The 262,772-nt window shown below is 36.8% G+C and overlaps 1 protein-coding gene and 1 long non-coding RNA gene across 2 annotated transcripts; one reads left to right on the plus strand and one right to left on the minus strand.

The window, feature by feature from the left end:
• Positions 1-6,119: 6,119 nt before the first annotated feature.
• Positions 6,120-156,565, minus strand: CABLES1 (Cdk5 and Abl enzyme substrate 1). Its single transcript, XM_051970341.1, has 10 exons — positions 155,582-156,565; positions 102,843-102,914; positions 83,260-83,352; positions 58,729-58,806; positions 31,274-31,370; positions 29,803-29,965; positions 28,736-28,839; positions 17,340-17,446; positions 14,250-14,457; positions 6,120-10,171 (listed from the first exon to the last, which is right to left on the minus strand). Exons 1-10 carry the CDS (start codon positions 156,469-156,471, stop codon positions 10,031-10,033), a joined length of 1,953 nt encoding a protein of 650 aa, XP_051826301.1. The 5' UTR covers positions 156,472-156,565; the 3' UTR covers positions 6,120-10,030.
• On the plus strand, positions 29,845-37,452 carry LOC127543955 (uncharacterized). Its single transcript, XR_007949346.1, has 2 exons — positions 29,845-29,933; positions 37,286-37,452. It is a non-coding gene; the product is annotated as an uncharacterized LOC127543955 (long non-coding RNA).
• Positions 156,566-262,772: the final 106,207 nt, after the last annotated feature.

The following is a 262,772-nucleotide window of genomic DNA, read 5'->3' on the forward strand; positions in this document are numbered from 1 at the left end:
TGCTTTCACTGATATAATAGTCTCATTTGCTCATTGTTTGGAGTGAGTATAAATAGCAGCTGTTTCTGTTCTGGCCAGAAACTCTGAGGATCATCCCTTCCCAGACTGATTCTTTTGTGAAGGCAAACTTCACAAACTTTATTAACAGAAACTAATAATACAAAAAACCATAAATGAATATTTTAGCTATTTATCAGCTCTAAGAGATGTCACACAGTACCCAACAGTTGTAACCACAAGCTTCTCCAGAACATTGGAAGCAAGTTAAAGCCTCTTAGGAATTTTTCTCATAAGATCTCTACTGAATATAATCCAGATCTTCATAATGTCTTTTCATATTCTTTCAAAGATAATAGTTAATTTTCCAAGTTTCACTCAGTCTTTTCTTCCAAGACAGTTAGCTCTTCAAGTGCCTCTCCACAATCTTCCTCAATTTTGCCTCAATTCTTACCTAGCCTTACTCATTATTAAATGAGTACCTTACTCATTATTAAATGAGTGTTACCTCAGACAAATTGAGACCTGGGAAAAACATTAACTTAAAAAGACCAAGGTCTTCCATTGCATCATGGGGCCATCAAGAGTCATCTTGACTTGTGTTTTGCTCCTGGACTCCAATGATTGGAGGAGTGATTAAGGCTGATGATTTTGCACAATTTACTTGCAAGTCAAGAGATCACCCTCCTTATATCATTGGTTCTCTTTGAGAACGAGAACAATAAACAACAAATAGGTGCCAGGTGCAGTAGTGAGGTGGTACGGTGTTGGGCTTGGAGTCACAAAGACCTGAATTCAAATATGGCCTCAGACACTAACTGTGTGAGCCTGAGCAGGTCATTTCACCTTGTTTTAAACCTTGTTTAACCTCCAAATATAAAGCAATGTTAGCCAGAATCACTGCAGACTGCCCAAAGTTATTCTATAGGTCCACACAGGGCCAACCAGTTGCCCAGGACTATTTCAATGCTGCTTCATTTTTCGGGATTAGAATCAAAATACAGATCCGAGTGGTAGAAATAAGTGGATTGTGTCTCCTTGTTTATATCTTTTTTGTGCAGGCTTATTCCACTATACATCAGTTTCCTCCTCTGTAAAATGAGCTGGAGAGGGAAATGGCAAACCCTACAATATGGTTGTCATGAAAGCCCAAACAGGGTCATGAAGTCAGACACGACTGAATTGACTGAACAACGTATTTGTCAGACAATGTGCTGAATACTAGAGATAAAAAAAAGGGCAAGAACAGGGTGATTGCCCTCAGGGAACTTACATTTTAGTGGGAGAAAATTTTTTAAGTGGAAATAGCATGCTTTGATACTTTTTCAGACTTCATAGTTCTTTCTCCAGATGTGGACGGCATTTTCTATCATGGGGTCTTTGGAATTGTCTTGGATCATTGCCTTTCTGAGAAGAGCCAAGTCCATCACAGATGATCATTGTATAATTCTGCTGTTGCTCTGTACAATATTTCCTGGTCTGCTCACTTCACTCAGCATCAGTTCTTGTAAATCTCTGGAATTAAGAATGTATAAGATGCTAACAAAATAGATGGAAGGTAGCCATAAAAAGGAAGGAGCTAGTAGCTGGAAGAAATGGGAAAGACTTCTTGTAGAAAGTGACAGTTGAACCAGGTCTTGGAAGGAATCCAGGAGTTGTAAGACATGGCAAAGAAGGAAGGAGAGTTTTTCTTTCATGCATCAGGGATACTCGATGCAAAGGTGTAGAGAAGGGAACTGAAGTGTTACAGGTGAGAAACAGTAAGTGGAATCAAAAGTTGGGATTTTGAAGGAGAGAGAGCATCGTCCAAGGTTGTGGAGCTCTCCAGCTACACTAATATTATACAAACAGAGCTGTTTTCCTGGCAGGGGGAACTCATCGTGGCTGGAGAACCCATCATCACTACTTGTTACACCTGTCTACCAATTCTACTTCTCCCTATATTAGCATTTAGAGTAGAATCGCGCCTGCATACATCTGATACCATCACCATCATTAGTTATGGATGATTGATATTGAATCGGCATTGGACTTGGGCCTTAAATATAATTAGAGGAATTAAAGCTGAAAGGGAAAGATCTATTTCTGGCTCCTGCTACACTGGCACTCTTGTAGAAAAAAAAAACCCAGGTAAATTCAAAAGGGATATTATTGAATCCACAAATATTTATTATTAATGATAAAATAGCTCCTATTTACATAGTATGTTAAGGCTCTTAAAACACTTTACTTAAAATATCTCATTGGACGCTTACAACAAAATCCTGAGAGATAGGTGATATTGTTACTTCCATTTTGTAAATGAGGAAACTTCTCATTTTACATGTAATCCCTTTTTTCACTGTTAATATACTTTTTTTTATTAGTGACATCTCTTTGTTAATATACTTTTAAGAGAAAGTATAAAGTCTTAAAGAGTGACAGTTAACTATTATCTTGGAAAGAGACTTTTTAAGGGGATACTTCTGAACTTTATTCAAAATTTTTTCGACATTCACTTTTATAAGATTTTGAGTTCTATATTTTTCTCCTCCCTCCCTAAAATGACAAACAATGTGATATTGATTATACAATGTATATGCAATATATGTACATGGTTATGCATGTACAATCATATTAAATATAGTTCTACATCAGTCATGTGAAAGAAGAATCGTAACATAAGAGGAAAACCATGAAAGATAATTTTTTTTAAAAATGGAAATAGTGTGTTTGGATATTTTTCAGACTTCAAAGTTCTTTCTTTGGATGTTGATGACATTTTCTATCATGAATCCTTTGGAATTGTCTTGTAGTACTGCAGTCCTAAGAAGAGCTACATCTATCATAGTTGTTCATCACATAATCTTGTTACTATGTACAATGTTCTGGGTTCTGCTCATTTCACTCAGCATCAGTTCATATAAATCTCTGGAAAGAGATTATGAGGAACTGAGAGAGGATTGAGAATTTTCCTGAGGTTTGCTGAATTAATTGTTATAATTAGTAAGAGACTTGAACAGTTGATTGTTGAAAATTGATAATTTATAAAATTATTAAATAATGATACAGGGCAGGTGTTCTTATAATACTCACTGGGAAAGCCCACAATGGCAGTGGCAAGTGGAGGTGAGCTCATACTTTAACAAAGTACAAAGTTTACTGAGATAAGTGTTGAAAGGGATTCACAGGCAGATGGTGGGGGTAGGGGGGTGGGAAGGTGGGGGGAGGTAGGGGAAGGCAAGCAGTGCAAGGAAGAGAAGGGGAAGGGAAGAGACAGAGAATCATTCCTGTATCCATGCTGGGGATCTAGATGCTGAGGGGCAGGAGTTTGACATCTCATCTTTATAGGGGAAAAGACTAACTCTTACCTGTATCACCTTGGGGTTATTTCATTAACATATCATAACATCTCAGAGTTGTTTGTAAAACTTTAAAGTTAGCATGTCCACATCATCTTAAAATTATCAGCATCATTTGCTGTTCTGCTGCTCCGCTTGTGAAGTCTAGAACTTGTCTGGTATTTACATATCACAGGACCAGAAGGTCCTGACACAGATTACTAGGACATGAATTTTGGTTAATTTATTATACAATTTGCAAATTAAGCTCTTTTAATTTATGGGATGGTTTGTCTGTGACTTCTAGCTTCCCCTTTGCAGTCTTATTCCCCATTGCTTCTTTATACTGGCTTCTTATAAATTTACTTATTACACTAATTAGAAGTGGAGTGGTCAAGGGGAGCAGAACAAGATATAATTTTAACTAAATGGTCATGGATGAGGAAGATTGTGGAGAGGCACTTGAAGAGCTAACTGTCTTGGAGGGAAAGACTGAGTGAAACTTGGAAAATTAACTATTATCTTTGAAAGAATATGAAAAGAAATTATGAAGATCTGGATTATATTCAGTAGAGATCTTATGAGAAAAATTCCTAAGAGGCTTTAACTTGCTTCCAGTGCTCTGGAGAAGCTTATGGTTACAACTGTTGGGTACTGTGTGACATCTCTTAGAGCAGATAAATGGCTCAAATATTCATTTATGGTTTTTGTATTATTAGTTTCTGTTAATAAAATATATGACTAGTGATACTGATGTTTGTCTAAGCATATGAATTTGGAGGTTAGGAGGAAAATTTATGAGAAAGATATTTCTTTAATTTTTATAAACTGGAGACCCTGAGCTAATTAATTAATGAAAGCATTTGAATTTCTTGTGAGGAGGCAATATGGTGTTAGAGATAGAGAGCAGGAAGATTGAGTCTTATTTCTGGCACATATTAGCTGAACAAAATCACTTAGAGTTCTAATCTAGAGGAGGTGCAGAAAAGAAAAAAAGAAAAGGTGCCAGCTTGCATTAAAGGGAGAAGGAATAAGCATTTAAATAGCATTTATTATGTGCCAGGCTTAAGTGCTAAGCACTTTATAAATCTCGTCTTATTTTATCTTCACAACAAACTTGCCAGGTAAAAGCATTTTTAAGAACATAATCACCTTCCTCTTGTAATTCAGTTTTCTTTCATGCACTTCCCACCTATATTTTAGACAATCTTAAAGAAGAATAGTGAATGATACTTCTTTTTTTTAAGCATTTCCACATTAGTGATGTTGTGAAACAAGAATCAGAACAGAAGGGGAAAGTATAAGAAAGAAAAAACAACAACAAAAGTGAAAATAGAATGCTGTGGTCTGCATTCAGAATCCATACGTCTTTTTGGAGGTGGATAGCATTTTCCATCATGCTTTTGGAATTGCCTTGAATCACTGTATTACTGAGAAGAGCTAAGTTTATCAAAATTGATTATCACAAATTGTTGCTGTTACTGTGTACAATGTTCTTTTGGTTCTGTTCACTCACTCAGCATCAATTCATGTAAATCTTTCCAGGGTTTTGTGAAATCAGCTTGCTCATCATTTTTTTTCTAGCACAATGGTATTCCATTACATTCATATGCCACAATTTGTTCAGCCATCCCGTGAAAGTGGGTCCTGTATTTTTCATCTATATGCTAATGGTTCTCAAATCTATCCTTTCTGCCCCAATCTCTCTGCTGACCTCCAGTCTCACATCCTTTTAGACATCTTGAACTGCATTTCTGGTAACATCTTAAATTCAACATATTCAAAATAGTACTCATTATCTTTCCTCCTAAACCCATCCTCTTTCTATCTTCTCTGTCATTGAAGAGAGGACACCATCCATTCCAGTTCATTTCTTTTCCATTCAGACTGCTGATCTCTTTGACTTCCTTTAATTTTCAACTAAAATCTCACCTCCTGCAGATTTCCTTAACTCCTTTTAATTCCAAGGCCTTCCCTTTGTTATTTCCTACTTAGCCTGTTTTATAGTTGGTTTTGTTTGCATGTTGCTCTCCTTTTCCTACCATTAGATTGTAAGTTCCTTGAAGACAGGGTCTGTAGGTTTTTTTTTTTTGGGGTGGGGGCTTTTTTTCTAACCTCAGCTAAGCAAAGTTCCTAGCTTATAGTAGGTATTTAATAAATATTTATTGAATTGAACTCATGCATCCATTCTAGTTTTCTCTCAAGCCTCTCCTGTGGGACAAGAATCATTAATGGAAGAACTGCATTCTTAGCAATCTTCCAGATTTCTAATTCTTTCCTCTTGAGTTCTGTTTTTCATTTATAGGAATACCCACTGAAATGTTTCTTTTGCCTCCAAATATCAGCATTAGCCATAAGCTAATAATAGATACTGGGACTGCATTTCTAGACAGGCAATATGGGGTGGTATTAAAAGCACTAGAAATAGGATCACAAGAGACCTAGATTTGAAATCCATCTTTGACATTTATTATAAGTGACCCTAGGTAAGTGACTTAATCTATTTGAGCCTCAGTTTCCCCATAAGTAAAAAGGAGTAAATGTGTTCTATCCACTTTTTTGTATTGTTTTGTAAACATTAAGGAGTTATAGGAATGATACTGTTCCTGATAGTTACTCCAAATCTTTTGTCCACATTTCCTTTTTTTTGACCCCAGATTCCTTATCTGTAAAATGGGAATAGTAATAGAATATGCCCTATGTACCTCACACTCTAATTAAGAAGGTAAGCCCACAAAACTGCTGTGTAAATAGAATCAAAGTGCAAATATTTTAGAGATAAAAACTCAGTAATAACAAGAGTTTAGTACTGAACAATTTTATTTATTGTTACAAGAGGGAAAGCAGCTTAATCCCCTTCCCCCCCAAAAAAAAATTAAGCCCAAACCTGGTAAGGTACAGCTTATGATACACAGCAACATTTACCAAGGAGTTGACTGTCCCTAGACTGTCTTATGGGTAATGAAACAAAAACCATGGTATATTAACTCCCTTTGACCAAGGAAAACATTCATCTCTTCCATTTGGTCCTCAATTTCCTGTTGTGTTTAGCAGAGGATGTCACAGGATGGCGAGAGGAGGAAGGATAATAAGCCTTTGGCTCCAGCATCCCTAAACTGGCCCTGCCTTGTGCTCTGGCAGGGGAGCCTCCACGTGAGGAGGCCGAGGAATTAAATTCATCCTGGGGGCTTACTGTGCTGGGGCCCTTCCCAGAAGCTTGATGACTCCATCAGGGATGAACAATCAGGGATAACAATACCAACACATAAGGCAAGTGAATTTCAAAGGTAGGGCCTTCCTTAGCAAGACCCCTGGCAACCCAAGCTCTGAAAATGGCCATTCACTCCCCGGTCTGTATGGCTTAGCTTCCTATGTGAGCAGCACAACTCGTCCCATCAGCCAACACTCAGTGTGCTCTTTGGGCCAAAGTTGCTTCTTACTTCTGAGCTGCTGGACCGCTGGATCCTGGTCACTTGGAGATGGGCTACAACCGACAAAAGCCAATCCTGCAGGAGTACACAGGCCACAGGCCACAGGCCACGGCTGGCCTGAAGGACCAGGGAAGGGCTGGGACAAATTGTACCCTCAGGCTCTTAGATATTTTTAGATGGGTGGACCCATGCTAGAATAAATACCTAGGCCAGCCTGGGAGTGGGATGAGAGCTTTGTCTTAATTATATAATCTGTGGTGGTGTGGGGTTGACTGTTCATCTGTGAATCTCCTAGAAGACACGATTCTTCCTCTCCTCTCCCAGCCTTCCCAAGGTTGCCTTCCCAAGTCACTGACCAAGCACTTGTGGCTCGGCTCCCCCAAATCCTTGGGGAAACTTCTATTCCCTTTACCTCCTTCCCCTTCTACGCCCCTGGTACTCCTCTGCAAGGTTATGTATAAAACAGGTGAGACACTTTCATTAAATTGAAGATTTCTTATTAAAAATGTCTTCCGTCCCAGCTGACCCTGGAAAAGCCCCTTTTTTCCCCCTACTTCCCTTTAAAAATCAAACAACCCCTTCCCAATCAATTGAAATGAAAACAAATAGTAAGGCAGAATGTAATAAAAGAGATTTAAAATCAATGGTTCTTTAAAGGAGACCAGATTCTTGCCCACCCTTCAAATGTCAAAAAGCAAATAGACCACAGAAATGTCAAATATAATACGTTGTTAAACAAGAACAAGTGCAAGTCTAGATTAACGAGGGGTTGTCCTGGCTCTTTCAGTAGGACTCGGGTTATTGGGAAGGTAAGTGCCTGTCCCACTGTCTGCCTTCAAAATTCAGGAGGTGGGGAAAGACTGAATGCAGAAGGACAACGGAGAGACTGTCTCTCGGAGACATTTTTGGGTATCTTATGAATGAAGCAGTTTGACCAGGAGTAAGACACCTGGGGGAAACTCCAGCTCTGCTTCTCATCACCAAAGGGCTGTTAAATCTTGAGGTGAAGGTCTTTTGGTTGACAGACACTGTCAAAACCTATTTGGGACAGAATAACTTAGAAACTCAGGGTACTCGAAATCATGAGCCTGGTGAGGCATTTTGTAGCCCCCAAACTGCAGAGTATCATATCAATACAACTCCACAAGCATCTGTTGATTAGATGGTCTTCTCTTTCTGGGTCACCTGAAGTGATGGGTCTACCTACATGAGCTCAAACTTGTATCCATTCACTATAAAAAAAAATCAATCTGCACTGCTTCCTGATGAGCACACTTGTGCAAAGAGGGAGAAAATGAGAAAACTTAGGTAAGCTTCAAGTCCGAAGAAAATGTCTCCTTTCCACAACTGCTGTGATCTTCAAGTCCTTTCTGACTCTGACTTCAGGCCCTGGCAGGTCAAAGTTTGTTGATAAAATTTCTCCTCATAATCCCCACCTCCCATCCAAGGCTGATGGAAAGCTTTGAATTTTTTCTCTAGCTTAACGGGAATCCAAATTTAAAAAGTTTTGGGCAGAAATGACAGACGAATTTGCAATGCACTGGAAAAAGTGTCGGTTAGACATATGTGTATATATACACACATACATATATTTTATATATATATAATAAATATTTTAAAATTCTTTCTGTACATAAACATAGAAATCTTTCTTCAATCTTCTGGCACCCTTAGGTTAACACACTGTCTTTGTGTGATATAAGATGGAGTAGCCATGGTACTCTGGTTCATTTGCCCAAGTTTTTCAGTCTAAGTTGCCTAAATGACTGGAATTAAACTGTGAAAATTCAGCCTGAAAATAGCTCCTGGATTACATGGTAATAAATTTTTTTAAAAAGGCAAATGCTTGTTTCCACCAACTCAATTTTAAACTTATTATATTGTTTGTCTCAGCTCTCCAAACTCCAAGATAGCATTTATATAACCTTACTCATCCGTACTCTGGATCTGGGTAAAACAGTTTCCCAGACAGCACAACCAGTGTGCTCAGGAAGCACTCTAACATAGAGCACAGAAATACAACAGGACAGAGTGCAATTCTGCCCATCTCCCAGGTGGGAAAAGTGCAAGGGTGGACTACACAGGCGGAGGGAGCAAAGGACTTTAGGAAGAGAATAGGAATTCCAGACTGCTGGCCATTTTAGCTTTACTCCATGCAATACTGAGGGTGGCGAGATGGTGCAGTGGAAAAACTCATCCTTTTGAATTCAAATCTGGCCTTAGACACTTGTGTGAGCCTGGGCAAGTCACTTAACCCTGTTTGCCTCGGTCCCATGAGCTGGAGAAGGAAATGGCAAACCACTCCAGAATTTTGCCAAGAAAACCCCAAATGGGGTCATAAAGATTGGACATGACTGAAAAACAACTGAACAAGAAAAATACAATTCTGGAGGGAGTGGTCTGCCGGTGACTTGTTGTAGTAGCTGAAATTGCCATCTCAGAAAAGGCATAAAAGGGATAAATGATCTGGAACTGAATATTAAGGATGATTTCACTGCTCATATTTCCTAAAAGTTACATTTTCAAGAAATCACAGAAAGTCAGGCCTGTAACCTGCTTACCTCTCTGTAAACTATTACACTGTTTGGAGATTAGGAATGTAGTGTTCCTACTCATACATGAATGTAAACACACATACATGTGCATTTAAACATGCACCCAGACATACGTGTTCACTACCTCCCCCCTCCCCTGCCCTAGGAAAAGTGCACTTCCAATATCAAATACAAAAATAGATTGGCACACTCTTTTTTGACACAGTGAAGGAAGATATCTTTTAAAAAGCTTTTCCCCCATTTCTGAAAGTCCCCTCTCCCCTTCCCTTCAACTGCCCCTATCCCGGGTTGGAACAGGTCAATAGAGAAATAGTAAAAGAGAGAAGGTCCTGGTCTGGGTTTGCAAGGTGGACAGGTGACCAGCAGGAAGACCGGAATGGAGACTGTGAAAGACTCTTGCACTCCAAGAAGCTGAGATGGGCAACTGAAATTTGTCCCTTGGTCCCCAAAAGCCCATTTTCCCAGGGACAGAGCTGGGTCTCCACTGCTTTCTCTCCTTCCTTTGCTCTGAGTAGTTGAGAGCTACCATGAGTTCCTTTAGGCTGAAAAAGACTGAAGAGTCCCTGAAATGTCTTTAGTACAGTTTCTACTACAGAAGAAAACGATGTTGAATGGAAAAAAAATTTGGTATATTTTGAGTTTCGTCTTTGCATTTCCAGTCGTAACCGCTGTTCCACAGACCTCAAAGGAAGCAGTCTTTCCCTCTGCCCCAGGAGGGGAGCCTGTGCTAGGAATTCTGGATCAGGCGTCTGTAGTGGGGCATGACTTCATGCTCAGGCAGATGGAGAGCAAATTCCAAGGCCACTAAGACTGGGAATTCAAAGGCAATCAGCTCTCGTCGGTTCAGCCGGAACTTCTCTTCCAGTTTCTGAAATAGAAGGGAAAAAACAACAACAACCAATAACCATTACTGCCACAGTATTCATGTCTTATGGTCTTCCATTATTTTTCAGTCATTTCAGCTGTATCTGACTTGTCATGACTCCATTTGGAGTTTTATTATTTTTTAAAATTGTATTTTATTTTTCCAAATACATGAAAGATCATTTTCAATTTTCACCTCTGAAAAACCTTGTGTTCCAAATTTTTCTCCCTCTCTCCCCCACTCCCTCCCCAAGACAGCAAACAATCTGATATTAAACATGTACAATTATCTAAACATATTTTCATATTCATCATTTTGAGCAAGAAAAATCAGATTAAAAGGGAAAAAAACCAGCAAATAGCAACAACACACAAAAAGGTGAAAACACTATGCTTTGATCCACCGTCAATCTCCATAGCTCTCTTTCTGGATGTGAACAGCACCTTTCATCACATTGCTCATTGACTAAGTGATTGATTGGTTGTGACTTACTCAAGCTGTGGAGGGTTTTTAACCCAAGAAATCATTTTTCTCTTTTTCTCTAGTAAACAATCGAGGTGATGCAGTGGACGGAATATGGATCTGAAGTCAAGAAGACTCAGATCCGGACTCAGACACACATTAGCTGCGTGATCCCAGGCAAGGCCCTTACCCCACTGGGATGGTCTCAGTCTCCCCATTGGGAAAATGATTTGGAGAAGGTAATGGTGAACCAGGATCTTTGCCAAGAAAACCCCGAATAAAGTCACAAAGAATTGGACAAGACTGAACAACAATAAGTGTGCTAAGTACTGGGGCTATTAAAAGCAGCAAATCCCTATCCTCAAGGACAATAACAAATAATGCATGAGTGGATAAGATGGGATTTTATACGTGTTCAAATCAAGCTCTATATGAACCAACAGACCAAATGAGTTGCCTCATGAGAGACATGTTGGGTGAGTAGACCTGTGTAATTCTGATTTCTTTGTCCTCTGCCTGGCTAGAACACATCAGGAAAATCGTTTCATCCTTGGGCTTCCCTTTTAGGGAGGGCACTGATCTTCTGGAAAGCTTCCAGAATAAAGATTTTTAACCTGAGGTCTATGGATAGATTTCAGGATGTCTGTAAACTTGTTTTTAAAAATGTTTTTAATAACTGTATATACTTGATATTTATATATCTCTTTAAAGTTTATGACAAACTTTACACATATTATCTCATTTTATCTTTACAAATACTCTGTTAAATACATAATATAAGTATAATAAGTTTTGTTATCATATCTATTTTATAAATGAGGAAACTTACCTGCAGCACCCAAATAATAAGTGTCTGAGGACTGATTTGAACTCAGAGTTCAAACTCAGAGTTGTCCAAACTATAATCTAACAGAATGAATTTCTCTTCTAATCCTATGTACTTTATTTTATGCATTTGATTCATAAAATAAACATTATTCCAAAAAATGGTCATTAGATTAACAAAGAGATCTGTGGCAGAAAAAGGTTAAGAATACCCAGTCTAGCGGGGGGCAACCAGAATGAGGAAGAAGAGCTTGTTATATGAAAACTAGTTGAAAAAACTGGGGATATAACCGGCAGTTTAAGAGTATTTAGGCTTTAGAAACAAGACCTCAATGTCAGCGATGAGTTCTAATAGTGCCTTTGACACATTCTGGCTGTGGGATGTATCATTTAATTTTTCAGAGTTCCCTGGTAATGAGGATGCTAAGCTGTGGAGCAGCTAGAGAGATGTATTAGCAGAAAATGTTTCCTTCCTATGCTGGTGAAATTGGGAATCTGGTTCCCCCTCCCCAGAATGTTTAGACTTGAGGGGAAAGGAACTGAGGCATGATATTGGTTCTCCAAAGGCTATTACATGGAGGTTGGATTGGATTTGTTGTATTTGGTCCCAGATGGAAATTGTGGTGAGAAAAACAAATTGAAAGTAATGCTAGATTTCATAAAAATTAGAATTAATGGGCTACTTTATGAAGGGAACAGGTTCCTTCTCTCTGGAGGTCTTTAAGCCACGGGTGATTGACCACTGGTCAGGTATGTTGTAGAGTAGATTCTTGTTTAGATTTGAGTAGGAATGGATAATCACTAAGGTCTCCTCGAATGCTGAGATTCTTGAGTTTTGTAGTACAGAATGTAATAGTTCACAGTGGGGAAAAACAATGATGATGGGAGTCACTGGGGAAAATTTCCTCAGGGGTATGTTGGTTCAGGCTCCAAAAAGCAGATTGTTAAATTTTCAGTGTGAGTATTTACACCTCAGAAATTGGCAAATGCTACAAAAACCAGGGCCTGATTTATTGTTTTGTTGATTGTCTAGACTTAAGAAAGGAATGAGAAAATGTAAAAAAAAAAAAAAAAAAAAAAAAAAAAAAAAAAAAAAGCAGATCAAATAAACAAAAAACCCACCATCTTTTTGGAAAGCTGGTTGTTAAATATTTAGCAGCACATCCCTGGGTTTTTGTAAAGATATTTAAAAATTCTGATTAGGCTGCATTCTAGTTGGCGTGCTCACATTGTGCTGTGTGGTACATTCAGAAAATTTAGCCCATAGAGCAGTTGGCTGCCTATTCAAATTACTGCTGGCTTGAAATTCATTAGGCAAATTGCTGAAGCAAGCCATTTTTACACTGATTACATTAGCTTTATTCTAGGTGGTATATTACCATATAATTACTAAGTACGCCTATTGCCACTTTGCCTTTTTCAATATTCATTCTGTGTGTCTATATCATTTAAGGAAGATCTATGGAAGTCTCTTAATGCTAAATTCATTACATGTATATGTATATATTCACTACATGTGGCTGTGGAGTACTTTTAGTTGGATGGGAGCAGGTAACCTCAGAATCTTTCCACATAATAAATAAAGAGATTATACACAAGTACTTTAGAAATAATACTTTGATCATTTCAAGCATAGTACTTAGATTTCATCAGAATAGGATCATAAATTTAAAGCTATTAGGAATCATTTAGTCCACTCCCAATGTGCTGCAAGGTACCCAGGAAGGAAGAGAAGATTGAAACCCAGACTCTTCATTCTCAGAATCAAATTCAAGCCCTCTATTCTCTATTTGCATCATATCACACTGTCCCTGAATATGAATTAGCACAGATGGTTCAGGTAATAACCACACAAGTGGATCTCATAGGAACTCTATTTCTTTTGCTTCTAAATGGCTACTTTTCTTTACAAGGGCAGCTATAACCCTAAGTCTTTCCCCAATGATAAGCAATCAGCTATGCAGGAAAATCACCAAGTTGTATTAACCACTATTTGGATCATATTCTGCTGATCCTGGCAGGCTCCTGGTTCTGGGGACCACAGTTCTACCACAATTTTACCCCACAAATTTTATGGCAAGAGTAAAGGCTGGGCTTCTTCCTGTACACCTGCCAAAGTGAATTTTGTCTAATCCTCCCTTCCTCACAATTATTCTTCCTCATTTTTATATGAAATAGTTAGAAACTCTTCAAGGATAAAGACTGTCCTCGTGGAAACATAGTAGGTGCTTAATAAATGCTTGTCATTCAATTCCAAATGGACTTGGGATGGAAAATGCCATCTACATCCAGAGAAAGAACTATGGAAACTAAATGAAGATTGAAGCTTACCATTTTCATTTTTTTGGTTTTTTTTCCTTTCTTGTGGTTTTTTTCTTTTGTTCTGATTTTTTTTTCACAAGATGACTAATATGGAAATATGTTTAAAATGACTGTATATGTATAACCTATATCAGATTACTTGTTATATTGGAGAGGGAAGAAATAAGGCAAGGAAGGAGAAAAAAATTGGAGCTCAAAATCTTATAAAAATGAATGTTGAAAACTATCTTTACATATAATTGGAAAAATTAAAATACTATTGAGTGGGGAAAAATAAATATTTGTCATTGCTGAGAGAGGAGAAAAAAGTCCTTTTCTACTTATTCCCAGGTAAGGCAATCCATCTGACAGGTTCCTCTAGTTTCTATAGATATCTAAGATGATTTCATAATACCTAAAGAATCCTTTGGATGGATGCTCACCAAACTAAAAATGGGCCCTTCACTAGCTATTGGGTCCCAAGCACACTTACATCAATTAAGTGCTTGACTTCATGTTTTTTGAGGTCACTTCCAATTTTGGCAGCTAGCAGTACACAGGCCCCTGCACAAAGCTTCCGGTTCTGTTTGTTTAGCTTCCCCTTGAGGGCCAGCTTCTCAAAGTAGACAAAGGCCATGGCCACGGTAGGCTCCTCGAAGCCACAATCCTCCAATGCAAGTTTCCTCATCTCTCGCTTCAGACTAGAGAAAAAAAGAAAAAAGGAAACATAACCTGTCAGCATCCTGGAACTTGATCACTTGGCAAAGAGCAAAGACAAGCAAAACTTGATTTCTGAAAGTTTTTCTTAGCTTCCCTCCAAAGACACTGTGTAATAGAGGCCATCTTTGGGAATTCTTTAGCCTATTAAGTGAAGAAAACATTTATAAAATATATATAACCATTCTTGTATTGGACCCCTCAAGGATTATTGTGAGCATGATTGGTCTAAAGTTGGAAGGGAGTTGAGGGGACATCATGCCCACCCTATTTTTACATGAGAGAAAATCAAAACCCTGGACGTTACTGGAAAGTCACATAAATAGGCTGACATAGGAGGGACTAGAACTTACGCCCTTTGATTCCAAAACCAGGGCTCTTTCCTCCTACCTGAGGATACATGTTATAGGCTTTATCCACCTTAAAGCACTAGCTAAATAGCAGTTATTGTTAGTAGTATTTCTGCTATGATTATGATTTTATTATTGTAGAATTAGTATGATTATTGTTAATAATGTGATTCATAGGGCCAATATTAATGCATTCTTTTTTCCATTATTGAAATTAAGAGATAGTTTGATATAGTGCATAGACAGTTGGGTTCTTCCCTTAAAAACAAACAGACTGCAATTCTACCTCTGATGTTTATTGGTTGCATCCTTAATCTCAAGTCACCCTCTAGAACTTATGTATTAGGTCTTATGTAGCTGTTAGCTATCTAGATGGAGGAAATTTCCTTTGAATGTCACTGAAAGTACTTAATACTTTGATACTCAAGGATTACAGATATGTAGCTGTTAGCTAGCCAGATGAAAAGAATTTCCTTTGAATATTACTGAAAGTACTTATTACTTTGAGTACTTCAAGGACCACCAATTTCACCAGCTATTGGGTCCCAAGTAAACTTACATCAATTAAGTGCTTGATTTCATGTTTTTTGAGGTCACTTCCAATTTTGGAAGCTAGCAGTACACAGGCCCCTGCACAAAGCTTCTGGTTGTTTGTTTAGCTTCCCCTTGAGGGCCAGCTTCTCAAAGTAGACAAAGGCTGTTTGCTTTCTAGATGGAGAAAATTTCCTTTGAATATCATTGAAAGTACTTAATACTTTGATACTTCAAGGAGCACAGATTTCATAAGTGTGACTATTTTCTTTAGCAGGACAATTTTTGTTGTTGCTGTTGTCCAATCATTTCGGCATCGACTCTTTGTGACCCTATTTGGGTAACGAACTGGAGTGGATTTGCCCAGAGTCACAGAGCCAGTAAATGTCTGAGTCTAGATTTAAATTCAGAAAGATAAATCTCCCTGACTCTAGACTTGGGGTTCTATCTATGGTGTTACCTATCTGCTGTGCATCACTGATCTGCAGAATACCAGTTCTCAACCTGCTGGTGGACAACCTGAGAGAATTTCTGTAGCCAAAAAAACATATTGTCCTGTGGCCAACCCGTTGAGAAGCCTCACTGAACTCACCTAGATTTGTCCTAAAACAAGATTAAAGTTGTTTCAGTGAGACCTGATTGACAGAACTTAGAAACCTTTAGTCATTTTTGTGCATCAAAGGAGGAAACACTAAAGAGACAAGGTGAAAATAGACATGTCTCTTTCTCATGCTTAAAATGTGGAAATGGGAGATGGCATAACTTTTAAACTTTCCCTAGATACAACAGCTCAATGCTGTCATATCATCATATAGGAAGGTGAAAACAGAAAGCAGGACAGAAACAATAAGCCAGACAATGGAGTAAACTTCAGGGTAATTAATTCAAACCTAACAATGGCAGACATTTTATAAACAAGGAATGAACTGGATCAAAGTGAAGAGGGGCAAGAAAGCCAAAAACATTTAAATCAAATTAAGCCAGAAAATAAACCTTAGTACTAAGTAGAAGTTTTGTCCAATGGTTATCTCAATTATTGGCCAGAGCTAAGAAGCTATTATTTTAAAATTGAACCTTTTGTATTTATAAAAATTCTTTGGTCCAAGATAAAAGGTATGAGTATTTGTTTTACTTTAGCCTTGTTTTTTAGATAAAAGTCAGAATTACACCTGTGCTGGACTAATTAACAGAGCAGAACACAGGCACATGATTTCAACATGATATAGGGGACATTCTAGCAAAATGTGGATCAATTATTAAGTTAGATAAATACTATAATTTGCATGCATGAAAAGCAACTTTGTAGATTGCAAAACCAAACCAAACCAAACTTAATTAAAATACTGGCGTTATTGAGATTTAGGTAGAGCTACTTCAGCTGATTTTGTTGATTGTATTGTGAACTCAAATAAATCTCGAGAAAGCTAGACTCTAAAACATGGCTAAATATAAGAAATGACCAAATTATGGCTAATTGGGTGGCTGCATATTTCTATTTTTTATTTTATTAGTTTCACCTCTGGACTATTCTGCTTGAAATCCACTGGCCATGTACCTCTAGGCAGAATATTTTATTTTCTATGTTTTAGGAATCTGTTTAAGACTAAGCATTGATCGGAATTAGTAGAATTTCTTCCTACAAGGGAAATCATAGATCCATTGCCTATTCTTTCTTGAACTATCAACAGTTTTCTAGGTGGCAACATTTACTGTCAATCTTTTACCTCCCAACTCCATTTTTCTTATTGCTCAGGTAGTATTGATGAAAGCAAAACAACTCATTTTTTTCCTTCCCTGGAAATTAATTTGCACAATGTCTCCAAGATCAGAGCTATCACAGAACCACTCATTTACTTAAAAGACATTTTTCCTAACCCTTTTTCTGCAGGGATTTAGTTACCAGCCCACAAAAGAGCTGACCAATTTTAGTGTAAGCTGGGGCTATGTCACAGAAAATGCCATATAGATGTCAGTCTGCACGGTACCTTCGTATTTTGCTGAGCGTTAATTTGATATGAGGAAACTTCTCCTTGAAGGTCTCATTCATGTCTTTCTTGAGATCTGAAGGCTTCACATAGTCAATGACTGTGGTCTGTAACGTAGCAGAGAAGAAGCTCACTCAAAATGCAGCCATTTCTGTGTTCATTTAATCAACAAGTATTAATTAAACACCTACTATGTGCCAAGCACTGGGATTGTGCATTCAGGACTACTTTTCATCCAAAAAAATATAATTATGTAAATATTTATTTGTTAATTAGGAAAACCAATTTTTAAAGGTAAATTAGTCAAAAATTGGCTTGAAATTAGTTAAGAAAATTAAATCTTAAAATTTCCTTAATTGGTAAACGATGAAAAAACACAGATAAGAAATAGGCCAGGGGCCTGAGACAAGGGAGAACAATGTCCACATGGGCTACTAGTGCACAATCTTTGCTTTTAGGAGATCAAAGCAAAATGATTTCTAAATGAGATCTGAGTCATTCTTAGGTAAATTCTGTGTTTAAAAAGTGTGTACTTCCCTTTGGGGCACAATGCAATGGGCACTTAGGGTGGTTTATTTCCTTCTGCCTTCTAAAAATGTGCTTTATTTTATCTTTGACAAATACGTTCTTGGTTAGACAGGATATGAGATTTTCTTTAGGAAACAGGCAGTAAAACAAGACCCAAATCTGACTCGCTCCCCACAAGTTGTTCTTGGTAGACTGATGGCTCAGCTTGGCTGAAAGCCATAAGGCCATCTTGTTACTGATTCATTGTGAAACCAAGTCTTCTGTTTCCTAAAATATGGAGCTCTCTTCTTGAAGTGAATGCAGAGTACTTTTCTTGGGGTCCGGGGACACGCCTGGCATTTTAGAGACATCAAGCTTGAAAATTCTGTGGCCAGGAGCAAATAATGGCATGTTATTTCCTAGGTGTGGGATACATGCTACCTTCAAATATCCTTACCAGAAAAGCTCATCTTTTCTTTAGCCTTCTGTTTTTTAGTATCAAACAAAAATAGGCAGTCATTTTTTGATTATGACTAAGTCTTTATGAATCCATTTGGGATTTTCTTGGCAAAGATACTGGTTTGCCATTTTCTTCTCCAGTTCATTTTACAGATGAGGAAATTGAGGCTGCCCTAATATTAATAAATATGTTTATGTATTTTTATATATGCATATAAATATACAAATGTAGAAAGATACATAAATATATAACTATATTGTATATGGATGGAGGGATATAAATAGATGATAGAAGATAGATGTTAGAGATAGATGACAAAGAGATGATAGATATAGATAAAATAGAAGATAGATAAGACAGGATAAGATAAGATAGATAAATGGATAGAGAGATGGATCGTAGATAGATGGACAGATGGATAAATGGATAGGTGGACAGATGGATAGATAGATGGATGGACAGAGAAAGACAGATGGAGAAATGGGTAGATAGACAGATAGACAGAAAAAACAGACAGAAAGACTATACCAATGTTTTCAATGGCAAAGGGAACTCTAAGTGAAGACTCTCTTATGACACCACAGATCACCATGAGTTGCTAGTCTTGGAAAATTCTTGGGAATATTGCAAGATTAATTGGCTTGCTCAGGGTTATGCTTGAAATTCAGGCTTTCCTGACTCCATGCCCAGTTCTATCCATTACCCTCTACATGACTTTCTTAAATAATATTAAGGGCAACAGCAGTATGGTGGTATAATTATTATTTAGTCTTAGTGGAAAGGCTGAAGTTATGAAAATAAAAGATAGGAAGAGTTAGTTAACTATAGGAAAGGGGATCAAATTTATTGAGAAAAGTCCCTTCTGGGATTATAAAGTCCAGAAGTCAGCAGAGGGTAAGCAATGGTCCTCTACTTTCTAATCAGACATTCAAAGGCCATCAAGAAAAACTTTGACATAACAAGACCTTTCCCCCATTGGATTGAGATTGGTTAGCAGACAATAAGCACCCTTCCCACCCCCCAATCTTCCTGGAAAAAATAATTCTAGAAAACAGAAATACTCAGGGGTATGGTGAAAGAATTCCTGGGAAAACTTCTATTAGCTAAGAAAATAATTCTCTCTAAACTGCTTCCCTTGTTTCCAGTCACTACCGGTCCTTCAGTGACATAAATTTAGAGGGCAGCGATTAGCCAAGAAGGCCCAACCTAGTATTTCTCTTTTTTGATGGGATGGGGAGAAGGGCCTGAGAAGAGGTACCATATTTAAAGATGGCAGCCTGAGCAGTTTCTAAAGGCTCCTGGGAAAGGGCTGGTACCCTTTCACTCAAATTTGGATCAAGCCCAGAGCCAGCGGCGTTTATGGGGACTGACCAGGAGTCTGACCTTTAGGCACAATTTTGGGACACACACATCCCATCCATTAGCTGAAGCACAAGATCACCCCCCTGCTCTGGGACAAGTTCCAGGGCTATTCCACACCATTTATAGATGAATCTCAGCAATGAGATGGATCCCGCAAATGCCCGTGAGTCAGCAGCACAGTCCAGCTGATGATGTTCAGGGTGCAATGCAGAGAGGGGGGCCCCAGGTGTTAGTTAAGTATACCTTGGAGGTACACTGCAGGGTGGTGACGGTCCTGCATCACGCTCTAAACTTCCTTCTAGCTCTGAGGAGAGCATGGCCCTGGTTATGACTTTTCTGACTGCAAAGTTGAGAAAATTAGTCATTCCCAAGGACAACAAAAAACCCAACTATCTTATTTTGGGCGTTATTACCTGGAGTAGAGAGGGAAGGAAATAAATAAGAATTCACAGGATCAGATGATTCAGAGTATCTTAGAACTCATACTCTCACTTTACATATAAAGAAATTAAGGCACAGAAGGAGATGACTTTTACTTAAGTAATGATGTAATAAAAGTGACTGCAATTTAGGTTGCTTTCCATTAAAAATATTAAATTGCAACAGGGTCCTTCCTTGTTTTGATTGTACATCTGTTTGAAAAGTCCAACTACCTGACCCTTTCCTTCCCCCAGATATTTAAATTATAAGCAAATACTTAAATTTAAATTTGGAGATTCAGGATCTTTTCTAGAATAACAAGATAGTATGAATGGTCTCTTGGACATCCTTAAAATGGCATTATTTTAAAAAAAAATTTTGGCCCATGGTGCTAGCCATAGGTAATGCTTTTTCATAGCTCCAGTTCAGATATTCTCCTGTCAGCCAAACTAGATTATAATCTACACACATTAAAACACATTTTAGGTTTCCCACCTCCAGAGCTTTGCTCACACTGTTTCTTCTGCCTGGAAGGCCCTCTCCTCCCAAATTTCTGCCTGTTAACATTCTATCCAGGTTTAAAATCCTAGCTCACATTCCACCTTCTCCACAGAAGGTATCTTTCCTAATACCTTGCACATAGTAGACATTTATTAAATATTTATTCAATTTTAGATTGTCAATACTTTAAAAAAAACTTTATTTCTCTTCTAAAAAGTATTTTTATGTCTCTTGAAATTTCCAGAGACTATCTTTTGATTTTTTTTGGCACCTGTATCACAGTGTCTACAACAGTCTGCTTAAGCATAAGTGATGCTTAATAAATGCTTACTGAACAATTAAATTGTCTGTAGCCCCAAATATAGGGACCTGTCCACCAATGATCCCCAAACAGTCTGTAGTCAGACTAGTATCAGTTTAACTTTCCATTTATCTATCGATGTTTCCTTAGCCTTCAGACACTGACCTGTCTATAAAATGCCATGTACCCCCATATTTTAATTCCTTTATGTCACAGTGGTATCCTTTATTTCTCTAGTGGGTTCTGTGTAAGCTTCAACCTCTGCTTACTAGCAAGGCTCAAGGATGACACTCAGCAGTTTATTTTCACCAGAAGCCTCAGTCTCCTCCCTAAGCACAGAATGCACTGCATTTTAGATTGTTTCAGGCTGGCAAAAATCAGCAAACTGCCCTAGCAGTAGGGCCGGCCTATTGTGGTCTCTTAAGGATGCAGGCAAGCAACCCCTTCTGTATTTAACACAAGTCAGTGATTTAGGAAGACAGCAGGTCCCGGCACACACTGATCCAGTGAATAATTGGTCCTCTCCTGGACCAGCATCCCCGGAAGGTGCAGACATGTCTCGTAAAGTTCTGTCTCAAATCTACTCATTGTGTGAGGTGGGCCGGTAACTCACCACTCAGCCTCGGTTTCCTCATCTAGAAAATGGGGAAAATCATAGTGACTCTCTCACAGTGTTGTGGGAATCAAAGGAGATAAAACCCTTAGAGTGTTCTCCAAATCCTAAAGGGCTATGAAACTTATTAAACCATAGCTCACGATGACTCTTTTAGAAGCCAGGAATAATTACTGGGAATGGTATTTTAAAAAAGGTAAAACTGATTCACACAGGAGCTCTGATCAAAACTAGCTTCTCAAAGTCTAACCTTTTAAGTCCCAACTAAAACCCCATTTTTTGCTGCAAATCTTCCCCAAACCCTCTAAATTCTTGTGCCTCCCTGTTAATTATTTCCCATTTATCCTTTATAAAGCTTACTTTGTATATATTTGTTGCATCTCCCCCATTCTGGGGCAGGAATTGTCTTTTTTGTATCCCTAGCACTTAGTGCAGTGCTTGCCACATAGTAGGTGCTTAGTAAATATTTATTGACTGGCTGATTAACCAAGAACTATATATCTAAAAGGGAAGAATCAGATTAATTTCCTCTTACTTGTTTTCTCCTACTGTTTATATATTTTAGCACTCATTTTTTTTTTTGCCCAAAGTCAGATAGTTGATTAAGTAGTTTGCTTTTTGACCTCCTGAATAATCACTTTTCAGCGGTATAGAATGCCCTTCCTATAGGCAGCCCCTAAAATGAATAGAAATCCCTGAAGAAAGAGCAATTCTCTTTTCCTGCATCAGCAACAGCCAGCTGGACCGTGTGATGAATGGGGCTGGCTTTGGCCAAAGCAAGCTTGCATTTCTGCAGAGATGGCATTTCTGCTTTTAAGGGGGAGAGGTCATGTAAAAGCACTCTCCAGCAGCTGGCCGGCTTCGAGGAAGCTGTGTGTACACAGCTGCATGAAGGGGAAGAGGGGGAAGGTCAGTGGGGAGGAGGAGATCTTCCAGAACATAAAATGAGCAGATCTACACAATTCGAACAAGGAGAACCTTCCTGTTCTCTGTGTGTGTACATATATGTGTATAAATGTATTTATATATATATTCCTCTGTGTGTGTATATATAGTATGTATACATTCCTGTGTTTGTGTATATATAATCCTCTGTATGTATATATGTATACATTCCTGTGTTTATGTATATATGTGTTCCTCCCTGTGTATATACACAAACACATGTTATTCCTCTGTGTGTACAAGTATGTATGCATATGTACACATGTATAGATATTCAGCTCTGTGTATATATGCATGTACACACATATGTATGTGTTCTCTATACATGTATACATATACATATATATATATATTCCTCTGTGTGTGTACATGTAGTATTTATATCTACCTTGTTGGATAGAAATTATGATTTCTGTCACCACAACTTGTTTATTTAGCTGGAGATTATCCCTTATTATCACACAGATGCGAAAGCACCAAGAATTTATTTTTAAAAAACCAACCAAGCAAAACCCTTCCTCCTATCCAAGGAAGCTCTCCCTGCCCAAAGTTACCTGTGCAACACAGCCTTGCAAAGCCGCTTCCTGCCTAACCCGCGCAGGTGTGCCCCACTGCTTAGCACGGAGGCAGCCCGGTGGGTGGGCCAAGCACTGACTGGGAATCAGGAAGGCCCCCATTAAGAGCTTGTCTTAGACCAGTGGTTCTCAAAGTGTGGTCTAGAGAATCCTGGGGATCTCTGAAACCCTTTTCGAGGGTCTACAAATTCAAAAATAGTTTTTATTTCCAATCTGGTAAATTTCTAATAATATAATCCAGAGATTATTTTCACCAGAAGCCTCAGTCTCCTCCCTAAGCACAGAACGCACTGCATTTTAGATTGTTTCAGGCTGGCAAAAATCCGCAAACTGCCCTAGCAGTAAGGCCGGCCTATTGTGGTCTCTTAAGGATGCAGGCAAGCAACCCCTTCTGTATTTAACACGAGTCAATGATTTAGGAAGACAGCGGGTCCCGGCACACACTGATCCAGTGAATAATTGGTCCTAATGTGTACAATAGGAGAAAGCCTCAATAATTTTTAATAGGATAAAGATACTCAAAACAAAAGTTTGAGAACCACTGGCTTAGACAGTCACTACAGAACGATGCTGTAAGGCATTAACCCACTGGGCTCGCTGTCTCCGACCGCCGATGGCCTCCGAGGAACTCTCAGACTCCAGAGCCAGAAGGCCGTCCCATTGTCCCCAGGGGTGCAGAGAGGCAGACCCCTGTGTGAGTGTCTTTGTGGGGGGTTAACCCAGACAGGAGGTGTGGAGACATGACCGAGGCTTCCAAGAGCACCTCCCCCTCCATGTCTTGTAGGTGTGACTAATAGCACTTGGTGAGTCAGGAGATCCCGGCAGTCGGTGGTCAGAGTTTCAGCTCTGACTCCATAACACCAGCATGGAGAATGCGGATACTGGAATCCAGTACTGGTTCCAGTAAGTGTCTCAGTGAAAAGGCCAATAAAAGCTTGCCCTTCTCCTCTGTCTGCTCTGTACTCTAAAACCATCACTCATGTGGGCCGTCTCTGAATTTTTGAAGCTGTTTGGTTAGGGGCAGCTTGGAGGCTCATTGGATAGAGTGCTAAGCTTAAAGCCAGGAAAACCTCAGTCTACTCCAGCTTCATTTACTGGCTGTGTGACCCTGGGCAAATCACGTCTCTGTTTGCCTCAGTTTCCCCATCTGTAAATGGAGCTGGAGAAGGAAATGGCAAACTGCTCCAGTATCTTTGCCAAAAAAACCCTTAAAAAACAAAGAGTGAGACACAACCCACTGACAACAACAACAACAAATCTTTAATTGTTTATCTTGCTACTGGTTTTGAATTCAACAGGTCTCAGCCCGAGTAACAGCTCTTACAAGTTATCTTCAATCCTTTATTCTGTAATAACCTTAGTTTTTCCTCATCAATCAAATGGGGACAAGAGGCAGCAGGACATGATAGACAGAAAGCTAGCTTAGAGTTCTAAGGCAGGAGAGCCAAAATTCAATATAAATGTGAGTTGTTATTGGGGGTGTGCTCAAGACACTCAAGACTGATATTTAAGACCTAAATGTTAAATTTTGATTGTGAATATTTATACCTCCAAAATTGGCCCCAAATCAGGGCCTGATTTATTCATCTGTTGACTGTCCAGAACGAAGAGTGTTTTAGAGAATTAGATTAAATAATGCACCTTAATTTAAAAAGTATGTTTTATGTACATCTCCCCTCTTGGAAAGCTGGTTGTTAAACATTTAGTTACACATCTCTAATTATTATCATTAAACATCATAAACATTAAACATAATCAGGACCAGACTGGTGGATATTCCAAAGATGCGTACTGATAGACTGTGGACCAAGAATCAGAAGACTTGAATTACAGTTCATCTCATGCCGCTAGTTGTGTGTGCAGTTGTTGGGGGGTCTTCTTGGCTAAGATATTGGTATAGTTTGTCATTTCCTTTTCCAGCTCATTTTACAGATGAGGAAACTGAGGCAGACAGGGTTAAGTCATATGTCCAGGGTCACATCAAAAGAGTCTGGATTTGAACTCAAATTTTCTGACTCCAGTGCTCTACCCATGGTGGCACTTAGCCACTCAATCTGAGGCAAATCACTTAATTTGTTGGAGCCTCAATTTCCTCACGTGTAAAAAGTGGGGGTTGTCGCTTCTAAAATTCAAAGAAATTCAATGAAAATTATAAATTTCAATGAAATTTAGATGAAATTCAATAAAAAGCTGAAATCATTAAGATTCAACGAAAAGCTGAAAATCACTTTACTTCACTTGCAACCGTCTGATTTCCATCTGAATAGCAGACTCGGAAAGGCGCTGAGGAAGCAGATGCTCCATGTTAGCTAGGGTAATTAAGGAGAGCAGTGGTCCTTTACTAAATCTAGTTAGTGATGAACAGATGGACAGTTCAGTTGTTCTAAGCATTTAATCAATTTCCCTAAGAGGTTGGTAAATCACTAGACAAAGTGAAAGGATGACTCATCTATTTTCTCTTGACTGTGTAGTATTCCATTTCTGTGTAATAGAAACTAAAAACATAATCTTGGATTTACTATGGATACAGATGTGCTCTTTTCCTCTCATCCCCTTTCCCCCAAGACAATTGATTTGCAATTTTCCATCACTGAAATAACTCTGCAAGAGCAGGAGAATCAGAGAAGACCCAGCTTTGCCCATTTAATCTTAGTCATGCCATTTCTAATTAGTGGGCAATGTTGTACATGGGACGAATGACTCCCTGATTTGTCACAGAAAGATCGTGTCTTGAACTGTCCGCAGCTCTAGCTCTCTTGTAGTGTTTCCATTCACTTAATTTCCTGGAATGAGTGAGGAGTGGAGAGAGACGCCTTACATTCATAACATCTGCACACAATTAAAATGCATGCTGGCTCAAATATTTATGCCACAAGCTATGGCTGGAATGTCATTTAGAAAGTCACAATGTTAGATGCAGCACAAAATGAGTTTTTAAAAAATCTGCGGAAAATACACAGAAAGATTGTAGAGATTACGAAGTCTTTTAAAATTCATTTTTAAATAGTGCATTTCTTTTTAGAAGAATGATATTGTTTTAAATGACAGAAAATGCAATTCATAAAAGTATAACAATCATTTTGGTATAGAATCAAAAAGCTTGGGGCCTTCAAGAAGTCATTCAGTCCACTCACCTGTCTCCACATGTGTAAATACCTGTCATCAGCCTTATTTTTAAAGCTCTCTGGGGAAGCAAAGTCTCTTGCCTCCTAAGGCAAGGAAATCTGGTTGCAGGTCTTTCTTTAATGAGCCATATACTTTATACAATTAATGCTTTGTGTTTCCTAGTAAAAAATATTTTTCACTTACTAATGAGGTGGATGTGCTTGTTTATCTTTACATAAAGAATTCAGTCTTGGTGTAATATTTGATACTGCAGGACGTAGAGCATCTAAGATTTTTCAGAATTGTATTCTCCTGAGTTAAGGCATATTTTCACATCTGTGTGTGTGTGTGTGTGTGTGTGTGTGTGTGTGTGTGTGTGTGTCGGGGATGAAGTAAGGGAAAAGGAAGACACTTAAGAATCTAGGATTAGGTAAGTAAATCTAATATATTATATAGGAAATCTGCAGGTTTCTTTGAGATTTCAGGTAAAACAAACAAACAAACAAACAAAAAACCATCCCTAGAAAATTAGTGATCCCTACAGACATTTTAAATTAAATTAGGCTGTTCTCTTCCTGATGTCAAAACAACACAACTGGGATTTCTGCCCAGAAATGTAAAGGACCTAGAAATCTTTGTGAATGAATGAATTTTAAGTCTGTTTGCATTATCTCACCTCTCTTGCTCACTTTCTCCTCTTAATTGCTCTCCACACCCATAAAGAGGAAGAAAAAAAAAAGTCTAAGGATTTGCAGCTGGCAGGCTCTAATGATGTATGCTGACTTGTTAATGAAACTTTAATTATAAACCAGAGCTGTGCACAAAGTACAGAATGTCCAGGACAGACTCTCTGCTCGCACTCAGTCCCCTCCCCCAGGGCACTGGAGAAATGTGGTAATTAATGCTGCACACCCTTCCTGAAAGAACTGGATCTTGGGTGTCTGGACTCGTCATTTCCAGGGTCAGCCTCCTGGGACTTTGGGGGCCCAAAGTACAGCCCCAGTGATTCTGTCAATTCAAAAATCTCCCCTTTGCTCTTTCACAGGATGTCTGGGGTAGATGCCATTTGCACGAATCCAAGTAAAACATTTTAAACAAAAGTCCAAATGTGGGGGAGCCACATTTCTTCAGAAAATTACAGGATTACTTTTTGGGGCTTCAGTTTAAAATTCATCCAAACTGTGGCAATCAGGAGAGAAGAGAGCTTTTTGACTTCCCATATAGAAGAATAAAGACAGCTGGAAATAAACATTTGATTAAAGAGGCTGCTTGGTATCTGAGAGTTGAGTTCAAGTTCTACCTGTGACACATATAAGTCAATTATCTATATATCAAAGTTTCTTAAACTGTGGGTCGTGATCTCATGTAAGGTTGTATAATTGAATATGAGAAATATCAAAATGTCAATTAACTCTGAAAAATGTTAGATGCTCTACATCCTGCAGTATCAAATATTACGTCAAGACTGAATTCTTAATGTAAAAATGAACAAGCACATCTACCTCATTAATTTGCAAATTTGCTTTCATCTTTGATAATTGATAAAATTATAAATATACCAAAGGATTATTTTAAAATAAATTTCTTTACGCTTTATTATCAGTAAATGTTTGATTTTTATACCTACTTTATATATTTATTATACCCAGGTCACATAAAAATTTCTTGCCTCAGATCACTTACTGACTAAGTTACCTATTGGTAAAGTTATCTCCACATGAGAAACTTCCTTTATTGTTGTTGTTTAGTCATGTCTGACCCTATATGGGATTTTCTTGGCAAAGACACTAGAGCAGTTTACCATTTTCCTTCAAAGTTAAGTGACTTGCTCAGGGCCGCACAGCTACTGTCAGAGACTGCGTTTGACCTCAGGTCTTCCTGACTCCAGGCCTGGCACTCTATCCCATCTAGCTGCCCAAAGATATCTCCATATGAGGAACTTCTTACACTGATGAAACTACAAGCCTATAAAAGGAAGGGCGTGTGTGGTGGAAACCTGGTACTCCCTCACTGAAATAGGATTAGATGTGGTGGATTTAAATAGTTGGGATCAATCTGGTAGCCGAGCTAACTAAGCAAATATTTTGGTCTCATCTGATTGGTTTGTGGTCATGTGGACATCCCCAGGACATCCCCATGTGGTAACAAAACTGCTCCAAGAGGGAACACTGGCTGGGGATCAACTCACCCATCCATATTCTAGCTTTTGGCCTTGGGCTCTGAGTTCTTGCAAGGAATGTTAGATTGGCTACCATGTTTGGGAGCTAACTCAGGTGTAAGTTCCTTTATTCCCCAAGGCAGAGCTGGGGTGGGTTAGTCCTGGAGGAGTACTGAGCAAACCTGCAGCCAATGCTGCTTTCTTTTTTATTTTTAAAATTTTTTTCAGTGCTGTTTTCTTAACTTGTCAGAAAGCTGTATGTTATGGAGGCACTAATCTCAATAGATTTCCCTGGGGCACAGGTGGAGGAGGGTCCAGGAAAGCAGATGCTGGTCCCACAGCTGCCCCTTCTTCCCATTTTCCACAATAAGTTTTGGTAAGGTTAATAGTGTGGAGGCTTGCAGAGTCACAGAAATGGCTTAATTTGGCACTCCAGCAGATTTACTCACCATGTATGAAGGAAAGATTAAAACTCGCTTGTGCTTGCCACAGGGCCACTGAGGATCGTCCAAAAGATTTGGGTCATAATCAATGAAATCTCCCAGGTCACTACCTAGGGGTCACACACACACAGACATGTACACAGAGGAGTCATTAATGGCCCTGAAAGTCTCTAACAGAAAGCTACCTGGAAGTTCAGAGTGAAACCTGACCTACTGTTGGTTCACTTCAGTTAGTTCCCTATTGGATCCCCAGCTTCATATTCTAATAGACCTATGCATGACAGTAAAGCTCATGCCCTCTGGGATTGGATCACCGGTTCTCCATTTAAGACATCCTATTGTCATATTTCTAAGATAGGAAATTTAAATTCCTCTTAATTCATGCAAGTTGTATGTAAATTCTCCCAGGTGTCATGACCCTGCCAAGTAAACAAAGTTCACTTTCTGCACCTGAATTTTAAAATAATAAAGCTGTTATCCAATCTGAGAATTCACAATTCCCTGTAATTCCTATAGACTATTGGTCCACAGAAGGTGGTCCTATCCACATGCTTCTTATTAATACCAAAATAATAATTTTCCATTTAAGACATCCTATTGTAATATTTCTGAGATAGGAAATTTAAATTGCTCTTAATTCATGCAAGTTGTATGTAAATTCTTCCAGGTGTCATAAACCTGCCCATGAAATATCCCACACAGAACTATGCTTCATATCTGGATGTAAGGAAATAAATTAAAAAATGTAAATATAAATAAATTTTAAAATATAAAAAAAAGTTTATTTAAAAAATTCTTCCATGGGCAGGAATGGAAGTCATATGTCTTTTCAATGAGCTCGATCCTCATAAATCAATCTCCCCACAATGGCTCATACTGACCAAGCTAAAAGTAATCAAGATTTCCTTCAGGAAGTCAATCCAGTTCCCACAGTGGGGACAGCCCAAAGGAGGAGCCGTTCACACTTGACCTTGTTTGTACTATATTCTGTTCTAGTGACCTGAGGGGAAGTCACACTGAAAAAAGGGCTGACAGTTACCAGCCGAGGGCAAGAGCCAGAGCTCCAAAGTTACCTGTGTCGATGCTCCCTTGGGTACTGCTGCTTGCCCTTCCTATGGAAAGACTACGATGGCTGGCGTTACGAAACTGGGAGGAGAAGGAAGAAGTGGAGTCTATGGTGTTTCTCCGAGCTCCGAAGGCATTGGTGGGTAATAGAAACTGGGTGTAAGAAACAGTCTAAAAAAGATGAAGACAGACCAGGCAAGCATGAGACAGTAATCCCATGGAGACGGTGGGATATTTTTTTAAAGCTAAATAAATCACGTGACGGGGTGTCTGCCACATGCTGCTTAATATATAATTCCAATACTCAAAGGAGTTGAGATTTTTTTCAGCACAGGGGACTCCCAATGTGGACTCCTTCCATTCACAGAGATCTCAGCCCATCTATGACTTATTTAAGTGCCAAGAAATTGAGTGATTTGCCCAGACTGCTAATAAGTCTCAGGGATAGAATTTGAATTTAACTCACTCCATAAATCATCAAGCATTCTATCAACCATGCCATGATGCCTTTTATATGTTATTTAATATCATCTTATCTTGTCCTTTCAAACACATAAATTCAGTTTTAGTAAATCAAGTGTGTTTCTTTTTAAAGGAAGTAGGCAGGGAAAATAATAAATATAATAATAATAAATAAATAATAAAACAATAAATAATAACTGTAATACGAATTTGGTACTAAATGAGTTGGGATCCCAAGAACTTTTTTGACTGGCTATCTGAGGAGTTCATTTCCCAGATCTCCTATTCCTTGTAAAGGTCACACCTGGAAACTCCCCTTCCAAGATAAAATGTTCATCACTGAAGAAACACCTGTATCACCCTCAGAAGATGGTTTTGGGAAGAATTTATAGCTACTGGATGGGATGCAGCCCGGGAGAATTAAATATGTTCCCAAGTCTCTCTTCCCCCTTCTAGCTCTCCATCTGGCAGGCCCAAATGGCACGCTGATTCGGCGGTGATGGAAGAATTCGGCCGCCCTTCTACACGGCGCTTGTTGCTGTGTGGAGCCAGTCAGAGGTCCTGCCGAGCCCCCCGGGGACGCGGTTTGGGATGCCAGAGAACAGGCCGAGTATCACATTTCCTGAGCTGACACTGAGAAGGCAGCTGGGATGCCGCTCGCTTGCATTACCTCCTAATGAATGTCTTCATACCACTAATCACTACATTCTCAAGTGCAGCGTGTTAAGGGGGAGGAGTGCTCTTGGGCTGTGTCGAACACTGGGTTAGAAACAGCAGGGGAAGAGAGATAATTTACTCTGGGAACTCAAACCGTACTGCTGTGGAATTATTAGTGTGCTGCAAAATTGCTGGTGGGGCCGGGAGAGCCGAGGAGGGGGACTCAGGAATCGGTCCCTCCAAGGCCCATTTGTTACTAAGCATCCCATGCCCTGTCCTGACAGGTCCGGCCCTTGCTAGCTCCATCAGCTTTAGGACAGGCCCATGGGAAGCTCCCCATTGAAAGCCGAGCTTTCTCACCTTGCCATCTGCTCCCAGCTCTACGCCTTCAAGGCCAATGATCTCCTTCAAGCTCACAGCTCCAGCAGACTGTCGTCCTCCATCCAGTTTCAGATCCCTGAGGGGGACAAGTCAAAGAAAATACTTTTGTCCACCCCAATGGAGCCGCCGCGCTGCTTGTTACACGACACCAAAAAGCAACGCAAGGCGTCCTGGAAAACAGGACCTCCTTATTTTCTCCCTCTTGCAATCCAAGGCTTTCAGGGTTCACCTTGTTCTTGTTTAGTTGTTTCAGTTATGTCTGACTCTTTGCGATCCCTTTTGGGTTTTCCTTGGCACAGATACTGGTTTGCCATTTCCTTTTCCAGCTCATTTTCTAAATGAGGCAACTGAGGCAAACAGGGTTATATGATTTGCCCAGAGTCATGGAGCTAGTAAGTGTCTGAGGCTGCATTTGAACTCATGGAGATCAAGCTTCCTGCCTCCTGAGCCAGCACTCTGTCCACTGTACCACCAAGCTGCCCACAAATGGATTCTGCACATCTACATTTTAGCCATTCCAAAATAAATGAAAACCATCTGGACCAAAAAGTCTACAAGATGAAGGAAGTCTTACTGAGAATGTCACTTCAGCAAGTCTCCTTAGATGGTTCTTGGCTTTTTTATGTATCTCTAGAGCTTAGCATGGGGACACACAGTAGGTGCTCAATAGATGCTTACTGACTGATCTCTAGTAACAAACTAATTACATAATAAAGAATAAAAAAAAATTCACCACTGGAAAAGGATCTCTTTGGGACCCAGTCAACCTACCCTTTTTAAGCACCAGACGCTGGATTATAGATAAAGGACTGGAAGGAACTTTGGAAGTCATTTTGTTCAATCTTTCTCATTTTATAGATGAACCACTTACCATTCTTTTTATTGCTGTTATCTGGGAGGAAAAAAATCCTGTCCTGAAACCTCTTACTAGACCTATATTGCCTTAATATAGACATGATGACTATTTTGTTCAGATGCTGTACAAGCCAATTTCATTTCTGTTTGTCACTCCCAGTTGTTTTCTATGGCTCCTTTCATAAAGGTTTATTTAAATGATCAGCTCAAGAGCTCCCTGGAGCCTCTACATCAAAAACCCCCCCCACTACCTCAAAAATATTTGTTATTGGAAAATAATGCAAGTTGGCACTGAGAAGTACAACAGGGAGACTTCTATGATATAAGATCATGTACCATGTTTGTAGCAAACAGAATACCAGGCTCAGATGGTCGTGGGGAGAGAGGAGATAAAGGAAGAGAAGGAAAAGAAAAAGACTGAAAAGAGAGGGAGAGAAGAAGAGAAAGGGAAAAGAAAAAATAAAAGGAGGGTGAGAAAATAGAGAAGAAAAAAGAGACAGAGGAGAAGTTAAGGAGAGGAAAAGAGATAGACTGAGAAGAGAGGGAGAGAAAAAGAGAGAAAAGAAAAGAAAGGAAAAAAGGGAGAGAAAAGAGAAGAAAGAGAAAAGAGAAAAAAGAAAAAGGGGGAGAGGAAAAGAGAGAAGAGGACAGACAGAGGAGAAGTTAAGGAGGAGAGGAAAAGAGGACTGAAAAGGGAGGGAAAGAAAAGAAAGAGAAAGGGAAAAAAAGGAAAAGAGGGAGATAAAAGAGAGAAGAAGAAAGAGAAACAGAGAAGTTAAGGAAGAGAGGAAAAGAGAAAGATTGAAAAGAGGGAGAGAAGAAAAGAGAGAGAAAAGAGAAAAAAGGAAACGAGGATGAGAAAAGAGAGAAGAAAAGAGAGAGAGAAGTTAAGGAGAGGAAAGTAGACTGAAAAGAGAGGGAGAGAAAAAGAGAGAAAAGAAAAGAAAGGAAAAGAAAGAGAGAAAAGAGAAAAAAGAAAAAAGGAAAAGAGGGAGAGAAGAAGAGAAAGGAAAGAAAAAATAAAAGGAGGGTGAGAAAATAGAGAAGAAAAAAGAGAGAAGAGGACGGATGGAAGAAAAGTTAAGGAGGAGAGGAAAAGAGGACTGAAAAATGAGGGAGAGAAAAAGAGAGAACAAAAGAAAAAAGGAAAAGAGAGAAAAGAGAAACAGAGAAGTTAAGGAAGGGAAAGGAGAAAGACTAAAAAGAGAGTAAGAAGAAGAGAGAAAAGAGAGACAGAGAGAGAAAAAGTTAAGGAGGAGAGGAAAGGAGAAAGACTGAAAAGAGAAGGAGAGAAGAGAAAAAAGAGAAGAGAGACACACAAAGAGGATAAGTTAAGGAGGAGAGGGAAGGAGAAAGACTGATGGGGAAGAAGCGAAGAGTTAGGGAAGAGAGGAAAAGGGAGAAAGAGAGAGGCGGAAAAGAGAATGAGAAAGAGAGAGGGAAAGAAAGAGGAAGGAGAGAGACAAAGAGAAAAAGAAATAGAGAGGCAAAGGGAGGAGAGAAGAGGAGGAAAGATCAGAAAAAAGTACACTGCAAAGATGACTGGCTTTGGAGTCCAAGGATTTGAGTTAAAATTCTGCCTGTCACTATTTATATAATCTTGGTTAAATTATGTAACTACTTTGGGGTTTCAGTTTCCTAATCTATAAAATGAGTGGACTAGGCTAATGAGTTGTGAGATTATAAGACAAAAGTGTCAAACATTTGACCCAATTTGATGCCCAAATTGATCAGGTTAAAAGATAATTGGGAAATACTTAACAAAATAAATACAATAAAGATCCAAGAGGACTGGAATTATAGAAGCAGAAATACGTATCTAAAGATGACCAATGAAGGAATTTATTTTGTTTGATTATGCATATTTTTTGGCTTTCTTTTTCTTTTCTAAAGAGAAGAACAGTTGGAGAGAGGAGAAGGGAGCTAGGAATGGAGTTACTGAAAGAAAAAGAAGAGAAAGAAAAGGGGGTCACTGAAGCAGGTTTTTTTTTAAAGGGAAGAAAGAATCACAGATAATCAGGATAACATTAAAAGTTGAATTTATTATGTTTCCATGATTGCACATGTAAAATCTTTATCAGATTATCTGCCATATTAGGGAGAGAGGATGGCAGGGAAATAGAAAAAATTTGAAACTTAAAATCTTGTAAAAAATGAATGTTGAAAACGATCTTTAAATGTAATTGGAAAAATAAAACACTTGAAAAAAGTTATTATATAAATAAAAAAAGAAAAAACAAGTTATACAAAATTGAGACTTAAAATTTCTTGTACAATCCTCTTATTCTGTTCTACTTTGTACATGGGAAGCACTCATTTTAATTGGTGCTTGCTAATGTCTGAATTAAAAAAAAAAACATGCATTCCTCCTTCTTTCAAAGTCTGTCTTCTTATCCTCTTTTAGTTCACTGGAATCTAACTCAGTTATTCTCTATTTCTCTCTTGCATCTTCAGGAACTGAGTGGTACAATGTAAAATTAGATGAATGGAGAATATATCTGAGAATTTGTTTCAAAATTTTTTTTTTAACTTAGAAGTTACTAATAAAAACAAAGTCATGTAGGTAAGAAAATAGAGTCAGAATGCAGGTTCCAATCATGGCTCTACCTGCTTTTTCCTGCATTTTTGGGCAAGTCAGAAAATAGCACTCTAAAAGCCCTTCCAATTGAAGTTGAATCTCGGCCTTGACATTCCACAGCTATGCACTGTGGACCTTGTCTGAATGTATCCTCAAATGAAAAAAAAAATGCATAAAGTGCCCACCTTGAAGGTAAGACCTATATAGGTGAGTGTTAGGTGACTTGGTGGATAAAGCACCAGGCCTGAACTGAGTTCAAATCTTAGGTGACTTGGTGGATAAAGCACCAGGCCTGAACTGAGTTCAAATCTTAGGTGACTTGGTGGATAAAGCACCAGGCCTGAACTGAGTTCAAATCTGGCCTCAGACACTTACTTGCTGTGTGACCCTGGGCAAGTCACTTAATCTGTTTACCTTAGTTTCCTTATCTATAAAATAAGCTGAAAAAGGAAACAGGAAAGCACTTTCAGTCTCTCTGCCAAGAAAATCCCAAATGGAATCATGAAGAGGATGATGTGACTGAAAATGAATGGATAATAACAAGAAAATTAACAATAAATTAAACTGCTCCCCAGAATCTGATCAGCTCTTATTAACTGAGAAAACTGAATTTCTAAACCTGCAAAGTTGAAGGCTGGATGTTAAAAAAAAACTTCTTTATCTCTAACTTTGGCATGTAAAAAGTGTTTAATAGATGTTTAATGGACTTGGGGCAACACATCTAAAACACAGAAATGTCCTCCGAGATCCTGGTTGGAAGAGCCAAGCAGCTTCTCTAATCTTACAAATATATAATACTGGCATTTCTCTGTATCAAATACTGCGTGAAACAAATAGTCTATTAGCTGAGGCTCAAAATCTTTTTTTTTTTTTTAATTTTTTACTATATAGAGATTTATCTCCTTAATGTCATATGCTGTTAAAAGGAACTGACTACTGCTAGATAATAAATCTAATCATTGGCAATTAGGGAATACTATAAACTTGACTGCTTTAAGGTAGTTACTATTTATAACTGTTAATATACAGATCTGGCCTCTCGGGGCATCCTTATTAAAACAAGATGACTGACAAATAGCATTAAAAAAAATTTCATTATATTATTTTGATCCAAGAAACTGTGGCTAGTGGATAGAGCCTGGGCCTTCTAACTTAAAGACTTGGATTTAAGTCTTGACACATAATGATCATGTGTGATCCTGGCCCAGCTAATGTTCAGGAAAACTCCATGGCTTCCTACAAGTCCATCCAGGAGGAAATTTTAAAGTGTTTTTTGCCTTTTAATGTCTTCATGCTTTACTCCTGAATTTTAGTGTACTATTACATCGAGGGCCAGGGAAGGTGCTTCTTGACTCTGCCTTTTGGAAAGATATTTCTTACTATTGAATTTTTGCTTCTTGGGGAAAGTAGAACAGGAAAAAAAATTCTTCTGAACCGTTGTTCTTAATAGAGTTAGTTAGCCAATAAACATTTATGAAGTGCCTACTAGGTACCAGGGCTAAGTGTTAAGCACAAAATGAAACAGAAGTCAGTTTCTTCCTCAAGGAGCTTTCAGTCTACTGAGAGAGACAAGTAAAGAAATAGATATATAAATAAGCGATATACAGGATAAATTGAAATAATTAGCAGAAGAAAGATACTAGAATTAAAAAGGGCTGGGAAAAGCTTCCTATAAAAGATGAGATTTTCTTTTTGACTTAAATGGAGTTAAAGAAGGAAGAATTCTAGGCAGAAAATTCCTGGAACCAAGAGATGTAGTGTTTTGTTCATAGAACAGGAGGCCACAGAATCGAATGAGGGGAAAGTGATGATTATGCAAAGACAGGGAGAGTGAAATGTAGTGACTTGGGGACCCATCTCACTTGTCCTTGACATCCTAAGTGTTATACCAAAGGGGGATGGATGAAGGCATCCAGCCATAGATTAACACCACAAAAGAAGTTGAGAAAATGGTAAAGAAGGAAAAACACCCATGATAGATGAAAATCAATGGAATTAATGAAGCAAATGAAGAAACTGATTCTTAACTAGTCATATCTTTGATAAAATATATCATATCAAAGCTGTTTCTACAGATATTTGTATGTTCCACACAAAATTCTGAATACTTGATTTCTAAGTACTTCAACTTTTCTCCGTATCCCCAACACAATAAAACGCCCAAACCTAATTCTTTTCCTCATCTTTGAAATCATATTTTTTGCTTCTTTATATATGATTTTGGTTGTAGAGCATAGGACATATTGAGAGAAAAAGAGAATAAGAAATGGAGGTGAGGGTAGGAGATAAGAAATGAACCTGTGATTTTAGTACAAGGAACGCCCCAATGAGAAACTCTGCCTACCTATGTGGGTCTGAGTGTGTCAGAGACAGGACTTGAACCCATGTCTTTTGATTTTAAAACAGGCTCTCTATCCATTACACCAAATAAGCAGAAGTGAAATGTGTCACTTGCCTAGATCAATGTTGCTTCATATCTGGGGCATTTTATGTCAACTCAGAGAAAGGCGTACGGGCATTTTCCAACTCATTTGTTTTCATCTGTCTTTAATTTCCAGCTAACTTGGTGGTCTCCGCTGGAACAGCCTTGTATGTAGCCTTCTGGTCACCTCACAACTCAAAATAGATTTATAATCACTAACATAACCTAAACTGGAGATCTGTTCTCATTTTCCTTTCTCCCTTCCTCACCCACAAAATAAATGAAATTGGCAATAACCAAAAATTCGCCTCAATGTTTTTTTTATATAAAATTCAGTGAAATCGTACACAAAGAAAGAATATCATGCAAGAACTCCCATGTGCCCAAAGAAGTAAAACTCACTTGATCAAAGATGAATTCTGAATTGTTTTTAAATGCCCTACTGGTGTTTCCTGCTACATATAAATTAGGTAGAGAAAAAAACAGTTTTGTTTGCTTATAAGAATCAAGTCCTTCCATATTTCATATCAAATTACCAAAGCTGGAACTTCCCATTTTTCTTTATTTAGATATTTCCATTCTCATGACACTAATTGAATCTCAAACTGCTTTAGCCTTTTAATAAGGCTTTATAAAGTATCTTTTTGACTATAACTCTGTGAAGGAACTTGGTGCAAATACCATGTTATTTAAAACCAAATACTAGTCTTTTAATTTTTCTGAGCCTCAGTTGCTCCATTTGTAAAATGGAGAATATATTTCTGCTTTGGACCTCAAAGGTTTGTTGGGAAGCTTTAATGAGATAATGTGCATGAACTAGGGTAGCAAAGAATTGAAAATTGAGAGATTCCCATCTGGTATATGATGTAATGGAATACTATTGTGCTATAAGAAATGATGAACAGGTAGATTTCAGAAAAACTGGAGAAACTTACATGAACTGATGCTGAGTGAAGTGAGCAGACCAAGAGAACACTGTACACTATAACAGCCAACACTGTGCTATGATCAACTTTGATAAACTTAGCTTTCCTTAGCAATACAATGATAAAAGACAATCCCAAAAAACTATGATGCAATCCACATCCAAAGAAAGAACTATGGAATCTAAATGCAGATTACAATATACTATTTTCACTTTTTTTTGTTTTTTTTTGTGGTTTTCCCCTTTGATTCTGATCCTTTTTAAATATATGACTAATGTGTAAATATATTTAATATAATTGTACATGTAAAACTTATCTCAATTTACTTGCTATCTTGAGGAAAAGGGAGGGGAAGAAGGGAGGGAAAAAATTGGACATCAAAATCTTATAAAAAGTAAATGTTGAAAGCAAAAAAAATTAGGGAGATATTTAATAAAATAAATAAAAAAATTTAAAAACAAAGTACTTTGCAAACTTTAAAGTACTATATAATTGTCAGCTATTGCCACCAGAATCATTAATACAAAGATAACAAAGTATGGTAGACAGAGCCAGGAAGATTAGGATTCAAGTCCCACCTTTCACATACATATACAAGTTGTATAACCTCAGGAAAAACACTTGTTCTCTCAGAACTGAAGGCACCTCTCTTAGACTATAAGTTCTTGATTTTCATTAATGGAGGGATTTCTTCACCATGAAATCCACAAGCCAGTGAAATCACAGCTCTACTCCCCATCATGATCTATCAGAAATGGAACAACTGAGAGCATCCCTCCTACAACTGTTTCAGTGCCTGTACTTTGTTTTTAAGTGTTCTCTGTTTATAACTTCCTACTTTAAAAACTTTATTGGCACAGCAAGTTATTAAAGACGCTGCTTTGGAGCTCTTGGCTTTCAATAGACTGTTAAAAGTTGTAAATGTTTCATGGTGAGAATGAGGGGAATGCTTCTTGTCCCTTTTTTCCAAATCCATTTGAAAATAAGCTTGCCAAAAAAGCATCCTCTGATGCTATTCTTGTGCCTTTGCATTAAAAACCCTGGACACATCTCCACAGGAAAATAAATTACTCTTTTTTAGAGCTGGAAGAGGCCATGAAGAATTTAACTGAACCTCTTCATTTTATGGAAGATAAAAACTGAAAGCTACAGAAAACTACAGTCCACACAACTACGGACAGAGCTGTGACAACACAGAATACTAGCTGACATAGACCAACAAAAAACTTGCAATGACTTTCACGTACAGTGTCTCGTTTGAGTCTAACAATAACATTATAGGACTGAGGATCTGAGTGTTTAATTTGTCTGTGGTCACATGGTCAAAAGCTGGCTCTGAACCAGAAGATGCCCAATCCATCATGCTATCTGCATGTTATGCTGTTTGCTAAAAGAAAGTGTCAGGTTAGACACCAAGATGTAATAACTGTCAGGGAAATGGGAATATTTCATCCATTTGCCCCCAAATTAGCAGTCATTCTCTTCCTTTTCATAAAATTCTTGTCAATCTTGATTCCTACACAAATCCTCAGTAGATTTCCTGATAGTAGACTGACTGACATAGGTCAGTTTTTGACCTATGAATTGGAAAATCAAACTCAATTTAAATTTATTCTAACATTGGAATAAATAACAATATATTGTCTCAGAAACATAATGCTTGGGCAACAATATAATTAATTTAAATTTGCTCCATTCATTGAATTTTTTAAATTGATTATTCCACACAAGGTGCTGGAGCAACAATTTAGTAAGTTTAAATTTGTTCCATTCATTAAAATATGTTTTTTTTTTTTTTACTAATTATTCCATGCAAAGTGCTGGACAGTCTACCTTCATGGTGCTTATAATCTGCTGGGCTTCCCTTTCAGAGATTTTCAAATAAAGAAATGAATTTGAAATTAAAGCAAAACAAAGAAATGCATCTGCTGCAGAGTTGGAAAGATTAGGTTTAAATGTGGCCTTTGCTATTCCTGGGGTAGGTGACTTTGGCTCCACAAGCCTTTCCTAGTGATGACCTAGAGTTCTCCACATTATGCCAGCTGAGCCCAAGTGCTGATAGCTTCTACAAGCTGGAAAGGCCCGCCTGCTTTCTAAGGACCAATCTAGCTTAAGGACAGAGGCTCCCCACTCAGGGCCAAGTCTTTACCCATAACAAGCCATGAAACATATTTTCCCCTAGTTCTATTTTATTTTAAAGAATAAAGGGAAAAATGAAACGTGTTGGAAGTAAAAGTTCATTTTAGAAATATTAATATTTTCCCTATAAGCTAACAAATATTTGATCAGATCCTAAACTGTAAAATTTCATATTTCTGTGACCCAAAAACTCATCCAGTTCTCTGGGTATGACCTGTAATATGTTTTGGAGTTTTAGAGGTAGTCCCTTTACCTACAAAGAATCAGGTGGGCCGGAGTTGGCCATTCATAAGTTGTTCTAAAAAAATCTAACTAGCATTTTTTAGCTGGTGAATTTAATTTTTTTCTTAGAATTATAACAATAGTCAGCATTTGTATTATCTTTAAAGATTTGCAAAGCACTTTATATAATATTTTCTCTTGGTTCTCACAATAACTCATGAAGAAGACAGTATTACAAACCCCATTTTAGAAGATGAAGAAATTGAGGTTGAGAGAAGTTTTGATTTTCTTAGAGTCACAAAATTAATTAATAAAGGGAGAATATGAACCATCTTTCTGATCCTAAATCCAGGGTTTTCTCCAAGAAATATGCTGGCCACAGAAGACTCCCACAGTAACTTCCGTCCAATGAGTTGGAAACTGGGTCGAAGAATTCCTAGCTAGCTGAATGACTCTAAGCAAAATAATTAACCTCTCTGGGATCTGGATTCTTCTGAAAAAATGAGTATAACACTCAAGGTGTTTTCTTGGCTCAGACACTGGAATGCTTTGCATTTCCTTCTCCAGCTCATTTTACAGATGAGGAAACTGAGGCAAACAGGGTTAAATGACTTGCCCAGGGTCTCACAACTAATAAGTCCCTAAGGCCAGATTTTAACCAAAAACAGGAGTCTTCCCAACTCCAGATCTGGTGCTCTTAGTTGCCTTACAATTTGTACTAGCTACATCACATGACTGCTATGGGGAGAAGCCTTTGAAGCACTATGTAAAAATGATCAATAAAGTGGGAAAACAGTATATTTGGAGGTAGGCTCTCAATTTGAATATAATAAATAGCATATCAAAAACAAGTTTGTTTTTTTTTTTTTTTAGCTTAAAGACTTATTAACTGCTATTCTTGGCTAGACACCATTCTAGGCCTTGGGAAATACAGAGATAAAAAAATAAAAGCATAAATGGATAATAAAATAAAATTTCATTTGTGGAAGGACAAAGTATCTGCTAACTAGGAGGCCTGGACAAGGAATTTTTTTGGAGCTCTAAGATTTTTTTTTGGTGTGTGGGGGAAACACAAATAAACCACCCAAGCATATCTGTCCCGCCTTGTAAAACAAAAACTTTATTTACTTCTCTAGGTGTGAATTAATGTAACCTTTCACTGTGATACTGGAATGCTTTGATAAATGTTTGTGTACTCTTCTCATATTACCGAAGAGATAACTGGGAGATAAACCATCTGTCCAGGGTCATGCAAGCAGTGGGTAACAGAGCCAGTCAGAGACCTCAACCTGCAGGCTGTCCGTCCTGGGTCCCTTTCTAATGTGAACTTTGTGTCGCGCACTTAGCTAAAACGGACTTTTGGAAAGCTCCAATGAAACAGATTTAAATGTAACTCCCAGGGGTGTGGTGACAAAAATCTTTGCACTTTTCTTTGGAAGGCCATTGTTCTGATCGCTCACCAAAATGGGGAATAAAAATAAAACAAGTCACTAGGCCAGAAGAACAGTCTGAATTCCCCAGTGTTGGTGAGGTCAAATTTAATTAAGGGAGGAAAGGAAGATTTTCGCTCAAAGTTAACAGGGATCGGTATCTGGGATTAATTTAGAAGTCTTAGACAATCTCTCTAGAATTGGCTTTTTTTTTTTTTTTTCAGGATCTATGAAATGTCCCTGCAAATGCTACACCATTCTCATTCTGTGTACATTGCAAACTCCATTATTCTATGCAGACACTTCCGAGAAGGTGAATTGGCGAATAGTTAATATTCAAGCTCCCCACCAGGGGAAAACACATTTTGATGGTTCCCTGCAGGCCTTACTTTGATGGGTAACTCAAGTTAAAACCCCTTGGATTTTTTTTTTTTATTTAGCAGGCTGGGGAATCCTCTGAGGTCCTTGGGGCTACAGAATAAATACAGGGGAGCGAGTCAGGCCGCAGGAATAACAAGGAGATCGTGAGCCTGCTGGTCCTTCGACAGTAATAGGGAAATGTGGAAGAAAGTGGATTGTTTGGGCGTGGGGCAGGGATGAGAATTGAATTAAATGAACCGGGCAGCTGAAATACTCCCATTTTCCAAAATGGGCTATTTCAGTTGACATTAACAATTGCAAAGTCTGCTCTTCCCTCCCTTTACTTTCTTTTATTCTATAAAGAGATCCCATGGACTGTTTCTTTGGCAAGAATCCTGGAATGGTTTGCCATTTACTTCTCCACTATGTCTCCATTTTACAGATGAGGCAAATAGAGAGGTTAAACCATTTGCCCAGCTATTAAGCATCTGAACAAGATTTCTTCTACTGCAACACCCAGCTGCTCCATGTTGTCCCCTACATGAGTTCATAAATGTAAATGGGGCATTTCTGGTGTCCCTCCCTGCCCAGCGCTAGCCACAAACCACCAGCTAACTGTTCTGCTGGAAAGCCTGATCACCGACTCGGATCAGCAACAAGCATTTACCGAGCACTTTCTCTGTGCCAGGGCGAGGACTAGGATACAGTGACAAAAACAGAGACTGCAAATCCTTACCCAAAGATTCCAGACACCTATTCTCTATCCCCCCACACACCGGGGATTAAAAATTTTTAAAAAGCCACAATAAAAATCACATTTGTTGTTTAATAACTTAAAATGGAGGACTTCCCTTTGGTCAGACGGGTGCAGATTGCCTCCAATAACCCAAAGGTCTCAATATGGGGCTCTGCTCTTTAAATGACAATGGCCCAAACACTATGACTTGTGAATAATTTAAAAGCCAATTAAATATTGACTAGATTTTCTGAACCCTTCAAAGGAAATACAGATTTACTGCACAGCAACCAAAGCTAGGAAACTGGATTAGAAAATGAAATCCGGCTTTGGGGCTAATTTTAATTAAGAGATCCTCTATTCACAGGTAACCTCCTCCTAGTTCTCACTTTGCACATCTAACGAGCCCCACTTATTGCCTCTTCAGGAAATGTCAGGGGCAATTATTCCCCTGGTGGGGGGTGGCTGACATCTTGGCCTTGGCTTGCTCCATGGGAGCACGGCCTGTTAACTGCTCCAGCCGCAGTTCCGAGTAAATGGACCAAAACCCAAGGCTGACATTTATTCTATTAGGAAGTGAGGGGAATAAAAGCCCCTTTTAGGCCGCAATCCTTCTCTCCCAGTCAGCATTTCGTCTTAAAGCCATACCTAACCCAAGGGCAACGGGGAACAATGGGGACTGTCTTAATGAAGCTCCCACCAGAATCTCTGCTCCAAAGGCCGTAAACAGCCTGAGAGCTGCGTGATTCATCCATGAGGTCACGCCGGGAATTTGCCTCTGTGTGGGAATGAGCTTGGGGTGAGAAAAGAAACACAACTTGTGAATGTGTAATTTTCCACCGCGATGAGAGATTTTTCGGGAGCGGGGGAGTAGGTGGGGTAGTCTGGGCCTGCTGCAGGCCTGGCGGGAGCCCTGGCGCTGGGGGACTCTCTCTAAGAACAGAACAAGTCACAGAGTCATCAGTGTTCAGCACAGACCCAACTTGAAGGCTGGGGACCAAATAGGACGGATGTATCACATGGAAGTTCTTAACAATTCCGAGGAACCCCTTGTTCTAGTGGTAAGCCATCTTGGGCCACCATTTTTTAAAAAAATTTGTGTGTGTGTGTATATATATATATTTTTTCTCTTTCTCTCCCTTGCTCTCTTTTTCTTAAATGTGAATTCTTTGAGGGAAGGGACTGTTTATTTTGTCTTTCCTCCAGCACCTAGTACAAAGCAAGGACTTCATAAATGTTTACTGATGTACTATTATGTTAATCGTCAGAGATGAAAAATAATAGTTAAATAAAATAATAGCTAAACCAGCCACTACCAACCTAATAAGTGACTGTGTAAATAACTCATCTGGATAGCTCTCACAGTGCCCTGCCTCCTCTGGGCCATCCCCCCCCAAACCCTCCAGTTTCTGTTCTCCCTCTTCTCCTCTATAGGGAAAATATATATATATATAATGTGTGTGTGTGTGTTTATATATATGTGTGTGTGTGTATGTGTATATATATGTGTGTGTGTGTGTGTGTGTGTGTGTGTGTGTGTGTGTGTGTGTGTGTGTGTGTTTTCCTCTATAGTCCCTCAATTTAGGAAGAGTTTCATGACCTTACTTGACATGACATGGTCTCATCCTTCTTCCAAGAGATGTGCTCCAGACAAGATAATTGAAAATGAGCATTAATGAACACTTCATTTCCTATGAAAGGCAGGAAGGGTAACCGTGTCTACAAAGGTGTGTGAGCACAACTTTGCCATGTAGACAATTTTCAATTTCCTCTGTTTTTTTTCCCCAAATTTATAAATCAGTTGTTGACATTTTTCCATGGAAATAACATTATTGTATTCTAGCCAAGATTGGATCCCCAGGCTAGCATTCAAGAGTCTTTTTATCAATTGAAAGAAGTTTGATTTTTGGGTGGCTGCACATGAGGTGTTCAAAAAAAGGCAGGAAGCAGAAAAAATCTTTTCATCAGAATAAGGATGACTGGGGCAAAATTTTGATAAAGGAGAAGTCTATCCTTGGCTTCCTCCCTTTTTCTCATTCATATTCCTCTGGATGTCATGGTATTCTTTATTGTAGTTTATCTACATTGAGAGCTTCATCATTCATGAAACCATCCAATTTAATCTAATTAATATTAAATAAAATTATTTTTAAAATTATTACTATTAAATACACTTTTCATGATTACACTAAAAACAATGTTATGACATGGATTTCTAGTTCTGCCTCCAAAACATTCTCCCTTGGTAACTCTGGGCAAATCATTTAACCTCTCATACAGCTCCTTAGGGGTTTGTTATAAGGCAGCGCACATCAGTGAAGGGGTTTCTTTGTCTGGATTAATGAAATCATAAATTCAAACTAAAAAAGGGGGAAATTGGGCAAGGCATTGGAGAGGAAAAGACAGAATGGAAACAGTTCTTGCCCTTGATGAGCTGACATTCTATTGAGGGGATACAACATGTTAACAAACACACATATACATAATTAGTTGAGGATGGGAAGGGTATCAACAAGTGGGATCAGGAAAAACTTCCTATAGGATGGGCAACTTGAACTGAGTTTTGAAAGAAGCCCAGGATCCTATAAGAGCAACAGAGAAGGGAACCTGGTGAACATTCTTGAAGACATGTTTCCAGACTGAATCAGGGAGAGGAGATTGAGTGACTGTTTGTTTACTCACTTGGTTTTTTTGTTTATTATTTAGCAACTTTTAGTGTAATCAAATTGTAGTACCAAGGTATGGAAGAGACTTACTAAAAAGTGATTAGACACGAGCATAACAAGTTTAGTTAGGAAAAGGGAAATTAAAAGGCTGGAAATCTTCTCAACATTTAAGATCACTTAAGATCCTCATAATGAGAAGAGAGCTTCTAGCTTTGAGAGAATCTAATCCTACAATTAGACCGTTAGGTGGCTCAGTGAGTAGAGTGCTGGACCTTAAGTTAGGAAGATCTATGTAAATTTCAGTTATTTCAAAAAGAAAGTGTCTTTGCTGTAAAAACCAATGGATTGAGTTCAAACTGGCCTGAGACACTTGCTAACTGTGTAATCTCCTGGGAAAGTCATTTAACTCTGCCTCAGTTTCCCTATCTGTAAAATGAGAAGGAAATGGAAAACCATTTTAGTATCTTTGTCAAGAAAACCCCATAGACAGTACGGGTGTGCTATGGTCCATGGGTCAGGAAGAGCCAGACATGACTGAATAGCAATAATAAAATAACTGTCAGACTTGTCTCCCGTCTGTGGAACTGGACTCCTTCATCTGCATCTTAAAATCCTGAGTTTCCTTCAAGGCTCAGCTCAGATGCCATCTCACCTTTGTTCCTAGCTGTCAGTGTTCTCACTTTCCTAAAGTTATTTTGTACTTACCTGTGTAAATATTGCATCTTTCAGTAGAATGTAAATTTTCTGAGGGAGGGACTGCTTTTAATATTTTATTGTTTCTGTTGCCTAGCACAGAGAAACCTTTGCAGACAATATATGCTGAATAAAAAATGTTTGTTGGATTGTTCTGTTCTGTCCACCATGGTCAGCAGCTTTTCCTTCCCACAAAAGCAGGATTTGGAATAGCTTCTTACCCTTAATTATAAAACTCAGAACCAGGAGCTGTGCTTGATAAGAACATTATGGGCTCTTCATAAGGAGAGCAAGTCAGAGGGTAATCCACTTTGAAACTAGAATCACACAGCTGGGTAACTAGCTATGAGATGGACAGAGGTTCGCTGTGCTGGAACAAGTCCAGAAAGAGCACTCACAGTGTGAGCCTGAGCAAATTCCTTCCCTTCTCAGAAGCATGTGGAAAGTGAGGGGCTTTCCTGCTCTGAAATACTCTAATTTTATAATTCTAAGTATTTCTCTTGTCCAGATTTAATTTCTTTGATTCAGCATTACCTATAAAGTTTTTTTTCACTATTTACTTTTTGTAGATTATTTGTTTTGAACCTAGAAGCAACTTCCTTGTTTCTAGAAAGGGATAGCATTTCCTCTCTAGGTACTTTTAGCTGTCTTATTTAACTCAGACCAAGGTGTCCAGCTTGTGATGATTAGAAGGGGTCTGAATGAAATGGCTATTTGATTGAGAATAAATAAGTGATATCTCCTTAGAGCTAGCATTCAATCTGAGTATCCCGATAATATACAAGTTATTTATCCTATCTTTTTAATATACTAATTCAAAGCAGAAAGGAAAAAAGATCTGGGCTGAATTAAGGGCCAGTATATAGTACATACATAGGAAAGGTGTTCATATTTAGACTACAGAACTTTTTCTCATTCCCAAAGGATTGAGATGACCTAGGAAAACTTTGCTATATACCAGTGTATATAGAAAATGGATTCCAACTGGTGGTATATTAACTTAGAAAACTACAAATCAATATTATCTATTTATATATTATATTTATTTTGTTAAACATTTCCCAAATAATTTTAATCTGGCTCTGATGAATCTGGAATTTCATGAACTGTGATTTTCTACTTTATGCTAGTTCCTAGAACATCAAACCTGGGCAATTTGCTACCTTCCCTTTATATGCCACCTTCAATTTTCACACAGATTTTGCTTTGAGTAAATCCAGGATTTATACAGAGAGAGCAGTGACTTGCATGCAGCTACAGGAATTTGAAACAAAGATCAACAATTCTACCCTATTACCCCTAGTTTTGTTAAGTGAAACTACAAGTTAATCTTCATGGCCTTGACATTAGCTACGAAGTGGAATGATGGTAGCTGAAAGGAGTTTACTTATTCCAAATCACATCAGAGGTAAACTTAGGGAGTTGCTTCTGAGGAAGCAATAAAGAATAAAAGAGAGATTTTACCTGACAGTCTATCACTGCAGTGGCTAGATATAGCTGTGGAACTGACTCACAGAAGAGCAGAAAGAGCCTTGAGGGTTTATATCATTTCACAAAAGAGCTGTGATTGCTCCTTTAGAAAAGGTATATGGCAACTGTAGGATTTCATAAACAAAGCTCCACAGGTAGTTGAGTAGAGAAAATAGCCCAGCAAATAAAATATAGCTTCATAGATCTGGAGATAAAAGAGATACCAGAGACTATTTAATCTAACTCCCTCAGTTTAAAGCTGAATTAACTGTTAACTGAGACCCAGAGAGATCAAATTGTCAAAGAGGTAGAACTTGAATCCAGGTTCTCTGATTTCAAATGCTAGCCATCCCATTTTACCATCCTGGACATGAGAAGGACAGCAGCACTGTGAGGAAGCAATAAAAGGTAGGCTCCAAGAAAGCCAAGTATTCCAGCTGGGAAGAAGACCCAGGAATGTGAGTTGTTTGGGCTCTGCAAGTTCCTTATGTGTAGTTCTCTTTACAAATAGCAAGGGAGAATTTCTCCTCTGTGTATGGGAAAGATTTTTCCTTGTTATTTATGCTGTTATTCTATTTAATTAAATGCCTTTACTTTCAGTTAATGTATTCTATGGTTTGGCAAAACACTGAATTAGATTGAGGTTTTTAGCTGTGGTTTTGAAGGGACGCTGACCCAAAGCATGCCCCAAACTTGGGTGATGTTTTCAGGAGAAATTTAAATTCCACCATCATCAACACTCTTAAAACATATAAATTTAGAAGGAAAGGGAGTGGTTGTTGGTTCCAGTGCCTGAGGAATGTTAAATGGGAAGGAGGTGGTAAAGGGAGTAGGAAAGAGAGGGCTATATACATAACAGAAAAAAAAACAACAACTATATTACATTTTCATTTTGAACCTGAGACTTGGAAAAGTTCTAACAGATTGAGTATGATATATAAGACAAGGTAAACAAAACAAGATCATAGTGCATCTGTAAAAGCCAGGTGCCAATGAATTGTAAATTAAATGATTCTGAGTCACATAAAGGAGATATTACATGCTTCTGAGCTGTGTCTCAGCTCCTGAAAAGAATAAGATGGTTCAAAGAGGACAACTAGACTTTTAGCACTTAAATTTATTTTCAAAAAGACATACAAAATTAAGATTCTAGATGGACCAAATTATATCAGTTATCACATTGCATTTCTTATCTCTAAGGCAAAGAAACTAGAGAGACATTTTATTTTAAAGTAAAAGTATGATATCTGCTTGTAATTATTGTATGTTTATATAAATGGGAAAAAGTAAAAATTCTCCATCAAATGATGCTTTTGGTTCTTACAGTATTTAAAGTTTAATTCTCTGGCACCTAAATCTTTTCTCAATATAATCAGTAATTATTTGTCATAAAAACTTAGCTCAGTGGCAGGAGCAAAGCAACAAATTACTGATCTTAATAATAGGGTTCTTAATAAATAACTTAAGAGCTCAGATGGTGTGAAACACTCTAACCTTACTCACCAGAAAAGAAATAAACTGCTGGTAAAAACCTGCAGGGATGTAAAGAGTGCTACCTTGGTGGTGGGTACATAACCCTCAGAACTCAGGGGACAAAAGGATGCTTGTTTGCAAAGCTCATTGACAGTGACAGAGTTTCAAAATGAGAGAGAAAAGAATCTAGATTTTTGTGCACACAGAAAATAGGTCAAGGGCACTACTTTTATAACATCATTCTTCACAATATTCACAATTCCTTTAAATAGCATATATTCCTTTCTATACTGGTATATAGAATATAATTTTATTCACAAAAATGGCTTATAGGCACATTATTTTAACAAGTTATAGCAGTAACTGAATCAAGAAAGAGAAGACAACTATCTTATTAACTTTGATTCTAGCTTTCTATAAGGCAAATTGGTTAACCTCTCTGGTCCCAAACTTCACATCCTAAAAAGCAGTGCTGGTGTAGATACATGATACTGGGTTTTAGCAGTCTCTTGTGAAACTTTGTTATCATTTTAGCAAAGTCTCAGTTAAGTCTCTTGTGATTTCCTTGTGAACATGATAGAGAGAAATAGATGGTGCTGCAGAAAAAAAATATTACAGTATAAAAAAAGCCCTGCATTTCCATTTGGAAGACACAAATTTGAATTCCAGCTCTGGTACCTGCTACATGTGTGATCTTGCACAAACCTCATAATGAGTGGGCCAGAGGTGCTGGTATATATCCTGGGGGAAGCATTACTACTAGCACTTCTTCTAAGGAGAAGTGTGCTTGTGATCAATTAATATTTCTGAGCCTCAGTCTTCTTAATTATAAAATTAGCAGGATGGAAGTGAGCTTGTTTTTTTTTCAACTTTTTTCATCAATGATTTGAAGTCATGAGTGATAAGTTTATTAAGTTTGTAGATGGCACAAAATATGATTAAGGATAAAGTGCAGAGGCTCTCTGTTATATTCTCCTTCTGAATTAATCAATTCATTAATTAGTCACCCCCTTTAGGCATGACCACTTATTCAACTATACTAAATCCACTTAGCTCAAATAAATACCATTTGATTCATTCTGAAAGGCTATTGATAGATATCAACAATTTGTTTTAATCAAACGGCGTCCAAAAAGGATAATTGTTTCCCGTTGCATCCAGAACCATCTCCAGTGGTGCTGATCTATATCTAGCCACTGGACCCAGATGGTTCTGGAGGGGAAAGTGAGGCAGATGACCTTGCCCAGCCCTCCCTCTCTAACATCCAAGTCACTTGCATGTCATGACATCCCCTCCCCAATGTATGTGCTCCTTGAGAACAATGGCCAAACAACAACACTGGGTTCAAATAATCAATGGATTAAGGAAGAGGCAGGCTAGACTGTAAACTATGTGAAAAAGATATGGAGGTTTTAGGGGAGACACGGTAGCCAAAACCATTAACATTATCAATCAACAAATCAATCTCAGGCTGCATTAATACATTTAATGTCAAGTGACTCCTAGGGATAAGTCAATTCATATGGGCTAAATTGGAGTAACTTTTCTGAGGAAAGAGTCAATAGACTGAGTCAATAGAAGGAGAGTTAACACTCAAGAGATTCAGGATGGAAGAAGAAACCTGTTAGGAGAGTGAAGACTCAGACCAGGAGATCAGTATTTGGTCAAGAGGAAAGATGGATGTGATGTTGGGTGCTTGGGACTGTCCCCCTCCAGGCTTTAGTCTTTCAAGGACTGCTCCAAGCATCCCTTGCCCTGGACCACTGATCAGCAGGTAACAGCCCTGAGGTAACCTTTATGACTCATCCACAGTATATGGCATGGCTTTGAGAAGGAGCCAGTTATGTCTGGCTCAGGTCACATCTTGAGCACTATACTTATTTCTCGGCACTACATGTTATGAAGGGTATTGGCAAACTGACCAGAACAGTGAGGGAACTAGAGATCATGCCTTACAAGGGAGTTCTCCCTTGAGTGTAGAAAAAATGGACAGTTATCATGGGATAACTGTCGTAAAGGATGTGATAAGGCTAAGGTCAGTGAAAGGCTAAGGTCAGTGAGATGGTGCAGTGGATAGAGTGCTAAGCCTGGAGGCAGAAAAGCTCATCTTCCTGAGTTCAAATCTGGCCTAGGTATCATTAATTACTTGTGTGACCCTGAGAAAATCACTTTACCCTAATCTCAGTCTCCACATTTGTCAAATGAACTGGAGAAGGGAATGGCAAACCACTCCAGTATCTTTGCTAAGAAAACTCCAAATAGAGATGGAAATTACTGAAAAACAACAAGAGTAATTAGATTTGTTCTTCTTAGCCTAAGGGATTAGTAATAATGGAAAGAAGTTGCTAAGGGGAAGATTCTGGCTCCATGTTAAGGTAAAACTTATTAAGAATTAAATTTATTGTCCAAAAGTGGAATGGATTTCTTCATGGGCTACTAACTTCCCCATCACTGTGGGGCTTCAATTGGAAGCTGGATAATCACTTATCTGGGATATTACATAACTCTTTTTTCAGGTATGAATTGATGACTCCTGAGATTCCTTTCAACTCCATAAGTCTGTGAAATGACTTTCCTGAGATCACACAGAGAATGAACAGTCAAAGCAGGGCTAGAATCCAGATCTCCTTATTCACAGTCTGGTGCTCTATGAATGTTGGGCATTCATTCCTTAACATAGTAATTTATTGAGTGCTGGCTGGGTGGTAAGAAAAAACATTGGATTTGGAGGTAAATGAGCTGTATTTGAATCCTGTTATGCTTCTTATCACTTAATCTACTAGAGTAAGAAATGGCAAAATACTCCAGTAACTTTGCCAGTATGGTCCACAGAAGAGTTGGACATAGCTGAATAATTGAACAATCCAATATGCTTCTTATTACTTAGGGCAAAGCTTCTTAAACTATGGGTCACGATCCTATGTAGGGTTGCATAACTGAATGTAGGGGGTTGCAAAAAAAATTTGGCAACTGTAAAAGGTATCAAATATTCCAAGATTTAATTCTTTATATAAAATTAAACAAGCACATCCATTTTATTTGCTTTCATCTGTAATAAATGATAAAATTATATGTATACCAAAGCATTACTTTAAAATACATTTCTTTATGATTTATTATAAGTAAATGTTTTATTTGCATAGCTATTTTATATACCTTTATACCCAGGGTTACATAAAAATTTCTTGGGCAAAAAGGGGTTGTAAATGGAAAAAAATTAAGAAGCCTTGACTAAGGAGACTTCTGGGAAGCCATTTAATTTTGCATATTTTTGTATCCCTATGCTTAAGCACAGTGCATGGAACATAGCAAGAATTTCATAAATGTTTTTAACTAAAGGGAGGGGGAGAGAAAGAAAGTATTTATTAAGTACTTACTGTATGCCAGGTACTGTGCTAAGCACTTTTAAACAATTATTCTCTCATTTGATTCTAGTAACAACCCTAGAAGGCAGGTGCTTTTATTCTTCCCATGTTACAGTTGAAGAAACTGAGACTTAAGCTTTCTTTCTTATTTGTTTTGTGATTTGATTTATCTAAATCCGAGAATGCAAGATTGAGATCTCCCACTATTATAGTTTTGCTGTCTATTTCTTCTTGCAACTCTTTTAACTTCTCCTTTAGGAAGTTAGATGCTATACCACTAGACTTAAACTAGATGACTTGACCAAAATGACATAGCTAACAAGTATCTGAGTCTGACTCTGAACTCATATCTTCCTGTATCCAGGCCCAGAACTCTGTCCAACGCACTAATTACCTATTTCTAGACTGACCTTTTGGATAGATGTCTTCAGCATTCTGCTATAGCTTCCAATACACCAAGAACAGAGGAGGGAGAAAGAGTTCAGGTGACTTGGATTCTGGAAGCTCTTATACATTATCATATTCTCTCATAGTACTTATTTTTTTTCTACTTTCTCTATTTGGCACTCTTCTCACACTGTACTATGGGGGGAATGGGTATGGAGGAAATTAGGGTCTGTTAGAGTTATAAAGGCAATATTCTCTGGAAAACGAATTGCCCTTTCTCCTGACATGATTGAGACTAATCTGAACTATGTTTTACTGCTGCTGGGTCTGAGATCCTTTACAAGGAGATCTGCAAACTCAAAGTAAAATGAAAGGTAGAAAGATTAAAATAGTGGAAGTGTTTGCTATCAATGTAATGAATTCACTGCATTTTTCTTTTTCCTGCTTATATGTTTTTCTTTTTGGAAGTTAAGAGTTGTACATTTTCCTTTAATGATTATTTCATCCAGTGTTTTCTAGGTTGGCTCAGTATGAATCACACACAGATAAAAATGACTTATGTGTAATTATAGCAGCAAAAGCTCTGAGAAGAAGGGTGTCCTTTAGAACACTGAACTGGGACTTTGAACAGTTATGTTTTCTAGTTTAAGGTTTTCCAGTAAATGGCTGTGTGTCTGCAGGAAACTCCTCTAAACTCTCTGGGTCTTGGTTACCTCTGGAAAAGGAAGGTTAGTTAGTCCTATATCCTAAAGACAAAAAGAATTTGAACTTTAAGGAACACAGAACTTCCCAGTGGTAAGGTGGTCTTGTCTATTACTTTAAATTTTTGTGAGAATATTTATTCCTCTATACTTAATAGAAAGACCTAACCGTGTTCAATGACACAGTCTATCTCTAACTTTAAATAGCTGTTTTCTTTTTCCAGATGGCAGGGAGGAAGTTACGGTTGTAAGAGTGATATTCTTTGGAAAATGGATTCCTCTTTCTCCTGATATGATTGAGTCTAATCTGAATTATGTTTTCCCGCTGCTGGGTCTGAGGACCTTTACAAGGAAATCTGTAATGACTAACAGTGATGATGGCACAATAGCCAATGTTAGATCTTGAGATGTTCTTATGGGGCAACTAAGTGGTACAGTGGATAAAGCATCGGGGGAGCTAAATTCGAATCTGCTTCAGACAGTTAACACTTATTGGCTGTGTAATCCTGAGCAAGCCACTTAACTCCAACTGCCTTGCCAAAAAAAAAAAAAAAAAAAAAAAAAAAAGGGTAAAGAAAAGAAAAGAAAAATTTTATTTTCCTAGTAAACTCCCCACACTAAATTTAATTTGCCCTGACCAGAGTTCTTAGTTATAGCCTTCTAGCTAATGGATGTAGGGGACAGAAATCTGGGCATGTAATCAGAAGACTGGAATTAAAATCTGACTTCATATATTTACTAGTTATATGGCTCTGGGCAAGTCACTTAATGTATCTGCCTTAGTTTCCTCATCTGTAAAATGAGAAAAATAGTATCTACTTACCTCCCAGGGTTATTATGCAATCTAATGAGATAAGAATTATAAAGAGCTTAGTACAGTACTTAGCACATAGTAAGCACAAATAAATATTCTCTATTATTATTACGATTTTCGTAAGGGTAATTTAACTTATGAAAGATACAAGTGCTATAAATGTATCTACATTTGAATTCATGTTACATTTAGATATCCATTAAGTTTACTTAACTGCTTTGGATCATCTGTTGCCCAGATGATCTATTTTTGGACGAGCTAGTCTTTCTTCTTATTCACCCAGTATTCCTACTTCAGAACTTACAGTCCCAAATGGAATGCAGCAGCCTAGAAGCTCTTCTGGCTGAGGAAGCTGTCCAACTTCTCCACAGTGAATTTCTACTTCTCTTGCACAGGTCCCCTCTACTGTGGTCAGATTCATAAATCTGCTAGCCACATAAAACATAATACTCCCTCCCCACTGACTTGGTAATTTCATTCTAAGTGTCCCACTTGTTTGGATTTCTAGGCTCTGATACTTCCCAATGGTGTGCCTTATGGAGAGATCACTTTACAGTTCTTCATCTGTAGAGTAAGAATAATAACACAGGTAGTCCCTACACTTCCTAGGGCTGTGGAGTCGGGAGTGCTTTGTAAACCTAGAAGTGCTGAGAAAAAGGAGCTATTCCAATCCCATCTAGTCTTACAGTCCTAGATTGAGACCTAGCTCTGTTATGAACCTCCCTGATCTCTCTAGTCTCTAGCACTTGGCACACAGAAAGTGCTTAATAAATGCTATGCTTATTTTTTTTTTTTTTTACAGATGGTTTTCATTCTTCCCTTGGCTGTATTTAGACTTTGTATAAAATCATAGAAACTCTTTGTCCTGGAAGTTCCCTTTACCTCCTGGACCTCACACACTGGAAATGTCCTTCTTCCCTTCATCTCTCTGGTCCATCACTGACCCATCATTTGAAGGACACCATCCAAGCCAGCTGTGTCCTTATTTCTCTGCAGACTACACTCCTGCCTTTCTCTCCTGCTACAACACTGGTTTGGATATTAAAGTTCTCTAGTGTAAAGAAAGGTAGGAGGGAAAGAAAGACAGTGAGCCATGTACTCAACTCCACCCTGGTTTTAAGAGCCACCACAATATGAATAGGGAAGAAAATTTTAACCAATACATTTCAAGGAGAGATTGCTGATGGTGCCCAAAGGAGAAGGAAAAAATGGAAGCAGAGAGCAAAAGGTATTCCAACTCTTTCTTCAGGTTCAATGTTTATGGGACTGTCTTCAGTTCTCTTAACCTATCTCCTACCACCTGAACCTACAGCTCACCACCTATATCTCATCTCCTAACCTACAGCCCACCACCTCTATCTCCTAACCTACAGCCCCCACCTGTATCTCCTAATCTACATCCTCTCTATAGGAGAAAGTGGGGCAGATGACCTTGCACAGCCCTCCTCACTTAAATCCAATTCCCTTGCATTAATGGCATCCCCTCCCTGAGGTCATGGTGCTCTTTCAGAACAAGGACAAACAACAATAAACAAGCTGCAGCATTGGTACAGTTATCTCTTCTCTCCTCCCACATTCCACTTTATAAATTCCTTTTATGTGTTTTCTTTCTGCATTAGAATGTAAGTTCCTTAAGCACAGGGTGTCTATCTGTTCTATCTGTATTGCCAGAGCTTAATATGTTATCTGGCACAGAGAAAGAGTTTAAAAATGCTTGTTGACTTGGCTTATTCATTTGATGAGGAAACAAGGATAAAGTTCCTTCCCCATGTCACACATCTAGTATATTTTGGATTTGAACTCAGGTTTCCCTAACTCCAAGTCTAGCACTCTAACTACTACATCTCTTGGTAATGCTTTTTGATTTACAAATGTTTTATGATTTATGCTTCATGTACATGGAGTTCAAGATCTCACTGGATGCCCACAACAATCCTGTGAAGTGGGAACTACAGTTATTATCATTGCCATTTTACAGAGGAAAGTTACATTCTACAGTCTAAGGCTCTATATGAATAGATCACATATCAGTATGGAAACAAGAGTCCAAAGGTCTCTCCTGATTCATGAATCAGTTAACATCAATTAAGCACCCACAATGTTCAAGGCCATATGCTAGGCTAGGTGCTAGGGATACAAAGGTGAGCAATGCATGTTCTTTGACTTCAGTTTATAATACAGAATGAAAAATAAAGGTGGTGCAAGGGGTAGAGCAGTGGGCTTTGGATCAGGAAGATCTGAATTCAAATCTGTCCTTAGTTACTTATTAGTTGTGTGTTCTTAGGCAAGTCATTTAATTTCTATTTACTTTAGTTCTTCATCTGTAAAATGGGGCATTGGAGAAAGAAATGGCCAATTACTTCAGTATCTTTGCCAAGAAAACCCAACAGACAAGTCTATGGAGTCATAAAGAGTTGGACATGATTGGACAAATGAGTAATAACATGAAAAAATAAAACACAAATGGAATTAAATGTAATGCAATGTAGAGCAGACAAATGCATTGGAGAGATTCAAAGAATGAAGGCTTGCTTCTGGTTGAAGAGATCAGAGAGAGCTTCACAAAGGAACTGATGACTAAATCATGTTTCCATCTCATTTGCCACATCTATCACTAAACTCCTAAGTCCTCTTAAGCCCTCTCTGGCACCTGTACCTTCTTCCTTTTCTCACTAAGTTCGTGACTGCTCAATAGGATCATAAAATCCCACTTAACACTTGAAAGAACCTTAGAGACCAACTAGTTCAACTTCCCTCACTTTAAGTGGACTTAAGAGACTCATCCAAGATCACCCAGCTAAGCAAATAGATGGGGTGTGATGTGAACTAAGTCTTTCTGATTCTAAGTCTAATACTGTGGTTGTTCCAGGTATGCTAAGTTCTTTACAAATATTATCTGATTTATTTTCACAACAACCCTGTAAAGTAGATAGTGTTGTTCATTTCACAATTGAGGAAACTAAAGCAAAGGGTCTAAGGTTGGGATTGAACTTGGGTATTCCTGACTCCAGGCCCAGCACTCTATCCAACTGGCTGTCTTTAATTTAACATAAAGATCATTAAGTCATTTCTCCTGCTCTCAAGCAGCTAGTTCATTGTCAAGTACATCAGGAAGCACCAAAATGCATACAGAAGAAACTAAATGCTAAGGTTAGAAGAAGTTTTCCAAGCCACTGATTCCCAACCTGGGATATGCCTGGAAGTGTAGGAAGCTTGTCTGGAAGGATGGAGAATACTGAATAAATAACCTTGCTATCCTATTGAAATAGTCCAGAAACTTCAAATTATTTTCTGATCGATGAAGTTACAAAATTTTTGTTCTACATACAAAGAAGAAAATTTTAGATCTTGATTTTATTTCTTAAAGGCATTATATACATGGTAAAAAGGAGATTATATTTTCTTTTATATGAACAAGAAGATATTTGAAAAATTACTAAAAAACCAAAGAAAAGAAGGATTCCAAAAGGTCTAAATAGTCAGGATGGGCTTCACAAAAGAGAAAGGACATACTGAGGATGAGCAGAATTTGATCTGTAGAAGGGAGGGGAGAAAGCATTCCAGGAAAGAACAAAGACATAAGCAACAATGTAGGACGGGGGATGCCATAGTATGTTCAGCAAAGAATAAGGGAGCCAAGTTCTTTGCAAACGCAAGCCCTGCTTCCCTCAGTGCTTTCAAAGTCAGAGTGGAGGCAAAGCGAAGATCCCTTGCCCTGCTAATTTGCGGTACAACTGAGTTTTCTGATGCTCGGGGAGGTGATACTTCCAAAGGCGGACAGTTAGAGCTGGATAAACTGTCCCAGGACCAGCTGTCCTGCTGCCTGACTGTATCTATTTGCCCTCTTTCATAAAAGACCTTTCCCCATATTAAATGCCACCCAGCAAGATTTATAGGTTTCCCTGAATTGCTTGTGCTTTACTGCCTTGGCGTGGTTGAAAAAATAAATATGTATTAGAGCAGCAGAAGCAATGGTGGAAAAACACGAAACGGCCTGGACAGAAAACCTTTCTGGCTGCAAAGAATGTGGAACAAGCTGGGAAGATCTCCCTCCGCCTCCCCACCCCCAAACTCTAAATATTGGCTTTCCAGTCAAGTGGGAAGACAAGCATTCCGAAATGCCAGCCCTGGCTAGAGTGTCGGCATCTGTGGGGCCCTTTCGAGACACCCCCACAGAAGGTGCATGCGCATACGTACCCAGCCTGGGCGCAGTCCCGATAAGGCAGCACTGAAAAGATGCTACAGAAGGACCTCCTGCCGCTGATAAGGACTATTCTAAAAAAAAACACAAACAAACAAGAACAAACAAACAAACACACAAACTAAATGCAAAGGCTAAAATGAAAAAAAGGAAAAGAAAAAAAAAAAGAAAAAGAATCCCACATCAAAATCATGACTTGAGCATTCATCAAGGTCACAGAAGTAGTTAGATTTTACCTCCTTTTTGGGCAGATGGGGCCCAGTTCTTCAGGACAAAAATGCAATGAAATTGCTTAAAGAAAAAGAAGTCCGCTGTCTCCCACTGACCAAATGTTAAAGGGGCTAGGTCCAGGAGGTGTTCGGATGAGCACGTCCTCAATAATTTCTGTGATAAGCGGAGCTGGCGGCTGTCGCCCTGTGCAAGGAGCTGAGCTTTCATGGGGATGGGTATTCTCTTCTCTGATGCAAACTCCCCCATCTCCACTCCCTGTGGGCAGACGGACCTGAGCCGTGTAACAGCGGCAAAATGCATCCCTTTATCACCCACCTGGGGCTGAGCTACCTGACTGCCCTAGGCTGCTCCATCCCACTCCATTCCCAGGTCCCTGCTTTTGAAGGCTCACCTATTTAATGATGTCGGCTAGGGATTGGGCTCTACTGGAATAACTGTGACCCTAACTTATCTAAAAGCCAAAATGAGACTCCAGAGTATGAATCTAGTAAAAGGATGGTTTTATTAGGGTGCAATTTTCTACTATAGGATCCTATCTCTAGAACTGAAAAAAGCCTCAGACTCTATTTGGCTCTGTTCCTTCATTTTATGGATGAGGATGCGAAGGTTCATAGAAAGTAAGCCTTGTGTCCAAGGTCATAGGGCAGTATCAAAGACAGAATATGAATTCAGATCTTCAGACTCCTGAACTTGCTCTTACCACTGATTGACACAGACTCCATATTATATGCTCAAAGAAAATTCTGCCTTAGCCTCTACTGCAACCATAAATGTAAAAAATTTATATATTTATTTAAACATTTTATATTTACATATCATATATGTTCTGTTTATTTAATTTGAGATGAATTTTTAAAACTATTTCCTCTACATAGAACAATAGCTCATATTTATAGTCTTACATCCTCACAATAACTTTATAAGGTAGTATTATTATCCCTAGTTTAAAGAAGAGAAAAATGAGACTCACTCAAGTTAAGTGACTTGGCTAAGAGTATACAGCTGCTAAGAATCTAAGGCAATATTCAAACTTAAGAGTATTTTGATGCCAAGTCAAATGCTCCATCAATTTTGTTATCCAAAGTCCTCTGCCTCCTGTTGCCATCCAAAGTGCCTCAGAGAGGGGGAGAGAGGGAGAAAGAGTGAGAGGGAGAGAGGAAAAGAGGAAAAAGGAAGAGAAAGAAGAGAAGGAGGAGGAGAAGGAGAAGGAAGAGAAAAAGAAAGAGAAGAAAAAAAAGAAAAAGAAGAAACAGAGAGAGAGGGGAAAGCTGGAAAGGAAGGAGGGGAGAAGGAGGGAGGGAGGGAGGGAAAGAGGGAAAGAGAAAGGGAGAGGAGGGAGAAAGAGGAGGAGAAGGATGAGAAGATGGAGGAGGTGGACAAAAAGAATGAGGAAGAAGAATAGGAGGGGAAGGAAGAGAAGGAGGAAAGGGAGAGAAAGAAGAGGAGGAAAGGAGAAGGAAGAGAAGAAGAAGAAACAACAAAAACCAGTAATTGCTATTAATCTGAAAAAAAAAAACAACTTTGAAGGGGGACCAGAAATTGCTGGAGGAAAAAAAATTGAGCAGATCAGTAGTCACAACTCAAAGACAAATTTTTTTTTTTTAACTATCATTATGACATCTGGGAAAATCAATAATTTCTTTGTATCTTCTCTTCTCTCCAGAGTCTCCAAATAGAAACTAGAATCATGTGGACATACAGTTAAAGAAGGTTGTACCCCAAAGGTATATCCCAGAGAGCAGTGATCAGGGATGAAAGAAGATCACACAGTATACCTTTATGGAAGCTACCTCTTCAGAGTAAGAAAACAGTTGTAGCATAATTTTAGCCTTCAGGATTCAGGCATGAGTCTCCTAAGCTTCCATGATAAAATAAGTGAAAAACCAATTCTGCAATGTAGTGAAATGGATAGAATCTTGAACTTAAATCAAAGAAAACTCAGGTTCAAATACTTCTGTTTCTTACTAGCCATGATGTTGGGCACTCAGTTAACAAGCATTAAGTATCTTCTATGTGTCAAGTGCTGGGGATACACATATGACAAAATAACTTGTTATTCCACAAACTTAAAATTCTACAAGTGTATGAGTTTCTATCTTTGCCTCTATTACTACCAGAAATGGTAGTATATAAATTGAAAATATATAAATTGAATAAATGCATTCAATTTATTTAATTTGAGATGACTTTAAAAAGCTTTTCTTTTTGTATATTTAAGCTCATTTGTAAAATGAGATCAGATGATACTTAAATTCCTTTTCAGCCCTAGATCTACCACATTATATTGACCTAGACCTTATATCACTTCCTTTGAATCCCTGATCTCAGCAAAACTAAGACAGTCTGGATTTGCCTCTGTCTTCTTCCTCCAAACCTTTTCTCCCTTTAGATCAGGGATGGGGAACCTTTTTTTCTGTCAACAGCCTTCTAACATCATTGGTGGGCCATACAAAATTATCAAATAGAATGCAAGTGGTGGGAGGTTGTTGTACTTAGCTTTCAGCACATCATCTTGTGCTGGCAGGAGCCTTGGCAGGAGCAGACCAAATAATTTTATGGATCATAGGGCCCACGGGTCCAATCTTCCCCACTCCTATTTTAGAACCCACGGCTGCCTTCCTTACCTAATTTCTCAGGCCTCTCCACTGCTCTTGTCAGGGAGATCACTCTGATAAACAGTTAATGAGTACTCTTCCCAACTGACCTGGAATTAGGATGACTCCTTTCTAAATTCAAATCCAGCCTCAGATACTTACTAGCTGTATGATTCTGGGAAAGTCATTTAAGCTATTTGCCTCAGTTTCCTCTTCTGGAGAAGGAAATGACAAATGACTCCAGTAATCTTTGCCAAGAAAATTCCAAATGGGATCAGGAAGAGTTGGATATGATGGAACAACATGCAGTTCCCAGTGGCATTTGCTTAACTCAAAGGAATGTAATTTTAAGAGACATTTCAGATATTGTGATAATGCTCTTTTTTTGGGGAGCATTTTAATACAGGGGTATCCTTCCAATGCCCCACAGAGCATAAGCCTTGAGCATCCATACTATGGTATGAAGGCAAGAATATTGGACTTGGAATTAGAGGTCCTGGGTCGCAGAGTTGCCATTCTTATAATAACTCTGAACAAATCATAAATAATCCGAGACTTAATTTCCTCATCAGAGAAACAGATTCAATTTGGATTCAATTAAACAGACATTAAGCACTTAACTGTGGAAGAACACTGCTAAGCAGGGCAAGGCAAACAAAATTTTGAGAAGACACGATCCATCCTCTCACAAAGTTTAGGATTTGGAAATACAATTTCTTCCTGCTCTAATCTATCCACCAATTAGCTCCCAGAGTGACTTTCCTACTCTCATGATTGTATCAATCTCCCCTGCCCCATCCTACTTTAATAAATTGAAGTAGCTCTCTATTACTTCCAAGACCAAATATTGCAAAAAACCTCCACAGAATAAAATAACTTCATTAATGAAATATTGTGGAGGAAAAACATAAAATGAAATATATTGGTGAAATTCACACATTGACTTAAGGTTAGATGAGGCTTTAGTAGTAACAATTTATATTTATCAAATGCCATTCTTTTTAACAAGGATTTAGTGCAGTGCCTGGAATATAGTTCAAAATACTTCATAGCAATGCCTCAAGCCATTCTCATTGTCACCTTACTCGTAAGCAGAATAGCTGGTGATTTGTGGGGTGCACCCAGCTCTAAAATATCTGCTACTGACTTGTCTTCATGCTTGATATTCCACCAATAGGTTTTACTTCCTTTGGATTGACTAAATTCTCTTAAAATGCTACCCTGGAAGGAGTAATCCATTAAAGGGGCATATCAGAAACCAGTTCACTAGTCTAAACAGTAAGTTATTGATTTCCATCTAATAACTAGTTTAGACCAGTTCAAGAAGAAGGAAAGGGAGGGGAACTTAGGGAAATGGGATATTGTTTAAGAAGCATAGATCTGGGTGGGGTTCTGTGGGGAACACGAAAGCACTCTTGTAGGTGAATCAGGGGACCTTGGGGCAGGGAGAAAGTTGCTAAAAAGAGATATATAAAGCTCCTTACTTGGGTGATCTTGAGCTAGTCATTCTACATATAAGGGGATGGATTAGATGAAGATTCCTCTAATTTCCTTCATTTCTAAGTATTATGATTCTACGGTCCTAAAAGGTGTATTTTGTTTCTTTTACAGGGCTGTCCAGGTATAATACCTCTTCTGACACAGAAGAGGTAGCAAGTAAAATCTAAAAGGCATGATGGCCTCGAAAGTGAGAAACACGATGGAAAGTGGGGAGAAACAAAGACCAAGGAAAGAGGTGACAAGAGAGTCAAGGAGAAGCCAAGAAAGATATTAAACATAGGAACTTATTTCTGTATAGGGAAGAGATGGAGTTAGAAATAGATATATACAACCCACAGATACTGGGAACATTAGGCATGTGACAGACTAATAGAAAGGGAGTAAGAAAGGGGATTAGAGGAGAAAGTGAAGGAGAAGGAAAAAAAGAAAAGGAAAGGGAGAGAAAAGAGAGATCCAAGAAGAATGGAGGGAAGACAATCCATAATCAGAGAATTAGTAGCAAGAGACTAGGAGAAATAGAAGGGCACATTTACAAGGAAAAAGTGATGGAGAGAGACAGATTAAATGAGGTGAAACTCGTGACCCAAATTTTCTTGTTATACATATGATGACAGAAATACTGAGAAGGTCAGTGATTTGCCTGAACCTAGTCGGCAAGCCAAAAAAAAAAAAAAGGTCCAAGGATCAAAATAACTCATTATATTGGTGCTCTAGGCACAATTTCACTGTGCACTTAGCCATAGTACATTATTACCCAGCAGACGGCTAGGGCTTCTCATCTGTCTGGGCTAATAGGAAACAGGTGGCAACCTTATTGGAACAGTAATACTCTAATTTGCTCCACTGAAGGGATACTGATGTTGACGGCACTAGTAGCGGAGTCAGCTCTAATAGAATCCTTCTCCACCTTTCCTGGCCCAGAAGGGGGACGTCCACCTTCTCCCCCACAGAACTCTCCCTGCTAAGTCAGACTCTGCAGACACAGCAGGAAGAAAAGGCCAGGTAACCCCTGCGGACAACAATGGCTCCAGCTTTAATAGCTGGTCGCTCTACTTTCCCCTGGCTTTAGTCCTGATCCACCCACAGGCCTTTCCTGCATGGAATGATTTATGTAATCAGTCTGACACATCCTCTGAGCCAAGGACTCCCCAGATTCCTCAGGGAGGGCCAGAACCAGATCAATACATAACAAAATAAATAAAAATACAATACAATATAGATGATGTTAATTTGTGTTTTTTTGTAGGAATCCTTTTCTATTTGAATTCTTGACACCATGGCTTAGTATACAATATTAGAAGTGCAGCAGATATAAATTCAAAATTTGCCCCAGATAACTGCTAGCATTCACTTTTCTATTACAGTGTCTAGCAAAAAGTAGATATTTAATGTTTTATTGACTGATTATCTGTGAAATAGGGATAATAATAGTAACTATCTCCCAGGTTGCTATGAGAAGCAAATGAGATTATGTAAAAATTCTATGTAAAAGTTATGAGTGTATAGCTTCTATGCAGAATAATCAAGAGACAACAGATTATATTTAAGGGAATTCAATGAAAAAGTACATTGAACAAAGCAATTGACAATATTTATGGAATGTAGCTTATTTAACTCAACAATCCACAAGCATTTATGAAATGCCAATTTAGAAGACACTGTGTTAGGTACTGGCAATATACAGGAGAAAACATGAAGAATCATCCTTTTTTGGAGGAATGTACATTTTACTGGGGAGTAGAGGGGAGGATGAAATATGTACAGGGAAAAGTCAATGAGAACTGTCTACAAAGAAAATAAAAAGTAATTTGGGGGCCAGCATTTAAAACAAGCTTTATATTGGAGGAGGCCATCTAGGCTGAACCTTGAAAAATGAGGATTCTAAAAGGTACTATGGGTATGAATTCTATGGTCTCCCTGAGCAGTTTGAGGAACAAATATCACCCACAGCTTGTGTCTCTACATATAAATTACAATTGTGGTTGCTGGAAGCAGAGCTAGAGAAAACAAGTAGTCTTTGGGAGTTTTTAACCAAAATGTACTCTGTGATTATTATAAAGTACAACTACATTCTGGTATGACTATGGTTAAAAGAGGCTGATGAGGGTTGGCCCACATTTAGCAAAAAATAAATTCACTTGCTTGGGCTTTAAAAATAGAAAAGTACAAAACCTAATGCATATGTAAAAGTTATGGTTACAAAATGGGAATGCTTCTCAGATACAGGATGAGGATCGCCACCTGTCTGTTTGGCCAGTTTTAAAGAATGTTGGAATTAAAGGGAACCTTGGAGAGAACTGAGCTCAATCCTTTTATTTTATTTAAGAGTAAAATGAGGTTCTGAGAGAAGTAACTTGCCCAGAGTGACCCAGTAAGAAAGTGCCCAAGTCAGAACTGAAACTTGTGTTTTCTATATCACTATTCCTATAAGATTAAATGAGATTATATTTGTAAAGCATTTATATATGTGCTCCATTATAAATAAATGCTTATTCCGTTTCTATGTGAAACCTAGTGCTCTTTTTATCATACCATCCAGTGAAAAAAGGTAAAGGGAGGATGGGATGAGTGAGCAGGAATAAAAAGTGGTTATCCTCTTTGCCCTATGCTCCTGCCCAGACTTTCAAAATTCTAATATTTGATGTATTTGAGTTTAAGCAGAAGGGCCCAAGATGGCTCTAGGAGCCAGTGGCAGAGACCACAAACGTTGAGACTTAAGCAGACTTTGCTGTTCAAACTCTGGGGATCTGATGACAGCAAATGTTGCCACCCCTAACATATCCCAGATTCCTCCTGAGGTCTCTCCAGGGCCTCAGGAAGGAGACCTTGGACTCTGGCCTACGTAGGCAAATCAAAAAGGAGAAGCCAGTTTTGACAGCATGGATCCTTTTCCAGCCCTACATTCGTAAACATGTGCAAAAGTAATCTGAAAATGTTATCCTGGATTACCAACTGCCAAGCCCAGAGCCTCAACTGTTGATGCAAATTTACTGGTTCCCTTCTTACAAGCATCAAGAAAAATTTCTGTGCTTACCAAGTTAGTTAAAAATAAAACAGAATTGTTTGCTTCCTCAAAATGCTTCCATACTTAGAAAAGAAAATCAAACCAGATGCTGTCTATCAAGAAATACATGAGATTACCAAATCTAATTCCCACAGCAATAGACTTCACGTATAGGCTACCTACCTATCTCACCAACAAACAACTATTTATTGTCATCCTGTTTCCATTACCCAGAGGAATTTTAAAAAATACATAATGTTCCATCTGTGACATAACATCTTGTTTGAGGGCACGATGGCCAGCAGCTTTAAACAAAGGATTATCTCAATCAAGGAAGGAATTACTATCACTGAGGAGGACCTTTAAAGAATTCAAAGATCAAGTTTCTGGACAAACCCTGCCCATTGGAAAAATTAAAAAAGAAAAAAGTTACAGGGCTGGAGGTAACATGGGCAGAAGTTTCTAAATATGGGCAGAAAATATTTTCTTAAATGCTTCCAGAAAGTACTTCTAGTCCCCTGCTAATGAAAATTTCTGGATTTCTTCATCATGAAGCTATATATCTATATTCTAAATAAAGTGTTTTTGGTATAGAGGACATTGAGGTCTAAAGTCCCTTCTGCATCATTGTCAGAGGACGAGTAGGATCTGTGTTCAAACAATAAAAGGATGAATGGGTCCTCAACTCTAAAATCTGATGATATCACAAATGCATGAACTGATGGAGTACCAGGGACCATTTTAACTAGGAGGGGTTTCAAACCCATTACTAGTTTCTTGATCTGAACCAGCACTACCTGCTATTTAGTTCATACCTAGAACCTTTGTGGTCATAGTTTCATAACCTGGGGGTGGGGGATAAGTGAATTTGTTTTTAATAGCTTTTTATTTTTCTAAATACATGCAAAGATCATTTACACCATCTACCTTTGAAAAATCTTGTGTTCCAAATTTTTCTTTTCCCTAGACAGCAAGCAATCCAATATAGTTCATACTATGAACAAAACTGAACAAAATGAACAATGAACAATGAAAAAACAATGAACAAAAGAACAAAACTTCTTGGTTTTAAAGTTTTTATATTTGTTGTTATTTAGTTGTTTTCAGTTATGTCCAACTCTTTGTGACCCCTTTTAGAGTTTTCTTAGTAGAGATCCTGGAGTGGTTTGCCATTTCCTTCTCCAGATCATTTTATAGTTGAAGAAACTGATGAAAAAGGGTTTAAATGACTAGCCCAGGATCACACAGCTAGTAAGAGTGTCTGAGACCAGATCTGAACTCAGGAAAATGAGTCTTCTTAACTCCAGATTTGGCAATCTATTCACTATACCACCTAGCTGCCTTTGCTATAGCTTGGTTTCTTTGTCATTCTATGGATTTAACTTTATGCATTTAAAAACATCATTCTGGGAAGGAGTGTATGTACTTCCCAATGATGCACAAAAGAATAAGAATTTCTACTTCAGGATTCCAAAGGACTCCTTTTACCAAAAATCATTTCCGATAGAACCCTGAGGAATCTTTCTGTAGTCCAAGGCTTGATGGTAGATATCCAGGTGGAGCATTCCACTATAGAAAAGTTTTCTGAAAAATAATAACTAACACCTCCAAGCCAATTCTTTAAAAAAAATTTTTTAAGTCAATTCTTTCAAAAGGGGAAAGAAACATGAAAATCTAACTAAACAACAGGCCAGTGTAGACTAACAATGGATAACATTCCCAAGAACACGTGGAGAAATGGTTCTCAGTGCTTTTTTTTTGGGGGGGGGGAAGGGGGTCTAGGTGTCTATAACAGTTGATTACTCAAAAATAAAGATGTTTTCTTAATGTTCTAGTACAAATCCTAGATTTCCAGGAAATGAAAAAAAAAAAAAAAAACCAGAAGAACCAGAAAAGGCTGGCAGCCAGTCAATGTTCTTTTCAATGCTGCTCAGTCCCACAGCTTCCTCATTCAGAAGACCTGCTATTGCAAGTTACATTTGCTGGTGGCCAGACAAAGAATTAAAAAAAAAAAAAAAAAAAAAAAAGCTATGGATGCTGACATCAGAATGCTTATTTGGAATATAAAATTTCCAGAACCTGCCAGAATCATTCCTCTTCTAGTACCTCTCCAACCGCTGCTAACATTTTCCACTATTACCTTCAACTTCTTTCCTGAAAAACGTGCAGTTAAAAGGGTAAGGGATGGCTCCCATTTGTGTTCTTCTGAAAAGTTGGCAATGGCACAATAAAAATTTTGTTAAGAAAAACAAAATGTTCTCTTGGTCTATATTTATATTTATCAAATGCAGTGGGTTTTTTTTTCCTCCCCAGCAATCACCCCCTAGAACTAAGATATACCTGATACAAACATAGCAGGAAAAGACAGAGAAACTTTTCAGTGCTCGTGGTCCTTCAATTCAAAAACCTCTCACTCTGGGCAGAGGAAAAAGCCACCATTGTTGCCCAACAGTGGGAAGAAGGGACCAGAATGAATATGGAGAGCTAGCAAAGTGGCCAGGAAGCAGGACTCAAAGTATATTTTGAAGCTTCCAGGGCTGGGGGTCCAATAGTGAAAGAGCACCCAGCAGCTGGTGGGATCTCTGGCTTGGCAGCTGCTGTGTCAGCCTGGTGCCTTCTCTTACTTCTCCTTATCAAGAAACACTCTTATGTGAGTAGAAGACAATAGAGAGCTCTGGTCAGTACCAAGCCACGTTCAGGTTTCAGAGGAGGTAGATCTCTCTTTCTTTTCTTCCTCTTTTCTCCCCCTTTCTGTCTTTCCTCAATTTTTCTCTCATCTCTCTCCTTCTGTCTCTCCCTTCCTCTTCCTCTCTCTTTTCTTGTTCTATTCCCCTTTCTATTTTTTATTTCTCTCTCCCCCTCCTCATTCCTCCATCTCTCCCTCTCAATTTCTTCCCTCTTCTTTCTGCCTCTTTTTTCTTTCCTGCTGAAAGATAGACATCCAAAAATGATAAAAATCAAAAATTTGATTGGGGCAGAGAGCTTCCTGTGGGGAAAACTTCTTTCTCCAATGCAAAGGGGGTAATTCCTGTATAACTTGCACCCACCTTTGGTGAATCACTCTGTTCTTATATGTTATTACTCCTAGTCCTATTGCTGACCCCCAGCCCTCATCCTTGGTACCATCTTTGACTTCTCTCTTGCATTTATCCCATGCATCCAATCTGTTCCCATGTCACATCTTTGATACTTTCATAGCATCTCACATAGATCTTTTTTCTCTTTATTTTCTAGTTACTCATCTCACACCTGGACTATAACAGACAAGTCCGCCCTCAGATACCAAAGTGGTCTTCCTAAAGCCCAGATGAGACCACTGCCTCCCCCTCTGTCCCAACTTAAAAAGCACCACTGGCTTCCCAGTCTTCCCAGGAAAATATACAGGGTGTTCCAAAAGTCCCAGTGCACTGCTAAGTTACTCAACTTCCAATGGAACTAAAGTGTTGAGGGCACCCTGTATAAAATCCACTGCATAGCATTTTATGCCTCTCACAGCCTGGCCCCTTCTACTTTTCTACTAAGTGACCCTACACATTCTACTCCATGTACTATGTAACTCCTCAATGCTGACTTTTTATTCCTCAAGCACAGACTTAGCTCCTTTTCCCTAGCTGACTTTTAGACCGGGAATATTTTCTTTCCTTCCCCTTCCTGGCATCCTTTAAGATACAGCTCAAATCCCACTTTCTACAGCCATCACCAGTAGAGGACTATTGCTCGTGACTTCCATCTGAGATGACTTACTATATATCTGTACTATATATATCTTGTACATACACAGTTACCAATTGGATGTGAGCTCCTTGGGACAAGGGACTATCTCTTGCCTTTGTCTGGATCTCCATCACTTAGTATGGTACCTGGCATATAGTAAGCACTTAATAAGTACTCATTAAGTGTCTTGCACATAGTATGTCTTAGGGGAAGGACATGAATGCTTATCCTTCTGACTCTAAGCCTAATCTATACCATACTAGCTGAAGCTGAATTCTGCTTCAGACACATAAAGCTCAATGAGCATAAACAAGTCAGCTAGATGGTACATTGAACAGAAGGGAGTAAAGGAAACTCAAGTTCAAATACAGTCTTAGAAACTCCCTTAACTGTGTAATCCTGGGCAAGTCACTTTACCTTTTTGTCTCAGTTTCCTAAATTGTCAAATTGGGATAAAAACAGTACCCATCTCTTAGGATTGTTCTGAGTACCAAATAAGATAATATTTGAAAATGCTTTGCAATTAGAAAGTAGGAAATTAAACCAATGTCTGAACCATGCTGACAATGTCTGCCTCAGTTTCCTCATTAGATTCCATCTTCCTTCCCCTTTTTTCTCTATCCTCTTATTTTTTGGGTTAATACTAAATAATAACTTTTTCTCCTTTTCCATTTTCTCAGTCACTAGTAATCATTTAATCTTTCTCAGGAGATTCATAGGATCAAGAACCAGATGAAGATTTAGAGGTAATTTACTCCTACTGCCTCAAGAATCTGAAGCACAAAGGAGTGAAGTATCTTGCCCTTGTTCAGCTTGGTTCAATTCAGCTCATACATGTGATTTAGAGCAGTAGCCAAATTGAAGCTGAAGTTTAGACTAGTTTCATTCCTTTCCCAACTGCACTTCTCAACCTGGATTTGGCTCCTAGGCTCCCCTGGCAAGGTACTTCACTCGTCTGTGCCTCAGTTTCTTGAGATGATAGAAGATTACCTCATCTGATTCTTGATTCTATAATACTCCTAAGAAGAATAAACTGATTGTGGCTGAGAAAAAGGGAAAAGAAGGGAAAGTCGATGTTTAGGATAAAACCAGAAAAAAAATGCCAAGAGAATAGAGAAAAAGGGAAGAGGAAGATGGAATCTACTGAGGGAAACTGAGGCAGATATTCTCAGCATGTTCAGACATTGGAGCCATTTCCTGCTTTTTAATTTAAGTGGACAGAAGTAGATATTTTCTCAAATAAATCTAATATACTTTTCACATAATTTTTCAGCCTATTACTGAAAAACATCCATTTAAGTTTTTCTGAATTCTATAATCTTTAGGCAGGTGACCTAAAAGAAGCCTCAGAGAAGGCTGGATCTGATGATCTATAAGTTTTCTTCTAGATCTAAGATTCTACTTTTTTATGATAATACATCATATTGGCTCCTAAAACTTTTTTTTTTTAGCTATTTTGCTTGTCCAACAAAAAAATTGGAACTCTTCTATAAGAAACAAAATTAACTGGGAGACATTGCTGTCCATGTTCCCATTGCAGATGGGACCACAGATTTAGGGTTAATAATCTGGAGAGCAATTTGAATTATGACCAAAGGACTATAAAAACTGCACATCCTTTGATCCAGCAGTGGCTCTCTACTGTCTATATCCCAAAGAGATCATAAAAAATGGAAAAGAACCCACATGTGTAAAAATATTTATCGCAGCTCTTTTTATAGTGGCAAGGAACTGAAAATTGAGTGGATGCCCATCAGTTGAAGAATGGCTGAATAAGTTTTGATATACAAAGGTAATGAAATATTATTGTTCTATAAGAAATGACAAGCAGGCTGATTTCAGAAAAGCCTGGAAGGACTTACATAAACTGATGCTGAGTGAAATGAGCAGAAAACAAGAGAACATTGTACACAGTGGCAGCAAAATTATATAATGATCAGTTGGGTTGGATTTGGCTCCCTTCAGCAATGAAGTGATTCAGGCCAATTGAAATAGACTTGGGATGGAAAATGCAATCCACATCCAGAAAGAGAATTATGCTATGGATCAAAGGATAACATTTTCATCTTTTTATTGTTGTTGTTGTTGGTGGTGGTGATTTGCTTGTTTTTTCCTCTCATTTTTTAACCTTTTGATCTGATTTTTCTTGTGCACCATGATAAATATGGAAATATGTTTTAGAAGAACTGTTCAAATTTAACATATATTGCATTATACATGTATAATGGGGTGGGCTGAGGGAGGGAGAAAAATGTGGAACTCAAAGTTTTGCAAAAGTGAATGTTGAAAGTAATTTTTCAGATTATTTTTCTCCCTGGGTTTGTTTCACATCACTTCTTTGCTTCTTAATCCTTCTTGAGCCTCCCTTTCCCCCTCCCTATTCCCCGACCCCACTAGAATAGAAAGGAAAGATACCGGAGACTCCAAGCAATCAACAGCACTCCTTAGCAACTGCTTAAAGAATCCTTGGAGATGAGATCATATCTGGGAACTTAAATGAAATTTGGGAATTATCCTTGGATTTCATTTATCTCTTCTCTTACTGCCCCTTGGTACTAAGGCTTTGCAGAGAATTGGCTATAACCCTATAAATAACCTTGAAGAAAATGCTTTCTTGATGAGCCTCTGGCTCATTTATAGGATGGAGAAAGAGTCCTTTTTCTTACCAAAATTCTGAAATGCCTCATGGCAGTAGAAAGTGTGGAAGGGAGCTGAAAACTATGGCAATCAGCAATCCTATCCCCCATTAGTAAATCATTCAGTGTCATTTTCTGACTGGGTACCACTTTCTAGCGGCTACATTTTTCTTTGAAATGTACAATTTCTTCTAACACATTTAAAAAACCAAGTTAGTTTGATAGATTGTTACAGATGAAACCGGGAGCAAGATCTTAATGTAATCAAAGTTTCTTTTTAATTAGCCAGCCAGAAGCCAGGTGTGATGGTACATCCCTGTAGTCCCTGCAATTGACAGGGAAGCAAAGGCTGATGGATTGTGTGAGCCTGGGAGTTCTCCGAGGCAGCAGGGCTATGGGGAGGAGGAGTGGGTGAGCCCCTATATTGGGGCTGCTGAAGAAGAGGCAAACCAGCCCAAGTTAGAAATGGAGCAGAACAAAGCTCCTGTGTTAATCAGTAGTGGGAGAGGAGCTGTAAGCTGGGGGAGAGATAAAAAGACCTAGCCTTGAATAAACAAACACATAATAAAAATTTTAAAAGTAAAAAAAAATGATAAATATGTTTAATAAACATTGTATTAAACTGAAAATGCTAACAAGATAATTATATAAGTATGAATGCATATATTGGATTTAACATATAGCTTACCATATTTAACATGTATTAGATTACTTGCTATCTAGGAAAGGGGGAGGAAGGGGAGGGGAAATTGGAACACAAGGTTTTGCAAGGATTGATGTTGAAAAATTATCCATGTATAGCTTTTCAAAATTAAAAAACTTTAAGAAAAATAAAAAATAAAGTGTAAATGCTCTTAAGTGTCATATATAAATATAAAAAATATATATAAAATATAAATATAAAATATATATGATAATGAAATGAAATAATGAAAGTAAAAAAATCTGATTGTATAGAAAGGAAAATGGAGTCATTTTATACCAGGGGGGCATGTGCAACAGCAGCAGCAGCAGCAGCAGCAGCTATACAACATCTAACATGAAAAATGCAGGTGAAAAGATCCCCTCCCTGTCCTTCCTTTTTTCAAGGCTTTATTTTCACACTCCGATTGCACTTCACAGGAAAGCTCTGTTCCCTTTCTCTAAAGCTCCAACCAGGGTTATCTCAAAACCTTTTAAGATGCTTCTAGCAAGCTGACCCAAGGGAATTGTAATGGGTTAGAGACAATTACGTTCACTTTTAAAATATCCTTTTCTGTCTGATTTGAATGGAGTGACAGTTCTAAAAGTCCACACCTTAGAGAGGCACCTAGAACAACTTTGGACAGGTGTGACTTCACCTTATTAAACACTAAGCAGAGCAAACATGAAGCAGATGGCTTCTCTCTCATTCCCACTTTGTGAAAATAATATTAACTGAAACAGCCATGAGAGTGTGCCTTGACTGTGGAATGAGGGCTCTCCAATTCCAGTACTTTGAAAGGCAAATGGTTCATGAATCTAGAGGTATTGGAAAGACTGAGAAGAAAAGTCTTTAGTTCATAGGACAATAAAAGTACTGAAAATAGATGATTCAATAGGACAATGGCAGTTTTCTGTACAAGATCAAGCTCAAACCTTGGCTGTTCATTAATTAATCAATAAGAATTTATTCAGCATTTAAATTGTGCAGGAATTTCTGAGGTATTGAAACAAGTCTAAAATAGTTTAAATAATGGATAATGAAAAGTTTAAATAATGATGAAGTGCAAAGAAAGCATCAAGAGAACATTTTATATGGTAACAACGATGTTTTAAAAACAATAATGAAAGATCAAATCATTTGGACTATTATAAATATACAAATTAAAAATAAAGGACACAAAGAAAGATGCAGTCTGCATTTGGAGAAAGAATTGATAAATAGAAGTATGTATAGAATAATTTTACATATGTATGTAAAATATATATATGTATATATATACATATATATGCAGACATATATGTCTATTTATGTCTGATGGTAGCCATCTCTAGGCTGGGGGAGGAGGAAAGAAAAAAAAAGGAAATCTACATGATAACTGGTGCATCTTTGGAAGGAATAGCAAGTTGTACATGACAGATTTGCAGTTTCATGCACAATTATCTTTTTTATGATACCGTGTTATATAAATGCTTATTTTGTTCCATGGATTGAAAATAAGACAAAGTTTTTAAAAAGTTAGAGTCCATGATTTTGTTGGACTTAAAGGAATAATAAGGGATAAACATAGCTAACACAATATCATAAAATATCACAGCACAGTTGCTAGAGAAGGGGCAAACACAGTGTGATGTTTAATCCAAGATGGACATTGCATAGAAGCTGGGCTTTTAAAGATAAGGAGGAATTCAATGGCCAGAGAAAAGCACCTGGAACAGTATGAGCAAGGGAAGAAGGTGGGAGAGAATGAGGAACGATGATGGAGTTGACAGGAGTCCATTTTAGTGGGAGCACAGTTTGCTGAAAGGGGCAAATCCAGGTCCGGCATCATGTTGCAAAACCTTGTTGCAAATCTGGACTTCATTGCATCCCCTCAGAAGTACTATTGCTTCTCCAGATAAGGCAAGTCAATAAGCATTTATTATTAAGAGCCTACTAAGTACAAACACTATGCTAAGCTGTATCTTGTTATGTCCTCAGTGTTTAGCAGAGTACCTGGCATGTAATACTTGTATATAGTACTTATTTTGGAAATGATTGATATTATTGGCTGTGAATATTCCTATGTGGTTGGCGTGGAACCTATTGGAAGGATATTCATGCTCCAATTCAACCTGTTTCATTTATCACATCGCACAAGTTGGAGAGACTTGGAAAACCCTGGATTTCCTGTGGAGGGGACAATTTTTACCAGGGCTTTTCCCAGCCACATATAAATCTGCTGCAATCATAAAAACCTAGGCCATGAATATGTTCATAAAATATTTTCCTAATTATGAAAGCTATCTTACTTTATATTATAGGTACATTTCTGAAAAGCTATTAAGTTTTCATAAATCACATATTTTCCTTTTTTATGAGGCATTTGGGTTAGGTGACTTGCCCAGGGTCACACAGCTAGGAAGTGTTAAGTATTTGAGGCCAGATTTGAACTCAGGTCTTCCTGACTTCAGGACTGGTGCTCTATTCACCTGCCTCATATTATATTTTCCAATGACTTACATAAAGACTAAATAAATTCATTCTAGAGATAGAATTTATTAAATGTTTATGGTATGCATATAATTTATTATCTTCATTTCTGATTGACCTTCAAATGATAATAGCTATTATTTTAACTGTTATGATTGTTTCAAGTTTTTCAATCTTTCTTTGCCCAGGACAACCTTTTTTTATCAAATGGAAGAATAGTAGTCAAGTCTTCCATAATACAAATAATGATTCCTTACCACATGTGATTAGAAAGTTAGATGATTATATATTTGATTTTCTGAAGGCAAAACACACCTATATTGGTGTTAATACTGCCAATTCACATTGATATAATACTTTTCTGACAATTTTGTGAATCAGCTAACGTATGACTATACTTGTTTTTTCTACATTAAAAAACTCTGTTAAGTAAGTGACTTTCCCAAGGTCAAACCCCCCTCCCCCCATTAAGTATCAGAACTGGGATTTGAACCCAAGTCGCCTGACTATAGATCTCATCTTCTTCATTCATATACACCCTGTGGCATTAAATGAAATTAAATCACAAAGGCATTAAAGCTGACAAACATGACAATTTAGGTCTGATGACAAGATGTGATTTCCTAAATATCCAATGGGAAGATAAGGAATACAGAGAATGACAGAATGAATAGGAAGGGTAGATCTTTTAATACAAGTCTTTCATTTTGTAAATAAGGAAAACCTAGCTCAGAGACTTAACCTAAAGTCCACTCATCCAATAAATTATGCTTGAACTAGAACCAATATCTTAGGACTTCTAGTTCATTTTTCTTTTTGTTAAAACACATGATTGTGTTTTCAAAAAACAAGCAAAAAGAAACATAACAAAAAAACCTTTTCTGGCACGGCAAATTTAAAAAGTTTCTGCAATAGTTTAATTGGAAGAAAATTCTAAATATCTTCTATATTTCTATATATAAAATTAGGTATCAGGGATGAGATTAGGAGTCCAATTCTTTCTGCTAAAGAAAAAACATAATACAACAAATTCTCTGTTCTTGAGAAGTCTCTCAACAGATACTTTAGACCTGTATGTATGTACTGTAGAGGAACTGAATCAGTGAAAGAGAAGCCAAAGAAACCTCAATTTTTTTAAAATATAAAAACGACCAATCTAAATGTTGAAATTTAGAAAAGGATGAATTCAAATGTGAAACAAAGTAAAGGCTAAAGGATTAGATGATAATGGAAAAAAGGAAATAAAACTTGTACATCTTCAATGTTCTATTTAACACATTTTGGCCTCTAGTTGTGGAAATGCAAAAGAAAATGAAAGAATCTTCTGGGTTTCAGAATATAATCTCATTTTCTCTTCCTCCTTTCCAAAGCCAGAAATTAGGTATTGTTTTTCTAGGTCAAAAATAAAGGAAAGACTAGATTATTAAAGAGTATGCATATAACCACAAATTAAAAATTTTAAAAATTCTTGCAATGTTTGCTTATTTGTATTAGCTAGAATGTTTTTTTTTAACCTAAATCCAACTGGATTAATCAAAACACAGTTGTTTAATCAAAAGAGACTTTCATAAGTATCTTTCAAATTTATTTTTGTGGATAAAAATATTTTCTTTACTTCCCATCTCTCCTGAACTTCAAATTGATTATCAAAGTGAAAAAAAATTCTAGAAAACTATGTTAATCATTAAAAATTAATGTTTTTGTATTAGTTTAGTGTTAAGTATACTTTATTTTTACCTAATTCCATGAAAAGTAGTAAATCCGTGCCTGGCATATAGAATCATAGAATTATATAATCATAAATTTGAAAGCAACTTTAAAAAATTACAAAGTCCAAACTCCTTTCCAGTGTATAAATTGCTTCTAAAACAACATAGAATAAAATATTTTTAAGTGCCTACTATGTTCACAAGGACAGTTGGTAGATAGAGCACTGGGCTTGGAATCAGGAAGATTTCTCTTCCTGAATTCAAATCTACCTTCAGAAACTCACTAACTGTGTGATTCTGTGCAAGTTCCTTTACCCTCATTTACTACAGTTTCCTCATTTGTCAAATGAGCTGGAGAAGGAAATGGCAAACCACTCCAGTATCTTTGCCAAAAAATATTCCAACTAGGACTAGCTAGGTAGTACAGTGGATTAGAGCAGTGATTAAATTTGAATTCCAACCTCAGATATTTTAACATTTATTAGGTGGGCCAAAAAAAAAAAAAAAAAAAAAGAGAGAGAAAATGAAAAAAGAAAAAAAAATCCAAATTGGATCACAAAGAGTCAGACATAACTGAAAAATGACTAAACAAAAGTAACAGATATAGATATAGCTGTAGATAGTGACTGATAGAGACAGGAGTAATTAGAGATAGAGAAATAAAGACATAGTATTGGAAAAGTCAGCACCATGTTTCAAGTCAGGTAGTCATCCAGTCTTTGCTTGGACACTTTTTAGTAAATTGATTCACTGACTGCCTTCCTTTGTACCCACTCTAATTTATCAGTATCTCTTAAAAAAAAGTACCTCGATCTAACGTCATTCTCCAGATGTTCTGACTTACACCTTACACAATGTATCGTGTAAGAGACCAAATACTTCTTGCGATTTGGACATCTTGTTTCTATTAATGCAGCCTAAGAGTGTATGTACAGCCTAAGGGTGTATGTCAGCTTTTAAATAGATTCTTTAAACCAGTGACTCATATTGAGCTTATAGTCAACTTAAATCCTAGATCTTTCTGATTAGACCTGCTATCAATAGTAGTTCTAATTTAGATAAAAGATAGAGCAATAATCTACAAAATAGAAATATATATTCTCTAAGAGCTCTGTGAGATAGGTAGTACAAATAATAGCATTTTCATTTTTGAGTAGATTAATAAGGTAGGATGACCAGAGCTTTTCCCCAGAATATCAAAGACTTGCTTGGAGAATAGGTATTTTGTATTTTGCAAATTATTGACTACCTTTCTCCACAGAGTGCTGTTCCTTAGCCTATCTTATTTCCCCCCTTCTTCTTTGGGTTGGCTCAATATGACTAGAACAACTCTTACTCAACAATTTAAAGGGACTCCTCTATTGCTTATAGGATAAAATATGAATTCAAAGTCAACCACATTCTTCTTCTCATTTACTTTTCTAGTCTAATTTTGAATGATTTCCTCTTATACAGGAATGTTGCACGGAGGATGGAGTGCTCACCTTGGAGTCAGAGATAGTCTCACCAGACATCAGTCAAGTCAACAAGCACATATTAAGCACTTACTGTATGACATGCCCTTTGCAACCCTAAGGATACAAAGAAAGGCAAAAAAAAAAATATCCAAAACTAAAACCCAAATCAAAAAATTCCCAAGAACAAAAAAACCAGTCTCCAAACTTAAGAACCTCACAGTCTAATGGGGGAGAAAGCATGTTAAAAAAAAATCACATGCAAACAAAATACATACAGAGAAAATTCAGGATAATCAACAGCTGTGTGACACTGGGGAAATCACTTACCTTTCTGAACCTCCTTTTCCTCATACTTACTAACATTTTTCCTCTATTACTAAAATAAGGACAATAATAGCAATTCTCTTCCAGCATTGTTGTATCAAATGAGTAAATGTATATACAGGATTTTCTGAATTTGAAGGACTTTGTGAAAGTAAGCTATTAAGACTATTATTATTGTTGTTACTGTCATTGCTATTATTTCATTTATCTCACGCATGATTGTTGTGAAGAGCAAATGGGATGATAAGACCTTTGTATACTTTAAAGAGCTATCAAACATGTTAGCTGATAATTATTTTACTAGGTTGGTTTTTACAAATTTTATTCTTTTTTTAATGAGGCAATTAGGGTTAAGTGACTTGCTCAGGATTATCTAGCTAACATGTCTATCAAGTGTTTGAAGCTGATTTAAATGCAGGACCTGACTCCAGGGCCAGAACTCTATCTACTGTACCCCAGATGCCCCTTGTTTTATTCTTAATAGCACTCTCTAAGCTCTAAGTGACTGTGTTCTTTCCAAAATTTATATGAAGTCTACTTAGGAATCTATTCTGCAAAGTATCAACATAAAGTACCAGTCTGTATGTTTATCCCAACTTCCTGAATATTGATTGGGACAGGACTAATCTATCTCTACTTTTTTTTCTGCCACAGCTTCTGTTCTCTATGATTTCTTGAAGGTTATTTATAATAACTTTCAGAACCAATCTGTGAGGTTTTTTTTGTTTTTCACATACCCTGAGATGATTTTCAGCCTTGTCTAGATATTGAAACTCATTAAAGCATCGAGATTCTGTCAGAACCAAGGTTTGAGCTGGCCCGGGAATGCCTGGGACTGAGTCTCAACAGAACTACTAGGATTATGGCAGAAAATTCAATTCAATTGGATCCAACAAACATTTATTAAGTATCTATTATGTGGAGAGCATTCTCAGGTATTGAGGTAGAGCTGAAAGGGACCTCAGAGGCCATCAAGTCCAACATACAGGTAGAATGCTGCAAAGGTAGGTTTTGAACCCAGTCCTCAGCTTCCATAAGCCAGTGGTTGGCAGTCTAAGATATATTTAGATCAGAGAAAGTTCCTTCCCTCATGAAACTTACATTTTCTTCATTATTTCATTATTATGTCAGTTTTTCTACATTTTTATCCTTTTTGATCAATTAATAAATCAATCAATATTTATTAAACATCCATCATAAATTCCTCAGAATTATCTTCTCTCCAGTTTATTCCACTGATTATTTATTTTATCCTAAGAACACTGCACTCTATTTAATAAGGGAGAAACTTCATAACAATTAGAACTGGTCCAAACTGGGTTGGGTGTTCTCAGCAGGTATGATTAGATTCTGTGATTATTGGAAGTCTTCAAGCAGAGGTGAGATGAGTGAATTTTAATATGATGTAATACTTACACAGCTTTCTAGATAAATTACTTACTTAGATCTCTAGATAAATTAGCAGTTCATTTTAGTTCCCCTTGGAAGGTTTGCAGAGTACCTTGCAAATGGTGTTTTATTTAATTCTAAAAACAACCTTGGGAGGTAGATGATATTATAGCCATTTTAAAGATGAGGAAACTGAGGCAGTTTTAAGGTAACGTTCCCAGAATTACACAGTGTCTGAAACCACATTCAAACTCAGTTCTTCTTGATTCCAGGCTCAATGCTCTCTCTACTTAGATGTATAATCTAGAAATTATAGGAGGTATGGGTCAGATCTTTGAAGTCCTGAATCCAAGATGTTATGATTCTGTAAGAATCTGAAAAGAAGGCATCAGGTTTTCCATCTTGTCCTTTAAGCAGTAGACAAGATTGTATGTGTTAGCAACTTGGGGAGATACACAGAACCATCCCCTTCCCTTTAGGTCAGTGCAATCACTCCCAGTGGACTAAAAAGTACAAACTTCTTACATCTCTAGAAAAATTAAGTTTCTTGTAATGAGGAGGACCCAAGTCCAAATCTGGTTTCAGCTGTGTGACCCTGGACAAGTCATTTAAATCCAATTACCTCCAAAACAAATTTAGCAGTTCATTTTATTTCCCCTTGGAAGCTGCTGAGTAAATTGCTGGTTTCATACTTGTTCATGTAGCTCCTAAGCCATTGGTGTTTGTTCCTGGCCTTTACACCTGCTTTGCTAATGTTCCATCCATCAGAATATCTGACCAGACAGCAAGATGGAGACTACACTGCATGTTCCTGCTGCCAAACAGTGTCTGGGAACACTGGCAGTCTGGATAACAGCTTCAAAAATCATCTTTTTGATGAAATTTATTTTCTAAAAAAGGTTTCAGTATTTTTGTAGCTCATATGTATGTTTTATAGTTTAACAGGTTTTACTTGACAGACATGCAAATTCAAACAAAATTTGGGCAACAGTTTTTCAAACTACATATGGAAGGCTTTGATTCAATAACTAAGATTCTCTACAGAAGGAATGAAAACAAACAAACAAAAAAATCACTAACTTTAAAGGAACAGAGGGAACAGCTAAATGGTGCAGTAGATAGCACAGAGGCCCTGAATTCAAATCCAGCCTCAGATACTTAACACTGACTAGCTGTGTGATCCTGCACATGTCACTTAATCCTAATTACCTCAGCAATAATAATAATGATAATAATAGAGAATGAATATATTGGAATGAAGCAGTGGGGTTAACTGGAAAAAGTGTTATAAGATGGGTAATCAGAAAGCCTGAATTCTAACTCTAACTCTGTTGATCTTGGATTAATCCACCTGTATAGAACTCAATTTGTCTTCACTCCATATGAGGGTAATGACTTAAGATGACCTTCTAGCTAAAAAACAATAATTTTTTTAAAAAAAAGAATCCTATGATTCCCAATCTTCCTGGAGGAAAAACAAAAATCAACTCAACAAAACCCAAAGAAATCTGAACCATAGATATCAGTTTCACACACTTTAAAAAGTTAAAACTGTTATGCTTGTCATATGAAATGTTCAGACTAGAAATAAAATGTGACTGAAAAGGTTATAAAAATAATCGAAAAGGAGGGTTATATTTTGTTAATGTAAAACCATAGCAATACCTGCAAAATCATACTATTTTTCTATGAATAGGTTCAAGTGTGAATTCTGAGAAAATGTCTTAAAAGAACTGTAATCTTTAGTGCTACAAAGCCAGAACCCAACTTTTTATTATATGCTATATTTTATAACATCGAATGACAGCATTTCTAGGGTTTAATCATTCTGTGAATCTGACTAAAAGACTTTTTGGCTATTTATATATTTTTTTTATGCTGAAGGGAAGAGTGTTAGTGGAGACCATATGGTCTATTGTAAATCAAAGAGAGATCAAACAAAATAGTTATTTGCAACAGACTGACTCACTGGAACTGCTTTCTAAACTGAAATCAAACTTGCCCCCTTTCAAGTGGGACAGTTAGAAAGACCCAGCTCTAAACTGCAGATTAGCTTAAGAGAAGCTGCTCTTAAGAACTGTGGAATCAGAAAGTCTTAGTGATACAGATGACCTTTAAAGGTCAGATCTTCCAGTCCCCTGCTTTCTCCTTGGATTAAAGGAGAGAATCAAGTCTGTTCATCACTGAAGACTCAGATTTTAAATCTTCAAAACAAGTTATCATAACTTTGTTATAACAGGAATTTTCATCCAACATTTTTCTCAACAAGCTTTGGAAGAAATGACACAGCCCAAAATTTCAGCATGCCCAGGAACTGGAAATGGGGCAGGATAAGGCATCTTGTAGCAAGGGCTGGGATTCCTCTCAAGGTCCAGGCACTAAAGCCAACATACAGATCAGATGTCTGTCTAGGGGCTATTTGCTTGGTGGGGGTTAGGAAGGTGGAAAAAATTTTTAACTACTGTTTTTTTATTCAAACAAGGATTTTTAAACAAAACAAAACAAAAATAGTTGAGTCTCAGGAAAAAATGCAGGTTGTTGATCCAAACATTTGCCAAGTTTCTAATACAGATTGGGCCCTTTGTTTAACAGGGATTGGTTTTTAGAATTTCTGGCTTTGTGGGGGCTTTTTGTTTTCTTTGGACAAGCTGGGCAGGCTCTCATTTTTTTTTTGGAAGGGGAGGGTTTCACTTTGGTAAGTCCTGGCAATTGAAATGCTGCCCTCCTCCGCCACCTCCCCAGACTAGACCAGACCACACCACCCCTATTTTGTCCAAACAGGAAAGCTGGCGTGAAGGCTTTTTGTGTGTAGTACCTGCCGTTCCTGGTATCATGCTGCCTCATGTTCTTGATAAAATGAACCTTCTTAAAGTTCTTTGGTCTGGGTGAACCTGACAGGGTCCGACATCTGAAAAATAAAGCAATTTTAAAAAAGACAGTTAGTTCCTAGATCAACAGCTGGGCAGTCGCTATACAAAGACAGGAAGGAAAGACCAGACAAATGATTTGAGTCAGAGCAGGAATAATAAAGACAATGAGTTCAGGGGCAAGAAAGTTTTTTTTTTTTTTTTTTAAATTCTAATGTCCCTAACAGGCCTGGGAGGCACATTTCATTTAGGTATACACTCAGGGAATTTTTTTAAGGTAAACATTTATTGAATGGTCAATCATAGAGAATGAAGAAAATAAAAATTAAAGACCAGCAACTAAACTTTACTTTTTAAAATGAGCTTAAAAAGAGACACAATAACAATTTCAGTGGGAGATATTGAGATATGCTTGGGTAACCTGATACCTGCTTATCTATGTTTCCTAATAATTTAGATTGCTCAAGTTAAAACCGGCAGGATATTTTTGCAGTATCTTTAAAAATTCCTAAAGTCCTTTAAAAAATTGGTGATTTCAATAGTATGGGCAGTCCATACAGAGGGTATCCTCTCCATTTCTCAGCAGATGGCCTTTGTAAATTGTAACAGTCAAAAAAAAGTTCATCTATTGTATAATTGTCTGTGATGAACTTTCTCAATTGAGCCAGAATAGTCTTGAGATGACAGTTCATCTACTGCTCAAGGCTGCTACTTATGCCTCTAGGATAAGAAATAAACTCCTCTCTTTAGCTTTTAAAGCCTCTAGCAATCTACTACTAACCCCTCCCCCCCTTCCCTTTTTATGCTCTGATATCTATCCAAAACAAGCCTTTTCTCTGTTCTTCATACAGGACACTTATCCTCTCATTTCTGTGCCTCTGAATTAGCTCTCTCTCCCCGAAGTTCATAATTTCTTCCTTCTTGTAGAATCCCTCTCTTGCTTCAAAATACAGTTTAAGGAATATCTCCTCTGTGAAGCCTTTCTTCAACTACTAGAGTCTTTCCTTCCTTGATTTTCATTACTTTGCATTTATTTGTATTTAACCCCTTTATTTTGCATAGCCTTATATATGTTCTTGCTTCTCTCAGAATATAAGCTCTCTGAGGGCAGAACTGCTTACTCTTTTTATCCCTCGAATATATCAGGACCATCATAAATGCTCACTGATTGAATTGCTCATTCAGTGTATCTGTAACAAAGGGGCAATTCAGATAAAACCCAAATGACTTAATGCTGTTTTCTCACATAATGGGTATTTGAGACAAAATTAACACAATGACTCTTCAAACTCTGCTCATTACTGGGCACACCAGACTTTGGTTCACTTTGATTATCACTATGATCAACAGGTGAAAGGCCGTCCACGTGGAAGAAAGATTAAACTTGTTTTGTTTGGCTCAGGTAAGAACAATTAGGAAGCACAGGAATGAGAACTACTTGAGCAGAGTGGCAGATTTTGGCTGGAGTAGGAGGAAAAACTAAGAATTAAATCAATACACATGTGACATGGAAGTGTGACTGACTCAGGAAATAATTAATTCCCCAGCTCAGAATCAGTGGAGATGCTTCTCATGCTGGAGAAAGAGCCAAGGTGGAATTAGCCCAGACCTCTCAAGTCCCTTCCCAACTCCTGGAGTCCCACAAGGACGTCAGTTATTTAAATCCCATCTCTTGATGTCCATTTCCTATGTGATCTTAGAGAAGATCCCTTCTTTCCCCAGGCCTTGATATCAGGAATTAAGGAAATGGCCTGGATCTATGATTTATTTTATGAATAAAAAATCAGAGACATGGCAGATATGCTTCCAAGGAATAGATCTTGTTTTTCTGAAATATATATCATTCTTTTTAATCTAGCATGTCAGGCCTGGAATGTTAGATCTCTGCCCTACGAACATCTTATATCTATGATCCTGTGGTCAAGTTCTTCCAATGGCCACCTGATATGCTTTACATGACAAAATTACCCTTAAATGCCAACAACTCCACAAAAGAGAATGAGCTGTCTGCCCTTTTCCTGAGAAATGGTACTGTGAGTTTCCAATTTTGGTTTATGTTACTGGGGTATTTTATGTTGAAGAGTACTGCATTTCTGAACACATTTTCTTCTTTCTTTCTTCCTTCCAACCCCTAAAATTTTTAACTATTTTAACTATTCATTTTTTTAACTATTTGGGACATTAAAACACTATCACTTGGACTGAGTGTGGGTTTTTGTTAGGGAAGGATGAAACTCTAGCAATATAAATATGTCTTGAAAAACAGAAGTGAATTCACTAAGATAGCTTCATGACCAAGTAGATAAAAGTTTTGGATCTCAATCTAAAAGAAAACAAAAGGCAGGATTCAAATAAATCCTATCTCATCAGGTATGATCTCAGGTGTATAAAATAAATTAAAAAAGGAGAGAGAGCTGGATTTGATGAGCCCTCAAATCCCCTTTCAGTTCTAAATCTGTGACCCCATGATATGTGACAGAAATGAACCCAAATCATAAATTTTATTAAAACTATTACTTTAAATAAACTTATTTGAAATGATCAGTCCAGTGCTCAGTGATTATATCCAGAAGATAATTTAATTTCCAAGAACAAGGATGGATATCAAGAGTTATTAGGTCTGCAAGATACAGAGTCATCCCAATCCCTTCTACCTTTCCACAGTCCGGTCTATCAGCCAAGAGATTTGATGAAATTATAAACAAACCAGAGACCTTCTAGAATCTCTGAATGAGCCCTAAAATTCTGTACAGAACACCTGTTGTTGAAGAGAGGTGTCAGAGAGCCACTGATCTAATGGCAAAGGGAAAAGAAAGCTCATCTAGAAGTCACCCCTGCTCTGTATCCCCCTCACAGCCCCCAGGACTGACCATATACACCCAGCACAGCTTCAGGGCTCTTGTGAGCCAACGCTGAAGTACAGAGTGATGGAGAGGGTGAGAGGAGACTTGTCCATCTCTGTCTCTGCACTGCCCCTATACCAGGGATGGAGTGAAAAGAGCGGAGTGCTAAAGCTATAGCCAGAAGCTCTGTAGTCTAATACGGGCATGGAACTCTAAACCAAGGCTTTAGTTTTCCTTGTCTCTAAAAGGAAAGGATGATGATGAAAGGTCAACAAGACTCTTGAGGGAGCCACTAGTACACGGGCCAATATAGCCTTAAGCAGTTATTAGTTAGGCAATACTAGACAAATCACTTAGCAGCTGTCTGCCTCAATTTCTCCAACTGCAAAACAGACTTGATACATTTGTAAAGTTGCTTATCTTAGCACAGTACCTGGCACACAGTAGGCATTTAATAAAGGCTTGTTTCCTGATTTTCTTTCTTCTTCCTTTTTCTTTTTTTTCTTTTCCTTTCTTCCTTTTTCCTCCCATTCCTTTTTTCTTTCTGCCTTTCTTTCCTTTTTTCTTTCCTCATTTATCTTCCTTTTCTTTTTTTTCTTTTCCTTTCTTCCTTTTTCCTCCCATTCCTTTTTTCTTTTTTTTCTTTTCCTTTCTTCCTTTTTCCTCCCATTCCTTTTTTCTTTTTTTCCCTTCCTTCCTTTCAACTCTAAACCTGATGACCTTAACTATCTGGGACATTAAAACAAAATATCACTTAGACTGAATGAGGTCTCCAAACATTCAAATAAAGGGAGGCTTTGAAACACTTCAGGAAACAATGTCAAACTATTCCATGAAACCTATACAAAAAAAAGTTACGGTTCCAATTCAATTCAATAAACACTTATTAAGTACCACTGAGTACAGGGAATTGAGCTAAGTAGGTACTAAGGGAAATTTATTAAAGATACAGTCTTCACCAAGTTCACTGAATGTTCCTAGATAAAAATCACAGGATTTGAAATCAGAAAAAAACCCTAAAAGATCATCTAATTCAATCACTAAATTTTGGATATGAAGAAACTGAAGGTCAAAAAAGAAATATTCATTGTTCAAGTTAGTGGTACGGCTGGAACTCAGACCCCCCCCATCAGACCTTTTTTAATGCCTCCAAATCAGACCTTTTTTAATGACATCATTCATATCTTCCTCACCAAAAACCAAATAACTACCAAAAAACTCCACAAAACAAACAACCCCCCCCAAATACTATAACGAAAAACTGCATAAATGCCAAAGAACAGGGTAAAGAAAATGGCCTATGAGGACTGACATAGAGAGGGTCATGATGATTGTAGAAGAAATCAGGGAAATTCTAGAAGTGGAAGAGGAGAACAGGAGAGAAGAAAAAGGCCTGTTAATATAAAGAATAGGCCTGGGATATATTGTGAGGCAAGGACCACAGTCTAGAATCCTAGATCTGCAGAAAGTTATAGCTTTGAAAATTACTGCGTACAGGATATGGAAGACCTTGAATGCCAGGATAAAGACTGAAGAGGCAATAGGGAACATGAACGGTTTTAGAGGTATGTTCCCCAAAAGTGTTAGATTTGGGAGTGTCTCTGAAATGACTGAATTATCATAAACTAAGTTTGCACAAAGATAATTCTAAATTTCTCTTTCTTTTTTTACCTCCAAATTACACTTATCTTTTTCTTGTTTATTTATTTATTTATTTTTGCTTAAACACTATGAAGGCTCCTGGGAGGAAAAGAACAATGAAAATGTTGCTACTTGCTGTCTATTCCTTTTATAATAATCTACATCAGATCATCAGAAGGCATCCTTGTGGGCTGTACATGACTAGAAAGCCACAAATTAATATTATCTAGGTTGTATTGTGTTTTCCTTTGCATTACATTTCATTTTCATTAACATTTCTCAAATACACTTTAATTTGCTTTAGGCCATATTTGAGAACTTTGCAGGTTCTGAGTTTGGTTCCTCTGGTGTAAATGACCTTAATGTAGAATTCCAGAAAAAGACAGGAAAAATGTCATTATATTTCCCCATCTTTATGTTCTTTCAAATATTTTCAAGCTATAAGCAAGAAAATTATGAATAAATTACTCTGAAGATATATATTACATGCTATCTTTAACTTTATATTTATATATTTATGTATACATATATTTATATTTATATAAAAGGAATAGCAAAAGTTGTACATAATAGACTTGCAGTTTTATGTAATATCTTATTTATTATAATTAAGTTATGAAAATGCTTGTTTTATTCCATATATTAAAGATTAAAAAGAAGAACATGATTCAGAGAACAATTTTCCTTAATCTGATAGTCAGCTCTTGTTGTGGCCCTTTGGTCCTGTCCACCACATCCCAGACACTGAAGCGCTCTGTATTCCAATAGAAGCAGCCATCTCAAGATCTCTCTGCCTCCATGTCTGATCTTTACACTTTGGGACCTCATCGCCTTCCTGATTCCTGTCCCTTGTGGAAGGAGTAGAGGAATCCAACCGGGAGGAAAAAGTAGAGAAGGCAATGAAGCCAAATTTTTGCTTCCTTTCTGTTCTGCCCTTTCTCAGCCCCAAAACATCATCTGTGAGTGGAGAAGTAATTGTGTGTAAGCTATTTGTGTTCCATGGCCCTGCAATTATTATCATTTATTATTGTTTTTATTTATATCATCTGATAAAGTTGATAAAAATATCAACTGATATATTTATATCAGTTTTCCCCCATATCGCTTTCTTTTCTTTTTTTCCCCAAAGAACCATTCTATTTAACAAATTATAATTTTTAAGGCAAAAGAAAAGAAAAGAAGAGGAAAAAAATCAATACAAGTAGCAATATTCTAAAAAAAATCTGAAAATATTTTCAATATGCCACACCTATGGACCTCACCTCTTCCAATAAGCATGTGTATGTACAGACATATACATATAATACATGTGTAACAGATGTATATATTAGGCAATAGATTGTGTTGGCAGAAAGTGTATATATTATATACACATTCATATTTTCTATCATATACATGAATGTGTCTCCACACACACACAAGCATATGATCTAAACTTTTTTTTTTCCCATTTTAGCTCGGCTATTTTAACTGTAAGAATATTTCTCAACAAATCAGTCGAAAGATTTTAGAGTAAAATATGAAAAGTTTTGACCTAAAGAGATCTTGCTAGTTACAAAGAGTTTGGAGGATGTTGGATATTTCATTTTCCTATCAGGATCTTAAATAGTGTTCCTAGAGTAGCTGGCAACATTATCTACAGAAGGAACCAAATACAAACTGGACCAAGATCCGCCACAATTAAAGGAAACTGAATATACGGGAGAAAAGGGTTTCTAGCAATTTGGAACTCTGCTCTATTATTTTTTACATGAACTTCTCAAGCTTGAACCCACTTTCCCCTGGATTCTGCATGCATTCTTGAAAGAGTGTATCACAGATTTTTCTTCAGACAAAGAAACTATTTACAACCAGATGACTACATTTATTTTCAAATGGCAATTTTGTTGGAAGTGGAGGATTAGAGAAAGCACACTAGGGAAGTTTCAGCCTATTGGAGAATCACTCCCACCTCTTACAGCTTCTCCTATAGTCCTAATGAGGACATATAGCCAGTCTATTTCTGGGAACCGAACTCAGTGAAGGAGGCAGATCCTTTCAAACTGTGTGTAAATATACAGTGTAAATGTACATGTAAAATTTATATACAGCATAAATCTCAGAGGGATGGCACTCGCCATCAGGGCAACTGAGAAAGACCATTTGCAGAAGGTGAGATTTGAGCTGAATCTTAAAGGAAGCTGGGGATGCTTCAGTAATGTTGGACCCTTAGTCAAGGTTTTCTTGGCAACGGTATTTGAGCACTTTGCCATTTCTTTCTCCTGTTCATTTTTACAGATGAGGAAACTAATGCAAACAGGATTAAAAGCTTGCTCAGGATCACACTACTTGTATGTGTGCAAGGTCTCATTTGAACTCAAGTCTTCCCTCCAATCTTGCACACTATTCATTGCAATTTAGCTGCTTCTTTGGGTTGGCTACAAAACCCACTCAACTTTTCTCCTTTGCTCCCTGTGCTAGTAAGGGGAAGATCCTTAGGGACTTCTCCTTTAATGCCGGTTGGTCTCTGAAAAGCAAGCCTCGCACTTGGCTTTTTCATTTGTTCTCTTCCCTTCTAGGTGAAGGGAGTGGGAGGTTTCTGACCCGGGATGGGAGAGTGAACAACAGGAATCTGGGAGTTGGAATCCAGGGGCGGGTTTCTAGGCAGTCCCATATCCAGCTCTGCTATACCAAGAGCAAGGGGCAGCCTTTGGGAACCCAGCCTAATAACAGCTGAAACAAAGCTGATTGTTCTGGCAGAGGTTGCTCTCTCCATGTGAGTCTGGCAGGACCAGCACTATGTAGGACTGGACTAATGCATGATTCTATTATACCAGAAGTACTGATGTTGATTTCTTCTTGCTGAATCTTTTAGTAAATATCTCTCTGTAAAAGCTAATAAGATATTAAGTGGAATTAGAGTGTTAGTCACTAGCTCCTAACCAGGAGGGTAGTTCAGCTAGAAGGGGTTGCAGTTATTGCAGCCATAAAGAAAAATATTCCAACTCCCATGAGGGAAAGTTGCAATTGACCTGGCCCCGAGGTACTGGAGCCAAAGCGTTCATTCTATACATAGAAATGGATCTTAGTAATAACAGAATTTCAAGATCATAAAGATAAGGCTGGAAAGGACCTCAGAGGTCATCATTTATTCCAGTAGTGTCAAACTCCAATAAAAAGGGATCATTATAGGTACATATTGCCTTAGAAAACCACAAATTAGCATTATCTATGTTGTACTAGACAGGCAGCTGAGTAATAAAGTGGAAAGAGAACAGGGTCTGGAGTCAGGAAGTTTCACCTCCTTCAGAGATTTACTAGCAGATAACTCTGAGCATGTCACTTAATTCTGTTTGCCTCAGTTTCCTTATCTGTAAAATGAGCTGGAGAACAAAGAGGCAAATCACTCTAGTATCTTTGCCAAGAAAATTGCAAATGGGATCATTGAAGGTCATTACTAAAAATGAATGAATGACAAATGTTGTACTGTACTTTTATTTATTATGGTAATCATTTCCCAATTACATTATAATCTGATTTGGGCCTCTCTCAGGTGTTTTGCGGCTCCTTGGCTGCTACATTCTGACACTTTTGATCTATTCCACTTCCTAAGGAAATTTAGACTAAATAATATGCCTAATATTGTAAAATTAATGAGCAGCAGATGTAAGACTGAAACCTGGATCCTGGGACATCAAATTCAGTGATCTATCATATGTACCATATGGCCTTTAAAATTTTTTTCAATTTATAGAAAGCCTAAGAACATTTAGAATCAGAAGTTTTCCTGGCAGGCCAAAAATAAAACTCAGCCCTTTAGATTTCCAGTCCAAGACTCTTCATACCATGCTTCATTATTTCCTAGGAGGCTGGCTATTAGCATTAAAAGTGATACAAATAATATTTGGGAAAACATTGAAAAAAACTATAGTGTTCATCAAATGCTTTGGTGATTTGAATTCTCAAACTGTAACAAGAAAATCAAGCTAACATCAATGTTTTTAGGGATAGACTAGAACTTTTGTCCTAAGGACATACTATTTCATGTTAGCTTTCATGTACAGTTATAACAAATGGGATTATAATTTATAATTATATATTACATCATGTCAATATATATTATATCCTAATATGTCCCTCCCAGAATAAACTCATCACTTTTAATCTCATCACCAAGCTTCTTAACTCAAGCTCCCTGCCTTAGCTTCCTCTTCTCTGATTGGAGGGTGGAGGTAGAATACCAAACTCTTCCTAATACCTTTCTTTACAAAGGGCAGAATTGAATTTCCAGCTAACTCTACTTTCCATCTGCAAATTTCCCTGGTTTCAACTTTACAAAACCAGCTTTTTGAAAGCAAGAACAGTTTTTTGTATCCCAGCTCTTAGCATGGTGCTTGACACATAGTAGGCACTTAATAAGTGTTTATTGAATTGAATTGTATATTATTATATAATACAACATACATTACATATTATATAATATCATATAAAAACACATTATATATATATTTAACATTATATACCAAAGCTTCTTAAACTGTGGATTGAAACATCATATGAATGTAGGGTTGCAAAAAATTTGGCAATACTAAAAGATTTCTGAATTCAGTGACCAAAAATTAATTAAAAAATCAAATGCACAATGAATCTGAGGTGTTTCTGACAGTGCTTGACTGTGTTGCATGGTTCTGAATACACAACGTGCATGCTTTGCACTATACATGCATGAATGTGCTCATATTAGAGATGGGATTGCAAAAAAAGTTCTCTGGTAAAAATGAGTCAAGGGGCAGCTAGGTGGTGCAGTGGATAGAGTACTAGTCCTGAAGTCAGAAGGACCTGAGTTCAAATCTAGCCTCAGATACTTAACACTTCCCAGCTGTGTGACCCTGGACAAGTCACTTAACTTTAATTACCTGTGGGGGGTGGGACAAACAGGAAAAATGAGTCAAGAGGGGAAAAAGTTTAAGAAGTCTTGTTATATAACATAACATGATATAATACGAATAACTTATTCACATGGTAGCATTAATATATCAATGTAATTGATATATTATAATAATGTTATATATAATATATAATAATAATTATGTTATATATAATATATAGTGTTTAAATGTAAATGGGATAAATTGAATGAAGACCTTTCATGGGAATGTGGTTTTGACCTATGCCCTAATTGTGACTTAAGACTTTGCAATAACAACTTGTGCTATAGCTAAAAGCTGCATGTTTCATTATCTTAGATAAACAAACACTTCCCTCCTGCCTGTCTTAATTAGCATCTAGGAAAATGGGTAAAGAGTTTGTTATTTATTAATATTCTTGTTTCCCTGGTTAAGACATGAGCCTGGAATCCCCTAGATAATAGGAGAGAAGGTGAGAGAAGGAAAGGAGAGCTTCTGCACTATATAATGTTGCATTTTGCAGTTTGTTCTCTGCACTACTTTAAGACACCTAGTCTGTTAGGAGTGGCCCTTTCTGGGGAGTCAGACCCAAGATGGTGGAGAGGAGATGCACTTTTATATGAGTTTATCCTTCCTTGGATCAACACTAGATCAAGCCTCCAAATTGGTTTTGGAGAGACAGAACCCACAAATATTTATAGTGTAACAAATTTCTAGCAGAAAATATTTTGGAAGAACTTCAGAAAAGGTCTGTTTCAATCAGGCAAGGGGGGAGAGGAAGAGGCGGCTGAGTGCAGGAACAGGGCAGAGGTCCAGAGCGGTATAGCATGGTGAGCCAGGGAATCTACCAGGAAGCTTTTAGTCAAAACACCTTGATTACTCTGTCCTGGTTACAAGCCAGTGGATCAGCAGATTAGGTGGGAGATAGCCAACATAAATGCAAAAGGCAAATAGTGAGACCCTGAACCTCAGAATATTGCAGGACCTGGCCACACCCACCCAGCACCACAAGTCAGCAGCATTGACCCGTTGTTGCCTATAGAAGAAGGTTGGGACAGTCTCCACGCCTTTGCCCTAAGAGCAAACCTCAATCTTTAAAAAAATGAGCAAAAAAGCAAAAAGAACTCTGATCATAGATAATTTTTATGGCGACAGAGAAAAACAAACCTCAAATCCTGAGGACATGAAAAGCAAATCATCTCCAAAAGAAGCCCCTGAGGGTGATATGAACTGGCCCCTTTTCTCACAAGTCTCTCTTGGAAGAATTAAAAAAGGGTCTTAAAAAGAGTTAGAAAAAAAATGGGAAAAGGAAATGAGAACATTGCAGAAGAGTTAAAAACACACACACACACACACAGAATGATCTGAAGAAAGCTCCTCACAAAACAGATTTGACAAAATGGAAAAAGAAAACAATTCCTTGAAAAAACAGAATTTGTGAATGGAAAAAAAAAATCCATTGAATAAAACAATTCATTTAAAAATTCAAATGGCCAAATGCAAAATGAGATTAAAAAGGCTAATTGAAAAAGATATTCAATAAAAATTAGAATTGAACAAATATAAATGAATGACTCAATGAGACATCAAGAATCAGTCAAACAAAACCCCCAAAATGAAAAAAATAGAAGAAAATGTAAAATACATCATTGGAAAAACAACTGACCTAGAAAATAAATCTAGGAGAGACAATCTAAGAATTATTGGACTTCCTGAAAACCATGATAAAAAAAAAAAAGAGCATAGACATCATCTTTCAGGAAATCATCAAGGAAAACTGCCCTGATATCCTAAAACTAGAGGGTAAAATAGCCATTGAAAGAAATTCACCAATCACCTCCTGAAAGAGATTCCAAGATAAAAACTCCAAGGAATATCATGGTTAAATTTCAGAATTATCAGATCAAGGAGAAAAAAATTGCAAAAGCATCTAGAAAGAAACAATTCAAATATTGAGGAGCCACAATCAGGATTACCCAGGACCTAGCAACTTGCACTTTAAAGGATTGAAGAACCTGGAATCTGACATTCCAAAAGACAAAGAAACTTGGATTGAAGCCAAGAAGCGTCTATCAAGCAAAATTGAGCATGATCTTCCAGGGAAGAAGATGGACATTTAATGATACAGGTGAATTTCATTTATTTCTCATAAAAAGCCCAAAGCTGAACCAAAAATTTGATTTCCATAAACAGAACTCAAGAGAAGCATTAAAAAAGGTAAAAAGGAAAGACTTCTTGAGAACTATATCTCTGTAATGGGTATACTTAGAAAATGCAGGTATAATTTGATTTTATTGTGATAATATAAAAAAGGAACTAGAGATGGAAAGGGGATTGTACTGGAAGAAGAGGAAAATGGAGGCAAAATGAGAGAAATTACATCTCACGAAGAGGCAAAAGAAGACCTTATATAATTGAGGGAAAAAAGAGAAGGGGATGAACATTGTTTGAATCTTACTGTCATCAGATTTGGCTCAAAGAGAGAATATTAAACATGTTTAACTTCACAGAAAAACTTTTCTTACACTATAGGGAAATGGGAGGGGAAAGAGAAAAGGAAAAGGAAAAGGGGAGGCTAATAGAAGGGAAAACAGAAGTAAAAGGGAAAAGGAATAAGAAAGGGAAAGGGCTGTAAAAAGGGAGGGCTATTTGAGGGAGGTGGTGGTCAGAAGCAAAATACTGGGGAGAGGAGAAAGGGAGAAAGTAAAGAGAAAAGTATAACTTGGGGAAAATAAGATAGTGGGAAATACAGAATTAGTAATTTTAGCTGTGAATGTGAATGGGATGCACTTGTCAATAAAATGGAAGTGGATAGCAGACTGGATTAAAAGCTAGAATCATACAATATGTTGTTTACAAGAAATACATTTAAAGCAGAGTGATACATATAGAGAAAAGATAAAGGGCTGCAATAGAATCTATTATGCTTCAGATAAAATAAAAAGCAGAGGTAGCAATCCTAACCTCAGATCTAGCAAAAGCAAAAATAGATCTAATTAAAAGAGATAAGGAAGGAGGAAAGTATACTTTGTTAAAGAATACTATAGATAATGAAGTAATATCAATACTAAATATACACACACACCAAATTATATAGCATCCAAATTTCTAGAAGAGAAGGTAAGAGAGCTGCAAGAAGAAATAAACAACAAAACTATACTAGTGGGAGATCTCAACCTTGCTCTCTCAGAACTAGATAAATCAAACCACAAAATAAATAAGAAAGGATTTAAGGAGGTAAATAGAATTTTAGAAAAGTTAGGTATGATAGACCTTTGGAGAAAATTTAATGGAGACAGAAAGGAATATGCTTTTTCTTGGTGGTTCATGGAACCTTCACAAATCATATATTAGGGCATAAAAACCTCAAAATCAAGTGCAGAAAGGCAGAAATAGTAAATTCACCTTTTTTCAAATCATGATGCAATAAAAATTACATGTAATAAAGGGCCTGGCTAACAAAGTGTTTGTGGCAGCCCTTTTTGTAATGGCAAGAAACTGGAAACTGAGTGGATGCCCATCAGTTGGAGAATGGCTGAATAAGTTATGGTATATGAATGCTATGGAATATTATTGTTTTGTAAGAAATGACCAACAAGATGATTTCAGAGAGGCCTAGAGAGACCTACATGAACTGATGCTGAGTGAAATGAGCAGAAACAGGAGATCATTGTACACAGCAATAACAAGACTATACGATGATCAATTCTGATGGACGTGCCCCTCTTTAACAGTGAGATGATTTAAACCAGTTCCAATTGTTCAGTGATGAAGAGAGCCATCTACACAGAGAGAGAGAACTATGGGAAATGAGTATGGACCACAACATAGCATTTTCACTCTCTGTTATTGTTTGCTTGCATTTTTGTTTTCCTTCTCAGGCTTTTTTCTTTCTAGACCTGACTTTTCTTGTTTAGCAAGATAATTGTGTAAATATGTACACATATATTGGATTTAACATATACTTTAACATATTTAACATGTATTGGACTACCTGCCATCTAGGGGCAGGGGTGGAGGAGAAGGAGGGGAAAAGTTGGAACACAAGGTTTTGCAAGGGTCAATGTTGAAAAATTACCCATGCATTATGTTTTGTAAATAAAAATTTTTTTAAAATGAGTGGGTGAAACAACAAACATAGAAACAATCACTAATTTCTTTCAAGAGAATGACAACAATGAGACAATATAACAAAATTTATAGGATGCAGACAAAACAGTTCTTGTGTGTGTGTGTGTGTGTGCGAGCGCGCTGAAGCAATTGGGGTTAAGTGACCCAGGGTCACACAGCTAGGAAGTATTAAGTGTCTGAAATCATATTTGAACTCAGGTCCTCCTGACTTCACTCTACCTGCTATTCCACCTAACTGCCCCCAAAGCAGTTTTTAGGGGAAGTTTTATATCTCTAGATGCTTACTTGCATAAACTAGAAAAAGAAAAGATCAATGAATTAGACATGTAACTAAAAAAGCTAGAAAAAGAACAAATTAAAAATCTCCAATTAAATACCAAATATGAAATTCTGAAAATAAAAGGGGAGATTAATAAAATTGATAGTAAAAATAAACTATTGAATTAATAAACAAAATTAAGAGCTGGTTTTATGAAAAAACCAACAAAATATATAAACCTTTAGTTAATTTAATTAGAAAACGGAAAGAAGAAAATCAAATTGTTAATACAAAAAATGAAAAGGGTGAACTTTCCACCAATGAATAGGAAATTAGAGTAATAATTAGGAGCTATCTAATAATTAAGTCCAATTGTATGCCAATAAATATAATAATCTAAGTAAATAGATGAATTTTAAAATTTCTAAAAATTTTATGATTTTTCAAAAAAAAAAGTTAAATCCTTACATCACTGTGATGTACACAAAGTACTAGATTTGAAGTCAAGAAAACCTAGATTAAAATTCAGAATTAGATATTTACCAGCTATATATCTTGGGCAAACTACTTAACCTATCTAGCCATAGTTTTGTCAATTTGTAAGAGGAAGATAATGGCTTCAGTGACTTCTAAGATTATTCCCCAGCTCTGTGATCTATGACCCTATGATAAAGTACCAGTGTTGTATTTATGACAGTTCAGGGTATACTATAATCATGCATCTCTTCATAATATATGAAGGAGTTCTGGGGAGGAGTTTCATCAGCTCCTTTCCATTCTTCTCTGTTTTTCTTTAATCAGTTTAGCTACACACACACACACACACACACACACACACACACACACACACCCCTACTTGTCTAGATCTAGGCTCAAGGCAAGCTTTTTAGGGTCAAAGTAGCCTCCATAAGCCTCTATCTATCTATCTATCTATATGTATACACACACACACACATACACAAACACACACATAAATATAAAAAAAGACAGGAGTTTAGGGCTGAGAGCCAGGGGAAAGTCCTAAATTGGATGATCACAGTTTCTACATGACCCATTTACTCAGAGTTAATTGTCATAGGCCAGGAAATTCTAGCAATTTGCGAGAGTAATCAAGATACCCAAGCACATAAAGTTGACATTTCCAGAACTATTCTGATGAAGTCACATGTGCAGGGCCCAGTTCTCCAGCTCTTAGCTTGCATATTTCCACAAAAGCTGTCCCTTCCCAAGAAGCTGGAAGAGGTGGCCACCCTTGGCAAACACAGGCTTAAAATGGAGATACAGGAGATGGATCAGCAAGTCCCTTGGGCTGCTCTTCCTCCACACATACTCCCCCAGCCGCCCCAGGCCCTCTGGCCACAAACAGCAGCTTCTGGGAGGGCAGAGGAGCACAGATGGCTGTCAGAGCAGCAGGAGCAGAAGACCCAGAGGTAGCAATCCGTTCAGCAGCTGCTGCTGGCACACCCAGACTACTCAGAAACCTCGAAAAGCCGAGGCTGCCTGGACCCGAGGCTTCCTGGCCAATTTCCCTGGATGTGTCGGACTCTCACTTCCAGTCTGATCAAATCAGTACCAGGACTGTGGGGGCCGCCCTTTATCAAAGAACTATTGCTACAAATGTTCCCTTCCTGCAGCAGCTCTGAGCGAAGCAGAGGGAAAAGAAATGTATCCAAGGGGATACGAGAAGGGGACACGGTAAAAGAATAGCTTTCGCTTCTGGGTGACCATTATTTCCTTGCCAATATAGAAATCTACAAGCTACAGGACCAGCTTTCAAATAAGTATCTGATTTGTTTATTTAAAAAAAATTCAAAGGCGAACACTAGGGATTTGGAGAAATGCTTCAAGGGAATTATGGTGTTAGCAACCATCACCAAGGAAACTGGAATTCTGGTTAGCCCAGGTTATGGCAGGTTAAGTGATGGATGAGCAAACTTTAAAGAGGGCTTTAAAGTGGAAGCTTCTCTCTTAAAAATAAACACTGCAAGCAATCTACAATTAAATTAGGAATGAATTAAATTAAAACTAATTTAATGACAGATCAGCTATTCCTTGTTAGCACTGATTATATGATGCACTTAATTATACAAAAGGTTTTTAATAGCTCCCTTATTTTCATTAGAGAAATGTATTAAGTAAAAAAAAATAAAATAAAAGGGGTTTGGCGAATATTCTACCACCCCCACAGTTCCCAAAGCAACTCAGGGCCTGAAGTGTTTGAGTTATTAGTGCATACCATTTCCTGAAGGAGTGTTGGGGGGAGGGGAGGACATTTTAGCAAAGGATAAGCTTTTTTTTAAATGCACAAATTCTTACGTATTTCTGCCATTTTTGTTTTTGCTTCATATTTTGAAATGGACAATTAAAAATACAGTGAACATCAAGCAGTCCTTTGAAGCCAAGGAAGACCAGTTGTGTATAATGGGAAGGTATCTGAATGTTTCATTTCTCTAAGCAACTCTCTAAGACTAAATTGCAGAGAAAGTGCCAACCTACACAGGTAAAAAGAGATTTTTTTCCTTATGGGAATTCCCTATACCAGTGTTATTGCAAGATCAATCCTTATATCTAACTAAAAATAGATGTTAAATTTTAAATATGTCATATATATTGTATCTATTTTGCCATTAAATAGCATATTATATTACAAAACATTAGGCATTATGTTACATATGATAAAATGGTGTATATTAAATAATATATGTAATAGAATTTTAAAATATATTAAGCATCTTCATAGAAAATTAACATATTTAATGTCACATTAGGCAAAATTATATTTAATAATATTCACCATACAATCATATAAAAATTACATAATTTATGATGTATGTCACATCATATTATAAAATTATATTTACTATATAATGTCATAAAATTATATATTTAATAATATTGTCATATAATGTTGCAAAATATATTGTTTATATTATTGATTAATATCAAGAATATAATCTATAATGTTTATATAATTATATTAGATATTTATATATCATGTGATATATGTATTATTTATTTGTATATGTTTATGTATTATATATTGGAAAATGGAAAATGGAGTACCAAAGTCCTTCCAATGCCTTCCTTTATAGAGGGCAGAAATTGGCTTTCTAGCTCCAATATTTATGTATTATATAATATTTATGTGCCATATATTATGTAATTACTAATAGTATGTTATATTTGATAATATAATCAATATTAAAATAGATAGCATATGTTTTATTTACCACCCCTATTTGATAAAAGTAAATGCTCCATTTTTCTTCCATCAAATATGCCCTATCAGAGACCTCATAAAGTACAGAAGACAGGTTTGAGTGCATACCAAGAAGATGCCCTAAAAGATCGCTAGATAGAAACATTACAGCCACAGAGTAATTTTCTTATTTTGCCTCTGCCCTCTCTAGTCAGCATCCCCCAAGAGCTGAAGAGTAATTATCAAGTTCCAGAGGATTTAAGGCAAAATGACCTCAAAGTCAGACCTTGTCTCTCACACCCATACTCACACCTGGAGTGCTGAACATTAAGAGAGCCAGAGCACTCAAGGATCAATAGTAAGAAGGTGTGAAATGGAGCCCATGATGCAGTTTTCTGTGGGATTGGTTAGGGGCTGGGCACAAAAAGGGCACTCAAACCTGGCACTGAAGATATCCACCAGACATGGCTACTCTACTCCTCCATCTCACTTTAACTTTGTCTACTTCTGCTATGTATTTAGTGGAAGACTTTTTAAAAACTAAAGTTTTATGAAAGAAAAATTTCTGGGACAGGGAGATGAAAACAGTTTGTCCTGGCTTATATACTGAATTTTGTTGTTGAGACCCCTGGAAAGGATTTTTTTTGTTCATTTTATAGAAAAACATTCCCATAATAAAGAAGCAAAATTAGCCTGATTTTGATATTAGCAGAATTAGGTTCAAAGGTTGAGTTGGGCTCCTTATGATCACTCCACTTCTCTGGGTCAGTTTCTGCTTTGATGACATGGGAGTAGAAAGGCAGATTTATTTATTTATTTATTTATTTTGCTGAAATAATTTGGATTAAGTATCTTGCCCAGGGTCACACAGATAGGAAGTGTTAAGTGTCTGAGGCTGGATTTGAACCCAGGTTAGGGAGACAGATTTTGATGGTCTTGATGGTCCTTTTCCATTCAGTTCCCTTGAGAGCTCTCAAATTGGGCAAAACAGGGTAAGCTCAGAATGCAGTCTCAGCCTATGTACCAATTAACTTGTTCTAGTTCTTCGAGTTTTATTCTGAATGTAGCTTTTTTTGTGAGCTTTGTAAATGTAGCAAAACAGAGAAAAAGCACCCGTTCCTGTTCTGAATGAGTAATGATAGAGGAATTACTGTAGGAAAGTCAAATATTATCATGCATTTTCAATGCCATTTAAAACCACCAAGTTCACTTTCAGATGGTCTCAAAGGACACAAGAAATCCAATTTGAGAATTTGTGAAGTGCTTGGATTTCTTAAGTGGAAGCTGGATCTTTTGGCAACCAGCTCTATTAGAATCACTGTAGGACACAAGATTTTATGAACCTGTTTGCTTGGCTAGCTTGGTTTCTCAAGGAGCCTCCAAATTCTGGCATGATGGAAACAGATGTGGCTGGCTAAGAAGTCAGGAGTAGTCTTGGTGCTGTCAGTTAACAGACCTCTCCCCTTTCCTTTGCTGTCCCCCCTTCTCCCTTTTCCTCCCTTCTAATCTTTTCTTCCCTCCACCTCTCCCCTTTTCTCTCCCTTTTTTCCCTCTTCTTTTCTGTCCCTTCCCCACTATCTCCTCTTATTTTCCATTCTTTTCTCTTCCCTTCTCTTCTTTCTCTTCCCCTTCTATCCTTCCTCTCCTCATCTCCTCTTCCCTCCCTCCATCCTTTCTTCTTTCCCCTTCTTTCCTCTCTCTTCTCTCCCCTCCCTTCCCAGAGACACTGCTTGGAAAATAGTTGTACATCAAATGTATTTCACATGGTCACATTCCACAGTACTCCTCTGGAAGTGTTGTAAGCATTTGCCTCTCCATCTGATGGCCAGCAGACTGGGAAAAGGGGGGCAGTGGATAGAATACTAGATCTGGAGTTGTGAAGACCTGAATTCAGATCTGGTTTCACCCTCAAATGAGTCCCCAAAAGTCAGTAACTTGCCTCAGTTTCCTCAACTGTAAAATGGGAATAAAAATATCTCTCCTGGGTTTATGATGAAGATAAAAAGAGAGAATATTTTTAAAGTGCTTTGCAGAATTTAAAACACTATTTAAGCTAGTTGTTGTTACTGTTGTTACTACTCCTATTATTCTTATTGTTTCTCCTCTCTATATTCCAAATTCCCTTGATCTTGAAGAAAGCTGAAATTGCTCTTAGACATAGATACTTATTTTTATTGAGGATTCTTGGAAATGGTCACCAAGTGATGTTTCAGTTGCCTTGGGACTTGCTCAAAATGAAGCCCATCAAAGCTAGCTTGCTGTACTGAGGCTGAGAACAGGATGCTAGAAAATCCTATGTTTCCATTTCCTTAAATGGTTGCTTTCAAAAAAGAGAAAACAAGAAAGAAACCACAAATTGAACAAAAAGAACAAAGTGCAGCTGTTTCATAAATAATTAGAACTTAATTTTATTTTCCACTTTTTAATAGGCCCTCAAGTTGGCAAACTAAGCTATTACATAATTTTCTAACTTGTACTGTTATTCTTCCAGCAAGTTTTTTAAAAGCAAGAAATCACATTTCACCACAAAGCTTTCATGCAAATTAGTATGTATGGAGTAAAGATAAATTACCTCCGTAATGGAGCATTCTCTTCGATATCCTCCAAGGTCTCCAAGGAAGATCTCTGGGAGATCAGACGACGTCTATACAAAGAAAAACGATTCAATATTAAAATTTCTGCTAAAAAATAATCTGATAGAAGTAATTTAACAAATATTTTGCATTAGAAATGATGCTGAGATTCTGAAACTGAACCCAGTATCTTGTTTTATCATATCTTAAGTATTTCATGGGAAGACAAAGTATCTTATTTCCGCCCATAGTATTTATTTTTATGATAGGGCAGCCAAGTAGCATATCAGGCCTGGAGTTAGAAAGATTCTACTTCCTGACACTTACTGGCTATGTGACCCTGAGTAAGTCACTTAACCCTTTTTATCTCAGTTTCCTCATCTGAAAATGAACTGGAGAAGGAAGTGGTGAACCATTCTAGTATCTTTGGTAAGAAAACCCCAAATGGAGATACAAAGAGTCAGACATGACTGAAATTGACAGAACAATATTTTTATAACTAGGCAAGTCACTGAGACCTTGTCTCAAATTTGCCAACAGAAGTAGGGACACAAAACTTTTTTTGAGAAGAATAAGACACTTTTTATAAGAACTCTTTCCTGGTTCTCCCTTAATGGTAGTATATTCCCATTATGATCATCTCCAATTTATCATGAATATATATAATATTTATGCATGTATTCACATACATATATCTTGTTTGTACATGTTGTTTTGCCTATTAGATTGTGAAAGAAGTTGAGAGTAGGGATTATTTTACTTTTCTTTGTATCTCAGGCATTTTAGCACAATACATGACACTCAATAAGCTCTTAAAAATACTTATCCTAGCTATCCATTCATTGATTCATCTATCCACCCATCCACTCCCCCTTTTAAATACAGTAACCTTGGGTTATATTTCTTTCTTCATTTCCCTTAATGTCTATAGGAATTCAATTTAAAATTTTAATAATTTTATTTTTTGGTAATGATAACTTGTTGGCCATAGCAGACACTTTTCTAACACCTGATAAGAAAACTTGATACATGGACATCACTGGATGCTCAATTTAAAAATCATATTGATTATATACTTTTTATTCACCTTTCCACATTACTTATGGTATAAAGAAAGAAGCAGAACAAAAAGGAAAAACTACAAGAAAGAAAAAACAACAAAAAAGTGAAAATAAGTCAGCTTCAATTTACATTCAGACCCCACAATTCTTTCTCTGGATATGGATAGCTTTTCCCAAAATGAATCTTTTGGAATTGTCTTAGATCACTGTATTGCTGAAAAGAGCTAAGTCTATCAAAGTTGATCATCGCATAATGTTGCTGTTACTGTGTATAAGGTTCTCTTGGTTCTGCTTTTTTCACTCAGCATTAGTTCATGTAAGTATTTCCAGGTTTTTCTGAAATCCATCTGTTTGTCATTTCTTATAGCACCATAGTATTCCATTACATCATATACCACAATTTATTCAACCATTCCCCAATTGATGGGCATCTCCCCATAATTTCCAATTCTTTGCCATCTGGCAATTTTTTTGGTAGTTAATGCATCTTCAATCTTATTATAATTTCCTTCACTAGTCTGGAGGAAGAAGAAAAAAGCTAAAACATATTCATAGAGCTAGGTGCTACTTTGTTTACACATGAGTTCTAGCTCTTTATTGAGCATAAGGAATATACTTTAGAGTTATTCCTTACAGGCTTGATAAAGGCACTGATTCAGTAAACACTTCTGTTGCTTCTTGAATCGGTCTTTGTGATTTTCTTTTTAGTTTTCTTAAAAGGATGCAAGGGCTCTGATAGGGATGAGTCACACAAATATCTCTTCCTTCAATGCCTTTCCAATGGCTGTACTCTAGGAGACACAGTAGAGAGAGTGGACTTGGTCTCAGGCATTTACTACCTGGGTGACCCTGGGCAAAGTATTAAACTTTGGTTTGCCTCAGTTTCCATAACTCTAAAATGTGGAAAATAATAGCACCTACCTTTCACGGTTGTTGTGAGGCTCAAATGAGATATCTATAAAGTACTTAGCACAATGCCTGGTGGTACATAAGTGGAATTATATAAATGCTAACAATTAATAATAGATATTATAATATATAATTAATAATAATGTTATTATTAAAGTTGCTTCAATGTCAGTGTGCTCCTGAATATATCTCCAATTCCTTTCAAAATTTAGTCTCTAATTGAAGAATAGTATTTTTATCTTTTTTTGTTTGTTTGCTTTTTCTTTCTCATCTATTTTCCCCTTTGGATCTGGTTTTTCTTGCACAACATGACAAATATGGAAATGTGTTTAAGAGGACTCTACATGTTTAACCTATGTCAGACTGCTTGCTGTCTTGGGGAGGGGAGAAGTAAGGGAGGGAAGGAAGGAAGGAAGGAAGAAAGGAAGGAAGGAAGGAAGGAAAGGAGGGAGGGAGGGAGGAAGGAAGGAAGAAGAAAAAACTTGGAACACAAAATCTTACAAAAATGAATATTAAAAACTATTTTAACATGTATTTGGAAAAAAATAAAACACTATTGAGGAAAAAAACTTAATCTCCAGAGAACAAGATATAAAGAGCTGAAAAAGGAGAAAGCAAAAGTAATTCCTTCTTTGACTTCCACTTTTCTTTTTCTCTACAAAACCTCTGGGGTGCAGCAAAAGTATCAGAACAAAGCAGGGAACTCAAGGACAAAAGGTGTCAGACAGCAGCATCGGTGCTGCTGTTCCTACTGATGTCCCAGGTACTGGATGCCCCAGTGAGAGCTGGGCTGTGCAGCTCTGCTCACTCTTGAAACTGGAGCAGATCCCAGGACTCATCAGCAGCCTTTACTAAAATAGACATTAGGGCCATGAGGATGGCAGCATGCTTCTGGGCACCCACTGCCACAGGGCAGGTATTCAGTGTTCTCTTGGATCTGCCTCCTCTTCCAAAATGTAAATGCAAGAATACCTATGGTTGACAGGAAAAGACCAAAACAAATAGCAAAGGGAAAAGCTTGCTCTGTCTGCTTGTCTCTCTGCCACTAAAGAACCACTGAATCTCAGTGTCCGAAAGAATCTCAGAGGTCATCTGGTCTAAATGACACTGGAGCAAGAATCCCCTTTAGAATATCACTAATGGGCAATTAAGCTGCCTCCTGGGGAAGGAGTGGGTATGGAGTCTGAGAAACACTGGGAGAGCTCAACTCCCTCCTTCATGGAAATTGTACACACAAGTGACCAACATATACTTATGTATACATAGATATGTATATGTACACATGTATTTTTACACATAAGTATATATAATATACATATATATTTGTCATGCACAAATATATAATAAGTACATATACTTATATAAACAGGTAAGTGTATGTATCTGTATATATACTTATATTAGACTTATATTAGGCAACTAGGTGGAGCAGGGGATAGAATGCAGCCCTGGATTCAAGAGAGATCAAATCAGACATTTATTAGCCGCATGACTTGGGTAAGTTACTTAATTTCTGTGTCTCAGTTTCCTCAACTGTAAAATGGGAACCTACTTTACACAATTGTTATGAGGATCAAATAAGATATTTTTAAAATGTTTAGCACAGTGCCTAGCACATACTGTCACTCAGTCCTATCAAATTCTTTTTGTGATCCCTATGGACTATAGTACACCAATGGTGACCATGGGGTTTTCTTGGCAAAAAATCCTGGAGTAGTTTGCCATTTCCTTCAGATTAAGGGACCTGGACATAGTGGGCTTTAATAAATGTTTATTTCTTCCATTTTTTCTATTTTTCTACCTTTTCTTTTACCTCACCATGAGCCATCATCCCAGATTGTTACCCATCTCAACTTTTTCCCTTTCCAAATCTTGACTCTACAGTTTACAAGTTTGATGTTACACTGTCTTCTACTCTTAGCTTTCTATATCTTACTTACTAGACTACTTCCATCATGTATCTCTTCCATTCCTTCTGACATGTAACTCAGCAAAGCCAGAGGAATTGCATGTGGAACCTTGCTGACATGAGTCCATTACACATTTCTGTTATCAGATCTTACCTACACTCTTGTTGTACCTTTACTCCTCCTTAACTGATTCTCTATCATATTCTACATAGCAGTTATTTCAAACTTCTCTTCTCCCCTCAAGTTTTCTCTATCACTCCATCTCAAATGCTCTAGCAGACTTTAATCTCTTACTTGGTCAAGAAAAGAGTCCACTTACTAAGATCTCTCTTCAACCCTATCTTTCTGCAGCCCCAAACACGGACACTATCCACCACTCTCTCCTCCATTACTGCAGTCTCTGATGAAAAGATGGCCTCTATCCTACTTGATCCCACTCCTTTTGTTTAGTCCTGCAGATTGCCACCCACAACCAATATCCCATTCTCAATCTTTCCATCTAATCAGCAGCTTACAAACATGCCTAGGGTTCTCTCCTTAAAAAGGCTTTCATTTGACCATTATCTCAAACTTTTAGTTAATATTTCTCCTCCCTTTTATAACCAAAATCTAGAGAAAGTTAACTACATCAATTGTCTACCCAGTTTTCCCCCACATTTTACAAGCCTTTGCAATCTGGTTTCCAATCTCATTACTAAACTTTCCAAAGTTATCAATTAGTTCTTAATTGCAAGCTTCAATAGCCTTTTAATGAGTCATTTTCCTTCTTGATGTATCTGCTGATGTTAACCAGCTCTTTTTACCCTGGATGATCTCTCTCCTCTGGGTTTTCATGACTCAGATTCCTCTTAGTTCTCCTCCTAATTGTCTGGCTACTATTCAGTTTCCTTTGATGGTTCATTATTCAAATCTCAGTCTGTAACTGTGGGTGGAATACAAGGCTCTTCCTGGACCCTCTTCTCTCTGTCAAATCTCTTCCTCTTACTGAACTCAACAGTAAGTTGACATTTGAAGCCCTTCATTTGACTCCTTCTTAACTTTCCAGCCATAGTCTACATTGCCACGCATCTTTATGCATTCTACAGACTAGCCAGAATGGACCTCATGGTGTTCCTCCAATGCAATACTCCATCTCTTATTTCTTTGCCGGTGTACCTGGAACATACTCTTTCCTCACCTGTGCATTTTGGAAGCCCTAGTTTCCTGCAGAGGTCAGTAAAAATACCACACGAGGCATTTGCTGATCCTCCAGCTCTTAGTCCCACATCCTTCCCAATTACGTCATATTTGTTTTGCACGCACACACACACACACACACACACACACACACACACACACACAGTGCTATCTCTCCCTATAGAATGTAAGCTCCTCTGAGAACAGGACCTGGTTCACTTCTGTCTTTGAATCCTCAGTGCTTAGTACAGTGCATAACACAAAATAAGTGCTGAATAAATGAATAATTGCTGTTTGACTAAGTGAAGAAGTGAGCCATAGGACAACTTCCTATCATTTTTTTCTACCTATTATTTTTTCTAGATCTCTGCTCTGATATAAATTTCTTTTGTGGTTTTACTAAATAATACCACAGAATTTAAACCTGGGATGGAACTTCAGAGCTCATATTTACTTCAACAGCTTTGTTTTATTTGGGAATATGGAGACAAAAGAAAAAAATTTCAATACTTTAAATTTAGATGTACCTATGTATTATGATAAGTCCAGAAGAATCAAAATGATAGCTGATCCAAAGGACAACAATGTGTATAAGTTGGCTAATGATGACTTATGTGACTGGAAAAAATGGAGGACCAGTAATATAGCAAACAAAAGAGAAGAAATGGCCAAGACTAGGTGGAAATGAATCTCTGTGAAATGTTTAAATCCATATCTTATTTTTATTGATATCTTTTTTATGTCATCAGTATTTTCAAACATAACTTTCCTCATCCCCTCCTCAGCATGCAAATCTTGTAACAAAGAATAAAAAGGGAAAAAAATTAATTCAGCAAAACCTATTAATTGTCAATTGGTGAGCTATACCATACTTTAAATATTCCATATTCTGCAAAGATGGGAGAAAGTTGTATTTTATTAATTTCTCTGGGACCCTTTTTTGGTCACTGTATTTATTGAGTGGGCAGCTGGAGAAAGGAGAAAGGGCCTGGAGGTGGGAATACTCATTTTCCTAAGTTCAAATCTAGCCTAAGACAGTGACTAGTGTGGTTCAGGGCAGGTCACTTAACCCTGTTTGCCTCGGTTTCCCAATTAAAATGAGCTCATGTAAAAATAAGCTGGAGAAGGAACTGGCAAATCACTCCAGGACCCCTGCCAATAAAACCCCAAATGGGGTCATGAAGAGTCACACATGACTGAAATGACTGAACAATGAATTTACTGAGTCTCCAGTTTCAGTTTTTTGTTTTTTCTACTTACATAGATGGAGTCATCGTATATATTATTTCCCTGGCATTTAAAGACCTCCATAATCTGGCTCCCATCTGCTTTTCCAGTTTCCTTCCATATTTCCCTCCTCATGTTCTCGACATTCCCATGACACTAGGATGCTAGCTCTTTCTCATATGTAGCATTCATCCTCTTCTCTCTCTTCCTCTGAACAATGGTCTATTATGTCTAAAATAAGCTCCAAGCTCCATCCTTACCTATACCTGACAGAATCTCTAACTTCCTTCCAAGCACAGAGGACACAAGGAAAGTTCGTAAGAACTCCACAGAAATTAATGCAAATGCACAAAAACTGTACAGATTGAAGATTCTTAGACAGGCTGTATCACACACAATCAGAAGGTAGCAGCATGGTACAATGGAGAAAGTTCTGGTTTGGATGTCAGAGGATTCAGGTTCTGCACACACTGAGCTGAGCCTGTTGGACTCTAAACTTCCTGGGGACTTTGTGCCTTCATCTCTGCTTCTTGCCTTGGCTCTTACCCCTGACAATTTGCTGCCTTTCTTTTTAAGTCATCATCCTTGTGCCTTCTCTGACCAAAGGATTCCACCCTGGACACCACTTTGGCAGGAATTCTCAGTGCATTGCTAGACATAGCTCTCCCTCTGCATCCTGGCCATTTTCCTCCCTCCTGCTACTGGAGGGCAGGTATTAGACACTTTTCCTTCCTACCCCATGTTGACCTCTAGTCCTGATTAAAAAAAAAAATCTCTGGAAAAGGCATTTCACTGAACTATACTAGACTTTCACACCTTCCTGATCACCACTTGCCTAAATACGTTGTCTACCCCATTAGAATGTACTGTTCCTTGAGAGCAGGAACTATGTTGTATTTGTATTTTTAACTTCACTATTCAGTGCAGTGTTTAGTAATAAGCACTTAATATATGATCGTTATTCATTCATATTCCTGCCTGTATGGCTTTGGATAAAACATTTAATTTCCCTGAATTTCAATTTCTTCATCTTTAAAATTGGCCTATGAGGTCCATTCTAACTTTAGATAAAAAAGTCTTAATATTGGACCCATGAACCTGGTTTTTAAAAATATTTTAGTAATTGTATTTCAACATAATTGTTTTTCTTAATTTTGTACATTTAAAACCTTTTTCTCAGACAGGATCTATAGATTTCACCAGCTTACAAAAGGATTACATGACTAAAAACGTGAAACTCTGCTCTTAAATTAATAATTCTAGGTATGGAAGAAGTCTTTATCTTTGTATTCCTGGATCTAGCTGCTTGTTTTTTACTTCAAAAGATAAGAGGGTAAATATAATCATTTTTTTCATGTGGGAGAGAGTGATTTTGAGTCCTTTCACAACTATGACTGATATAATGATTTTTTTTTTGCAAAGGTAAGAGTAAAATAGCACATAGCTAGAAGAATCTGTTGAGAATATTGCTTATTTTGAGTACAGGACCATTGCTAAGAAATTCTGCCATATATACTTCATGTTTAATGTAAAATAACCAAGCTAAGAAATACACTTAACCTATAATCAAAGAACACCCATTACAAAAATTTATTTTAGCATTTCAACAAGGTTCTTCCAATTCTGAGCCTCCCTAATTTGTGACCTTTTCAGGCTGACAAATTGATGTGTACTTGTCCACAAATCTATAACTAGTCTCTCTAAATTACTAATATGGATAGATAAGTGCCACTTTCTTTTACTAGTACAGTCCCTTCAAAATTTAATAATAACCTAGTTGGGTGACAAAGTTTTATAAACATCCTCTTTGTCGATGAGAAGCTTTATGGCATAGTGAATACAAATAATCATCCTTGAAGCTAGGAAAATGGGGGGTCAAGTCTCTGATATTTTCTAGCTGTGTGACCATGGCCAATTGCTTTAACTTCTCAGGGTTCTAGGGAATAGCATAAAATACGATTATCAGGAGTTTTTCAATTGTATCTGAATCTATAATCCCATTTGGGGCTTTTGGGGAGCAAACAGAGGAGTGGCTTAGCATTTCCTTCTCTAGCTCAGTTTACAGAGGAGTAAAATGATGTAAATAGGATTTAATGACTTGCTCTGGATCAGTTAATAAGTATCTGAGGCCAGATTTTAACTGAGGAAGATGTCTTCCTGACTCTATCTACTGTACTATCTAGCTGCCCCTGATAAGAACTGTAACATTCCAGGATAACATAACATAATATAATATAGTATAATGTAATATGTTATATATACATATATGTAACATGACAATATAACATAAATTGCAGAGAAAATTATCTATTTTCTGACTTATTGGTACAGTGAATTTCCTTACCCAGCAGATCTCTATATCAATGAAATCACAAGCACTTTTGCTATTCCTATTCCCCTTTTTGCTGCTATTCCCAGCAGAAAGCCAACATCTGAGCCAACCTGTCCAAAGCTAACCAGTCTCAACATTTCCTACGTTCTACTTAGTGGGAAAGGACAATCTATGGGAAGACTGTAGTTCCACAAATAACCCAGAAGTCTTTTCGGAAAATTAAGATGTTTTGGACGGCCTTCCCAAACTAAAAGGAAGAGTGGCTTTTGGAGCCTACTAACTTAAAAGGTCAGGAGAATCCCAGGATGAAGTCAGCAGGTCCCTGATGGGTAGTGAGGAGCCTCGCAGACGCCATTGCTACTGCTGGTCAGGAAGCTCAGTTTAGAAAAATAAGTTTATAAAAATAAGCAGCAGTTCCATATTTGACAATTCTCCCATACCCAAATGGCATTCATTTGTTTCTGTGTCAGAAAAATAATGTTTTATGAAACTGGAAAATAAAATGTTGATTTTACATAGGATTAAGGAGAATCATGAGAGCTGGCCATGGGGTGAGAAAGAGCTGAGTTCAAATCCTCCCTCTGATACATACTAGCTGTATGGCCATGAGCAAATCACTTAACCTCTCAATGGCCCTATTAAGTACCTAAGATTCTAAGTTACAGAAAAGTTGCCTTCAGTGGAAGGAGTTTCCACAACAGAAATTCCCCACATTATGAATTCACAGGTCAGGACCGTCACCAAGTGGGGGATAAAGGATATCATAAACTTAGATCTTTTTTTAAAGGCAGAATTCCTTGTCTAGGTAAGGAGTGTTTAATTCTTTCTTTCACAAAGTAATTAGAGAATATTTTCCTTTCTGAGTTGAAGAAAAAAGACTAGAAGATGAGAGCTCTAATTTTGGCTGGATCATCCTTGTACATACTACCTCTAAAGCTGCAGATCACAACTTCTAAATCGGTGTAACTCACACCCAGGTCTTCCATGAAGCAGGAGGTTTAACTAGCGTGTTGGGATGGGAGCCTTCCTCTAGATAGCTTGACATTCATTCCTCAATTGATAAATGGTGAAAGGATATGAAAAAGCAGAAGAAATTAAAACTACCTATAGTCACATGCTCTAAATCACTATAGATTAGAGGAATGCAAATTAATACAATTCTGAAATATCACCTCATACCTATCAGATTGGCTAATATGACAGAAAAGAAAAACGCTGGATGTTAGAGGATATGTGGGAAAAGTGGAATACTAATGCATTGTTAGTGGAATTGTGGACTGGAGAGCAGTATGGGACTATGCCCAAAGTGCTATAAAACTGCATACACTTTGATCCAGCAATATCTCTACTAGGTCTGTATCCCAAAGATAACACAAAAAAGAAAAAAGATCCATATGTATAGGAATGTTTATGGCAGCTCTTTTTGTGGTGGCAAAGAATTAGAAATCCCATCAATTGGGGAATGGCTAAATAAACTGTGGTACATGAATATAATGGGATATTATTCTTCTATGGGGAAGGATAAGCAGGCATATTTCAGAAATTCTTGGAAAGATTTAATATGAACTGATGCTGAGTGAAGTGAACAGAACCTGGAGAACTTTGTACACAGTAACAGCAACACAGTGAAATGATCAACTTTTACAGACTTAGCTCTTCTCAGCAATACAATGATCTAAGATAATTCAAAAATATTCACGATAGAAAATACTATTTATATCCAGAGAAAGAAGTATGGAGTATGAATGTAGAAAAAAGCATACTATTTTCACTATTTTGTTGTTTTTTCTTTCTTGTAGTTTTTTCTTTTGTTCTGATTTTTCTCTCATAACATGACTAATATATATATAATTAATATGATTGTACATGTATAACTTATATCAGACTGTACTCTTGAAGAGGGAAAATGGAAATAAAATATTGTTAAAATAAATCTTAAAAAGAGAAATCTGAACACATATTGTATCTAGGATATACTATAACATATTTAATATGTATAAGACTGCTTGCCATCTAGGGGAGGGGGTGAATGGAGGGAAGGGAAAAGTCAGAACAGAAGTGAGTTCAAGGGATAATGTTGTAGAAAATTATCCAGGCATATGTTCTGTCAATAAAAAATTATAAGAAAAAAATAAATGTTAAAAACTAATACATTTTAAAATAAGTAGTCTGACATTCTGTGGATACCTGCAGAATACATTGACTCAGTCATCACTACATTCCATCCAAATGTCTTTCTGATAACTTTGACATAACTTCTCTGGCACTCTGTCATAACTTATTTATAACCAGGGCATCTAGGTGGCATAGTGGACTAACACTTTGTGACCATAGGCAAGTCAAATCACCCTACTGGCCTCAGTTTCCTCATCTATAAAATGAGGAAATGGTAAACTACTCCAGTAGCTTTGCCAAGAAAACTCCAAATTGTGTCATGAAGAGTTGTACACAACTGAAACGACTGAACAACAATATATATACCTAAGATGCATCTTTTTCCTTTGTTCTTCAAAGAGTCTGGTATGATGGGATTTGCAGCTATATAATATTGCTTAAAACATATTAAAGTTCAAAAGGTGGGTTTTTCCTGCAGGGAGAAAATGGGAGGTCATTAAATGATTGGTCCAATCCAAGTGAAATCCATATTGATCTCTTTCTCTAGTCAATATTGAGCTCTGGATAAGCTGCATGGATTGTCCAAACAACTAAATAATATTCAAAAGATGACTGGAGCCAGTGCTGGAAAAAATGTTAAGTTTTTAAGATTTAAAATGATCTATTCCAATTCAATTCAACAAACATTTATTAAGGGGAAAACATGTGCAAAGCATAGGAAAAAGCCCTGGAGTGTCACCCAATCAATGGATCTTGTTAAAATAAAAAATGTGTCCCTTGCTGCTTCCTTTCATAGGAAAATGATGCTCTTGGTTCACATATACTAGGTATGTGCTTTATACTATTTTCCTTAGCAATAAGAGATATATTCTTAGCCATCTACACTATCTTGCCTGATCTCCTTTGAGATGTGTGAACTAAGTAGCAGAGTGGTATTGCTGGACTTGGAAGCCATGAATTCAAATCCCACAGTCAAACATTTTACTAAATATAACTGTTACAGTTACATTTAATAACTATGACCTGGGCAAATCAATTACCTTGTATTGTTCTCAGTTTCCACAACAGTAAAATTGGGATAAAAATAGCACCTACCTCACTTGGTTGTTCTGAGACCAAATGAGATAATATGTAAAATGTTTTACAAATTTTTAATGTACTTTAGAAATGTTAGTTACTATTAATAGATGGTCACTCTCCCATCTCTCTCCATATTAAGAAAGTCTACAAAAGATGGAAGAGTTTGTTGAAACATGTGCATCTATCATTGATGAGAATGGGGAAGCCTCTAAGGCTAAAAGAACACTATTTGTTATCTTGCAATTTACCAAATAATCTTCAGGACTTGCTACTCAAGTAACTCAAGTAATTTGCAAATTAATAAGAAGCTGCCTTATCTCAGGGACTTCTAACTCTTAACTTTCAAAAGTTAAAAAAAAAATTTGGCTTAATCAACTCAATGACGCTCTCACCAAGCTGACCTTGAACAAACATTCTGCGCCAACATGAAGGAAAAGAAGTCTTTATTGTGCCAGTTTCCCAACTGGACATACTCCCAACATTCCCCGAGTCACGTGGCTGCTACAATCTGGGCTTTCCCACAAAGGACACCCAGACTGAAAAAGTGAACATGTCTTGGAGTCAGTCAAATTCCAAATGTGCTGGCAAGCCTGGGGTATGGTACTCTATCAGAATGGGCAAATGTGCACATTTCTGAAGGAGGATTCTGCCATTCTTCATAAAGTAAGCGGATGAAAGTGAGAGCAGATCATTTTTGGTCTCACTGGTCTCCTCATCCTTGAGAGGTTTAAAGATTTTTAGTCTTGTAAACTTTTGGTCTGAAGAGGGATAGACAGCATATCTATGAATAAGTGAATCCAAATTTCAGAGGCAAATAATGAGAGACTTGCTGGAAAAGTCACAATGTCACTGAGCCTCAGTTTCCCACACTATAAAATAGGGTTATATGGACTACCTAATTTCACCAGGTCTGTGTGAGCAAAGCACTTTGTGAAGCATTCTATATAAACAAGGGCCTAGTTATTTTTTATTAGAACCTAGTTCTCTACTTGAACCACTTGATGCTCCTGACATCCAAACCTAATTACAATAATTTAGAATATAATCTCATTCAAGCAAAAACATGACAATCATGATAATAAAGGCTGATATTTCTATAGCCCTTTAAGGTTTGTAAATTATATCACATGAAAAAAGCCATCTATAACCAGAGAGAGGACAGTGGGAACTGAATGTGGACCACGACATAGTATTTTTACTCTTTTTGTTGTTGTTTGCTTGCATTTTGTTTTCTTTCTCATTTTTTCCTTTAGAACTGATTTTTCTTGTGTAGCATGATATTTGTGGAAATATGTATAGAAGAATTGTACATGTTTAATATGTATTGGATCACTTGCTGTCTAGAGGTGGGGTTGGGGAGAAGGGAGGGAAAAAAATAGAACATAAGGTTTTGTAAGGGAGAATGTTGACAATTATCCATGTATACATTTTGAAAATAAAAAGCTTCAGTTTAAAAAATCCTATCACAAGCAGTATGTTACTTGGTCATCATAATGACCCTATAAGATAAGTAGTATCACCATATAAAGCTGTCAGGAGAAGGAAAAAGGGAAAACAAAGAGGAAAATAAAACTGAATTGAATTGATAAAGAAAGAGGAAAGAGAAGATTAAGTCAGTATTTATCCCCCTCACACACACACATACACACATGTTTAGTGGATAGATTGCTAGGTTTGAGTTAAACTCCTCAGACTACTTAATAGCTGTATGATCCTGGGCATGTCATCTGGCTTCTGCCTGCCTCAGTTTCTCCAAATATAAAATGAGGATAATTATAGTACCTACTCACATGGTTGTTGTAAGGACTAAATGAGATAATATTTGTAAAGTGCTTAGTACAGTATCTGGCACATAGTACTTATTTTTACATATATTCTTATTTTTAAGTATACATTTATATTTAAAATATATATATATATACATATATATATATACATTTACAAATGTATTTATATTTAAATTACAAATTCACATTTTAAAAAAATACTTATTTTTTAAAAAGCAATCTACCAGAATTTTGGGAAAGAAAATGTAGTCCAGTCTGCCAAAGTCACCTCATCTGGTAGGAATCAACTTTAAAAGCCTCTCTTTCCCTGGTGCTCTCCATTCTAGAAAGATGGCAGCTATTATATGTCAGGAGACCAAGGGGCAGCAGCTGTGATTAGCTAACCAGAGGTATCTGGGATGGTGCCAGGTATCTCCCCTGAGCTCTCCTGGGGCAGTGCCCAATCTGTTCTTCCTTGGGCTGGCATATAGAGCCCATGCCCCAGAAAGAAAGCTGAGCTTTCTGCCAAAAAGAAAAGTAGAGCTAAGTAACAAAGGGCATTAAGAAAAACAGCAATTAAGCATGATAACAAGATGTTCAGAGTGATTGTTCTACAAAACTGGCATTACTGAAAATTGTTTCTATTTAGTAGACTGGCAATCCCATTACTTTTTCACTCCTGGACCAGAAAGTGGAAGAATTCAATCTGGTGTCCAGTTATTATCCAAAGTTAATCTTACTACAGTCACTTGGTATTAAATCACAATCAGCTAGCCAGCAGGTGACAGAGCACAACTGGGGAAAGTACAGTGCCAGCCCCAAAGGTCATCACATATAAACAAAGATGACATTTTTTAAGAGTGATTTTTGGTTTACAAAGTATTCTCCAGACATTATCTCATTGGATTCTTACAACAAGATTGTGAGAAGTAGATGTCACAAGGATCAACTCCATTTTTTAATAAAAATGAGGGCCTGAAGCACAAAAGCAATAAGTGAATCTGCCCCCAGGTCATTCAGTTAAGAAATGACAAGTTATTTTTTTATTTTAGCTATCTCTTTTCTTCTGTTGAAACTGTGGCACAGCAGCTCTCCTGTTCAAACCCCAGGGCTACTATCATTACGTTTGAGGTCTTGGGCAATCTAATTAACCTCACTGGACCTCAGTTTCTCCATTTACAAAAGGGGAAAGGATTATCCTTGATGGCTTTTCAGGTCTTTTCCAGGTCTAAATCTGGGATCTCACTGTTGCATGAAACTCAATTTAGAAACTCCCATCTCAGACACATATCAGCTGTGTGACTTTGGGCAAGTCACATAAGTTTTTTCAGAGTTAGTATTCTTATCTGCAAAGTGGGGATAATAATAATAAAGCAGCTACCTCTAAGTTTTATTATAAGGATGATATACACAGAAGTTTGCCAATCTTAAAATGCAATAGGTGTTGGGCCTGAAGTCAAGAAGAACTGAGTTCAAATCCAGCCTTAGATACTTACTGGCTGTGTGATATTGAGTAAGTCACATAATTCTCTTTGCCTTAGTTTCCTCATATGAAAAATGAAAAGGAAATGCAAACTGTTCTGGTATCTTTGCCAAGAAAATCACAAATGGGATCATGAAGAGTCAGACATGATTGAAATGACTGCATGAGATATATCTTAAGAGAGTTACTTGGGGTACCCTAAGAGATGTGAATCAAAAAATGCTGAAAATACAGATATAAATCTAATTTTTTAAAATAAAATCATATTTTAAGTGCATTTGAGGAAAACTGTTAGTCAAAGAAAATCCACCTTTCAGTGAAGAATAATTTGGTAAAAACAAGGACTATAAACATTTATTTAAATGTAAATTATTAATTTAAATATAAATATATTTTAAAATGTGTATAGGTATAAAAGTACATTTTTATATACCAGGTTTGTTTAGACACATTTGCAGGAATTCAATGTCATTTTTATGATTTCTCTGAGGCACTTTTCATAAAACTTAGAGAAACGAGGCCTTCTTTCACTTAAATCCAACTCACTTGGATGTAATGGCTTCAAATTTCCTCATGTCCTGGGACAAACCATAACTACCACCCATGGAGAGGATACTCATATAGGTGACATCATCACTGAATTATCACATTTTGAATTATAGTCAGACCAGTCCACATTCAATTGCTAGCTTGTGTTCTGTATGGCAAACCATAAAAAAGCACTTTATACACCAAAGACACTTAATAAATGTCAACTATGAATAATACCATTGAAATTAATCTGCTATATTCTAAACCCAAGGTCATAGCATAGTCCATTAGTGGAAACTAAATGAGGTTGTATTCACTTAAGTCAGGTCAAGTTATTTAGAATTTATTTAGCACCTACTCCGTAACAAGCAATGTGGGAAGAAATATGGGGATAGAAACAAAAGCAAAAACAAAGACAAAAACCAAACCAAATAGCCCTGATCTCATGAAGCTCACCATCTAATAATGGGGAAGACAGGATGTAAACAACTTTAAAAAAAAAAATCAAGGTTTTTTAAGGGGAGGAGGTACAAAAGAAGTACTTAGTAGTATTTAGAAGTAGAGATAGCTAAGTGGTAAGGTAGCTAGAACAAGTCAGGAAGATATGAATTCAAGTCTGGCTTCAGACACTTAATTAGTTGTTTGATTCTGGGCAGTTTCTGCCTCAGTTTCCTCAAATGTAAAATGAAGATCTGTGCCTCTATCTTCATGTTGTTGTGAGAATCAAATGAGATCATGATTGTAATAATATCTCTATAATGATAATGTCTAAAACATAGTGCCTGACACATAGTATGCCCTCTATAAATATTATTTATTATTGTTGTTATAGTACTTAACACATAGTATGTCCTCTATAAATGTTATTATTATTGTTGTTATAGTATTTAACACAGTACTTGACACACAGTAAACATTCTACAACCAAGATTAAGTGATTTGCCAAGGGTCATACAACTAGTAAGAGTCACAAAACACATCTGAAGCCATTTTCTGCCTGAAAATTCAGGACCCTGCCCATTGCTTCTAACTTTAATTCTTGCCTCAGATAAGACACTAGTTGAATGCCCCGAAGCAAATCATTGGATGATTCAGCCAACTTTCTAAGTGTATAAATTCCAAATGGATTGCTGAGCCACATCACCTTGCATGATCTAAAAACACAATTTGTCTGAGAAATAATTCAAAAAATCATAGATAAAGAGCTGGAAGAAACCTTAGATCTCCTCTAGTCGAAAGCTTTCTTTTCAAAAATGAGGCTCAGAGAGTTTAAGTAAGAGACACAGTTATATCCTACTGACAGAGGCCAGAATTCAAACTCGGATCCTGTCACTCCAAAACCCACTATGCTATGAAATAACAGCTTTATATAAACAACATTAAAGAAAACAATCTTGTCTTCAAAAATAAAAATGCAAATAAAACTGTTTTTCTTTTGCCTGAGAGCTCCTTAGCTAAGGGCTTCTGTCTGGCAGGGAAAGAGGTGGTGAAATTCCATTTATTTGTTTGCTCACCTAGACAAAAACTCCTTGTTAAATGCTGGGCGAAACTTCAGAGGAAGGCTGTGGACTACTGTATGACATCAGATGTATAGGCCAGACTAGACTACTAGTCTGGAGAGATTTGAATGGCATCTGATTTTAGTCCCCATTTGTTAAGCTTTGCAATGAGTTCCACCGCCCCAACCCTTTGAATCAGGTAGTACATGTATTTGTATCTTTAATTTAGAGGAAGCTGAGGGTCAGAGGGGTTAAGAGAAGTCCTGAGGCTGCTAAATGGCAGGGATGGTACTTGTGGCTGCAGCAGATGTGGGCCCAATTAACTTCACACTGAAGGAAAAAACCTCCAGTTCTATGGATACGGACTGTAAATACACCTAATTCCAGTCTGTTCATTCAATAAAACTCTCTGAGTACCTTTGAGGGGCAAGATACAGTGCCAGAAAGCTGAGGAGCTAAATTATATATGCAGAAAGCCACTTTCTAAGGAGAAACTTGAAAAATACTACAGGAGAGTGCACATTCATTCCATTATTTGCAAAGAAGATTAAATTAGATAATTAAACAAGATGGCACCATTGTATGAGGTGAGGAGTAGAAGCTAAAACCTGAAAATTTGGGGGGATCACTATTATCTCTGTGTACAAAGAAAAATATAATTGATTTAGGAGAAAAAAAGAATTATGCATGCTTTGGAGCAAAACAGGAATGAAATGTCATAACTTTAATATTCTATCTTCCCTTCCTTTAAAAGGTTCTAATCAATGAATAAGGTAAAACCAATTGTTGAGATATTTTCACTGACTGGTACAAATGGGATCTGTTTCTCTATTCTTATATTCCTGTTAAGTGACCCAAATCTGGACAGCCCCAGAGGAATCTGTTGTGATTTTTGTTGATCCTAGTTTCAGTCTAAACATCCTTTCAAAAGCTGATCTTAGGGTAAGTTTAGTTAGAACAAACAGACCTGTTACAAGGATTCAGGTACTCTGTAGTGTGATTACCTAAGAGCCTTAAATTCATCACACAGTATTGGAATAATATTGTTAAAAGCATGCAACTATGGCACTCCTCAAAAACTATAATGAAGTCCCTACTGTATCAAGTTTCTTTCTTTCTATCTAGAATTTAGGGATCTTCCATATTTTACCCATTTCACTGCTCAACCTTATTGCTCACTCCTTTTTCTGTCTATTTCTCTAGGTTTCAATCTTCCAATTTCATGAAAGTGTTGGGATAACCATCCATTTCTGGTATTCTATTATTCTTAAAATTTCCTATTTCATGTTAGTCATTTTCCCCCTCTACCTTTGTTCATATATTCTGGTATTTTTACCATATCCTACCATGTCCTTTAATTAATTCATATTTGGGAATATTTCAGTCAAAAGATTTTAAGCTTCTTGAGGGTAAACAGCTAACGCCTTTATTTTTTTTCTGTGTTCCCAATAGCAGTAGGTCTAGGAAAAGAATATGGGATAGATAGGTGCTTAGAATGAAAAAGACTCCTCTAGCTGAGTTCAAATCCAGCCTCAGACTTACTAGCTGTGTAACCTTGGACAAATCATTTAATCTTTTTTGCCTCAATTTCCTCATCTGTAAAATGAGATTGAGAAGGAAATGACAAACCACTCCTTCACCTTTGCCAAGAAAATCCCAAATGGAGTCATGAATGAATGAACAAGAAACAAAAAGAAGGCCATAAATACATGGTCTGGTGAAATGGGAAAGGGGCTACTGTGGAGCAAGAGACTTGAACAATAAATAATAAACGGGAGAAGGACCGATCCATGTTAGAAAAATAAGGGTAAAGACTGGCTCTAGTGGGACTCCTGAAGAATTGGATGTCAACTGAGAACTAATTTAATTAGGAGCAGCAGGGAGTCAGGTGAGGTTATTTAACTTCAAAATCTTTATTTAACTGTGACTTTAGAAGACTGCTTTTCTACTAATGGTAGCAGGATAAAGGTTCCCCAGAGATTCTCCCTCCATTTATTTTGACCTTTCCTTGTTTTGAAGGGCCTGTAATTGAAATACATTTTGATAACTCAGATACAGCCTGTGATTACTTGCTACAAAATTTTGGTTTGATTTAAAAAAAATAAGTAAACCACTACAATTTTCTCAGACTTTTACATTAACGTCAATGCCTGTCATACCTAGCAAATTGGTTTCCTTTTAAGACTGTGACTCAGCCTGAAACACAGCACATGTAAAAAAAAAAAAAAAAAAAAACTGATATTTTCCTACCTCTTCCAGTCTTAAGCAATAACTCCCTTTCTTATTCTCCAAGCATCTTTAAACACGAGGTAATCTTAAAAGTTTTAAATTTACTTTAAATTTTAAATTTAAATTTAAAATATTCAGTCAAATTCTCTTTCTTCTTATGGCTTTCTGGTCTGAGGTTAGGGAAGGTCTGCATCTTTGATTCTTTTTTCTACTTTACCCATCTAGTTTGGATGATTCTACTCCTGAAATCTCTCTCCAATCTGTCTCCCTTCTCTCCACTCAACTTAGTTGAGGCCTTTATGACCTTTGGCCTGTACTACTGCAATAATCTCCTAATTGGTTCCCCTGTTTCTATTTCTTTTCTCTACAACTCAACCTCCAGACAGCTGCCAAAATAATCTTCCTAAAGCACATCGACTCCCTACTCCCTGAAGGATAAAATACAAATTCCTGAGACTGGAATTTATCTTTTATATTCTTTTTTGTTTTTCTTAAAAATATACACAAGGTAGCCTTAAAAGTTTTAAATTTATTTTAAATTTAAAATTAAAAAATTAAATTATATTTTACTTTATTTTTAAACAAATAACCATCTTTCTATCTAATATCCCATCTTTCCTCTTGCTTACTGGAAGAGCAAAAAAAGAAAAAATCTGCTATAAACATATATAGTCAAGCAAAACATATTCCTACACTGTTCATCACCTCCCACTCCAAAAAAAAAAAAAAAAAAAAAAAGATTTCAATTTGCACTCTGAGTCCATCACCTGAAATATATTCCATTGCAATTCCTCTGGAATGCTGGTTAGTCATTGAGTTGGTCTGAGTTTCCAATTATTTCTAAATTGTTTGTCTTTAAAACAATGTTACTATAATACAAATTGATATCCTGATCATTTAACTTCGATTTTGTAATATTTTATACAATTATTTATTGACAAATTCAAGATAATTTTTTGAACAGTTAAATAAGCCCAAGATCATTTGAGAAGCTTTCTCATATTGACATTTCAGGCTTTTTACAATCTGGCTCAAACTTACTTTACAGATGTGTTTCAAATATGTTTCTTCTCATTCTATGTTCTAGCCAAAGTGACTTACTTGGTATTCCTGGAACTCAGTGTTCCAACCCCCAAGGCTGGCTCCCTTGGTGGGATCCCCCACCTCTGATTTTTTGCATGCATCATATTCCCCCATAGCTTGTAAGTATCTGGGATAAGATTTGAATTCAGGTCTTTCTAACTGTAAACCAAATACACTAGCTACCATGGAAACTGTTCAAGGTGTGCTGCTCTAAGAGGTGACATTTGAACTGTACCTTTAATGCAGCTTGGGATTCTAAGAGATAGATGTGAGAAGGGAGAAAATTTACAAAACACAAAGAAAATAAGCCAGAGTTGTTCTGATTTATAAGAGCAAATAAGCAAAAATAAAAATTTAAAATAACCTGCCACATGACAACTGTCTCTTTGCACCTCTTTTCAGAACCTGGGCCATGAAAGTTAGTCTAAAGAGATATCAGTATTAAAACTGAGTGGTTTGTCTAAATCTAAATGTACTATTACTATGTAAGGATATGGAGAACATTTTTCTTGAGATAATGCTCTAGCACACCATAGAAATACAAGATTTTAGAAGAGTGAGGAACATTCTAATCCAATCTCTTTATATCAGTTGAAAAAACTGTAGTCTAGAGAGATGAGGTTATATATCAGTATCACTCTCAATAATCTGCTACACTTTGATATTTCAGAAAGGAGAAATGCAAGTTTCTCACTTTCCTTCAAAGAATTTACCAGTTCCTAGATAAAGGCTTGAAAAAAGTGTTCTCAGAGACCATGTAGTTCAATCTCTTCCTTTTTCCAGATGAGGAAACTGAGGTCCGATAAGTTATTCACAGTTAATGGGTAGCAAGCATCAGAGGGGAGATTTGAACTCATGTCTTTTATAATTCTTTCCACAGTACCACAATGTTGTGGTAAGCAAGTTGACATTCATCCCTTAACAGCCATGACAAATCAGTGGGTTTGGAAAAAGATGATATTGACTTCTTAGATCCCTTAGTTTTTGACTCAACTCAAATTCTACTAATGATAGGCTCTCTGTAAGAGGTTCTGATCATTTCATGAAATCAGAGTGATAAAGATATTTCTGAGTATGCATACAAATGCATAGTTATATATATAACACATATACATATGCACACACATATATATACACACATGCATCTATGAGTCTTTCTGGCTCTTTGCTGACCCTCAAATAGCGCCATGATGAGCCCCATTCTTTGGAATTAAAAATGTCAATTATTTCTGTTACCAGTCCCTGTGAAGTCAAAGTGGTAACATTAGAACAAAGATTAAAATCAATATCAAACTAGAAAAAATAAAAAATGACAAGACACAGCATTTAAATATAAAAACTTCAACTTGACCTATTTGGAAAATCTGTTGGTGACAAAGAAAGAGAAAGGGATAAATGAACAAACTTTTATATAGATAAGTCACATTTGAAGGAAATTTAACCAATATAAATTATTAGTTACCATAAATACCATAAAAGCCCAGAAACAGCTTCAGCAAACAAACACTTGTTCTCCTTGACAGACAGAAAAGGGCAATATTGATTTAGAATGTAAACTGATTTTATGATCTAACAAAGAGGGATGGTAAAAGATTATGAGCAGTCATATCTCATAAAAATAAAAGGAAAAAAACGAATAAAAGCTAGCTGCCCAAAGAACCAACTAAGCTAAGTCATCACAAAATGATGAATTAAGGAGGAACCTGAAAGGAGCACAAGGAGATGAAAAGTAGAAAAGATTTATAAGGATGTTTATAACATTAGTTTTTTTTAAATCATCAATGATAATGGAGCTCTTTTTTAAACTTTTAATGATTGTTTTCTTTCCTTGAGATGCCTTGAAAGATTTAACAGGTAACACTGTTAATGCTCTGATCACTAATACTTAATGAAGAAGAGATTAGGAAAAAATACGCTCAACAAAAGATATTTATTTGCTACAATCATGGAGGCTATCCAGCATGTGGTGCAGGAAAAAAAAAAGCAATTCTTTATTGCTGATAAGATTCTCCAAATGTTTTTATTTGTTGATGGTATTTGGCATCAGTTTGCACTTTTTCTAACTAAAGGACATTATCACTCAAAAGATGGTATCTAATTCTTGACAACAGGAAAAACCAAATAGACAAAGAACCTTTATCAGGAGCTAGGTGACACAGTAGATAGGATGCTGGGCTGGGAATCAAGAAGTCTCATCTTCCCAAGTTCAAATCTGCACTCAGACACTTACCAGCTGTGGGACCTTGGGCAAGTCTCTTAACTCAGTTTACCTCAACTTCCTCATGGGATAGTAATAGCCCACAACCCAGGGTTGCTGTGAGGATCAAGTGAGATAATGTTTGTAAAGCAGTGTGGTGTCTGGTACATAGTAAGCACTACATAAATGCTAGTTCCAACTGATTAGTCCCACTGAAGGGATCCATGACATATGGGAACCCTTGTTTCAGAGAAGCTGTTCAAGCTCTGTCTTGCCCCTTCTATTACAGGCCTTCCAAGTTATGAAGAACTCTAAGCTGTTTTAGGACACTAGGCCTGCCCCCTCCATGTTTTTACAATAATTAAAAAAAAAACACTCTTTAAGCAAATTTAAAGTCCATTTTCTAAACAAGGAATTACTTTATCATGGGATTCTGAAGGCTATCTACAATTGGAAAAAACTTTTATCATGGATCTTGGAACCTTGTAGATGAGAGTCAGTTTTCCAATTAGGATTGACCAGCAAGTAATTCCTAATGGTTCTCTTTACCAAATTAGAGCTTCTCTACACAGTGCCTGAAAATTCCACTTGTAAACATCATTTGTTTAATCAAAAATAAGGTTTCTTTGGAACATTTTTGTTTGCATTTGGATTTTAATAGACATAATGGGTATTGAGGATACTTACTTATTCACTCCACCACCCAAAACATGTGGGGAGGGAAAGTCTTTAATTATACACAGGTCTTCAAACATTCTTATCATAATAAGTGCCTCCTTTTGGACCAGACTGCTTGCTAGTTACAGTATCCACCAGGAAGGAGATTATTCCAACCTTCAGCATTTGTGGCCAGAGCTAAATGACCTCATAGAATACTTAATTGTGTCTGGAGATTAAATTAAGTAAAGGACTGAAAGGGTATAGACTGACTTCAGTCTAGGAGCAAATGTTGGATTTCTTTAATCCCATTGCTTCCCTTTATGAAATAAACAAGTTTCCAAAAAGTACATTAGACTATCTACCCCATGCAGGCAGGGACAGTATCATATTTAAATTTTCTTTCATAAGACTTTACTTAATGCTCTTGCTAAAAAGTAGGAGCTCAATAGATGTCTGTTGATTTAAAAAAGACTAAGAAACTTAGAAATGACAACTTTTAAGTTGCCAAGAGACCTACTTATCTGCTATTTACCTGAAAGAGATAAAGTCTATTCAAAAATATTTACTAGTATATAACTCTCTCTTTCACTGTGGTTTTGGACCACAGATTGAGTGAAATCAAATAACTAACTCCTATAATTAAGGAGGCTTATTCACTACAATCAACAAGAAACATTTGTGGTGGGAAATCTAACCAACACAACTTTCCATAAGGATGGACCCCTATTGGCTTTTCATTGCTCATTCTGAATGAGTAAGGAAAGTAGCAAAGAAAGAAACTGGTAAATCAAACCCACTGATATTCCAAAAGCTTTTGAAACAATTGTCCTACAGGTAAAGCTCATGGAGCTTTCTACTGAGACTCCAAAAGGGAAATAAAACATCCCAGAAAGATTGCTTGTCTTTCTAGGTAAGAGTAAGGAAGGATTCTTCATGAAATATGAATCATTTAAAAATAAGAAAAAAATTTATGATGATCAAAAAATGGGCATGGAAATATTAGAACACATACCCAAGAGACCAGGAGGCAGAGTCCAAAATTTATAATCTTGAGATGAGTCTTGTCAAATGAATTGAGTCCCCTGAAAGTATATTAGGATATAGGAGATTTCATTTCTATTTCTAACTCCATCCATTTAATTAATTCATTTAAGGCTTCTGTGCCTGGTTCTCTCAAAAAACAGAACTAATGTGGCCTCATTCTATGCAATCAGTTTGGGAATAAAAAGTATACATCCCATTAAGGTACTCTGATTTATTTTTATTTTTTATTGAAGCTTTTTATTTTCAAAACATATGCAAGGATAATTATTCAACACTGATCCTTGCAAAACCTTGTATTCCAATTTTTCCCCTCTTCGCCCCATCCCCTCTCCTAGATGGCAAGGTACTGTGATTAAAAAAAAAGGATGGCTTCGTCCTATTTAGGTTATAATTTAAGGATTTGACAGGCAATCTGAGTACAAATGGAAGAAAATCAAGAAATAGAATAAACCATGGATAACACCTCTTTTGTGGTTAGATAACTTGTTAGCTAAATGATTCCCCCCCCCCCCAAAAAAAAGTCCTCAATTGCTTCTTTCTAACAGGCAGGAAATTATTCATTTTCCTTGAATTCATGTGAATTTTAAGGCAACAAAGCTGGATGAAAGAGTTGGTACATTCAAACCAGTTTTCCCTTCTCCATTGTAAAATACCCCCTCTCACGTTCCTCCTAGCCTTTCTTAAAGAAGGCTTCGAGAGAAGCAGCCCCAAAAGAGTGAATTATTTGGCCTGACATGGGTTGGCAGGCATCATGTGCTCAATTTGATTTGCTAACTCTCTCGGCACAAACAATTTCTGGCAACACAGAGATTCCCATTTTCCTCACACCATGACTCTCATTCTGCACAAGCCAGACCTTCGGTTAATTCTGGCACCAAAAAGGGCAATTTCATCCCCCATGCCTAGAATTGTCTATGCAGGCCCATACACTTGGAAAAAAAGGCCAGAAAAATTTAGGTGAGTTTATGTTATATCACAACATTAATGTTCTTCTTGTGAGTGAGTTCTTGATCATTCACCGAGGACTGTTAAAAACATTTGTATGATGGCTGTGTCTTTGTGAAGTCCAAAAATAAAGGACCCTAAGTATTAAAAACAAACAAACAACAAAAACTGTCAGGGTGGATGCTGCTGGCCTTTAATGACCATTAGTGATTGCTATCATAAAGGAAACTTTCCTGTACAAGGATTAACTAAACTCTACAGTGGATTTTCCCCCTTTTTTCCCTTTCTTTTCTTTTTCTTTTGCAAATAGATCCTTTGACAAGGATCTGAATCTATACTTGGGGAAAGGACAGCCAATCTACCCAAATCATTCCAACTCAAAGAATCCTTCTCTTAAAATATTCACGTTTCAAGTCAAAGACTTTTCTGGCCTCAGCCCCAAAAAGTTTCTTAAATCATCCATCCTCCTTAAAATTCCTTCTTACCTGATGGCATAATCCCATGCCAACCCACCAATTTAGATGGTACCTCTCTGAACTGACTGTTTCCTAGAGAAGAATTCCAAAATGTCTATGTATCTAGAACAGTGAAACTTTACTTAGTGTCTAAAATAATCCTCCATATAAAATAGTGTAACTCATAGAATTAGCTAAACTTTCAGAGTTTTTATTAAAGTAATGCTTCATTATATAATCCTTGGAACACTTAAAATAGAATATAAATTGGCCTGGTAGCTAACTAGAACAAGAATTCACTTTTGTAGCAATCTACACAACTTTTCAGAAATATATTGTGTGAAATTTGATTGGATTAAAAAATTCAAGTAACTACTTTTTTTCCCTTAAGTCATACGTGATAATGGTGAAAAAAAAAATGAAATAATCCTTATCCTCCAGGATATTACATGGATGACTTCCTGCTCATCCACATGGCACGAATAACCACGAGTCTCCATTCTACTGCAGAAGAAATAACCTGTTAGCAGGTAATGAAATAATAGTAATTGCAAGAGGGAAGGCTCTCGAATAACGACGGTAGGAGGGAGGGCTGAGAAAAGTCACCTATAAGAGGTGGTTTATGGGTTTTGAAGGAAGCTAGGGATTCTATAAAGCAGAGGTGAGAAAGGCGTATAATAAAGATACAGGAGGACCATCTGTGCAAAGATGCTGAGATAGGAAATGGAATACTGTCTACAGGGAACAGCTAGCAGATCTGTTTAAATGGAAGAGAGTATATGTGAAAGGGAGAGAAATTTGAAATAAGGTAGGTAGGGGACAGATTGAATTGCCAGACTGAATATTTTATCCTAGGGAAAACAAGAAAATATTGAAGACTTCTGAGTTGGGATTAGAGGGAGATGACATAGTCACATCTGTAGGATACCTGAAAAAGTATGAAAATAAGACATAATAATGAGGCAGGGAAACCATCTGACAGAATCACAAAATTTTCAAAGAGGAAGGCTTTGGTAGAATGCATTATGTAAGAGCTCCTAAATGCATTATGTAAGACTTCATCCGAGTCTTGATTTTATTTGAAAGGGGCTTTCTCATCAGAAGGAGCCCATTAAAGGATGCACAGACTAGAACAGTCAGTCTTATTTTTTAGGTGATAATCTCTCTGAATTGCTATTACAAAACCTTTTCCTACTTCAAAGGTCTTCTATAGCAGTTATGTGTAAGTGTTGACTCGAAAAAGCTACAGTAGTGGAGCAAACTCTTAATGGAAGACATCAAAGCCTTGTGTAATGGAAAAAATCACTGGGTCAAAAAGACAAGATTCTAGTTAATAACAAGGTTAGACAGTTACGGAATCACTTCAGTCTTGTCCAATTCTATGTGATCCTGTTTTGGAATTTTCTTGGCAAAAATATTGGATTGGTTTTCCATTTCTTTTTCCAGTTTATTTTTACAAATGAGGAAACTGAGGCAATCAGGGGTAAGTGACTTGCCTAGGCTAAATATCTTAGGTCAAATTTAAACTGTCTTCCTAACCCTCAGTCCAGTACTCTTATCTATTGCACCACTTAGTTGCCATCTAGTCAGACTATGCTATAGCTAACATCTTTCCCAGACCTAACATTTTAAGAACAAATGTGAAAATAATAATCCAAGAAAGCTATCATGAAAATACACAACTGTCCAAGGTATCTTTTGAAAATGACTGAAATACCAATTCAATGAAGGAAAAAGGCTTTAAATAGTCTAAAGTACAATCAAACTCAACAGAAATGGTCATTAATCCATAAATAAGGATCCCAGGGAGCCACAAACTTAGTTTTAAAATGTAATGTTACTTATATTTTTATTTATTTCATTAAATATTTCCTAATTACATTTTAATATGGTGAACTTGGGAGCATATAGACTGTGTTTGTCACTTGTGGTCTATAGAACACAGAGTATTATTTTAGGTATCTAGGGAATATAAAAACCAATCTGGACAACTGTTATGATTTATTGGTTCTCTTTTCCCTAAAATAAATACCTTATTCATTTATCCATTAACTTTTAATTGAGCTTGCTACTTATCAAGATTTATATCTTTCCCTGAATATATTATTTTATAAACTCTTACATAGATGATTTTGCCTTAATTTAGATAATTTTAAAGTAACCAAAAAGGTATCATTGTACAAAGATTTAAAACTTAAATTTTTGGAGTCATGGACCTCTGTGGTAACCGAGGGAAGTCTGTTCTCAGAATAATGTTTTTAAACGGATAAATAAAACAAACAAGATTACAAATGAAATTGGTAATATTTTAAAAGTTGTTGATTTAAAAAAAAAAAAGAAAATCAATTTCACTGATCCCAAATTTAGACCCCTGGTTCTTTATTTTAATACTTTGTAGGTGATGATGTAGGTCTGAAGTCAGGAAGACTCATTTCCTTGAGTTCAAGTATACTTCAGAAACTTACTAGCTGGGTAACCCTGGGCAAGTCAAGTAATACTGTTTGCCTCAGTTTCCTCATCAAATGAACTGGCAATTTATTCAAATGAGATCATGAAAAGTTAAGATAGTACTGAAAAACAACTAAACAAAAACAAAAATATTATAAATGTAATTGAAGTAGTGAGCTGCTAATTGGTCAAATAAAACAAATTTTGCCAGAAATTTTTTTTGAAACAGCCTGAAGAACTTTTAATGCATGCTAATGTTCTCAAGCCATACATAATCAACAATTCTTGGGAGAAGGGGAGTAAGTCTGTGTGTACTTTAATTATTTCTGTTTAAACTTAATCAGATATCTTTTATAACATCACACAGGCAGGACGTGAATCTATTTAGCAGTGTATGGGGCACCCCAGTCACAAGCTGAATAAACACAGATCCAGAAGAAAGAGACACTTGTTCCCCAGTGAAGTTTAATGCATGATTAAAAAAAAAAAAACTGTATAGGGGCCAAAGGTCTATTTAAAAAGTGTCACAAAACACTTCCCCATAGACACAAGAGCATTCAACATAGACAGGAGAACTTTTTTTCTTAAGGAAGTAAAAGAGCTTAACAGGATTATCTGATGAATTCAGACAGTTCAAGGATAGCAGTGTTTAGTACTGGGTCACTAAGGCAAATATGAATTTGGGGTTTACCCAAGGACCAATTATATCATTTTGTGTAAACAAATAATGGATGGCTCCATATAGTTCAAAAAAGTCTTAGTAAAGATTTAAGTTTTACTAGTGATCTAAGAGTAGAACATCACAAAAGCAATTAAATACATATAAACAAAAACATATACAAGCTATATAGAGAGCTCTTATAGTACTTTCTTGGTCAACTGTTCTTTTACCACTTGCATCTAAACCAATCTTTCCCTGTCTTCAAGGAGACAACATCCCTGGTCAAAAAATTTTTGTGCTTATTCAGTACTAGTAGATATAAAAAAAAGGAAGCAGCCAAGTATAGTAGACAGTGTTAGACATGGAATCAGGATGATTTGGGTTGAATTCTGCTTCTGATTTTATCAGCTATGTGACCTTGAGCTCTCTGGAATTCACTTTTCTTTTCCATAAAATGGGAAGAATAATAAAGATACTACTTCCAAAGATTATTGTTATTGTTGTTGTTGGTCCTTCGTTTTGGAACAGGACCATGACATACAAGTAAATTGGATATAAGTCAGGGAGGGCTGTGCAAAGTCACCTATCTCACTTTCCCCTCAAGAGCCAACTGAGTACAGTGGCCAGATATAGATCAGGGTGATTGGAGATGGCTCTGAATATAAAGGGTTGTTGTACAACTCAAATGAATGTAAAAGTACTTGGCAAACATTAAAGATCTAAACAAAAGCCAGTTATTATTTTCGTTGATAACATTTAAATCTATAACTAATGGAATAGGCTGTTTACTTTTATGAAAACCAGTAACTGCTATGTTATACTAATATCTGTTTACTAATATATACCAAATATTTAATAATTAATATTTACTAAAATATTTTTCATACTCTTCAGACCCAAATATACTTAAGTTGAAATTCAGAATGTACTATATTGTTCAAATGACATTATAAAAAGAATTTTCCCCAGAAATTGAATACATTTTCTCCTATAACAACACCGTTTTTGAAGGAATTCTCCATAGCTGATTTTGAGCCACAAAAATGTGTCAACATGAAAAAAAAAAGATTTTATGCTAGGGATATATCTGGCTGTTACTACTGGATCCAAATGGAGGGCTCAAGACTAAAAGACATCTTTGTTAAAGTCCATTTAACAACTTTTGCACACTAATATCATGACTACTTCAGCCACCTGCAGCTTACACCATATACAGCCTCCCACCCCACACAAATATGCCTTGTAGGTCTGTTCAGACCTGAAGCTGAAAAAGGAAATGGAAACTAAGCCACTTGCTCTTGACACGAGTATAAAAGGCTACACATATTCCCACTGAAAATGGAAGATGCCAATGCTAATAAAATAGCATCTCCACAACCCTTGCCAGGGTTATAAAAAGAAACTGGAGATTTCCTCTGTTGGGCACCCTCTTTTAACTGCTATTTATAAAAGTTTAGTTTTTCAGGTGTTTTCTCTCTCTTTCAAAGCAAAAAGAAATTTGTAAACTATAATCAGAGTCAAATAAAAAAGTTGTTTTTTCCCTCCTATCAATACAATATGCTCCTCCCACCAACTATCTAAAATACAGGAATTTGCTATCAGTTTGTGGCCACCTAAAATCAAAAAGGGCAGTTAAGTAGTACAGTGGATATTGCACTAGACTTGGAATCAGAAAGATCCGAATGCAAATTTTACCTTAGACACTTACTAGATGTGTGACCCTGGGCAAATCACTTAATTCCTATTTGCTTTAGTTCCTCTTCTGTAAAATGGGGACTCGCTGGAAAAGGAAATGGCAAACCACTTCAGTGTCTTTGCCAAAAAAACCCCATGGATTATAGTTCAAGAGTTGGATATACCTGAGCAAAATCAAAAAGCCCCCAGGTCCGTTTATTCTTGTTTACAGGTTATTATGATTCATAAATATCCTTTTCATTTTCATAAACTTGGATCTGAATAATGTTTTCCTGGTACTGGAGAAATGAAACTAAGCTTTTCTATAATAGATATCACACTACTTTATGAAGGTTTCCTGGGATGGAATTCTTTCCTTTCATGTAAATAGATCTCTAGAAAGATAGATCTATGTAAGATAATCTGATTGGGGAGGGGGAGGAAAAAAAGGAACATTCAAGTTTGTTCAAGGTGTATACTTTTATTCCTACATGAATTAGAACTTTAATATGTGCCCAAACAGATACCCAAAACAGGGTTTACCCTCATTAAATTATGCTTCAAGAAATAGTCTTGTCAATATTATCAAATTATCCGTGCATATTTTGAAAATAAAAAGCTTTATAAAAAAATAAATAGTCCTGCTTTTTGACACAACATTAACTGAAAAAGAATGATGAGCAGATGTAGGTAGAAGTGCTGCTCTTGGGAAGGCAGCTACATGGCTGAGTGGATACAAGAGAATCTGTATTCAAATCTGGTCTTATATGAGGAAAAAGGTAAAACTGAAATGTATCAAAGCATTATGAAAATTGGAGGCATTTTCATTTATTTTGGTGAATGGAATAGGTTTAACTAATTGCTTACTCTATGCCGGAGACTATGCTAAGTAAGCCTTGGAGACATAAATACAAAAAGTAATTTAGTCCCAATCCTCAAGAAACTTACATCCTAATAGAAATTCAGTGGCCAGAGAGGGATATTTTGGTCTGGAAGTCACCGAGGAGTGGCAGGACAATTAACATGACCATTCCAGGAATGGTTTTGTCAATTTGATTCCTGTTTCTAGAGTAAATGATAGGAAACAGTCAGGGACTGCCCATGACTGAGGGCACGATAGTAGCTACTATAGTTCATCACACTGCATCAGGAGTACCTAGATTTGGGGAACTCTCTTTGATAGCATCTTTGGGCCTAAATATGGTAAACTCTCATCAATTAAGGGTCCAAGGTCAAAGGGCAGGAATCTTCCCACTACAACTTGGCTCCCAGATGGAGGGAGATATTTGGCTCGGTCCAGCTCTTCTTTCTGATTCCATCTCCTTATAACGTTGTACATCAGACACAAAAGTGGAAGGCACAACTGGAATGTCCCCATCAGTATATTTTGAAAATGAGCTCGGATTCTAAAATGGCATTGTATTGGCTGCTACCATGTTTCTCCATCTGGCAAGGAGGTTAAGTGTTCTCCTGCTAAGGTAGTTCATGGACTTTCTCCAATTTCTTGTGGCAACAAATGTTTTGCCTTGACAGAGTCAATAATTTTGCTTTTACCCATTTTACTCCTCCCACCTTTCTTAAGCCAGAAGCTTAATGGCTAGAGTTGCCATTATTACACAGGGTATTACACAGGAGACTACATCTCCACAGAAATGATGGTGCATCTAATCTACTTCCTACCTATTTGCTGCCCTTTTTCATTTTCATTTTTTTGCAATAAAGAAACAGTGCAGTTGATAGAATGTTTGACCTGGAGCCAGGACCTTTCTCAGATGTCAACGATCTGTGGGTCCCTGTTCAAGTGACTTAATTTTTTTTCAAATGATGATAATAACAGCACCTACCTCAAAGAGCTGTTGTGAGGCTCAAATGAGAATAACATAAGCAGTGAAGTACATTTCAAACTCTCCAATTTCCTCCACAAATGGAACAAATTTGTGCCCCAGGGCAAACACAAACTGGTGAAAAATCAAGATTTGGGGCAGAACTAGGATTCTTCAGGTACGACCCAAAGAGATCTGAAGAAAGAATAGATGCAGGGGGGGTTCCTACTCAGAGTGGGGAGCTGAGATGAAGTCAGAGGCACCATGCCCTCAACCCAAAAATACAGATACTTACACTAATATCTCTTATTAATAGAAATGAACCAGCAAGAAGAAAAATTCCACCATAGAAACATACTATGGGAACAGGGAAGACCGAGGTTCATCTTCAGAGGAGGACACCAAAGTAAAAAAAGTTTCTACCACAGAGAGTAACTAGAAATGGCTCTCTGCCCAGAGAAAATTTATAGAACTCAAAAAATTTAAAAATCAAATGAGAGACTGAAGAAAAACTAAAACCCCAAAATAAAAACCATCCAAGAAAAACAAAAAGATTATTGGGGGTGGAAAAGTTAGCCAGTTAGAAAAGGAGATACAGTCTCAAAGATGAAAATAACTCTGAAAATTAGAATTGGGCCAGGGGAAGCTGGTGAAGCTATGAGAGACCAAGAAATAACAAAACATTATAAAGAATGAAAAAATAGAACAGAATGTGAAGCATAAGAAAAACGACAGTTCTGGAAAAGAGCTCAAGAGAAAATAGAAGACTAATTGGACTACCCTAAAGTTGTACCTCCAAAAAGGACTTTCACACAATAGTGCAAGAAATAATCCAAGAAAATTGTCTTGAAATGATAGAACACGAAAGGAAAGTAGAAACAGAAAAAATCTACCAAAACCACCTCAATGAGATCTTTTTTGGAAATTAAATATAGGAATATAAAATAGGAATATTATTGCCAAATTTGGAAATTTCCAGATCAAAAAGGAAATTTCACAAGAAACAAGAAAAAAAAATTCAAGTATGATGGAGCTACAATTAGAATTATATAGGGCTTAGCAGTCACAATAAAGACTATAGGTCCTGGAATTATATCTACTGACAATCAAAAGAATTAGGCATGCAATTGAAAATATGATATCCAGCAAAATAACCTATAATATTAAATGAGACAAATGGACATTTAATGAACTTACAGATTTTTAGGACTTTCTGTCAACCAAACCCAAACTTAATATAAAATTTAACATATAAGAGCCAATATCAAAGATCAATTTCAAGGAACTTAACATGGACAAATTGTTTTTTCACATGGAAATGTATACTATATGTTTGAGACTGACATCAGCAACAGGACAATTCAAAATAAAGATTGGGGCAGAATTAATGTAAAAATAGTAATTATATATACAAATGAGGTACAGAGGAAGAACAAAAACAGAACATTAGGGGGAAGGAGGGCTCGTAATTCTGAAAACCTAATCCCATCGGGAATGGGTTCAATAGGCAACACTACATATATACCATGAAGAGTACATAGTATTCTCCAAAATCTAAAGAAATAAGGAGGGGAGGGATGGGTGGATGGGGAAGCAAAGGGTAAGGGAAGAAGACAAGGGAGGGATCCTTGGGTTGGAGGAGGAGGTTAAATTATAGAAAGGAAAGTTATGAAGCAGAATTAAAACAAAGGGATAGGAAAAATGTATGTGTGGGGCTACATGTGTGTATGTCTGTGTATGTATATATCTACATATGTACACATAAATATATCTTTTCTTAACTATAGCCTGCTTGGGTGGATGAAAGGGGGGGAATAAGAATAAAATATTAAATAAGGTGCACAGCATAGAACAAAGTTAGTAAAGAAAAGATAGACACTCATTAATATAATTTCTTCTACTTATATATATATGTATATACTTTTTTGAACTGGTAATTTGTTATTTATTTTGAATCTTCCATGATGTTCTGCTGGGCACATGACAGTGTTCTCTTCTGTTTTGCTTCATTTTGTTTTATATCTCTTTTCTGTATTTCTTTTTTCTTATTCAGTTTCTTTAAACAAAATAAATTTGAAAAAAGAATAACATATGCAAAACACTTTGCTAAGCTTAAAGCATTATATAAATGTTAACTATTAAAATTATTATTCATTTGGCTTAGTTGGGCTTCCAATATTCTGCTGGATACTTTTCTCTTCTACTACCTTTTTTCCTTCTTCTATTTTGAGAAGGATTTCCATTAGTAACATCTTACCACCCTCTCTATTATATTTTGAAAATGAGCTCGGATTCTAAAATGGCATTGTCTTGGCTGCTACCGTGCTTCTCCATTTGGCAAGGAGATTAAGTGTTCTCCCACTAAGGTAGTTTATGGACTTTCTCCAGTTTCTTGTGGCAACAAATGTTTTGAATTGGTCAAATTTGATAGTCAGAATCAATAATTTTGCTTTTAACATTTCTACCCCACCTTTCTTAAGCCAGAAGCTTGTATTTAAAACATCAGGCTAGAGTTGCCATTATTACACAGGGTATTCTCTCATCTTTTTCCTTTCTTCTAATTTAATTTCAATTTTGACTTTCATTCTAACAAGCTGATGATCTAGCTGCACATAGAATCGAATTATGAAACAATAAAAGCTAACTTTTTTCTTATTTCTAAGGTTTAAAAAATAAGCTCCGCAAATAGTACTGAATTTAATTCCCATAACAAGTGTAGGAGGGAGATGCTATTATCTTTTCCATTTTATAAATTAAGAACTGAGGCAGAAAGATATTAAGTGACTTACCCAGGATCATACAACTACTGAGTATCTAAGGCTTGATTTATTCATTTATCCATTATATATATAATTCTATTCATTTTGCCCACTAGCTGATTGGTAACTAGTTATTTCCCTTTTTAAAATGTAGTCAATTTTGGATTTTGGATGAAGTGTAGTGAGGTCCTAGTCTATAGCATTCCAAAACTTCTCTTGAACAAAGTAGTTATGATATTCAGGAATAAAGCTGTCTTTGGCTTCATTTCATAAGCAATGAAGTAGCATATCAGAGGAAGAGCTGCATTTGGGAGTCTGGAAGAGCCAAGTTCAACTGCAACCTCAGACACCTACTAACTGTATGTCTCTGGGCAAGTCACCTGATCCATTCTGAGCCTCTATTTCCTCACCTGTAAAATAGGAATGATAATAATAATAATAGCACCTTGCACAGGCTACTGCCTGCTTTGGTTTCTATAAAATGGGGGAAAGAATACTACCCACCTCCGAGGGTTGTTGTGAAGACAGAATGAGAGATTATATTTTCAAAACATTTTGCAAACTTTTTATGCTAAATGAATATTATTAATTATTTCTTGATCAAAAGTTTTCAACTCCAATTTCATTGTCCTTTGTTAGCTTTCTGTAGCACTGAAATCACCAATTTTCAAGTCCCATACTGCCTTCAATTTTGGAATCTTGTTTAGTTCTTCAAAGACTTTCCCTATTGCTTAAACTTCTGTAATGATGTTGTTGCCTAAGTTGCCATTTATCTTCATGATGGCATGTCTGGTTATACTCATTGTGAACAAGGCAAGAAGAGCAAATTTCCCTGAGGAAGGATGCTTGTTTCCCATGGTCTTGAAATGCACAATGAACCCCCACCTCCAACACACACACACACTCTGTTCTCAGTCATAGGCTATCTATCCAGCAATGATGAGTTTTTATTAAATGCCTAGTGGGTGTTAAATACAGCTCTGTGTTCTGGAAAACATTCGAAGTTTAGGTAAAACAGTTCTTTTCACGGGGCAGTCTAGAAAGGGATATGAGACAGTACAAATGATAAGGATGCTATTACTATCACAGCAGAGGGTTGTTCAGGAACTTCTGAGACCAGAGGGTCGCCCTTCATGCCACAATAATGGAAGGCTGAATTGGTCCACAACTAAATCAACAGGAGATATTACTCACTGAAACGACTTCGTTATACAAAGAATTTTCCACATTATAACACTGGCATTTCAGTGTACTAGAAGAAAGAACTTTCCGTTATAAAGGTAGGTAAGTAAGGCAGTTTGTGCTGATAAAACCATTCCATCCAAGATTCCAAATAACAAACTTCTTAAAGTTCAAAAAGAAAAGAGAAATAAGATATCTCTGCCATTGAGAATGTGGTTATCTCTTGGGATGGAGAACCTAAAATAATGATATCTTAGATGTCCATAGGGCTTTAATATTTACAAGGTCTTTCCATACATCACCTGATGAGTACTGTAAATAGTTCTACTTTACAGAAAAGGAAACTGAGTCTTGATAAAGTTAATTGACTTTCTGACAGTCAGAAAGTTAGTAAGTGTGAAAGCCAAGACTCATATTCTGATTTCAAGATCAAGAACTCTTAGAACCACCCTATATTGTCTAGACCTAAAAGAAGTTTTAATCTCAAGTAGAACTAAAAAAAAGACAACACAAAAAAGAACTCTTGGCTATAAGCAAGTTCTATATTATACCTCATAAGTCAACTTATAAGTTAAAAATATGATCTCCTCAAACAAGAGTGTTTTTAGATGTTTTCTTAGTAATTACCATAAAATTTCCATTAAGCAATGGGTGGGGAAGGTTTGGCCATTAAATTTCCAAGACATGAGGGGAAGAGGGAAAGAGGGGAAGAAGGAAAGAGGGAAAAGGAAGATATGGAAAAAGAAAAAAGGGAAAGTGAAATTATAGAATCCTCCATTTAAATTTCTAAGCTTAGATACTGTTCACTCTTACCTGCCAAGCCCTTTCTCTCAACTGCAGCTCTCAGATTCCTATTTATCTATTAAGGTCCAGCTCAAATGCCATCTCCTACTTGAAGTCATCTCTCATATTCGTTCTACTCCCTGAAATCTAGAAGAAGAATTCTTTCCTCTGTACTCCCCCTAATCCAATACTTTATCCACATTAATATTTTTAAAATTTTCCTTAAAACGCCTATATATTTAACCTTACATTGTAGTATGTAAGTATTAATGTACTTGTTTTATCTCTCCTACTATATGAATGATTTTTAAGCTTTTCTTGCATCATAAACTTCTCTGACCTTCAGAAGAAACTTATGGACCCCTTTCTCAGAATGTTTATTGCTTCCATTCTTAGGGAAGAAGTTAAAGATAAGCAAAAATTAAATAGCCCTGAAAAGCAGATTTATTGATATATTAGATTAATTTATTAATACTATGACTTTTCTTCTATTTTTACTGCCACCTCCCTTATTTAGGCTTTACTCTCCTTTGTCTAGAAAACCACAAAAGTGTCTTGGCTAGTCTCTCCAACCTCCAATCTATCCCTCTCTACAAGGCACTCTTTGTACTATGCCAAGTTTAACTTTCTTATGGTAGAGCATCATTTTCTTTACAAACACTTTTCTGTGTGAATTACAACTGTGTACCCAACCAGCCCATACTCTTCTATTTGACACTTAAGGGCCCCTTCAATCTAGTGTTCTGGTAAATGTGAAGGAAAGGAGAAGGAAAAAGAAAAGAGAGAGAGGAGGAGAAGGAGGAGGGGAGAGAGAAGAAAAAGGAAGAAGAGAAAGACAATAAGAAAAAACACCAAGAAGATATTTTGAAGTTTAATGTACATTATTAATATTTTCTCCTCTTCCTTAAGTATAGATAATCAATAAAACAAATCAACAAAACACTTACACTGAAAACTTGAACAATCCCCATTCCCTCCAACCTTGATTTGGAAGAAGCATATCCCAGAAGAAAGTTATTTTCCCAGCCTTAATATCCTCTGCTCCCCTACAAGAATACTATACTTTGGCCAATAGCTCCTATTGCCATTCCCCAAACACACGTTATAGTTTTCAGCATCTAAATTCTGTTCATTTTGGTTCCTAGACCTCTTCATTCTACTTCATTCCTCTTCACACACAGTTCCATACACAGAACATCTATGCAATCCAACTTTTGAAATCCAGTCCAAAAGAAAGCAAAATCTCTAAAGATCACTTCCACCAGTAGCAATCTTTTTCACTCTGAAGTGCTATAGTAATCTATAGTTTTCACAGTACCTATCACCAACTTCTCTGAGGAGGAGTGAGACCGTTCAGATTACCCCTACAGTAGAGTAGTCTTAGCAGACAATGGCCTTTTGAAAAAGTTTAAAGCCTAGAAGGTATCAGTAGCATCAAAGGAGAAGAGACAAAAAGAAAAATGCAAAGACCAGAACTGGATGAGAGGGGAAAAAAAGGAATAAATGTTCTTTTGTTTGCACAGGAGAAACTGGGGATGTTTTTAAATGAAGCATCTATTAATGATAAGCCTTAATGGTGGGAATTCTGAAGCTGAAAGGATCAAATTTTCTAGGGTGGTCTTTGATCATTCTTTCTTTGCCTTTATTTATTGCCTTTCATTCTTCATTTTTATAATCTCTCTGCTTGTAACACACACACACACACACACACACACACACACACACCCTACTTCTATCACATAAAGAAACATATGTGAGATCTGGTTGTGTTTTGGTACGTTGTAATCACGGCAAATAGAACCATTTACTTCAGTGCCATTGCTGCTAGGGAACCTGGAATAATGCTTTGGATTTCCTAAGTGGTAATTAACAAAGTAAAACTTAATTAGTAGAGAAATTACTACATACCCTACCAAGAAGGCTCTGTTTTCACTCCTTGATATTTGATGGCACTTGGCAAATTTCAGTTTCAAATGAAAGAATTCACTTTGAGTGATTCATTGGATAAGAAAGGGACTTCATAGATATTTTCTTTCTTGAATGAATAATCAAAGATCTTACGTTATAAGCAGAGAGATTATAAGAGGCACAGACCAACCAACGTTCTATAACTGATACAAAAGATATTTTTAAAAAATTTACAGAGATGATATAGTATGTAAAAATATTGTCTATTGTTAGTTACTTCTTCCCAGTGGACTTCACTTACATCTCCCCAACTTCTAATGTTCAATCCTCCTTCTTCCATTTACTTCCTTTATTTATTGGTATAAACATTGTATCTTTTCTCTGACCTCCCTTGTCCAAGGAATGTAAGTTCCTTGAAGAGGACTGTTTCATGTTTCATGTCTTGCACATATAGTTAAGTCCTCTCCAATTCTGAGATTCTCTGATTCTGTAAATGCTTCTTGAATTTAATTGTCTCTGAGAAATGAGGCACTTTAAATAATGAAACCACCACAAATCTTTTTATTATACTTGTTGTCCAATTGTGTCCAACTCTTCTGACCCTAGCATACCATCAGTCCATGTAAATACCATCTTTTTTTTTTTTATAAAAATGAATGTAATCCTTTGCTCAAAAAATCTTCAATTTCATACAGAATAAAATCTAAAATCTTTACCCTGATATTCAAGGCTTCCTATGATCTCATAGCCTCCCACTTTTTCAACCTTATATCTTTTCTGACCCTAGCATACCAGCAGTCCATGTAAATACCATCTTTTTTTTTTTTTAATAAAAATGAATGTTATCCTTTGCTCAAAAAATCTTCAATTTCATATAGAATAAAATCTAAATTCTTTAGCCTGATATTCAAGGTCTCCTATGATCTCATAGCCTCCCACTTTTTCAACCTTATTTCAAATGACTCCCCTCCACAAAGTTTATGCCCTCTGTCCCCTGTATATATATCACACTCACCCATCCAAAGTTTTCTTGCCTTTTAAATGTCTGATTATCTCATTTTTCATTCACAGGATATTCATGTCTGCCTGGGTAGAATCATACTGGAGTGTAAAGTGTAATGAATGGTGAGTCAGAAGACCCAGCTTTGAGCAAAACCAGGACAAGGCAATTGTATTGCTTGGCCAAGTTTTAAAATTGTGCCTCATTGGAGGTTTGAGTGCATCCTTAAAAAGTAGCAGGCAAGAGACTCGCATCAACTGATGTTGAGTGAAGTGAGTAGAACCAAGAGAACATTGTAAACAATGTCAAAAGATTATACAATGATCAATTTTGATCAATGTGGTTTTTTCCAACAGCAAGGTGACTCAGGCCAGTTCCAATGGACTTGAGATGGAAAGAGCCATGTGCACCCAGAGAAAGGAATGTGGAGATTGACTGTGGATCACAACATAATATTTTTACTTTTTTTGTTGTTTGCATGTTTTTTTGTTTTCTTTATCATTTTTTCCTTTTTGATCTAATTTTTCTTGTGCAGCATGATAATTGTGGAAATATATTTAGAAGAACTGAACATATTGGATTGCTTGCTGTCTAGGGGAGGGGTAGTAGAAAGGAAAGGAGACAAAAAATTTGGAACACAAAGTTTGGCAAAAGTTAATGTTGAAAACTATCTATGCATATATTTTGAAAATAAAAAAGCTTTTAAAAAAAAGAAAGTAGCAGGCAAGCATATTGCCAGCACATAGATGTGCTTAATAAATATGTGATGACTGAAATAGAAAAAAAACTTTGCATCAAATATCTCTGATAATTCTGTTACATAGTTATACAGATCGTAATCTCTCAGATAGCTAGATAGATATAGATATAGGATAGAATTTATATATGAGACCAAAGTCTATTACCTAATAAATAAATAATAGCTAACATTTATGTATAACTTGCTTTAAAGTTTAGCAAAGGATTAGACATATATTATCTCAATTGATCAAAAAGACAAAAAAAGTTTTCAAATGAATTGAAAGCTATCAACACAACACTATGAAAAAAGTACCCTAAATCACTAATCAAAAAAATACACATTAAAAAGAACTTGGAGGTCTCATTTCACATCCACCAATTTTTGCAAGTAAATTATGATAATAGTCAAAATCTGAGGAGGAGTGAGAAGGCAGACCCCCCAATACATTTTTGGCGGAATAAAGATTCAATTGGTGATTAAGCAAGTGAAGACACCTCCTAGAGGTGGTTACTTCTCAGTTCACTTACATTTAATTAAGGTTATAGCTATGTTCTCATTATTGAGAACAATGAATAAGAATAATTAATCTCCTGAAGTAGTTGGTATATTCCAATTTGTACTATTTGAAGTTATAATTATATGTGAAAATAGGGTAATTGGTTCCAGCCCCATGGAAATAGGCAGAATGAATTCATATCATGGCTAACATTTCAGGAGATCCATCCTTGACATGAATCAGGACTTAGAAAAAGATGTACAAGCACAAACAAGTTGATGACCCAGAACCAATACCATATACATTTTAACAACCAAAGAGACATGCTTTTCAACAGTGACTAGCAGACAAAACAGATGAGTAGGTTGGGGGCCATATGCAAGCATTTCTTTGCTTCCTTTTGCATTTCCCTCATTTTAACTCACTATATGTTCTAGTCTTAACTGGTTCTAATTAGCTAAAGCAATTCTCCACTTCTCTGGATCCTGAGTTGACTTCATCACCTATAAAATGAGAAGATGTTGCGGGAGAGAAACAGGAGTTAGGGGATTCCTAAGGTCTTTTCTGATTCTAATATTCTATGATCTGTCACCCAAGTGTGGATGACTGAGGTTATAGGAAGAAATGGTACCTACCCCTTTGCTTTGCCCCTTTGTTTCTCCCTTCCTCCTTCTTTTTTGGGGGAAGAGGGCAGTTTCACTCATGGTGACAGGAGGCAGAGGAACCCTGAGAGGAAGAAGAGCTATCTAACATCCATAGGCTAACCTTGCCCATTTTTATCCTGCCTACCTTATTTAAGAGGCTCCAACCCAATGAGACCAGAAAATTAGGAAAATTCAACTTCAATTGTAAATCTATTTCTTGGCTGAAACATGCATATCTTTGTTCCCAAGCAAAGTGGCTTTTTGAGACTTTGCCTTCTGTAATAATTTTAAAATTCCACTTAAAACCCATATTAAAAACAAGTATTTGCTAGCATCCTTCCTTTCTCTCCATCCTTTTTCCTTTCATTTAACAAGATGTTCATTATGCTGAATAAATAATGGGGCCATTAAGTAAGTATAGGGCATTTCATGGCCATGTCCAATTCTTGAAGTCCTCAGTGTCCTGGTGGATTTTATTAATCCTTTTCTGTTGATGTAACATAAAACTCAACTTTGCTCTAAGTATACCTTAGCCTTTAAATGAGGGGTAGAGATGAGCCTTTCCATGTGCTCACAGAATTATGTCAAGTTCTAAACTGTTACCTGTTGCACATGGGGCTGTATATTGTCTTCTCAGTGTCAACCCCAAGCCGCACTAGTGATAACCTTGTTAAATATGCACTAGCATGCAATTACTCTGGAAAACTAAGAAACCCCTAAGCTTGAGGAGGCTTAAAAAAACCCAATAAAACAGAAATAGAACTCTATGTAGATTTGGGGGGTGGGGGTGGGAAGAGACAACTGGAAGGAGAGAGGCTTTAGAAAGAATTGTATGTTACAGCACCACTGTATACAAAACTGAGAAATCAGTAAACATTTATTAAGCACCTATTTTGTGCCAGCCACATTATTAAGCTGACTATTTCTGAACCCCAGTACCAAAGAGGTTTGAAAGATACAAGAGGGGCCAATGGTAAAATGAACAGGGGCATCACTATGATAAAAAGCTGAAAGGGAGAAAAAGGGGAAGGAAGATTTTTGGAAATTCCCCTTCTATATTCCAAACTCTGTTTAGATCTACACCAACTTGTAATAATAATAGCCAATATAAAACACTTTGCACATGTTAACTCATTTGGCCCTCTCAATAACCCTGTGAAATGGTACTATTATTATGGCCATTTTGCAAATGAGGAAATTCGAGGCTAAGAAACTTGCCCCAAGTCACACAATCTATCTGTGATAGATTAAACCAAAGATCTGAAGAGTCTCAAGTCTCTGCAGCTTAGGAAGGGGACCCCAGAAGGTACCTTCTAGTCCTAAAGTTCTATGATTGATGAACCAGCAGTCCCAGGTCTCACTCGGACAGCCGGAAAGCAAACAAGTTTAAATCTTTTGGTTTATGTTTAACTGTACATGGCCTGTAGAATTCCCAAGCTTGCCTAGCAAAGGATGCTGTGCTGGGAGGAATCTCTGCTGACTTTCCACCTCTCCTGCTGAAGCCTGACTGAGCAAATCACAAAATGCAAACAAAGTGTTCCTGATGCAGTGAAGAGAACTCCAGATTTGGAGGCAAAGTGAGGAGGCGGATCAGAATCCTGCCTTTCCCGCATGCTACCTCTAAATGTCCCTTCCCAGCTCTAAATTTATGATTCTATATGGATCCCAGACCCATATGGTATACCCAATCCACTAAGCACTTAATATGTGCAAAGCACAGTGCCAATGGCTGAAAATAGAAAAGCAAAATGAAAACAGCTTCATGCCTTCAAGGAGTTTATATTCTAAATAAATCACAACAAAATATGCATCAAAGAAAAAGAGTAAGCCAGGAGCAGCTAGGGAGTGCAGTGGAGAGAATGCCAGACCTGGACTCAAGAATCTAGCCCTAGACACTAACTAACTAGTGTAGTCCGGGGCAAGTCACTTATACCTGCTTGTCTCAGTTTCCTCATCTGTCAAATGATCTGGAGAAGGAAATGGCAAGCCACTGTAGTGCCTCTGCCAAGAAAACCCCAAATGGGGTCTCAGAGAGTGGCCACATCCCCAAAACAACAACAAACATGATGCCAAGGTGAGCCTCCAACACAAAATAAGGCAGAGGCTTACTTCTAATTATCGGTGTGATCTCAGACAAGGTCTGTCCCTTCTCTGGGCCTCAGGTTTCTCATTGGTAGAATTGGAGGGATTGGCTTAAGTCCAGCCTAGCAGGCTGCCCTCCTATTCTCTAAATCCTGTCAGCAGCAATATCCTTGCAAGTCTGGACCAGCCCCATCCAAGCTGCCTCCCAGGCCAAAGTGCAATGCCCACCTGCATTCTGTGCAGCCCAGCCCCATCCAAACTGCCTCCCAGGCCAAAGTGCAATGCCCACCTGCATTCTGTGCATCCTCCAGAGTGCACTGTGCTGATACTGCTAGGCCTGGACTAGCCCCATCCGAGCTGCCTCCCAGGCCAAAGTGCAATGCCCACCTGCATTCTGTGCAGCCTCCAGAGTGCACTGTGCTGATACTGCTAGGCCTGGACTAGCCCCATCCGAGCTGCCTCCCAGGCCAAAGTGCAATGCCCACCTGCATTCTGTGCAGCCTCCAGAGAGGGCCGGGCTGATACTGCTAGGCCTGGACCAGCCTCATCCAAACTGCCTCCCAGGCCAAAGTGCAATGCCCACCTGCATTCTGTGCAGCCTCCAGAGAGGGCCGGGCTGATACTGCTAGGCCTGAACCAGCCCCATCCGAGCTGCCTCCCAGGCCAAAGTGCAATGCCCACCTGCATTCTGTGCAGCCTCCAGAGTGCACTGTGCTGATACTGCTAGGCCTGGACTAGCCCCATCCGAGCTGCCTCCCAGGCCAAAGTGCAATGCCCACCTGCATTCTGTGCAGCCTCCAGAGAGGGCCGGGCTGATACTGCTAGGCCTGGACCAGCCTCATCCAAACTGCCTCCCAGGCCAAAGTGCAATGCCCACCTGCATTCTGTGCAGCCTCTAGAGTGCACTGTGCTGATACTGCTAGGCCTGGACCAGCCCCATCCGAGCTGCCTCCCAGGCCAAAGTGCAATGCCCACCTGCATTCTGTGCAGCCTCCAGAGAGGGCCGGGCTGATACTGCTAGGCCTGGACTAGCCCCATCCGAGCTGCCTCCCAGGCCAAAGTGCAATGCCCACCTGCATTCTGTGCAGCCTCTAGAGTGCACTGTGCTGATACTGCTAGACCTGAACCAGCCCCATCCGAGCTACCTCCCAGGCCAAAGTGCAATGCCCACCTGCATTCTGTGCAGCCTCCAGAGAGGGCCGGGCTGATACTGCTAGGCCTGGACCAGCCTCATCCAAACTGCCTCCCAGGCCAAAGTGCAATGCCCACCTGCATTCTGTGCAGCCTCCAGAGTGCACTGTGCTGATACTGCTAGGCCTGGACTAGCCCCATCCGAGCTGCCTCCCAGGCCAAAGTGCAATGCCCACCTGCATTCTGTGCAGCCTCCAGAGTGCACTGTGCTGATACTGCTAGGCCTGAACCAGCCCCATCCGAGCTGCCTCCCAGGCCAAAGTGCAATGCCCACCTGCATTCTGTGCAGCCTCCAGAGAGGGCCGGGCTGATACTGCTAGGCCTGGACTAGCCCCATCCGAGCTGCCTCCCAGGCCAAAGTGCAATGCCCACCTGCATTCTGTGCAGCCTCCAGAGAGGGCCGGGCTGATACTGCTAGGCCTGGACTAGCCCCATCCGAGCTGCCTCCCAGGCCAAAGTGCAATGCCCACCTGCATTCTGTGCAGCCTCCAGAGAGGGCCGGGCTGATACTGCTAGGCCTGGACCAGCCCCATCCGAGCTGCCTCCCAGGCCAAAGTGCAATGCCCACCTGCATTCTGTGCAGCCTCCAGAGTGGCTGGGCTGTCACTGCTAGGTAGATCTCTACATTCTTGAAATGAGCCTTACTCCCAACAACTGTGAAAAGGGGAGGGTGAAGTCCTTCAACTAGCCTGAGAGAGTAAATAGAGGAGTTGGCTAGCTAATCCACTAAGGAGGGCTGATTTTATCTGATTAACCCATAATTACCTTCAGTAAGGAAGCACAGAACAGGGTCCTGAGGGAGAAGAGTAGAAATAGCAACAGGCCCTGAGCTAGGGCAGTTCAGGAATAATAGGGTAAGTGTGTATGTGTTGGAGAGGAGGTGAGGTGGCTGTTGTGAGGTGACTTAGCTAAGAGGGCCAGAGGGGAAACATTTCTATATAAGGAAGGAGGAAGCTTCCAAAGTACTGCAGGAACATATTTTTGGAGTCACTTTTCCCTATCAGCAGGAGATCAATCAAGGAACACCTTGACTATTCCATATTCTACCTCCATTTTTATTTACTGCAAAGACATGATGATAGCTAACATTTATATAGTGCTTTATGGTTTGCAAATCACATTAAATGTGTAACCCAGGGCTGAAGTCTGATTTTTTTAATATAAGTAATTGTTCAATATTGTACTTGAGCTCATTTACACATAAAATGTAATAATAGCTAGCATTTGCATGGAACTTTAAAGTTTCTAATGTGCTTTACAAATGTTATTTATTCCTTGCAAACAATTCATTGAATAGGTACTATTATTATTCCCATTTTACAGATGAGGAAACCAAGTCAGGGGTAAAGTGACTCATACAGGGTCAATACACAGCTAGCATATAAAGCTGGATTCCCAAACTCAGGTTTTGCTGATTTCAGGTCCAATATTCTAATCATAGGGCTGCCTAGCTGTGTAAATACATTCTCATTTGAGTACAATAAATTGAACTGGAAGTAATAAACACTTATTGGGCACCTATTAGGTATCCTGTGGTAAGAAATGCAAGGTGTGTGTGTGTGTATGTGCGTGTGTATGATATATGTGTTTGTGTATGTATAAAGAAATGCAAGGTATAAGAAGCTTAATGACATAATCCTTAACAAATTTACATAATTGGGAAGAAAAGACCTTTACATATAACAGGAGTGCATACTAATGGCCACAGAAGGGGAACAGGCACAAAGGAGGAAGATGATGGATCAGAAGAGTCACAAAAAAACTTTTTTCTGTAACTGTTCCATCTTTTCCCTCACAAGTCTGTCCCTGTCCCTACCATGGCCACAAATCCCTGAGAGGCCAGGTAGTTTCCTTATGAAATGGGGGACTCCATCCAGTCCAACAAGCTGTGAAACCTGTGTAAAGAACAGACAATTCAGCTTGACAACCCATTTACACAGCCCTGGAAATTGGGGAGAAAGGGAGGGGATCAGAGATTCAAGTGGATTGCTCAGTGTCATTCAGCAGGGCAGATAGTGACTGAGCTGGCCCTAGCTCAGATGCCATAATTCCCAGTTAAGGGTTTAATTACTCTTCTGGTTCCTCCAGTTCAAAGTGACTTCAATAGCTCAACAACAGATTATGTTTACTTTATGTCTGAGGAGCTCAAAGTCTCTTATGGGCCTCACATCCTTCTGAGACCTGAAAAAGAGAGGTAGAATTCAGAAGCCTGGAAATCCTGGGTCTGGTTCCTTGCCTCCATGTGACCAGGATTAAATCAATTTACCTTCTTTGAGCCTCAGTTTCCTCATCTGTAAAATGGGGATAACACCTCAAGTACTAACTTCCCAAGTTTGTTTTGAGAACCCTAGTTTTAAAACCAGAAGGGACCTAGGATTTCAACAGAGTTCAGTACCCTCATTTATGGCTGATGAGCTTTTAAGCTGGAGAAATTTTGGCTTACTTAGAATCATATCACAAGTAGGAGCTCAACTCATATCCTCTGACTTCAGAGCCCGTTTCCCACTGTCCCTGAATATTAAGTGTTATTTTAATCAACTGTTTATATTTATAAAATACCCAGAGAAGTTTGACTTTTCAGTCATTGTCAAACATTAAGGAAATAGCAAAGTTAGAAATGAACCCAATACTCATATGCATTTTCTTTCACAAATTCTGCCACACCCATAGCACATAACTGAATATACTCTAAAGACATAACAAAATCCATTTTTAAGACAATCCCCAAATGAAAAATATGAAATTCTAGAGATGAAGGTATGATAGGAAGTATATGGTACAACCTCCTCATTCTGTAAATGAGTAAATTAAGAATCAAGAGAGTTTAATTTACTTGCTCAAGGTCATACACCAAAGCCAGGATGAGAATCCTAATCTTTTCATTCCTAATCAAATGTCCATTTGTATGACAGCTGGCCACTCATCAAATGGACAGACTTTCCACTGAAGAATAAATTGAGGCACAATTAGCTGGAACAGTAATTGGTGAATTCAAAGGAAATATTTCTTATTTTAAAAAATTATTGGGAAAATTCCAAAAATGTGTCTTTGCTTACCTAGTCTTTCCCAATATTGTAAGAGTCCACTAGAAATAAATGTAAACTCTGCCTGATCTGTCCCAATGATATGATAGAAGATAACTTATACTCTATAACCTGTACTGAACTGCACGACTTGAACAGAGGCAATGGGTCCCAAGCAAGCTGGTGGGATCAGCAATCATCAGCCATTGCTTTGTAGTTCAGTCATTTCTATCATGTCCTATTCTTTGTAACCACATTTAGAATTTTCTTGGCATAGATTTTGGAGTGGTTTGTCATTTCCTTCTCCAGCTCATTTTGGGGATGAGAAAACTAAAGCAAACAGCATTTATTATTCTCTCACTATCTCCTAACAAACTTCCAAATACAATAGATATGTGTGCACTTCGCAGTCATCCTAGGTCAGAAGAAGTCATCCATGCTGGTTTTCCACCTCAGCTGTTCTAGTTTCCAGCTTTTTAGATTGTGGGTCACAATTCCATATAGCGTCTTATAATTGAATTGGGGAGGGAGGGGCTCATGAAATTATGATTTATTATCAGCAAATATTTGATTTTGTATATTTATATTATAATCCCTATATACCCAGGATCCTGTAAAAATTTCTTGGGCAAGAAGGGGTCACTAAGTGAAAAAAGCTTAAGAAGCCCTGTTCTAGTCTACAAAGCTGATCCCAACATCTAAGCCTTCCTGGTGCTTAAAACCCAGTCAGTGCCAGACTAACAGATCACCAAATTTTAACTCTGGATATCAGAGAAACTTGGAAACAAGAACAAAGTAGAGACAGGTAAAGGGGAGCAACATTGGAAAAGTTTGCTAAATGTCCTCCCAATATTTCCCCTCTCCCCAGCATGAATGAATGTAAAAATTAGAAAAGAGTCTTTAAAACAAAGGTTTGGAAAGCAGAGGATAGATAGCAAAAGAACAGCGAAGGGAGAATGTAACTGCATGAGCATGGTAGACAGTTGGCCTTAACACAGAATAATGAAGAAGCATTTGCCAACAATCAAAAAATATTCATTGAGAATGTCCAGTGTCCAAGATTCAGGGCTAGTTTCCTGGCCCTGCCAAGGAAAGGTGCCTTGTCCTTTAGCATAAGATGTGTGCAATATGGCCCATGGGATGTCTGCTCCCAGCATGGCCCATTGTTAAGAGTACAGAGGCAGTGGGTGCCTTCAGAGGTGTCATACACATGGCTGGTAACTGCATGAAAATGTAACTGGGAAACATTTCACAAAATAAATAAAAATAAAACAAAATGTAGATAATGTGGATATGTGATTTTCTAAATCACTATGAGGCTGCAAGAATCCTTGTATAAGATTTAATGGTGATGTTTCTATTTGTTTGATTTAGAAAATCTAAACTGAACAGAATCATCTGAGTTAAGGGAAAAAATAAGCCTTAGCTTAGACAAAGACTGGCTGTCTTGTATCTCCCAAATCAGACAATAAATGTTCAAATAGAAAGGTAAAATCATCACGTCCCAGTATGAGTACCTTTTCCCCATCCCTTTCAGTTCTCGCTGATATACCATCTTCCTCTATAAATACTTTGATGACAGGGGCTGTCTTTCTGTTTTGGCTGTATTTGTATCCCTAGTGCTATGGCACGAACTTAGTAAATGCTTCTTCCCCTGACTGAGTAGCAAATTCTTTTAAAAATATGATTAATTATTATTTTAAAAATGTATACACAAATTTTCAAAGCAAAGGTGTGTCTTTCTTAAAATGGAATATCCTGAGGGAAAAAAGATCAGAATTTTTTAAATCAAACAGATTACCAGTCTTGGATTCTGGGCCAAGTGAATTTATCTGTCCTTACTTTAATTAATTCAAGCTGATAACAAGTGTTATCAATATGCCGTTCAGAAGAAACAAAAATCTAACCAAGTTCTGTTCTTTCTGTTCCTTTTTGGGGGCACTCTCCCCTACTCCACCCAAAAGAGACCTATGTAAATCTCCTGAGGCAGTTCAAGTTTATTTGGTTTTACAACTTGGGGTCAAGTAATTCTGTTAATCTACTTCCTGAAAAAAAAAATTCTTGAGTCACAGGATTTTATCCAATACAAATCTCTTTCCTCATTCAATTAAATTGCATTCTGCCAAAGACAGACTAGCATGGTGGACAGCAAACTGACTCACTCTCTAGCGAAGTCAATTAACTTGTTAATACTCTCCATAAGGCAGTAAGCAGAGGACAAGCTCATGTGAAATGGCCAAGGAAGTTTATCACCAATGAGTTTCCCACACCAAGATAAATCACCTTCCTTTCTCTATCCAGGTCTAGTCTCAATTCCTTTCAGTTATTAGGATGGTATTTCGGAACAACATGCTAGATATGAATTGTATACAAGTATAAAAAGACAGCTTCGTGTGAACTCAGAGATAACTAAGTCACCTTATATTCACTTGTACATCTTATCTTGAAAAATTCTCAAGAAAACCAATAAATGAATATTTCAGGAGTATAAAAATATAAGACTAGTGACTTGTTCCTAAGAAAACCTTACTCTGGGTTACAAGGATAAATATATAGAAAAATTATTATTACCTTCCAGACTAAAATTTGCAAGAGTAAAAACATGAAACAAATCATGTTTCACAGAGAAGCAGATGGAACAGAATCCTAAGAACTGGGACCCAAACTAAGCCTGCCACTCCTCCACAGTAGTAATTGTTCCATGGATGGTAGGAAAAAATTCTGAAGAAATGTGACTTCTTGCTTTCTGTGTAGCTTTTAAGCACTTGAAGTTTGTCTGCTTCTATCAGGAGAAACAAGATAGCCTCCATAGACTGAGACAATATGTTTGGGATAACGAGGTCTTTATACTGCCTACCATTACCATAGCCCCCTCCCATAGCTTGCAGTCATTATCAGGTCAAGTGGTGACGTCTGAGCTGCCAAGAAACCGCTGAGTATGCACTTCTCTCCCTTAAATGAACATGTTCAACTCAGATTGCACTGAGCCAGCTAATGGGGAGATTGATGCTCTAAGAAGAAATTTTTGTTCCGGGCTGTCACACTTAGGATTCTCCCTCGCTAATTCATGGTCCCATCGGCATGGCTGCCTGGTTTTACTCTTTATTTTTCTGGGTAAAACAGACCCTTCAGTTACATGCTGAGTTCTGTCAGACCTCAAATGCCATGTCCTATGGTAATAAAATGATTCCTCTCAACTGACTGATTTCATACATCTGAAAATGAACTATAATATAAAATAAATTCTGTACAAGCTATGATGGTTCTTTTCCCATTTTGCAGGCTGGTGTAGATGGATGGATTAATTTTCTGGTAGGCTGCTTTCCTACCTGGGTCAGAATGATACTGGAAAAGAAGTGGCTTTCAGGCCCCCTTTTGGATAGCAGGGGCAAAAAAAAAAAAAAAAAAAAAAAGTCTGCATCCATTCCATTCAAGCCAAGTTTTGGCAAAGTAACACCATGGTTTGAGATTCTATAAGTGGCAATGGTTGGGACAGAAGACTCATTACAGAAAAAAAGATTAGAAGAGCATTCACATAGGATTCAAAGCCCAACAATTCCTTGGTCATAAAAGGTGGCAGCTCCTAACATATCCCTGTCTTCTACTAATATTCTCTTCCCACCTCATCTCCTCATTTCCACCACCATATGCCAAAGAACAAGCTGCACAAGGCTCTACATGCCTCTGACATGCTTCAGTTGTTACCCAGATAATAAACAAAGGTACTGACTTGCCCAGTACTTTTATGTTTTCACTGTAAATCCTAATGGGCTTCTAGGAACACCTTTTTACCTGAACCTATACTTGCTCAACTAATACAACAACAAAATTTCTAGGTAAAGCCTTGAAGGGTTTCCCTACTACTCAAAGACCATAGGAAGTAGACTGATTAAAAGACAACTTCCTGGAAAAAGCAAAAAACAAATAAGGACAAATAAATGGGAAAACCTAAGAGTTTGAACGTGACATGTGAAAGCTTCATAAGCAGGGACCTCTTGGGAGAATTTCAAAGTATTTTTGCAACAAGTTTTAAATTTCCTCATACACATGCACAAAGCCAGGAGGGCGGGGGTGAAAGCAGGGAGGCTTTAGGAAGCCAACTTTTGTCTGTTCCACTTCCAGCCCTGCCAAGTCTGAGAAAGTGGGGAGGGTGCCTCTCACATTCTGGATGGGATTTCAGGAAGTTAGTGATCTCCCTCTTGTGATGGAAGATTTTGGTGTAAGCTTTTATTTTTATTTTTTTTTAATGAGATCATCCAACCACTCCATCCATGTTGCATGAGCGCTCATGTTCTATGTATTTGGTGCTCCTGTTTTATGCATGTTTTATGCACACACTCTCCTCCTCCCCCTAGTTTTTCCACGTGCACACAGTTTTAGCACTTCAGCCAAACAAAACAAGAAAGCACGGATCCCACAGGGAATGGGGAGTAGACCCAGGACTACAGCCCAGAGAGTCAGCCTGGGCTCTGTATTTTAGGTGCACGAGAAATAAAGATGTTAAAGCGTGCAAGGATTCCACAGGGAATGAGAAAGGGATCCCGGACTCCGATCCCGAGAGTCCGCGAGGGATAGCGAAGGATGTAAAGTGTGGGACGCCCCCCACCTCCGCGTACTCACCGGGACCTCTGCAGCTGCTCGAAGGCGCCCACTTGCCCCGTCTGCTCAAGACAGCAATAGTTCTGCGAGGTCTGTCTGGAGAAGGAGATGGGCAGGATTCCCTGAGTGAAGGAGTTGAGGCGGCTCCGGCTGCCGCTCCCACTCCCCGGCGTCCCGGAGCCCAAGAAAGTAGCCGCCGGCACCTGCACCGGGGCAAAGGCATCATCTTCCTCCAACTCCTCCTCCCCTCCCTCCCCCGGCCCGTCACGCTGCTGCTGCAGCTGAGGCTGCTGGAGCGGAGGGGGAGGTGGCTGCCGGCTAGCCGGAGACAGTTCCCCCGATGCCCGGTCTACACTCAGGGGGCTCATCAGCCCCCGGGCACCCCCGCAGTGGGGCGCTGCTGCAGTGGGATAGTAGCCCAGCTGCTGCTGCTGCAGCAGCGCACAGGCAGTCCCTCCAGCTGCCGCCGCTGCGGCCGCGGGCGCGTAGAAGCTGCCCTTGTCGGCCGCCGAGAGCAGGCTGAGCCGAGCCCGGACTCCGCCGCTGCCGCCCGCGGCGCCGCCGGTCCCGGACTTGGCCGCTCCGTTCTCCTCGCCGCTGCCCCAGTCCTCGCTCTGCAGCGGGGGCCGCCCGTCCAGAGAGATATTGGTGAGGAAGGAGAGGGCAGCCTGTCGGCGCCGCGGGTCCATGCGCTGCTTCCTGGGGGGTTCGGGTGGCAGCTGCTGCGAGGGCTGCCTCTGCTGCTGTTGCCCCGCGTCCGTCCCGCTGCCCCTGGGGCTGGCGTCGGCGGGAGCGCCTCGGCTGTTGCTGCCGCCGCTGCTGGTGCTCTTGCTGGTGCTGCTGCTGCTGCTGCTGCTACTGCTGGTGGTGGGGGTGGCGGTGGTGGCCGCTGCAGCCGCCGCCGCCGCCATTGTCTCCGTTTTCAGCGATGCCCCGATATAACGAGGAGGCGCGGAAGGGCTAAGCTAGGGAAGGAAGCCCGGGGCCGGCGGCAGCAGCGGCGGCGGCGGCGGCGGCAGCAGCAGCAGCAGCAGCGTGCGCGGCCGCAGCTACCGCGCTCCGGCCCCCCGCGTGGCATGGCATGCGAGCCTCCCTCTGCCCCGCGCTGGCCCTGGGTGCTCCGAGGGGCGGGTGGGGGCCCTCCTCCAGCGGACTTGCGGGTGCGCTTTTTCTCTCTCCCGTAACCCTCCTTCCCTTCCTCCTCCTCCTCTCCCTTCTCGCCTCGCTCCCTCTTCTCTCCTTGGCCGATGTTACTAGTATTTATAGGTGCACTCGCCCTGCGCTAACGCTACGAAGCGCTCTTTGCAATAACACTGTATCACGTGTGGGAAATGAAACCTGGGAAGAAAACAAAGCTGCAGCCAGCGACCGGCTGAGGGGGGCGGAGGGGGGGCGGAGGGGAAGGGAGGAAGAGGAGGAGGATGGGGGGAGGCTTGTCTGCGCAGGGGGCGGGAAGTTTGGACAGGCTCCTCTCTCCTCCCTCTGCCTTTCTCTCTCTCTCTCTTTCTCTCTCTCTCTCTCTCTCTCTCTCTCTCCTCTCTCTCTCTCTCTCTCTCCTCTCTCTCTCTCTCTCTCTCTCTGTCTCTCTCTCTGTCTCTCTGTTTCTGTATGTCTCTCTGCCTCTCTCTCTTTGTCTCTGTCTCTCTGCCTCTTTCTGTCTCTCTTTCACTTTGTCTCTCTCTGACTCTCTGTCTCTCTGTGTGTGTCTCTGCCTTTCTCTGCCTCTCTGTCTCTATCTCTGTCTCTTTTTCTTTGTCTCTCTCTCTTTGTGTGTGTATCTCTCTCTCTTTCCTCCTCCTCCTCCTCCTCTTCCTCTTCCTCCTCCTCCTCCTCTCAAGTGAGAAAGAACACAAGTTGCTGCACAAAATGATCCAGGTGGGTTTGTCTAAGCAAATATCTTAATTATGTGGAACACTAGAAAGTGTACACATAAGTAAAAATCGGTGTCAGTGGTGTGAGAGAATTGTTGTAGAGTTAAGAAAATTGTTAAATGATATAATTAACTGTCAAAGATTCATTTATGCTCCACTTTACTACAATCCTCCAAGGGAAAAAATAACCACAAAAAATTTTAACAGTTAAATCGTTGGACTTTGACAAATAATGGTGGAAAGAGCAATGGATTTGGAATCAGATTCAAATCCTGTCTGGGCTATTGTAGGGCTTCTTAAACTTTTTCTACTTGAGATCACTTTTATGTAGTCCTGATTATATAGGTATATGGGTATAGAAATCAAACATTTTCTGATAATAAATCATAATTTCCTGACCCCCCCACATTCAGATAAAAGACCCTATATAGGGTCAGAAACCATAGTTAAAAAGTTGGGGGCTATTATAATCTGTAATGTAATCTTATCTGTGTATCTTTTAAGAAAGTTATTCTTCAACTGTCAAATGAAGGGACTGGTCCTAAAGTTTCTTCCATATCAAAAAACTGTAAGTCTATAATTAAATGTGGCAGCTAAGACTCTCTGATCTCCTATTTAGACATTTGAATCACATTCCCCTCACCCCTCTTTTTATGTTATGATCTATTTTCTCTAATTGTTTATGAAAGGCTGGATAATAGACTCATCAGAAGCTTGGTGGAAGGAGCTATTAGATTGTTTGATTTGTTTATGTGTGTGTGTATGCATAAATCTAAAGAGGTGCATAAGACAAACCAAAGACTAAGTTCATTTACAAATTCCCACTGAAAATTTTCATATTTCTGGAGTCAAGGCCTGGGACAGAATAATACCGGGGCCTCTTTATAACTCTTCTTTAAGGATTAAATATAAGGATGTACATTTAAAAAAAACCCCTCTGATACCTTTCTAGAAACTCACTTCTCTTAAGTTAAGTGACTGTGATTATGGAAATACACAACAGAGAAAGGACTTGAAGCTGTCTCCTAAACACCAAATCTATATTCTCTTACCATTATACCATATTGTCTCTTTTATATAGTTGCTTTTTGAGATAGTTTAAGTATTATCATTCCCAATTTATAGAAGAAACTTATTTAAAGGTGTAGTAAACTGATCAGAGTCACAGTGCTAGAGTCAGAGGAAAAAGCAATAAGGTTATTTTTTTGTCACTGAAATGAGATTCATTCATTCAGTTCATCATTTTGTACTTCCTGATTGTAAGGTCCTTTGCTTGCCATAAACACCAGTGGAGGAATACAAGGGGTATAGAATTCAGTTCATGCCCTTTTGGGATTTTCTTATTGGATCTTGAATGCTCTGTCTAAAAGTAGCAAACTACACCTGCTTTATTAGTCTTCAGAGGATATCATTCAGAAGTTAGTCACTGGAAGATTGTATAGTCACATTTTGGTATGATATGAACGACTTTCTAAAAGGCTGTCAGCTGGCAAGTTTCTCAAGTTCACTGAGGTGAACTTTGGGACACCCAAGAAAGCTCACTACACTTTTCTTAGAAACAAAATGTTTTGAGATCAGGAATTAAATTTAATGAAAGGCTTAAATTGAACCCTGCAGCTAATCAGTCACTTTACATTGAAATTCCACTCCATTTCAGGTTCAAGAAAGTAAACTGAGTAATGGAGAAGGAATATACCATCACTCCTGAAACTGGCAGCCAACAAGGAGTGTGGCTTCAAGTTACATTTGCCAAAGACAAACAGTATATTCCACATGGCACATCCAGGGTCACAGTTTGTATACCAATAAAAGACTTCAAACCCCCCCCCCCAAATTTGCCAGCTTTTTCATGCTAGAAAAAAAAAAAAAAAAACAACCTACCAACAATATGGAAAATTAAGTCTTTTTTCCTTGCCTAAGCAGACTGATTTAACAGCCTGAACTCATGTACTGGTGACCATGATCTGTGCAGTTTAGTTAGGAATTCAATTACTCTGCTTAAGTAACTACCTTGAAATTTTCAAGGTGCTTATTCCAGTTAACTTACTTTACAGGACTACTGGCCATCAAATGCAAGGTCACAGAATTACTAACTAAATGAGTTTAACTCTTGTTTATTAGTCTCAATCTTGCCAGTTACCATTTTTAAAAACATGTCTCATTTGTCCACATTAGTAGATATATAAACAATCCTGAAGAATTTTTTCTAAGGGTAACACGATAGAGGGAAAAGGGTCTTTTGGTTTAAAAAAATATTTGGAGGGGAAATTTTAAATAGACTACTGTATTTGTCCAAAATTAAATTCTTCATTTGTTATCTTAATTTGACTTATTTAAAATGTGAATTTGGTTACATATTGATTTAATCAACAAATAACTAATTGAGGATATATTTATATTCCATACCACTGCCCTGGGTGATAGGGTCATTTTAAAAATGTACAAGAGGATGGATCCTGCAATCCTAAACAATTTCTGATTAGATGCCCAAATTATTGATATAGATGGTAAGTGTGAAGAGTTCAGAAAAGAGAGATTTCTAGGAGTAACTAGATCTGTGGGAAAAGGTAGTTGGGTGTGTTCGGAGGGATAATTAGAATTTGTATGTATATGAATATGTATAAATCAGGGGTTCTTAACTTTTTTTGAAGGGTCATGAACCCCTTTGGCAAAATGGTGAAGTCTATAGACTCTTTCTCAAAATAATGTTCGTGAAATACATAGGATTATAAAGAAAATTAATTATATTGAAATATAGTTATCAAAATATTTTAGAAAAGTTCACAATCTCTAAGTGAAGCATTTTTGATTCAAAGGTGTTTTTTGATAAGGCAGAATAACATAGTCATTATGGTGGATCATTAGCAGAGAAATGTAATTTCTATAAATCTTTCTTCCAGCCCTTTTTAAACAAACAAACTTGTTTTCTATGCTGTGCTATAAGTTGTATCCTTCCAAAGAAAACACTTTGTTGCTTTTGACTCACTTGACTGGCAAAATGGGGGAGATTGGCTTTCTTTTGAAAGTAATAAGTGACTTGACAGATCAAAGAATCAAAGGATCAAACTCAGAAAACCTGAGGAAACCTTTCCAGATAAGAGGCTAACACATTCAAAACAGCTTGGAAAAAAATAGAGAATAACTCTTCAGTTGGACAGGACTTTATTGACTAACTGATGGAACAGTGGATAGAATACTGGGGCTGGAATCAGGAAGACTCCGTTTTCTAAGTTCATATGTAACTGCAGATACTAGCTGTGTAACCCTGAATAAGTCCCTTAACTTTGCCTTAGTTTTCTCATCTGTAAAATGATCTGGAGAAGGAAATGGCAAACAATTCCAATATCTTTGCCAAGAAAACTCCAAATGGGGTCATAAAAAGACAAAAATAATTGGAAGAAAACAATAAATGTTAATAATGCTTACTAAGTTCCACTTACCGTGTTAATTACTGGGGGAAAAAAAAGGTTAAAGAAAATCCCTGTTCTCAAGGAACTCATAATTTAATGGGAGAGATAATTTTGCTGTTCAGTCATTTCAGTTGTGTACAACTCTTTGTAACGCCATGTGAAGTTTTCTTGGCAAAGATATTGGAATGATTTTCCATTTCCTTCTCCAACACCAGATACAGACAGGCTAAATTGGAGGTAATCACCAGAAAGAAAGCACTACCATTGTGGGGGGATTGGGAAAGACTTCTTTTAAAGATACTAAGAATATGAATTGTCAGTGTTGGTTTAGATTAGCAAATACTTTTAATTTGAGTTACATTTAACAGGTTCTTTGGTTGTTATTGGTAGACCAAAAGCATTCATATCAATTCAAAGAAACAATAAGTTGAAAGAGTTACCTAGATTAAACCTTGTCATGGAATGGTAGGGCTGGAAGGCATCTGTTTCCCTATTTTACAGATGACAAAGCCTTATGTATTGATATAAAATCACAAGGCTGATGAGTAGAAAAAAAAAAAAAAACAGAACTAAAAATGGTCCTGCTGACTTCCACTCAATCTGCTTTCTAGGTAATGGTGCCTCTTGTCACTCACCTCATCTAAGTGAATGTAATTCGTTCAGGTTTCTAAGTCCCATAGAAAAAAGGAAACAAGTGATTTTGGTGACTAAACAGTACTTTAGTTGGGTATCACAAAATGATAGAGGAACTTAGCTGTCCAATCCTAAAATATCTCAAACTGAATAAGGTGATACCAGATACAATTATCTCTTCAACATCAGGAAGGTTAGGGGGAGCTGGAAAATCTTTGTAAAAAATTGTTTGCCATATCTTCATACTGGAGAAAAAGTCTAAATTATTGTGGCATTAAAAATAAAATATTTTGATATTATATATATATATTTCATTATTTCTGACTTTCTAAACGTTTTCTGTGTCATCTGCAGCTTCCACAAAACTCTCCCAAAATTTCCATCTAATTTCTTATGTCGACCAGCAATATATTGAAATCAAAATGGGGAAGGACTAGGTGTACTGGTTTTTTTTTGGGGGAAATGTTCGCCTCTCTTGTGCTTTCACTCTGGAAGATAGATTGCCAGAGGAAGCAATACAAGTGAGCAATGAATGAATTCTGAATCAAATTTTTTTTTGGACATCTGATAAGAAAGTACAGTGAATGTTACGTTCTGGCCATTATTTGCCCATAATCTATTTCAAAATCTTCAATGAACTATTAGCACTCCTTTTTGTTGTTCCGTCATTTCAGTCATGTCCAACTCTATAGACTCCTTCTCAGAATAATGTTCATGAAATACATAGGATTATAAAGAAAATTAATTATATTAAAATATAGTTATCAAAATATTTTAGAAAACAATCATTTTAGACCCCTTTTGGAGTTTTCTTGGCAGAGATACTGGAGTGGTTCACCATTTCTTTCTTCAGCTCATTTTACAGATGAACAAACTGAGGCAAATAGGATTAAATGAAGTCAACTAGTAAACTAGTCTGGTGCCTAATGGTGGATTTAAAGTCAAAACTCTTAATTCCAAGAGCCAGTTGGCGATTTGTTCCACCTACCTATGTTTCCTCAAATCCACCTGGACTCATACCCAGCTTTTTTCCTGGAAAATGCTTTAATAACTCTCATTTAATTTCCCCATATTGGACTTTAAATAAACTGAATTTTCAAAGACAAATGAAATACTTTATTCGTCTTGGTATATTTAGCTTAAATTTTAATGTCTTTGAGAAATGTTTGTCTTTAAATGTTCAAAATTCATTTGTTCAAAAGAAAATTTTGAGAGGGAATTCTGTTAAATGTCACATGACCATAGCTTTAGCCCTAAAAGGATCTTCAATACTGGTTATCTAGTCTATTCACCATCCTTCTCCCTTTATTCATTCATTTATTTATTTTGTTTTGTTTTTACAAATGAGGAAACTGAGACCCCAAGAATTTAAATATTTTGCCCAAGGTCAAACTGGTGGGAGAATCAGAGACCAAAGTTTTCTTCTAATTCATCACTCTTTACATCATATTGTATTTTGTCCTTCCAAAGTGTTTTTTGAAATAATATTTCATATCTATTTAATCATTTAGGAACACTTTCTGATAACTGGAGGTCAGAGCAGTATGAACTGACCAAAAGCCGGGATGAGGATGTAGTGATGGTTTAGTCCTGACTAGGCCACTTATTAGCTGCCTGATCTGGAATAGTCACTTTGTATTTCCTAATCTGTGAAATGAAGAGTTTGGACTGGCTCAATCTGGAGGCTTTCCAGCTATGATGGAAGCGGATTCATCTGCACTTCTGGCCCTTGTGTGCCCTCTGGTGGTGGTGCTGCTAACATGTTGTTGAAAGGCTAGAAGAAGGATGAAGGGCTTGCAGAATGACACATCCCTGCTCTGGAACGCTTAGCCCCTTTGCCAGCATCCCTGGCCAGGGAGAATTTGTGAGGGCAACCATCACAACACATTCACATAAAAACAGATTTTTATGGAGCACATTTGTACCATTAAGAGCCAAAAGAAGCCAAAAGAAACCTTATGAAAAGTCTACTAAACCCCTCATGCATTTTAAAATCATGTTTCCTGATCTTTTGAGTCATGTCAAATAATAAAACTTTTTAAAAATGTTAAAAGCACATCTTGCAGCTGAGTCAAAGTTAAAAAAAAAACCCAACAGCCTTGTATTAAATCTGTGTGACAGATGAGAATTTGCATTTAAAATGGCTCTGTGTATTGAGCATACACACACACACACACACACACACACACACACACACACACACTTTTTCATAGTATCCCTTCCTTTTTGGTGGACTATAACTTTTGGGCCATAAGGTTCACTGGTTTTAATGACCCCTAGAGAGCGGTGGGGGAGGTTTATGGGGAGTTTTATATGGGTAATACAAGCAAAAGACTTCATAAAGGTTGAATGTTTGCCCTATGTCTATGGTTTAAACAAACTAGCCATGAGATAATTCTTTTTTTTTCCCTTTTGGCCACAAAAACTCATTGAGACATAGAGGTATAGAGATATTGGGAACTGTATGGATAGAGAGTATCCATTCCCATAAAAGCCCAGATCCTTTGCACAGTGACAGTCAAGACTTCTCATAAATCTTAGAATAAAATAAAAAAGCAAAGCATTTGGACTGATCCTAACATGACTTAATAATAATGGCTAAAATAATGATAACATTATTATTATTTAGTATGTAATTATTAGTATATAATAGTGTATACAGAGATGCATTTGTAAAACTTTACAAATATTGTAAACCTTACAATATTATCTAATTTGAATCCTTATAACAATTTTGGAAGGTAGGAGCTATTATCCTCATTTTATAGAAGAAATGGAAATAAACAGAGGTGAAGGATCATACAAATAGTAACTCTGGTTGAAATTGAATTTAGGTGTTCCTGACTCCAGACCTAGTGCTCTAGCCATTGCACCACCCATCTGTCTCCTTCTAATTGTCTTATCATACCCAGCTTTTTGCCTGGAAAATGCTTTAATAAATCTCATCTAATTTCCCCATATTGTGCTGAGTAGTAAAGGAATGGAAGCATGTTTTCTGGGTTAATCATAGGGAAAAATTTAAATGATAATTATAGCTAACATTTATATAGTGCTTTGAAATTTACAAAACACTTTACATATGTTATTTCACTTTGATCCTTGCAATAACGCCAACAGGTAAGTGATATTATTACCCTCAATTTATAGCTGAGGAAACGGGCTAGCAGAGGTTGTCACTAGATTTGGGTCATATAGCAACTTGAGTGCTCCCTCCCTTTGCAAAGCTTAGAAGAGCTCCAGAGATCTCAGCCCACTGTCCTCTGCTGGACATCGCAAATGTTCTCTCTGCCAGGTTGTGCTATCATTGGGTGGATTTCACCTCTTCATGGCCATCTGCTGAGAACATAGAGCATTAGCTACCTAACTATTACTTTTATTTTCTATCCACCTGTCTACTAAGATAAGATAACTAGAGGATCTCTTTCTATCAAGGGTTTGGGTGAAAGCTCTTAATGAATCACCATCAGATGGAACTCGCCTAGGGTCATACAGCTAGTAAGTGTCAAGTGTCTGAGGTTGTGTTTGAACTCAGATCCTCCTGACTTTAGGACTGATGCTCTAGCTGCTGTACCACCTAGCCACCCCAGAAAAGAAGAAGAAGAAAAAAGAGAAAGAGGAAGAGAAGAAAGAAAAAGGAAGAGTATTTCAGTTTAGGATTAGGTCCATTCTTTGGATTACACTGACTTTGGGACATATAAACTCAGATAATTATCTGAATTTGAATTAGAAAATTGTTTGTGGTAAAATATATAATAAATGAAAATTAAAATATCCTTTGATTCATAAAACTCATTTCATGTACTATTCTACAAAACCTTTACCGAGGTTAATCAATACTAAATAAACATTTATTAAGTGTCTACTGTGTGCCAGATGCAGTGCTAAAACTAAAAGAAAATGAAAATAGATTAGAAATATAAATAAGAAAAAAGAATGATGATCCCTGCCCTCAATGAGTTTACAATCTAAAGGGGACAGACAACCCACAAAAGGAAGGAGTGAAGAGGGAGGGGTATGCAGTGAAGGTATCTAACATAAAAGGTGGAGAAAGTCAAAGATGTTCCAGAGTCATGTAGTCTGGTGAGAAATGAGGGGGTGTCCTAAAATGGGAGCTCATCGCTCCCCCCTTGAATCAGAGGGGTAGAAGATGGTGATGAGTTGGAATATCAAGGCTGCTGGGACCTTGCAGGATTGTGGCAATAAAATGAGTCTCGATCCCAAAGTCCTGCTGAGGCAATTGGGGTTAAGTGACTTGCCCAGGATCACACAGCTAAGAAACCAAAGTCCTTTTGCATGCAAATGATGTTGGATAGTAGTGATGGTGGTAGTGGCCCATGTTCCTGCCCTTATTATTCCCATATTTCAGCAACAGAAGGATTGATCATTTTTGTATCATTCTGGTTCTTTCCTCTCTCTTTGATAATCTGTTCCTAGGTTTGACTATCATCTTCCTCATCACAGATCAGTCAGTCTGAGCTTTATTAGGTGGAGTTTTTGTTTGTTTGTTTTTTATTATAGCAAGAAAAATCCCAAACTTTTACCTGTTGGACAGTCTTGTGAATGTCTTCAAAATGGACCTGGGCTGATCATCAGACCATAAACAGTCCATTATTCCTGGGTCATTAATTCAGTCCTTGGATTAGATGACCTCCAAGGATGCTTTTACCTCTAAATCTATGACAAAGGTCCCAGGGCTTGTACTTTACTGACCTGGCCTTTGAGAACCCAGAGCCAATGCCAGGCTACGGTGGTATATCTGAATAAAATGTTAATGGTATTTAGAGAAAACAAAGCATGCAAATTACATGATACTCACAAAAATAAAAGGGCTTTTGAACTATTAGAAGTAGAAAATAGAATTATAGAATCTTTGATTTGAAAGGGACTTCAAAGATGACTTAAATTAACCACTTAATCTGAAGAAAAAGCTATAACATTCCCAGGAAGTATTCATCCATCCTCTACAGCCAGCCATTGATAAGGAGCTCACTATCTCTCCAGGTAGCTCATTTAGTATTTGGACTGTTTATGTGTTAGCAAGTTTTTGTTTATATAAGAGATACTTGACATGCGTCTGGGGTAGACCCCAACACTATAATGTTGTATAGATGGTATGGATCAATGTTTTACCTTTTAGTCTGGTTTGTTCACTCCAATCTGAGCTCACACTGGTGGGAAGGATTTGGTTGCCAGAAAAGGACAAGTCAAACAAGAGAATTCACCTCTTCACTTACACCTGGATATTCTCCTGGACTTGATGATCTCCAGAAACTTCACTATTCTACAAGATGAAATCAACTCTGAAACCTGCCTTTCTCTTCCCTGATAGAAGAATTTTATCATGACCCTGGCTTTGTTATATTCCCCTTTCCCCCCAATTTTTCAGGTTTTTTTCCAAGTGTTGTCTTCCCTTGTTAGATTGTGTACTATTAATAAAGTAAGCAGAACCAGATGAATGGTGTACACATTAACAGCAAGATTATGTGATGATCAACTTTGATAAACTTAGATTCTTGGCGATGCACAATTGCCAAGAATCCAAGACAATTCCAATGGACTTGGGATGGGATATGCCATATGCATCCAAAGAGAGAACCATAGAGAATGAATACAGATTAAAGCATACTAATTTCACCTTTTAAAAATGTGTTTGCTTTTTATTTCTTGTGGTTTTCCCCTTTTGTTCTGATTTTTCCTTTTTTAACGGGACTAATATAGAAATTTGTTTAAAATTATTGTACATCAGCAAAATAACGGTTTGGACATGTATGTTTATTTTGTATTTAATTTATACTTTAATATATTTAACATGTATTGGTCATTCTGCCATCTGGGGGGGAAGGAGGGGAAAAATCGGAACAAAAGGTTCGCATTTGTCAATGCTGTAAAATTACCCATGCATATAACTTATAAATAAAAAGCTATTAAAATTTTTTTTAAATCATAATAAAAATAAAATAAAATAAAATAATTGTACATGTATAACCTATATCAGATTACTTGCTTTCCTGGGGTGGAGGAAGGTAAGGGAGAGAGGGAGAAAAGGCAATTTGGAACTCAAAATCTTACAAAAATCAATGTTGAAAGCTATATTTCCATGTAATTGGAAAAATGAAATGCTATTTATAGAAAAAAATAAAAGAAGAGGGAATAAGAAAGAAAAAGATTATGTGCTACTTGATTTGATATTGCTATTCAGGGGCTATCTTATTTCTTTCTTTGAATCCCCAGTGCTTAGCTAACTAACACATAGTAAAATCTTAATAAATGTTTATTGACTCTCTGACTGAATCAAGTACACTAGCAGTTTTATAGGATTGAGTGGCAGACATTGTGGTAAATGCTTGGAATATAAAGAAAAGCAAAAGACAGTTTAATGTCCTGATTTCAAGGAGCTCACAGTCTAATCAGAGAGAAAGGACATTAGAAGTTATGTATGAACAAGATACAGCCAGGAAAATTGGAGATAATCTTAGAGGAAGGTACTGGGACTAAGAAGGTTCTTATAAAAAGTGTGTTTTATTTGGGATCTGAAGAAGGTCAGGGAAGTCAGGGATGGAGATGAGAACGCAAAGAATTCTAGGAAGGGGGACATCAGGTGAAAATACCCAAAGGTCAGTGCCACTGGATGGTAAAATACAGAGAAAGGAGTAAGATAAAGGAAGAATGAAAAGATAGAATAAATCGAGTTATAAAGGGCTTCAAAAGCCAAGCAGATGTAAAGGGAAGGGATCATAGTTTACTGTATGGGAGAATGGGTAGAAGTAGGGGGATTGGGATTAATGTGGTCATATTTTCACTTTAGGAGGATCAGTTTGACAGCTGAGGGATGATTAGAGACTTCAAAACATTAGATTTAGCAACATGTATTCAAGAAATCATTTGGAACTTTGTAGAGAGCCATTTGAGTTGAATGATATGGTCCAAAGCTAGATCAGGTAAGGGTCTTTGGAAATGGAGAAGACATTATGAGAATGTTTGTAGACAGCAAGGAAACAGTAGGTAAGGAGAGAGCAAAGACTGATGAAAAAGTTGGGACAGCTGTCCCTAAATAAAATGAGTATATTAGTGCATATAAAAATTACTTACTTCTCTTTTCTCCTTTTCCTTGGAGAGGGAAACCTAGTATTCTGTCTTGAGCTTGGTAGTATAGTACAAAATAATTTATTGGTCCTTCATCTAGATGGCCCAGTGGATAGCTAGAGTCAAGAAGGTTTGAGTTCAAAACCTAGCTTCAGATACTTATTTATATGACTGTGGGCACTTAACCTTGTTTTTCCTCAGTTTCCACATCTATAAAATGAGCTGGAAAAGAAAATGGCAAGCTATTCCAGTAACTTTGCCAAAAAACAAACTCAAAAGGGGTCACAAAGTGTTGGACACGACTGAGCAACAAATTTACTAGTCCAGGTGTGTGTGTGTGTGTGTGTGTGTGTGTGTGTGTGTGTGTGTGTGACAGAGAGAGACAGAGAGAAACAGAGAGAGACAGACAGAAAGAGAGAAACAGAGAGACAGAGAGAAATAGAGAGAGACAGAGAGAGAGAGAGACAGACAGACAGACAGAGAGACAGAAACAGAGAAATAGAGAAATAGAGAGACAGAGACAGAAAGAGAGAGAAACAGAGAGAGAGACAGAGAGAGACACAGAGAGAGAGAGAGACAAAGAGAGAGAGGGGGAGAGAGAGAGAGAGAGAGAGAGAGAGAGAGAGAGAGAGAGAGAGAGAGAGAGAGAGAGAGAGAGAGAGAGAAATTGAGGAATTATTATTCTCCTTGAACAGGCAGCAAAGTTAGCTACCTGACTGCCAGCAAATCTCAAGGAGGTGTTATGTCATTTTTGTTATATTTAAATTTGGAGGAAGTCTGGACTTAAAAGTGGGAGAGAAGAGGAACTAGAATGGTTTCTACCCTGAAATTTGGTCATGTTCTCTTCACCTGTTCTTTTGCAGTCAAGAGGAAAATTCAGGAGGAAGACTACATGAAATCAGAAAAGTAAGAATGTTTTCGAAGAAGTGGGGGCAGGAGGAAGGAATTAAAGCTACCAAAAGAACAGGACAATTCCCACCATCACCCACAGACACACTGTAAGCTCTAGATATATTTTGGTCCTAATATGGGACACATATAAAAGGAACTATATAACTACATAAAAAGGAACTTACATAAAAGTTCCTCCCGATTTGTATAAAACCTGAGATTGCCTATAATCAAACTGCCTTTCAAGCCTTAGTTTATAATAAAACTTTATGCAAAGTATAACCCAGACAATCTAGCAATCCTCATGTCTTTGCTTTGTCTGTCCTGCCATGAGGGAATGAATTCTTTTTTCATCTCCCTCTTTTGGATCCCTTAGTTCCTTTGGGGCTCAGCTAAAGTGCCATTTCTGCTCTCCCCTGCTCTCCCACATCTACCCCAGATGATCTGGTATCTGTTTTGTAAAGAGGGCAAGTAGGTGGTACAGTGGATAGAGGGCTAGACCTTGGGTCAGGAAGACCTGAGTTCAAATGTGGCTTTAGACACGTACTAGTTGTTAAACCTCGACCAGTCACGTAACATCTGTTTGTCTCAGTAAAATGAGAAAGAAATGGCAAACTGCTCCACTGTCTTTGTCAAGAAAACATCAAATGGATGAGTCAGAAATGACAAACAATTTGTGTCTGTTTTAGTGGACGTGTATTGTAACCTTCACCACACGAACCATTTCATAGATGGGACACAAGGCCTGAGTGAGGGCCGTCTTCAGTAGTCCTGATCTCTCTCTGGCCCCTGGACCAGGTGGGCCCAGAAGGGACAGTGAGCAGTGACCCAGCCCTCCCGCCCTCCCTCCACACCAATTCCCTGCATCCCCTCCCTGACATCAGGGTCTTTTTTGAGAAAGAAGGGCAGACAACAACAACAAAAAGTTTGGCACATAATAAATATTTACCAAATGTCTGCTGATTAACTAATTGATCCTAGATCCCATCCCCCTCCTTTATTCCTTTATTTCTGCGTGTATAAACACCCCTCTATTGTCAAAGGCCACGTACAGCCCCTAGAAGACAAAGCAGGAAATTTCAAGTGGTACAGTCTCAGAGCCCTGTTGTCTTGTAGTTTCACTTGCTAACTCTATCATGCACATGGTACAGTGGAAAAAGCAGTATCCCAGGAGCCAAAGAGCCTGGGCCCTGTCCTATCTCATATTCTTTACTGCCTGGTGTGACTGTGGGCAATCCATTTAACCTTCAAAGAGTCCAGTTTCCTCAGATGTAAAACTAGAGGGTTGAACTACATATAAATGATCTTCTTAGATTCAAGAAGACCTCGGTTTATATATATATATATACATATATATATGTGTATATATATATATATATATATACACACACATAAATATGCATAATATATTTATATATACATATGTATATGTATATACATTATGTTCATATATTTATTGTGTATATGGTTATAAATATACATATATATTACAGAGGCCTCTGTCTGAAGGGACCAGTGAAGGTCATTAGAAAAAAATTTCAAACAGATGACAGTGATAGTTGAAAAGTCCAAGTTTTCCTCATGAGGAAATAAACAGCAAAAATGCCTTACAGGGGTGGATGTCTTTGGGTTGCCTGGTTATTGCTTTCCTGTGCTCTGCCTTTGCTGAAAGTCAGGTCTAAACATTCTATTGTCCATGAATGCCGGACACGGTCAACCATTACTGGTGGGGCTGAATGCTGTGTGACTATGGCAACAGATGCTTCTATTTTTAAACTTTTCATTGCATAAAAATTAATTACATTAGATATTCTTTCTTTCTCCCCTCACCACTTCACTTTCAGAGTTTATAATAACCATTAATACCTTGTGGGTCCAATATTTCCTGGTAGTTAATAACTGACTGGTTTAAGTGCCCTTGGCTTTCCTTCAGGCCCTTAGCAATTCCAGCAAGACATTAATTAATGTTGCAGGAAATTTCTTTTTCATCAGAAATTATTGCTTAATTCAAACAAAGTAAAAGGTGACATTATAGGTCCTACTATGTGTGTATTTGGGAATATGAGGTTGGAAGTTACAGATGTCCTACAAGGAGGAGAGTTTCACATTTGGTTCATAAAGAGGATTTTCTTTGACAGCGAATTTTTGAAGAGGACAGTAACTTATACACCAAATACCCTTATGTTATAATTAGATATTAGCAACAGAGAAATGAAGTAAGAGCCACAATGCACATTTGTGGGGATTACACATCCAAGCTATGAGCTCTCCTAAAGCTTAAAGACCACTTTTGTGTCCAATAGGACTGACAAGCCTTCTTTTTAAATCCTACCACAAATTAATACTCATCCAGCAGAAGAAGGAAGGAAAAAAACCAATTTTTTTATGTTTTAAATATGACTATTTGAAGATCTGCAAATGCTGGTCATTCTATTCAGGTGACCCATTTAAACTAGAAAATTGTTTAGAGATTTCAATCAATGAAACAGAAAACAAACCTTACACTCAGAAAACAAGCTGAACAACAGTTAAATTAACTCCATACCCCAAGCTATAGGAATAGCTAGAAAGTGGTTGGTAGAGAGGATGGACTAAAAAATTGACCTCCTTCATCTTTCAGGTGGAAAGCATTTCCATTCAAGTTACAAAAAAATGGCTTATTTGAGAAAAACAACATAGCATTATTAACCATCATCAATTAATTAGTCAATCAACATTTATTGAGCACTTACTGAGATATTGTACTAAAAGCTGGAAATTAGAAAAGAGGCAAAAGATAATTCTTGCCCTCAATAAGTTCATAAGCTAATGGGGGAGACAGCATATACAAATATATACAAAGCAAGCTATAAACAGGATAAACAGGAAATATTTAAAAGAGGAAAGGCATTAGAATTAATGAAAGATTTTCTATGGATGCTGGAATTTGGGGTGGGACTTAAAGGAAGTCAGGGAAATCAGTAGCATAGCTTTTCCAGACCCTTTAAACCTCAAAGGGATGTTTCATGTTTAGAATAAAGATGTGTTAGTACAGATCTCAGAAGGAACGGAGACCAGATAATAAATAAATGAATCAGTGGGTAGAGAAGACTTTTTATATTTTATATATTTTTGATATCTTTTTTATATCACCAAGATTATTTATTGGATCTTTCTTCCATCTTCTCCCAGAGAGCCATTCTTTAAAATAAATAATTTTAAAAAACAGCAAAATTGATGAACATATGAAAAAAAATCTGATGAAGTGATTACACAATTGATCTCTCATCTCTGCAAAGAAGGGACAAGGAAGTATTTAGGGATGAATTTTAATAGAATTTTTTAAAAAATGTGATTCATAACATTTGCATCAAAACCAGTACTGGCCCAATTTAGGATTCTCATGCTATCTACCTCCTCTTCCCCACCATATCATTTCTTGCCTTAATGAAAGATTTTGTTTTTATTGTTTTAAATATATAGTAAAGCTGGAAAATCTTACAAAGGATTTGAAAGAGTATTATCAGTCTGAATCACAAATAAATTATTTATTGACTCCACAAAATGTGTTTTGGTGTCTTAAAGACTTAAAGGATAGAACTAGTCACTTTTCTTCTTTTAAATGGAAAAGCAGAAGACATTTTTCCCCCTTCTACTACTAGTTCAGACTTGAAGGGGTATATTCCACCTGACATTCCAAAGTAGTTTCTTTCAATCCAGAACAACAACTCAGGACCTTTTGAAACATTATTACATTCTTTTTAGGTTCCCTAGTCTAAAAATCAAATTTAATAAGCTGGTCGGTCAACTTTGCTATATCATTTAATCTTATTTTTCAATTTCTTGGTAGGCTATTTTCTTCCTTATCATCCATTTATTACCTCTGCCTTGAAAACAAAATGTTGGTTTCTCTACAGTTTCATTTCCTGTCAGTCACCATTGAACTTCAGGTTTTTTTGCAAATTAATATATTTTCAAGTACTCATATGTAACATTACATTCATTAGTTAACTGCCTACTACACAAAAGAAGCCCATCAGATATAATGACGGAAAAAGCTTCTGATGATTCATGTGGGCACAAATGATAATGTCAAAATGAATCTTTAAAGTATTATTAAAGATTATGGAGTCATGGGGAAGAAACAGAAAACTCTAGCGGTACAGGTGGAAAGTGAGGACTTCAAGAAGAGAAAGGCAAATTCTCCAATTGATTAATGGTCAAAGGATATGAACAGACAATTCTCAGACGAAGAAATTGAAACTATTTCTAGCCATGTGAAAATACGCTCCAAATTATTATTAATCAGAGAAATGCAAATTAAGACAACTCTGAGATACCACTACACACCTGTCAGATTGGCTAGAATGACAGGGAAAGATAATGGGGAATGTTGGAGGGGATGTGGGAAAACTGGGACACTGATACATAGTTGATGGAATTGTGAACACATCCAGCCATTCTGGAGAGCAATTTGGAACTATGCCCAAAAAGTTATCAAACTGTGCATACCCTTTGATCCAGCAGTGTCTCTACTGGGCTTATACCCCAAAGAGATACTAAAGAAGGGAAAGGGACCTGTATGTGCCAAAATGTTTGTGGCAGCCCTGTTTGTAGTGGCTAGAAGCTGGAAAATGAGTGGATGCCCCTCAATTGGAGAATGGCTGGGTAAATTGTGATATATGAATGTTATGAAATATTATTGTTCTGTAAGAAATGACCAGCAGGATGAATACAGAGAGGAAAGCCAAGACTTACATGAACTGATGCTAAGTGAAATGAGCAGAACCAGGAGATCATTATATACCTCAATAATGATACTGTATGAGGATGTATTCTGATGGAAATGGATTTCTCTGACAAAGAGACCTAACTCAGTTTCAATTGATCAAGGATGGACAGAAGCAGCTACACCCAAAGAAAGAACACTGGGAAATGAATATAAACTGCTTGCATTTTTGTTTTTCTTCCCGGGTTATTTATACCTTCTGAATCCAATTCTCCCTGTGCAACAAGAGAACTGTTCGGTTCTGCACACATATATTGTATCCAGGATATACTGTAACCTATTTAACATGTAAAGGATTGCTTGCCAGCTGGGGGAGGAAGGGGAAAAATCGGAACAGAAGTGAGTGCAAAGGATAATGTTGTAAAAAAGCACCCTGTCATGGGTTCTGTCAATAAAAAAATTATTTAAATAAAAAAAAAGAAGAGAAAGGCAAAATTTTGGAGTAATCAGCTGTTGAATAAGATGCTTTCTGTGGAGTAAGGCTAAAAATATAGGAATAGCAAATTCCTGGCAGGGGTTTGATAAGAATGCATTTTCTTGGAGTTTTATAGATCTAATTTTAAAAAAAGAAGGGAAGACTGAGAAAATTACCACTGCATATTCAATAATATAGATACAATTGAGATATTAAAAATAGGAAGAATAGCAGCAAAAACTTTTTTCTTCTCTTTTCTCCTCCTCCCCATCCCCAACCCCAGCAGAGTTCACATAATTTACAATATTACTGTTCACAGTATTCTTTAGGGGCCATAACCCTGGTTTTCTCCTCTGCTTTATGGCATTGTACTTTGCTGCTGATAAACTCTAGCTTTTGTTTGATCCAAAATTTCTTCCACTTGGAGGAGGAACTCCTTCACTGCTTCACTCTCACATTCTCCTTGGACCAGACTTTTCACTGTTCCACCCCAACTTCAGGCTGCTCCCATCTTTGGGACCAGGTTGCTCTTCCCTTTCATGTGCCATGTGATCTCCAGTGAGATGGGGCTTCTGACTTGTGCACGGTTCTGTCTGGTGAATCTGAATCTTTGTGTGTTCAAGAGACTTTTCTCTGACTGCAACAATTCCAGTTTTCTCCCATCTTCCAGCTCTGCCTTCTGGTATTTCCTTTAAAGGTCAAAGTCAAGGGCATAACTCAGGGATATGGCTAGATACAGTTCTGTAAGCTATTCTTAACTCGGTGTCTATCAGCCCAAGAATGCTTAGCAAGAGCAAGTTCACACCTCATTAAGGAGATACCATCAATGTCAGAGCAAAAACCTTGTTAGCCTTGTTATCAAGAAGGTAACCTTGACAGGCAGTCAACCTTGTCAAAAGAATTTTTATCCTCAAAGAATTGCCACCCTCAATAACAAATAGTTGTACCTTTCAATAAAGGAGTAACCATTGACAGGAATTTCTATTTCTGGACTCTACTATCTCCAATAAGGTTTTTTTAAAAAATCCTTTCCAACCTGCTTACACCTTACTTCTCTTTACACACTTTATAATCCACCAAAACTGGCTGTTTGCTATTCTTCATACACAGGAGTGATATTTGGCTCCTGTCACTCTGCATCTGTATTAGGTGTGCCCCCCACCTGGAAGGCATTCCATCTTAACCTTTCTTATAGTCCCTCTTTTCTCTAAAATCCATGCTCTAGGGGGCTTTCTACAGGGAGTCTGCCCTGATTCTCCTCACCCCAGTTATTAGTGTCCCACATTAAGCATGCTCCAAATGACTAGATTTTCCTTGATCAGTCCCCTATGAAATTCATATATCTTTCTGTTGTCTACCTTGATAACTTCCTAAAGGTAGGAAATGTTTTATTTTTGTCTTTGTAGCCTCGTGCATAGTCGGGATTCATTGAAGAGGTGAGTAAAAGGGAAGAAAATGAATTGATATAGCAACTCATTGACCCACTTGGATTTTTAAAAGTTAGATATGTAGAAGCAAGGGCAGATAACAGAAGGTGAATTCAAAAAATAGTACAATTGTATATTATGTGTATATATAATATATAAAAATAATGTGATTGAAGGTGGCAAGGGTAGCTAAGGGGAAAATGGGTTTGCTTTTATTTATCTATATTCAGGAGAAGAGGATCTGCAAAGAAGGGGATCAGATTGTGGTTTGGGATATATCAAACGATGATAGTCAATGAAGGAGAAAAAGCAGATCTGTGCAAGTCATATTTTATTTGAGTTTGCATTTCTTTTTTCTGCCTAGAGAGGCCAGAACAAAAATAGCTAATCAGGAACTGATACCTAGATGGATGGATGGATGGAGGGAGGAATAGATTGATAGGTAGATAGATAGACCCAAGATAGAACATTTGCTAAGCATTTACTATGTGCCAAATACCATATTAAATGCTAGTGATAAAAAAGAAAAAAGAAAACAAGGCAATTTCTACTCTCAGGGAGCTTATATTTTAATGGAAGACAATACATAAAACAGATAGAAAGAGATAGAAGGGATGTTCCTTCTTATGTAGGTAGACAAAATAGAAAAGGAGCCAGAAGGAACTAAGTAGCTTGTCTGAAACTTTTAATGATTTGGTGGTTAGGGTTGAACTTCAGAGTGAAGTTCTTATGGGGATGGGGGTGGAAGACAAGGAAGCTGGGAAATAAAGCAGAGAATGAGCTGGAGGGAAGATAGAGTAAGGAGAGAGCAAGAGAGCACTTAGTCTTTATGAAAGCAAGTGATTTGATCCAGATGAATTTTCCAATATTGAAAGAACTGGCAAAAATAACTGCCAAACTACAATCAGTGTTTTTGAGATATTGTAGAGAATTGAAGAACAACTTCAGGATTAAAGAGGATTAAATGTTCTAATGTTCAAAAGAGAAAAAATTAAGTCTAAAAACTAGACATCAGAGAGCTTGATATTTAGTCCTGGTAACATTCTAGGTTGTATTAATTAAAGGGTCTTTAATGAACCATTAGAAAAAGAAGCTGGGATCCCAAAGACCCAATATGGTCTCCTTAAGAACAGGTCATGGAAGATCAAAATAGTTTTTCAATGGAGTTATTAGACTGGGACATTAAAAAATTCTATAGGTGTGGGTTTATGTAGGTTTTAGTCAAGTTCTTGACAAAGTTTCTCATACCTTCCTCCATCCATAAGATGAAGAGAAGCTAAAGGACAGCCAGGAATGCAATTGAGGGAGACTCTGAGCTGGTTGAATGATTGGATCCAAACAATAATCATCAATGTTTCAAAGTCAGTTTGGTAGAAAGTCTCCAGCAGAAGACTCGATTAGTGACTTGGATAAGAGTACAGAGAGAATGGAAGGATCACTAACAGGTTGGGACAGAGTAAAGATTCATAAATCTCTCGACAGGACAAAAATAGAGTGGCATCTAATTAATGAAATTTAATAGGGATGAATTCAAATAATCATAGTCCTAAGTGCAAAACTGGGAATCCAGGTTAGGCAGCAATTAGTGTGAGAAAAATCTGGCAGATTCACTGAACTTCAAGTTCAGTATGAATCATCAGAGTGATGTGACAGCCAAGAAATCTAGCGCAATCTTAGGCTATATTAATATCAAGATGTCAAAAACAAGCAAATTTGAAGACTTCTGCAAACGGATAAAAAATAAAAGAAGCTGAAACAGGAGAATAATTTACATTACAACAACAACACTATAAAGACCATTAGATTTTGAAAGCTATCAGAACAGTTCCTGGCAGTAGCTGTTTAATAAATGTTGATTGATTGATTGATAAGAAAGATGATGGATTTAGGGCACAAAATGAGGCATATTTTTGAACACGGTCAATTGGTTAGCCATACATATTTGTTTTGGGGGGAAGACAGAATATCTGGGAATAATGAGGTGAGAACCCTTCTGTACTCTATTCTGATCAGGCCCCTTCTGGAGTAATAGAAATAACATTTTCAGTTCTGAGTCCCACATTGTGGAGGAAAGACACTGATGATTGTAAAGCATCCAAAGGAGAGCACAGGGAATTGTGAAGGGCCCAGAGGAGGAGATTTCTTAGTGTATAAGCATCAGTTAAAGGAAATAGTGACATTTGACTGGAAAATGAGTAGGAGAACATGGTAACTGTGTTCAAGTATTCAAAGGGCTGTTATGAGAAATAGAGATTAGATGTGTTCTTCTACTTGGCTCCAGAAAGCAAAAGGAATAAAAGAGAAAAGGTATACATTTGGATTTTGCCTTGATGTTGGGGGAAAGGTCCTAATTATTAGAGTTATTCCAAAACAGGAAAAGTTGCTCTGGGAGATAGTGGATTTCCTTACCAGAAGCCTTTTGATAAAGGCTACATAGGTACTTGTTCGGTTTATCATAGAGAGGCTTCTTATTTGGTTCTAGGTGACCTCTGAAGTCCTTTCTACTCTGAGATTCTGTGATTCCCAATAGCAGCTAAGATTATGTATCTTCTTAAGATCTGCAAAGTCCTAAACGTAGATTATCTATTGTCTTACAAATCCAAGAGGTAGATGGTACAGCTAATACTACTCCAATTTTACCAATGAGGAAACCAAGAATTAAAAAGGTCATAGTTCCACAGAGGCGAAATCCAAATTCAGATCTCTTCTGTCTCTAGGGAGTCTCTTTCCGATAGAACCATACTATCTCCCATACCAATCTATCCCTACCTCTCCTGATTGATGATATTGGGAAGTCAAAGGCTTATACATCCTTGAAGATGTTCCAACATTGCCTTTAAGAAGAAGATCAAGACCCTTGTGGGAGGGAATTTCACCCATAATCCTTATAGGGATCTCCTTAACATGACTCAGACAATTCCTAAAATAAAGAAGCTTTAGGTACTTAGAGAATTGAATCTAAACTATTATAGGAGACAGGTTCAATCAATTAATCAGTATAACATGTGACAAGTACTGTGCTAGGGATACAAAAAAAGAAAAATGGAGGGAGGCAAAAAGAGGTTCCATTAAGTCCCAAGGCAAAAAACCTCAAGTATGGAGCTCTGTGTAGAAGACCTTAAAGGTTGTTAAAATATCCCTTGTGATCTTGCTTTCCTGACTGAGATTTCAGCTTTTATTCCCAATCTCAACCAGATCCTTACCTTACTATTCTTTTGTTTTCTCCCATCCTAATTTGGTTCATTGATTGTATTTCAATCTGCTCTTCCTATCACTAACTTGACTTGATTCAAGAGGAATTGAACTTGGTTTTCTCTGTGACTATACTTAACCCACTCTGGCCCACCTTTCTCACATAAACCATCAGCTTACATGACTAAATATCTATCCAGTCCCATAGTAATTCTTTGCCATCCTTTATTCTAGCCTTAACATTTCAGCTATCCTTTCATATAATTATTGCCAACATTTGACCCAGAGAATATGCAAAGCATATTACCCAAAGAAGGCAAAGAGAAAAAGAAAAGTCCTGTATATGTCAACATACTCATGGTAAAACTATTATGATAGCAAAGAAGTGGACCCAAAGTGGATGCCATTAATTGGGGGATGGTTATATAAATATAATTGTGTATTACGGACCATAAGAAGCAATAACTAGAGAGAGTAGAGAGAAGTATCTGAAGACTTTTATGATGCAAAATGAAGTAAAAAGAACCAAGAAAACAATATAAACAATGACTAAAACAGGATAAATGGAAAGAACAACAAAGAATCCTGAAACTGAATGCTTCGTAATTATAACGAGTAGGTTTGAAGAACCTTGAAGAAAACTGGGGTGGGGGGGAAATACCTTCTTCATTTCTTTGCAGGATCGGGATTCCTGGAAAACTGCATATACTGTCTGACTGGACTGATGTATAGATTTATTTTGCTGAACTGCTCTCCCCATTCACTAGCCACTAGCCACCACCCACCACCCATCCCTTTCTTTTTCATTCTTTACTATAAGGAATGATTCTTTGGGTGGGGTGTGTGTGAATATATTAAAAAATGAAAATGATATAAAAACAAAATAAATAAATAATTTTAAAAAGCCCTAACTACTGCCTTTTCCCTGCTCTAGCAAATGAGTCCAGTTAGATGCTGTCAAAATTGGCCCTCCTTGGGAAATGTGGATAAGACTTCTCTGGACTTTTGCTCTCTTTCCTGAAGAGGAGTACTTCCTTCTCACACTCTTACTCTGTAAAGCATGAACAAGGAAGGCTTTCTCTCCCTTCAAACATGTTCCTTTACATATTTAAACTGCTTGTTTATGTTGAAACTATCCAGCGTTACTGATAAATATTTGCCTTTCACCACAGTTTAGTCTGTCTTTCTGGTAAAAAGTTGTTCTAGCGCTGCTATGGATTTAAGCAAACCTAGATCTATTGCTAATGTTAAATAAAGTTGAATTCTCTGCTGCTTTCACTACTGGCATCTATAATTCACAAACAAGTTGTGTTCCTTAAGTAATGGAAGAAATGCTTCATAAGGAGGACAGAGAGGAAAAGGAATTGGAAAGCTAAGAATGGTACTCAAGTTTGTGTCTGGAGGTTGCAGTGTAGGAGAATGATTCTCAGGGAAGGAAGTGAAGGGATGAAAGTCCATTTCCTGGAGTTGTGAAAAAAGTATGAGGCTCTTCTCTGAATTTTCCAAACAACTAAAGCTCCCTGGGGTTTAGAGGTAGAGAGGGATGATAAAGTAATAGCCCTCATTATTGGATATTTCTGAGCACAATTCCCACATAAATCCATTTATTTTCCAGTGAAAAAAAAGTCCCAATCAATCTCAATAAATGATGGTTCAAAATTCACTTTAATTGATAGCAAATGCAATATAGTGCTTATTTGTTATGGTTGGATCCAAATACTTGGATTCCTGTAAGTCTCAAGGCAGAAAAACTCCTCCAGACGTGGGGCTGGTTGATTCAAATGCTACCACTGCTACCATGCAGCATAGGTTCTTGACATATGAATGGTGACCTCATGCTAATTATTGTATTGAAGTATCATAAAATTAAGCAATTTCTGTGTGGAAGTTAAAAGTACCTTAATGTCTTATATTTCACAATGTTAGTCTTTTTTTGGCAAGAACAGTATAATAGTTTTTAAAACAAATGTGCAATTTTTTTTGGAAATGGAAAAGCTCAAAAAACCCTGCAATTTTCAACAATTAAATTTGAGAAAACCAAGTCAACTCATTATATTAAAATTATCATGAATTGTATATTATCAAAGTTATGAGGAATATACATATTTGTGTATGTTGTATTCTTTAATGATATTTAAGTTTTGTTCTTGTGTTATAAAATTGTAATGAGTTTTTAATTTTATTTGAGTGGTAGCATAGTAGTGAGTTACCTGGGAAGCTGGAAGATAAGAGTTTAGTGATCACTATTGTTGGTGCACATTGGCGATGACCCTATATAAGTCATTTAACTTCTCAGTATCTTATGCAACTTTCAAAAAGTTATAAGACTGCCAATTTGCAATGACTCAGTTTTCTAGGTACACGAAATCATAGGTTTAATCCTAATTTTTAAATTTACTTGAATAAAATATAAGCTTAATAATTATTTGCATAAGTGGTTTCATGAAAAGCAGATAGAGGGACAACTGGATGATGAAGTCAATGAAGCACCACCCTCAAAGTGAGAAGGAGCTGAGTTTAAATCTATCCTCTGTCATTTTTTAGCTGTGTGATCCTGGGCAAGTGACTTAACACTGATTAACTCAAAAACAAAAAGTTAGATATATGTGACAATTTTTTTGTTAGAAAGAGTGAGTGGGAATCACTACAAAAAGTTTGGAAACCACTAGTTATGAGGTGAAACTGAATCTTATATGGAGAAAACTAGTTTCCCATTCTTCAGTCTTAAAATGAAGACCAACAGGTTCTAGGGGAAAAGCATCTAGCATTCACAAAAAAGAGATCTGAGATTGTTGGTGACTCCCTCGTGAGCAGTATTAGGAAAGAAAAATGGCAAATTGATATTATCAAGTGAGAAATTTACTTTCTTCTACAGTATCTTGTACAATATCTATGATATGTTGCATGAATTCTGTGATATGATAGAAAGCTTCCTGAGACTCATAAACTCAGATGTCTAGGAACCATATCCAATAATTTATCAGAAGATAGATGACATGAAAAAACCTAGAAAGCACTTGTCTAGTGATGAGGACATTATGAGCAAGAAGTTGAAGACCTTAGGGACATATGGGTTGTTTTATCATTGCTGATTGGCAGCAACATCTGCAGAGGAGAAAAGAGATTATGGGAAATGATCAACTGTTTAAGAAGTTAGTATTGGAGAAGGGAAATTAGTTTCTAAATCAAGGCTTTTAATTCAAGAACAAGGGTTTTTAACCTGTGGTTTATGGATTTTTTTTAAATTGATAATTGCATTTCAATATAATCAGTTTCCTTTGAAATCCAAAGTATTCTATTTCATGCATTTAAAAATGGTATTCTGAGAAGGGATCCAAAGCCTTTATCAAAAAAAATTCAGGAGACTTGAATATATAATGATGATGATGACAATACTTAGCATTTATTATTAATTATAATGAAAGCTAGCATTTTAAGGTTTGAGAAATGCTTTGCATACTTTAACTCATTTGATCTTGTGCGATAGGTACTATTATGATCCCCATTTTACAAGGAGGAAAACTGAGGCAGACAGAGGTTAAGTGACTTGCTCAAGTTTAAAGAGCTAGTAAATAGTTGAGTTAGCATTTAAATTACCATCTTCCTGACACCAAATTCCATGTTTTATCCATTGTGCCACGGAGCTGCTTCTATTCTAGCTAAGATATCAGTGGTATAGTCTGATAATAACTCTGTATTTGGGGAAAATGGATTTGAGAGAGTTAAGAGAAAAGATTGGGCAACTATATGGCACAGTTGATAGAATATCTGGCTTGGAGACTTAGTTTCTGATTTCAAAATTGGTCTCAAACACTAGCTGCATGGCTCTAGACAAATCACTTAACTCTGCCTCAGTTTCCCTAAATGTAAAATGAGTTAGAGAAGGAAATGGCAAACCACTCCAGTATCCTTGCCAAGAAAATCCCAAATAAAATATGATAGAAATGACTAAACTGAAAGGAGATGATCCCATGGTTTAAAATTCAATTACAAGTAAACTCAAAAAAGATGGGATGCCTTTAGAATAGAATAGTGGCAATACAAATTATTCTGATGAAGAAAAAACAGGAAGTCTCTAAAAAGATATACGTAGCTACACAGGGAGCTCACTTAACAAATCAATTTTTTTTAAATTATGAAAGGCCATAACAGAACAGAAATAAAAGGAGACTTGAAATTAAAAGACCTAAATTCAAATGCTGACCTCTTTGAGCCTTGTTTGAATAACTGAATAATAATGTTGAAATCGAATAATTGAAAATTGAATAATAATATTCATTTTACTTATTTATATTGTAGGGTTTTTGTGAAGAAATGACTTAATAAAACTTAAAGTGATATGTGTATATGTATGTATGTGTATAAATGAGAAATTTTAAAAGAAAATCTTTGTTGAACAAAGATCAATAAGAGAAAATTTAAAGAAGTTTATTGTAACATCCAAGGCAAAAGTACATCAACTGATGATGAAATTCAAACTACCTAGTTCTTTTATAGAAAGCATTTCATGATAAAAGCAAGATAATTCTGATTGTGTCTCAGTTTGTCCTTCATTGCCCCTTCATAGGGAAATGAGATTAGAGGTAAGGGAGATGAAAAGTGAAATGAGCAAGGGAACATTTTATACAGTAATAACAATATTGTTTTAAGAAAAATTTTGAACGATTAAGTTATTTTAACTATTATAAAATTCACTACAAAGGACCTATGAATGAAGACATTAATTGCATCCAGAGTAAGAAATGATAGAGGTTTGTAAAAACTGATTTTACATATATATATATATATATATATATATATGCATACACATATACACATATTTGTATTTAGCTATTCTACTGTGGGAGTGACGGGAAAGGAAGAGAATATTTTTAAAAATTCACTTGATAATTTTATGTATTTAAAAGGAATAATAGGTTGTACATAATAGGTTTGCAGTTTCAGATGCAGTCATCTTTTAAAAAAATATTATTATTATACTATATCAAGGAAATATTTGTTTTATTCTACAAATTGAAAATTAAAATTTTTCAAAAAGAGGTAAGTGGGGAATGAGAACCTGTGTGACTTCATGATGTTTCTCAGGTAAATATAATAAAGGCATTGGTGAAGATGTTTCTCCTAACAGACTAAGTGTCCAGAAGACAAGTAGAATTAGAAACAATGAGATCATTAACAGAAATTTCAATTATTTCCTCCTGTAGTGTAACCATACATACACATGGTGCAGCTCCACAATTAAACCTAAATTGATTCTTTTTCCTTAGTGGCAAATCCCAATTTCTATTGCCTGTAAATGTGAAGATTGCCCTGGGGATCAGTTCTTTGCACCATGAGAGACACTGAAAACATAAATAATATGCAATCCCCATGAAGACACACAAGAGAAAACCCACATAGTTAACCAATGAAAAGTTCTGTACTCCACAACATATCTGTAGTTCATAGATTTTGGCAATTAGAATATAGATGTTTTGTGGAGGTTCAAATGGTAGGGCATCTACTTTTATCCTATCACAGTTTTCTTCCACAAGGAGTTGACTCTTGACAGGAAAGGCAAGTAGAAACTTCATGAACCCTGAGCAAACCATGATCAGCAAATGTGCCATACAAAGGCATCGGTGCAAACAGAAATTACAAGCTGCTTACAGAATAAGTAAAGAAGTCTACAACATGCATACAAATATGACACACAAGTAACATAACAAGCAGTAAGTGAACAAAGAAACCCAAAACAACAATAGCTTCAGAGTTGCCAAGTCCTTTTGCAACAACCCAGATTTTCTGGGGACTGGCAAGCACTTCATGAACAGCTATGTATGGATCAAGGCAGGTATGTGAAGTCATTTCCTTGATTATCTCTAGGGTCCAGGTCACTTGTGGAGATTCTGTAGATAATGCTGTTAAGTTCCGCTAATGATAAGATTTTGCATAATTTAGTAAACCATGACAAAATAGAATCAGACTGGTTTTTCAATAATTAGTTCATGTGGTAAAAACTAACTCAAATCATATGGATCTACCCCTATTAATGACAGAACAATAATTACACTAAATTAGAACCCATACTTCTAATAGAATTTTCATTTTTACCTAGCACTTAGGCCTTCTACCTTCACTCAAACCTTTTATCTGAAAATGGATGAAAGATCCATGAGATTCTGATTTGGAAAATGAAATCTGTGACCCTTAATATTACTACACAGATATTTCAAAACAGGGGGAAAAAGAGAGAGATGATTTAAAAGCAATGCAATTTTATATATTTTATACATATAAACAAATTTAATATAACTTTGAAGAACTTATTACCAAAACATACTCAAGTTTGTATTTTCCATTGGTTTTAGAAGCTAATCGTGTGTGTGTGTGTGTGTGTGTATGTGTATTTTAGTTCTTAAATTTCTAATAATCTAATCCTTGCTTCTCAAAGTTTATTATCCCATTAAATTAACTTTTATATGTCTTCTCTTTTTGAGGATACATGTTATTCTTATATTATCTTGAAGGAAGTACTTTAAGGACCCAGTGTATAAGATTGGGTATATGTATCTCCAAAGTATAAGTATTAGAAAGGGGATGGCAGGGGCAGCTAGATGACTCCCTATCAGGAGGTCTTGAGTTCAAATCTGATCTTAGACACTTAACACTTCCTAGCTGTGTGACCCTGGGCAAGTCACTTAACCCCCAATTGCTTAAAAAAGGAAGGAAGGAAGGAAGGAAGGAAGGAAAGAAGGAAGGAAGGAAGGAAGGAAGAAAGAAAGAAAGAAAGAAAGAAAGAAAGAAAGAAAGAAAGAAAGAAAGAAAGAAAGAAAGAAAGAAAGAAAGAAAGAGAATGGCAAACCTAAGAATTCATTTACCTGGTTATATATGATATGGAGTTGACTACAAATACAGATTAACAATAGCAAGAGCTTTCCAACTAGCACCTCATTATAGTAATTCAGGTATTTTTTAGTATTAATCTATTTATTAATAGATTTGATATTGCAATGACAAACTTCAACAGTTTTCCTGCCATGATTATAGAAATTTGCTATGAAAGGAAAAATAAGGGACATGGATATGACAATATTAAGACTCTTTAAAGGCATAAATTTATCTGACATAAGTCTTAGCAGGGGAAAAATTCTCTTTGCTCTGTTTGATTCCTTTTTTAAGGTGTGAGTCATTTTAACAACCAATTGTGCAGCCACGTTCCACATTATTCACACGGTATAATAACCAGATTTAACCTAATCTGGTAGTAACCAGATGTTAATGTTTCCTGTGCAGGAAAAAATAGTACAAGGAGAAACTGAGTCAAAAAAGATGTTAATTTTGCCCAGAAAAGTTCATCTCCTCAACTTTTCCTTAGGACAGATATCTACCTGTAGCAATTCTCATCCCATGCTCCCTTTGGGCAGCACATGACACTCCTCCCTGAGTGGTATATTAGCAGCTTAATAATGATCTAGACAATCATACCTGAAATCATACTTAAAACAATATTTAATTACAATCCCAAAAGATTTTACTCCAGTGAGCAAAATGTCACTAACCACAGCTTAAGGATAAATATTATTAGTTTTCTCCTGTTTCCCTAATAGTTAACAATGACAGAAAAGGGACAATAACAAATGTTGGAGAGGTTTTGGAAAATTGGAACATTCATGTACTATTGGTGAAATTGTGCATTCATCCAACCATTTTGGAGAACAATTTGGAGAACAATTATAAATTGCTAAAAAAAAAAAAAAAAAGACTAAAAAACTCCACATATAACTTTGACATAGTACTACCACTACCAGGTCTCTATCCCACAGAAATCAAACAAAAAGGAAAAGGTCCTCTATGTACAAAAATATTTATAGCAGCTCTTTTTGTAGTAGCAAAGAATTTGAAATTGAAGGCAGGCTCATCAATCGGGGAATGGCTAAACAAGTTGTGGGCATATGATTGTGATGGAATACAATTGTGCTAAGAAAAGTGCTAAGCAAGGTGCTTTTAGAAAAACCTGGGAAGACTTAGATAAATTGATGCAAAATGAAGAGAACAGAACCAAAAGATCATTGTACACAATAAGAACAATATTATGCAATGATCAACTAAGAATGATTTAGCTATTCTCAGCAGTGCAGTGATCTAAAACAATTTCAAAGGATTTATAATGAAAAATGCTATCCACTCCAGAGAAAGAACTGATTTAGTCTAAATGCAATTGAAGCATACTTCCAAAACTTCCTTTTATTTTTCTTGTTTCTTGGTGTGGATTTTTTTTTGGAGGGGGAGGTAGGGTAGGACTGTATTCTCTTTTTGCAATTTGGCTAATATGAAACTATATATTTTTTCAGGTTTATTTTATTTTTTAATAACTTTTTATTGACAGAACCCATGCCAGGGTAATTTTTTACATTATCCCTTGCACTCTCTTCTGTTCCAATTTTTCCCCTCCCTTCCTCCACCCCCTCCCCTAGATGGCAAGCAGTCCTATATATGTTAGACCCGGTGATATGTCATAACCCGGGAAGAAAAACAAAAATGCAGATAGTTCACATTTGTTTCCCAGTGTTCTTTCTTTGGATGTAGCTGCTTCTGTCCATCCTTGATCAATTGAAACTGAGTTAGGTCTTTTTGTCAAAGAAATCCACTTCCAACAGAATACATCCTCATACAGTATTGTTGTTGAAGTTTGTAATGATCTCCTGGTTCTGCTCATTTCACTCAGCATCAGTTCATGTAAGTCTCGCCAGTCCTCTCTGTATTCATCCTGCTGGTCATTTCTTACCGAACAATAATATTTCATAACATTCATATACCACAATTTACTCAACCATTCTCCAATTGATGGGCATCCATTCATTTTCCAGTTTCTAGCCACTACAAACAGGGCTGCCACAAACATTTTGGCACATACAGGTCCCTTTCCCTTCTTTAGTATCTCTTTGGGGTATAAGCCCAGTAGAAACACTGCTGGATCAAAGGGTATGCACAGTTTGATAACTTTTTGAGCATATGAAACTATATTTTGTGTGGCTTTATATGTATGATCTATATCAAATTGCCTTCTCAAGAATGTGGGAGGAGAGGGAAGAGGAAAAGGAACTGGGAACTCACAAATTTTAAAAACCTAATGTTAAAATTATTTTTTCAAGAAATTGAAAAAAGAATAAAATAAAAACATTTTTAAAAGAAAAAAAAGAAAATCTTTGCTTGAGTTTTGCCCTTAATAATAAAATAAATCCAGGACGAGAAAATTTAAAGGACTTTATTGTAACATCCAAGGCAAAAATATGTTGAACATAACCAGGAAATGAAATTTAAACCACCCAGTGCTTTTTATAGGCAACTTTTCCAAACAAAAGCAAGACAATTCTGATAGGTACATGTTTCCAAAAAGGGGTGGGCCATTGCCCCTTCATAGGAAAATGAGATAAGAGGTAAAAGAAAAAGAGGTAAAATGGACTGAGAGCCTATGTGACTGTGTTATGATTTTCAGATTAAAACGATGGGCAAGAGATGAAATACCTACCAAAGAGTGGCTGGGGCTTCTTCCTGCAGATTAATTAATGGCATTCAAAAGAGAAGCAAGACTTAAAACAAGGGGGTCACTAGCACAAATTTCAATAATTTCCCCCTTCTGGTTAGTACCATGTACTAGCACTATAATTATATTTATATCATCCTGAAACAATACTGTTTTAGAAGAAAGAGAAAATATCAAAGAGTGACTACAAAAGAGGGCCGTACCATATAAGAATTATATCAAGAATGCTAATGAATGAACATTATTAGCATTTATCAAGTCAGGAATTGTGATAGACCCTGGAGTTGCAAATACAAAAAGTGAAGTAATTTCTATTCCCAATGAGTTAAAATTTATTATAATCCAGGAAACAAGGACATATATGTGATGACCCAAAGGTCTTCTGTTTTTCTGAGCCTGCATCTAACCCCAGAGAATCCCTGGAAATTGGCTGAAGAATAAAATAGTCTCTAAAGTAAATCTGACCAAACAGGTTAGCAATTGGAAATCAATCAAGTAAGGAGCGAAAAGGAATTTCCAAACTCAGAATATAGTCTGATGAAGTATGTTCTACTCAGAAAGGCAAAGTTTTTTAAATGGCTACAGCCTGAAAACACTAATTAGCCAAAGTGGCTCTATTTCCTAAAGCATTTGGTCCTGGGGTATAAGATAGTCAAGCTCAGAGAAACATATAGAGTCCTCTTATGGATGAAAAGGTTCTAAGGGATGTTTTTTCTCCTAGTCTCATGCTGTGTTGGTACTTAGGTTTTCTTTTAAAAAAATTATAGGAAAAAATTCTATTCTTTAAGCCAAAAACAAAAAGTGGCAAAGAATCTATACATCCTTTCAGAAGGAAAAGGACACCAGTAGAAGTCATCTGCTGACAGCAGAGAGAGAGAAGCTCCATAATTTCACGCCCAGGGAAGTTATAATGAGCAGTAAATGCAAGAACATCAGGGCACCATTAAATAGTGGTCACATAGGACCAAGAGGGAACAATACTGTTTAAAAAAAAAGAGAGACTTGAATTTATTTAAGTACTTTCTTGAGCCCTATGGCTCCAGCTAACAGCTATGGGGAAAATAAGCTTGATGTACACAGACGCAACTTGAATTCCCCATTTTTCTAAATCTATAGAAGTTTATATTCCATAAATTACAACCTCTTTTATTCCTCCCTCATTCCTCCTAAACTCATTCTGATATTGGTCTTGGGTTCTATGTTTCTGCTGTTGTTTGCCTTCTTTACATATAGGATCTTATGATGAAATGTATGTTCAGTTTCCCAGAATCAAGTAGGCGATATCTCCTTCTTGTTTCTTTTTTTAAAAAACTCAATTGTATTTGATTTTCAGTTCCAATTCTACTTTCCTTTCCTTAACCTGTTATGAAGGCAAGAAAAACAAAAACCACATGTATAGACAAACAAAACACATTCTAGCATGAGTCACATCGCCTTCAAATTTTTAGGAAGAGATCTGGAGGACTTGAAGTATCTTTTCTTTATTGCCATTGATTCAAGCCCCCTTCCAACTGTGTTTGCATCTTACCTCATATTGTTAGGAAGCCATTTAGTAACTTAACATGAGTAGCTTTTGCATGGGGGGGGTTACTTCAAAGATATAGCAAGAACAACATGCAAACATTCTCCATCTCCCCTCACCTCCAAACACCTTGGGGACATACTCTCTCTAAAACCATCCCTATCTCTGGGGAATTAAGCTCACAAGCTAACTCAGTTTCTACACAGCATTACTCCCACTAAGTTCATGTTCATATGTAGCATGTTTCTCCAAAGCCTCGACTGCTACTAGGCTGCATTCCCAAAGGTCATTACCAGAGGTGTGTCATTGCTCTTATACTGACTGTGAAACTTGGCCCAGACTCTGCCTCTCGGATTCTGATCACTTAACTTCCAAACTTAAAACTCTCAAGGTTGACATGGATTCTTAAGGAGTCTCCAAATAAAACCAAAAAGAGAAAGAAGTAAAACAAGCTGATGGCTCTTTTTTGAATATTTCCACAGCTAAAGAGCCTCCTTTACAACAGGTTCTTAGACAACCAGGGCCAGTTATAGAATGCCTAAGCAGTATTCAGTCTCTCCAAGACAAGGCCTTACATATCATCATAATTCTCTCAGAAGCAGGCTTTCCATATATTCCACATACAGATATGACATCAGAGATGCTCATTACAACTAGAAACAGACATATCTAACCAGAAGGGACCTTTATTTTTTTATTAGGATAGTTTTATGCATGCTAAGTTCAAACTTCAGTGAGAGAATTCTTCTAACATCTTCATTAAGGCCTTGGGTGCTTCCCTATTGGTGACTTAAGTCACACTCGGATTGTCCCCACTTCTGACTTCTGCTTCTTTGAAATTTTACTTTCCTTTTGATGTTCAATAAATCTTAGTGAGCTGCCACTTCAAAGTCTCATTCTGTCTCTTCCTATTTGCCTTGGGATAAATTGCTTGTGGAAAACAATTATACCTAAAAACAAAGCTAACTGTATATATAATATATATAGCAATGTATACTAATAATTATGATATATTATAATGGGACTCATTGTTAGACCTGAGCCCCTGGCTGCCCAGGTCTACCCTTTCTTTTCCTTCTTTCTGGTTTTTCTTTTTTTTTTTATATTTTATTTTATTTATTAATAACTTTATATTGACAGAATCCATGCCCGGGTAATTTTTTTTACAACATTATCCTTTGCACTCGTTTCTGTTCCGATTTTTCCTCTCCCTCCCTCCACCCCGTCCCCTAGATGGCAAGCAGTCCTATATATGTTAAATATGTTGCAGTATATCCTAGATACAATATATGTGTGCAGAACCGAGCAGTTCTCTTGTTGCACAGGGAGAATTGGATTCAGAAGGTTAAAAAACAACTCGGAAAGAAAAACAAAAATGCAAATAGTTCACATTCGTTTCCCAGTGTTCTTTCTTTGGGTGTAGCTGCTTCTGTCCATCATTTATCAATTGAAATTGAGCCTTTGTCAAAGAAATCCACTTCCATCAGAATACATCCTCATACAATATCGATGTCAAAGTGTAAAGTGATCTCCTGGTTCTGCTCATTTCACTTAGCATCAGTTCATCTAAGTCTCTCCAAGCCTCTCCGTATTCATCCTGCTGGTCATTTCTTACAGAACAATAATATTCCATAACATTCATATACCACAATTTACCCAGCCATTCTCCAATTGATGGGCATCCATTCATTTTCCAGTTTCTAGCCACTACAAATAGGGCTGCCACAAACATTTTAGCACATACAGGTCCCTTTCCCTTCTTTAGTATTTCTTTGGGATATAAGCCCAGAAGTAACACTGCTGGATCAAAGGGTATGCACAATTTGGTAACTTTTTGGGCATAATTCCAGATTGCTCTCCAGAATGGTTGGATTCGTTCACAATTTCACCAACAATGCATCAGTGTCTCAGTTTTCCCGCATCCCCTCCAACATTCATCATTATTTTTTCCTGTCATCTTAGCCAATCTGACAGGTGTGTAGTGGTATCTCAGAGTTGTCTTAATTTGCATTTCTCTGATCAATAATGATTTGGAACATTCTTTCATGTGAGTGGTAATAGTTTCAATTTCATCATCTGAAAATTGTCTGTTCATATCCTTTGACCATTTATCAATTGGAGAATAGTTTGATTTCTTATAAATTAGAGTCAGTTCTCTATATATTTTGGAAATGAGGTCTTTATCAGAACCTTTAACTGTGAAGATGTTTTCCCAGTTTGTTGCTTCCCTTCTAATCTTGTTTGCATTAGTTTTGTTTGTACAAAGGCTTTTTAATCTGATATAATCAAAATTTTCTATTTTGTGATTGGTAATAGTCTCTAGTTCATCTTTGGTCACAAATTTCTTTCTCCTCCGCAAGTCTGAGAGATAAACTATCCTATGTTCCTCCAATTTATTTATAATCTCGTTCTTTATGCCTAAGTCATGGACTCATTTCGATCTTATCTTGGTATATGGTGTTAAGTGTGGGTCCTTGCCTAATTTCTGCCATACTAATTTCCAATTATCCCAGCAGTTTTTATCGAATAATGAATTCTTATCCCAAAAGTTAGGATTTTTGGGTTTGTCAAACACTAGATTGCTATAGTTGACTATTCTATCTTGTGAACCTAACCTTTTCCACTGATCAACTAATCTATTTCTTAGCCAATACCAAATGGTTTTGGTGACTGCTGCTTTATAATATAATTTTAGATCAGGTACAGCTAGGCCACCTTCATTTGATTTTTTTTTTCATTAATTCCCTTGAGAGTCTTGACTTTTTATTGTTCCATATGAATTTTGTTGTTATTTTTTCTAGATCATTAAAATATTTTCTTGGAAGTCTGATTGGTATAGCACTAAATAAATAGATTAGTTTAGGGAGTATTGTCATCTTTATTATGTTCGCTCGGCCGATCCAAGAGCACTTAATATTTTTCCAATTATTTAAGTCTGACTTTATTTGTGTGGAAACTTTTTTGTAATTTTGTTCATATAATTCCTGACTTTCCTTTGGTAGATAGATTCCCAAATATTTTATGCTATCAACAGTTATTCTGAATGGAATTTCTCTTTGTATCTCTTGCTGTTGAATTTTGTTGGTGATGTATAAAAATGCTGAGGATTTATGGGGATTTATTTTGTATCCAGTTACTTTGCTAAAATTGTGAATTATTTCTAATAGCTTTTTAGTAGAATCTCTGGGGTTCTCTAGGTATACCATCATATCATCTGCAAAGAGTGATAGTTTGGTTTCCTCATTGCCTACTCTAATTCCTTTAATATCTTTCTCGACTCTTATTGCAGAGGCTAGTGTTTCTAATATGATATTGAATAATAATGGTGATAGTGGGCAACCTTGCTTCACTCCAGATTTCCTTCTGGTTTTTCACTCTTCCTAGCTTTTGTTGTTCTCAGCATCTGGCTTCTATTCGCTAACTCCCTGCCAGCTTAACTTGCTGTAGTTTCTATAATAATAAAAACAAAACAAAGTAGATGCTTAATTTGGTTAGTTGTACTTTAAAGTGAAAGTCCTTCCCTCCCCCAAAGCTAAAAGCTACATAAGCAACCACTGTAAAACACAATTATTAATACCAAAACCTTTAAAGACTCCATGAATAAGCACTAAAGTCAGGATCATCCAGTACTCATTACTTTCTCTCACTCCCCACATGCAATCAATTGCCAAATCCTGTGGATTTTGCCTCTTCTTTTCCACTCCTATCACCTCAATTCAAAACCCTATCACTTCACACTTGAAATATTACAGGAGCCTCCCAACTGATCTTTTTGCCTTCCCTCTCTCACCTCTATAATCTATTTTTCACATTGCTGCCAAAAACCAGTTTCTTAATATACCATTCTGATTATGGTATATATATATATATATACACACCATAATACACACACACACATACACACACACACACCATCTTAATATACCATATCATGATTATGGTGTATATATATATATATTGTGTGTGTATATATATATATATATATATAATATATATATATATATATCAATCATGCTTCATTCAAAAATCTTCAATGGCTTCTGGTTGGACATGAAATAAATGTTTATTCCTTCTCTTGACATGCAAGTCCTTCCACAATTTGTCTCCAGACTGTCTTTTCAGACTTTACTACTCCCCTTCATATAATCTACATCTGTTGGGTCTGCTGAGAATGGACTGCCCCTATTCAATTACATTGGGAGGCCAAATCAAGATGTTTACTTATGTAAAGAGAATAATATCTACAATATCAGACATATAGATCCCAAGGGAGTAGGGCTACATATCTGGCTTAGATGTGGGGTGTAAGCACAGAGTCCTAGAGACAGGATGGTACAGTGGGAAGGATGCTGGTTTGGGAGTCAGTTTCATATCCTGACTTTGTAATTTACTAATTCTGTGACTTTAATCTCTCTAAGTCTCAGTCTGCTTATTTTTGATCAGAAATAAATGAAATTTACCTATTTAATTGAATGTCCATCTTTTTCTCTCAAAGATAATGTTCAGTTTTGCTGGATAGCCTACTTATTTTTAAAATGGATATTGGACTAGAAAAACTTTAAAGTCCTTTCTAGATCTAAATCCTATACTAGAGTTTACCAAAGCATAAGAATAAGTGGGTCACAAAGCCAAGACCAAAAGCCAATTCTCCAGTCTTCTGCAGCTCATGCTAGTTCTGAGACTTCTGCCTCAAAGGCCACCAATGCCCTCTTCATTACTGAATGAGATAGACAACCTTTTCCCCAATTTTTCCTTGACCTCTCTGGAATATTATTACTATCCCACTCTTCTAAACACTCTTTCCTTTAATGACTTTTGAGAGTCACATCCTCCTATAGCCAAATGGCAGAGTAAATACAACACTGGGCTTTGAGTCAAAAAGGTCCAAGTTCAAATTCAAGTTCTGACATTCCCTAGCTATGGGACACTTAACCTCTGCTTACCTTACTTGCTCAACAATAAAATGGGTATAATAATAGCACCTACATCCCAGAGTTATCGTGAGGATCAAATGAGATAATATTTGTAAGAAGACATAATGAGCTTATTTTTCACCTGGAGCAAAGCAGTTGAGGTGCTGGGGGTTAGGGATGGGGAAGGAAGGCTGACTTCTGAACTGGTTGATTTTGTGTAAATATCAGAAATAAGCTATTCTTTGAGAACTTAGTTTAAAAAGGCTAAGGTGTTCCATTGCACCCAGTGCCCTCTTCAATTGCTCTGATCAGTAGTTTGCCACTGAACCCAGAGGCTCTGGAGAGGAATATGAGGCAGGTGACCTTGCCCAGCTCTCCCTCATTCAAATCTAACTCACTCACATGTCATGGCATCCCCTCCCTGAGGTCTTGGTTCTTTTCGAAAAAGCAGGACAAACAATAACAACAACCAAATCTGTCCACCTTAATCATCACTTAATCCCCAGCACAACTCAGTTCCTCCTATTCCTCAAAGAAAGTGATATTAAAAGCTTCAGTTATGTTGATAATTCCCTGAAGAATATCTTTGGTCTTGAATTCTATCTATAGTAAAACCCACATTTCTACCAACACATCCCATCAAACTCCAGGCTCATCTTGTAGTAGCAGCAGTAGTCATAGTAATAGTACAATAAGCTCTTACTGCCTCTTCCCTGTGACCACTCCAAAAATACCCTTACTTGTCTTCTTATTTCTGTTATCTCCTCTTTCAAATGCATAATTCACATCACTGAAAAAATAATCTTCTATATGCAGTCAACTGCACATACATTTGTCTTGATTTAAATCTCTGTTCAGTTAGTACTATCCTACCTCTCCAAGCTGATGTTAATTTCCTCCTCTCAATATATGGCATTTTAAACCTGAGTGTTTTTTGTCTTCCACATATGCTCTGTATGTACTTCTTTACCACATGCCTTTTCTCATCTTGATTTTTTTATGCCCAAAGTCCTTCTTCTGACTATTGAATTCTTGTTTATCTTTTAGGTTTTTTTAATTTAAAAATTTAAAAAATAATTTTTAAAATCTTTAAAAATTTTAAAGTTGAACTCAAATATCAACTTTACCAGGAAACCTCCCCTTATTCCCTAAGAGTCCTTGCCTCTTAGACCACTATGCTTATATCTCTTTGATGTTACTGAGTATTATTTTGTCCTATAGTTATTTATGTATATGTCGTGCTACCCATACTAGATTATAAGCTTCCTGAGAGCAGGGACCTATGTCTTATCAAATTCATGGTCTCCCCTAGTACTTAGTACAGAGTTATGTAAACAACAAACTCTTAATCAAGACCTGTTGGATTTATGGTTGTCACTGAAAGAGAAGATGGGAAAGTAAAGCATTCTCATAAACCTGCTTCATAGGAGGCATTTTAGACATTGCTGGAAATTAGGTATGAATTGGAAGCAGTTCTTCAGGAGAATGGCAGAGAGCCTTTTGTTTTAATTTTGGGGGATTTCCTGGGCTTGTTTTAAGTCTAGATATCAACATTAATTTTCTTAGTCCTAGACTTTAACCAGTATAATTGTCACCCACCAAGTATTTCATCATTATGTGTCACAGACTGTGCTAGGTATGAAAGGACTTTGAAGGAAAGACTCTTTTCTCTGGCATAAAAAAGTCGGTTAGCTAGAGTATTTGACTCAAGGTTCCATGAGAATGGATGGTAGCATGGAGAGCTTGATAGCTTTTCCCCCAGAACAAATATCCATTGAATTATTAACATTTCAATTCCTATCCAGAATGATACTTGCAGAAAATGGCCTACTGAATTATTGCTGTTCAAACTTCCTAATCTTTATGTAAATTGACCAAAACATACATAGTAGATTTCTCTAAGATTTGTCCATTCTGTGACACATCAACATTGTGTGTTTTGAGTCACCAATTTGCCCATGATTTTTCTAGAAAGAAGCACAGTTTACTTATAAAGTATTTTATGTGCTGAGGAAAATCAGTAAAATGGTATGAGTGAAAGAAATGCTTGCTAGCAATACAGCAATAACATACAGAGAGACAAAATCCCTCAAAAATTCAGAGCATTCATGCCTGTGTCAACATGATTCCAGATAAGAACAAACCCAAGAATCCAAACAGAGTATTGGCAAAAACACCCAATAAAGAAAAGCATATAACTCAGCAGGTTCAGTGTACTCTGTGCATGGATAGGGGCCACATTGAGCTGTGTAGATTTACTTTTTGAAAATACATTTTTATTATGTTGTCCTTATGACAAGCTAGATTCCATTTGGGCATTTGGGCGTTAGTTTTTTTTTTTTTTTAATCTTTCCCTAAATCACGGAACTGTGAATTACATTAACTTTAATAAGGAGATCAGCCATCAGATTTGAAATTTAAAGAGTCATCCTTAGGATGAATGTAATGATTTACTTCAAGCCCTTATTGAGATAGCAGCAACAGCCATCTAGATAAATTACACTGCAGGTCTATTTATATCTCTGCTTAGTCTATAATTCCCAGAGATTTAGAGACTTGAAGTAGATACTGATGGATGGTTACTCTAGCACAATCAACATGCCATACTGTTGAAGAATGCTAATATCAATTTTTGGGTTAATATTGTTTAAAAAGAATATTTCATCATAACATTCAGTCTATAGCTTAATGAACTGCTTGATCATGCTTAGCACTGTGATTTCCCAAAAAGCTGATGATTCTGTCAAAACAGAGATGGGGAAGAAAATGAATGTTTTTGTACAATCTTTTCTCACAGATGCAAATTATATTGAATGGCAGCATGGATAAATAGAAGGATTATGGACTGAGAAACAGAGATGTAGGTGTGCAAGTAGCTACGTGTCTCAGTGAATATGGACCCAGAATCAGGAAGAACTTCTGCTTGCCTCAGTTTGTTCATCTATAAGTGGGGATAATAACAACACTTAAATTCCCAGGATTGTTATAAGGGTAAAATATGTGATTGCTAAAGAGTGCTTTACAAACCCTGGAGTGTTGCCTCCCAGGATTATTGTAGAAACAAGTGTTTTTGATATATCAAAATTTTATAGAAATGTGAGCTATCATTATTACATTTCATGTTTATATAGCGATTTAAGAATAACGCCTTCATTTTATCTGATACAACTATTCTATTCATTTCCATTTGAAAATAAGGAAATTGATCTGAGAGAGATTAGGTGATAACATGCACATTTATATACATACTCAATGAGCCCACAACCAAAAAATAGGAAATAGTAATCCAAAGAAATTAATGTTCTCCTAGGCTGAATTGGGAGTGAAAGGGTGGGGGCATGGTTTTCAATATAACTTTTTAGCAAGTATTTATTAAATGCCTACAAATTATCAGAAACATGTGATTTAAATCGGAAAAGTCATTATTTATTTGGCAGAATGAGGGAAGATTTTCTGGTGGAGTTAGCATTTGAGTTAAGTGGAGCTTTCAATTTTTTCTTTTGTCTTGATAGTTCTTTTTATTCTCTTATAAATTTATCTTATTCATTTTTTATTTTTTATCTTTCTCAATAATGTTTTATTTTTCCAAATACATGTAAAGATAGTGTTCAACATTCATTTTTGTAAGTAAGTGTCCTAAATTTTTCTCCCTCCTTCCCTTATCTGCCTCGTCTCCAAGAGAGTAAGCAATCTGATATAGGTTAAATATGTGCAATCCTTTTAAACATATTTCCATATTTATCATGTTGTGCCAGAAAAATCAGAGCAAAAGGAGAAAAAACACAAAGAAAAAAAGAAAGAAAGAAAATGAAAATACCATGATTCAATCCACATTCAGTCTCCATGATTTTTTCTCTGGGTATGATTGGCATTTTCCATCCCAAGTCTATTGAATTATCTTGAATCACCACATTGTGCACCCCTCCCTCACTTAAATCCAAAGCACTTGTATATCATAACATCACCTCACTGATTTTGTGTCCTTTCTGAGAATGAAGGACAAACAATAACAATGAGAAAAGCCAAGTCCCATCACAGTTGATGATCATATAATCTTACTGTTATTGTATACAATGTTCTCCTGGTTCTGCTTACTTCACTCAGCATCAGTTTATATTGGTCTTTCCAGGCTTTTCTGAAATCAACTTCAGTTAAGTTTTAAAAGATAAATTGGGATTTCATTTTTTGGGCATAAAAGCCAAGTTGAGTAAAAGCATAGGGGCAGAGAAGTATGTACAGGGCATGTTTGGTGATCAAAAAAAAAAATACTCGATTTAGTTAGAATGCCCCATACACTGACAGGAGTTGAAAATTGAGTGATCAATGCATATGGAAGGTTTGTGGGGGAGGGAGATACACCATATAAGCAAGCAAGTACACACATAATAATTTAAGGAAAGAGTAAATAAACATTAACAACTTGTGAGCTGAAAGAAAGTGGAAATCAGCAAAAACTTTTGTGGTATTCAGAATGAGAGATTAAAAATTTCACTATACTCTAACTTGATTAGGTAACATTTGTAGTATTATCATTTCTGAGAGGCATGTTTTAGAAATAATATTGACATGGCACAATGTAGAGAGCTGAAACTCTGAAAAGGTATGCTTGAATCAGACAGCAGAACAGGCTAATTACCTATTCGATGTGAGATAATGACTCTATATACATATTTAGATGAGATGGTGATGTGATGGCTCTCCTCACCATTGGGGCTTGCTGAATGTTTGGTGGTAAGATAATCGTAGGCAAGGATTGGAGGATTCAGGGAGAGAAGTCAGAGAGACTTGGCTGCAGGATGAGGAGGAGAGAGGCTGGAGACTCCGGACTCCAGAATTCAAGATCCATCTTTGGCAAGCCACGTGGCAGCTTGTTTGCCTCCTTCATTTCTTCCCCTAAAGACCAAGAACTTTGATTTATCTTGACTCTGACTGATCCTGAGGCCTTCCAGGGAGCTAGTCCAGGCATTACAGCACAGGGTATCCATTGAAAGGAAATCAGAATGAGGAATGTTCCACATAACAGTTAGTTAAAAGAATTGGGAATATTAAGCCTTAATAAAAGAAGAAAAAAAATATTGTTGTTCATTTATTTCAATCATGATTGACTCTTTGTGACCCCACTTGGGGTTTTCTTGGCAAAAATACTAGAGTGGTTGGCCATTTCCTTCCCCAGCTCATTTTACAGAAAAGGAAACTGAGGCGGATAGTTAAGTGTCTGAAGTCAGATTTAGACGCAAGAAGATGAGTCTTCCTGACTCTAGGCTTTGCACTCTATTCACTGTTCTACCTCACTGATAAAATGATAGTTGTCTGCAAGTACTTGAAACATATATGTGTTCTTTTCACAATATCATGGATTCTCAAATTGGCCAGACCAATTCATCAAATTGCATCATTCCCATAGAGTATTTTGTAGTTGGATTCATATACAGTTATTCCTTCTATATAGCAGTTTACCTTACCAAGCTTTCAATATATCATTGATTGTCATAAGAAATTAAATGGGAATTTGGGGAGAGTCTTGTGGAAGCTGTAGTCAACATGTGAAGGCCATTAGACAACACAGAAAAAGTTTAGAAACTCTGCCTCATTACTTAGCATAATATTGTGCACAGAAATATGAATAAAAAGGAAGCCAGAATTGTTGATCTATGAAATCACTATTTTTAGCCACTATTAGCTAAGGAATGTGGATTACACTGGCCTGTCTCTTACCCTGGGCCTGCCCAAAGCCAACATCTAAAAATTTATAGAAGTGGGGTATCTCTGGAGATATTTTGTAGGTTAACCCACTATATTGCTAATTGTCCTTGAATGAAAGGAGAGGACAGTGAGAAAGGCCTCTTCCTAGTAGAGCAGAGCAGTTGTGATTGGTTAATCTTCCCAGGAGACTTTTTTTTATGTCTGTGTTTATGTGGCTCTATATTGTATTTCCCCCGGAGTTCCATCACAGTCTATTGTTAAGAACCTTGCCTAAGTGTGAAGGGGCAGGTCGTTCTCCGGAAGCCCCCACAGCTATGAATCATAACACAGCTGAAGGAATTGCAAATCAGCCTTTACTGACGCAGTTGCTTGTGAATTGGGAATGAAATAAATCAGTGGGAAAAGGGAAGAGGAAGGAGGTCAGAGAATGCAACTGCCTCTCAGTCCCCTATTGTCATTATCATCCTCTCACATGAAGGGGTCTATTCTGCCAGACAGAATTAAATCCCCAGCAGCCACTAGTAGCTTGCTCTCCTAACAGTCTATGCTTCAGGATGCTGGAAGGTCTAAGGATAGAGAAATTGAAAGATTTAGTAAGGAAGTTGCAGCCCAAAGTCAATGATAGATCTACCCTTTGCAGAACCTTATGGCACCATTTCTGTTATCTTGGGTATATTTGTGCAGGAACCTGAGAGAGAATTTAAATATTTCTGCCCTTATTAAAATGTCATCTTCTTAACATTCCAGTATATCCAGTATATGTGGTCTTATCCTACTCCAGTTTTTGCCCATGTTGATGTTGCATTGCAATTGATGACAAAGTACCTATTTCATTACCTCCTCAATTTTCAAGCCTGTGAACTATACTGTGCCTTTCACTGAGAGCTTATTCACTTAAAAAAAGTTCATCTCTAAACTCAACATATTAAGTGCCTATTACAGTAGTGGCAGTATTTTGTAAAATTTTAAATCTAAGGATTTGTTTATTGTATAAAACCAGTACAAAAACAAAAATATGAATTCCTACAATTGCTCCTACAAGGAGCAACCATGATCTCCTTTCCAATGCAGAAGGAATACTGTGCTCCATTGGAATCAGAAAGTAGGATTTCAGTCTCAGAGTTGTCATCCATTGGGTATATGACTTCAGGCAACAAACTCCTTGCAACAGATATGCAGGCAAGCAAAACAAATTCCCACACTGTTCATGTCCAAAAATATCTGTCTCTTTCAACATCTTGACCCCGTCATATCTCTTTTAGGAGCTGAGTATCATGCTTTATCATTGTTCCCCTGGAATTGTGGCTGTGACTTAGTCAATAATTTGACTCAGTTGCTGATATAGTACTTTGTGCTTTTTAAGTTTTCTCCTCACAATATCCTTTTGAGGTGGGCTATGCAAAAGTTAGTATTTCCATTTTACAGATGAGATTGATGTTGAAAAGTTAAATGATTTGCCTTATACTAGTAAACACTGGAATTGGGATTTGTACCCTGGCATGTAGGTCCAAATGGAGTATTCTTTCCATTTCATTATACTTGATAATTTAACTCTGGAAGGTTTGATTTTCTTATTCATAAAATGGAAGTTCAATAGTTATTATTTGCACTACCTTCCTTATAGGATTGTTGTGAGAATCATATAAGCAAATATTATCAAGACAAAGGATGTTATTAAAGGTCAGACATGATTGTATATAACTTTAATTTCTGCTAGTGGGGATGTTGAGACTCATGGATTGCTTGAGTTTGGGAGTTCTGCGCTACATTAGGGCAAAAGCTAATAAGATATTTGCAATAAATGTGGCACCAATATTGTGAGTTTCCAGGAGATGAGGGTCACTCATGCCACTGAAGTTCAAAAAAAATGGAGCTTCCATGCCCATCACTATTGAGATCACATCAAGAGTAGTGATTACATTTTCAGCCAGGGTGAGATAGGGAGACATTCTAAAAAAACAAAAACAAAAACAAAAATAAATAAATAAAAATAAAGAGAAAAAGATATCAGGATGTTATTAAAGATATTTTTGATGGAAAAATATAGATTGGTCACGTGGTTAAGGCTAAAACTTGGCAATCTATGTGCTCCTTTGGCATTTTCCCAATGTCAGAAAAAATAGAGAAATAGAGGAAGGCCCCCATCAAGTTGGTTGGATCCCCTGAAATGAACTCATGGGAAGACATGGACAAGAATGGCATGGAAGAACAAGCACAATGGGTCTCAATTTGCATTGTTGAAGGAAAAACCTATGTTGATGATATCCACAGAAATGTTGGAGTTTAAGAAAGAGATTTGGAAAGGTTGTAAATTATATAGAACTTAGTCTTAACTAGACATTGTATTTCCCCCATCCCTATAATAAGTTGCTGCACATAGTAAGTACCTAATAAATATCTATTTAAATTGAACCATAAAGTGGTTCATAAATGTGAGCTATTATTCATATCAGCATTTTTCTCATAGGGGAAATAATTGGTGACCCTCAAAGAAGCAGTATACATGTCAGCTATAATGTATCATCAGCATAAACCATCACGGTGTAGTCATGGCTACACTGGTTGAGTTACTATATTGCGCTGGTTATTAAAAAAGACTATGAGTGTATTCTTGGTCCCTTGGAGAAGGTTTATCTGGCTACATCAAGAACATGGTCCAGCTGTTTCTGATAGCCTTGAACTTGCTCTGTAATGCCCTGTACAGTTTCTCTCCTCTTTCATTAGTATGGTTGCCTGGAATAGGTAGGTAGTGTACTCAATAAACTGCTTCGCTGGACCTGAAATTAAGAAGACTCATCTTCCTGAGCGCAGATCTGGCTTGACACTTATTAACTGGGTGACTCTGGGCAAGCCACTTAACCCATTTTATTTGTTTCCTCATTTGTAAAATGAGCTGCAGAAGGAAATGACCAATCCCTCCAGGATCTCCTCTACCACAAAACCCCCAAATGGATCATGAAGAGTCAAACATACCTGAAAAACAGCTGAACAAAAAGTGATTTCCTAGTTTCCTCTTTACTTTGCTTTTAAAGCAGGTAGTACAATGGACAGAACAGCTGGGCCTAGAGTCAGAAAGATTTGAATTCAGATACAGCTTTGGATAATTATTAGTTGTGAGCAAGTAACTCAACTTCTAATTGTCTCAGTTTCCTCAACTGTAAAACCAGAATAACAACATCTATTGTGTACGATAGTTGGGCAGAGAAAATTAGATATTTGTAAAGCACTCAGAGCAGTTTTTGGCACACAGCAGGCACTATATAAATACTTATTACCTTCCCTTTCCCCCTTAAATAATTGAGAAGTGGTTTTCTTTCAGGGAGTCAGTTTTTTTGGGGGAAATGTAGTCACATCATTGTAACATTTACAAATTTTGGCTGTCTTTATTCTTTCTTTAAAGTTCAATCAGTAATAATCTGAGAGTTATTATTTGAAAATGACCATTTTAATTAAAGTTATTCCCTGTAGTTGGGAAGGCCAAATTGAAACCTGTCCATTCCCTTTTTAAATATAGACCATAGCCTTTGAAAATTATATATTGCTTTGAAATATGGATATTATGTGGTTTTTAAAATCCTGTCTCATTAGAAGAAATGTGTAATTGTGCCATTTTTCTTTATTTTAGGGTTATGATTGCACTCAGTGGTCTTTAGATCTTCCCAGGGAGAAGATTACCTGAGAGTAAATGTAAGAGATTGGCAGGGTAAAAAGGACTATTTAATTGAACTAGCGTACACAAAATGGGACCTCTGTGGCTTAAAAGAGATCATCAATTCTCCAATGTACCCACAGCTCCAAACTGCTATTTACCAAAAAGAGTCAAATATTTAACTTACTAGATATCCACACCCAGAGAATCTCCAAATATGAAAGGGAGCAAGATTATGTTTAAGATTGTTTAGGAAAGAAAACAATGTATTACTCTGAGAAGAAAGTCTGGGAACTATTTGAAATATGAATAACAAAGTTGTTAATTGAATGGGAATGACCTTCCTTGTTAATTAGAATTGCAAATTTTTTTCTTAGAAATTAATTTAAAAATTTATATTGTTATTCTCTTCTCTCTCATGTAACAATAACAATAGTAAGGATGATAATAACTTGTGTTCATATAGGGGAAATGAGATATGTAACCTGTTTGAACTCTTATCATCAGCAGGAATTATGAAGTTTCATTAGACAGAAGGCCTGGAAATGTTGTTGGAATTTGTTGCTCTTAAGATAAAAAATGGAGAGGGGAAGAACAATACATTGGGGAGGGGGAAGGGAAAAGAGGAAGTTTAGGGAAAATTATCTCTCATAATCAGGGTAGAAAAATATACACAGAGTCTATACAAACAAAGAGAAGGGTTGAGATGAGTAGCTATACCTTGAACCTTATTGTCATTTGAACTGGACAAAGGAAGGAAGAACACATATGTAGGCACACACATATGTAAACACAGAGTGGAGTATAGAGATATACTTCACTAAATCAGAAGGAAAAATGAAGAAGGAGGAATTAGAGGGAAAGTAACTTAAGGGAGGGACTATTGGGTATACTAGATAGAGCACTAGGCTTGGAGTCAGGAAGACTCTTCTTAAGCTCAAATCAAGCACCAGATACTTATCTGTGTAAGCCTGTGTGAGTCACTTAACTCCATCTGCAGTTTCCTCATCTGTAAAATGAGCTGTAGAAGGAAATGACAAAACCACTCCACTTTGCCATGAAAATCCCAAAAGGTGTCACAAAAAGTTAGACAAAACTGAGATCACTGAAAACAAAAAGCTTAAAGGAAAGATTTGCAAAGTACTTTGAAAACCTTAAAACCTTATGTAAAATCTGATAGTAGTTTCAGAGCTATCAGTATTCTGAAGCAAAACAAAGCCACCTAAAAATTCTTACTTTTCCAATATTTCTTCTGTTCTATATTATGATTTTTCTGGCATTTTCTAAAGACTCAGGGGCAGGTGGAGGAATATACAAGTGATCAGAAGAGAGCTTAGTGCAATGGTCAGCATTTGTTGACTAAAAAAAAAATTGCTTCCTATTCTAGGGCAATCTATTGATTTAAGCTTTTTCATTCATCTCTACAAACCTGAAGAAAAAAAAAATGAAACATTGTAAGATTATAAATCACTTGCCAACTACATTTAAAGTACATTGTTAGACCCAGAATCAAAGACTTGCCTGATCTAGTTTTCAAGTTACCTGTCCCACATCATAATGTCATAAAGCAACAGATCAAGACTGTAGTGAAGGAGTTTATGTATTTTTTAAAAAAATGATTAAATGACTTTTGGCTTTATTAAACCAGTCATTTCTGGATATATAGCCTGCCTCCTACTCTGAGCCAAAAAAATTTAACATTGGCTTGTAGCAAAGAAAATCAGTCAATCAAAAACAACTAACTCAGGGACTGAGTCTGATAACATAGTCAATGTTTTTGCCCTATAATTTTCTACTTTTCTGTTTAGGCAAGGAAGGCATGTCTCATTATCTGTTATAATTGCTTTGAATTGTTTTTAGTATTGTTTTCATTTACATTATTGTAATCAATCAATCAGTCAATCACTTATTTACTCTGTGCCAGGCATTGTACTAAGCTTTAGAGAGTTTGTGTAATCATTGGCTATGTTCTTTTCCTGTTTCATATATTCCCCCTTCCCAAGTTTCCATTAATCTATCTCTTTCATCATTTCTTAGGCCACTATAATCTAATATATTCATATCTATTAATAATATAAGATAATATCAAATATATAATTATTTCCTGAGAAAATATTTTTTAGTTGTGTTCATGCAGTTCCATGTGTGCCTTCTAATAGTTATATACTAACTTTCTGCTGTATGCACATTCTATTCTTCTTTCTTCCCCTTCACTCTATCTTTTCTACATCTTTTTTTATGTCCCTAACCATTGATCAACACTCATTTGTCAGTAGTAGCTAGCTCAGAATCATTAAACAGAAAGATTCAAGGAATAAATAAGCCTCAAAAAGAGGGGAGTGACTGGACTAAAACTTCAGAAACTTCTCACCACTTGTTTCTCACTAAAAAAAATTGGGAACTCAAACCAAACTTTGTAGGTCGACTCACAAATAAATTGTACATTCTATTAATGTTTTGAAAGAAATGTCTCCCTTTCTCCTGGGGTATTTTAGTAATATGCAGAAAAACTAATGAATTACATGTTTTATTTTCTCCACATCATTTTTGCTGATGTTAGTTTCAATTAATTTTTATAGTTGAATTTTTAATGTTTTTGTGAATCATTGTCACTTGTTTTTAAAAAGGTGCTAATTTTATTTCTTCTTTGCTTATGCTTATTAATGCAATTTCTTTTTCAAGTCTTATTAAGAAGCAGCTTGTTTAACAAATAGGGATCTGACTTTTAAATCAGAGTAGACTAATATCAGGTTGCACCTTTGACATATACTATATGACCCTGAGCAAGTCACATAACTTCTTATGTTATGAATTAATTAAGATTAAAGATGCAGAGAAGATATCAATCTGCATGGGAAGAGGGAGTTTCCTCAAGCAAGAATTCCCTATTTTAATAAAATTATAGGTTGATTCCCTATTCCCCATTGTTTTGCTAGCATTTCTGGCATTATATCAAATAGCAATAGTAATAATGAACATTTTTGCTTTATCCATGTTCTTAACTGAAAGGATTCTCTCATTTCCCCATTTTGTATAATGCTGGCTCTCATTCTTCCCCTCTTTCCCAAGACTTTTTCTACCATGTTCTAGAAATCTCTTCATCCTGAAATCTTGCTCTTGGACTGGAATTCACACACTAGAAGTATCCTTCATTATTTAAGATTCTCCCTCTGATCTGGTTGGTTCTTCCTAGAGCCTCTAAGGAAGAAATCCAGGTCAGCCACTGTAATGTTCTTTTCTAAAATATATTGTTATCTGGGAGCAGGTTTCTTGGGGAGCTTCTGGAGGCAGCCAGTAATCACCACAAGTGCAGCCAAGGATTAAAGTCCAAATCCTTTATTGTCTCTTTCCAAGTTTTATCTTTTTTCCTCTGACCTGGTTAGCTTTCTGGAGGCCTATCTCTCTCCTTGGTTCTGAGAGCTTAAGCTGCCTTCTCTGGCTTATGAATCTCTTCAACTGAATTCTGGCTGAGGCTCAGAGTTCTAGTGGGCTTCTGTTCTTTGGCCCTGAGAGCTCCTCCTTATATATGCTCTCTTAAAGGTATGAATCTTGTGGAATTATAGTAAGTACTAAGTACCTGTAAATTAGAGAATCATTATCTCATCAATTCCACTGACTTGGCACCTTGTAAGAATCCTAACATGTCCCGCTTTCTTTTGATTTAGAACATAGATGGTCATGATCTCCCTGACTTCTCAAGAAGGTGAGAACCCCCAAAAAGAAGGTGATCACACTTCCCTGACTGCTCAAAAAAGGGGTGAAAACACCATAAAAAAAGATGATCATGCCCACCCTGACTTCTCAAGAAGGGGGATGAAGACACCAAAGGAAATGGGAAATCAAATCAGATTAGCGGGTTTCTGAAGGGGCTAACTTTAAACAGGTATACATAAATCCATGAATATGGGAAGTACACATAATTACATAAATTATATAAACATATAGATATATAACACAGACATAACATGAGTCAACATGAGGAATTATACATGTCCATAAGTCCTGGAAATAGTCCAAAAGTAATCTATTGTCCATTAGTGCATGTGCCAGGAATCCAATAATTCCTGCAAGTTTTGAAGTCCTGCAATATGCATCTTATGTTAAAAATCCAATGATTCCTGCTAGTTTTCAAGTCCTGTAACAGTCTTTATCAACAATTTTTCATCTCAAGGAATCCAATGATTCCTGCTGGTTTTCAAGTCCTGCAACATTTTTATCTTGTGTTAGAGAATCCATTGATTGTGGCAGATTTTGTTCTTAGGTCTTCTCTTTTGTTTCCAGATTTTTCTCTTTTTCTGTCTCTCTCTGATGGACAAAGTAAATATGGCTTGTTGACACCTATCTGTAGAAATACAAGCAAACCCTCTCTCCTAGGCAGTTAATCTAGCTAGTCCCTTTTATTTACCACTTTCTAAATCTCTTCTCATCATCTGGCAATTACATTGGAGCTGTTTGCACTGGGTACTGCCCTGTTGGTTTAAAAAAGCCTGTATTCTTCCCAATTATAATCCCTTTCTGCTATTTGATTACTTTTCTGCTGATTGATCACATCAGAGTCCTTCTAAAGACTCTCTGGGTGTAAACTCAGCTGCCACCATGCCCCACCTGTCTTTTGTATGATATCTTGGGGCTGGGTCCTGCCTCTCATTTCCCTGGGTCATTCTACATTCTGAGGCCCAGTGGAAGCCCTTGTGGCATTTTGGACATAGGTCTTCTCACTCTATCTCCATATCTACAATGGGCTCTCAGATGTCCTATTTTTCCACACTGAAAACATCGACCACTCTCTCTAGAAGTCTCTTGCGAAGAGGGACCCTGTCTTCCCATGTTCATCATAGTTTGGGTATAATAAGTATTTGTACCCACTGTGGCACAGTGTCTTATGATCTCCTCTAAAGGAGCATCTTTGTGCAGTCCTCATATAATTCTTCTGCAAATCTCATTATCATTTTCCTTAGCCAGTTGTCTGATCATTATTCTTGTAGCTGAATTTTCTCCAATGGTTCTTGTGACAGCTGTTTGCAAACGTCCCACAAAATTAGCAAAAGGTTCACTGGGACCTTGCTCTATTTTTGTGAAGGCTTTACCTCCAGCTTTCTCTGAGAGGGAACCCCAAGCTTTAATTGCTGAAGCAGCGATCTGTTCATAAACTGTTATGGGGTAATTAATCTGTGCTGAATTCTCTACATACTGACTTTCACCTGCTAGTTGGTCAAAGGTGACTTGTATGTTAACTCTGGTTTGCCTATTTCTTTGAGTTTGAATACTACATAATTCATGATACTCTGAAAGCCACAACAAGTTTTGTCCAAGTTCTAAACATATCCTGGATATGGATTTCCAATCACTAGGGGTTAAAATTTCATAAGCCAAACTTTCTAGTAACATCTTAACATAAGATGATGTAGCCCCATAAAGAGTGTAATCCTTTTTCAAATCTTTAATTTTTTCTAGATCAAAAGGAATGTATCTTCTCCCTTTTTGACCTGAAAAGTCAATCTCTTCAATCACAGGATATGCATTTATTTTTAAATCAGATATATCCTGTCCTTCTCTTTTAGCCTTAACCAATGACTTTTGTAATTTTGTCATAGGCTGCTTAATAGGTGGATCTGTTTGTGTCACTGCCTCTCCCCCTCTTCCTCCATCCACCCATGAAGGGTGAATTGAGGGAAGTAGGTCAAGGGATGTGGAATGAACTAATTTCTCCTGCTGTAAAGTATCACACTCAAAATTGTACTTAACTCCATTCTTATCTGATTCTTTATCCTTTTCACCTAGTTTAGTTGGCTCCTCCCCATCCTGCTCTTTCTTCTTTTTTCTTATTCTAACACTTATATAATTTCTTAAAGCCAGTTGTATTAAATTATATGTATTAAGTGTGTCTTTGGAAATTGAGTCAGGTCCATTTTCATTGTAGAATTGACATAATTGCTCTCCTACTAATTTCCACTCATTTGGATCCAGTTTTTTTCCTTAGAGAACCAAGGAGATGTGTACTATACAGTTTTTAAAAGTTCAGTGATCTGCAACCAGGTTACAATTAAACCTTGATTTTTTATCACTCTGACCAAGCTTTCGACACATTTTCCTTGAAGAGGAAAAGAAGGCTGTTTTCTAAACATCTGTCCCATTTTAGATGAAATACTATTTTAGTCCTTTAATAAAGTTCCTTTTTTGTTCTCACCCTAATTTCTGGGTCGAGGAGACTTTTACACTGAAATCAGGATCAGAGACTTTTCCACTGAAATCAGGATTGTGTCTGTCCCACGTTTAGGCGCCAAAATGTAATGTTCTTCTCTAAAATATATTGTTCTCTGGGAGCAGGTTTTTTTTTTTTGGGGGGGGGGCTTCTGGAGGCAGCCAGTAATCACCACAAGTGCAGCCAAGAATTAAAGTCCAAATCCTTTATTGTCTCTTTCCAACTATTGTCTCCTTTCCTCTGGCCTGGTTAGCTTTCTGGAGGCCTATCTCTCTTTTTGGTTCTAAGAGCTTATGCTGCCTTCTCTGGCTTGTGAATCTCCTCGACTGAATCCTGGCTGAGGCTCAGAGGTTCTAGTGGGCTTCTGTTCTTTGGCCCTGAGAGCTCCTCCTTATATATGCTCTCTTAAAGGTATGAATCTTGTGGAATTATAGTAAGTACTAAGTACATGTAAATTAGAGAATCATTATCTCATCAATTCCACTGACTTGGCACCTTGTAAGAATCCTAACAAGCCATGTCTCATTCTTCCTAAGGCTGTACTTAGGACTTTCTTTAACACACTCCTGAGCTTGTGCCTTTGTCATCCCTCTTCCTACCTGATAGCTTCCTTTTATGTATCATGCCTATTAGAATACATGCTCCTTTACAGCAAGGACTGTCTTTCATTCTGCACAGTGTCTAGCACATTATAAGTGCTTATATGCACATTATAATTTGACTAATTCTTGATTTTTTATAGATATTGTTGCCTATATTAAAGAAAGACCCTTTTATTCCAATTCTTTTTAATGTTTTTAGTAGAAATGAGTGTTTTGTCACAAGATTTTTCAGGATCTATTACTATAATAATATGATTTTTGTTGCTTTTATTATTTTATTAATAATACAATTTTATTAATGTGAGCTATTAGGTGGATAATTTTCCTTACTGTACCAACCCTGCATTCTTAGTATAAACCCAACCTGGTAAAAGTATATATAATCTTTTTTTATATATATGGTTGTAGTGTTCTTGATATTTAATTTGTTTGTTAAGCATGCAGGAGTAAATTAAGGGTGCCCACTATTATAGTTTTATTCTCTATTTCTCCTTATAGTTGTAAGATTAATCTAGATTTGGAATTCACATTCAACAGGTATAATCTTAAAGAGTGTGAGTACAAGTGTATTACTGCTCAGAACCTTGATTTAAATAAAATATAAGAAAAGAGAAAACTTATAGCATAAAAGTAATGTTCAATTAAGCATGGTGATCACCAAGATAATATAAGAAACAAACAAACAGACAACTGAGTACATACATCATTACCACTATGAGGAAGCACCACCATCTGAATTCCTTATCTGGGAGAATCCAGGTCACAGAATTTTGAGAAGCTTTGTTAGGCAAGTAGCACCAAACTTCCTAACTGAATTCTCAAAGTCCCTTTCCACTAAGGGGTTTTTATTGGTACCTCACTAAATATTCTCATTTGATATGTGACCCTTGAGACAGAACAGCCCTCCTCAGACACAGGGATGTTCTGTCACAAGAGGCCCATCAAAGAAAGTATTTGTTTATTCCTTTAGGAGGATTATGTTTACTTCAGAAACTGGCCAGGTTTCCGGAGTTAACACAGGCCTATCATGAAAAATATCCATTAATTAAGGCACCAGGAGGATGGCCAATCCTCCTAGTGCTTCCTGAAACTATCAGATAATTAGGAGCACATTTCAGAGTTCTCAGCAAATAAATTTACACCAAGGCATGCCCAAGGATTCTTCATTAGGATTCCTTACAATAATTCATTTAGTTTTTTCTTTAGATATTTAGAAAGCATGCAATTTTGTATGTATATAGAGATAGATATAGATATATTAAGTATTGAAATCAATTTCTCATCTATGCTACCTTTTAACAAAATGAATTTCCTTCTTTATTTCTTTGAATTAAATCTATTTTTGATGTTGCCTTTTTCTTTCTTTTTTTGTATGTTTAGCTGAGGCATAATAGATTTTGTTCCAATCCCTTATCTCTGTGAGTTTTTATATTTCAAGTGTGTTTCTTGCAAACAACATATTATTGGATTTTTGTTTTCTAATCTAGTATACTAACATTTTCCATTTTATGGGTGAGTTTTTTCCATTACCATCACAGTTGTGATACTTAATTGCTTATTTTCTTCTATCTTATTCTCTTATACTTTTTCTTCTCTATTATACTTCCTGCTCCTACTTTATTTCAGAGATTTCAATTTTCCTCTTAATCTTCCCTTCACTATCCTCTCTTCAAGTTTAGGGTTTGTTCTGATCTCTCCTTGAATTCATCCCTTTCCCCTCTTTCTATTTCTATATGGGGTGTGGCAAGGAAGGAAGAAAGTTTTCTATCCTTTTTGGGAGTAAGTTTAAATGAAAATGAAATTTAAGTAATGCCTGATTCTCTTCCTTTTTTTCCATGTTTTTATATAGATTGATTTGCATGATCTTATCACGAGTTCTCCCATCTTTGCTTGTACTTTCTGCTAATTATAATTTCCTCACTTTTATTTTTTCTTAAGGAGTTCCAAAACAGCAAAACTGTTTATAGTTTTGTCTCAATTCACTAATTACATGAACTTTTATGATAAAGGCCCTTTACTGAGTACAATTTTTATTATATTTTGGCTAGTAAAGAGTATGCTTAATATTTCTACTTTTTTGCAATTATTTATGAGGTTTTTATGGCCTAACATATGGTCAAGGTACTGTGTTACTGAGAATTATGCACATATTTTTTCTATTCAATACAGTAATTGTCAACAATGTATAGTTCCTAATTTTGTTAATTCTATTTAGACCATAACTTTCTTGTTTATCTTTTTGTAGATCTATTTTTGTCTGAAAGAAGTTACCTTGAGGTCTCCAATTATTATAATTTTCCTTTTTTTTCCTGGTAATTTGATTAATTTTTTAAAAAAAAAGTTCTTAGATGCCACATTATTTAATTTTCTATGATGCTTTTAATTATAGTATAGGTTTTTTATTTTCTTTAACAATTTTTATTTTTACTGTTGCCTTTACTGAGATCATGATTGCAATACCTGCTTTTGTATGTTTACCTGAAGCATAATAAATTCTGTTCCAACCTTTTATTTTTACTCTGTTTCAAGTGTGTTTTTTGTGAACAACATTTTGCTGTATTTTACTCCATAATTCATCCTGTTATCCTTTTCTGTCCTGTGGGTGAATTTATTCCATTTTCATGTATTTTCCTCCATCATATTGTCTCATAATTTTTCTACCTTTGTTCCCCCCCTCTCCCCCCCCCGCCCCCGCCTTTCTTGAGGAAGAATAAGGTGAAATGTGAGTAATGGCATAATAGAAATGACCTACTTCCATTACATTGGCACTCCTTTCTTCCCCTCATCTAGACCCAAATCATTGGTACCTATCGTTTTTATCTTCCCTTTTTCCTGCCTTTGCAAGGCAATTGGGGTTGTAAATGTTTCTTCTATTTTTCTCAGCAATCTGTGAACATTCTGAGAGAAGAAATTACTCTTCTTCTGTGGTCCACATTATTATGTCGTGGCGGGGAGTGGTGGTGGGGGAACTGCTCATAAATAAATAATAATAGCAATAATGGAAAGGATAGTTGAATAGGTTGGAGAGAAGACCTATGTCTTCTTATGCTTGAGTCCCAACTCTGCCTTTATTGCCATTGTGAGATTTTTGCAAGTCAAAAGCCTTTCTCTTCTGCCTCTACTTTAAAGAGTTATATGGATCAAATTAAAATTAGAATGCGCTCTTCAAATATCAGTTATAAGTATATGCTGCTGCTGAAATAGTCACACACAAAAAACAATCCTTCTAAAGAATTATTGCTTAGGACAATTTCATACTAAGTGCAATTACCATCTATTATTGATCTCTTTTGAAGAAGCTAGAGGGACCATCTTCAGAATTTATTCAAGCAAAAATAGGGAAATCTATCCAAATATTTCCAATAACCAAGAAAATAAGTATTCCAAAAAGACCACTGAGTTTTGAGTAGTATTCTGAAGAATGGTAAGGCCTCATTTTATTAAGACCAGGACTACTCTACCTTAATTCTATCCTTTCTAACCCTTTTTCATTTGGGAGCACCAAATTTGCTAAATAGTATCATAAAAGCCAAGGAAATATTGGGATAGCATAAAAATGTCTTAATTCAAATGAAAACTATCTATAGTCACAAGTTTAAAATGCTCTAAATCACCATTAGATTAGAGAAATATAAACTAAAACATCTCTGAGGTACTATCTGACACCGATCATCAAAAAAGGAAAATGATTGGTTGTTGAATGGGATGGGGAGAAAACCGGAACATTAATGTACTATTGGTGGAGCTACAAACTGATGCAAACATTCTGGAAAGTTGGAACTATGTCCAAAGGGCTATAAAGCTATGCATACCTTTTGATCCAGCAATGCCACTCCAAGGTCTATATCCCAAAGAGATAAAAAAGGAAAAGGAATCTATTTGTACAAAAATATTTATAACAGCTCTTTTTGTGGGGATTAAGAATTGGAAATATGAGGGATTCCCATGAACAGAGGGAATGGTTTACTAAGCTATATTATATAATTGTGATGGAATACTATTGTGCTATAAGAAATAACAAATTAGATGATTTCAGAAAAATCTGAAAAAACTTACATGAACTGATGCAAAATGAAATGAACAGAACCAGGAAAAATTGAACACAGTTAATTGAAATATTTTTTCAATGAAGAACTGTGAATGATTTAGCTATTTTCAGTAATATGATGATCCATGACAATTTCAAAGGACTAATAATGAAACATACTATCTACCTCCACTAAAACAATTGATATTGTTTGGATAAAGCATGCTATTTTTCACTTTCTTTCTTTCATTATTCTTCTTTTATTTGAGTCTTTTTATGCATAATGACTAACATGGAAATTTTTTACATGATTACTTACCATATCAGGCAGTAGGGAGGAAGGAAGGGAGGGAGAGATAGAATTTGGAACTTAAAAAAAAACTCCAAATGTTAAAATTGTTTTAAAATAATTGGGGAAAAATAGAATATATTTTAAAAAATGAAATTAGCCTGAAGGAAAAAAGAATGTCTTCATCTATCCCTGGGTCCTAGATTTACTCACTTGATTGCTTTCCAGAATACAAATTAGTTTAGTACTCTACTGAAACTTCTGAATCCCATCTCAAGAAAATAGCTTCCAGGGACTTCTTATCTCCTCATTCAAGCTGGCTCCCTAGTTCAGAGCTCTGCATATTCAAATTCTAATTAGACACCTTCTTGTTTCTTTTCTAATTAGCCCCATTTCCTAGGGTTCTTTCTCAGCACCCGCTTCCCTGTTTTCCTTTTCTGTAGCCTCAGACTACAAGAACAAGGGAACTCATAGAAAAAGTTATCCATAGTCATGTTTTCCATTTCCTCATCTTCTACTCACTTCTCAACCTTTGAAATCTAATTTCTGCCTACACTAATTGACTGAATTTGTTTTCTTCAAGGTTACCAGTTAACTTTGAGATGCAATGTGGGATAGTATATAGATACTATAAATGCTGGATTAAAAAGTCAGGTTTGACTCTTGTTTTAGATACTTCCTAGTTGTGTGACCCTAGTGAAGAAATTTAGAGTCTTTGGACATTTGTTTCCTCATCTATAAAATGAGAGTATGAGAATTTAGTGAATTCTAAGGTTCTATTTTTGAATTTTGATTTTAATAGCTAGAAGAATAGAAGAAAAAGGAGCAGTTAATAGTGAGTGAATAGAGCACCAAGCCTTGAGTCAAGGAGACCTGAGTTCAAATATGACCTTTTACTAACTCTATGACCCCGAGCAAGTCACTTATCTTTGCCTCAATTTCCTCATCTGTAAATGAAATAGAGAAAGAAATGCAAAATACTTCACTATCCTTGCCAAGAAAACCTCAAATGAGGTCATGAAAAATCAGACACAATTGAACAACAAAAATGTGCCATACACTGCACTAAGTGCTGGAAATACCAAAGAAGGATAAACACACACACACACACACACACACACACACACACACACACACACACACATACAAATCCTGAACCAACCCCTCTCTCCAAATAAACCCATTCCTATTCTTAAAAAAGAGTCTTTCTTCTACCCTCTATTCTACATGAGGATGCTGACTCCTTTTCTCCTGAGCATATATTTGCTCATAGACTGATATAGGAAAAGATTTAGAATGAGCATTCTAGAGACAATCTAGTTGTACTCTCTTCATTAACACAAGGGAAGAGTTACAAGAAAAGCAGAACTAGTTTAACTACAGTTTAACAGCAACAGCTTTCAGTAGAGATCCCAGGGCTCTGTCCTCTTGGTCCAATCATTTGCTCTCTATGGTTCTCCAAGAAACTACAGTGTGACCATTGCACCCACAACTTAATTCCACATTTGTCTCTATAATTTGATTTTGACATTTGTTTCAAGAGTCTTTTTGAAGGGGAAACATAAATTTCCATTTCTGAGGTGGGATTTATGAATTTAATATTCATCAAAGCTAAGACTGATGAGGGAGAGAAGGAGCAGAAAAGGAGGAGGAGAAGGAGAAGGAGAAAGAAGAACAAGAAGGAGAAGGAGAAGAAGAAGAAGAAGAAGAAGAAGAAGAAGAAGAAGAAGAAGAAGAAGAAGAAGAAGAAGAAGAAGAAGAAGAAGAAGAAGAAGAAGAATTCAGCAATACAAAACTTGGGTCTTATGGATCTCCAAGAAACATGCCAACAATCCATTAAATCTGCTTTTAGAACTGATTTTCTTGGAAAGCACTAAAAAGATTATTGAAGCCATTTGTCTAGGATGAATTAGAATTAGAGGTAGAGGAGTAGAATCATAGCTACAGCTAGGTTGATCAATGTGGGTTGTGTCCTACCAAGACAAACTCAAAAAGCACTAGTAGTTCTTTTACTCCTTCCAAATGGGTAGAAACAGCAGAGTAATTCATTAATAATAAGCCATCCAGTTGCCTCCAGTGCATTGGTAGTATAAGTTTAATTTCTAGTTTTTCAAACAAAATTTTGCTAAAATCCCTCTTTTCTAGCTTACGCTGCAAAAAATAATAATAGCCATTACAATAATAATAACTTATTTATTATTCATTACAAAATATTTCATTAAATAATTCATTAAAATAGGAAGCTATAAGATGATAGCATTTTTCCTCTGGTGACTGTCATTCAGGGCAACTCTTCTTGTGGCCTGGCTTTGCCCACCCTTGCAATATTTCCTTCCCAGGTGGCAGATTCCAGAAATTCAACGGTTTATGATGCTACCTATCCTCCAAGCCCCCATCTACCCCACCTAAAGCCTTGTGCTGATCCATGTGACTATTGTTTATTTGTTTAGATTGGATGTTTTAAAAAACTTAGCACAGGGCCTGGGACACATGAAATCCCTTAAAAATGTCTCTTCAGTTGTACATAATAACAGCAAGATTGTGTGATGATTGACTCTGATGGACATGTCTCTTTTCAACAATGAAGTAAGTCAGGCCAATTCCAATAGACTTGTGATAGAGAAAGTCATCTGCATCCAGAGAGACTGTGGGGACTGAATGTGGATCACAACATGGTATTTTCATCTTGTTGCTGTTTGCTTGCTTTTTGTTTTCTTTCTTATTTTCCCTTTTTGAACTGATTTTCCTTGTGCAGCATGATTAATGTAGAAATATGTGTAGAAGTATTGCACATGTTTAACTTATATTGGATTACTTGCTGTCTAGGGGAGGGGTGGGGGAAAGGGAGGGAGAAAAATTTGGAACACAAGGTTTTGTAAAAGTTAATGTTGAAAACTATCTTTGCATGTATTTTGAAAATAAAAAGCTATCACTAAAAAAAAAAAAAAAAAAAAGAAATCAACAAAAACAACCACACACAAAAGGAATGACTTTGAGTGAATAAGAACTGATAAATAGTAACATGTATAGAATAATTTTACATATACACATATGCATATACATACACATACATAACCATTTCTAGGATAGGGGGTGGGGCAGGAAGGGAAGGAAAAAAGAAATTTACACGATAATTTTGTTGTATATTTGAAAGGAATAGCAAATTGTGCATAGTATATTTGCAGTTTCATGTACAACTATCTTTCTTATTGTGCTATGTTATGGAAATGCTTCTTTTATTCCACAAATTTTTTAAATGTCTGTTCATTTGAGTATGTTGGGAGTCCAAGTTCCCTCCCAAAGATTTCTATCTCATCTGTCCTCATATGGCTTGTCATGATAATTTGAATGTTTAGATATAGTTGTGTATTGGAACAGTTATCTATAGATAAAAGAATTAAGTTATGTATGCCATGATAATGATAATAATATTTAGCATTTATATAATATTTGCTATATACCAGACACTGTGCTAAGTAAGCACTTTGAAAATCTTACCTGATTTTATCCTTATAACAAGGCTGGGACTTAGGTGCTATTATTATTGTCATTTAAATATATAGAAACTGAGGAAGAGGCTTACATTGTTATACCCTGAATAAAAGTATGATGGCCAGCCCCTTCCCCCTTACCATTAGGACTGGGAGAATTGAGTCAGGAAAAACTTTGGAGCTCCAATCACCTTTACATACCATTGTGTCATAAAATCCAGGTGCATTATCTCCATCCTTACAGGGATAATTCCCCCTCCATTTGAATATTGCCCCTTGGCTTGCTGTCTGTCTCCTATCCTCCCCCTTCTTATTTTAACCCCTATCCTGTCAGGATTAAGTTATGATATTTTCCTGGAATTATGGCTTGTCTGCCCACTCAGTGTCCTCGTCTCCCCCTCTCTCCCCCCATCTGCCTTTGTTTCCCCTATAAGATTGTATACTCAGGTTATGTATTCTGTTTGCAAACCCTAGTTAGCTAATATATGCTACCTGTCTCAGTTCCTCTGGGCCAGAATGATTTGGACAAGAGTCCCAATTGGTCAGCTAGCCTAAACTTTCTACATTACAAGATTAAAAACCAATCTCTGTCTTGCCTCAGTTTCTCTAATATTACAAAGTGACTTATCCAGTGTCATACAGTCAATAAATGTCTGAATATAGATTTGAATTTAGGTCTTCTTGACTCTAGACTCAGTATTCTATTTACTGAGCCACCCAGCTGCCTCCAATGCATTGGTGGCATAAGTTTAATTTCCAGTCTTTCAAACAAAGTTTTGCTAAAATCCCTCTTTTCTAGCTTATGCTACAAAAATAATATAGCCATTACAATAATAATGACTTAACATTTACATAATTTTAAGTTTTTTTCTTTCTTCACAGCCTGTCTATGAAATCAATAGTTTAAATGATAATTCCATTTTACAGATGAGGAAAACCAAGGCTCCGAAAAAGCCTTACCCTGAACTTTGAGCTCCAGTTGTAGGGGTTTCGTGGGTAGTAATGATATTTATTTGTTCATTGGTGTTCCTTCCTCTGCATGATGGAGTGAGAAGAGTTCTTTAAACATTGACTGGTAGTGTCAAGCTAAAGGGGTACCCATCAATGGGAGAATGGCTGAACAAATTATGTTATACGAATAATTTAACATTATTGTGGTGTGTTCTGAATTTAGTTTGATTCAAGCCAATTTCCATGTAGTTTGTGTTCAATTTTGGAACAAAATGGAACACTAGGAGATCATTCAGAAGTTAACAAAAGGAAATGTACTTAACCATAGCAGAAGAAAAATATTCAACAAGTTTTAGCATCTAGCACTTGTTGAATCCATTCAGCTGAGCTAAGCTTCTTTGCCTGAATTTTTCATTGTGATTTAGTAACCTAGCATATGAGAATTCCCGGTGATTGCTTTGTACATAGTGATCAGGAAATAATGTCAACAACCTGAGCCTTTGGTTTCATGTCAACCAAAACTGAAAGATGGTCTTAGTATCACATATTATAAGAAAAAGAAGAAATGACATTAGGGAAATGTATTAACATTTTTATAAACTAATTTAGCAAAAAGTGAGCAGACTAAAAAGAACAATTAATACCATAACATCAATGTTGTAAAAATAAACAATTTGGAAAGACTCAAAGGCTCTGGTCAATGCAATGATTAATCATTTTCCTAGAAATTATTGATAATGAAAAGTCTACCCACCTCCTGACAAAAAAGTGATGAACTAAAAATGCAGAGACAGATGGTCTTTAAGATGGCCAATATGGGAGTTTGGTTTTCCTTTTTCAGTAGGAGATGAGGAAATAAACAGAAATAGCCAGCCAGTGAACATTTGGAGTGGATTCTCTAAATTTGCACAACTTGTTTCTTTTGGGCTACTTGAATTTTATTTTGCTCATGAAGTACTGCACCTTCTTTAATGAGAGAGCATGCTATGCTTGGTAGTCCTGTGCCAATGCCTCCCATGTCATGAAATCAATTCCAAATTGACTAACTGGATTTGCACAAAATGGGGAGATGTATGCGCCAACAGAATCTGATAAGATTAAGAGCTTGGTAGTCAGGAAAAAGGAGAGGGGCTGAATAGGAAGGATGCATCAAATAGCATCAATTGCGGTGCTTTCCATGGCTTGAGTTCTGATTCTGGTGGGGTGACATTTCCAGCAACTAGTTGAGGAGAATTTAGAGAGGAAAAAAAAGTTCATCTCTTAGTCTCCCATAGACCCAAAGGGAAAATAGAACCCAGTGATTCTTATCTACTTTAATACCTACAAGGTCACAGACATTACACAGAGTATAAAAGTATACTCTACAACTATACAACAGAGACCAGTCTAAGCTAAATTGTAAAATCAGAATTTATCGTTGGTCTTCTTCCACTTGCCTTTTAAACTCTTCTTTTACTTAAAAATTTTTTAAACCCTTCTTTAAATTACAGTCAGGACCATTCCATTCCCTTCAGAAAAACTTGAGTCATTAATCTAAAACAGGTTCTCAATATGGCGTTCATGGACCAGGGGATCTGTAAATTGATTTCAAGGGATCTGTGAACTGATATGGGGAAAACGTTTAGATAACTATTTCAATAGAATTTTTTTCTTTGTAATTATATACATACATACATATATATATATGTATATATATATATATATAATTCTTTTAAAAATTTTACTCTAAGGGCCCATAATATTTTTCCAAACTGCCAAAGTAGTCCCCTTCACACAAAAAGTATTACCCTGATATAAAAATACCATTATTTTAAAAGTCATACTTCTAGCTCACTTCTCTGAGAGTGTGAAGTAATCTCTTGGAATCTCCTATTCAGTGGAATGTAAACTCCCTGAGGACAAGGACTGTCATGTTTTTTTTTTTTTTTTTTTTTTACTTTGTAATCAACACTGGCACGGTCCCTGGAATATAGTGATAAATGCTTCTTGAATGCTTCTATCACCATACCTACATCACCCAACAGTAGGCTGGAAGACAGGGAGATAGAAATGGCAGGGAGCCCGGGGTTTTCAAAATTATAACTCACAGAGGTACCTTCTACTCTCCATCAATATTTCTGTGAATGTGTTGTTTGGTGGTTTTATTCTTCATAATCCCATAGACTATACTAAATTTCCTGAGGTCAGGTCCAACTCTCTATCCACCGTACTACCTAGTTGCCTCCAGATTGGAATGGTTAGAGAGAAGCAAAGAGAATCATGATCTATCATGGACTTTTTGAGTTGGAAACTTCAAGCTCATCCAGTTCAATACTTTCATTTTATGGATGTAGAAACTGAGGTCTAGTGATTAACTCACAGCCAAAAAAACATTAATAGTTCATTCCAACCTCCCTGTGTTCTTTAGATTAAATCTCTCAGGATCTAGCTTTGTTTTAGGCTATTTGAATGCTACTGCAGATGTACATGCTTGTGTTTATATTTTCACCCTCTTCAGACACAAAAGGCTGAAGTAGAAGCTTTGGTGAGGAGATTTTACAGTTAAAATTCTATTTAGAGCCTCTATGAAAGAATGTGCTGCTAAATGTTTCCTTGGGTGCTTTTTACTGCCTTTTTGATGTGATATGTTTATGTTGGATGTTTATCTTCCAGAGATCAATATGGAAAAAGTTACAAGGAAAAAAACTTAGCTAAGCACAAATGGAATCGATTTATGAGAGAAATCCAGCACTAACAGGTACATTAAATTATTTCACTGCAATGGCAAACTGAGATCCAAATAAGTTAATGGCTTAGAATGGATATTTAAAGTTCTAAGTATTAATAAAGTCATACTCTCCCACATTATAGGTAACCAAGAACGGGGTGATCATAAACTATAATTCAAGTTATTCCAGTTACTGAGGGTTTGTGACTTGGAAAATGGACAGCTGGACTATAAAAATAATAACTTGGCAATATTGCAAGAAAGTAATGGACTCCAGTACATCTGATGGAACACTATTTATGGAAAATAAGTTTCAAATATGTTTAAAAGTATCAGTGAAAATATAGGCTATCCCTAAAGTCTTAGAGCAGTTTTAAGCTATTAAAGTTCAAAAATGCATTAATAGTAACGGCCTGTATTTAGCTAGTTACCCTGTCCCTATAAAACATTAAACTATGAATTTCAAGTTTGTTAAAATTATATGTAAATACTATATATATAATTGATCTTCAATATTTGTGAATCTATATTTGTAAATTTGTCTACTCACTAAAATTTACTTGTAACATCAAAATTAATATATGGGGTGTTTTTTGTGACAATTTCAGGATATGCATAGAATGATGAAAAATTTGACTCAGATGTATGTTACCAAAGAAAGTAGATCATGGTGACTGAGTGACTGTCTATCTTCTTGGTTTAGCTTCCACACTATAAACAAGTCTTTTTCCATGGTCTATTTACTACTATTTTTGGGGGAGAATTTTTGTGCTTTTTGTTGGTGATTTTGCTATTTAAAATAGCCCCAAGCATAGTGCTAACGTGCTCTCTAGTGTTCCTAAGCCTAAGGAGACTGTGATCTGCTTTATGGACAAAATATACATTAGAAAAGTTTTATTCGGAATGAGTTATAGAGCCGTTGGCTGTGAGTTCAACATGGATGAATCAATAATGTGGTACATAGAGAAAAAGGAAGAGGAAATTCACCATTCTGTATATGAGGTTGTTCCAGAAAGAGCTAAAATAAGGGTTGTGACTGAGAGCTCTGGCAGAAATCTAATCCTGTATTTCTCCTAGGTAGAGTGGATCAGAATTTCCTTATTCAACATTCATGGTGACTTTGGAGACCACAACTATAGTTAATGATGAGAGTTAACTGTAAGTAGATCAGTGATTGATGCTTGTCATTCAAACATACATACATGATATATGTATATATATATATGTATACACACACACATACATATAGTTTTTGAGTCACTTTAGTTTTGTCTCATTCTTCATTATCTCCTCTGAGGTTTTCTTAGCAAAGATATTGGATTTCTGGTTGCTTTGCCCTGCCATCCTGAATTTGATATTACCAAGTGGTATTTATTTATTTACCTGTTTAATTATTATTAATAGGATTAATTAGGATGAAACTTTTGCCTAGGCTACTGCCAGGAGAATTCAGTGGAAACTTCATTTGGTAGCAATACAAATTCTTCTTTTCAAACACTTAACAAACATTAATCCATAACCTTCCAATACCAGAGAAAGAAGAAAAGGAGGAGAGAAAGAGTAAGTTCGAAAGAGCATTTTTTTCTCATTTGATAAACATGAGATGCAAATGGGGTCAATACCTAATAAAAGTGGTGTCATATTCAACTAGAAAGGTGTAGAGAACAGGGAGAAACTAATCTAATCACAAAGACATTCACTGACTGTTGAACTAAACATATTATTAACATTATCTGTGTTTTATTATATTTTAATTTATTTTGTTAAATATTTCCTACACCTAGAATCACATTAAAAATTACATTTGAACCTGGAATTAAAAATAACATTTAACCTGGTTGGGGTACTCTGAAGTGTGGTAAACATGACTGACATCTCTGCCTCAGAGGAGAAGGGATGTCTATTATTTTATAGATGGTGCTGAAAACCGATAACTTAAATGAACTTTTGATTCCAATGGCCTTACCACTGTACCACACTCTTTTCCAGTCAGCAGACCTTAGTGCTTTTCTTCTGCTGAAGATACAGTGGGCTTGTTGAGACCAGTACTTTTTTCAAAACAGCTTTTGACTGAAAGGAAAACATTACTCTTCCAAGCTCCAACTGGCAGCTGGTCCGAGGTCTCTGTAACCACACACTGATTCCTTTGCTTATGATGAGATAACATTAGCCTGGCTTGGAATTGTGCAAACCATAAAGAATTTTGACTCCCTTGGGTCCAAACCTCAAAACGAAATCAATTGCCCACTTGACCCTCTTAAAGTTTTTTCTTTTGAACCTCATGTTGAGAACATTTTCTGCCCCTAAATGTATGCAAGCTTTGCAAGAGACCAACCGCTTCCATAGTTGTGTCTCAATTTCATGATGCACCTTTGGTCACTATGAACAAAAACTTCTGTTTCTGTTTTGCATGGGAAAAAAGATTGGTATTCCTTCAAATAGCCTAACTACCTACCCAAGTTTTTAGTCTAAAGTTTGATGACATACCCCTCTGCATCATCTCAGTGAAGCACAAGGGCATTTACAGCCAAGTAAATGGAGTGCTAGACTTTAGAGTTAAAACTGAATTTGAATTGAAAATTAGTTATGTGAATCTGAATAAGCCACTTAATTACTTTGGATTTCAGGTCCTTCTCTAGAAAATGATTTAGACTGGAAGACCTCTGAGGTAATATCCAGCTCTAAATCTAAGATCCCATATTTTCATGGCGAAGAATTTTGAAATTCTGATATCTGAGTTATAACCTAGTTCCTTCTCTCCATATGCCTAATTCCTCCTAAACTCGTTCTCCATCCATATCAAAACTCTGAATTCCTCTTCTCCTCAGGATTTTCCCAGGCCAAAACAAATTTTGATCCAAACTCTACACAATTTTTTACTCTCGAATCCCTTGTTCCTCTGTCCTATTATTATTCAGGTCTTGACAAAACACCAACCTTGGGTTATTTCTGCCATCTATTACTCCATTCCACTGTTCTGTCAATGATCTATAATAGAGTAGGAAGAAGTCATAGAACCATGCTCACTTAGTCCTTTACAGATGTATGTTATCTAATCTCATTTGGGCTGTCATTGCAGCAAGGCAATTGATTCTATAGCTTAATTAAATATCTATTCCACTCCCCACAGCTACTACAATAAACCTTCTCTACTCTTCCCAAGCTTCTGATACCAATCCTCCCCATTCCCACTTATAGCTGAGTATTTCACTTCATACTTGAAATGCCTTGATCCTACCTCCCCCTGTCTTTTTCAGTAGATTATATCATCATTATCCTCCTCCTCCTCCTCCTTCTCATCATCATCATCATCATCAATATCATCTCTATATATAGTTTTCTCTCTCCCTTCTCTCTTTCTCATTGCCAAACCTCCTGGGATTAGACCATCACTGGATGCCACCATCCCCTCAAGTTATTTTCTTATATTTCCCCTCCCTTTCTCAATCAAACTCTAGAAATCTCCTAAACTCATTACTTTCATTTCTTCTCCTTTCATTTTTTCTCAACCATTTGCAATCTGGCTTCTGACCGTATTACTTAACTGAAATTGCTTTATCCAAAGATTCCAGTGTTATTTTAATAATTAAAATTTAATTGCCAGATCTGATGGTCTTTTCTTAATCCATATCCCTCTTGAGCTTTCTGCAGCATTTGGTATTTTTGACTACTTTTTCCTTCTGATTTTTTTTCTTCTTCTTGGTCTTTCATAATGCAGTTCTCTTTCTTGGTCCTCTCATTTGTGCGGCCACTCCTCGGTCTCTTTTGTTGGATTTTTATCCATTTAAGACCTAGAAACACAACTCTAGATGCTCTCCAAGATTCTGTTTGGGACCCTTTTCTCTTCTTTCTCCACATACTTTCTCTTGTGATATCATTAGCTCCCAGGTGTTCAATGACTTTTTCTATGTAAATGATTCATAGATCATGATTCACATTCAATTCTAATCTCTAACCTGAGCCCAAATTCACAAACTGCTTATTAGATATTTTCCACTAAATGCCTCCAGCATTTCAAATTCAACATGTCAAAAACATAGTTATCTTTCTCTCCCAACAAGATACCATCCAACCTTTGCATTATTCTTGACTCTTTGTTCTCTCTTCCCCCATTTACCTGATCAGTTGCCAAATCTCATTTTCACTTCTGCAGCATCCTTCACACCCAAGCTTTTCTTTCCTTTCACTCAGTCATTATCCCTGTTCAGTCCCTCATTACCTCTTGTCTGTGTTACTACAGTAGCCTTCTATTTCATTTTCCTGTCTCAGACTCTTTCCTACTTCAGTCCATCTTCTGTTCATTTGCCAAAGTGATTTTCCCAAAACTCAGGTCTGATCATTCCCTTACTCAGTAAACTTTAATAATTCTTTATAGAGTCCAGAATCAAGTATAAATAAATGCCTCTGAGATTTTAAGCACTTTACAATCTAGATCCTTCCTACCTTTTAAACTTTCATATTATTGTAACTCACACACATTGCACTCCAGCCAAATTTTCTCACTTGTTTTTCATACATGGGACTTCATCTCTTATCTGTGGAGAACATTTTTGAAAAGAAGAGATGGAGCAATTCATTCTAGGCATGGACAACCTGCAAAAACACAAAGGAGTAAGAGATAGCATCTTGAGTTTGGGAAATTGCAATCAGGACAACCACCCTAAAGTTCTATAATCCTCTAAATGAGCCATGAGGTATCTGTAGAAACAGATAGAGTCAGTTTCACTGGCATATGAGATATTTATAAATATGTACTGATTCCTGCCTAGCAGTGGATAAAGCACTAGTACTGGAATCAGGAAGATGTACGTTCAAATCTGGCCTCAGAGACTTATTAGCTGTGTGACCAGTCAGTCATTTAACTTCTGTTACCTCAGTTTCCTTATCTATAAAATAGAGATAATAATAACACTTACCAAACATGGTTGTTATGAGGATTAAGTAAAATAATATTTATAAAATACTTAGCAGAATGTGTGGCACATTGTAGGTACTTAATAAAGGCTTCTTTCCTTCCTTTGCTTTCCATCAGCCAGGCTTTAAGCACAAGTAATGGTGATTGAGGCTGGTGATATGATTGGGTCATTAGAGTTTCTTGCTTTTAGAATCTCGGGATTGAATAGAATGTATAGTCCAAATCTATGTTACATGTGAATGATATTTATCTAAAATAAGTTATTTTTTATTTAATATGATTAAATCCTTTGTAAATATAGGTAACCCTAATCCAGGACTAGAAACAAAGTAGATACTAATCAACTAGAAGATGTCAAAAAAATATTTGTGGTAGATAAATGTAATGGAATATTGTTGTGTTATAAGAAAAAATCAAATATTAAAATAAATCAATCAATATAAAAATGTAGAGAAACCTGAGATGAATATATAAACTGATGCAGAATAAAGTATAACAATGAAAACAATGTAAATGGAGGGAACATATATTGAAATTGAATATTATGTGATTATGATGAGGTTATGGGAAAATTCGCCTCTCTTTCTTTCCAAAGATAGGGAGGACTATGAGTATGAAATATTGTGTATACTGTCAGGATTAGTTAGTGTATTAATTTTCTTCATGAGTTTTGCTTCCCTCGCTACTTTCCACCCTCTTTAGTCTTTACTAATTATTCTTTGAATCAGAGTAAGAGAAGGAAAAAGATATGTTTGGAAATAAAAGCGATATAAAGGCAAGAGTTATCAATACAAATTTTTAAAATTAATTAGTGACCTCATGATAGGGATACATCAATGAGACATACTTCAAGGGTAATAACCAAAGAAAGTTGTTAATGGATAGAGGGGTAATGAGAAACCTAATTAGTCAGTCAATAACCATTTTTGAAGTCTGCTCTGTGCTAAGCACTGTGGTTAAAGACTGGGCTTACAAAGAGAGACAAAAGACAACAGTCTCCAGTCTAATGGATGTGGACAACATGCACCAAGTACATACAAACAAGTTATATGCAAGATGAATAGGAAATAATCTACAGAGAGGGAGTGCTAAAATTAAAAGGGATTGGGAAAGGCTTTCTGTAGAAAGTGTGATTTTTAACCAAGTCTTGAAGAAAATCAGGGAAGTTAGCAACAGGAAAAGAGGAAGGAGAATATTCCAGATGTGGGCAACAGTTAGTAAAAATACCCACAGCTGATAAAGTGAGCCAATTCATGAAAGCTCAGTATTAAGGAAACATCCACACAAAAAGGAAGTGAGGTGTGATTGGTAATCAGTAACCAGAGATCCTGACAAGGAGGGATAAAAAGAGCAGCAAATGTCCATGATGATTCCTGATAGTAGAGTTATAGTTGCATTATCCTTTTCTGTAAATTTCAATGATAAATACTATGTTTCAAATCACAGGATGATATAATCCATCAAAGACACAAAGTCTTTCTGCTTTTGACTAGTCTCTTCATGGCTTTATTATGACTTAAAGTCTAAATAAATGTCTAGCTCTACCTCACCCTATATCTGGTCATTTGGAAAAATTGAGTTTTTTTACCCCATTAAATGGAAATAACAACCCTTGCCACACAAAATATCTCTAACAAATTTATATAAAAATTCAGAGAGATATTAGAATCTGAAAATTCTTCATAAACTGTTAAAATGGCCTTCAAACCTACAGTGTTTCTAATTTCCTCTGGGTCATTAATTTTTAATCTGATTATAGAAAAAATAGATTTTTTTATTTAATCATTTCACATTTTCCAGGATTGTTTTCATTCTGATTGTATCATGGATATATGTGGTCTTTTGCCCCTCTTTTCAAGGCATAGTTCTGGAATAATTTTTACCTCCAGAGATTTGCCTCATAGGACAAAACTTCCATGTCTCCACTTCATTTTTTTGTGTATGTGCTTATACTCAGTATATCCAAGCTTATTTAGATTTCTGTTTGGGATCGTTTTGACTGCATGACAATGTAATCTGTGAACTATGGTTACTCTGATTTCTTCATTCAAATTTTTTCCACACAATTTTCACTGAGATCATGTCAAACTGTGCCATATTGTACTAACATCAATTTAGATTAGTTTTGATCTGAACTGCTTCATTTGGTCGTCAATTTCTCCTGAATTTTTGTCTCTCTAAAGTAGTTATGTTGGCTTCTATGAACATTTGATATTGTCATTTGTGAAAGAATCAATAATATTTCTGTCTTTTATCAGTCATAGCAAAAGAAATACTTGGGGGCTCACTGAGGTAAGTGTGATATAAATGATTGAATCAAAATATTAGTAAATTTCATTTCTGTTCTTTTTATTGATGTGAGTACGATATGACACAGGGGAAAGAATAATTAAATTCCCACAATGGAAGAGATCTCAGGTTGATAGAGCAGACCTGGAAGATGGAAGTCCTAATCATCCCTGTGATACTAATTATCACAAAAAAATGACAATCTTGTCTAGACCAAGTTCCTCATTTTAATATAATGTTAGATTTAGATCTAAAAATAACCTTAAACATTATCTATTCCAAAGGTCTCAAAAGTGGGGTTAAAAACCTCTTCAAGGGCCATGACATGCCCTCCAAAAGTATGGGGAGAGATGATGGCAATATGGGTAATATTCAATTTTTCTACAATAGATATTCATTGGTCTTGTTTCCAGCATAACCATACCTACCTTTCCCCTATTTACATCCCAATATTCTCTCATTCTACCTCTTTCCTCACTATGCAAGCTCTCAATTTTCTCCCTTCTAAGCTAGAAAATCAGCACCTCAGTGTGGTTATGATAGAACTCCAATTTGGTATCCATAGCAACAATTACATAATTTTCTTAACTATTACTCCTTCTTCCTCCATAAAGGGGGAAAAATTTATTGCTCGGAAAGTACCAAAAAAAGGGGAGATCTTGTCCAGTCCCTTTATTTTGTAGATAAAGCAATTGAGACATAAAGAAGTGATGCGACTTGCCTAAAATCACAATTAGTAGAAAGTACAGTCAGGATTAGAACTTCTGACTGGAAATGCAGTATTCTGTTCACTCTCAGGTTACCTTACTTGTAATATGAGGAGACTGTAGTAGATAACTTCTCTGGTTCCTTCTAACTCTTTTCAAATATACATAAAGCAAATCTGTGCTGGAAGTGACACAATTTTGAAGTCATTGAGGGGCTGATTTTCAAAATATCTGGAGGAGAATATACCAGATAATTAGGCAGAAGTAATCCCAGTGTAACTTGACAGAAAGTACCTTAGTCACTAATGACCTACATGATTTCATACCTCTACTAAATGTTTGTGATTTATACATTTATTATCCTTGATGAAATGTGAGAGGATCCCAAATAGATAAATGGTCAAAGGATATGAACAAAAAGTTCTCAGAAAAAGAATTTCAAATTATAAACAACTATATGAATAATTGTTCCCAAACTCTAATAATAAAGGAAATGCAAATTAAAACAATTTTAAGTAATTCATACTTAATAACTTATCAAAGATAGTCACTGTTGTAGGGGTTGTAAGAAGACAGGCACACATACACTATTGATGGAATTATGAATTGGTCTAACCATTCTGGAAAGTATGTTTTGATTCAGGTAAGCCACTACTGCTGTGTATATCCCCTCAATCAGATCAAAGACAAAAAGATCTAACTTATAACAAAAGAGTCTGTTGCAAAATTTTTTTGTGTGAAAATGAAGACCTAAGGATAAAATAGATATCCATTTTTTGGAGATGACCTATTGTTTGGCGATGTTATGGCATGTGAATATAATGTATTTGTGTTATAAAAAAACAATGAACATCAATAATTTAGAGAAATATGGAAAGCCTTATAGAAATTGCTTAGACCACTGTCCTTCATTTCTGCCTCTTAGAATCCCTAGTTCAATAGCCATCTTTTACATAAAGCCTTTTTTGTTGTTCATTCTTTTTTTTTCCCATAATGTCCAAATGATACTGTTTGAGGATGTATCCTGATGGAAATGGATTTCTTTGATAAAGAGAACTAATTCAGTTTCAGTTGATCAAGGATGGACAGAAGCAGCTACATCCAAAGAAAGAACACTGGAAAATGAATGTAAACTGCTTGCATTTTTGTTTTTCTTCTCGGGTTATTTATACCTTTTGAATTCAATTCTCCCTGTGCAACAAGAGAACTGTTCGGTTCCACACACATATATTGTATCTAGGATATACTGTAACTTATTTAACATGTAAAGGATTGCTTGCCATCTGGGGGAGGGGGTGGAGGGAGGGAGGGGAAAAATTGGAACAGAAGTGAGTGCAAGGGATAATGCTGTAAAAATTACCCTGTCAATAAAAAGTTATTTTTTTTAAAAAGTTTTTTATTTTCAAAACATATGAATAGATAATTTTCAATATTCACCCTTGCAAAACCTTGTGTTCCAAATTTTCTCCCCTTCCCTTCCCACCATTGCCTCCTCTAGATGGCAAGTAATCCAAAATATGTTAAACATGTGCAATTCTTCTATACATATTTCTACAAATATCATTCTGCACAAGAAAGATCAGGTCAAAAAGGAAAAAATGAGAAAGAAAACAAAATGCAAACAAACAACAACAACAACAGAGAGAGTGAGAATGCTATGTTGTGGTCCATACTCAGTTCTCACTGTCCTCTCTCTGGGTGTAGATGGCTCTCTCCATCACAAGATTATTGGAACTGACCTGAATCACCTCATTGTTGAAAAAGAGCCTTGTCCATCAGAATTGATCATCATATAATCTTGCTATTACTATGTACAATGATCTCCTGGTTCCATTCACTTCACTTAGCATAATGTTCATGTAAGTCTCTCAGACCTCTCTGAAATCATACTGTTGGTCATTCCTTACAGAACAATAATATTCCATAACATTCATATATTATAATTTATTCAGCTATTCTCCAATTGATGGGCATCCATTTTATTTCCAGTTTCTTGCCACAACAAAAAGAGCTGCCGCAAACATTTTTGCAAATATAAGTCCCTTTAAGATTTAACTCTTTGGGATACAGACCCAGTAGAAACATTGGTGGATCAAAGGGTATGCACAATTTGATAGCCATTTAGACATAGTTCCAAATTGCTCTCCAGAATGATTGAATCAGTTCACAAATTCACCAACAATGTATTAGTAGAACATATTCTTTAAAAAGTGTTTATGACTTTTTTTGACTAGGGAGTGGGAGAAAAAAAGGAGGGAAAAGACAATGTTACCATTTAAGTAGGAAATAACTATTCAAGTGATGATGAAATATGCTGCTCAATGACTGCACTATACAGTGTCCTATTTATTTTTGTACTTAAATTCACTTTAGAGAAAGCAAAGACTTCTATTTATCTATGTCTTCTTAGGAAAAACCCTACCAAATAAATACAGCTTGGCTTAGAAATAAACTAGAAACTAGTTATAATACTATGCTACACTAAAAAAAATTAAGCCATATGAATTAAAGAGTAAGAAATTAATTTAAATCAGAGCCAAAATGAATGTCAAAGAGCTTATAGACAGGAAATTAACAAATTATTTTTGGGAAAAATCCAGAATCATAGCTTAGCTCAGGACTGGTCTCAATAGCTAGAGGCAAGAAAAATTTGCATCCAAAGCCCCCAGCCCCAATTTCTTTTTTTAAAAAAAAGTATCCCAGATCCTTTTTTTATGAGCATCTCTGGCAGAAGCTTTACCAGATCCTACAATGATAAAACAGGAATTTACTCAAAGGCCAACTCTCTTATTTTACAAAAGGAGGCCCATAGAGAAGTGTCATGTTCAAAAATAGCTCAGTATTATTTGGGTAGATGTGAAATCAAGAGACAAATGAATTGCAAGGGTTTAATCTGCCAAAAAAAAAGAAAAAAAAGAAAAAGAATGACTCAGGGAGAATTGGAAAGGGTTTTGTCAACTTAATTTTGGTTTTGATGAAACATAATCTCTTCAAAGTTCAGAAATAAGTCAATTTTTCAGGTGTGATATCATAGCTCATGAAAAGTACTCAGCATGAAAGTACTCAGAAGAGAATCAAAAAACTAGTCAAAATGTGTCTGGGACATTCAAGTCTCTGAGACTCAACCCAAACAAATACAATTCTAACAATCCTCAACATTTTATGGGATTTTGTTACTTTTAGAATTCATTTGAATACTTAAGTTTTTTAGTTTTTGTTTTTTTTTAATTTTACAAACTGGTAGAAATGTTCTACTCTTTTGATCTTATTGACAGCATGACTCAGTCTCTTACTGCTAGAGAAGAATCTAGAAAAATCTTAGGAAAATTTTGTAGAAACTTGTGGGACACCAAAAGTTTGTAGGGAAACAAAGTGAGAGATCTAAAAAGGAAGGGAACTTTTTACTTAATGAACAGATGGCTTTAGAAAATAATGGCAATGAGTATTCCCATACAACTATAGGAGTTCAATGAACGCCAAACCAGTATAAGATAGTTCAAAAAAAGTTCAATGAACCCCAAAAACACAATATCGGATTCTAACATGGAAACAAGTTGTGAGAAAGATGATTTCATCAAATAATGTTTATCAAATAATGAGAATTTCTCAAGTGAATCCAGATAACTTAACGTGAATAATTAAGTTGGAATGGTTGCAATCTTTATTTAATTTGAATCTACATTATCGTTCCCAAAACTGCTATCTCCATGCAGCCATTTCTGATTCCCACCCCAAGTCAGAAGAGCTGTCTCTCTCTTCTGATTCTCAAATCACTTACTACCCTTACTGCATTTTCATTCTCTAGATTTTTAGGTCACATAATCAACAAATTGTCTGTTCCTTATGACTACTCAGTCTTCTTCAAAATAGGAATTATATGTAATAGATAAAGCAATTTCAATTGTCTCCACAATTTAGGACACCAAGAATTCAAACAAGATCCAAACAAGATCCTATGAAACAGAGAAGCCCTAACTCCTAATATCCTCACTCAGCACCTCTTCCCTGGTCCATGGGTTCACAGAGCAAAGCTGCACAGACTTGTAAATAGAACTTCTTATAGTATTCAGCTATTCAACTCTATACTCCAGCACAATGTTGTGCTTATAAATGTTTAACAACTGACTCTCAAAAAAAAAAAAAAGAACACCAAACAGGCTTTAAAATTTAATCTGCACAATTTTCCCCATTACTTTGTAAGTCTAAGAAATCAAGAAAATAATAAAGTAGGTTCTGATTAATGGTGTTCTACTGGTGTCTGAGATGTAAATGATCACATTGAAAATTTAACAATTGGTTCTTGAAAGTCCGTATGAACTGGCTATCTCATTTCCTTACTCCAGCCCTACCTTACCCCAATGCCACAGACAATCCCGGAAGAGACCCAAAGGACAGAAATTTAGAAAGGCTGACAAAGCAGTATAGTGCTCTGAGCCATAAAAGAGATTGGCCAGAGAATGAAGGAGAATAGGAAAAAGACAGAGGACAAATATATGGTATCCCAAGCCTGAGGAAAAATACCTAGCAACTTCTTGGGTCCATTTCTGAACCTCCAGAAGTCATTTGGGGAAGAGACCAAAGGTAGTAAATTGTTAAGTGACCAGCTCAGAAAGAAGCTGAGAATCTTTGATAGTTAGTCTCCAGAAAAGTAGATATTAAAGAAGAGAGAGTCAGTAAGTGAATAATAAGCAGAAATAAAGAAACAATACTGAGAAATACCAAAGACCTCAGGAGAAAGAAAATTTACTTAAAGACCATGAGTATAAGCAGATTAGCCAATAGAAAAGCTATTAGTAGTAGAAGGGAATATGACATTGAATTCTAGTTTATAGTATACGTATATAGCTTGTTTTAGGCATAATGACCCCAATATATAATATAGGTGGCTGGACTGGACTGTAGATTACATTAAAGTAGTCAAAATCCAAAACAAACCTCCATCTATTAGCTTCTTCTTGGATTATTACCATATTAATTTTCATCAAGTGTTCAAAAATAATCAAGGGGTTCTGATATTGCTCACATACTAATAAAAATGCACAAACTTTTACATTATTCAATTAGTTCTGAGCTCCCACTCCAGTTTATAAGACAAACTGAAGAAACCTATTTTCCTATAAACTTTTTCTCTGCTCTCTTTCTCAGACCTCTTATTATATGTCTAAGTTAAAATCAATATTACTGGATATATAATTTATTAAAAATATAATGGAGGCAGTTTGCTAGAGAAGTTGGCAAGGAATGTGATCAAGAGTATATGCAGAAAGGTTTACTTTGTGTGCGGGAGTGTGCTGACCATTGAGGAATAAGTACAGAATATCAGTAGTTGAAGAAAGTTCTATTGAAAGAGGAATGAAATTAGAGTGTAAAGATTCCCCCTCAAATTCAACATGATTGTAGATGGTGATGCTTTATCCTATGAGGCCCCAGAGAGGAGCAGGGAGTCTGGTTGGAAGGCTAGGCTGCTTTGCTGGAGGCTAGCTCTTGTCCCCAGAAGATGGTCCCCAGTGGAGATGGTGTCGAGTTGGGGACAAACTGAAGTGGGCAGTGGATTTCTGAGGAGCCAATTGGAAGGCAAAAGTCAGTAGGGGTCTTTTGTCACTGACCTTCAACTTGGCTCTGCAGAGAGGAGTCCATGGGAAAAAGGGACCCATCTCTTTCTCACAAAATTCCTTGTTTTGGCAAAAGGTTCTACCCACTTTATAAGACCTTTCCTCACTCCTCTTGGTTGTTCATTTTCTCCCGGATCTCAAATAAATTTATATTTATTTTTCTGTGTATATGTGCTCCATTAACATGTGAATTCTTAGAGGCTAGGGACTTTTTGGTTAGGATCTCTGTATCCTTCTGGCCTAGAACCGTGCTTTGTATATAGCAGGCCTTTAACAAATATTTGTTTAATTGAACTGAAAAGGATAGACTATTGAGATTAAGGGAGAGCTCAAGAAGTTCCATATTACAAACTTGTGTGATTTGAGAAAGAATGACCATTGTAATAGAAAATTCTGGTTCTCTGGGCCATACTGCTATTGAAATTCCAATAATATTCTGTCACTGAAGTGAACCTCGGCCTTTTTTCATGCCCTTCTTTCAGAAAAATCTGGTTTTCTCCTTGCTTATCATCTTCCATTCCTTTGTTATCCTCTAGGCTGCAGTTAGAATTCTTAAATGCTTAAGAGGGTTGTCTCTTAAAGCTGCAAATATGGGGTTGGGTTTTGCAAACAACAAACCACCCCTTATTTTCACAAAGTCTGCAAGCAGTTATTTTCAGGTGTGACTGAGTTACTCCCTCACATTGGTAAGTGGGGTTGGGCTCTTTGGTCTGTGGCTGCCACCTTTCCCATAGATTCCTTAGCTTCATCCAATCTGATCTTGGAGGTACATTTCTAGATATATCATAAGGTTTGAATGATGTGAAGATAAACTAGTCCAACCTTCTTGCTTTATGTGGACAATTAGAACTTAGAGAAGTATGTCAACTATTCCAAGGTTACACAACTGTCAAATAAAAGCTCAAACGGATGGCAAACTTCCCAGGGCTTATGGCTAAGATTAGAATCTAGTTGTCTTAAGTACAAAGCAAATGCCTTTGCCATTATAATTCTATTTTTAACATAGACTTAAGTAATTTTCTTTAATATACTAATCTAATATTGAAATTAGGTACAACAGGGGAATGGCTTAACCACCCTTTCTTTCTCCATATCCAGCCCATGGTTATGCATCCAGTTCATTGCTAGAGTAGCTTTCCTCTAATTAGGGGGATTAGGTTTCCTGTTCTCACAATCCTTAGTTCATTAAATCCTACCTTGACATTACAAAGAAGGTCTTACTTTTTGACTCAAGGCTAGAACCTCCCTTAAAAAGACAAAGTAAGAAAAAGAGATACTCAATATACAAGAAGAATAAATGTAGGACACACCATCTATTCCTCGTCAGAAAGCAATGATAATCATAAAAAGAACCATAGCAAGCATCAATTGAATGATTAAACAGGGTTCAGTAATTTAACATAATTATTAGTACAATTGGCTGGGAAGCTAAAATTTAAATTTTGTTGAGACATAATACGGTGTGCAAGACTGTTAATTAGGTAATTTTTACATTTCACCTCTTCCTTTCATGATTTTGGTGAAAACCTACTGACAAAGCAGCTAAATTAGGTCAATCCCTGATTTTCCAAAGACCATACTTCTTTGATGTACTCTTACCCACTGCTGCTTCAGTGGGCATCAATGCTGCTATTGCATGTACAGGCTTCCAGACCTTTGAAAACTTACAAGATCACTAAGCAAACACAAAAGAGAGATGGTCTCATCCCAGGCATAAGCTTTCTAAGATAGGATACAAGGAGCCACATACATCCAAGTCTGCAGATTCAGCTCAGAGTAGTTTTCCCATTTCAAAGGTGAAATTAAAGAGAAAAATACAAATACAGGCACTCCTACTAGAATTCTTCATCATCCCCCATTGCCTGATCCTCAGTAATTGATGGAAATGCATGAATGGAAACAGGATCCCCAAAGTTTCTCACTGTCTACTAATAGCAAGAAAAGAATATCTGTGGTACTCTATATGACCCACCAGGAAGAGCATATCTGATCTTACTCCATCATCTGTTACTCTGACTTGTTGAGTCATGCTATATAGTTCAGTTTGTACCAGGTCAATGAAATCCTAGATCTGCTAAGATAAATCTTGAACAAACTAAGATGTTTTCTTTAATATGTGCCACATCTGCACAGCTCTAAAATGAGTCAGCTCAATGAAAAAAAATCACTCTAATTAATTATTTTTGCATAGAAAAAAACTTGTTCTGTAATTTAATTTATTCATTTCAATTATTTATTTGGATTGTCTTCAAAGTCTCATCAGGGTATAATCACAAATGCCATTTCTTTATCACTTTATTCTCTTTTTTTTGTCCCAGTATTATATAATGTCAATGCATCAAAAGTCTATGGTTTCATTATGCTTCAGAAACCCATTTCTCTCTCTCCCTTCCTCTCTCTACCCCCACCCCTTTTTCTCTCTGTCTCTCTGTCTCTGTCTCTCTGTCTCTCTCTGTCTCTGACTCTGTTTCTCTCTTTATCTCTCTCTGTCTCTCTGTCTCTGTCTCTCTTTCTCTCTTTCTGCCTCTCTCTCTCTCTCTCTCTCTCTCTCTCTCTCTCTCTCTCTCTCTCTCTCTCTCTCTCTCTCTCTCTCTTTCATAGTCAAATATAATCAGTAAGTGGCAGAGGTGAAATTAGAACCTAAAGTTTTCCTAATGACTATGCCAAACTGTTGGAGTGTCATGTAAACACAGCCATCATTTTTTAAAATGTTCTAGCAACTTGAATTATGACTTTAATTTTTTTGACTAAATTTAGAGTGTTAAATTTCATTTTAAATTTTAATTAACTCCTAGGAGCTAAATGTTCTCTTACTGAGAGGATGGGCATGTCTTCCAATGGTGTCGCTTTTGAAAATGAGTTTTTCCACTAATTCCTGGATGGAAGCTCTTTTGCCTTTTGCTATGTTTCAAAACATTGTCATAATCTGAGCCAATCCTTCTGTAAGAAGAAAAAAATTAAAAAGAAAACTTCTAGTTTTAGTTTTCTTCTTTTGGAAAGAATTTTGAATTAATGATAGGTTCATTTACTTGAATTTCTTTTTCTTTCAAATAGGAAAAATCCAGAAACTTAGGAAGATTTAGATGAAATGGTAAGAATCGTAATAAACAGAAGTAACACAGTAATTTACACAATGACTATAATAATGTATAGGGAAACAGTACACAAAAACAATAGAACTCAGAGCTAAACATTGACTATGCTTGACTCCTGAGGATTAATAATGGGACTCTAGGAGTGTGCAGTGGAGGATGTAGAATTTATTTTGCTTCTTTGCTTATTTACTTCTTTGTTAGGAGTGAATGGTTTTTGTTTATTTATTTTTGTGAAGTGATATTATCCCTGACATCTAGATGGTTTAATGGTTAGAGTGCTGGACCTGATTCATCATATTCTATTGCATTCTATTGCATACAATTCTATTGCAAACAATTACTAGCTGTGCGACCCTAGAAAGTATTTGCCTCTTTCAGCCTTACTTTACTCATCTGAAAAATAGAGAAACTTCCTTTACTAACCTGTTGTGAGGATCAAATGAGAAAATATTTGTAAAAGGCTTTGAAACTTTAAAGTAATCTGCAAATGTTTTTTAAAAAAATCAAATATGTTGTTTATTTGCACTTTGTTTTCTTTCTCATTTCTCCTTTTTGATCTGTTTTTTCTTGTGCAGCATAATAATTGTGGAAATATGTATAGAAGAACTGCACATGTTTAAGATATATTGGCTTACTTGCCATCTAGGGGAAAGGGTAAGGGAATTGGAACACAAGGTTTTGCAAGGGTGAATGTTGAAAATTATCTATGCATATGTTTTGAAAATAAAAAACTTTAAAAATTATGTACAAAACTGTAGGAAAAAATGAAACATGAAATATTTAATTTAAAATTTCTTAAATGCAGTTTCATGCACAACTCCTGCTGTTCTGAAGTATGGAAGTGGTCATTTAGCTGATGATTTTTTAGATTCAAAAAAAATTTAAGTGGAGAAAATTAAGAACAAAATTTTTTTTTATTGAGATATGTTAGTTCCACAGAAAAGGGAAACAGCCCAACTCCCAATATAGAAAAGGAGCAAATGTGGCTATTTTGGTTGAGAGAAATGAGATCTTTGTTCTCTCAGAGGCCATTTGCAACTAGCCTATTCAAGAAGAAAGGGATTCAGGAGGACTTGAATTCAAATCTGGCTTCAGACATTTGACATTTAATAACTATATGACCTTAGGCAAATCACTTAACCCCAGTTCCCTTGCCAAAAAAAAAAAGGTCAATGAATGGTGCTGATGTTAACGTTTTAACCCACCCTTAATGAGAGATATGATTACTTCTCTCATAGTAATGATCAATTGTTGAACTAGGACCAAGATTTTTTTTTTCTGAAGTCTGTAGGTTGTTCAGTCTCTGAAAGATATTGTTGATAATGAGATTGGATTAACTTTCAACCCCATCCAGGTAGGGAAGCCCATTTTTCTCTACACAGATCTAGGTGGAAGTAAATTCTTTCATTAAATTGTCAAAAACTGGGGGTGATTTGGAGGTAAATGACATGTCCCCAAGCCCCTTATTAGCATATTTATTATATCTTATTATTTTCTCATCTTCTCTTTTTTATTTATTTTTGTTTGTTGTTGTTTTTGTTAAGGCAATCAGGATTGTGACTTGTCCAGGGTCACACAGCTAGTGTCATGTGTCTGAGGTTAGATTTGAACTCAGATCTCCTAACTTTAGGGCCAATATTCTAACCACTGCACCACCCAGGTGCCCCTTATTTAGTATTTGTTAACCCATTGCCATCCTTGGAAGTACCTACTCTTCTAAGAGCACATAAATGTTGAGTGATTGCATGAGGGGTCTTTGGCATTTGAGTGTGTCACTAACCTTTTTATTAATAATATGCTAGCATTAGTAATAACATCATTAATAAGCTAGAAACTCTATCTCTTAAACTTTTTTAATGTTGCATTAAGATGCTGCAGTGACAGAGCATCAAAGAATAAGAGTGAGGGGATCTGCAGCTTCAGTCACCAGGAATCACCGAGTAGGTTCTTGTGTGTGTTTTTGTGTTCTGGAAATCTTTCCCTGTCAAATGGTAAATCCAACAGGGTGTGCATTTTCTGAGGTAGTTTTAGCTGCCTTTGGAATTTGCTGGTGAGTCTGGAACGTTACATATAATATCATCAGAGAACTGGCCAGATAAAAAACCAAGTGCTTGCTAGGAGCTCAGCCCCACTGTTCGTGAGCCGACATATCTGAAGTCATTCCTTCTTGTTTAGGCAATGTCAGAAATCAGGGGATTCGGAGAAGGTAAGGCTAACCATCCTCCCTCTGGTGATGTTCATAAATCACCCTGAGGTCTCTAGGTGAAGCAAGAGATTCCCTCCTACCTCAGACCACTAACCTCTAATTCCATTTCATCTGCTGGAACAGGCATTTTGTAAAGTTTCTATAAATAAAGGAGGTATATGAGAGACTATGGATCTTCATCTCACAGAGAAAGAGTGGTTTCTGACATAACCATATCATCAAGCACAAAGGCACTGTCTGAGATCATGTCTACACCGAGCCTTTGGAGGAAAATTCTTACATTCTCCAGCAAGTGATAATTGCAAGAGGAAAGTGTTGATTTTGCAGTTTGGGGCAATAGCTTCTGATAACTACATGAAAGAGACTGGGTGAGAGATGACATGTTTAGTGGATCGTTTCCAATTAGCATTTACTTAATACCTAGTACATGCTAGGCAACAAGCACTAAGGATACAAAAGAACCCACAGTTTAATGGGGAAAATAATATACAAGTGACTGTGTACAAACAAAATATGTACAGGCTGAATTGGAGAGAAGGTATTAAAAGGGATTTGAAAAGACTTTTTTAAAAAAAATAATAGCTTCTTATTTTCAAAATACATGCAAAAATAGTTTTCAACATTCACCCTTGCAAAACCTTGTGTTCTAATTTTTCCCTCTTTTCCCCCATCCCCTCTCCTAGATGGCAAGTAATTGAATGTATGCTAAATATGTGCAATTCTTTTATACGTATTTTCACAATTGTTATGTTGCATAAGAAAAATTAGATCAAAAAGGAAAAAAATGAAAAAGAAAAGGCAAGCAACAACAAAAAAACAACAAAGGTGAAAATACTATGTTCTGATCCATCCTCAGTCCCTACAGTTTCTCTCTGGGTGCAGATGGCTCTTTCCATCACAAGTGCCTTGAGTCATCTCATTATTAAAAAGAGTCACGCCCATCAGCGTTGATCATTATATAATCTTGTTGTTGCTGTGTACAGTGCTACTCATTTCACATAGCATCAGTTCATGTAAGGTCTCCAGGTCTTTTTGAATTCATTCTGCTGATCGTTTCTTACAGAACAATAATATTCCATAACATTCATATACTATAACTTATTCAGCCATTCTCTGATGGGCATCCACTCAGTTTCCAGTTTCTGGCCACTACAAAGAGGGCTGCCACAAACATTCTTGCACATGTGGGTCCCTTTCCCTCCTTTAGTATCTCTTTGGGGTATAAGCCCAGCAGAGACACTGCTGGGTCAAAAGGTATGCACAGTTTTATAGTCCTTTGGGCATAGTTTCAAATTGCTCTCCAGAATGGTTGAATCAATTCACAACTCCACCAACAATGTATTAGTGTCCCAGTTTTCCTACATTCCCGCCAACATTTCATTATTTTTGAAAAGGCTTCTTAAGAAAGTAGAATTTTAGGTGATCCTTGAAGGAAGCCAGAGAAATATTGAGGGAGAACAGTAAAGGCAAAGAGAGGAAGCCAGTTAAAGAAATAGAGGGTGATGTCAGATTGGTTAAGATGACAGGAAAAAATAGTGATGAATGTTGGAGGGGATGTGGGAAAACTGGGGCACTGATGCATTGTGGAACTGTGAACAGATCTAACCATTCTGGAGAGCAATTTGGAATTATGCCCCAAAAGTTATCAAACTGTGCATACCCTTTGATCCAGCAGTGTTACTTCTGGGCTTATATCCCAAAGAGATCTTAAAGAAGGGAAAGGGACATGACTGTGCCAAATGTTTGTGGCAGCCCCTTTTTGTAGTGGCTAGAAACTGGAAACTGGATGCCCATCAGTTGGAGAATGGCTGAATAAATTGTGGTATATGAATGTTATGGAATATTATTGTTCTGTAAGAAATGACCAGCAGGAGGATTTCAGAAAGGCCTGGAGAGATTTACATGAACTAATGTTGAGTGAAATGAGCAGAATCAGGAGATAATTATACACTTCAACAACAATATATATATATATATATATATATATATATGTATATATATATATATACATATATATATATATATATATATATATATTTTGTATAAGGATGTATTCTGATGTAAGTGGATATCTTCGACAAAGAGAAAATCTAACTCAGTTCCAATTGATCAATGATGGACAGAATCAGCTACACCCAGAGAAGGAACATTGAGAAATGAATGTGGACTACTTGCATTTTTGTTTTTCTTCCCGGGTTATTTTTACCTTCTGAATCCAATTTTTCTTGTGCAACAAGAGAACTGTACAGTTCTACACACATATATTGTATCTAGGATATAGTGCAACATATTTAACATATATAGGACTGCTTGCCATCTAGGGGAGGGGCTGGAGGGAAGGAAGGGAATAGTTGGAACAGAAGTGAGTGCAAGGGATAATGTTGTAAAAATTACCCATGCATATTTTTTGTCAATAAAAAGCTATAATTAAAAAATAAAATAAGAAAGAAATAGAGGGTGAGAAGAAGATTGTGTGAGGAATAATAAAGAATCCAGTGTAATGTTCCATAGAGTTCTTGAGGGAGAGAAGGAGACTGAAATATAGGAAGACCAGAGAGGTAGGAAAAATTCCAAATTATAAAGGGCTTTAAATGCCAAACAGAGAATTTTATATTTGATCCTGAAAGTAATAAAGGACCATTAGATTTATTGGATGGGGATAGCCAAGTTCAAATCTTGGTCCTCTCATTTAATAGCTATGTCACTATATACAAGTAATTTAAATTCCCTGAATCTCAGTTTCTGCATCTCAAAAATGAATCATAGGACTAAACCAAATTCTCTTTTAAGAGAAATTATTACTAAATATTGTTATCCTATTATACTTGCACCTTCTGTCTCAGAAAATTGTTATGAGAAAAGTACCAGGTAAATATGAATTATCATCATCATTATGATCCCATTATTTATTTATTAGTTTGTTTTTGTGCTCTTATGACACTAAGTGGAATTTCAAGAACTGTAACCAGAATGTAGCTGTTTCTTTTCCTATTTGGAAAACAGTGCAAAAAGTACCAGTTGTCTCACTTTAATTCAATTTCAATTTAAGAATCATGACTCAAATTCTTATTCTATGCATTACATTGTGGTGTACATTCCACTAGTGGTGGAAAAATGTAAAGTAATGCATCTCTCCACTTACAAAGAGCTTATAATCTAATAAAGAGAAATATATTTCAGGGAATATAATTCAGAGGAAAATAGAAAAGGTGACAAAGATGCTACCCAGACAAGTATATAAACAGATTAAAGGTGGGATGGAATGCTTGAGGGAATCACTCAATCAAAATTAATTACTGAGTGTTTATTAAGGGCTAAGCACTGTATAAAGTTTTGGGGATATAAATATAAAGAATGAAACAATTATTAAATATAAGTACCTTATATTACATTGGGAAATAACATGTACATATATAAGTGGACAAAATGTTGTTTTCCTTTCTTTTCAAAGAGGACCAATGACATCTTGGGATGATGCTTTGACTCTCAGTGAAGTGGATTTAATGCATAGTTGTACAAAATCATCAGCCCCACTCTGTCTTCTAGAGTCATCAAAGTCCAGTGGCAAAACAAAAGTCAGATGCCTGGTGATGGCCTGGGATGCAGTAGATGACCTTGGGGTCTTCGATGTCTGACCAGGCTTAATAACTCCAAGTGCCTGTTTCAGCTGCTTTTGCGGAACACTGAAACAAATTGTTCTCATCCACCCATTCTGCCAAGGGAAGTCTTTAATACTCTAACTCACTGACAGTTTCAAACCTGTCCATAATTTTCAATCTCGATTTAGCCCCTCTATCATGGCTAACTGGGGTGTGGCTAGTGCAGACAATAGCTTCTTGGAGCCACAGGTAAGAATTGGATGAGAAGTAGACATCAAAGGTGAATGAATAGCCCTAAAAAGCTCTCAGCAAGCCCTCACACCAGAGATACTAGTCTTCCCTGAACATACCATAACACCCCAAATATATACTTGTAGAAATAGATTTAGTTGGAAGCTGTTAAATATAAAGATATTTATGGCCCATGTGTGAGAGGGATATATAGGAAGTCTGCAATTCCCATCTTTGTCTTTCTCCTTTAGATTGTAAGTCCTTTGACTTGATTTCTTTCTACTTATATTTGTTTTCTGAAAGTTTAGCGCAATAGTAAGCACTTAATCAATGCACGTTGACTGACTGAGTAGGAAAATTCTCTTTTCTATTGCCTGAGGCCTTCTGGCTGACTTTTTGTGAGGTTTAGGGAGAGAGAGGAGAGTCCTTTTTTGTAGTCACTGAAAAGTTTAGAATTTTGATGGAGTAGAAATGTGGTGGCTGGGCTTCTTATTCAGGCAGCTGTGTGATGTTTTGATCTTTGTATGAGTTGAGTTTGAGGTGCCAGTGGGACATTCGGATAGAAATGTCTAACAGACAATTGAAGATCTATGAAAGGTCAAGGGTGGATATATAGATTATGGAATCAGATATAGAAATAATTGCTGGATAGAAAAGATCACCTGGGGGGAAAATGTAGAGAGAAAAGCACAAGACAGAGCCCTGGTATATGCCCATTATTAAGGGATGAGAGATGGATGATAATTTATCAAAAAAGATCAAGAAAGAACAATGAGGCCAGTAGAAGAACCAAATGTCATGGACCCCGAGGGAAGAGGGAGTAAGTGCAGAAAATTCAGGGAAGATGGAAAGGGAGGAAAGGTCAGTGGATTGATTTATCAAGGAAGACTCCATTGATGAGCTTTAGAATTTAGAATGATGAGCTGATAGAATTTGTTATAGAATGGTAGCTATATGTAAGTCAAATTGTAAGGGGTTGAGAAAAGAGTGAATATGAAAGAGTGGAAGCAATGAGTATAGATGAGTCTTTTTCGAGTGTTAGCTCTGAACAAGGGGAAAGTAATAAAGTGATACCTTAAAGGGAATGCAGGATAATTTTTTTTTAGCATAGGAAGGACCTGATGAATGTGAATATTCATGGAATCAATGGAATTGGAATGAATTGCTATAGGAGTCTCATCAGAGACCTTGAACTTCTGACCTTTAAAGCTAATGCACCCCATCAGGGCCATATTACACATAGACTGGAAGACTAGGAAGTGACTTCGGCTTGTTGTGGTTGTGCTTTTCTTTCACATTGCATACTTATTTACAAACTTTTGTTATTTTCCACTGTTTGTTCTGAAATTAATGATTTGCTTTGCATTTGTCTACCAATGCTTTTTTGATTGTGAGGAAGGAACTTAAAGCATCTCAGGGGCATTTTTCTCATCAATTCTCCTAATGTTTCATCTCTCTATTTTATAAAAAAGTATATGGTGTCTCAGCTACAAGAAAAGGTAGTGTGAATCATCTTTTATTGCAAAATATTGTGTGGGGACAGAGTTAAGTGATCATCAGAGACCTATGACAGGAAAGACAGACCACAGCAGTAAAAGACTGATGCCTAAAGAGTAACTTTTTTAATGACAAAATTCAATAAACTGGCTTTTTCTTGAGCAAATTTTTACTGTATTATTATAGACAAAATTTACATTTTGTACTAAAGCTTGCTTGGAAAATGGATATTATAATCACTGCAAGTTCCAAACATCCCTAAAATGTGAGTACCAAGTTAGAAAATATAACTCTCTGAAGTTGGATCTAACATGAATCAAAATAAAAACAAAAGATTTAAATAGCTGCTGCTGTACATTAACTTAAGAGCTGATTTATAAATGCCTTGATAATAAGACTAGAGTATCACCAAAACTTCATCAATAAAATCATCTGATTTTGGTGCAACTCATATAAGAAGGTGTAATGCTAACAGAGACTGAGAACAGAACTTCTCAACCTTTAATTAGGGAAGATAACTATAACATCCCTATCTATTCAAGGAATGTATCAGTAGAGAGCAATCCAGAGACAAAGTTGAGTTGTCAACAGGCAATTAACTATTTAGCACTGAAGAAAAAATTGGAAGCAGGGAGCAAAGATGAGAGCTCAAGGTGAGTGAAGGTTGACATGTTACAGAAAGTGGGAAAATGATGCAGGTGCTTCTTCTTGCAAGGAAAGATTCCTTTTCTCCCCATTGTGAGGACATCTGGAAATTGAAAGGGAGGAAAGAGATTAATTATAATTCTGAGGGAAATAGGTAGACCGTGAAAGTATGTAACAGGAGAGCCTAGCTGTCTATTTAAAGTCAGAAGCAAGTATTTATCTCAGCACAAGAGGACAAAGAGTACTACAGAGAGAGAAGTAGGGAGCCACCATGGGCATGGCACCATGGAACTCACCTCCCATAAGCACATTTGACTATGTGCATAGAGTGTTTTTCAGGGAGTGTTCACTATGGCAAACAAGCAATAAGTAAGTACTATGGACAGTTCCAGACTCTAGGTGCTAGAGATACAAAGGCAAAAGTGGAACTGGTCCCTGCTCTCAGGAAGTTTATATTTTCAGAAGGGAAAAAAAACCAAGCCATATACATATATAAAAGAAATCCATGTATTTTTGAAAGAAAGGACAGTCAGCTGGGGAGGGGGAAGGGAAATCAGGAAAGAAGATCAGAAATAAACATTTATTAGGTGCCTTCTATGAGCCAGGGACTTTACTGAGTGCTGGGGTTACAAAGAAAGGCAGAGGACAGTTCTTTTCCCCAAGGAGCTTAATCTAATGGGGGACACAATATGTGGACAGTATAAATCAGACCGAGATGAGATGAAGTGAAGATGTTGGCCAGGATGAAGGCACTAATATTAATGTGGTAGAGGCCTGGATTCAGGAAGGTTCATCTCCCTGAGTTCAAATAAATTTGTCCTCAGACACTTACTAGCTATGTGACCTTGGCCGAGTCACTTCACTCTGCCTCAGTTTTCTCATCTGTAAAAATGAGCTGGAGAAGGAAATGACAAACCACTCCAGTATCTTTGCCAAGTAAACCCCAAATGGGGTCATGAAGAACTAGATATAGCTGAACAATGATTCAAAAATGTGGCAGTTACTGTGCTAAATGCTCGTTATATAAACAGAAAGCTCCCCTTTTAATTGTAGGAAGCAACACATATTGGACAGTTTAGTTGCAGGGTAGGTAGAAAGGCCTGGTGGTGCATCAGCAAGATTGATGTCAAGGCCCACTGGTCTTTAGTGTAACTGCTAAGAAGAAGAGATCCTGGTAGAAGCTGGCTGGGTGGGGAGTCTCATACTGGTCTGCTGTGCTTTCTTAGACAAGAGCCTAATTTGTATAGTATTTGGCCAATTGTCATTCATAACCATCACCGAAGCAATCTTACCAATTCAAGACAATTCCTCATTTTCTGTCCACTACTTACTGAAGTACAGACATACAGGTGCCTAATTTAGCAGTCTCCGCTCTCCTGTAAACAAATAGGGCATGTTTTCCTTGTGGAAGTCTCCAATTGGACAATTAATAGAGAGACATGCAAATTCAAGACCAAATCTGCAGGGGGACTCCAAAGGAGAGGAACTCTGATTCACACAGTCCTATACAAATATCCTAGCAATGAAAATTAGATTCAATTCAGCTTAACATTTATGAAGTAACTAGAGAGTTCCAGCTTGTTAGAATAACCTTTCTTAGCTGGACTGACAATAATCACCAGAATCAGGTCAGCAGCATCTCTTATGCTGACTTTGAAAGGCAGGCTGATAACTTACAATGGTGATAACAAGTGATAAGAACCTGGTAAGCTACAGAACCTCCTGTCTTCTCTCTGCCATGTGTCTTTGCTGAGGTGACACAGATTTGCATATTTCTAATTTCATTCTAAGTCTGTTGAGATCTTTCCTAGTTTTTAGCTATAGTGAATTTACTAATTGATGAGACTGAAGCCCAAAACAGATAAAGAAATAATAAAAGGATATTTGGTCATTTCAAATAAATTAATGGTTACAGTTATTTGTGCTTGTGTCTTATTTTTTTCTACTTTCCATGAGAGCAGGGATGAAGTTTCCTCAAAAAATTTTTAATTTCTTCTGGTCCCTAGGCCAGTGTTTGGTGCATTCTAGGTGACTGTTTGATAATTATATGTGGAATTCCAAATTACATCTCCAGACACAAATGAATTACAGTCATCCCTTCCACATGCAACTTCCTCCATCACAGTTTCAATATATGATGGGACAGCATAAGAAATTAAATGGAAAGTTTTGTGGAAGCAGCAAATGATACATGAAGACCAGTAGATGATATAGAAAAAAGTTTAGAAACTCAGAAATATATATAAAATCAACATTTTATCTGTTAATACCATAAAAAAATCATAAAAATTCATACATTCTCTGATATGAAGAAAGAACCAAAACATTTTATGCAGATTTTCTAGATCATGAGGATGCTGTACCCCAACCCCTCATGATGTAAAACTGTACATCCCAAGATACTGAAGGAATTTACTAAGGTAATTTATAAAACAGTAAATAGCCAGAAATTTTCTGTACATATAGGGATCACAAAAAATTGTTAATGGAGCCACGAAGCAGTATAGCATTTTAACAAAAATAGTAATGGTGATATTGTTTTGATTTATATCCCAGAGCAAGAGATGGATAGCAGGGGAGATGGGGGCCAGAGGAACATATTCTGGGACAGGGGTGATGGCCAGATGCCCTTGCTGGATAGGCTTACAACTTTAGTGTTATTCTTGATTCTTTACTCACACTTATCTCACTGGCTGCCAGTTTTCCCTGGAGAATTTGAAAATTGGTAGTGCCTTGTACAGAAATAGGGAAGTTTAAAGGATCGTAAGGTTGGAAGTGAGTTATAGTTTGTACATGTTGAGTTCAAAATGCTTATAGAATATCCCATTTGAAATGGCTAATAGGCAATTGGTGGTCTGGGACTGAAATTTAGGGGAGAGACTGAGGCTGGATATATAGATCTAGGAGTCATCCAAATAGATGGTAATTGAATACATGGTGCAGATGAGGTCACTCATAGAGAGTCTAGAGAAAGAAGAGAATCGCTTCTGTGATATGATTGAAAGTCTAACTGCAAAATGATTAGGAATGAGTTGAGAAGAAAGAAAATTGAGATGGCTGAGGTAGACAATTTTTCTTTTAGGAGTTTGTCTGAAAAAGGGAGGAGAGATGGAGGGCTATAGCTTGGGTCTGGTTAGATCTAGAGAATACAAAAGGGGAATCTTATCATGGGTATGTGTATATAAGTAGGCTTTGGCAATAAGAAGGGCTATAATCTCATTGTTAGACCTTAGAGGAAAGGATGAGAGAGTGAGAGATAATGACAAGGGATTTTGAAAAGGACAGAAGAAGGACCTTATAGAGAATGGCCTCAATTTTCTGAAAAAAGAGGCAAGGTCTTCAGGAACTTAATAAATGCTTACTGATTGATTATTTTCATGACTTCCTAAGCCTACAACTTACAGTGAGGATTGGCTTTTTCTTTTTGGTAACAATTATACAGCTTTAAGTTTGGGGTGCCATTTTTATGTATATTATTTGAATATACTCTTGAGAAGGTTATTATTTATTCTGTTTTGTATCATAAATAGAGATTCTGCCAATTGGAACATACTGTATTGCCAAATGAGTCCCGCAATTTCATTTGTTCTGTAATCCTATCTCGATTCCTTTTACACAGCAAACATTCCACTTGTCATCACTCTGCTTACAGGATAGAACAGGCTCCTCTGACCAGGGATTTCCCAATATTTGTATTAAGGTGGAGGCCTTAGATTCATGCTAATGTACCCAGCATGCTTCCTGTTCTTAACAAACTTTCAATATCAATTATTTACTTTCTTTCTCCTAACTGAAGTGCCTCTAATATTTTGGCATTGTTACAGTTCTCAATGGACAGAAGCTGAGATTTCCTTTTCTTTTTTCTTTTCTTTCCATCTCTCTCTCTTTCTTTTTCTCTACTTATCTCTCTTCCTTCCTTCCTTCCTTCCTTCCTTTCTTTCTTTCTTTCTTTCTTTCTTTCTTTCTTTCTTTCTTTCTTTCTTTCTTTCTTTCTTTCTTTCTTTCTTTCTTTCTTTCTTTCTTTTTTCTTTCTTTCTTTCTTTCTTTCTTTCTTTCTTTCTTTCTTTCTTTCTTTCTTTCTTTCTTTCTTTCTTTCTTTCTTTCTTTCTTTCTTTCTTTCTTTCTTTCTTTCTTCTTCCTCTTCTTTTTTCTTTTCTTTTCTTTAAAAAAAACCCCAAATCTTAGCTACCTAAGATTAGCTTAGTTTATGTGATTTACAAAACTATTAATATGCTAGGGCAGCTAAATGCCATTTTCTTCTTCAGGTGATTTTACATATGAGGAAAATGAGGCAAACAGGGTCAAGTGACTTGCCCAAGGTCACATAACTAGTAAGTGTTTGGATTTAAACTTAGGTCTTTTTTATTTGAACTTTGTTCTCCTGACACCAGGCCTAGCACTCTATAATCACCACCTAGCTGCCTTTCATTAAAATATAGTGTACAAAAAATTGGCTTTTTGTGAAAGAAAATAGTTTGATATCATTGAAACAGTTGGGAAATTTTCCACATGTGAAATTCCATTTGCCTAGTCTATTCTTCTTCCTCGGAATTTGATCATTATCTATCAGCAGGAACTAAAATTACAATCACATACACACACATATGTACCAACAAATTTTAGAGTTGGAAAAGGCCTTAATGACTCTTTAGTCCAACCTATATCCAAAAAAGGCACCCAACCAAAACATGTGATGTGATGTGATGAAAAAAGATATTCAAAACATTTAGTTTCTGGATAATTAGCAATTTTATTAATTATGGATAACAAATAATTAATAAAAGGATGGTCATTTGCCTTTCTCTTGTAAACCAAAGACAGATCATGGAGGCCTCTCCATGCTCTGATATGTCCTTGGAAGAGTGGGGCATTCCTGACAGGTGGAAATCAATTCTGACTGGTTAACAATTAATGAGACAGTGGACCTATTAATAAGGAGGTGAGCAAAAAAATCTCCAACCCATTCTGTAGAGAGTATGACCTAATCATGAGATTCAACTGCTTGTAGCAATCTGGGCAAAAGAATCCATCTCTACCCAGATCTCACTGGTTGGTTTTTGCCTTCATAAGCTAAGTCACCCTAATTTCTAATGGAAGTTTCCAAGGACAGACAGACTTATTGCCTAAGGGCAAAATCTTGGTTAGAGTGGATTGGGTTTGTAAGATCCCTAGTTAGGTGGAGTCCCACCCAAGACTGAATAGCGAATACCCTTAGGATTTGGGAAATTTCATCTATCAGCTATGTCCTTCAGAGACTGGCTGAATACGCTACAGGGCCTATATAAAGAAATAGAAAAGAAAAAATCTTAATCTCAATGAATAGTTATTAATATTAGAAAGAAATAATCTTTTCTCTCACCTAAAAAGGAATTGTTCAGGATCTGCTAGAAGACCTTGGAAGAAGGAAGCTGACCAGTTCTGTGGCTCCCCGTTTCATTTGGGGCAATTTTATTTGTTAGAAAATCTTTCCAAAACCTCAGGTCTGCCTTTGTCTCTTTGAAACTCACCCAGCCCTTCCCTAGCTCTGTTCCCAGGGGCCAAAAAGAACAAACCTAATACTTTTTCCTTGTGGCATCTGTTCAATTATGCACTGAAGACAACTGTTCTGGTCCCCTCCCCCACGGTCATTTCCAATCTCTTCTGACTTAACATACCTAGTTCTTTCATTTGACTCTCATTTCACGGTTGTGTGTGTGTATGTGTGTGTGTGCTCAATGTACTAAGACTCAGAAAAAGAATAATTGTAGTAGTCATACTTTAAATTTTGTATTATTTTAAAGGAAGCAAAGTGCTTTACATACTTTCTTTCACTCAGTTCTCACACAGAGCCTGTAAAGTGACAAATGCAATTATTACATTTAGCAATTTTATAGAAGATTAAAATAAGGCTCTGAGATGTTAAATAATTTGCTCATGACTACACAGTGCAGTAAATGACTGAGGCAGAAATGCAATGTTTCACTTACTTCAAACACCAACTCTCCAATAACATATAATGATAATAGTCACATAATAATAACTAATTATTTGAAAAAACACTTTACAGTGTATCCTCATAATAACCTTGTGTTGTAGGTAATTTTATTAGATTGTGAGCTCCTTGAGGGTAGGGACTATCTTGTTGTATTCCCAGCTCTCAAAATAGTACCTAACATACAGTACATACTTAATAAATGTTTGTTGAATTGAATTATTACGTCCTTTGTTTTTAACAGAAAAAAAACTGACAGAAGTAGTGAATTGCACAGGACCATAGAAGTAGTAAAAGTCAAAGGCAAGATTTGAAGGCAGAGGCTTCGACCCTAGAGACAAGGCTTTTTCCACTGTGCCATGGTCCTCTATGAAGCAGTATGACTGGGAAAGAATCTGTGAATGAGAGAAAACAGTGGATGCAAGGAAACTGTCCCATTTTGTCTATGCTTGCATTCCCAGAGCTTAGGTCTGATTACCTTATAGCACATGCTTGTTGATTGAAAGATGGGCAATCTAGGTTCTGCCTTGATACTTCTAAGACATTAAAAGAAAGTATACTGTGTGAGAAATGGATCCTCTCTGGAGGACTGATGTAGAGATGTGGATACAGATAACATATTCATCCTTTTCTAGGTTTCCTCCTGACTTCCTAGACTTATTTTTAAATATTTTAGAAACTTCTTTTTCCTGGAAGATCCCTTTACATTCCCCCACCTCTTTCCAGCTTCTTATCAAGTACTGTCTTTCCCCATTGAAATGTAAGCTCCTGAGGGCAAGGACTGTATTTTTGCTTGCATTTCTATTTCCAGTACATAGCATTTACATAATAGACAGCACTTAGCATAGTATATAAGTGCTTAATAGAGGTTGCTAGTTAGGTTCCAGACCACCACAATGAAACAGATATTGCAATAAAATGACTCAATTTTTTGGTTTACTAGTGCATATAAAAGTTGGATTCATACCATATTATAATCTATTAAGTATGTAATAATATTATATCTAAACACCCCCGCCCCCAAAATACACACACAATGTGCATGCCTTAACTAAAAATACTTTATTGCTTAAAAAAAAAAAGTTAACCATCATCTTAGCCTTTAAAGAGTCACTGGTGGAAGGTCTTCCTTTGAAGTTGATGGCTGCCATTCAGGTTGATGGCTGCTAATGGTTGGGATGGCTGTAGCAACTTCTTTAAATAAGACAACAATGAATTTTGTCTCATGGATTAACTCTTCCTTTCACATAAACAGTTCGAGGCCATTGTGGAGTTATTATTGGTCTATTGGACTAATTTCAATATTGTTGTATCTCAGGAAATAGGGAGGTCCGAGAAGAGAGGGAATGGCAAGTCAGTGAAGTAGTCAGAAGACACATAACATCTATTAAGTTCTTTGCATTATATGGATGCAGTTCATGGAGTCCCCAAACAATCACAGTAGTGATATCACTGATCACTGATCGCAGATCACTATAACAGATATAATAATGAAAACTTTTGAAATACTGAATTACCAAAACATGACACAAAGATATGGTGTGAACATATGGAAAAATGGCACCAATAAACGTGCTTGATAGAGGGTTTTAAAACAATTCGTAAAATAAAATAAAAATCCCACAATATCTAATAATAAAGTGAAGCACAATAAAATGAGGTATCCCTATAAATGCTTGTTGACTTGACAAGATAGGAAGGCAAAGTGGGGAAGGAGTAGAATCCAAGTCCCATTCAAACACAAAGATTTATGATTCATAGAATAAGATTTATACTGGTTTCATGACTTTGAACTATTTTAAACTAATTTGAAATGGTTTCTACTGGTTTGAACTGATTTATGTTGGCTTTAAGTATTTATGCTGGTATAAAGTAGTTTGAATAAATATATATTGATTTTAATTGATTTGAACAGGTATGAACCAATTTATAATGTTTTGAACTGGAAAAGAAGAGGGAAGGCTAAAGTATGTATGACTTTGTGTGTCAAACAGAATTTTGTATTTGATGCTTAAGGTGAAAGAGAGAGAGAGGCAAAAGATATGAAGCAGGGAGGAAAATTTAAGACAAAAAATAAACCAGTCTAGCGCAAAAAAGATGTGAATGTGAAATGCCAAAGAGAGCAAAAGGTCTCATATGTATACATACATATACATATACATATATAAAACTTAAAACAATACTTTTTGTCATAACAAAGAACTGCAATTAAAGTACGTATCCTTAAATTGAGGAAGGCCTGAACAAATTTTAGTATAGAAAAATAATATAATATTATTTCACTATATGAAATTAATAAGATGGAGTGGCAGAGGCAAGATGGTAGAGAAAAGGCAGGGACTCGACTGTGCTCTTCCAAATTCCCCTCCAAATGACTTTAAAAATAACACCTTAAAACAAATTCTGGAGCAGTAGAACATACAAAAGAATAGGATTGAACTCAAGAAGATAATGAAAAAAAAGAGTCAACAGCTTGCTAAAGGAGGCACCAAAAAATCCTGAAGAAATAATGGAATGATATAAAAAAATAAGATTAAGGTATGAAAAAGAAGGATGAAGAAGAAGAGTAAATTATCTCACATAAAAAAAGGTACAAAAGAGCTTTCCAAGGGAAGAACTTTGGAGGGGAAGTTTTGGGTGGGGGGGTATAGGCAACAGTTGAACTTTACTCTTATTGGAATTGACTGAAAGATAGAATAACATATACAGTCAATTAGGTTTATAAATCTATCTTATCCTACATGAAAGCAGGATGGTAGGGGGATAATAAAAAGGATGGTGCTGAATAGAAGGGAATACAGATTGGGGAGACAATGGTTAGAAGCAAAATACTTTTAAGGAGAGACAGAGTAAAAGAAGACAAAGAGAAGGATAAATAAGGGGGAAAAGAAGAATGGAAGGAATTATACATTAGTAATCATAGTTGTAAATGGGATGAACTTACCCATAAAATATAAATGGAAAGCAAAGTAGATTACACGACTTAGACATAAAGTGATAGCATAAGCAAACTAGGGGAGCATGGAATAATTTACCTGTCAGTTTTATGGATAAGGAAAGAATTTATACTCTATCTCTAGAGAGAATATTATGGGATGTAAAATGAATAATTTTGATTATATAAAATTAAAAAGGTTTTGTGCATATGCACGCACATACACAATTCAGAACACCTAATGCAACCAAAATTAGAAGGGAAGCAGAAAACTGGGAGGGGGGATAATTCACAGCAAGTTTCTATGATAAAGATCTCATTTCTCAAATGCGTGGGGAATTGAGTCAAATTTACAAGAATACAAGTCTTTTCCCAATTGATAAATGGTCAAAGAATATGAAAAGATAGTTTTCAGATGAAAAAATCAGAGCTATCTATCGTCATATGAAAAAATACTCTAAATCACTATTGGATTAGAGAAATGCAAATTAAAACAACTCTGTGATATCATCTCATACCTATCAGATTGCCTAACATAACAGAAAAGGAAAATGATAAATGTTAGAGAAGACGTGGGAAAATTGAGACACTAATGCATTGCTGTTGGAGTTGTGAACTGATCTAATCATTCTGGAGAGCAATCTGGAACTCTGCCCAAAGGGCTATAAAACTGTGCATATCCTTTGACCCAGCAGTATCACTACTGGGTCTGTATCCCAAAGAAATTTTTTTAGAAAAGGCGTTATTATGTGCAAAAATATGTACAGCAGCTCTTTTTGTAGCAGCAAAGAATTAGAAATTGAAAGGATGTACATCAATTGGGGAATGGCTGAACAAGTTGTGCTATACAATTGTAATGGCATATTATCATGGAATAAGAAATGATGAACAAGATGTCAAAAAACCTGCAGAAATTGATAAATAGTCAAAGGATATGAACAATTTTTAGATGAAGAAATTAAAACCATTTCTAGTCATATGAAAATATGCTCCAAATCACTATTGATCAGAGAAACGGAATCAAGACAACTCTGAGATACCACTACACACCTGTCAGCCTGGCTAGAATGACAGGAAAAGATAATGCAGAATGTTGGAGGGAATGTGGGAAAACAGGGACAATGATACATTGTTGGTGGAACTGTGAACACATCCAGCCATTCTGGAGAGCAATTTGGAACTATGCTCAAAAAGTTATCAAACTGTGCATACCCTTTGATCCAGCAGTGTTTCTACTGGGCTTATACCTCAAAGAGATAGTAAAGAAGGGAAAGGGACCTGCATGTGCCAAAATGTTTGTGGCAGCCCTGTTTGTAGTGGCTAGAAGCTGGAAACTGAATGGATGCCCATCAATTGGAGAATAGCTGAATAAATTGTGGTATATGAATGTTATGGAATATTAGTGTTCTGTAAGGAATGACCAGCAGGATGAATACAGAGAGGACTGGAGAGATTTACATGGACTGATGCTAAGTGAAATGAGCAGAACCAGGAGATCATTATATACCTCAACAATGATACTGTTTGAGGATATATTCTGATGGAAGTGGATCTCTTCGTTACATAGAGCTTTAATTGATCAAAGATGGACAGAAGCAGCTACACCCAAAGAAAGAACACTGGGAGATGAATATAAACTGCTTGCATTTTTGTTTTTCTTCCCGGATTATTTATACCTTCTGAATCCAATTCTCCCTGTGCAACAAGAGAACTGTTCGGTTCTGCACACATATATTGTATCTAGGATATACTGTAACCTATTCAACATGTAAAGGACTGCTTGCCATCTAGGGGAGGGGATGGAAGGAGGGAGGGAGGGGAAAAATTGGAACAGAAGTGAATGCAAGGGATAATGCTGTAAAAAATAACCCTGGCATGCGTTCTATCAATAAAAAGTTATTAATAAAAAAGACTAAATCATGAAAACCACGCATATATTTTGAAAACAAAATTTTAGCTCCCAGTCTTATTGTCATTTCATTTGCCCCTATAATTCAGATTCTGCTGGGACCTCCACCTTCCCTGAGGTAGTCCTTTAATTAATTGATGCTTTGCAACAATCCTTCCTGATATGCTCTGTATTTTCTATAAGAAGGATCCAATCACTCAGCTCTGCCCCTAGACAATACCTAACTACAAAAGGTGACTAACCCTGTCTGCTGGCTCCTGTGAGCTGTGGCTTAGCACCTCTGATGTAAAATATAGATGTGAAATGTTGGGAAGATTAATGAGAAAAATGTCCCCAAAGTGTTTTAAACTCCTCATAAAAAAAGAAAAGCAGTGTTAGACAAATGCAAGGTAATCTTTTATTTTCAGAACAAAGAGTGGGGAAGATGACAACAGACTGATTAAGTAGGAAATGGTAAGGAAATATGCAGTCATAGGAAACAGGCAAATCAAAGTCATTTTAGATTCTTCTTGTTTTCAATGTGACATGTCCCTGCTGGAATTGTCTATTTGCATCAGAGAGTAATGATCTCTAGTAAGACTATACCCAGCATTTCATTTCAATTTCATTCAATTTCATTATCCTATGCTTTCCATATACTTAGTGATGATGAGTCTTTTTTCAGTTATGTCCAATTGATTGTGACTTCTTTTGGAGTTTTCTTGCAAAGATACTGAAATGGTTTGCCATTTCCTTCTTCAGCTCATTTTACAGATGAGAAAACTGAGGCAAACAGGATTAAGTGACTTGCCCAGGGTCACACAGCTAATAAGTGTCTGAGAACAGATTTGAACTCACTTATTCCTGACTTTGGACCCAGCGTTCTATTTACTGCACTACCTAGCTGTCCCACAAAGCTACCATCCAATTAATTATTCTTCTTTTCTTCATTGCTAAACTCCTGGATAGATTCATCTACACTTACCACTTTCACTTCCTTACCATCCACTCTTTCCTTTACAATTTGGTTTACTCCCCCAACAACTATGCTGGAACTGTTCTTTCAGAGATCATCAATGATTTCTTGATTAAATAGTCCAATGGTCTTTCCATCATTTCCATCTTCCCTGAATGTTCTGCAGTAATTGACCTGGCTACCTCCTTCTCCTACATACTGTCTTGAGTTCCATGACACTGTTCTCCTATGATTCTCCTACTATTAGTGTGACTGCTCTCAGTCTCTTTTGATGAATTATCTGAACTCTGATTAAAGCAATGAATAGCCACCTAATCATGTCCCCAGAGGACTTAGGAGGATGCATACTAACCACTTTCTGTCAGAGAGGTCATGGACTCAGTGCAAAGGCATATCTTTTGTTTATAGTTGCTATATGGATTTGTTTTATTAGACAACTCTTATGTATTATACATTTTTTCCTTTAGCTTGGTTTTTAATTGGGGCAAAGGGAAAGGGGGTATAGAGGAAGAGTTAGCAATAGTGATGCCAAAAGAAAGCTACTGAACAATTTTTAAATTTTTACAAAGAAGAACAGATGGGAATTTAGAAAAATGCATAGGCAAGCAGGACAGTTTTGAAATTTTGGCATGGAATTATTAAACACTTAAAAAGCAAACAGTATGAGATGGAGATTCTTTTTTTTTTTTGGTATATAATCTCTGTGTTCTGCTGTATATGGAAATGCTTTTTCGTCTTTCTGTTTAGAATAAAAAATTGCAATATTTTTAATAAAGATTTTTTAAAATGATAGGAACCTTGGGGAAAAGTGACAATCATTTCTTAGACTGTGATAGAGATCTGGCATGCCCTCTAGATTTGAGGAGAGCAAAATTTCAAATTTTTTGGACTAAAAAAAAACTATTTAGGATTCTGTGGACTGAACTTTTATAGGGGATTTTATATTTAACTTAGAAAGGAGAGGGAACTGTCAAAAATGAAATGTTGAAGACACAAAAAGAAAACAAATATGAGAAAAAGGAAAAATAGAGGTTGTTTTAAGAAACTAGTGTAGATGTGTGGGGAGCTCACCAATCAATTTATTTTAAAATAGATATGTACAGAAAATGGAAGCCAGGGCAGGTAACAGAAGCTGAATGTAAAACCATTGTCAGAATATTGTCAGAAATGCTAAAACTTGAAAAGGACTGATGATGGTTTGCAAAATTAAGAATAATGAAAAAAGGCTGAAGATTTCTTTCTTTTTACTTATACTGGGAGAAAGAAGAATCAAGGAAAAATAGAATCATCTTTCAAAGTGGAAGGGATAATGGGTAATAATATAAAGAAAACAATGTTTATTTTAATTTATTTAATTTAATATTTAACGTTTATTTTGATGCTTTCTCTTCCATGGAGAATGGCATTTAGACGGAATAGAACAGAACAAAAAATGGCTGTAAAGGAGCTAATATTTTAAAGAAGAAAAAAGTAAGAAATCAGCTGACCTAAATGAATCCAAGTCATCTGACCTAAAGCAACTACATCCTTGGGTACTGAAACAACCAGCAGATGTGACTGCTGAACTGCTGCAGAGCCAGTTCCAAGAGAACTCATGAGGTGCTTCAGGTCATGAAAAAAAAAATCTGATTAAAAAAAAAAAAAGGAAAGAGAATAGAATCTAACAAACTATGACTGATTCCTGGGGAAATTCAAGAAAATTTTATTAAAAGAAGTGTCATGAACATCTAAAAAAGAAAATGCTAGTCTCAAAAAACCCAGCATGGCTTCATCAAGAACAGACTAACCTTATTTACTTTTCTGATAAGAGGTACTCAATTACTTGATCAGACCAATATCATCCAGATTTTAGCAAAGCATTTGACAAATCATCTTATATAAATTTTGTGGAAACTATGGAGAGATGAGGGCTAGATGAAAATTTAATTGTTCAATTGTTTCAATCGTGTCTAATTCTCCATGATTGCATTTGGAATTTTCTTAGCAAAGATACTGCAGTGGTTTGCCATTTTTTTCTCCAGCTAATTTTACAGATGAGGAAATCAAGGCAAATGGAGTTAAGTGACCTGTGCAGAGTCACACAACTAATAAGTGTCTGATGTCAAATTTGAACTCAGGAAGAGTCTTCCTGATTCCAGACCTGGCACTCCATGCTCTTGCACTATTTAGCTGCCCTAGATGATAATGCAATACATTTTAAAATACTTGAATGGTGCAACTCAAAGAAGAAGGAGACCGCCAGAAGAGCTTTGGTTTTATGCTTTTAACAGTTTTATCTGTGCCTTATCTCTTACAGAAATACAAGGCATCAATATAGATGATATGAAGCTGGGAGGGGTAGCTAATACATAATGGATGAGAGTTGGGATCCTCCCAAAAAAATCATGACAAAATGATCTTGAGCTAAATCTAATAAGATGAAATTTAGGAGGGAAAAATTTTTATGTGTTATCTTTGAATTCACAAAATTGACCTCATAAGCATAAGATTGGCTAGTAATTTGAATTGAAAAAGATCTGCCAATTTTAATGGACCACAAGGTAGCTAAATAATATAATGGATAGACTGTTGAGTTTGGAATCAGAAAGCCTTAGTTTAACCCCTGCTCAGAAAAATATCTGTGCGACTGTTTCTGAACAAGTCATTTAATGTCTTTCCTTCATTTTCCTCATTCATAATATTAATAGCACTTACTTAACAGGGTTGTGATAAAGATCAAATGACATAATAGATACCAAATCCTTTGTAAAGCTTGAAATACTTTATAAATGTTAGTTTTTATTATGTCAACTTGTGATATGGTAGTCAAAAACTAACAGAATTATGGGCTTTATTTAAAGAGGCAGAGTTTCTTGAAATAGGTGATGGGAACCCTCATTCTGCTTTGGACAGATCACATCTAAAGCATTATGTTCATGATAAATGCTGAGTGCAAATTGAAACTTTTTTTTCATTTTATTTTTCTTGCATTTTTTGTTTGTAATATGGCAAATATGTTTACAAGACAGAAATATGTTTTGCACAATTTTACATGTATAATGGGTATTAGTATTACTTGCCTTCTCAATGGGTGGGAGAAGGTTTGGGGGAAGAAGAAAATTTGAAATTCAAAATTAAAAAAAAGTTGAAATAAAAAGCATTTTGTTCAATTCTCAGTACTGCAATTTAGGACATATAATTATAAATTCAAAAGTGTCCAGAAAGTAAAACAGTGAAGCACTTTGAGACCATGACACATGAGGATTGGTTGAAGGAACTTGGGGAGAGGAGGTTAACATGGAGAAGAGAAGGCTGGTAAGGAAGGAGAATATGACTACTATGGTCAAATATTTGAAGGGTTGTAATACAAAGGAAGGAATCAACTTGTTTTATTT

This window comes from Antechinus flavipes, chromosome 1 (genome assembly GCF_016432865.1).
Source record: "Antechinus flavipes isolate AdamAnt ecotype Samford, QLD, Australia chromosome 1, AdamAnt_v2, whole genome shotgun sequence".
Taxonomy (NCBI): Eukaryota; Metazoa; Chordata; class Mammalia; order Dasyuromorphia; family Dasyuridae; genus Antechinus; species Antechinus flavipes.

Coding starts and splice junctions, on each gene's coding strand:
- CABLES1 (XM_051970341.1), bottom strand. CDS start 156,471: ATGGCGGCGGCGGCGGCTGCAGCGGCCACCACCGCCACCCCCACCACC. Junction 29,966..31,273: donor AGCTGGGAGCAGATGGCAAG/GTGAGAAAGCTC, acceptor CATCTTTTTTAG/ACTGTTTCTTACACCCAGTT. Junction 28,840..29,802: donor CCAAGGGAGCATCGACACAG/GTAACTTTGGAG, acceptor TGTGACCCCTAG/GTAGTGACCTGGGAGATTTC.